This window comes from Mobula hypostoma, chromosome 13 (assembly GCF_963921235.1).
Source record: "Mobula hypostoma chromosome 13, sMobHyp1.1, whole genome shotgun sequence".
In the NCBI taxonomy this organism is placed as follows: Eukaryota; Metazoa; Chordata; class Chondrichthyes; order Myliobatiformes; family Myliobatidae; genus Mobula; species Mobula hypostoma.
In genome coordinates this window covers 23,352,229-23,640,586 of record NC_086109.1, presented here as the reverse complement: position 1 = coordinate 23,640,586, position 288,358 = coordinate 23,352,229, and the positions used below count along the sequence as shown (strand labels likewise).

At 42.8% G+C, this 288,358-nt stretch overlaps 1 protein-coding gene and 1 long non-coding RNA gene across 4 annotated transcripts; one reads left to right on the top strand and one right to left on the bottom strand.

Moving 5' to 3' along the window:
* Nucleotides 1–115,025: 115,025 nt before the first annotated feature.
* Nucleotides 115,026–276,471, bottom strand: tfeb (transcription factor EB). Of its 3 annotated transcripts, none has more exons than XM_063065458.1 (10): nt 276,322–276,471; nt 204,269–204,360; nt 167,333–167,580; nt 152,910–153,161; nt 152,528–152,623; nt 138,585–138,690; nt 130,287–130,337; nt 129,079–129,154; nt 125,844–125,991; nt 115,026–123,943 (listed from the first exon to the last, which is right to left on the bottom strand). In XM_063065458.1, exons 3-10 carry the CDS (start codon nt 167,531–167,533, stop codon nt 123,530–123,532), a joined length of 1,344 nt encoding a protein of 447 aa, XP_062921528.1. In that variant the 5' UTR covers nt 167,534–167,580; nt 204,269–204,360; nt 276,322–276,471; the 3' UTR covers nt 115,026–123,529. The 3 variants fall into 3 exon arrangements, with proteins under 3 accessions (XP_062921528.1, XP_062921526.1, XP_062921527.1); XM_063065456.1 differs by having other exon boundaries at nt 130,287–130,343; nt 276,322–276,470; XM_063065457.1 differs by lacking the exon at nt 204,269–204,360 and having other exon boundaries at nt 130,287–130,343; nt 276,322–276,441.
* A 44-nt stretch (nt 276,472–276,515) lies between these two features.
* Nucleotides 276,516–286,395, top strand: LOC134355495 (uncharacterized). The gene is made up of 3 exons (XR_010020099.1): nt 276,516–276,632; nt 285,207–285,344; nt 286,287–286,395. It is a non-coding gene; the product is annotated as an uncharacterized LOC134355495 (long non-coding RNA).
* Nucleotides 286,396–288,358: the final 1,963 nt, after the last annotated feature.

Genomic DNA, 288,358 nt, shown 5'->3' with positions numbered 1-288,358 from the left:
TCCTGGATAGGTACACGGAGCTTAGAAAAATAGATGGCTATGGGTAAACTTAGGTAATTTCTAAGGTAAGGTCATATTTGGCACAGTTTTGTGGGCTGAAGGGCCTGTATTGTGCTGTAAGTTTTCTATGTTTCTATGTTTCCATGATTCTAATTCTAATCCTGATTTTGATGTTTGGAGCAGGATTTCTCATTCTAACGTTAGTGACCCTGCCATTGAATATTGAATCACCGTGTTAACTTTTACCACAAGACTGAACTGCTTTGAAAGAAACATGAGAAGTGGGTGAAAATGCCCAGAATTGTTTTTGTTGCAAAAATTCTTATAAATATTTATAAGTATTTCAGTGAAATGCTTAACCCAGAAGCAATGCGGTAGAAATGTACTGTAAACTTGCAAGTGATGTACGAAACATGCTAGATAGGTATTTAAATTATTTTTGTATCTAATGTGGAACCTTCATGAAGCTTACATATAAAATGAAATCAATTATTTCAGCTCATTAGTAGTAAAATGTACTCAGAAAGAATTCAGCTGTAGCCTTTCTCCCCTCCCTCTCTCTCTCTCTGTCATTAACCTAAATGTGATTTAATTAATAACCGCCAACATTCCAAAACAGTTGTTTGGATTTTTATATACATGTCTTTATTTCAAGAACTTAACGTACCTTATAGAGTGACTCACAGCATACATTCTATTTACGGGCTGCAAACAGAGAGAGGGGTGTAAATTATCTGCTCTGATGACGAGACTTGCCACAGCAGGGCCATTAAGATATTTTCCCCTTTGTTCTTAACCATAACTTCACCTCCACCATAGCTCACAGGGCTTTCAATCACATCCCTGATACTTCCCGTGCCTCTGCTCTCACCTTCCAGGTGAAGTAGCAATTCATTCACACTTTCACAAATTGAGTCTACTGCGTTCATCTCTCAGGGAGAGGTCTGTTCTGCACCGAGGGAAGCGAGCGTCCATTAGGCGATTGCTTTGCAGAACACCTCCGTTCGGTTCACAAAGAAGACCCTGAGATCCATCATTTGTCAATTTCATGCTCCATCCCTCTCCCACTCTGACCTATCTGTCTTCACATCCTACCAATGATGCCCAATGTGAGATTTCAAAAGAAATATCTCATATGCTGTTTGCAATTCAGAGCTCAGCATTGCATTCAATAATTTCAGATAAGCACCATTTTCTCTCTCTACAGGCATGACTGTACCTTTCCATTTCAAGCTCAAGTGCAGGTCCATTGTAATTCACTCTTACCCATGTATGCAGCTAAATGAAACATTGTTCCTCTAGAGCCAAGGTGCTAAACACAGCACATGTAGAGTCACACACAGCACATACAGATACAGCCCAGTACATACAGACACAAACTCATATTAGCACATGGCCTGAAGGTTGATATAAAGTGCAACGTGCGTGCTCATGTAATATTGGTAATAGATTACAAACATTCTATTTGAATTTGTTTCTTTATTTCAGTCTCAGAATGCCCATGACTTTGGTCTGCACCTTGTCACAGCCATTTCCTCTACTTTACCCATCTCTATCTCTCTGCAATCTGAAGGATACTTGTCTTCTGACTTCTACAGTTCTGATGAAGGGTCAATGACCTCAAACAGTGGTTAAGGATCTCTCCCTAAGGGTACTCAGTTCTTCCCCTATCATCCGTTTTTTTTGGGTTTGACCTTCCAGCATTTTTAGTTTAAACACCGGCACAGATAGAGTGGAAGCCCAAGTGTCGGGTACAGGGGTGAGTGTCGGGCTGATTTTGCTCGCTCTCTCGAGAACGTTCGTTCCTTTCTCCGCGGCGGCGATGCCGTGATCCGATCCAGCTAGGGTCGCCAATTGTCCCATATTAGCCAGGACATCCCGTATATTGGGCTAAATTGGTTTGTCCCATACAGGACTGCCCTTGTCCCGTATTTCCCCAGCTAAGGTAGAGCGTTCCTATGAAACCGTTCGTAAGCCAAAATGGCATAAAACGAAGAAACAATTACCAATAATTTATATGGGAAAAATTTTTGAGCATTCTCAGACCCAAAAAATAACCTACCAAATAACACATAAAACCTAAAATAACACTAACTTATAGTAAAAGCAGGAATGATATGATAAATACACAGCCTATATAAAGTAGAAATAATGTATGTACAGTGTAGTTTCACTTACCAGAATCGGGAAGATTAAGCCAAAACCACTTTGTAGAAAAAAATCGGCACGTCACACATGCGCACACAGGTGCCCGTGCAAGGCTTCATGGTCATGGTAGTATTTCTCGGAGTAAACACAAGTATCCCGTATTTGACTGCTACTTTTGTCCCTTATTTGGGAGAGAGAAAGTTGGCAACCCTAGATCCAGCTGCTGTGTGCTTCTGCCCCGCAGGTGTGAGGAACTGACGACCGAGACTTGGGCTTCAGCAGCTCCGCGAGCCGATCGGGGACTCAGTCTGGTTCAGGAAGCTGTTGGCTTGCTGCTATTGTTTGCACGAAGTGTGTGCATGCGTGTGTGTGTGTGTGTGTGTGTGTGTGTGTGTGTATTTTCTCTCTCTCTTTCTCTGCACCGTGGTTTTTGTTTTTTTTAATTGGGTTACTCAAGTTTCTTGCTTTGTGGTTGCCTGGAAGGAGACAAATTTCAAGGTGTACAAATTCTACATTCTTTGATCATAAATGACCTTTGAATCTTGAATCTTGAATGTCCAGATTTTTCTTCCAAGAAACAGAATCATTTGCTCTGCAGGAAGAGTTCATTGCCAAGAAGAAGTCAAAGTCAAGTTTATGGTCACATGTAAAGCACGTCCATGCACAGGTGAAATGAGAGACTTCCAACAGCATCACAGATAAACAACATTCACAGGAAAACCAAAAAAAAATTACAAGAATAAACACAACTAGAATTTCAAAAAAGACCATTTTAGTGCAAAGTAATTAAACTGGTGGTAGGTAGCTAAAATGTAGTGATTAGTGTTGTAACGATTGGCCCAAGGACAAATGAATGAAGGGAAGTAGCTGTTCCTGAACTTAGTGCCATGGAACTCTAGGCTTAAGCTATAAGACCACAAGACATAGATGCAGAATTAGGCCATTTGGCTCATCCAGTCTGCTATGCCATTCCATCATGGCTGATTTATTATCCCTCTCAACTCCATTCCCCTCCCTTCTCCCCATAATCTTTGACATCCGGACTAATCAAGAACCTATTAACCTCCACTTTAAATACGCTTGGCCGCCACAGCTACTGTACCTCCTACCCAATGGAAAATGGAGTCCACCAAGATTATTTCTCCAAAAATTGCAGAGTGATGAATAATTAGAGAATATCAATTATGTATTAATGATCAATCGTATCTAATCAAATAGAATGGCTTCCATTCTTGACTAATGGGAGAAATCACCCAAATGTCTACATCCCAATCTGGAATACGGCTGCATATTGATCTTTGAATATTGTGAAATCATGTTAGTTCAGGAAACTGTTAGGGATTCATGAAACATTTATTATTTTATTCACTTATTGAGATACAGCACCGAATGGTCCCTTCCGGCCCTTCAAATCACGCCACCCAGCAATCCCCTGATTTACTCCAAGCCTAATCACGGGACAAATTACAATCACCAATTAACCTGGGAGGAAACCGGAGCACCCGAAGGAAACTCAAGCGGTCACGGGGAGAACGTACAATCTCCTTACAGGTAGCGGCGTGAATTGTATCCGGCTCGCCTGTACTGTAGAGCGTTGCGCTAACCGCTACATCACAGTGCCGCCGGACGTGTGTGTGTGGGTGGGTACAGGACAAAATGCAAAAAAAAAGCATGAAACTGTGTGTTCCCAGGAGTCCTGCTGAAGGGTCTCAGCCCAAAATGTCGACTGTACTCTTTTCCATAGACGCAGCCTGGCCTGCTGAGTTCCTCCAGCATTTTGTGTGTGTGGTTTGGAACCATGTGTACTTGTGTGCATATAAGCATGTGGCTGATTATCAGTGAGTGTGTATCAGAATATATGTGAATATACAGTACCATGCAAAGGTCTTAGGCACACACACACACATATATATATATATATATATATATATATAACTCGGGTCAACGTGGAGCGGAGAGCGAGTTTGTAAATCTGAAGGGAGCAAAGGATGTTGGGAATGGCGAGGGTGGAGGGGTGTGAGTCAGGTGGCAGAGAAGGACTGCCAGGGCCAGGGGTGACACAGCTCCAGACACACCCAGCCCTGAGACTCCAGGCAAGGTTCAAAGGTTCAAGGGTTCAAAGGTCCAACTTAATGTCATCCTGAAATGCTTTTTCTTCGCAAACATCCACGAAAACAGAGGAGTGCCCCAAAGAATGAACAACAGTTAAACGTAAGAACTCCAAAGTCCCCTCCCTCCTGCATGTAAGTGACAGCAAGCAACAATTCCCTCTCCCACACCGGCCAAAAAAAGCGTCGGCACCCGCTACTGAGCTCTCAAGCGTGAGCAAAGCAATCATAAAGACATGGACTTGCTGTTACCCCAAAGGCTTCGCATTTCACCCGGTATTCGACATCCCACAGGCTCTCTCTCTCCCCAATAAGGGAGAGGGAGGTGCCTCCATTTTCCCGACGAGCAGGGAGACATAACAAACAACTTGCTCGTTTACAATGTCAGAAGTCTGTTACGTTGCTTCTTCGAGCTCTGTGCCTGAAGATCGCAAAGATCCGGGGTCTTTGGGCCCACAGCAGTAGATGTTCCGACTCCCCTGACGACACACGGGTCTTCTGCCCTGACACCGACCCTCGATCCGCCTGTCTCCAGAGCCCTGAGATCTTAGGCTTTCAAATGTGAGCCAGACTCTCAGGCCGAACCCTTGGCGTGCTGAGCAATGGCCAGTCCTGAAACCCCGAGAACCGAAGTCGGCATGTAACTCCAGGTCAGGCTCTTCAATAGAACCCTGAAAGGGAAAAATAAAGACATTAAAGATGGAAATAGAGCTGTTTCTGAAGATGCAAGTAAAGGAGTAGCCATTTAGCGCCATCTTAATTTCGCCCTGCCTCATCAGACTTTTGGTTCCAAACAATTAGTGCATTGATCATTACAGAATGTCTCTCTGGTGCTTCCCACTTCCATCCCTCTCCCTTCCCCTTTTCCCAACCAAGACTCCCCTCTCCCTGCACCCTTCCCACTCTCAATCCACAATAGACAACCATATCAGAATCACCACTCACATATGTCATGAATTTTTTTCTGTGAAATACATAAAATTACTACAGTACTGTGCACAAGTCTTAGGCACCTTAGCCATTTACATGAGCCTAAGACTTTTGCATGGTACTGTATGATAGGACATTGTTGAAACTGTCACTGTGACATTGAACAATAGCTCCCCTGCGACCACAACAATGTTACTGCTCAACCCACTGAGTTCCTCCAGCAGTGTGTTTTCAGCTATGGCTTCCAGCAGTTACAGCCTCTTGTGGTTCAGTTGCTTGCGGGTCTCAATATGCACTTGTGTCCACGTTACTCTGTAAGTGTAGGCTATTCCCAGATAATGAACAAACTCTTCTTCTAGACATCCATGAACCAATTTCATCTCTAAGACAGAAAATACACAAAAAATCACTTGAGATGGCAACCAAGACCCCACAGTATTGCAATGAATCACATCAAAAACACATATGACTGATAAGAAAGAGCAATTACTGAAGTTGGAGAGAGAGGAAACCATTTCTGCCATGTGTATACCTTCATTAGACTTCTGAATTTAATGTTATGAGAGTTCACCTGTGCTTCTAGGCCAGGCATTGGTGATCCAAGGTTGGCCACTATATAAAAAAGTGCACGTGGAAGTATTTGGGGTGGGGGGGGGGCATATTTTTCTCTGTGTTGAGTACATCTGCATAAGGATGTGTACGTGTGAATATTTTTTTAAGTTTGCATCTATTTGGTCTGTACAAGGAGGGCCAGAATAATTTTTTTGTTCTGTATTGGGGTTCATAAATCCCTGAAATAAGTCATGGCTGACCCAGCTGCCAGAATCAGTTATTTAGACTCTGAAAGCCATTATTCTCTTGAAAAGTAATCTGAATGACCATGGAGTAGGGAACGGGGAGGGGAATCAAAAATAGGTTTAGATTGAACCTGTGATTTCAGAAATCCTTAAGGCAAACCTGCAGAAGAACAATTGAGATTAATACCCTTAAAATTTAGAAGTTCCATGCGATAATTAAGCTTTGAATAGGAATGAATCAATTTTTCAGTGAAGTATCCTTCCATGTTTTCAAATAAATGTCGACAATTCAAAAATTTAAATTCTGCAACACGTTCAAAATTGTTGATTTGTTAGTGATTGTTAGAGCAACAAATGTCCAAGTGTTAGAACGGAGTGAATATACAGCGCGCAAAAATCTGCCGATGAGCTTGCATTGTTGAGATCTGCACTATGCTTAAGGTTGTGCTGGAGAATTTGTGTAAGGTGTACATCTACTGCCTCCCTGTGGCAACATCTGATCATTGCATGCTGGTGTTCGCAGTGAAAGACTGATTTGAGCAGTGCGAGCGCCGGATGGATACAACAGCCTGAAATGCAGTGATCACGATGGACGATTAACCTGTGCTCTTTTGCGATTGCAATACAAGAAGCAACCGCAGATATTTTTCAACGTGTCCATATCAGTGTCCAACCCCATCCATTCTGTTCTTTGTTCTGACAAACCCGTAGGGGTGCCAATAGAATGTATGTTTAGATCTTATTAAAACTAGCCAGCATTTCTTCAAGCAACATACATCAAAGTTGCTGGTGAACGCAGCAGGCCAAGCAGCATCCTGACGAAGGGTCTCGGCCTGAAACGTCGACTGCGCCTCTTCCTATAGATGCTGCTTGGCCTGCTGCGTTCACCAGCAACTTTGATGTATGTTGCTTGAATTTCCAGCATCTGCAGAATTCCTGTTGTTTCAGCATTTCTTCAAGCTCAGTTGTACCTCTAAAAGGGGATTGGTGTTGTGGATGGACCAGATGTTAACAATGATATAGGAAACAAACTTGATTCATACTTAGGTCAGAATGACCGCTTAAATTTTTATGTTCTGCATTAGAGGCCTTGGGGCCAGGATGCACTGTCAAATGTGATCAGGTAAATCTGGAGAGCAGACTTGAAGTCAAGCCACAGAGCCAATATGTAAAGATGTGAAAATGTAATAACAACACAAGAGTGTGCAAGGTTAGTGAATATTTTAAAAAGCCATGTCCCAATTGTACCATAGTCTGACACCATTTAATTCACCACATGTTCTTCATTCACCGATCAACAGTCTCTATCAGCCAGGACACCTGGTCTCCTACATATCAGTGGGGTACACCACCACATATCACAAGCTTAGTACAGTTACAAGAATCACACCCATTTATTGACCGTCACAAAAGGCATACCCCCCAACAGACTGCACAACACTTACTCGCAAACTGAGGTGCTAGGTTGTGGATTGTAGTTTTTCACGGGCTCTAGATCAAGGTCTCTTTGGGGGCTTTTGCTATTGCTTGTAGGGTGGGGGGGGTGGAGGAGAGTCAGTGCTTTTCCTGGAGCAGGGTGCAGGGAAGTTCGATGCTTCCACTGCAGCTTATGAGGGGAGCTTTGGGTTTCTGCTGTTTCTGTCATTCATTCTTTGGGGTTTTGTTTTATGGATGTCTGTGAAGAGTAAGAATTTTAGGTTGTATATTGTATACATTCTCTGATATCAAATTGAACCATTTGAACTTCCTTCGCCTGAACCAGCTAATAACCATAAAACCACAAGTAATTTATAGTAACAATCAAGTAGGTTCATTGTTACCATTGCTGAGATTAATTTTATTTCCTGATTTATCTAATGAATCAAATTTAAATTCCCAGCTGCTAAGGTGAGATTTGAACTCATGACTCTGAGTCAAAAGTCCTGAATTTGGGTTGAGAGTCCAATAATTTAATGACTGCTCCAGTAGTTAATCTCAAAAGTGGAGCAACCCATGCATACAAGACCCAGGCATCATTCCTGCAAGTAACACTTGTGGCACACAAATACCAGACAATGTCACATCTCCCAACTAGAAAGAGTCCAAGCACCATGCTGACACTGACTGAGACCTCGCACCAATATCCATTGACCAGAAGCACACTAAGTAAGTTCTAAAAGTAATTTGGGTGAATCATGGGTCAGTTACTTGGTGTCTTTTAATCAACAATTCATCCTGTGACCTTAAGGCTTTTGCAAGCTCCACTCCCCTACCTGTTTCCCATACCCCTTGGTTCCCCTCAGGATCAAGGAATCTATCTCACCCTTGAACATATTCACTGATCGCTGCTCCAAATGCAGTCTTGCAAAGAGTTGCCAGCAAGACTTCCCAGCTTTCATTCTTCATTACCTTTCAATGAGAGGTAATATTACATTTGTTTTCCTAACTGCATGTAGTGCTTTCATGGTAACGTTTAGGTTTCACATACAGTGGCATGCAAAAGTTTGGGCACCCCTGGTCAAAATTTCTGTTACTGTGAGTAAAAGATGAGCTGATTTCCAAAAGGCATAAAGTTAAAGATGACACGTTTCTTTAATATTTTAAGCTAGTTTACTTTTTTGTTTCCATCTTTTACAGTTTCAAAATAACAAAAAAGGAAAAGGGCTTGAAGCAAAAGTTTGGGCACCCTGCATAGTCAGTACTTAGTAACACCCCCTTTGGCAAGTATCACAGCTTGTAATCGCTTTCTGTAGCCAGCTAAGAGTCTTTCAATTCTTGTTTGGGGGATTTTTGCCCATTCTTCCTTGCAAAAGGCTTCTAGTTCTGTGAGATTCTTGGGCCATCTTGCATGCACTGCTCTTTTGAGGTCTATCCACAGATTTTCGATGATGTTTAGGTTGGGGGACAGTGAGGGCCATGGCAAAACCTTCAGCTTGCGCCTCTTGAGGTAGTCCATTGTGGATTTTGAGGTGTGTTTAGGATCATTATCCTGCTGTAGAAGCCATCCTCTTTTCATCTTCAGCTTTTTTACAGTCAGTGTGATGTTTGCTTCCAGAATTTGCTGGTATTTAATTGAATTCATTCTTCCCTCTACCAGTGAAATGTTCCCCATGCCACTGGCTGCAACACAAGCCCAAAGCATGATCGATCCACCCCAGTGCGTAACAGTTGGAGAGGTGTTCTTTTCATGAAATTCTGCACCCTTTTTTCTCCAAACATACCTTTGCTCATTGCAGCCAAAAAGTTCTATTTTAACTTCATCAGTTTCCAAGATGCATCAGGCTTGCTTAGATAACAAGCAACACACATCAAAGTTGCTGGTGAATGCAGCAGGCCAGGCAGCATCTCTAGGAAGAGGTACAGTCGACGTTTCAGGCCGAGACCCTTCTTCTGTCCTGACCTGTCGGTGCCCTGACGAAAGGTCTTGGCCTGAAATGATGACTGTACCTCTTCCTAGAGATGCTGCCTGGCCTGCTGTGTTCACCAGCAGCTTTGATGTGTGTTGCTTGAATTTCCAGCATCTGCAGAATTCCTCGTGTTTGAGGCTTGTTTAGATGTTCCTTTTCAAACTTCTGATGCTGAATTTTGTGGTGAGGATGCAGGAAAGGTTTTCTTCTGATGACTCTTCCATGAAGGTCATATTTGTGCAGGTGTCGCTGCACAGTAGAACAGTGCACCACCACTCCAGAGTCTGCTAAACCTTCCTGAAGGTCTTTTGCAGTCAAATGGGGGTTTTGATTTGCCTTTCTAGCAATCCTATGAGGAGTTCGCTCAAAAAATTTTCTTGGTCTTCCAGATCTCAACTTGATCTCCACCGTTCCTGTTAACTACCATTTCTTAATTACATTACGAACTGAGGAAACGGCTACCTGAAAATTCTTTGCTATCTTCTTATAGCCTTCTCCTGCTTTGTGGGCATCATTTATTTTAATTTTCAGAGTGCTAGGCAGCTGCTTAGAAGAGCCCATAGCTGCTGATTGTTGGGACAAGATTTGAGGAGTGAGGATATTTATAAAGCTTTGAAATTTGCATCAGCTGGCCTTTCCTAACGATGACTTTGAACAAGCCATAGCCCTAACAAGCTAATTAAGGTCTGAGACCCTGGTAAAAGTTATCTGAGAGCTCAAATCTCTTGGGGTGCCCAAACTTTTGCATGATGCTCCTTTCCTTTTTTTCACTCTAAAATTGTACAAAACAAAAATAATACACTAATCTTGCTTAAATTGTTGAAAAGAATGTTTCATCTTTAACTTTAAGACTTTTGGAGATCAGTTCATCTTCTACTCACTTAATTATTCACAGTAACAGAAATTTTGACCAGGCGTGCCCAAACTTTTGCATGCCACTATTTGTGGGCACACAGTTACATGAGTACTGTAGAAAAGCTGCAGTCTCTCCCTCTTCATTTACACAATGTCCCTCTTCGGTTTTACCTGCCAAAGTGGATAACCTCACAATTTCCCTCATTATATTCTAGCTGCCAAATTTCTTTCCACTAACTGAGTTTTGTCCATTTGCAGACTTATTTCATCCTTCTCACAACTTGGCTTTCCACATACAGCAAATATGCCCGAACCGCAGAGAGTGAAGCTTCATTATCTGTAGCAGCAGTGTGTACAGCAGGCGAAGCTGAAAATGGCTCGGTTGTTTTGGTTCAGTATTCTCTGTAACTTAGCCAACGTTTTATGCGTGCTAACATGTTAAGCCCAATGCATTGGCGCATACCGGGTGCAGTTAACCATTCAGCCACAGATGAAAGACGGAGGACCACCACAATGTTCTGTTAATTGAGAATCTGGCAAAAAAAATTGATGCTAAATTTTCAAAGTAGTCAATGGAGTTAATGTCAAAAATCAAAAGGGAGTTCAAATACAGGAAAGGAGACGTGATGGCCATTTCTGTATGTACAGTTTTTCTGTGGACCCAGCGACAGTGTGGCTTCCAATGACCAATACCACAGGTTACACTGCGATACCATCTGCTGCCTACTAATAAACACTGCAACAGAAACTCTAACTGCTGACATGATGATTGTGGATGACATTGTAGAGCAACCAGCAACATGGCCTCCATCAGAGGACAAGGACAGCTGAGACTGCTTGAGAAGATAGAGGTACAGTATAACAAGTGTAGGCAGAATGGTAGTTCAGGCAGCTCCTCCTGTGAGATGTGGGCTTTCGGGGTACCCAATGGTACTTCATAGTTTTTTTTTCTCTGTTGTTATGTATTTCATTGTACTGCTGCCTGCAAAGTCCACAGATTTTGTAATATTGAAGCTGATTCTGATACCATGATAACTACATCTACGGGAAGTGCACCCAACTTCAGTTCCCGACTGACAAGGTCAAGGAACTGGAACTGGAGCTGGATGCACTCAGGACCAGCTGGCAGGCTGAAAATTTCATAGATATGTCTTTTACAGGCCTCAGGTAGTAGATGGGTGACCACCAGGAGATGTGAGGGGAGCAAGCAGTCACTGCAGGGTTCTGCTGTGGCTGTTGCCCTCAGCAACAAGTGTACCCCTTTGGATACTGTGCAGAGGCACATCCTGTGAGGGGACAGCAGCAGCAGCAGCCAGGCCAGTGGCATTGTGGCTGGCTCTGAGACTCAGCACAGAAGGGTACATCAGGCAGAATGGTAGTGATAGGAGACTAGATTGTCAGGGGGATCGATGGAAGATTCTGTGGACGCGAAGGAGAAGCCAGGATGATGTGTTGTCTCCCAGGGGCTTGGGTCCAGGATGACTCAGAGTGGCTGCAGAAGATACTCAAGGGGGAGACTGAGGAGCCAGAGGTTGTGGTATACCCATGACAGAGGTAGAAAAGGGGAAGAGGTCCTGTGCAGTGAATATAAGGAGTTAGGGGAAAGGCTAAGAACAGGACCTCCAAGGTAGTAATCTCTGGATTACTCCCAGTGCCATGTGCTAGTCAGGGCAGGAATATAATGATGGCACAGCTGAATGAGTGACTGAGGAAGTGTTTCAGGGGGAAGGATTTCAGATTTCTGGATCACTGGGATCTCTTCTGGGGATTCTGAGATACATCCTGCGGATGCGTTGGGACACATCATCAGTGATGCAACCTGGGGTCGTCGGGTGTTTCGGGTCTTTCAACATCATACACCCTCGCCCAGGCGACCCAGCCGGGGCTGATCAGACCCCAGCTTGTGTCCCAGCAAGACTGGCTCACGGATCTCCCCTCCTGATCCACAGCCATCTGGAGGCTCTCTCGGTGGCCTCTGTGATGGTCCTGACCACTTTCCTCTTGCCCGACCCAGTGATGGTAAGTAGGGTGTAGACTCTGCAGAGTCAGCAGCCGACAAAACCCCTGCACCCGACTTCGATGGGCTCGCAGCAAGCCTTCCAGCCTTCCAGCCTTCCAGCCTTGCCTCCAGCACTGCTCCACCAGCTGCTGGTACCCGGCCTGCTTCCGCTCATTTGCCTCCTCAATGCGGTCCTCCCAGGGGTCCGTCAACTCGATGAGGACAACCTGCTTCAAGGACACTGAAGAAAGGACCACATCCGGCCTCAGTGAGGTTGTGCTGTTTGGTCTAGAAACTTCAGCTGCCTCCCCAGGTCAACTTGAAGCAGACAATCTAATGCGGTGCTAAGCAGGCCCGATGGTGATGCTGGTCTGGGCTGATGTAGGGGCTGTTCTCCGGCTCTGACAAAGATGTTCTTGCTCTGACCACTCTGTTTGCTGGGCAGGATTGCTACAGTTGTTGGGGAGGGTTTAGACTAAGTGGCAGTGGGTTGGAAGCTGGAGTGGTGGGGCTGAGGATGGGGCAGTTGGTATACAAGTCAATGGAACATGTAGTGAGACGGCACATATGTACAGGCAGATGATAGGACAAAATGACAGTCAATCTTATATATTGAAGTGTAATATAGGGGGAAAATCAAAAACGGTGATGAATATAGGACTGAGAGTGTTACATTTGAATGCACACAGTATACGGAATAAAGTAGATAACGTTGTTCAAGATTGGCAGGTATGATGTTTTGGGCACCACTGAGACATGGCTCAAAGAAGGTCACTGTTGGGAGATTAATGCCCAAGGATACATATTGTATTGAAAGGACAGGCAGGCAGGCAGAGGGGGGTGGGGTGGCTCTGTTAGTAAATAATGAAATCAAATCCTTAGAAAGTAGTGACATAGGATCAGGAGATGTAGAATTAAGAAACTGCAGGAGTAAAAAGACCATGAGGAATGCCTACTGTTCCATGCCTAGACTGCATTTTGGAAAATTTGATCATTTGGTTGTCCTCCTTCTACCTGCATACAGGCAGAGGCTAAAGACCAAGGCTCCAGAGATTAAGACAACAAAGAGGTAGTCACGGGAGGCAGAGGATTGGCTATGGGATTGCTTTGAGTCAGTAGACTGGGCCATGTTCAAGGATTCATCAGAGGATCTGAATGAATACACCATGGTTGTCATGGACTTTATAAAAACAGTCGTAGATGAGTGTGTCCTCGCAAAATCATTCAGAGTCTTCCCAAACCAGAAGCCCTGGATGAACCATGAGATTTACACTTGACTGTGGGCCATCATATCAGTGGAATTCAAGTCTGCTGACTTACTTTGTTCAGGTCCAGTCTCCACAAAGCCATTTCACAGGCAAAGTGGCAATTCCGGATCAAACTTGAATCGCGGAGGAATGCTCGACAGCTGTGGCAAAGCCTGAGTGTGAATCCAAGCGACATAGGGGGCAAAAAGGCTTCGCTCCCAGATGAGCCCAATACCTTCAGTTCTAGCTTTGACTGACAAAACATGGAGGAACCTTCACCAACTCCCCCAGCCCATAATGATCCTGTGACTTCAGTCTCTGAGGCTGACCTGGAAAATGCTTCTAGAGGATGAACCATCGAGAAGAAGGTACATCAGCCAGAGCATTCACACCACCAGATTCAGGAACAGTTATTACCCCTCAGCCAGAGGGGATAACTTCTTCACTCACCCAATCACTGAACTGCTCCCACAACCTATGGACTCACTCTCAAGTACTCTTCATCTCATGTTCTCGATATTTATTGCTTTTTTTTTCTTTTTGATGTGCACAGTTTCTTGTCCTTTGCATATTGGCTGTTTGTCCATTCTGTTGGGTGCCGTCTTTCACTGAATATATTATTTTTCTTGGATTTGCTAACTATGCCCGCAAGAAAATGAATCTGAAGGTTGTATTTGGGTGCCATATATGTACTTTGATGATAAATTTACTTAGAACTTGGCGTAAACGAAGACTGACAAGCAACTAATGTGTGAAAGAAGGCAAACTGTGAAAATAAAAATAAGTAATACTGAGAACAAGAGTTCCAAAGAGTCCTCAGAATTGAGTCTGTAGGTCATGGAATTAGTTCAGGGTTGTGCTGAGTGAAGTTATCCATGCTGGTTTAGCAGCCTGATGGTTATAGGTCAGGTTGGTTGCAAGTCACATAGTGCTCCAGCAAAAAGTGTTGGCACAGTGTGATTAGTTGAGATTTCTTTGTGATTGGGAATGCATTGATAATTTTATTTGATTTAGATTGTGATTTCCTCCTCATCATTTTCTTGTTTGTAGGGTAAAGAAGAGTAAGGGTTATAAACCAGTAAATGAGGGGCATACTAATTTGGTAACAGAGAAATGCAGCCAAAGCTTGAAAGTAAAGAATATGGAATGCAGCAATGACAACACCCAAGTTTAAGGAACTTCATTAACTATGTTAGAGCATTCACGGATTCCTGTAATAGAAAATTGGATTTGATGTTAACTAAATTAGACTCATAGATAATCATTGTTTTCTTTAACAAGACCTATTTTGTTACTTAATTAAATCTTTCTGTAACCAATACTGCTAACAGTTTACTGTTAATCAAGTTACCGTGTATTCTTGTCAACTGAGGATGTAAAAGCTGTTCCAGCTTTGCGCTCAGGTAGATCAGCTATGACTGGTCTCCTGGCGCCCACCAGTCTTCATAAATCACCTGTTATTACAGACGCCAACTTTCGGTGCCCTTTTCCATTTGCTCCTACATCCTGCTCATCTCATAACTTGTGGCAAGGGCTGACCCTTTATAGCGGTGAAGTTGTGCAGCGCATAATGAATGTCCATAAATATTAACACATCCAAGGACACTAGGTCTCTTCTAGATCACTATATATAGAGGAAACCCCCTTTCACCAAGTCAGTGGCCTCCTTTCCCGTTCGAAGTAGGCTCATGGCTTCCATTACACTCATGCTGTCTATACCAACCCAAGGTATACACTAGTGTCTCCACTAAAGCTGTCACGCAGTAGCTTTTGGTTTGTTCTGCTGGCTTAAGTACAACTGGTAGAGTGGACTGGTGGGACTACTATAGATAGAAGGCATTATAACTGCTGCCTTAGTAATGGACAGGTAGAGGCCTATGGTCACACAGCACTGGAGGTTGAGGTAAAAAGGAAATCCATCCTGATACTGAGCAGAGTTGTCATGTTACAAAGCAATAAATGGCACCCTGCTCTATCTTACAAAAATATCCAAAGCCACACCGCCTTTCTCTGCACGAGAAAATGAATTACAGTAGCCTTGTTTTGAATAGAAAACATCAGAGGCTCCATCAGGCCACTACCCAGATTAAGGTGCTGGAAGTGTTTCCAACTGCAACCTGGAAGGAGTCAGACACGTAGTTACCATGACCACCATTGACAACACAGTCCCTGTCCTGTTCTGAAGCTGCAGTGACATCTTTGAGGATGCTTTTGGGAATTTAACTCATAAAGGTGACAGGCTGGGTGGCGATGTGGTCATTATGCCACTTTAGAAATATGGTCTCAAATATAGAATCAGATGTTAATTGGAGGATTAAGGACCACCTCTGAATAACGTGGAATCTTCTCTGGAGCACAACTATGGAGAAGGATGATGAAAATTACTCTAGGATTGGTTGCTCTTCCTTAAGATAAGCTCCTGTATTCTCTCAATATTGTCAATGATCATCCAACTCCATAATCAGTATCTACTCCCTGAAAATGGTCTCCATAGCCTCTTGAATCTCATGCTGTACTCCTTCTATCCCATCGATCATCATCCTGGCTCATCAGGATAATCTTCTCTCCAGTATCTGATCATACTCTTATGTTTTTGCTTCTCCAATACCCTCACTCTACCTCTGATTTTTTCCTCAGTTCCTGAGCATTCCACTTCATGGCATTCTTCCCAGTAGCCCCATTCTATTTCTCCCTAGTTCAATCTGTTCTTCTCCCCAACAATCCACCACCAATCTCCCTCATCCACTCTCATCAGACCATCTCCCTGATCAGTTCCCATTTTTAGTTCCTCCTCAGCCCTCTGATTTTCTTCTCAGACTACATCCCTCCATATTCCTCTTTCTCATCACACCACCTCAATTTGCTGATCTTCAGTAACTTAGGAAATTGTGGAGAAAAGTTCAAGAGAGCAGTTTGTGAAATTTTCCATTTTTTTTTATGTGCCATAATCTGCCAGCGCCTCGGCAACCACTTTTCAAATGGTTGTCTTGGAGGAAAGGTCCCCCACGTCCTTCTCACAGTGCAGTCTTTTTTTTTTACGAGGCCAAGTTGCGAGCTCGACACTCAACCCGGCACGGATTGAAAACGTGCCCGGGAGCGGCCCCGACTGGATTCGAACTCAGGAACCTTCGCTCCTGAGTCTTGCACTGATGTCACTGCACCACCAGCCGGCCTTTCCATTAAAGAACGATTAAGAAAGCTGGAGAAGGCAGAGAGAGATAATAAATTAACCGTGATGAAATGGCAGAGAAGACTCAATGGACTGAAAGGCCGAATTCTGCTCCTATGTCTTATAATTTGGGAACCATGAGCAGTTAAAAGAAAACAGTACAAGACCCCTACAATGTTAATTCTACTCATTGAGGAATTTCTAGGTGAGGATACCTTACTTCTGATTGCTTACTGAAGTATAGACTGGAACTTCAGATCAAGAGCAATAAGAGAAGTTACCAAAAATGAGAATATAAAAAACCGGCAGAGAATAAAGAGAAAGAATTTGTGTGGAGAGCTTCAGCTTCATAGCCTGATCTGACACATAGCATCTTGCCCATTAGGTATTGACTATTTGCCTTCTTTACACAAGGGTCCTGATACAACTTGCAGCCACTCCTGCTCATAAGGAGCTGATAAACTCCTGATTAGATTCTTGTCAGCTACTCAGACCCCGGTATCTATTTTTCCTCATATAAACCATCTGAAATTCTCAACTAGGCTCCTGCCTGTAACACACCCCTAGACGTTTGTTTTCCTCTGTGTAAATTCCCCCATCAGCCTGTTGATTGGATTTAAACTGCAACTCTTTTCTGAGTATTTATTATTCTATACTGTAACCATCTGAACCCTTCAGTCCAATCGGTAACCCATTCCCAGATGTCTGTTACTCTCCACTCAAACACTTTCAATTAACTTCTAGCCTCTCCCTCGCTGTCTCACTGCCTGTAATGTTTGTTGCTAGCTGTGATTTGCTTGTGGTTTTAAGCAATCGCAATAAACAGATTTTGAAATTCCTTGGAATTTTTGAATACTATTGGAGTCTTGAATAAAGCTTCTGTTAAAGTAATATTCTGTCCATCTGTAGTTCTTAAAACCACATTGAAGAAAGGTACAGAAACAAGGAACATTCTTGAATTCAGCAGAGTCCCAGAATAAACATAGCTTCAAATCACGGAGTGGAGTTTAGTTTTTGTTTATATGGGAATGCCAGGGAGGCCTGGAAATTACATACCTGCCGTGGCAAATCCTTCTGTCATTACCTCAATCTAAATGATACTTTATGAAACTATAATCCATTTAGCATCCATTATCCACACATTCTTTCATCTCCCTGCACCCTCACTTCATTGGAATACAAGTCCTTTCATTCTCAGGCCCTCCATGTTGTGGAATCATGAAGATTCTGTTGCTCCTGCTAACCATCACCCTGAATCCGGGTTTTGCCTTGAGTCTTTGTCACTATAATGGATAAACCAAAGAACCAAATAAAAGTGGCAGATGCAAGTAAAACAAAAGAGAATTTACAAAACAAAACGGGGAAAAGGCATGGAGAAAATATTTACTCTTACATTGACCTTAAATGTAACCTTTTATGCTCAGTCCTAAACCCAATCTGAGATCTAACATGACTGCAAGAATATATATCAGTTCAACACTCCCAAACTTTTTGACCTGTTTAATTCCACCCCAAACAAAAGCTGATTGTACAAGATGATAAGGAATTGAGATAGATAGAGTGGACTTTTTTCCCATGGCAGAATTGGCTAATACGAGAGGGGAGCATCATTTTAAGGCACTTGTTGGAAAGTATGGGGGAGGTGGGGAGTCAGAGATAAGCTGTTCTTTTCACAGAGAGTGGTGGATGCATGGAACGCCATGCCAGGGGAGGTAGCAGAGGCAGATACATTAGGAACATTTAAGAGATTTTTATACAGGCACATGAATGATAAAAAAAATGGAGGGTGATGTGGGAGGGAAGGGTTGGATTGATCTTAGAATAGATTAAATGGTTGGAATAACATTTCTGCTTTAATATTCTATGTTCTATGAATATGAATTCAAACATAGTTCTAATTTTCCCAAGTACTAGTCCCTACCCTAGAACTAACTCCTAAATACTCTCTAAGATCTTAGCCTTGAGCTACAAACTCTAAATCTTACCCTAACCTCTAATTATATATATAACTCCTAACTCAGTCCTTAATCCTTAAAGTCTAATCTTAATACAACCCCCAACAATAATCACTAACCCTAATCTTGAACTCTATGAAGCCTTACGGGTCAGATGAGATCATTTTATTGCCATATACACCGGGGTGCAATAAAGTTCCTTGTTCATGTGAAGCTTACGCAGAAACTGGATACATGGTAGTAGTTATTACAGTCCTAAATGCAGCGATGTGTGCAAACAGCAAAATGGTGCAAAGATTGTAGTGCAAAGCTGAAGTCGTTCCGAAAGAAATGCTTGGATGCTAATCTTTGACTCTTAGACTAAACCCTTAACCATAGATTCTTTATCTTTACCACGAGCTGTAATCCTAATGCCAATACTCAAAAGCTACCCAAATCCTAATCCTAAAATATCTACATCCTTTTCTCAGAAACTCCAAACCTGTCCCAACCCCCAATCAGATCCTCATGTGTATAAGTCCATCGTTTCAGGAAAGGAACAGAGAGATTGTTTCACTGCAAATATTTTCAGATTTATGGGATGAAAATGTCTGGCAGAGTTAATGTAACAAACACTGTGACAAGCTGCTTTTAGATTGTAACTTATGTTTGCTTATACAGGCCAGTCTCATGTACCATTAGGCGTTCCACTGAATAAAATCCTTATTACCAGGGTAAAACGTGGAAGAACTAATTCTGCTGTAGGAAGACAGTCACTGCACAATTATCACGGCACGGAATTAGCTACTCTCTGGCCATTAACTTGGTAATTCTCTAGCAGAATTTTGAAAATACTGCTCTTGAGCCTTTGAGGAGTAAAGTGACTTGACAGGTTTAAAACTAGCACCTGTTTTTATCATTATTGGTGATCTATGGTCTGTGAAAGTGTGGCTGTCTACACGATGTTCTCCTGAGCATTGCGATGGAGAAGCAAGGACCGAGTTAGAAGAGACAAATCATCACTATTACAATACACCGGTCAGTAAAACTTGCCTTTCCTACCATAGTCTAATCTTCCACATCAGCCAATTCGCATGAGTTGTCTTCTTTACAGTTTTTCTCAATCCACACCCATCAAATTATGGTGAGGCTGTTTTATCAGTTAAATTCCTTAAAAAGTCTAGCATGGCCAAAGCCTTCCATAAATAATAGTGGATGCAGACTGAAGTACTTAGAATGCAATTGCAATAGTGTTAGGGACCCTTTCTTCCCACAGAGTGTAGCAGAAACAGATCCAATCATAATGTTTAAATGGAATCTGGGTAAGTATTTTATAAGGATAAAATTTTGAGCTGTAGCCAAACAGAATGAACCAGCAGAGACAAAATGGGCTGAATGGTCTTCTTCTACACCTTATCATTCTATGATTCTAATGGGGGAGACATACAGCCCTAAAGAACGACTCTGTGAGAACGAGATATCTCCCCCCCGCCGAGAATCATTAAATGATAGAATTATATGGAATAATGATAAGGTGTAAAACAAGACCATTCAGCTCATTTGTATTGGGACATGGTATGAACGCTTCTGGAATAAATGTGGGTAGAATGAGTTAAGTCACAGATCAGTCAAGAGCTAAGTAAATTAGCCTTGTCCTGACCAAGAGTCAAACCTGAATGAGTACTCTTCTCGTCCCAGACATTGGGACGCTCTCTTAGTCCATGTGAGACCCCGTCACTTCCAATTTATAACAAACGAATTGATTTTATTAAGTCAGCTCCTGATCACATCTTTCAGGAGAGTCTCCCATTACTTCATGGTCTGCAGTTCATAGTCACTCACCATTGCAGCTGCTCTGATACGACAACCCCCTCAAACAGAAGTTAATCAGTTATCAATCTGTTTGTGGTGAAGGAATAACTATTCACAACCTTTGCTCCCCTTCATAGAATTGTGGGATCCTTGGCAATTGGCAGAACAGGCAGTAGATTCAGTATTTGATCCACAACCTTTCGGGACAGCAACAAAGTACAAGTTACCTATGATTTATATCCAAGATAAGTTATCTTCCATAACAACACACAGGAAATGCTGGAGGAACTCACTAGGTCAGTCAGCAGTCAACACAACAGGCTAGGATTCCTCATCAGGGCTGAAAATGTATTCCTTCCCCTTCCTTTCCAGTCCTGATGAAGGGACTCAGCCTGAAAGGTCAAATCTTTACACCTTCCCACTGATACTGCCTGACCTATTGAGTTGCTCCAGCATATTGTGTGTGTTACTCTAGATTTCCATTCATGTCCATGTTCTCCTTTATTCCTATCATGAAAAAATTACAAACTCATTCCCTCTTTTACTAATACTTCAATTGTCACTCTTCAATTCCTCTGATAGCTGGGTATGATTTAGACATTTTTTAAATGTTTGCTAATGATAACACAGTGTCTAATTCAATTTGCAACTCATCAGAAGATGAAGCAGCCCACACTCACAAGCAGCTGGATCTAGACAACATTCAGGCATTGACTGACAATTGGCAAGTACCATTTGTGTCAGATGAGTTCCAAGTAATGGCCATCTTTAATAAGAGTGTATAACATTCAGCCTTGCAATAATATCATTACCATCACCTAAATCCCACTATTAACATCTTGAGGTCACCAACGTTCAGAAACTCTCTGGGATAAATATTGGTGCTAGAAAAGTATTTCAGGGGCTGGGTAGGCTGTATCAAGTATATCATGACAGTACAAGCCTTTCCAATACCTGCAAGGCACAAGTTCAATAGGTTCAATAGGTACATTTAATGTCAGAGAAATGTATACAATATACATCCTGAAATTCCTTTTCTTCGCAAACATCCACAAAAACAGAGGAGTACCCTAAAGCACCCCCCAGCTCCATCCTCCCATGCACAAACAGCAGAAAGGTAACAACTCCCCCCCCTCCCCCACCAGCAAAAAGGCATCGCCACCCTCCACCGAGCACTCAAGCATGCAGCAAAGCATCAATAAAGACACAGACTTGCAGTACCCCAAAGACTACTCCTTCACCTGGTAATTCAACATACCACAGGTCCTCTCGCTCCCTAAGAAGGGAAAAAGAGGTGCCCCCATTTCACAGTGAGAGGGGAGATATAACAAACGACTCACTGATTGTCAGAAGTGTACTGGAATACTCTCCACTTGCCAGGTTGTGTGCAGGTCCAACAACACATAGGAAGAGACACAAGAGACTGCAAGATGTTGGAAGCTGGAGTAACAAAGGAGATGCTGGAGGAATTCAGCAGATAAGACAGCATCTGTGGAGAGACAGTTGACATTTCGGGCCAAAGTCATGTACCAGGTCTTGCGTAAGATGCTCAACGCATTCCAGAACAAAGCATCCCAATCAATTGACACCCACATTCCATTCCCTAAATATTCATTCCTTCCAACATGGAACATTGTAGGAACAGTGTTTACCATCCACAGAATGTTTAGCAGTTACTCCAACACCTTGCAAGCCGACAACTTTTCCCACCTAGAAGGACAAGTGCAGCAGACACATGAAAATCCCAGCAACAGCAGACTTCCCTCCAAAGACATGCATCATGCTGACTTGAAAATATACAGCGTCCTTTCATCATCAGAGGGTGAAAACCCTGGAACATCAACTATCTAGGTTTACTTTTATCGGAGAGGCTGCAGTAGCTCAAGAAGGTAGCTTACCGCCACCACTTCATCAGAGCAATTAAGGATTAAGTGTAAGTGCTGGTTTTATCAGACATACAGACACAATGAAAATTATAGGAAGTGAATAAATAAGACTCTGACAAAGAGCTTTCATTCTGAAACATTAACCGTTTTTCTTTTCCCACAGAGAAAGTGCTGGAAATACTATGAGTATTTCCAGAACTTTCTTTTAATATTTTAAGTTTTCCAGCTCCTACATTTTTTTTCTAATTTTCAAAATTCGAGCTTCGAATTTCTTCATGCGTATTAAGGTGGTCATTTTAGGAGCATTGTGTGGAACGTATAAACAGCAGCAGTGCTTTTCCTTTGAAGTAGGTCATGAGTGAGCTACGTTTCCATCACAGCGGTCCATAACCTTATTAGCGGCACGACAGCATAGTGGTTAACAAAACACTATTACAGAGCCAGCTATCGGCGATCAGGTTTTGCCACTGTCTCTAAGGAGTTTGCACTTTCTCCCTTTGACCACGTGGGTTTCCTCCAGGTGCTCCAGTTTCCTCCCACAGTCCAAAGACATACTGTACAGCTCAGGGTTAGTAAACTCTGGAGATGCTATGTTAGTGCCAGAACCATGGCAACACTTGCTGGCTGTCCCGAACACATATTCACATTGTGGTGGTCATTGACACAAATGGTGCATTTCCGTAAGACCACAAGACATAGGTGCAGAATTAGGCCATTCAGCCTATCGAGTGTGCTCCGCCATTTCATCACTGTCCTGACTTCTCCCACAAATAGAGAAGAGAAGATGGCGGCGCGACGCAGCGGCCACTCCGGAATGAATATCAGAGTAGGATGCTATGCACAATCCTGATTTGATGGAGACAGACGTGAGAAGCATGGAGGAACATCTGGTGAAACTTCTGGAATGTCTGTTTCGCTGCCGCTGCTACCGTGCGATCCGAAATCTCCGAAGGGGAAGTCCCCGAATCCTTGGCTTTGCCTGTTGCTTGGCGGCCAGGACCGGGGTCGAAGCACTCGACAGAGATGGTGCTCGGTGCTCGGTGTCGGAGGGCTGGTCGGAGGCTCAAAGTTTTCGGACAGAGTCAGAGTCGGCTGTGGTTGGGTGCTTCCAGGGTGCTGCATCGGCAAGTTTGCGGCGCTGGAGGTTCATGGCAGGGAGAGTTTTTCTTCCTCCTACCATCTGTGTGAGATGATGGGGCTATCGGGACTTTGAGACTTTTTTTTTACAGTGCCCATGGTCTGCTCTTATCAAATTATGGTATTGCTTTGCACTGCTGTAACTATATGCTATAATTATGTGGTTTTGTCAGTTTTAGTCTTGGTCTGTCCTGTGTTTCTGTGATATCATACTGGAGGAACATTGCATCATTTCTTAATGCATGCATTACTAAATGACAATAAATGAGAACTGAGTGTCCTCATAATCTAATCTAATATTTCAAGCCCTGACTAATCAAGAACCTATCAACTTCCATGTTAAATACACCCAATGACCTGGTCTCCATAGCAACCTGTGGTCACAAATTCCACAGACTCACCACCCTCTGGCTAAAGGAACTCCTCCATCTCTGTTCTAAATGGACGTCCCTCTGTTCTGAGGATCCTGCTGTATGTCTGTATTTCACTGTATGTTTTGATGTTTTGATGTACATGTGACATATAAAGCTAATCTTCTTCATTAATCTTCTTTAGCCTTACAGTAACACACTAATATTCTGTGTTCCCTGTCGAGACCTTCAAGGGCCAATAATCGGATCCAGGTAGGAAAGGGATAAACTGTTAAGTGGCTTTCTTTTGATTGTTATCTCCCAGTTCTTGATCCAGACTTCATGTATGCTTTTCTATAACACAAAAACATGGTTAGCCCAAATCTTCATTGCAATCAGTCACTGCCAGACAATCACTGCTAGACAGTGGCCATGCTCAGTAACCTTCCAAAGAAAACGGACTTACATTTCGATTGCATTTTCACAAGCTCGGAGTATCGCATCCTGTAGCACAGATAGCCATGTTCTTTCAAATGTCAGCTCAACTGGAACATGAGGAAACATCACGGCCAGTTTATGAACTGCAAGATCCACCATAAAGCAGCGCAGCAATGATAAGCATGAGAGAATCTGCAGGCGCTGGAAATCCAGAGCAAGATGCACAAAATGCCGGGGGAACTCAGCAGGCCAGGCAGCATCTATGGAAAAGACTAAACAGTCGACGTTCCATGCCGAAACCGTTTATCAGGACTCAATAATGATGAGATTGTCTCAGGGGCTGCAGCAGTGGGGAATATAAAACAAGGTTATTGTACAATTGGTGTAAAAGGATGCTTGATGGTCAGCATGGGCCTGATGGGACAAAGACCCTGCTTCTGTGCTGCATGACTCTACAGCTCTTTGTTTCCTCTGCTTCTTTTAGTGATTAAAGGATAAAGACAGGTTTGGACACTCTGAAGAATGCTCTTCCTTGAAATCTGCCTCCTGTGACCTTTAACATTATATCTGCAGACATTGGGGATAATTTCAGAAGTATTCACTCCTAGAGATGTGTCTGAGTGTCTCTACAATATTAAAAGTTGGGTATAATATGAATTAGTATATTATAAAATCTATCTAGAATGAAAATAGTTTGAACATGCTGGAGAGAAACTAACATTTCAGATGTGGAAAATGACTCCTGATTAGCAGCAAAGGCCAATCAAGCAGCAACGCCTCCTCTAATCTCCAGAGGCTGCATCCACAGAATCCCAAAAGGAGGAGGGTGAAGAAACTCTAATTATTATTTTTAAAATAGATCAGAGAATTCATCAAACTTGGACATTTCAAACAGCAATTATCAGCGAAATTACAGCTCTATATAAAAGTGAAGGGCTAAATGAAGCAGAAAACTATTCAATGCAACCTGCTCTTTGCCGAGAGACACTTGGTTGAACGAACAGCCCTGTAACCAGATTACTGGGATTGAATGCAGGAAAGCCAAGACACTCTTGAGAAATTAGCACACCATCTTAATTGAGGAGACAGATCCTGTTCATTAGTCCCAGCATTCGCAATCTTCATTCAGAGGTGTCAAGCGACGTTTAACATCTTCGTTGATTGTGTCCCCTGGGGAAGGCAGGGTGGAAAAGCAATCTTTGTTGAGGAGCTTCATCTCTCCACACTCACAGACCACCCCAACCCCCTTCCCCCCTCCCCAAACTGTTCCCTTTGTGAGATTAAGTGTTTCATTCCTAAAAGCAGGGTTCTATGTGATGGAAAGTGCTACAGACAGACTAGGAAAATAAATGTTTGCAAATGCACAAATGGTCAGTTTGAAGTTAATAGAAAGGGTAAATAATATCAGGCATTGAATAAGCTCTGGTTTATATTTATTTTTGCCATTGAATCGTAGAGCATCAAAGAAGTTTTGACTCAGTCGAGATTAGTCAAAAAACACTCCTTTCTCCCAACATCCCCATGTTGTTCTCAATTTTAAATATTATGTCAGATATTAAAAATATACTAACAAATTCCTTGTTCCAACAGCTTTTTTCACTGAATATGCTTATCCTAAGCTCTCTTCTTACTGGAAGAAATTTTTAAATTGAAGACCCCTTGAAGCTGAGACCCGAGCAAGGAGAGATGGTCTTGTCCATCTATCAAAGTATTTCAAGATTTCAAAAACTTCCTTTCCACTCTCTCTGACCTGGTAGAGAAAGGTTATTTTTAAATCCTACCTCGCCTACACCCCTTTTACCATTTCTCTGCTGATGATAACAGTTGTCCTGTTGTCCTTGGGTTGCAGCAGCTCAGTAGCAGAATTTTTTGTTTCTGATTAAGAGGCATGAGAACGAATTCTGGGCTGGCACACCCAATGCAATACTGAGAGAGGGCTCAAGTTCGCTGATATTTGGTGAGCATGGTGCCCGGGGAGATAACCACTTCCTCAATGTCAAGAAGACAAAGGAGATAGTTACCGATATCAGGAGAACTCGCATCACTCACCACCCTCCCCCCAGCCTTTTCATCGGCAGCAGAGCAGAAAAAAATGTGAGCACATCCCACACAATCTCTCATGGCCCTAGAACATATCGTACACAATCTAGAAAGTTCACCCATGCCTCGACTTTGCGAGGAGGCTGAAGATTGCTGGATTATGCACATCAATACTCATGACCTTCCACGGATGCACAGTAGAGAGGATCTTAACATGCAGCACCACTGTATGGTTCGAAAACTGCATTGTGGCCAACAGGAAGGGTCTGCAATGGGTAGTCAAAACTGCCCAATGCATTGCTGCTCCAGCCTAGCCACCATCAAGGACAGATATACAGAAAGGTGCAGGAAAAGGGCCAGCATTATCATGAAAGATACCTGCTCAAGGACTGTTTGTCTCACCGTCTAGGAGCATCCATGCCAGGACCAACAGACTCAAAAGCAGCTACTTTCCCCAAGCAGTAAGGCTGATCAACACTGCGACCTTCTGAAACCACCGCACCACTCTTCGCACCAACACAACTTTATCATTTCCTGTCAAAGTCATCCTACGTGCAGATGCTCCTATACCTAGCATCACATTATGTATATACAAATAACCAATCTATGTATATATACTATGCTACGTACAGTATTTATATTTAGTGCATTTTTTAAAAATTATTGTGCTCTTTATCTTAAGTGTGTTTTTATATGCTGCATCGGGTTTAGAGTAACAATTATTTCATTCTCCTTTCCTCTTGTGTGCTGGAAATGACACTAAACAATCCTGAATCTTGCAGAGCTTCTATCAGGACATTCAATGGCTATGGATGAATCCATGAATTACAGTTAAGAACAACATGAGGAATATTTCTGGTGTCTCGGCCAATATTTATATGTCAACTAAAGTTATTGAGAAATAGAAAATGATTCAGCCTTTATCACACAACTGTTAACAGTATGCTATTTGTGTGCAAATTGGTTATGGTGCTTCCTCCTTCGGAATAACTTATCTGACACATTGACTTGTTCCTTGGGTCACAAGCAGATGCCTAAGTCTCCCAGCTGCAGCATTGTTGAGCTCCACTGGAGACTGGAAGCCCACAGCCTTTACTCTAAAAGAAAACCTCCAATACCAGTGATGGAGGAAACGCTAGGATTTTTTTCTGCACCTGGGGCTGTGGAATAAGACGATAAGACATAGGAACAGAATCAGGCCATTTGGCCCATCGAATCTGCTCTGCCAGTCCATCTCCTCCTCAACCACATCGTCTTGCCTTCTCCCCATAGCCTTTCATAACCTTACTAATCAAGAACTTATCAATCTCCGCCTTAAATACATCCAATGACCTGTCTGCACAGCTGTCTGTGGTAACAAATTCTACAGATTCACCACCCTCAGGAAAAATAAATTCCTCCTCATCTCCATTCTAAATGGGCATCCCTCTATTCCGAGGCTGTGCCTTCTAGTCCTAGACTCCCCCATCATAGGAAACATCCTCACCACATCCACTCTATCCAGGCCTTTCAACATTTGATTGGTTTCTATGAGGTAACCCCTCATGCTTCTAAACTCCAGCAAGTAAATGCCCAGAGCCATCAATCGCTCCTCATATGATAGGCTTATCATTCCCTGAATCATTCTCATAAACCTTCTCTGAACCCTCTTCAACGACAAAATGTGCCTTCTTAACTAAGGGGCCCAAAACTGCTTACAATTCTCCAAGTGATACCTCACCAATGTAGGGTTGCCAACTTTCTCACTCCCAAATAAGGAACAAGAGTAGCAGTCAAATATGGGACACTTGTGTTTACCCCGAGAAAGACTACCATGACCATGGAGCCTTGCGCAGGCACCTGTGTGCACATGCATGATGTGCACATACGTGACGTGCGCATGCGTGTACGTGCTGATTTTTTTTCTAGAAATCGGTTTTGGCTTAATTTTCCCGATGCTTTCTGAGTGAAACTACACTGTACGTACATTATTTCTACTTTATATAGGCCGTGTATTTATCATATCATTCCTGCTTTTACTATCTGTTAGTGTTATTTTAGGTTTTATGTGTTGTTTGGTATGATTTGGTAGGTTACTTCTTTGGGTCTGGGAACGCTCAAAATTTTTCCCATATAAATTAATGGAAATTGCTTTTTCGCTTTACGCCATTTCAGCTTACGAATGGTTTCATAGGAACGCTCTACCTTAGCTGGAGAAATACGGGACAAGGGCAGTCCCATATGAGACACACCAATTTAGCCCAATATACGGGATATCCCGGCTAATACGAGACAGTTGGCAACCTTACACCAATGCTTTATAAAGCCTTAGCATTACATCCTTCCTTATATATTCTAGTCCTCTCAAAATGAATGCTAACATTGCACTTGGCTTCCACTTCAATGACTCAACCTGCAAATTAACCTTTAGGGAATCCTGCACAAGAAATCTCAGGTCCCTTGGAACCTCAGATTTTTAAGTTTTCTACCCATTTAGAAAATAGTATATGGTTTTATTCCTTCTACCAAAGTGCATGACTATACACTTTCTGATACTGTATTCCATCTCCCACTTCTTTGGCCATTCTCCTAATCTATCTAAGTTCTTCTGCAGACTCCCTGCTTTCTCCAAACTCCCTTCATGTTATCTGCAAACTTGGCCACAAAGTCATCAATTCTGTCATTCATATCATTGCTATCCAACATAAAAAGAAGCGGTCCCAAAACTAACCCCTGCAGAACTCCACTAATCACCAGCAGCCAATTAGAAAAGGCCCCATTTAGTCACTGCCAATCAGCCAATGGTCTATCCAGGCTAAAACCTTTCCTGGAATATCATGGGCTCTTATCTTGTTAAACAGACTTACTTGTGGCACCTTGTCAAACACCTTCTGGAAATCCTAGGACACAGCATCACCAATTCTCCTTTGTCTATCCTGCTTGTTACTTACTCAAAGAATTCCAACAGATATGTCAGGCAACATTTTCTCTTAAATTTTGGCCTATATTATCATGTACCGTGAAACCACACCCTTAACAATCGACTCCAACATCTTCCTAACCACTCAGGTCAGGCTAACTGGCCCATAATTTCCTTTCTTCTGCCTGCCTCCCTTCCTTCTTGAAGACTGGAGTAACGTTTGCAACTTTCCAGTCCTCTGCCAGTATCTACTGATTCTTGAAAGACATTACTAATGGTAGGTGACCTGACTAAATGAGACTGCCAAAAGAAAATAAGTCTCTTGCTTAATCTGGCAATCAGGTGACAAAGAGTTATGGTGTGAAGTTTATGAGATAGAAATCACAAGATTTTTAGCAGTTCTTCTCTAAGCACTATATTAGTAATGATCAGACACCATTTTGAATGAAATCAGTAATAGGTGAGTTTAAGTAGTTTTTTTTATTTATCAATTCCCTCTTTCTCTCAGTTTATGAAAGCCAGCCCTAAGGTGCACTCTGCTGAAGTGATTTCTGTGCAAAATCTGAGCATTGGGGCAAAGAGCCTTCATAGCCTAAAGTGAACACAGCTGAGAAAGTTTATCACGGCAATCTCCTGCGAACTGAAGGAAATTATGTCATCAGCACATGCAAAGTCAGGTCACATTGGCTTCACATACTGCAATGATGTCCACATGTGCAGGATTCACTAAGCCTCTGCATGTTCTGTAAAGGTGCTTGCTATAGGTTTGTTGAACAGCATTGCGTGATGGCCATAACTGCAGAGAAAGAAGATGAGTAGTAGGTCAGAAGATCCAGGCTGCTATAATAGTCACTACAATTCAAAAGCACTCAGGAACATTTTGAACACAAGAAATTCTGCAGATGCTGGAAATCCAGAGTAACCCTGACAAAATACTGGAGGAACTCAGCAGGTTACGGTCTCTGCCGAAGCATTGACTTTTTATTACTTTCCATAGGTGCTTCCTGATTTGCTGAGTTTCTCCAGCATTTTATGTGTGTAACTCTGGGACATTATGAGGTTTCAGAAAGTTATTAGATTAATGGATGTGCTTCATTCTTCTTTAGTAATTTGATTGGTCTTTCTCCCAGTGTGCTTTCTTCACTTGACAGTGACTGCAGGACTATGCAGAAGGCACCACATGCGAACCTAATCTAGTCGTTGCTGTCTAATTGGACCGAGTTCACATTTGGTGAGTGCAAATGTGATCTCCTTAACAGCTAACTCAGCTTGGCTTGGAGAATCTGGGACCTTCTGCTTTAGTGTGCCTTGGCACCATGCCGGGTCAGCCAAAACTGATTTAAGTTTGCTTTTTCATATATATGTGTGTCGATGGATTTGTAATATTAGTGATATGGACTCAGCCTCCTGAAACAACAAAGTTTATTACACATTTGCTCTTCCAAACAATCTGGAAACAATTAGTTATTTATCAACATTTGCTGAAAGAGGCTTCACAACGCTTGCCAAGACAAGTCTCAGTCCTTTTGGATTGCAACCCAATATCTTTTTCTTTGGACACTGAGTTTGAAGTTTAGCTGCCTTTTTTATTTTAAGTGTCTCACTCTTTAAATAAGCAATAGGAATTGAGAGCAGTGTGTTGTAATATTTTTCATAGATTGGGAAAATTACTCCTCCAAAAACACTCTCATTGGCAAATGATTTCTGTTGAATAGAGTAACAACATAAACAGGTAAGATCAGAGGCTTGTCAATATTGCCTACTTTGTCAATAGTACTTTGAAGAGATGCCAAGGACTGGGAAGGAACCAGACCAGTCGGAAGAGCCACCTTTTTCTTGGCTGCATAGTTTTCCTGACATCTTCCAAAGGTGCCAATTTATTTTGGATTCATTTCCAAGGGCTGGTGCTGACTGTAGTACTGTGGCCAGCTAATCAATTGTCCTGGGAAAGAACAGAGAATTAGAGCCAACCTCCACTTATGAAGTCCCACATCCAGACCAAACTTTCAATTTCTCTGCTCTATACATGACTCTGCCATACTGGACAATAAATATACCAATTTATTTATATGGTTGACTTGGAATATATTTTGCAATCAAAATGATAGCTGACAGCATCGTATTTACATTTCAGGCTGTAATTCCACGAAAGTTTAATAAAGTAGCTCTTTCAAAGAGACAGGACTCAAAAGTAGGATGAATGGACTTCCATTCTGAATGTTTACAATTTGTGACAGATGAATGAGTTTTAAGGACACAAGATGCCTCTTAAACCTTTCTCTGGGCTGCAGGGAATTCATTGGATTTTATCCGCAAAATTGTAATGCATTGGAATTTTACACAAAGCTCACAATGTCCCTGAAGCCAATTACATCTACTTCACTGATCCTTAGAACATACAATTATTAAAGAGGGATTAAAGGAATAATCAGACTCTCAAGACCACATTTAAAGAGAAAACGCATCATCAGCTTTTTTCATACAAAGCACATAGACGCTGCACAAAAGTGTCATTAACTTGGCAGTAAATATGGGGTTCTTCTGAGAAGGGCACTAGTAATGACGGAACATATTTTAATGCTTTCCGTATTTGCCCAGGAGTGTTTGAAGGGGCATTTCAGGGAGCACTTTACTTTTTATTAACCTATACCATTCCAGAATGGATGAAGGAATCGGTATGAACAGTATGCAAAACAAATTCTTCACTATACCTCAGTACATGTCACAATAGTGAACTGATTTTACCAACTTGCCTGGTTGTTTTTGATGGGACAGTAAAGAACAAGATTTATTAAGTATCTAAGCCATGCTGTAGGTTGCCTGAGCATTGTTTGAGGGGACAATTCACAGGAAATATTAATCTGCATTTAATCCATGTTAAAACTACTGTGAGGGTTTTTAATAGAACGTAGTAAAGGTATGGTGTGCTTGACAGGAAAGCATAAAGGGACCCTTATTCATTTAGTTCATGCTGTATTTTCACTCTGCACCTAACATCTGCTGCCCCTGGACATTCCACACCTTGATGAGAGAATTCAGCTAGAGTTTAAAGGGAGTAGCCTCATCATACAGCTCTTCCCCACTTACACTCAATGGCCATTTTATTAGGTAAAGAAGATACCTAATAAAGAGACCATTGAGTGTATGTTCACAGTCTTCTGATGCTGTCACCCATCCGCTTCAGGCTTCGACATGTTGTGCATTCAGAGATGCTCTTCTGCACACCACTGATGTTATTGTTGCCTTCCTGTTAGCTTGAAACGGTTTGGGCAATTCTACTCTATTGTCTCTCATTAACGAGGCAGTTACACCCACAGAACTGCTGCTCACTGGATGTTTTTGTTTTGTTTGCCACACCATTCTCTGTAAACTCTAGAGACTGTTGTGCACGAGCCTTGCTCAGGAGATCAGTAGTTTCTGAGATACTCAAACCACCCCATCTGACACCAACAATTATTCCACAGTCCCAGTCACTTAGATCACATTTATTCCACAACTTGAGGTTTGGTCTGAACGACAACTGAACCTCTTGACCATGTCTGCATACTTTATGCATTGAGCTGCTGCCATAATTGGCTGATTAGATATTTGCATTAATGAGCAGCTACGCAGCTGTATCTAATAAAGCAGCCACTAAGTGTACATTCATTCACTGAAGCTTGTAAAATGCAAGATCCTGTGAGGAATTTGCCTGCCTACAATCCAAGACAACATGATCGGAATTGTTTTCCTTCACCTCCTGAGTTGCTATCGTCTCGAAATTGCTGTCTGAAAGAGCGATGGAAGCAGATTCAATTGAAACTTTCAAAAGGGAAATGTATAGACTGTAAAAGGGAAGAAACAACAGAGCTATGTGGAAGGAGCAATATAAATGGGACTACATCTATGCAGTAAGAGTTCATGGTTCTGTGTAATCTACTTTCTCCACCCCAGCCGAAGCAGTTATTGAGGAAGCCCCATATGCTTATATGTTTTGAAACAGTAAAAAGTGCCGCCATCTGATGGTATCAAAGGTAGGTTTGTTTTTATTGGTTTCAGTCCAGAATGTTTTCTTCAAAAATTACTGCTATGAAAATTGATTAAGAAAACATTCTCTGGCAAAAGTAAAGCTTGGGAATATTACTTCTTTCATGAATTTGGATCTAAAGCAAAAACACAGCATCTATTAACTGGAATTGATACCAGCTGCCTGCATGTTGCTGCAGACCTGCCTTAGGTCAACAGATTGGTGTTGGACTTGCTATGAGATTAGTTCCATTCATAATGTCCCACTGCAAAGGAATCCAAATACATTATTTCCATAGTATGGTTATTTTTCTGATCCACTCCACATTGGACAGTGTTAATTCTCCCTACAGCACCCTCAAATGGGCAATGAAACTTCAAGATAAATCCACACAGTAAACAATAAGATGGCTGACAGAAGTATTGCAATTTGTCCCCATCACCACCAAGGCCAAGTACATCAATTAGATTAGATTAGATTATGAGGACACGCAGACCTCTTTTATTGTCATTTAGTAATGCATGCATTAAGAAATGATACAATGTTCCTCCAATATGATATCACAGAAACTCAAGACAAACCAAGACTAAAAAAACTGACAAAAAACACATAATTATAACATATAGTTACAACAGTGTAAAGCAATACCAAAATTTGATAAAGAACAGACCATGGGTACATTAAAAAAAAAGTCTCAAAGACTCTCGAAAGTCCCATCATCTCACACAGCTGGTAGAAGGGAGAAACTCTCTTGCTGCCATGAAACTCCAGCACCGCAAACTTGCCAATGCAGCACCCTGGAAGCACCCAACCACAGCCGACACTTGAGTACATCCGAAAACTTCGAGCCTCCGACACCGAGCACCGAGCACCATCTCTGCTGAGCGCTTCGACCCCAGCCCCGGCAACAGGCAATAGGCAAAGCCGAGGATTTGGGCCCTTCCCCTCCAGAGATTCTCGATCGCACGGTAGTAACGGCAGCGAAGCAGGCATTTCAGAAGTTTCTCCAGATGTTCCTCCGAGCTTCTCACATCTGTCTCCATCAAATCAGGATTGTGCACAGTACCTACTTATAAATACCAATATTAGAACATTTGACTACCACACTGAGATAAGGGAACAGTTGGGAACAGTTGGAGCTCCTTAGGAGTATGGTGGTCAGTATCCTCTCTGCTCATGCTGGAGACTGGGGTTCAATTCCCCAATGGGGAGATACTTTTGGGGCAGTACTGTTAGCACAATCGGCAGTGATCTCCAATTGGAGTTCGATTCTCACTGCTGCCTGTAAGGAGTTTGTACATTCTCCCTGTGACCACATGGGTTTTCTCCAGTTGCTCTGGTTTCCTCGCACATCTCAGAGATATTCGTTTAAGGCTAGGGTTATTGAGTTGTGAGTATGCTATCTTGGTGCCTGAAATGTGGCAATACTTGCAGGCTGCCCCCAGCACAATCTTCAGACTATGTTGGGAGTTGACACAAAACAATGTGCGTCACTGTGTGTTTGATGCTTCAAAGTACATGTGACAAATAAACCTAATGCTTATCTCTCTCCTGGTCAGGTGTGTTCCAAGTCAACAGATTCCAGACTAGGACATTGTAGTCTAACTTCAAAGTACATTTATTATCAAAGTATGAGGCAAACGCCTAGCTTACTTTACAGCGTAAGCTTGTTCCAAAAGTGATTCTTCCCCGGCCCCTAATCCCAGACTTGTCCTTTTCAGATTTAGAATACTGTCCGTGCACAGTTTGAGGCAGATTAATTCTATGGACGGTTCGATCCTCAAACTCTGGAACACACATCTTAAACTTTCTGCTCATTCTGCTTCAAAGTCTTCTTCAAAATCAGTCCCCCCCCCATCATGAAAAGAGGACTTTTGATGTTTAATTAATTTGACAGGATGTGGGTGCTACTGGCATTTACTGCTTATCTCTTATTAGCCTATGAAAGCGAAGAAGTGAGATAAATGGAGTTTTTCCTGGATAGCAATTATTATTGGTATAGCTCAGAGATCAGAGTTGAGGCATAATCTAGTTAGAATCCATTTTGTTGATGTAAATGAGGTGACAAAATGTAATATATCCAAAAGTAAAATGTGGCAGTTTGGAGAAATCTGAAATAAAAACAGAAATTGCTCGATTCTGATGAACTTCCATAGGGTTGAATATTTAGTTCTATTTCTTTCTCCACAGATACTACCTGACTGATTACTTCCAGCATTTTCTCCTTGTATGTATTTGTAAAATATCCAAAGTTAAATTTATGATCAAAGTATGCATTTGTCAACATATACTACCTTGAGATTCATTTTCTTGTAGGCATTCACAGTAGCACAAATATTATAGAATCAATGAAAAACTACACACAAAGACTAACAGACAACAAATATGCAAAATAAGACAAAGTATGCAAATAAAACATAAATAAATAATATTGTGAACATTAATTCTAGCTTCCTTGAAAGTGAATCCACCTGGTGGAACCAATTCAGAGTTCAGGTCAGTGAAGTTTTCCACGCTGGTCAGGGGCCTGCTGGTTGAAGGGTATTAAGGTGCACAAGTGGAACAGGTCAAAAGCTTTAAGTTCCTTGGGGTCAATATCACAAATGACCTGACTTGGTCCAACCAAGCAGAGTTCACTGCCAAGAAGTCCCAACAGCGCCTTTACTTCCTGAGAAAACTAAAGAAATTTGGCCTGTCCCCCTAAAACCCTCACTAATTTTTATAGATGCACTGTAGAAAACATTCTTCTAGGGTGCATCGCAACCTGGTATGGAAGTTGTCCTGTCCAAGACCGAAAGAAGCTGTAGAAGATCATGAACACGGCGCAGCACATCACACAAACCAATCTTCCGTCCGTGGACTCACTTTACACCACACGCCGTCGGAGCAGTGCTGCCAGGATAATCAAGGACATGACCCACCCAGCCAACACACTTTTCGTCCCTCTTCCCTCCGGGAGAAGGCTCAGGAGCTTGAAGACTCATACGGCCAGATTTGGGAACAGCTTCTTTCCAATTGTGATAAGACTACTGAACGGATCCTGACCCAGATCTGGGCCGTACCCTCCAAATATCTGGACCTGTCTCTCGGTTTTTTTGCACTACCTTACTTTCCATTTTTCTATTTTCTATGTATGATTTATAATTTAAATTTTTAATATTCACTAATTTTAACTATTTTTAATATTTTAAATATTTAATATTTGTAATCCAGGGAGTGGGAAGCGCAGAACCAAATATCTCTGTGATGATTGTACGTTCTAGTACCAATTGTTTGGCGACAATAAAGTATAAAGTATTAACTGCTCCTGAACATAGTAGCGTGCGACCTAAGGCTCCTATACCTCCATCCCAGTGGCAGCAGTGAGAAGAAAGCATGGCCTGGATGGTGGGGGTCCTTGATGATGGATACTACTCTCTTGTGGTAGCATTCCTTGTAAATGTATTCAGTGGTGGGTGAGCTTTGTCTGTGGTGGTCCGGACTGCATCCGTCACTTTCTACAGGCTTTGCCATTCTTGGGCGTGGCTGTGTCCATAGCAAGCCATGATGCAACCACATTTACCGACTGAAATATGGTGGGAAAGTAAGTTGAAGGAAGATCTCAGGGAATCTGCAAAGGGATAAGTAAGTGAGCAACATGATGGCAGAAGGACCAAAAAGACTTGAATTACAAAATCAGCTGGACAAAGCTCAAAAGGCTTATAGTTGACTCCTGTGCCTTTCATTCCCATTTCTGTCATACCTACTATCCAAAATTCCCACAGCACACCATGAACTCCAGCCAGTAAAAGTCGGAAGTAAAAATGGAACAAAAATCTTGATACCCAATTTATTTTGAAACAGTGAGTCACTAAGGACCATTCTGGCACACAGACCCAATGTTTGTTATGTGGATGCTTGCTCAGTAATGGTAATAAATGAATTTCAAGAAGTTCGATGTGTAAAACATGTTATGTACTTCATAATGCCTCCAGTACTGTTATTTGAGTGCATCTTCAATACTTGTTACTCAGATGCTACAAGACAAAGGATTTTCTGTTGCAATGTAAGTGAGTGTCCCAAACCTCTATGTAGTCAATAAAAGCATTTAGAAAAAGAAGATGAATTGAAGGGAAGGTGAGAAAAGGGAACACTAAATTCTGTAAACTTCAGTAACACTCAGCTTGGAACAGTTACACCATTAAAAGACCTCAGTTGACCTCTTTCATAAAACTAGCCAAGTCTCAAAGTGATACCAATGCATGCACAATTGTGCATTTCCTTAGCCTAGTGGCAGTCTCAGACCGATGACCCACTGGTCCATCTCACCTCAACATTCTCTGGTACACAGCCAATAACACTGAATATCAGTTGTTGTCAGGCACACCTCCACTCCCTCCTTGAAATCTAGTTAGATTCCTTATCTTGAAATCATTTGATGACTTGTGCAGAAGTTGGGGCTTTGAAGGCATTCGGATCCGATTATTAAATCAATACCTTGTAGGTATTTCATTTCTGATCAGTTGCTTCATCAATAGCTTGTAGCCATCTCCAGTTTGCCCTTCATCCAAAAAGTACCTCTTTTATCCTAGCACCGGTAATTTCTACTTTGGAGACTCCGCGCTGCAAGAGGAGGTATCCAGGCTGTCTCTAATGAATTTAGCATAAGGACCAGATGTGTGCATTCATTCAATGACATTTGCCAAATGTTATGACTGATGTAGTGATAAAACCATTTTTCCTGTTGCAAACCACACACATCTGCTTCCTCCTGGAATCTAAACAAATATAATTCCCAACTCTGCCAGGCTCTGCTCATGGAGTCTGGCAAATCACCGGCAAAATATGCGCTCCCATCACCCACAGAGCTGAAAAGCATAACACAGAGATTTTGCTTTCAGTAGCAGAAAGCATCCTAAGGATATTTCCCTGTTACAATGTGAGACCTCTCAGTCTTTAGTCAGCGTGCACTGTTTTCATTGTGCAATTGAACCTTGCAGCTACCAGCTCCAGACTTCGCACAGGGGAATAGAACTCTGTTTCCAATCAGTGAGACTAGACTGAAAGATTTGTGTGAGTGATGTTTACAGAAAAGGAAAAGGGGACCTCAAACCCAACATTGATGATTCTATCACCTCCTACTTTAAAAGAAAGAAAAAAACATAGTTTACTCTCCAAGTTGGTTTTACTTACTGCACCCTCCTTTCCTCTTCCTTTGCCCACATGCTTCAGCTTTTCTCAATTATCTTGTTATCCAGTACACACGATACCTCTTCACATTCTCATCATAAAGCACTTGGAGGAGTAGTTTAGTACAAATGAATCTTTCCTTGCCCTAGATGGGATTCCTCAATGGATAAGGGAGAATGTGGAGGGGAAAACACTTAAAAATCACTTGAATTGGGGGCTCTAAAATCAACTCTTGAGACAAACTTGATTCTAACCCTTTATTTCTCTTTCCAGGACTAACATACAAAGTTCTGGAGGGACTCAGCAGGTCAGGCAGTATCTATGAAGGGAAATAGACAGTCAATGTTTCGGATTGAGACCCTTCATCAAGACTGGAAAGAAAGCAGGGGGATGGCCAAGATAAAGGTGTGCGAATTTGGAGCTGACAGGTGATAGTTAGATCAAATTAGAAATAGGTATGTATCCTTCACAATTTGAACCTACCCAGATCATTAGTTTGTTCAACCTTTCTAAATAAAATGTTGTCTTTATATCCTGAGATGCATGTTTAATGCCGTAAATTAGCAATACATGCACGTGACCTCTCTGCAATGGAACTGACCCATTCCGTCTCAAAGCTGCAATACATGCACGTGACCTCTCTGCAATGGAACTGACCCATTTCATCTCAAAGCTGCTATGGTCCCCAGCTCCACTTTATTCTTCACCAAATTCAATGCTGTCACAGGTGATCAAAAATCATAAGTTTAATCAATTCTTGATCACATTGTCTCATCCCCGGCTCTTCCCTTTTCGGATCTCTCTGTCTTCATTTCAGGATCTGGATTACACAAACATTAGATCAGTTTCATTTGTCGCATGGTACATCGAAACATATAGTGAAATGCAATGTTTTGTGACAACCAGTGCAGTCTGAGGATATACTGGGGGCAGCTGACAACTGACACACTGCTTCTTGTACCAACATATCAAGCCCAGAAATTACTAACCCTAACCTGCACATCTTTAGAATTTCGGAGGAAACCAGAGCATCTGGAAGAAATCTACGTGGTCAGAGGAAGGATGTACAGACTTCTTACTGATGTTGGTGGAAAATGAACCCAAATCATGAACGCTGGTGCTGTAAAGCATTACACTAACTGCCACACTACCGTGCTATCCCTCTCCCCATTCATCATAAGCCTACAGGTTGCTACAGCTATCTTAACTACACTTCCTCCCACCTATCCTTCTGTGAAGACTCTGTTGTGTTGCTCCATTTTCTCCATCTCTGTCCATTTGACATGGTGACAAGACTTTTCACCCAAATACCTCAGAAGTGTTTTTCTTGTTCCTGATCATGATTTCTCCTCCACCATGGTGAACAAGCACTTGACCACATCTCAACTATTTTCCACATCTCTTCTCTCACCACCTCTCCTCCTGGGCAGAGCAAGAACAGAGTCCCCTTGGCCCATACCTGCACCCTCATCAACCTCCATATTCAACAGACCATCATTCAGAATTTCCACCAGCTCCAAGAGATTCCATCACCAGCTACATCTTCCTTATCCCTCCTCTCTCAGCATTTCAAAGGGACTGCTCCATTCTTGATTCCCTGGTCCATTCATCCATTCCCACCAACCTTTCCCATGCTACCTGAGACTTGTGAAACCCCTGTCATTCCATCTCATCACTCCTTACCATCCAGGAATCCAAACCCTTCACCCTAGGTGAAGCACTGATTCTCATTAATCTCTGCTGATCTTGAGAAACAGAAGTCAGATTGCATGACCGCTTTTTGCAAAGCATCTGAGTTCAGTCTGTGGGTTGTCCTGGAGTTTCTTATTGCTGCCACTTAGTTCTCTAACACACTCCCATTCTGACCAATCAGTCTATGCCACCTGCTCTGCTACAACGAGGCCCAATGCAAGCCCGAGAAACAATACCTCATCTCCCATCCAGGAATGCTACAGCATTTTGAGCTCAATATCAAATGATTCAGATGGCTTGATTCCTCTGTCTGAATCAGAACTGTCCATTTCTAACTTTAGATCCATTTTCCTCTCTCCAGCACAGCCTGCCCTAGTAGGCCCTGCATTTCTTAATGTTTTATGCTTCTTGTTCCATTAATTTATTGACCTGAGGACTCTGAAACTTACCTCCATGGTAATTCAGGCCTCACCCCATCGCAAATGTTCTCTTTGTCTTTCACTAACCTAAACCTAATTTAATTTTTCTGTTTCTCATTCCTTTGTCTGTATTGTTAACTCAGAGTTTTCATTTATTTAAAATTTATTAAGCTCCGCAAAGATATTTAAAGAAAATACCTAGCAATGGCACTGGACTATCATCAAGGCTCAACAAACACCCATGTTGTTGCTCCTAAACAGTCCAGAGATATCACTTTGATTCTTTCTTGTTGTGTTCCCTTATCCGCCACCTGTATTCTCAGAGATGTATGAAGATGTCCCAATTCCTCATTTAAATACCCTCTTGGTTACTATGTGGAATTCATGCAACAACTCACTATTATTTATTCTGTAGTCTCAAATCCTTGTTCAATTGTTTCTGGTTTCCCAAAACATAGTAACTATGTTGCATCCCATTCATTCCGTAAACTTCTAATCTTATGAACAATCACTCATACGCACTTGTTCCCACCAACTTAATGGCCACACAGTTTTAGTCTGGTTCATCTCTGGCTGCAGTCTTCTTAATTAACCAACAGTCAGTTGATTACATTAACGACTACTGCATAAAAAGACTAACAGACAGGTAGCTTTGCTTTGCCTCAGCTCTACAACATTTTGTTAGGTAACCACAAAACCTATCAAGGTTGGCAGAGATGGCAAATCTTACATCTTAGTTACATAACCCTTAAGTTACTTAGCCAAGGTTTACACTTGGCCTTATAATTAGTTTTAGACTATTCACAAATCAAAGATTAAAAAGTTTTTTTCAATACCATAGTCTCAACTGGATAGCAAGGGTAACTGTGTCCAATAACCTTTCACACACTCAGTTGCAGACCATCATGACACTAGGTGAAAGTTGCCTCCTTCAATTTACTTCGGATCCTTCTACCAACTATACATCACCCTCTCTCTCAAAGAAAATCATTGTTTTGTTTTCACTCAGCTATGTCCCTCATAATTTTGTACGCCACTGTTAAATTTCTGCTTAATCTCCTTTGTTATGAAGAAAGCGATCCCAGCTGAACCACACATGGTGCCCTGTTAATGCATGGCACGTATTCATGTCAGAGACACATACTGTATGCACAGTTGAACCAACAAAGATGCACACACTTCCAGCAGCTCGCTGTCTCTCACCATGATTCTTAATATTACCTGCAATCCCAACAGTTAGAACAAGTAACATCTGCATGCACAAATCCATTGCTAATTGCTAATTAGGATGTAACATATGGATCTTGTGTGAAGCAGGAAAATGCCCCGGCCTTGTGTCAAGCAGAATTGCAGAGCACACTAAAGCTAATGTGGATGATCTGCAGAAGTAGGTATGGAGAAAGTAGGAGAGACCCCCGAGAAACAGAGGGGCTTGAAAAATTCATGGGCATGCTCTAGAGGAGGAATAGTACTGCCAACAGCAAAACTTCCGCAGAGTAAAACTGCCGAAGTAAAACTTCTAAGGAGGAATAGTACATCTCTTGCAGGAAGAGCAGAGCTGACACGATGTGCTCAGCAAAGTGCCTTCAGCTGTATGTTAACCAGAATAACAAAGCAAGAACTCTGGAAAAGTCGGTATGGTATGGGACAGAATGGTAGCGTAATACTATTGCAGGATCAGCAACCTGCTTTGAGTTCCGCCATTGTCTGTAAAGAGTTCGTACGTTCTGCCCGTGACCTCACGGCCTTCCTCTGGATGCCCTGGCTTCCTCCCACCTTCCAAAGATGTATGGGTTCGTAGGTTAATTGGGTGTAATTGAATGGTGTGGGGACGTTAGTCCGGAAAGGCCCATTAACACGCTGTATCTCCAAATAAAATAAAATGAAGTTCAAGAGGATGTGACCAATGAACAAAACATGTAGGAGAAAGGCCAGGAAAACACTTTACCTTCTGGTGTGACAACATCTCGAATGACATCAGAAGAAAAGAACAAAGTAGTAGTTCAGGCTCAGGCATCATAAACCAGGGTGAGTACAGCTAGGTGCACGAGCTTTGCAGTTTGTGCATAAAGTAGTTATTACATGGGCATTTCATTTAGAGAAAATAGCATAACAAAAGATAATAGCAATGACAAGAATGTGCCAGTACTATGTACAGGAGCACCGGAAATGGTTTTCAAAATGCAAAAAAAATTGAAAATCTTTTAATGCCATTGAAAACAAATGGTGTTTCCTTAGGTATCATAATATAAAAGCTACTGGATGGTTTCAATCTATAAGAGTCGGAGTACTGGAGAGACATAAACTGGAATCTGATGGTCGATGAGACTGTCAATGAGTATATTATCTTGTTGGCAGACCTATCTCAACACTGCATCTCTGACATTTTGGTAGACCTGACAATACTTGGCTGGTATGTTCTGGGTCTACTTGAAAGGCAAATTCAATCCAAGTTATTAAGCACACTGAATATTAGGCTTCTGGTCAAGGTGGCACCCGCGTAAAACGCTCCCTCGGTCAACATCTTCTGGATAGACCACAAAACTATTTATTTCACTTCTTTTATGTCTGTTTTCCAACTTGAATGTGTTTCTGGAACTGTTAGAGCTTGCGATTTACAACTTGGAGATTGATAGAGTGATCCAGCGCTTTGCTGTCTCCGAGAAGATTCCGGGAAGCAGTGAGCACAAGCCTCAAGGTGAAGAAACTATGAAGCGGAGTGCAAGCTGATGTTTGATTCCATTTTGCCGATTATAGCTTCCATTGTTAAAGTAACGAGGAAGATTGAAACATTGAACTGAATGTCGAGGTCAAGTGCCATCTGCTTGTCTTACGATCACTGGTGGGATCCTCTGCTGCTGAAGAGGGAGTCTGCTGTGTACATACATCTGCTGATGCTTCTGGACACATCTTCAGTGATGTTCCTGGAATCATCGGGTGTTTCAGGTCTTTCAACATCATACACCCTCCTCCAGGTGACCCAGCCGGGGCTGATCAGACCCCAGCTTGTGTCGAAATGGCTAGCTACTTATGACTCTATGGCTCCCCTATTTTCAGCCACAGCCATCTTGAGGACCTCTCTGCCGCATCGGTCGTACTGTGGATGGCTCTCCTCTTCCTCTATCCCTCGATGCCCAAATTGCTGAAGGCTCTAACTAAGGAATGGGCTGCAAATCCCCTACAACCAACCTCCACTGGGAGACACCTCGCTCTCCATCCAACCTGCTGACAGTTGCTGACCTGTCCTGCGTACTTAGAGAGCTTCCTTTCAAAGGCCTCTTCCAAGCTATCTTCCCATGGGACTGTCATCTCCAGCAGCACCACTTGCTTAGTAGACTCAGACACTAGGACAATGTCTGGTCGCAGGGTGGTGGCTGCGATATGGTTGGGGAACTTCAGCTGCCGTTGTGCTGGGAGGGTAGGCCTCAATGTCTCTCTTTTAAAGATATTGGAGGATGTTACTGAGGTTTTTGCATTTCTGGATTTGGACTACGGACAATGGACTTTTTTCAGTCATGGTTTTTATATTCTGTGTTTTTCGCCCATTCTTCCTCGTTTTATTTTGTGCAGGGGAGGGAGATTTGGGGATCAATGTTCTTGTGACATATTGTATGTGGGAAGGGGGTCTGGGGGTTAATGTCCTCATTGCATTTTTGTTAGTTTTTTGTTTGGGGAGAGGGGCATTTATTTCATGTTGGGGAGATAGGTTTGGGGGGGTTGTTGATGTTCTTTTTTTGTGTGGGGAGTGGGTTTGCTGTCTCTCTCTGAAATGAGTTCTATCATCTTTCTTTTGTTTCATGGCTATCCGGAGAAGGAGAATCTCAGAGATGTATACTGTGTACACTCTTTGATAAAAAATGAACCTTTGAAATTTTTTTCTGAGCCTTTGGATCTCACATTTTTGTGCAATGTTGCAATGTCTGTATAGATACCATCATAGAATGTTAAGGAATGCCAACTAAGATGGCATTTCAAAGTTCAAAGTAAATTTATTATCCAAGTACGGATATGTCACCACATGCTAGTTTGAGATTCATTTTCTTGCAGGCATTCAGAGTAACTACAAAGAAACAAGATAGTTTCAATAAAACAATGCATACAGCAAAGCCAGACAAACAACCAGTATGCAAAAGACAACAAACGGTGCAAATATAAAATGATAAATAAATAAGCAATAAATATCTACAAAATGAGTTGTAGAGTCCTTGAAAGTGAGTCTATAGATTCTGGAATCATTTCAGTATCAGGCTGAGTGAAGTTGAGTGAAGCTATCCTCTCTGGTTCAAGAGCTGATAGTTGAAGGGAAATAACTGTTCCTAAACCTGGTGGTGTAGGACTTGAGGTTTCTTCCTGATGGCACCAGTGAGAAGAGAGGATGGCCTGGATGGTGGGGGTCCTTGATGATGGATGCTGTTTTTTCATGACAGCACTCGTTGTAGGTGTGCTCAGTGGTGGAGAGGACTTTATTCGTTATGGACTGAGCGCATCAGCTACTTTTTGTAGGCTTTTCCATTCAAGTGCACTGGTGTTTTTACACCAGCACATGATGCAACCACTCTGTACATTCTTCACCACACATCTGTGGAAGTCTTTCAGAGTTGTAGATGACCTGCCAAATCATCGTAAACTTCTCAGAGAGTAGAGGCACTGCCCTGCCTTCTTTGTAATGGAACTTGTGTGCTAGGCCCAGGACAGATCCTCTGAAATGACAACACCAAGGAGTTTAAAGTTGGCCACCCCCTCCACCTTTGATCCCATGATGAGGTCTGGCACATGGACTTCTAGTTTTCTCCTCTGTAGTCAATAATCAGCTCCTTGGTTTTGCTGACATTAAATGAGAGTTTGTTGTGGAATCATTCAGCCCGACTTTAAATCTCACTCCTATATGCTGATTTGTCACCACCTTTTATTCAGCCAACAACAATGGTGTCGTTGTCAGACTTAAATATGGCATTGGTGTCGTGGTTATCCACACAGACTTCGGTATAAAGCAGGTAGAGCAGGTCGCTGAGCACACAGCCTTGTGGTGCATCTGTGCTGAAAGTGATTGTGGAGGAGATGTTTTTGCCAATTCGAACTGAGTGGGGTCTGCAAATCAGGAAATAGAGGATCCATTTTCGCAAGGAGGTATTGAGGCCTAGGCCTTGGCACTTACTGATTAGTTTTGAGGGGATGATAGTGTTGAATGCAGAGCTGTAGTCAATGAAGAACATCCTGAAGTATGTATCTTCACTGTCCAGGTGTTCCAAGGTTGAGTGAAGAGCCAAAAGGGCATCTGCTGTGGACCTGTTCTGATCGTAGGCAAATTGCAGTGGATCCAATTCATTCCTCAGACAGGAGTTGATATGTTTCGTAACCAAGCTCTCAAAGCACTTGCACTCTGTGGATGTAAGTGCTACCAGACAATAGTCATTGAGGCAGATTGCCACGTTCTTCTTGGAGACCGGAATAATTGAAGCAGGCCAAGATGGCGCTGGTGATACTCGGTGACTTTTTGTGGGTAGCTCACAAAACTTCTAGATATACTTCTTCTGAACTACTGGCGCTGCAATCTGCAGCCTGTAATTTCCCTTTAAGTAACGTACTCCTGAAATGTCTAAACAAACTAGTGATTTCATAGTCATGGGGTTATAACAAAAGCTAGAGTTCCAAAGCTGAATCTGAAGCACATGGCTAAAGGTGGCATGAATTGTAGTTACAGATGCGGCAAAAACCACATGACAATTTAAAACAACAAAATGTTTTAATGGTCAGAGAGAAAGAAAATATCACATAATTTCAGCACACAAGTCTAAAGCCAAAGTAATTAATCAAAACAACTCTAAGAATATGTTTCTTCACAGAGGTTAAATTTCCACAGCAAAATGTCACAGGAAGTCTACATAGTTGTGAGTCCAATTCGTACAACAGGAAGCTTGGCTTTATGATCCATTTCCACACCCAGAAGCAATGGTAGCAATCAGAATGACCTTCCAAGCAAGAATCTGCTTAAATGGACATAGCATTGACATGAACTTTGAAATGGCAATAGATGTCTAAATTGTATTTAAAGCTACATATCCAAATCAATTCACACAACTATCATTTCTGAAGAGTAAAGTGAACTTAAAAATATATTCAGATGAAGTATTAAAGATGAATTAGTGAGTTAAACAAAGTGTTCAAGGATATTTTCATGAACATTACAGGTCACAATGTTATATCCTTATCAAGTCCAGGTGAAGAAACAATTCAATGCGCCATAGGCTTTGAAATACCAGGATGGGGAAAAGTTCAATAAATTTGAATAGAATGAAATTCATGAGCATACCAAGACTGCTACAAGATGGAATGTAAGCTGTGATTTTAACTGATGCGTCCACAGCAGGCAAAGCCGCAGTGCAAACTTGTCTCACGCAAGGTTGCATCACCAGCTTTCTCAATTTTTTCTCATGTCACTGCCACAGCTCACATAGAGCAAGCTTCATACCGGAGTTCAGTAAAATGGGGAAGCTCACAGAACAGAACAGTACAGCACAGTCAAAGTCTTTTGGCCCGCAATGTTGTGCCAACCTTCTAATCTAATCCAAAAGCAATCTAATTCCTCCCTCCCACATAGCCTTCCATTTTTCCTTCATCCATTTGCTTATCAAAAAGTCTCTTAAATGTCCTTAATGTATCTACCTTTATGACCACTCCTGGCTGTGTGCTGCAAGCAACTACCACTCCCTGTGTAAAAAGACCTGCCTCTGACATCCTCCCCTATACTTTTCTCCCAACACCTTAAAGTTATGCCCCCTTGTATTGGCCATTTCCACCCTGGGAAAAAGTCTTTGGCTGTCCACTCAGGCTATGCCTCTTCTCATCTTGTACAGCTCTATCAAGTCACCTCTCATCCTTCTTCTCTCCAAAGGCAAAAGACAAAAGCCCCAGCTCACACCACCTATCCTTATAAGATATGCTTTCTAATCTAGGCATCACCATGGTAAAACTCTTCTGCACCTTCTCAGTTCTCCTGCACTTCTAAGAATCCTGCCATTAACCCTGTGCTCTGTTTTCAAGTTGAACCTTCCAAAGTGAATCATTTCTCAAAGTGAAAACTCTGGCTCTCAATGGAGGAGGAACACTGTCAATGGAAACACTCAAATCACTTAGTTGGGATGACTCACAAGCCAGGAGGACATCAATGGTAGAGGGAGCACACCACAAAATGCCCACAGGCCCAACATGCTAAACATTTCTTGCTCCATCTGTGTCTGCCGTTTCAACAGTGGCCACATTGGTCACTTCAGAACTCACAGCACTGACGTGAAAGCATCCTCGACCCTACATGCCTGCCAAACAAAACCTTCAGTCAAAATCAGCTGCAAAGTCAAGGCAACCAGTCAATGAAAAGGTAAAGGCAATTGTGAAGGGAAATTCAAAAGCAAACACTTCTAAACAAAGATTATCCTTCAACTAACACACAAGAGGTTCTGCAGATGCAGGAAATTCTGAGTAGCACACATAAAATGCCGGAGGAACTCAGCAGGTCAGGCAGCATCTATGGAGGGAAATAAAGAGTCTGATGAAGTGTGTCGGCTTGAAACATTGAACGTTTATTTCCCTCTATAGATGGTGCCTGACCTGCTGAGTTCCTCCAACATTTTGCATGTGTTGTTTCATTCCTCAGCTATGCTGGATTCTGGCTAGACCTTGCAACATTTCCGGTGCCATTACATCAGCTTCTGAAGAAAGAAGAAAACAGAAATTTGGGCGCGGAAATCAAACGGCATGCAACGTGTGTGAGACAGGTCTGGGAAGTGAGCTTGTAAGTTCACTGCATCATATCAGGTGAGCTGAAACTTGTAATACTTTAACTTACGGAGTGGAGGTGGTATAAATAAGGACAGACCACTGGGAAAACTCAGCAGGTCAAGAAGCGTCTGTGGAGGTGAAAGATGTAATTCAAGACTTCAGGTCAAGAGCCTGCATCAGGACTGGGAGATAAAAGGAAAGTTTGCTGATGAACAGCAGTATGAAGGAAAATGGGACAGACAGACAAGTAACAGAATGATATAAAATTTGTAATGTCTCCCATCCACGACATAAAGTACTGGTTGGGCACAGGAGTACATTCAGCCAGAGACTCATTCCACCGAGATACAGCACTGAGCGTCATAGGAAGTCATTCCTGCCTGTGGCCATTAAATTTTACAACACCTCCCTTGGAGGGTCAGACACCCTGAGCCAATAGGCTGGTCCTGGACTTATTTCCTGGCATAATTTACATATTATTTAATTATTTATGGTTTTTATTTTGCTACATTTATACTCTGTTCTTGGTTGGTGCAACTGTAACGAAACCCAACTTCCCTCAGGATCAATACAATATGTCTATCTATCTATTTAAAATGATGAAAGGGTAGATTGTCAGTCTTTTTTTTTCCAGAATACCTGAAAGGGGGCAAGTTTAAAGGAGAAGTGTGAGGCAACTTTTATATATACCATGCTGTCAGGGGAGATGGTAGAAGAAATGTTTAGGACACATTGTGATGCACGCATGAACAGACAGGCAGTGGAGGGATACAGACCATGTGCCGACAGATTGGATTAGATTAGACTGGCATATGGTGAGCACGTACACGACAGAATAAAGGGCCTATTTCTGCAATGTGCTGCTCTGTCTCTGTGTTCTAGTTTCTACATTGTAGATGGAACCAGATGGGGAGGGGATGGTTGGCAAATCCAACCTGGTGCGGTGGAGGTGTTCGGGATGGTAAGCTAAGTGAAAACAGGTGGGCAGGAGACTCCTTGTGGGGGGAGAACACCACAGTGTGGGAACCTGAAAAGAGAAAACCCAGTGTTCATACCATAGGGTTGTAAGCTATCTAAGCTGAATATGGAGTAATCAGTCATGTTCAAGAAAAGCTCATTATGTCTTAATCACACTTATTGATAAAGAGTGAGAAAAGCTATATTCATACTGAGAAAAAAATGCATGAAGAATTGTTTTTCATGTGCTGGCGACTCAGATGTTTGCAGTTTATATAAATGATTGAAACCAATGCAGCAAACCTAAGCTTGCTACATTTTCTGATGACACAAAAATGCATAGGAAAATCATTTGCAAAGAGGACACAGGGAGGCTATAAAGGGATATAGGTAGTTTAATTGAGTGGCAAAGATCTTGCGATATGGGAAACTGAGTTTTCCACTGTTCTAGGGAAATTAAAAATAAAAGAAAAGAAGTACCTTATCTAAACAGTGAGAGATCGCAGAAATCTGAGGTGCAGAGAGAGCTGTTGATCCTAACGCATGATTCACAAAAGACTACCAGGCGTGTTCTGCAAGTAATTAGGGGAACTAACAGAATGTTATTTGTTTATTGCTAAGGAGGTTGAATGTAAAGTGGGGAAGTAATGCTTCAGTTATGTAGGGCAGTGGTATGACCTCAGGAAAACTGTATGAAACAATCGTCTCCTTAGATGTGAAAGAAATTCAGTGGAGGCTTACTGGAGTAATACCTGGTTGTAGTGAGGAAATGCCAAGGAGGTTACTCCTCAACGATGAGTGAGATAGAGCTAGAAGTAGATATACAGTATTCTTAATAAGTAATAACATGGATAGACTGGAATACAGAACTGGGATTGAACTCAGATTAGCCACAATCTTATTCAATGACAGAGCAGGATAAAGGAACAAAATGGCCTATTCCTCCTCCTAATTATTAAGTTTATCAATTTGTGTATTCACATTTAAAAATATCATCCATTCTATCAAAAAGACAATTGCCAAGTATTTTATTAATGGTCTGAATTTGGGATAAAGGTTTTGAGGAGTTAGTAAAGTATCAAGACTGTAAAACCAAATGGTTTGCAAAACTGGAAATAGCCAATGGACACCTTCTGAAGGGTACACATAGGTAATTGTGTAGTCAGTTTGATTAATAGGACTGGATGTTACAATCCCGAAAGTTTCTGCACTTCACTTGACTTGAGTGGAAGTAGTTCTTAAAGATGACTACTAGATGATGTTCCTATCATTACGACACATCTTCAGTTGTGTACCTCGACATCACTGGGTGTTTCGGCCTATTATCACAAGACATCCTCAGCCGAGGCAGGCCCACCACAGGCTGATCAGACCTGGGTGGGTGTCACATGGTTAGTCTCTAGATTAGTGGTCCTCAACCTCCAGGCCACAAAGCATGCAGGGGTGCAGCAGTAGCCAGAACGCACCCAGCACATCATTAAGAAAAAAACCAAAATAAACAAGCTAATTAATTAGGTGCCACCTGGCACGTAAATGTCGGCTCAGATCAGAGGTTATGCGTCTGGGATGTAATGCACATCTAATGCACAGGGACATGTGATTAGGAAAGAGGAGTTAGAATGCACGGTAATTATGGGAAAGATTGAAGGGAAGAAAGCAAGAGGAAGACAAAGACAAATGATGATGGAGACAGCAGCCAGAGAACTGGAAATGAATACTAATGAATTAATCCACTTGACCTGAAACAGGAGTGTGTGGGCCATGGCAGTCAAAGCTCAAACTGGGCACGGCACCTGATGATGATGATGATGATGATGATGATGATGATGAGTCATTGATAATCACACACAACTGCTCAAAATGAAACATGTTGGAAACTGTAAAAAGTGTACTTTCGAAGAACTAAGACCTATTTTCTCATGCCATGGCTTACTAAAAGAATTAGAGTCGATCCTCAAGTTTATTCATTTCTGTTTGAGTTATTTATGAAAATGATTTGTATTATAGCCCCTCTTATTTGACAGCATTATCCATCACAAATGTTGTTGCAGAGAGAGACCAGTGAAAGTTCTCAAAGAAATAGTGAAGAAACAAGTTTAAAAAGGGTGATTAAACATAATAATGAGACAATGTACTGAAAGCTTCTTGTTAGATCTACAAAAAGTAAATGCCATATTCCACAAGAGCTCATACTCGGTGGATATTTGATTAGGTACCTCCTGTACCTAATAAAATGGCCACCGAGTGTATGTTTGTGGTCTTCTGCTGCTGTCATCCATTCACTTCAAGCTTTGATGTGTTGTCTTTTCAGAGGTGCTCCTCTGCATGCCACTGGGGCAACACATGGTTATTTGAGTTCCTGTCAACTTGACCAAGTCTGATATTCTCTGACCTCTCTCATTGACAATGTGTTTTCTTCCACGGAACTGCTGCTCAAAAACTTGGATGCTTTTTGCTTAATCACACCATACTCTGTAACCTTCAGAGACTGTTGTGTGCAAACCTCCCAGAAAGTCAGCAGTATCTGAGATACTCAAACCACCCTGTCTGGCACCAATAATCATTCCATGGTCAAAGTCACTTAGGTCACATTTCTTCTGCATTCCGATGTTTGGTCTGAGCAACAACTAAACCTCTTGACCATGTCTGCATGCTTTTATGCATTGAATTGCTGCCACTTGATTGGTTGATTAGTTATTTTCATTAACGAGCTGGTGTACAAGTGTACTAGTAAAGTGGCCACTGAGCATATATTCTTGTTAAGTTGCTGAGGCACAGGAATTTGGAACACAAACTGCGCTTCATTCAGGCAAACTCTGAGGCGAGTGGAAGGGAAGCAAGTGAACAGAGACAACATTCTGAATCAGCCACGCAAAGGTACATTTTAAATGACATGATGAAGTTTGAATCAACACAACCTAACTAATCTTTTGCTTGGACGTGGGATATTGGATTGTTATTGGCAGCATGCAGTAAAAAGAGATACTTTGTGAAAATGGGAGATAGGGTTGGAAGTATACACATAAATCACTTAATTCCTGTCAGAGACTTACAAGATTTACATGATCATGAGTGTATTCCAGAAGCTGATCCAGTAGAGACTATAGAAGAAATAATAGAAAATTCTGTTGAAGTGAGTCAAGAAGCACTCCTTCCTCAGTTTACTAAGTGGAAATAATATTGTTAATATGAGACCTTCAGAAGATCAAAATCACTTGCAAACAGGTTAAATCTGTAAATAAGGAGAATATGCAAATCAGTTTCTTTTCATAAATAGAAAGTAGTGTACTGAATGTGTGTGTGTGATGCATTTGTATGAAGTGTGAATTCAGGTTTAGTGTAGTTAGAGAGTGTGGAATAAACAAGATGCACATGTTTTAGCAATTTTCCATGTCTTTTGTGATTCATTATATCCCTGGCTCTGCAGACCATTAAAATGAGAACCCATACTGTTTCCAGCAGCTACACCCTCACACTTCTTTTACAGGCTTCCCAGTATGTCAATTCTATGTAACTTACCCTAACATTGCCAAGTCGCAAGAAAACTTCAATACCACTGGAGATGTTAAGGAGTCAATAGGCAATTCTCAATTAGCGATCACAGCTTCTAGTATTACAATAACTGATAAATAGACGTGAATAAAAGAAAGCTCAAAAGCACAATCATTTTTAATATTCCCACTAATCCTCTTCAGTCCTTTACTTGATACAATGATTCGAAGATTAATCCTGAATTCCTGAAAGTCCAGGAAGACCCCAGAGAGTCACTAACCATTGCAATAATTCATAATGAACAATCACGGGAAATTCTGAAGATACTGGAAATCCAGAGCCACACACACAAAATGCTGGAGTAACTCAGCAGGTCAGGCAGCATCTATGGAAATGAATACAGTCGCCATTTTGGGCTGAGACCCCTCTTCAGGAATTCTTGATGGATGGGGTTTCTTTTCAGTTACAATGTAGACCAACAGCCTGAATCCTTAAAAAAACTCTTTAACAACTCTGTAGATTCTTAGATATTAGAGGAATCAATGGATGTGGGATTTGAGCGGGAAAGTGGTGTTCAAGTGAAGAAAACAGCCATAAACTTATTGAATGGTGGAACAGACCAAAAGGGCCCAATGGCCTTCCGTTTCTTATATTCTTCTGATCTTAATCAAAGAAAAATCATAAAAATATTGGTTTGCAGTTTATGTAGGATCAGGAGGAAGCGTGCCATCAGTTGTGAAATAAGCCATTGTGAGGATTTTGTTCTGAAATGACAGTGTGTCCACTTTAAGAGAAGCGGATATATTTAAATCCTATTAAAATGAGTAGTGTACTTTAATTACCTTTAATATAAAAAATTGAATTAAAAATTACTAATCCTCATTTCACCAGAGAAATTGCTTTTATATATTATATATAAGTTTGTAATCAATCTTTTTTTATGACTTTTTCCATGTATATTTTGGTGCTCATCAGTGTGACAGATGTTAGTGCTGAGACAGAGCTGTTCACATTAAACTTCCATCATTCCACAAAATCATCTCACATCGGGAACAGTCAGACTGAGGAACTGAGGAAAGCTTCCCCTGCTATGCCATCAAACACCCAAACACTCTAGGGCAGGTGTAATATGGGTTGGATACAAAGCAAAAGACAACTGTTATAAGGCTCAGCTACTCTTGAAATCATTAAATGCTCCCAGAGGAAATACAAAATGGCTTAAATGCAGAGAGAATCTCCTTCTACAATATCACAGGGCAGATGCAGTAAGGGTCAGATACAGACATTTTGTCCATGAAAAACACAAGTGGTAGTGGATTAGATAGAAAGTAAAGCTCAGTCTACAACGGCCTTTCAATTATCTCAATTAAACTATTTGATGCCTGATTCTCTCCTTGTCTTAGATCAATACTTCTCAATACCATGATCAGGAATAAAATCCCAGGACAGATTTTTCTATAGGCTAAAAAGTTACCAAGCATCTGTAAAACATTGTCATGTTATTATCCAACCAAGCTGCTGAGAGTTGGATCAAGTCATACTTCACGGACAAGAGTTGAGGGCCAACACAATCATTTTTTTTGTCTAATTGTACTATTTCCAGTTGTATGGGAGACCAGAATTAGGGTGTCTACGTAAAAGATGGGTACTACTAACACTGAAAATTCAGGAACAGTTTGCTCGCTGGAGATTAGTAAAACAGTGAAACTGCAGAGGAATTTGCAAAGGAAAAGATGGACATATTGATATGAAGGAATTAATCAAGAAGGCTTGCATGGGATGTGAACTGCTTAGGCTGAGTTATCTGTTTCTCTGTTCTTAATACTTGATCTTGGAAGAAAATGGTGACACCACTCCCACAATGTTTATCTCTATAGAGTCAGATTCAGATTTATTTACCACATACTATATACATGGAAACATGCAGTGAAATGCATAATTTGTATTATCAACCAACACAACCTAAGGATGTTGTGGTGGCAGCTCGAAAGTGTCGTCTCACATTCCTGTGCCAGCATGGCATACCCACAATGCTCAGCAGAACAACACTGGGCACAATCAACAAAACAATAACAAAATTAGCCCCTTTCATCTCTCTCACCAACATCACCCTCCCTCCTGCACACATTCTGAAGAATTAAATTTGATTAAGGTGAAACATCCGTGAGTATTGGTTGGAATATCATAATGTTCATTGAAACTCTTCATCTTATACAAAGAGACATTTTTACTTAGATCTGGCAAGGCCAGTGTCTATTACTTCTCTCAATTGCCCTTGAGAAGATGTTGTTGAGCTGCTTATCGGAAATGTTGAGGAGGGAGTTGCAGGATTTAGACCAAGGACTTTCCAACCCACAGAGTTGCTGTTTTTGAAATTATTTCAAGAAATATAAAATTTGTTATCTTGGCTTTCCATAACAAAACATCTCATGAATTAAGTTATGCATTCAGCAACAGTCAGAGAAACTTCAAATGCAAAGCACATCACCATCCCTAAAATACAATGATTCAAATGACTCAGCTCACTGGAGAAAAGTCACATAAGGATCTCATTAAAAGGATGAATCAGTTATTTATGAGATGAAATATTCCACACTTCCTACACATTGCTCAAACCCAAGCAGGTTTCATCTTCGATGACCAAAATGACAGAAGCAAAAATCATGTCTATCATTAATGTAGTTGGCAACACTTCACTAAATATGTGAGGGACTATAAACATCTCCCAGTCAGACAGGAGTAGAGCAAAGCCACGGCCCATCTTTCCCTAAGCATAGTGATTTATTTGATTTGGTTACTTTGGGGCAGGGGTTCCAATCTAACTTTTATGCCATGGACCAATACCATTAAGCAGGGGGTCCATAGACCCCAGATGGGAATCCCTGATGTAGGGTCTGTTTTATTAGGAGGTCTCTGGTCACTAATCCCAGAGAACATTAGCCAGTTGGACGACTCACATGTCCGTACAGATTGGAATCACATTCCAGAGATCGTTCGGTATATGAGTGGTGTAGATAAGGTAAGTGCAAATAGGCTTTTCCCACGGAGATTGGGTGAGACTAGAACTAGGGTTCTTGGGTTAGGGCTGAAGGATGAAATATTTAAGGGGAACATGCGGGGGAACTTCTTCACTCAGAGGGTGGTGAGAGTGTGGAATGAGCTGCTAGTGGAAGTGATGGATGTGGGTTTGATTTTAACATTGAAGAGAATTTTGGATTGGTACATGGCTGGGAGTGGAATGGAGGGCGACCGTCTGGGTGCAGGTCAATGGGACTAAGCAGAAAAATAGTCTGGCATGGACTAGATGGGCCTATTTCTGTGCTGTAGTGTTCTATGACTATATGATTGCTTTCCATGAAAACTCTACAACGACAAAGCAGAATACTGCCCTAGCTGGGCTGTCTTCTATTGATTCTGTTATGGTTATAGTCTGTAGATTTATTGAGTATGCCCACAAGAAAATGAATCTCAAGATTGAATATGGTGACATATATTTACTTAGATACTAAAGCTGACTTTGAACTTTGAACTTTGAACAAAAAGAAAGAACAAAATATACACAACATAGGATTACTGCACTGCTTACATGATCTCCCACACACACCCCTCCAAAAGGAGCTGAAATTATCGTTTAATTATTTATGTATTGTAGCTGGTTTTAGTTAACTATTTTTTAAAAGATTGTAATAATTCTAAACTTTTAATTATTTATTTCACTGTTAATAGTTTTTAAATGTCTCTGAATGTCAAAGACATATAAATATTAAATTACCCCCACTGATTTAACAGTCAGCAAAGCCAGGGGGTAGGGCTTTGCTGACTGTCAAAGCTTTCATGGAAGTTTTGTGAAGGGGGAAAATAACAACTTGCTCTTCAGAATCAGAATTAGAATCAGAATCAGGTTTAATATCACTGGGGTATGTCGTGAAGTTTGTTGTTGTGCAGCAGCAGTACCAAGCAATACATAAAAATATTATAAATTACAATAAGAGAGAGATATATATATATTTAAATAAATAATGCAAAAAGAGAGAGCAAAAATAGTGAGGTAGTGTTCAAGGGTTCATTGGCCATTCAGAAACCTGATGGCAGAGGGGAAGATGCTGTGCTGTTCCTAAAACATTGAGTGTGTGTCTTCAGGCCCCTGTACCTCTTCCCTGATGGTAGCAATGAGAAGAAGGTTGGTCCTGTGTGATGCGGGTCCTTAATGATGGATGCTGCCTTTTTGAGGCATCATCTTTTCAAGTTGTCCTTGATGCTGGGGCGCGGAGTGCCATGATGGAGCTCTTAAAGATTAACTGCAGTACTTCGCCATGTACTCAACCTGAGCCTGAGGCTCCAGAGTGTTCCTGTGCTGTGGAAGACATCCTGCCTCGTCCCTGTGTCGAAGACGCCACGCCCCAGTGGCCTCAATGACTACAGACCGGTGGCATTGACCTCCCACATCATTAAGACCCTAGAGAGACTTGTTCTGGAGCTGCTCCGGCCTATGGTCAGGCCACACTTAGATCCCCTCCAGTTCGCCTACCAGCCCCGACTAGGAGTTGAGGATGCCATCGTCTTCCTGCTGAACCGTGTCTACGCCCACCTGGACAAGCCAGCGAGCACTGTGAGGGTCATGTTTTTTGACTTCTCCAGTGCATTCAACACCATCCGCCCTGCTCTGCTGGGGGAGAAGCTGACAGCGATGCAGGTGGATGCTTCCCTGGTATCATAGTTTCTTGATTACCTGACTGGTAGACCACAGTACGTGTGCTTGCAACACTGTGGGTCCGACAGAGCGATCAGCAGCACTGGAGCTCCACAGGGGACTGTCTTGTCTCCCTTTCTCTTCACCATTTACACCTCGGACTTCAACTACTGCACAGAGTCTTGTCATCTTCAGGAGTTTTCTGATGACTCTGCCATAGTTGGATGCAAGGGAGATGAGACTGAGTACAGGGCTACGGTAGGAAACTCTGTCACATGGTGTGAGCAGAATTATCTGCAGCTAAATGTGAAAAAGACCTAAGAGCTGGTGGTAGACCTGAGGAGAGCTAAGGTACCGGTGATCGCTGTTTCTATCCAGGGGGTCAGTGTGGACATGGTGGAGGATTACAAATACCTGGGGATACGAATTGACAACAAACTGGACTGGTCAAAGAACACTGAGGCTGTCTACAAGAAGGGTCAGAGCTGTCTCTATTTCCTGAGGAGACTGAGGTCCTTTAACATCTGCCGGACGATGCTGAGGATGTTCTACGAGTCTGTGGTGGCCAGTGCTATCATGTTTGCTGTTGTGTGCTAGGGCAGCAGGCTGAGGGTGGCAGACACCAACAGAATCAACAATCTCATTCGTAAGGCCAGTGATATTGTGGGGATGGAACTGGACTCTCTCACGGTGGTGTCCGAAAAGAGGATGCTGTCTAAGTTGCATGCCATCTTGGTCAATGTCTCCCATCCACTACATAATGTACTGGGTGGGCACAGGATTACATTCAGCCAGAGGCTCATTCCTCCGAGATGCAGCACAGAGCGTCATAGGAAGTCATTCCTGCCTGTGGCCATCAAACTTTACAACTCCTCCCTTGGAGGGTCAGACACCCTGAGCCAATAGGCTGGTCCTGAACTTATTTCCTGGCATAATTTACACATTACTATTTAACTATTTATGGTTCTATTACTATTTATTATTTATGGAGCAACTGTAACGAAAACCAATTTCCCCCCAGGATTAATTAATAAAGTATGACTATGACTATGACTATACAGGATTCAATTAGAGGGCCAAATTATGCCATAAACTTGATAATTCTGGATGATCATATTCAGAAAAAACACAGAAATTTAGGAAACAAAAGAAGGCCATAAAGCACATCATATCCTCACTGACCAAAATTTAGATGTTCAGGCCTGTCTCATTCAGCAGTACTCGCACTCTGTTGCTATCTGGGTGTTTTGTAACTGGAGACAAAATTCTGTCCTTTCTGATTGATGGAGCATTTAGGAAGACAAAGATACACACTTGTAATGGCTGGCACTTTCTCTTGGCGTTGTTATGCAAAGATGATTATGCACATTGTTTCTCTATCTATGTCAATCATGTTCATGACACTAGACGACCAAAACAGATACTCTATTCAGAGTTCTGTCATGGAAGAAATTATATTCATGAATGTTTTCAAAAAGTTGCAAATCTCCTTAGTCTTCAGGGTCCCTGATCACAGAAAATGGCTGAGCTGAATTCAAGACGGCACCAAGAGCCTTTATGCCTCTTTGTCGAGTGCACAGAGAAGCCCAGGATGACTAGGAGAAGGTGTGTGGCGCCTCCTGAACTATTCAACAGCTCATCCCCCAGGGCACTTCGTGATAATGTGCAAGTCCAATCCGTTATCTTAGAGTCCACAGAACTGGGCTGGAAACCGGTCAGCGTTGAAATCAAGTGGGGTCCAAGAGGAAGAATCTTGTAAATGTGAGGAGGGCTTCACGAATCCACTACTCCTTCATGCAGTAAGTCACAGATCCCCATTAACCTTCTATCAGTTATTACACACATTTACCTCCAGACCCTTCACCTCTGCACATTTGTTTCAACATTGAAGCAACTGCCAAGAGAGGTGGAATCAAAGATTTGGAGTGAAGGTCAGAAAGTCGCTGCAGACCACTGGAGGAGAGGCATGAGAGATAGAGAGAACGAGGGTGGAAGCAGAGCCGGAGTCTGGGAGGTAGTGAATGAAAATATGAGGCCATAGGTGCAGACTCTGATGTGGAATGAGATAATGGAGGGATTATGGGCAGATGGTGCCAATTGGGGAATGGGAATATGGTGTTGGGGTTGTGAGGGTTGCAGGTGTAGATGGAGAGCAGAAGGACAGAGAAGGGAGGACAGGAAATGTGGGTTGGAAACTCAATATTCATACCACTGGGATGCAGGCTTCCCACATAGAATATGAGGTATGGTTCTTCCGGTTTGTGTTTCGCTTCACCCTGGCACTGGAGAAGGCTGAGGACTGACAGGTCAGTGAGGGAATGAGAAGAGGAGCTGAAATGGTATGCAATCATGGAGGCCAAGGAAAAAGAGAATCAACATATGAAGTTGAGCCCCTCTAAGTGGAGGGTCTCAACCAAACATTGACTGTCTATTTCCATCCATAAATGCAGTCTGACCTGCTGAGGTCCTCCAGCAGATTGTATTTTTAGTGATTGCTTATTCACCATAAAACTCTCTACTCTCCCACTCCACATTTCACAAGCTTACATTTTTTTTCTGCCCAACAACCCCACCACCTTTCCCATCCCACTGCACCTCCATTTCCCCATTCTCCTGTTATATATCAAACATATTTACCTCAGCTTAAAAAAAAGACAAGATTTTGAGGCAAGTTTCCAAGAATGAAGCATTGAACAATCCTGAGGTATTCAAGTCAATAAAAAGTACACTAAATAAGAAATATATTGAAGTGCACTGCAATTTCCAAGAATGGAATCTCAAAACTTGAGCACTGGGACTTTGGAAATTACAATGAAGGAATAAAGTGGACTGTTTAGATTCCAGGTAATTGCTGAAATTACTCAAAGGAAACTAATTGGTTTCTTTTCCACAGGAAAATGAATAATTTGCTACCTTCTGTTAAAACAACTGTGCATTTTCTGCTAGAGTTGAATAGGCAAGGGTGTTCAGGTAAACTTAACACATCTGAGAACAATTTTAAGTAATTGACAAAGTAAGTTTATTTTTTATTTAGCTGTCACTTTCTAGAATTTCAGTAATCCTTTGACTCCATTTCTTCAGGTCTGATATTATATTTAAGTTCAAAAAATAAAATAGATCTTGAAATTTTGACAGTTCTGCGAACAGTGTTTTGGAATCTTTGATCTCTTCTGAGAGGGCAGACTCGAGTGTGGTTTAATGTCCCTCTGAGAGATAGAAGTGTGGCAGTCCCTCCGAGTAATGTTAGAATGCCATATTAGGTCAAAGGCCTGAGTCACTGGACTAGAAATTCCACTCGCAACTTTCCACTTCTGAGACAAGAAATAAACAAGCAACATGGCTGAGAAGTCAAGAAGAAAACTGCAGATGCTACAAATCAGAAATTAAACAGAAAATGCTGAAATAATTCCACTGGTCACACAGCATCTAAGAAAACAGAAAAAAAACAGTTAATGCTTCAGGATAAAGCAAACACTCAGCAGGTGAGGCAGGATCTGTGAGGGCAAGAGGATGACTGGGTCCTTTTGCCAGAACTGAATAAAACCATCCGGTAGCTTTTCCAATCAAACTGCATTCTAGTGAAGATTCGATTCTCCTGGGATCTTAGCTGTAGAAGGGAGCTGCATGGTTGTGACATTATTCCGGTAAGATGGCAGGACGCTTGGATGCAGCGGCCTATCTGAGGCCAAACAAAGATTTTCTTGTCTTTTCTCGATGTTTTTTTTCCACAATCAGAAGGCTATACTGGAGATTAAGAACTTCAAGTACTGCGGCTCTACCCCATCAGTGAGCTGCCTGTTCGCAGAGGAGCCGAAGGAATGGACTGGTGTGAACCATGTTGTCGCTGCTCCGGAAAGGTATCAGATGGTGTGTGAAGACAATCTAACAGCAAATGATTGTCTTGGACATTTTTATTGTGATCGCAAGACCCTGTTGGACACTGGTAATGTAAAATACTGCAAGTCACTTGTTTATTGGCGAGATCGACTGCGGGGGAGCTGCATTTGCCTCAGTTGTCGCAAAGTCTAGGCCTCATGCCATGGGCTTGCCTGTTGCAGTATTCCAGGACAGGAGATGCCAGAGGCAGTGTGACGCTGTGTCCATGCTGGATTGGGAGCTCGCTCCTCCTGTTGGTGCTGCTCTCCAGTGTTCACTCGGTGGAAAACAAGCTGGATTACTTGCATGCATGTGTATTATCATTTGTGGACTGCTATGAACTGCTTCTTCTTGCCAGCAACACCCAAGCACCATCAATTTACAGGGCATGTCACTCAGGGACTTGGGCTGCATACTTATTTTGTGTGAATGTATGTTTACTGTTATCTTATATATGCTATACATGCCTTGTGCTGTGTATGACTGTTGGTATTGTGTTTTGCACCTTGGCTCCAGGGAACACTATTTCATTTGGCTGTACTCATGAGTATTCATGTATGGTTAAAATGATAATTTAACTTGAACTTAGTAGCAGGTTCTCCTTATTACAGAGGTCAAAGGCTAAATACGTTGATTAAGCCGAAATGTTTATTTGTCACATGTACATTGAAACATCGAAACATGCATTGTTTTGTGTCGATGACCAACACAGTCCGAGGATTGTGACTGGGGGCAGCCCACAGTGTCATCATGCTTCTGGCACCAACAAAGCATACCCACAACTCTCTAGCCCTCACAGTACGTCTTTGGACTGTGGGAGGAAACAGGAGCACCCAGAGGAAACCCATGCACTCACAGGAGGAATATGCAAACTCCTTACAGGCAGCCTTTGATGAGATACCACTGAGGCCTTCCATTGGAGTGGACCATAGATGTAGCTCCCTAGCCGTCATATGCAAGCTAGGCCAGTACTTGGAGAGTAAGCTTTGCGTGTACAGTGGGCTCACCTCTCTCCACGCCACTGATGAATCCAAAGGAACGGCGCAGACCAATACAGTTTAGCACCAGCAGAGACGCAGGAGTCACTTGTCAGCATTGGACTCAACATAAGACTAACTTAGGGACTCCAGCACTTGATTTTTCCTCGAGGTTTACTCCCGTGGTCTTCTTCATGAGTGGGTGTAGCTGCTAGGCAGCGGAGGTTTACAATCAGAGTTTTCCTTCTCCTGGATGAGCTGCTAACCACTGTTAACGAGCCCCATCTGCCCAGAGCAACTGTTTTTTAGGTACCAGTAACCTTACGTTGCTCCTTCTTCCGTCTGTAGAAACAGCTCCGTCAGACTTAATAGCTAAGCGACACATGAAGTCCAAGAGCTGGACTTAGATGTCAGAGACTATTTGAGACACATGCATTTGGGAGCATTTAATAGGTAGTGGGAGCTTATCCCCACTAACTATCCTCCCCCCTTAAGGAACTAATTAGGTGCTATACAAAGATTATTGTCATAAATTAGAGCACATGGAGAAATGTGTGTGGCTCTGGTCATCATGTCCTAAGAAGGATAGATTAAACTAGGTGCAGAAAAGATTCAGTACTGGAAGGCTTAAATTAGAGGAAGAGACTGGATAAGCTTGGACTATTTTCTCTGCAGCAGAGGAATCTGAGAAGTTACCTTATAGAAGTCTATAAAATCATGAGGGGAATAGACAGGTTTTCTCATCAGTCTTTTTCCCAGGGTACGGGAATTCTAAAACTAAAGGAAATAGATTGAAGGTGAGAGGGGGAAGATTTAAAGGGAATCTGAGGGGCAAATTTTTTACAGAAATTGATGGTTTGTTGAACAAACCACCAGATGAGGTGGTAGAGGCAGGTACAATTACATTTTAAAAACATTTGGTCCAATTCTTTTGTTCTAAGGATGGGAAAGGCTTAAAGGAATGTGAGCCAAGTGGGATTAGCATAGATAATCAGTACCAAGTGAACGGCACGGAATGGTTAGGCAAAAGGACTGTTTCTGTGCTGTATGAATATATTAGAATGGGAACGTACACTGACATGATTAAGGAGAGTGTTACAGGCAGAAAACAAAGTATAGAAATAAGAATCAAAGATAAGAATCTCAAAATAATGGCTTAGCTTAATGGAACTGAGGTAAGAAATACTTCTGCATGAAGATGGGAGACAATCTTTGCAACTCTATACCCAAGAGGCTGTGCAGGTTTGGACATTCAAGACTTGAACTATTTTGAGGCTTGGCTATTAAGAGATTCAAGGGACATTGGGATAGTTCAAGAGAGTGGCACTGAGGTTAAAAGATCCACCATGATTTTATTGAATGGTGTGAGGGGCTGAATGATCTCTGCTACTACCTTTCATGTATTTGTGCTGTTGTGGCCTTTGGTTAATCTGTTCAGGGCTAGTTAGTGACTGGGACTCGGTGCAAAGCAGCACTGAATTTAATCAAATGACAGAGCCGGTAGCATGAATGAGAATGTCAACAGCGTATCGGCCAAGGCAGATGACATGCTTACTTCCCCGCTACCTTTAAAAAACTGAGAAAACAGTGCTTTGAAAATTCAGCTGCCTCTTGGAAAACATGAATTATATAAAAAGAAGTAGCAGTTAGCAATGCCTCAGGTATTCAGGGCTTCAGCTAAAACAGGGCAAGCTCCAAAAGGTGACGTCTATTTTGGATCACAGATGGAAGTCTGTGATTTTAAAATGAATATATACCTAACATCAGGCTTCGGGAAACATGCTAATGATGCTTATTAACGGGCTGAATGAAGGCCTGACATGCCGCATGTCAGCTTGTGACTAATGTACTGGTGGTGTAATGGCCGCTACGAGTGGGTTTAATTATAACCTGTCTCACACTATTTTGTCAGCAGCTTTGATGAAACTGTTACCCTCCAGCTTATGATGGCAAAAAAAAAGCAATTTAAAAAAAAAAGCAGGAAAAGAGAGAGAGAAGAAAGAGCTGCATTAAATTAAAAATGCAGATACATTTCAATAAGAAACCAGGAAAAAGAAAAGCTGGCTTGAACTTATTTTTATTTTCAGCTTAAGTGGACTGGATTGGCCACAATAATACAGCTGCCTCACATTTTCCCAATTTAACTTGTGTATCAAGATCATCATAAAAGAAAATTAGAAATTACCCTTCTCGCTCAAGTCAATAAGCTGTGGGAGATGTGATCATCATTGACAGTGCCCTTTTTTGTGAATCCGAATGGAAATGACTGTGCAACACACACAAAATGCTGGAGGAGCTCAGCAGGCCAGGCAGTATCTATGGAAAAAAGTACAGTTGACATTTTGGGCCGAAACCCTTCGGCAGGACCCTTCAGTTCTGTGGTTACACAGGTCGACCCAGCGCAGGAAATGTTGAGAAACGAAATATTACAGGAAAAGAACAAAAGTGAAAAAATAATTAAAGAAAGGACAAGTCCATTGGCTAAAAATCTCTTACATACAGTTAAGCAAGTCACCCAGCCCAAAAGCATACTCACAGAGTGTAAGATCACACATAACTGGCAAAAATCACTTTGATCCAAACCAGCTTCAAAGGTTTATTATACTGTCAAAGTATGCATGTACAATACAACTCTGATATTTGTCTACTCCAGACAGGCATTAAATACAGAAAGGCCAACTTTACCATCCACCTGGCCATAGTCATAGTCATACTTTATTGATCCCGGGGGAAATTGGTTTTTGTTACAGTTGCACCATAAATAATAAATAGTAATAGAAACATAAATAGTTAAATAGTAATATGTAAATTATGCCAGTAAATTATGAAATAAATCCAGGACCAGCCTATTGGCTCAGGGTGTCTGACCCTCCAAGGGAGGAGTTGTAAAGTTTGATGGCCACAGGCAGGAATGACTTCCTATGACGCTCTGTGCTGCATCTCGGTGGAATGAGTCTCTGGCTGAATGTACTCCTATGCCCACCCAGTACATTATGTAGTGGATGGGAGACATTGTCCAAGATGGCATGCAACTTAGACAGCATCCTCTTTTCAGACAACACCGTGAGAGAGTCCAGTTCCATCCCCACAATATCACTGGCCTTACGAATGAGTTTGTTGATTCTGTTGGTGTCTGCTACCCTCAGCCTGCTGCCCCAGCACGCAGCAGCAAACATGATAGCACTGGCCACCACAGACTCGTAGAACATCCTCAGCATCATCCGGCAGATGTTAAAGGACCTCAGTCTCCTCAGGAAATAGAGATGGCTCTGACTCTTCTTGTAGACAGCCTCAGTGTTCTTTGACCAGTCCAGTTTATTGTCAATTCGTATCCCCAGGTATTTGTAATCCTCCACCATGTCCACACTGACCCCCTGGATGGAAACAGGGGTCACCGGTGCCTTAGCTCTCCTCAGGTCTACCACCAGCTCCTTAGTCTTTTTCACATTAAGCTGCAGATAATTCTGCTCACACCATGTGACAAAGTTTCCTACTGTAGCCCTGTACTCAGCCTCATCTCCCTTGCTGATGCATCCAACTATGGCAGAGTCATCCGAAAACTTCTGAAGATGACAAGATTCTGTGCAGTAGTTGAAGTCCGAGGTGTAAATGGTGAAGAGAAAGGGAGACAAGACAGTCCCCTGTGGAGCCCCAGTGCTGCTGATCACTCTGTCAGACACACAGTGTTGCAAGCACACGTACTGTGGTCTGCCAGTCAGGTAATCAAGAATCCATGATACCAGGGAAGCATCCACCTGCATCGCTGTCAGCTTCTCCCCCAGCAGAGCAGGGCGGATGGTGTTGAATGCACTGGAGAAGTCAAAAAACATGACCCTCACAATGCTCGCTGGCTCGTCCAGGTGGCAGGTAGACAGTGACATCCTCAACTCCTAGTCGGGGCTGGTAGGCGAACAGGAGGGGATCTAAATGTGGCCTGACCATAGGCCGGAGCAGCTCCAAAACAAGTCTCTCTAGGGTCTTCATGATTTGGGAGGTCAATGCCACCGGTCTGTAGTCATTGAGGCCGCTGGGGCGCGGCGTCTTCGGCACAGGGACGAGGCAGGACATCTTCCACAGTACAGGAACACTCTGGAGCCTCAGGCTCAGGTTGAATACATGGCGAAGTACTCCACATAGCTGAAGGGCACAGGCTTTGAGCACCCTGGTACTGACACCATCTGGTCCTGCAGCCTTGCTTGGGTTGAGACGTTTCAGCTGTCTTCTCAACTGTTCAGCTTTGAAGCCCACCATGGTGGTTTTGTGTGGGGAAGAGCAGGGTGGGGGACTGTGAGAAGGGGTAGGAGAGGAGAGTGGAATATGTGTTGGTTGGGGGCCGACAACAGATGGCTCATGTGGGGGATGGGCAGGGGCCACAATGTCAAATCTGTTAAAGAACAGGTTAAGTTCATTGGTCCCCTCCACACTGCCTTCAGCTCCTCTGTTGCTAGTTTGCCGGAACCCAGTGATGGTCCTCATCCCCCTCCAGACCTTTCTCATGTTGTTCTGCTGGAGTTTCCACTCACGCTTCCTCCTGTACCTGTCTTTAGCCTCCCTGATCCTGGCTTTCAGGTCACTCTGTATTGCCCTCAGCTCCTCCCTATTTCCATCTCTAAACGCCCTCTTTTTAGCGTTCAGGATGTCCTGAATGTCCTTTGTCACCCATGGCTTGTTATTTGAATAACAAAGGACAGTTCTTGTCGGAACATTGCAGTCCACACAGAAGTTGATGTAATCAGTTAACCCACAGAGCTATTCTAATATCCAAATTCAAGCAACATCCCAGTTCACCAGAGTAATATCCAACTCCCCTAGTACAACAAGCCGCTCACTGAGTTCAAAATTCATTCTTCCCTGTATAATTTGTTTTGTTTGTTGTCTGAACCTATATGCCTGAGATTCTGTCACAAGCGGGTTTTTCATTGTTGCTATACCTCACCAAACTTGTGCACATGACAATAAACTTGACTTGTTTTAGCTAGTATCCAAAATACCGAGTTCAATATTCTTTTCACCTGTTCCAAGACCCACTCCTGAGATACAATATCACACTCCGTCCATCCAACATACCACTCAGCCGGTCCAACATCCCATTTGTCCATGAACATTACTTTGACATTGACCAGAAATTATATTCCTTTCACCCTGTCTAAAATAAAATTTACCCACTCCAATGCCACATGTCCCTGATCTCACATCCAGACTAATAACTTGCGCACACAATGCAAACTCTTAATCCAATATAACACTCACTCAGCTAAGCACCACACTCACCCTGATCAATATCCCCAGCTTAACATCCCATTCGTAGACCAATACAACAGTCACCCACTTCTGTTGCCCACTCCTCCTAGCCAATGTCACATTTACCTCGTCTAACATCACATTGACCCAATCCATCATCACACTCAACCCATCCATCATCGGACTTCACTGGTCAAGGATCCTATATACTCAGTCCGACAACATACCCACCCATTACAGTATCACACCTATCTGGCCAAACTTATCTTTTCCAATGTCTAACTCACCTTGTTCAATATCCCACTAACCAGTCCAATATCACATTCATTTCGGTCTACTTCACATTCACCCAGTCCAATATCCAACACAGCCAATTACACACTATTGAGTTGTTGAGGCCTCTATCACTCAGGATCGACCATGGATGTTGTGTCCTAGCTGTCTAGGTACACGAGCCTTGGCAGTACAATATGGAGAGCAACCTGTTGCCCATGTAGTAAGCTCCTCTTCTCCATGCATCTGATGAATCCAAAGGAACAGCGGAGATCGGTACAGTTTGGCACCAGCAGCATCACAGGAGTTGCCAATCAACATTGAACTCAATGTAGAGCAGCCTTAAGGACTCCAGCTTCATACTTTTCCCTTGAGGTTTCCTCCCAAATCCTTCCCCATGAGTGGGTATAGCCACAAGACAGCCGAGTTTTGCGATCAGAGTTTTCCTTCTCCTACATGGGCTGCCACCTATGGCTGATGAGTCCCATCTGTTCAAATCGACTTGGTTTAAGGCACCAGCCTTTGCCCCTTCTCCTGTCAGTAGAAATGGTTCTGCTGGGCTTAGTGGGTAAGCTGCACGTGAAGGCCGGGAAATGGAGTTGATTGTCAGAGGCTATTTGAGGTGCTCACCATTGGGAGCATTCAATAAGTAGTGGGAGCTTATCCCTACTTCTACCCCTGGCTGGAACAACCTTAAGGAACCTATTACACACAGTATTCACCCATTTAAACTTCACAGTCATTCTGATCGTTATACAGTGTGGTTTCTGAATCACTCAATTCACAATTACATTTACCTATATCCCACTCATCCAATTAAGCAACAAAACATATTCATTTATTGCAATATGCTACTCCCTTGATCTAGCATCATAATTGCCAAGTTCAGCAATACAACCATCCCAACAAACATTAGCCACTTTAATATTCTGCTCACTCAGTCCGACATCCCATTTATACTCCGACATTCCAGTCTCCCAGTCCAGTATTAATTTCATCAGCTTCAATATATACAATGCAATAATGCATAATATTATGCTCAACAATATCCTACTCCACAAATCTTATATCACATGCACTCAAACAAATTTCAAGCCTAACCAATTCAACATCCCACTCACCCCATCCACAATCATTCACCCATTTCAGCACGACTGTCTGCAGTTCAACTGATGCTGACCAACATCAACCTTGCCAGATGAGCATTACAATTACCTTGGAAGTTACCCTAGGTTACCACGCACAGTCCATCACCACACTCAACCAGTCACATCACGTTTCACCTCGACAAACATCTTGCCTGCACTATTCAACATACCGCCCTCCCACCTCACACAGTCCAATATCCCACTGACAACCCAATAACGCAGTCCATTGTTCCAGATTTCCAGCCAATATTACACCCACCCAGTCCAACCGCAAATCACATCTCAGAGTGCGTCGGTCATTGACTCAAATGATGCATTTCACTGTATGTCTCAATGTACACGTGACAAATAAAGAGAATCTTAAATGTAGCAGTGAGTAATTCGTGCAACAGTACAAGATATCTTGCACTGTAATTTAGCTCCTTACTAAGTATTTGCAGTAATGTTACAGAGCTCCAGGTAGAATCCAGTGCCTTTGGAAAGAAAGAGGATCTTCACAGATGGAGATGATATTGTCTCCTGCTCTGAGGTGGGATTGAATGTAAAAAAAAGGTTCTCTGTAAAGGAGACTATAGTGGAGAGATAGACAGTCAAATATTGAATAGAAGAAGACAAGAAAAGGAACGAGCCTCTTTATCCTACACCATTACTTACTATTTTATAGTGGTTCCAGCACCAAAGCACATTTGAAAGATATCTTTAGATAGTATTTGACAACACACCACAAAGGAAGCCGTAAGAATTGATGACCTGAAGCTCGATCATAGAGTTAGGTTATCAATAGTGTCAGACGAGGAGAGAGAGACAGGAGGTGTAACAGGGAATTCCAGAGCTTGGGGCATCGGCAACTGGAATCACGGAAACCCAATGGTGGAATGATTAAAATATGAGATACACTGAGGTACAAGAATTGGAGGAGACAAGGGATTCCCAGGAGTCGTAAAGCTGGGGGAGGTCTCAGAGAGTGACACGATCTCTACTCCAGTCAAGACAAATGCAAGGTTGGTGAAGAGATGCCTCAAAGCTGTGGATTGGTTTAGCACACAAAAGGAATATCTAACATCATAGATACAGCAGCTTTGAAGAAAAGCCTAACAATTGGTAGGGGATTAACTGTGCATGCTGTAATTAAATCTACATTGACATCTTGCTAATTAGCTCCTTAATTACAATGAAACAACATAATTACAGGCAGAGCCTTCGCTAATTGTTAATTAGAATTAGTGGCAATTATTTTGTGGTTTTCTTCAGACTGACGAGGCAGAAGAACAAATGATTGCTTCACTGTCTCTCTGGAATGGCTGATCCCGCCGTGTTGCAGGGCATTCTGCCTGTCAATTCCTGTGCAGTTTCATAACTCAGAAGCCGCCAGCCGCTGAACTTTGTTCAACTGCGGCTAATTTGGAAATGTCTCTCGTCAATACACAGATTACTGTAACAAAGTATAAATAACATTGTGCTGCAGACTGGGTAACAGATTAAAAGACGATCACATTCAAACCAGATCAGTGAATTTCAGAATTGCATTAAAATAAACAGCAGCTCAGTGGATTAAAGAGCCATCTGGAATAGCATTGGCATCCTGGATTGTTTCCAAGTTGAATTCCAGTTTGAACTGAGCTAACTTGTGTCATCAAGGTGTGGGGCACAAAGTGTCTTTAAGCCCGGCTCAGATCTTCATTAAGTGTCCCTATTACCCTAGTCGCAAAAACGTGGATGTTTGTTGAATGAGGACTGGGTCCAGTTTGGTTTAGATGCATGCCTTGCTCGATTAATATATTAAGACCATAAGGCATGTGAGCAGAATTAGACCACTCGACCCATCAAGTCTGCTCCATCATTCCGTCATGGCTGATCTATTGCCCTTTTCAACCCCTCTCCTGCCTTCTCCCCGTAACCTTTGACACCCTGATTAACCAAGAACTTATCAACCTCTGCTTTGAACATATTAACTTGGCCTCCACAGCCATCCATGGTAATAAATTCCACAGATTCACTAGCCTCGGCTAAAGCAACTCCTTCTCATCTCCGTTCTAAATGGACGTCCCTGTTTTCTGAGGCTGCGCCCTCTGGTCCTCGACTACCCCACTATAGGAAACATCCTCTCCACATCCACTCTGTCTACACCTTTCAATATTTGATAGGTTTCAATGAGAACCCCCTTCATTCTTCTAAACTCCAGTGAGTACAGGCCCAGAGCCGTCAAATGCTCCTCATACATTAACCCTTTCACTCCAGGAATCATTCTCATGAACTTCCTCTGGACCTTCTTCAAATCCAGCACATATTTTGTCAGACAAGACAGCTCAGAATACTCCCAGTGTGGTCTGACCAATATCTTATAAAGCCTCAATATCGCATCCTTCCACTTATATTCTTGTCCTCTTGAAATGAATGCTGACAATGGATTTGGCTTCCTTAGCACCGACTCAACCCGGAAGTTAACCCTTAGGAAATCCTGCATGAGGACTTCCAAGTTCCTTTGCACTTCTAATATTTGAATTTTCTCCCATTTTAGAAAATAGTCTACTCCTTTATTCCTTCTACCAAAGTGCATAACTATACACTTCCCTGCACTATATTCCATCTGCTATTACTTTGTCCTTTCTCCCAATCTGTCACAGTCCTTCTGCAGACTCCCTGCTTCCTCAACAGTACTTGCCCCTTCACCTATCTTTGTATTGTCTGCAAACTTGGTCACAAAGCCATCAATTCTGTCATCCAAATTGTTGACATATGACATGAAAAGAAGCGAAACCAATACTGACCCCTGTGGAACACCAGCAGTCACCGGCAGCCAACCAGAATAGGCCCCATTATTCCCACTCTTTGCCTCCCGCCAATCAGCCAATGCTCCCTCCATGCTAGTATCTTTCCTGTAATACCATGGGCTCTAATCTTGCTAACTGTTGTATAACATCTTGCCAAGGCCTTCTGAAATTATACAACATCCACTGACTCTCCATTGTCTGACCTGTCTGTTATTTCCTCAAAGAACTCATCAGATTTGTCAGGCAACATACTAATACCCACATTAATATTAGCGCCGGAGTCTTTATTAAATCTGGCACCAGTAATCGTTCTGGCACGAACATTAGCAATGGGCCTTTCCTTGAATGTGAAGCTGGCTCTAATACTGACAGTCTGGGAGCAACACTGCTACTGGAATTGACTATCTGGAGTTAGCAATGGCATTGACATTGACACTGAAGGTGGATGATAGTTCTAAGTTCAAAGTAAACTTATAATCAAAGTACATATAGAAAACATAGAAACATAGAAAACCTAGAGCACAATACATGCACTTCAGCCCACAGTGCTGTGCTGAACATGTATGTCAACATAACCCTGAGATTCATTTTCTTGTGGGCATATTCAATAAACCATGATAGAAGAATAACCATAATAGAACATAAGACTTACAACTTTACAATGCAGTGTAGGCCCCTTGGCCCACGATATTGTGCCAACCTTATAACCTATTCTGTCAATCTAACCCTTCCCTCCTACATAACTCTCCAATTTTCTATCATCCATGTGCCCACCTAAGAGTTTCTTAAATGTCCCTAATGTATCTGCCTCTTCCACCACCCCTGGCAGGGTGTTCTACATTCTCACCACTCCCTCAATAAAAAGCTTACATCTGACAGTCCCCACTACTTTCCTCCAATCACCGTAAAATTATGCTCTCATATTATTAGCCATTTAGCAGGGGTTGGAAACTAGTGTGATAGGGCTGAGGATGGGGTAGTTGGCATGCAACTAGGTGCAGTGTGTAGTGAGACTGCGAGGAAGGACGGGCAGGTGATAGGGCAAAATTGTAGTCAGTGGGATGAGTTAAAGTGTAACAGGCCGAAATCAAAAAAGGTGACGAATGCAGGACTAAAGGGGTTATATTTGAATGCGCACAGTATACGGAATAAGGTAAATAATCTTGTGGCTCAGTTAGAGATTGTCAGATGTGATGTTGAGGACATCCATGAATCACAGCTGAAAGAAGATCATATTTGGGAGCTTAGCATCTAAGGATACTCATTGTAGCGAAAGGACAGGTAGGCAGACACAGGGGGTGGGATGGCTTTGTTGGTAAAAATGGAATCAAATCCTTAAAAAGAGATGACACAGAATCAGAAGATGTAGCACCCTTGTGTGTAGAAAGACCCTGATGGGAGTTATACATGGGCCTCCGAACAGTAGCTAGGACGTGGGCTGCAAATTATGACAGGGGATAGAAACGGTGTGTAAAAAGGCCGAAGTTGCAATAATCATGGGGAATTTCAATATGCAGGTACCTGGATTCTGTGAGACGGAACTCGTAGAATGCCTACAAGATGGCTTTTCTTAGCAACTTGTGGCTGGGCCCACTAGGGGAACAGGAATTCTAGATTGGGTGTTATGTAATGAACCAGATTTGATTAGGGAGATTAAGGTAAAGGAACCCATAAGAAGCGGTGATTATAATCTGATAGAATTCACCCTGCAGTTTGAGAAGGAGAAGCTAAAACTGGATGTATCAGTATTACAGTGGACTAAAGGGAATTATTCTAGTGAAGGAAACGTCAGCAGGGAAGACTGCAGAACAGCTGGTGTTTCTGGGGAAAATTCGGAAGGCGCAGAAAAGATGCACTTCGAAGATGAAGAAGTATTCTAAAGGGAGGAAGAGGCAACCATGGCTGACATGGGAAGTCAAAGATAGCATAAAAACAAAAGTGAGGGCATATAATATAGCAAAACTTGGTGGGAAGGTAGAGGATACAGAAGCTTTTAAGAATCAACCGAAAGCAACTAAATAGACATAAAGAGAGAAAACATGAAATATGAAGGTAAGCTAGACAATAATGTAAAAGATGATATGAACATATTTTTCAGATATATAAGAGAGGTGAGAGTGGATATCAGACTGCTGAAAAATGACAATGAAGAGGTAGGAATTGGGGCAAAGAAAAGGAAAACAAACTTAAAAAGTATGTTGTGTCTGTCTTCACTGTGGAAGACACTGGCAGGTTGCCAGAAATGAAGGAATGTCAAGGTGCAGAAGTGAGTGTGGATGCTATTACTTAGGACAAGGTGCTTGGGAAGCTGGAAGGACTGAAGGTAGATGTCACCTGGACCAGGTGGACTACACCCCAGTTTTTGAAAGTGGTAGCTGAAGGGGTTGTGGAGGCATTAGTAATGATCTTTCAAGAGTCACTAGATTCTGGAATGGTTCCTAAGGAATGGAAGATTGCAAATGTCACTACACTTTTTAAGGAGGGCGCAAGGCAGAAGAAAGGAAATTATGAGTAGTTAGCCTGACTTCAGTGGTTCAGAAAATGTTGGATGAGATTAAGGATGAGGTTTCGGGTACTTGGAGGCACATGATAAAATAGGCCAACGTTAGTATGGTTTTCTAAAGGGATCTCTTGCCTGGCAAATCTGTTGGAATTATTTGAAGAAATAACAGACAGGATAGACAAAGGAGAATCAGTGGGTGTTGTTTATTTGAATTTTCAAAAGGCCTTTGACAAGGTTCCACACATGAGACTGTTTAACAAAATAAGGAAAGACTGACAGGAGGCAGAGTGGGAATAAAGGGGGTCTTTTCTGGTTGGCTGTCGGTTACTAGTGGTGTGCCACAGGGTTTGATGTTGGGACTGCTTCTTTTCACGTCATATGTCATTGATTTGGATAATGAAAATGATGTCTTTGTGGCCAAGTTTGTGGATGATACAAAGATAGGTGGAGGAGCGAGTAGTGTTGAGGGAGCAGGGTGTCTGCAGAAGGACTTAAACAAGTTGGGAGAGTGAGTAAAGAATTGGTAGATGGAATATAATGTAAGGAATGCACTTTGTCCAAAGGAATAATGGTGTGGACACTTTTCTAAATGGGGAGAAAATTCAAAAATCAGAGGAATTTGGGAGTCCTCATGCAGGATTCCTTAAATTTGGCTTGCTAGTTGAGATGGTGGGGAAGGAAGGCAAATGCAATGTTAGCATTCATTTCAAGGGGACTAGAATACAAATGCAAGGATGTAATGCTGAGGATTTATAATGCATTGGTCAGACTGCATTTGGAGTATTGTGAGCAGTTTTGGGCCCCTTATCTAGGAACGATGTGCTGGCATTGGAGAGCGTCCAGAGAAGGTTCACAAGAATGTCTCTGGGAATGGAAGGGTTAACATATCAGCAGCATTCACAGCTCTGGGCCTGTACCAGCTGAAGTTTAGAAGAATGTGGGGGGGTCTCGTTGAAACCTATTGAATATTGAAAGGCCTAGATAGAATGGATGTGGAGAGGATGTTTCCTCAAGTGGGGAGTCTAGGACCAGAGGGCATAGCCTCAGAATTGAGAGGCATCCATTTAGAAAACAGATGAGGAAAAATTTCTTTAGCCAGAGGGTGATAAATCTGTGGAATTCATTGCCACAGATGGCTGTGCAGGTCAATTCATTGGGTATATTTCAGGCAGAGTTTGATAGGTTCTGGATTAATCAGGGTGTCAAAGGTTACGGGAAGAAGGCAGGAGAATGGGGTTGAGAGGGATAATAATGATAGAATGGAATGGCAGAGCAGACCCAATGGGCCAAATGGCCTAATTCTGCTCCTGTGTTATATGGTCTCATGGTCTTAAAATTACGCCCTCTCCTATTAGCCATTTCTGTCCTTGGAAATAGTCTTTGGCTGTCTATCCCTGTCATCTTGTACACCTCCATTATGCAAGCAGAGGAACCAGATGAAACAACGATAATCACTGATATTGACAATGATTCTGATAACTGAAAATAAATCTGATATCGGCATTCCCACTGCTGACTGATACAGTCACTGCAATATACAATACACAACTGTTGACCCTGACTGGATCATTCATACGGGTAGCTAACAGTGGCACTAGCATTGACACTGACACTTGCTCACATTAAAACTGGCACTGCCACAGATACTGGCATTAAGACTTCCAACCCTATAGCAAGAAAAATTAAGTGAAAGTAAAGAAATGGAAGTCTATGGCGATAGATATACAATATCTGATCTTAGTTTTTCAGTTACTTTGTAAATCTGCTCAGCAAAAATCAGAGCTAGTGCTGTAGGTAAAATAATCTGTCAGATGAGAGTTAAATTGGCTCTAAGCGTGAAGTGAATTTGTAGGTTGCTTCTGGACTCAGCCAAGCACTGCTGAGTCAATATAGAAGGCTCTTTTAAAGTTTGGGTGAAGTATGTTATTGTGGAAGAGCGGCAGAAGCTTGAAAGTCTGAAATGAAATGGCCACATTCCTAGTCTTCATTATGACTGAAGTTTTGCAACAGAGACTGAAAAGTGAAGACAGCAGAAATCTGGATATCATAGTGATGTGTAACTAAATACATCTGAGGTGGAATTGCATTGATAGAGATACCATCAGTAACATAGGGTGTTTAAGAAGGACAGTTTCTATCCCACTGTTATCAGACTCTTGAACAGACCTCCCCATAAGATGGACTCTTGACCTCACTATCTACCTCATTGTGATCTCGCACTTGATCATCACTTTTTTTAGTAACTTTTAAAACTTATTCTGCATTGTTATTGCTTTACCTTATTCTAGCTCAATCGACAGTGTAATGATTTGATTTGAATGCAAGACAAGCTTTCCACGATATTTTAGTACTTGTGACAATAAAGAACAAAACCAAAAAGATGGAGGAGTTACGAAGTGATGGTGCAGAGGAGATGAATTTACATCAGTAGAGTTACAATCAATAATACAGAGTGCGAGGGTGGAGGGATACTCAAAGAATTTCACTGATTTAAGAGGCATACCAGTCTCATACCAGTGTTTGTAAACTCTGCAAGGAATCCAGATATGACAGTTCACATGTAAAAATAATTAGGTAATCTCAACAAGCTTATAACTTTCTGGGCTAAGTAATTGTATTCCATCTGTAGGGGTCATTGTTTCTGCAAGTTTGAAATGCTGAATTCTGAGGCAGATGATGATGCAACAGAGAGCACGCTGTTCCTCCGACAGTTAGCACTCTCCCTCTCACACCAGATGGCTGTGAATTCAAGTCCCTAAACTGACTTGTCACTCAAATGCACCCACACAATGCTGGGAATTAGATCGCTCTGTACAAAATCCTTGATGTGATGCCTTGCAAAACCATGTATCTTGAGAAACAATTTACTGCTATTGCCCAGCTAACAGCAGAATTATACAAAGGATAGTGTTGTTCATTGACATTTTCAGGATTGCAGTTAACAGATTATGTTTGTTATTAAGTCAAGTCCATGGATTTAAGGTATAGATCAGGCATCACACAAATAGTCAAAAAATGCACATGGGACGAAATAGCCTCTTTCTGCGCCTGTCATGAAAAATAAAAGCATATGGGTAAGATGAGTTTTCCATGCTTAGAGGTTCCAGGGGATTTCTGCAGGGGTTGGAGTCACATTTTGTGGGGAAGGGTGGGAGGAAGAGAAGAGGGAGGATGTGGTTGGGGGAGAATCTGGATAGGTTAATAAAAGGGGAGGAGAACATTGGCTGTCTGTGTTGTAATGCCCCCCTTGAAGGGCATTATGGACTGAGTAATCTAACAGAGTTCATTGCTGCTTTCTGTTAGCACTCCATAACTTCCCAACCTCCTAACTTTAGCATGCTGGATTTGAAGCTATGATTTCAAGATCCCCCTTCAATTGCATGAATATTGAGTCCCAACGAGAGAATGTGCTAGACTTGATCTGCTATTAGGGAATGAGACAGGGCAGGTGACAGAAATTTGTGTGGGGGAACACTTTGCATCTAGTGATCTCAATGCCATTAGTTTCAAAGTAAATATGCAAAAAGATAGGTCTGGTCCACAGATTGAGATTCTAAATTGGATAAAGGCCAGTGTTGATGGTTTCAGAAGGGATCTAGCAAATGTGGATTGGGACAGGCTGCTTTCTGGTAAAGGTGTACTTGGACTGATTAAGGATAGCACAGCTTCATGTGTGGTAGGTCGTGTCTAACCAATCTTATAAAGTTGTTCGAGGAAGTTACCAGGAAAGTGGATGAATGCAAGTCAGTGGATGTCGTGTACATGGACTTTAGCCAGGTATTTGACAGGGTCCCATATGGCAAGTTGGTCAAGAAGGTTCAGTCACTCAGCGTTCAAGATGAGGTGGTAAATTGGATTAGACACTACCTTTGTGGGAGAAGCCAGAGAGTAATAGTGGATGGTTGCCTCACTAACTGGAGGTCTGTGACGAGTGCAGTGCTACAGGGATCGGTGCTGGGTCTGTTGTTGTTTGACATCTATAGCAATGATCTGGATTACAATGTGGTTAACTGGATCAGCAGATTTGCAGATGACACCAAGATTGATGGTGTAATGGACAGCAAGGAAGGCTATCATGGCTTCTAGCAGGATCTGGACCAGCTGGAAAAACAAGCTGAAAAATGGCAGATGGAATTTAATGCAGACAACCAGGTTAGGTCTTACACAGTGAATGGTAGGGTACTGAAGAGAGTGATAGAACAAAGGGATCTGGGAATGCAGGTCCATAATTTGTTGAAAGTAGGGTGACAGCTAGATAGGGTCTTAAAGAAAGCTTTTACCACTTTGTCCTTCATAAATCAATGGGATGTTATGTTTAAGTTTTATAAGACGCTGGTGAGCCCTAATTTAGAGTATTATGTGCAGTTTTGGTAAGATGTAAATTACATTGAAAGAGTACAGACAGAATTTACAATGATGTTGTCAGGTGTGGAGGACATGAGTTATAAGGAAAGATTGAATAGGTTAGGACTTTATTCCTTAGAACATAGAATATTGAGAGGGGATTTGATAGAGGTATACAAAACTATGAGGGATAGAGATAGGGCAAATGCAAGCAGGTGTTTTCCACTGAGGTTGGGTGGGACTACAACCAGAGGCTATGGGTTAAGGGGGAAGGTGAAAAGTTTAAGGAGAACATGAGGGGAAAGTTCTTCACTCAGAGGGTCATGAGAGTGTTGAGGAGCTGCCAGCACAAGTGGTGCACATCAACTCAATTTCACTGTTTAAGAGAAGTTTGGATAGGTACATGGATGGTTGAGATATGGAGGGCTATGGTCCCGGTGCAGGTCGATGGGAGTAGGTAGTTTAAATAACTTGGCATGGGCTGAAGAGCTTGTTTCTGTGCTGTATTTTTCTATGACTCTATGACTACCCAATAATTGCCAAAATACATGATCACCATTTATCTCTTCAATCAGAATGGTTTTCGGCAGAAGCGCACAACAGTAATGCAAATACTTGCTCTCCATAGGATCATCGAGGAAGTCAAGAAGAACAACCTACCAGCCGTGCTTACTTACATCAGTTTTCACAAAGCTTTTGACTCCATTCACCGAGATAAAATGCTGAAGATCCTGAAAGCTTACGGAGTGCCAGACCATCTACTGAGAGCAATAGAGTCCAGCTATACCAAAACCATGGCGAAAGTTGTATCACCATACAGAGAAACAGCAGTGTTCGAGCTCCTAGCTGATGTGCTGCAGGGAGACATTCTGGCACCCTACATCTTTATAATCATGCTTGATTATGCTCTGTGTCAAGCTACCAAACCAGGGTGAACCAAAAGGGTCAGACCAATTACGCTCACAGATCTCGATTTTGCAGATAACATAGTCCTGCTCTCCGACCAGATGGAGGAAGCACAGCAGCTACCTACAAAAGTGGAAATTGAGTGCAATAAAGTTGGACCTCACCTAAATGCTAAAAAGACAGAGTACATGGCGTTTAACTGTGACGAAGGTACTCTCAAGACCATAGAGAATGATACCATTAAGAAAGTCTTCGACTACAAGTACCTCGGGTCAAGAATGATGAGTTCGGAGAAGGACATAAAGATACGGAAGGCGCTGGCGTGGAGGGCTATGAACGACATGAAAGAAATCTGGAAGTCGAACCTGACCAGAGGGCTTAAAAAGAGGATTTTCATAGCAGTCATACAGTCCATTCTCACATACGGATGCGAGGCGTGGACACTCACCAAGACGATGCGAAAGTCTCTAGATGGTCGCTATACACGAATGCTCTGGATGGCTCTTGACGTGAGTTGGCAACAGCACATGCCGAACGTCGAGCTTTATAACAACCTACCAATGCTCACCACCAAAATCGAGGCGAGAAGACTGCAACTAGCAGGGCACTGTCTACGCCACCCCGAGCTACCTGCCAGCCTAGTCAACATATGGGAGCCCAAGTACAGGAGGATGAACCCTGGGCGCCCTCCCAAGACTATGGTCAACACGCTCCTGGAAGACAGCGGCGCGGCTAATGTAGATGAACTGAACACACTGATGAGGGAGAGGGAGAAATGGAGAGTCCGTCATCGTGCCTGATGCCGGCCCCCTAGGCCTGAGTTGACATAGTAGTAGTAGTAGTAGTAGTAGTAGTAGTATTTATCTCTTCCTGGAACAAATATCTCCTTTGCTTCCTGTTCCATCTTCATCAGGTGCCCATCCAACCATTGTGCTGCCTTTGTAATTCTCTACTCAGTTCTGTTGGCCTTCTCAAAGCCCTCCAACATTCCCCCTCCAGTCCCTGTTCAATACTTCCATTACACTCCCAATCCATCCTATCCATTCCATTTCATTCCCAATTCCATTCTCCCCAGCTGTAGAAGACAGGTTGTAGCAAAACAGTATCCTGTGCATCCTAAAGTTTCAGTAACATGGAGTATCAGCAGGTTGGTTTCCTCTTACGGGGGGAGGGGGGCACCTAAAACCCCAACTGGGCCACCGATAACTTGATGACCCATTAGAACATGCTCCATCTCCGGTGAATAACATGGTAAGTAAGTAACACTCACAACACGCTGGAGGAACTCAACAGGTCAGGCAGCATCCGTGGAAACGATGAGTCGACGTTTCGGGCCGGAATGTCGACTCATCGCTTCCACGGATGCTGCCCGACCTGCTGAAGTCCTCCAGCGTGTTGTGAGTGTTGCTTTGACCCCAGCATCTGCAGATTATTTTGTGGTAAGTAAATAGGATTTTAAAACAAGGATGATAAAGAGTTAGTCGAATATGTCATAAAGCCTTTATAAGGCATTGTTCAGGCCTTATTTGGAGTAATAGGAACAGTTTTGGGCCCCTTATCTAAAAAACAATGTACTAGCATTGGAGAGATTCCAGGGGTAATGCATGAGAATGATCCTGGGAATGAAAGGGTTAACATAGGAGGAGTTTTTGATGGTCCTGCGCTGTACTTGCTGGAATTTGGAAAAATGAGGGGGGATCTCATCGAAACCTATTGGACATTGAAAGGGTGGATAACGTGGATGTTGGGAGCATGTTTATGATAGTGGAAGAGTCTAGGACCAGAGGGCACTGCCTCAAAATAGAAGGATGTCTCTTTAGAACAGAGATGAGGAGGAACTTCTTAAGCCAGAGGGTGGTGAATCTGTGGAATTCATTGCAACAGACAGCTACAGAGGTCGAATCATTGGTTATATTTGAAGTGGAGGTTAATAGTTTCTTGATTAGTAAGAGGGTCATCCAGCAGTATTTACATCCACTTTGAGAGGTTGGTGATGAAACATATCAACTCCTGCCTGAAAAGTGACTTGGTTCTGCGTCACTTCGCCTACCGACCCAACAGGTCTCCTGCTAATGCCATTTCATTGGCTCTTCATTCAACCCTTCAACCTTGAACCTCTGGACAGCAAAGATGCATACATCAGGATGCTCTTTATTGCCTACAGCTCTTCAATTATTATTATCATCCTCTCAAATCTAATCAATAAGCTTCAATTGGATCCTTGATTTCCTCACCTGCAGACCCCAGTCAGTTCAGATTGGCAACAACATCTCCCCCGCAACCTTCATCAACGTAGGTGCAGCATGGCCGCACCTCTACTTGCTTAGAAGTGTGCAAAGATTCGGCATGACAACTAACACTTGGACAAACTTCTATAGATGTGTTGTGGAGAGTATATTGACTGGTTGCATTGTGGCCTGTTAAACCATCCCCAACATTGAGCACATCTACATGGAGCGCTGTTGCACAGAAGCAGCATTTGTCATGGAGGATCCCCACCACCCGGACCATGCTCACCTCTCGTTGCTGCCATCAGGAAGAAGGTGCAGGAGCCTCAGGACCCACACACCAGGTTCAGGAGCAGTCATTGTCCCTCGACCTTCAATCACAGGAGATAACTTCGCTCATCTTCACTCGCCACGTCACTAAAATGTTACCACAACTTGCTTTCAAGAACTCTTCATCTCACGTTCTCAATACTTATGCTGATGTATTTATTTTTCCTCTTTGTATTTGCATAATTTGTTGTCTATTGTACAATGGTTGTTTGTCTGTCCTGTTAGGTGTAGTCTTTCACTGAATCTGTTATATTTCTTAGAATTTCTGAATGTGCCCACAAGAACAAAATCTCAGGGTTGTACATGGTGATATATATATACTTATGGCCTCCTACCCACACCCCAGAACCTGAACCAGTGGTGGGGAGAAGACCCCGCTTGCTTTCTTTGTCAAACACCTGGATCACTAAGGCACATTTTAACAGGACGCACCACGAGCCTCACTCAGGGGCAGTACACTTGACGGCATAACCAAGTTCTCAGACAGCTGGCATCAATCTTGGAACAGAAGTGAATCACCACAAATGCTCTCCCACAAACGTCGGCAGGAAATGTTCTCATCACGCGATTTGTACCAGCAGGCCAACCTCCAGAGCACCACATAACATCAAAAGATGTAAGCATTCTGCAGGTTGCTGGGGATTGGAAAATGGACGTGGACTTGGAAAAAAAGTTTGTGTTTCCCCCAGACATTGCGGCTACAACACTCCGGCCAGACATGGTCCTGTGGTCCACAACAGCCAAGCTGGCGTATGTTGTGGAATTGTCAGTACCATGGGAAGATGGTGTCGAAGAAGCTTATGAGAGGAAAAAGACCAAGTCCTCTGAACTGGCAACTGAAGCTGCCCAGAATGGCTGGAAGACCAAGATTTTCCCTGTAGAAGTGGGATGCAGGGGATTTGTTGCTACATCTACGACCAGTCTATTGAAGAAGATGGGGGTGAGGGGTCACTCCCTCCAACAAGCAATCAAGTCCTTGTCAAATGCAGCAGAAGAAAGCAGCAATTGGATTTGGATTAAAAGGAAAGACAACAACTGGGCTGCAAGATGAAGACAGGAGGGTATGGAACTGAGGGGGTGTATCAGGGACACCAGGTAGCAACGTTGAGCCCTCCGGAGACGTTGTGAGCTTATCAACGAAACATCAAAGAAGGAGGGTGCCCACCTGATGACCCCGATGACGTACCTACCCTCCCTCCTTGTCACCACTCCAAACCCACTGCCAACTTCGAGAGTGTCAACTTACCATAGGGATTGAAACATCAAGTCCTAGTAGCTCTACTGATGATAAGTTTACTTTAAACTTTGAATTTTGAGTGTAAAGGATTATGGGGAGAAGGCGGGAGAATGGGGTTAAGAGGGAAAATAAATCAGCCATGACGGAATGGAGGAGCTGACTCAAAGGACCAAATAGCCTAATTCTGCTCCTATATCTTATGTCTTATGGTCTAAAGATTTGATGTTTAATTTCACCTCTTCTGGCAGTGCTAAGTGAAACAAACAAGGAACGTCAAACCCATACAGAATTGGCAGATTTTTATTGGATTAGCTGTGAAAATGGGACAGGATTCAATTGTTCAATTGTTCTTTTGATTCACAGGATTTTCTCTGATAGCCTTCGTTACAAAACAAGATTCACTGCCTGGCCTCATGAGCGAAGATGAGCAGTTAAAGTGGAGTAAGATTCTTTAACATATGAAATTGTTTCCTAACAAGATTTTAGTAACTTGCAGGAGAGCTAGGAAGGAAACTGGCAAACAAAATCTGATTTTGTCAGGTAACTTTTTTTTCAAGTCTTCGCACAGAATGCGTGGATCAAACCATCTTGAGAGGCCAAAGGTCAGAGACCACCCTTGCATCAGCTCATCTGTTTACCATCTGGTGAAAGAAGCATCTCAAGTGATGAAAGCGTTTAGGCTTCAGGACCTTGTACCAGACATCTGTTGACTCAAACAAGGCCAGGTCTATGTAGGTTTACTCACTTCGGATGAGATTCCTTCTGCTTGGTTTAGAAATGCAATATTAATATATCTCACTATTTATATATTTCTGACTCCTATAAATAAACATTGCTCAATTTACTTAAACAGGATTCTGGTTGATTTTACTACTTTTAAGCAAAAATTGCAAAGCTAACTGTTCTACCACTGTAAATGTTTCCAAAAAGCATTCAGATTCTTGACATTAGAAAAGAGAACACAGAAAATTACAGCTCAGTACAGACCACAACGTTGTGCTGTCATTTAATAGAACATAGAACATACAGCACAGTATGGGCACTTCAGTCCACAATGTTGTGCCGACCTTTTTAATCTACTCTAAGATCAATCTAAATCTTCCCTCCTACATAGAGCTCGTTTTTTCTATCATCCATGTGCCTATCCGAGAGTTTCTTAAATGTCCCTAATGTATCTGAATCTACCACCACCCCTGGCAGGGCATTGCATGCACCCACTACTACCTGTGCAAAAAACATACCTCCGCCATCCCCTTTATTCCTTCTTCCAAATACATTAAAATTTTGTCCCTGATGTTCTGTTTTCTAACTCCAAAAGAAACTAATTGAAAGGAAAACAAGGGAGCCATGAGATAATGTGTGTATAGTTTCAATTTTACTTTAAGCTAGCTATGCGCATGTCATGTGGTGGTGAAATGACGTATGCCATTTACGTAGTTTTACATGTAATCTGCAGTGCATTATGAAAACAACAAAGAATGCTCAATCAAAAAAATATATTCAATATATTTACAATACTGTATTCTTCAAATATTTCCAAAATATTAAATATGCAACACTCCTCCATACTTAGATATGAACTCAAATATAATTTAGAATGCAACCCAACCCAGGTTCTCCGATTTGAGTACATGAAGCACTGCCTCAGAGCCCTTTGGTATTTTGTGCAATGGCCAATCAGTGATCAGGATTCCTTGGCGGGGACAAATTACAATAAGGCTGGGACAAGTGGAGCGGCCATTGTTGGAGCAGCCATCATTGGACTCGACCATGTTAGACTGGGGATCTTGAGGCTTTAAATTCAAGACTTCAGTGAGGAGACTTGAGTGAGAGAAAGTAAAAAGCTGTAGGTAGATTTTTTTCCCAGTTTATTTATTGTTTTTCTTTCTTTATATTTGCACAGTTAGAACAGTAAGGATGCCAGGTAGGATAGTTGAATGCTCCCCTTCCAGAATGTGGGAAGTCCAGTGGCCCTGACAACTACACCTGCAAAAAGTGCATCCAGCTGCAGCTTCTAACAATCCACGTTAAGGAATTGGAGCTGGAACTGGATAAACTCCAGATCATTCGGGAGGCTGAAGGGGTGATAGATAGGACATTTAGAGAGGTAGTTACACCCAAGGTGCAGGACACAGGAAACTGGGTGATAGTCAGCAAGGAGAAAGGGATTAAACAGCTAGTGCAGAGAACTCCTGTGGCCATTTCCCTCAGCAACAGGTGTACCACTTTGGATATTGTTGTGGGGGGAAGACCTAACAGAGGAAAGTCACAGCGGTCAAGTCTCTGGCACTGAGTCTGGCTCTGCGACTCAAGTGAAGGAGGGGGAAGAAGCAGGCTGTGGTGATAGGGGATTCGTTAGTTCGGGGAACAAAAGGGAAATTCTGTGGATGAGAATGAGATTCCCGGATGGTATGTCGCCTCCCGGGTGCCAGGGCACATGACATCTCAGATCGAGTCCTCAGCATTTTTGAGTGGGAGGTTGAACAGCCTGAGGTCATAGTCCGTGTAGTCCATAGTCCAATGACATGGGTAGGAAGAATGATGAGGTTCTGCAAAGTGAGGGTCTGACGTGTAGGCCATTGTGTGCCTGAGGAATTTGTGGTCAATGAATGCAGTGAAATACTGACCCTCCAGTAGAAAACAAAAATGGTGGATGGTCAGATGGAGACCAAGAAGCTCACGATCAAATGTGCTGTAATTCCTCTGGGAGGGGGAGGTGGAGTGGAGCTGCCGGGCGAAGAAGACAAGCGGCTGCCACACGTCTCTATCCAACTATTCATGCACAGCACCCAAACACAATCTGAGACATCAGTAGTGATACCTATAGGTGTTTTGGGAAGCAAGTGCACCAGTAGGGCCATGCTCGAAACAGCTTGTTTGGTGTCATCAAGTGCTCTGGTCATGTCAGCTGACACTCAAACATGCGATTAGGGGCAGTGCCCTTGATGGCAGCATAAATTCAGCAGCTCACAGAATGAAATGGAAATAGAAATCCACCATACCTAGAAACTCTTGCAGGGCAGTGGGAAGTAGATAATAGCAGCGACTTCTGACAGCACCTACTGCGGTGATGCAATGGCTGAGAAAGTCAATAGCAGACAACCTGAACTGGCATTTAGTGGGATTAATAATCAGCCCAGGCTGGCTTAAGCACTTGAAGAGTGTGTGCAGATCTGACAACTGTTCGGTTTTAGATGCGCTGGCGACAAGCACACGCCCAGGTAAACAAAAAGAAAATCTAAGTCTTTTAACACAGAGTCTACTAGTCGCTGGGAAGTCTGTACTGCATTTATCAGCCCAAGCAGCATGCACAGAAACACAAATAGGCCAAACGGGGTTATAACAGTAGTTTGGGAATGTCCCCAGTGCACACAGGTAACTGATGTTAGCCCCTAACTAAGTCCACTTTATAAAAAAATTATCTTTCCAGCTAATGCGCAGAAGAGTCTTGAATACGTGGGACAGGGTAACGATTGGGGATGGTGGCTTCGTTAAGGCGGCAGTAATCACAGCATGGAACGCAACCACCATTGGGCTTAGGGACCAAGAGGGGTAAAGCTCCAAGGGCTATTTGACCTGCATACAATGTCAAGCATTTCCATGTTAGCAAACTTGGCCTTTGTGCTGGCCAGTTTTTCTGAGTCCGATCTATGTGCATGGGCATGGACCAGCGAGCCAGTTGTGAAAGTGTGGTGCTCAATCGCATGCTTTGTGACAGGGTGGAGAGTGTGGGCTTAGTGAGGTTTGGGAATTCACCCTGCAGGTGAGTGAAGTCACATGCGGCAGTGCATGCACTAGACAGAGCCATCATGGGGAACCTACTGGGTAGACAGGGTAATGACCCAAAGTCCTTTGCTTCCACAAGCTGGCAGTTCTTAAGATCTACTAACAGTCTTTTAACACACAGGGTATCTGTGCTGAGCAGAGGTCCAGCAACTTTGTTCAAGCAGAAGCTGCACGTGTTCTTCCACTGAAGCAGAGTGTCACATGTCGTGTCCCATAAGTCTGGATCCTGCAGTCATTGGCGGCCTCCAGCAAGGGCCCATCGCTCTCTGCCTTATCATCAATGGACAGCACACTCACTTGAGTGCCTACGTCATATAAGAAGCGTTGACCTGAAAGGGTGCCTCTAATGAACAACAGATGACCCTGGCAGCCGGAATTCACGGTGCTCATAGACTTCCAATGTCCCAGTGTGCTGGCACCCTCGAAGCTGCATGGCGGTTGGCACATCTTAGCAATCGTGCCGAAGCGTTCAAGGTAAAAGCACAGACCCAGTCTTGTCAGGTTAGGAGCCGCAGGCATGAGTCTGCTGGAGGCTCTGCTGACAGGGCTTATTGAGACAGGGAAAGGAGAAGAAATGATGCACCTCTGCCTGACTGAGTGTAGACTGTCGGACATTTTAGCAAGCACTCTATAGTTCTTCACGGGAGTATTAGTGAGGGCTGTGTGAACTTGATCAGGCATCTGTTGCATAAAAGGTTCTTTAAAAATAAAACTAGGATGGTTATTGCCCAGGAAAGTTCCATTAGTTCTGATGGCCTACTGTCACCCAGGCCAACCAAGGAGAGCAACTGTTTGGAACACTCAAATGGTGCAAAAGTCTGTAACAGGTGAGTTTTCAGAGTGGCATATTTATCATGTGCAGGCAGGTAAACTCACCACTCTGGCTACTTAGCGATGCTATGAGGTAGTAAAATTTGTATTGTCCGCTGTTACCCTTGCAGCACAAACTGAACATTCGCCCGTGTAAACCACATGGTAGCGTTCTGCTCCCAAAACTCCGGCAGTTTCAATGCAACTGTGTTGGTTGACGTGTTGTTGAGTAACTCTGGAATTGTCCAAGAGTGTCATGGTCACCAGTGTAGGATTTTGTGAATAAAACATGTGAGAGCCATTTTATGTGCTAAACAAAAGGCGCCACCCTTAACTTCCATTATGAACAAACCAAAAGCAGTCTCCTTGCACTGACATTATTATGTTAGACAGCATCTCTTAAAGCGAACACAACAACTCAATGGTGGTGTTTGTGAATTACAGTATGTAGAACAGTTTATATTATGAACAATGTGTGTCATCTGTCACCCATTACGTTACCCTACGATCTTATTTTTGTCTGCCTGACGTGCTCTTTGTTGCATTTTTTTTAGGTTTCACTTTTAAAGCTGCATTGTTCTAGCGCACGTGAGCCCCTGTATAACAGTAACACAATTCGTTCAGCCAGGCCAGCTTCTGTTCAGATGCTGCAATTTGGTTCACGCTCACTTTCATTCCTGACTGCAACTCAATTGAGTCTCAGTCTGCTGTTTCCTTTGATACGGCTCTTTTAAAAGTAAGTGTGCTTCAGTTAGGAGCTGTTTTTGAACGCTTTCTTGTAAGATTCCACAAGCTAAACGGTCTCTCAGTGCATCATTAAGCCCATTACTGAACTGACAGTGCTCAGACAATCTCTTCAGTTCAGCCATGTACATTGAAATTGACTATCCTTCTCTTGATTCTGCCTATGAAACCTAAAGCATTCTGCAATCAACAGTAGTTTTGGTTCTAAATGTGCCTGCATTACTTTCACAATACCAGCAAATTTCACATCCACTGGTTTGGTTTCAGCAGTTAAATCTCTAAGCAAACTGTACGCCTTTAAATACAACACACTCAGCAAACCTGCTACTGTACTTGCTTCTCATTGGCTATTTCATTTGCTTCAAAATGCTGCTCAATCCGTTCAACATATAAAATCCATTTATCTGTTGTGCAATTGAGCGTGTCTATCTTCCCAATGTAGCCAGCCATTTCTGCTCATTATTTATGGCTATCACCTAATCACATATCACATAATATCACATATCACGTAATCACGTATGATTACAATTAACAATTATCATTGTTTATGAACCCGTGAATTTGACTGTTTTCTGCCAATTTTTAAACTCGCCTATGTCCATCCCTTCAGAAGAATCTCAGGCAGTGCTGCTTTTTTAACTTGATCACTTCTCGGGTGCACTTTTTTTTAACTCGAATATCTCGCTGCGCTTCAGCAGGTAGATAATTGTCTCAGATTCATTTAAAACTTCCTGATTGCCACAGTTATGTTTAGTAGCTCCAAAACATATAAGCTGGTCGTAAAGAAAACAAGGGAGCCGAGAGATAATGTGCCTCTAGTTTAGTTTTAACTTTAAGTGAGACATGCGCATATCATGTGGTGGCGTGATGACGTATGCCGTTTACGTACTTTTACATATAACTCACAATGCATTATGTAAACACCAAAGAATACTTAATCAAGCAAAATATTTACAACATTACTCAAATTTTCCTGAAGTATTAAATACACAACACCCGTGTATTAGCCATTTCCACCCTGGGAAAAAGTCTTTGGCTGTCTGCTCAATCTATGCCTGCTATCATCTTGTACTTCTTTATTAAGTCACTCTCCTTCACTCCAAAGCAAAAAGCCCTAGCTCGCTCAACCTATCCCCATAAGACATGCTCAGTGTGACTGGATGGGCATCTGCTGAGGATGTAAGAGGAAAGAGACAAGAAGCTGCCAGAGAAAGACACAAACTGGAGCAACAATTAAATAAAAATATTTATTAAATTTCATTCTCTTGCTGTTATTTTCCATTTGCTTCCAAAGGTTGTGCCTCGGGTACTGGCATCACAGAATCGAAGAATCATGGACTCATACAGCACAGCAGGTCTTTCCACCTACCATGCTTATCTTAAGTAATGCACACAAAATGCCAGAAGAACTCAGCAAGTCAGGCAGCATCTATCGAGTCTAGTAAATGGTTAGTGCTTCAGCCGACTTTCTTCATCAGGACTCAGATTTCCCTCCTTTTCATGTTGCCTGACCTGGTGAGTTCCTCTGGCATTTTGTATGTGTTGCTCAAGATTTCCAGAATCTGCAGAATCTCCGGTGCACCATGCTTATCTTGGCCTTTTGGAAAAACTATCCATTTGATTGACCTCTTCTCCTTCCCAGAAGCCTTGATTCCTTTTCTCTCTCTAATATTTATCTATACCCTCTTTGAAAGAACCTTTGAATCCACACCTACACTGTTTAGGCAATACATTCCATTCCATAATCCTGTGTAGAATAATATTTCCTTATGTTACGTTTGTTTCTTTTGTCCTCTGTTCATTGACCCTTTAACTGTTGGAAACAGTTTTGCCTTACTTACTCTATCATAAACATTCATTATATGGAAGAATTCTGACTTCTTAACCTTCCCACTCAAATAGCCCTATCAACCTATCAAGAACCTATCAATCTCTACTTTAAATATACTCAAAGACTTATCCTCCACAGTCACCTGGAAATAAATTCCACAGATACACTTCCCTCTGGCTAAAGAGATTCCTACTCATCTCTGTTCTAAGGGGATGCCCTTCCACTCTAAGGCTGTGCTATTTGGTTCTAGACTCTTCACTATAGGAAACATCCTCTCCACATCTCCTCTATTTAGGCTGTTTAATATTTGGAAGGTTTCAAGAGTATTCCCTCTTGCCCCATTTTCGAAACTCCTGTGAGTACAGGCCTAACGCCATCAAATGCTACTGATATGTTAACCCTTTCATTCCAGGATCATTCTCATGAACCTCCCCTGGACCCTTTCTAACACCGGTACATCCTTCTTAGACAAGCGGCTGAAAACTGCTCACAACAATCTGACCGATGCCTTTAAAGCCTCAGTCTTGTTTTTATATTCTAGTCCCGTCAAAATGAATGTTTACACTGCATTTTCCTTCCTTACCACCGACTCAACGTGCATATTAACCTTTAGGGAATCCTGCACAAGGATTCCCAAGTTCCTTTGTACCTCTGATTTCTGAATTTGCTTTCCATTTAGAAAATACTCCATACCTTTATTTCTTCTACCAAAGTGCATGACCATCCACTTCCCTACACTGCATTCCATCTGCCACTCCTTTGCCCATTCTCCAAATCTGTCCTGGTCCATTTATGCATACATGATTATGATTATGAGGACACGCAGTCCCCTTTTATTGTCATTTAGTAATGCAAGCATTAAGAAATGATAAAATGTTTTTCCAGAATGATATCACAAAAACACATGACAAACCGACTTAAAAACTAACAAGAACCACATAATTATAACATATAGTTACAACAGTGCAAAGCAATACCGTAATTTGATAAGAACAGACCATGGCACAGTAAAATTCTCAAAGTCTCTCGAAAGTCCCATCATCTCACGCAGACGGTAAACCTCCAGCGCCACCAATTTGCCAGTGCAGCATACCGGAAGCATCCGACCACAGTCCGACTCCGAGTCCGTCCAAAAAACTCCGAGCCTCCGACCCACCTCTTTGACACCGAACACTGAGCACCATCTCTGCCGAGCACTTCGACTTCGACCCCTGCCCCAGCAACAGGTGATATGCAAAACCGAGGATTTGGGGCCTTCGTCTCCGGAGATTCTCGACTGCACAGTAGCAGCTTCTATATTTTACATAAAGAAGAGCACGAAAGGGTCCAATTCCCAGGCAAGTGCTTTTAAATCCCTGTCCACCAATTACCTTAAGAGAAAGGTTACCCCAACTCCAGAGCTCTTTTTTTGTAAGTTCCTGACAATCTGCTGTCGCGCTGGGTGGCGCAATAATATCAGCGCCGGACTCCGGAGCGAAGGTTCCCGAGTTCGAATCCATTTCGGGTTGAGCGTCAAGCTAGCAACTCGGCCTTGTAAAAGCAAGAACAGCTTGCTACGGAAACATCGTCATGACGGTGCCCCGATAACTCTACTGCCGAGTTAAGGGCTACTCTTCTTCTTCTTTGACAACCTGCCGCTGCAAGCACTGCTACCATTTATGATCCACTTGTGTTTCGAATGACGGTTTATGGAGCCGTTACAAATGATCAGTTCAATCTGAGCCCCGTAACTCAACACCAATTGTCCAGTGCCCTGGACATATACACAGATGGGTCTAGGTTTCACCATGCTGTCAATAAAACACATCCAAAGCAGCATGAATCCAGTGACCAGTGATAGCATTCATTGCATTGTTCTTTCCACCCACCTTAACCCTAACCCTCAGCATCATTTTAAATGGGCTGCAGCATCTATGAATTTAAGGTGCCAGTCTAATTTTTGACTTGTGTTCATTTCAGTTTAGCACCAGACAGACTATGTAGACCAGAGTCATGAAGAAAAATTAAATCTTCCAATTTAGGTGGATGTGATGGTGAAAAAAAAATTCCAGGATATTTCTCCCCAGATGCTCTGCCCAAAATGTATTCCTCGTCTAACACTAATAAAATGATACTAGTCATTATTGATTGCTGATGGTGGGATCTTGCTGTGCACAAGCCAGCTGCATATTTACCTCAAGCTGACTGTGATTAAACTTTAGAAGCAATATACTGGTAATAAAAGGTGTTAAAATGCAACCCTGCTCTTTTTCTTCTGTCTTTTACCCATTCTTTTTCATTCCCCTTTTCTCAAGAAAACACCATAAAGCAGTCACTTGTTTTTGAAATGCAGGCATGTCAGAGGGTTTAATAATCTGCTGAAATCTCACTCCCGGCAGCTGGACGTCACCAGCACAAGTTCTCTGCTCAAGCCCACATGAAACAGAGCTTGATATAATTACCAGAACGGAAGCTTATTAAATCTTTTTTTTCAAGAAAGGAATGTCACCACAATAGCCTGGTTATAAAAAGGGGTCAAATTTAAACTGTACAGAAACCCACTGATGAGATTCTGTCTTATCAAAAAGTCACTTTAAAGACTGCCTGAGTGACAGTCCTTATACCCAAGTGGGACATACTTAAGAAAAACATTCAGACACTCTGAGAGAAAGGGAAAGAAAAAAAAGTAATTTCTTAGTTGAATGCATAGCCTAAGCATTTGAATAGAATGAGGAGCTCTCTTACCGCGTCTTCCACTTAATCACCTGTGAGTGAAATCTCGAAGGAACCCGTGCTGATAAATTATATAATTAATTAATTCAGTAAAAAGGTATTAATTTTCCTCCCTCAGGATATTACTCAAATGCAATGACCTTTAGGAAATAGCTGCTGAATTCTTCCCAAGTTCGCATGCATTTAAATCCTAACCAATTCTGATTAATAATACCACTGTGAGGTGCTAAGCTTCGGTTAAACTGGAATCTCTATAACTGATAATACAAAAGAAAGAAAAAAAATCCATTTCCACATTATGAAAGTATATTAATTTCTGTCAATTTCATCAAGTTCTTTTATTATTTGGGGGTTTCGTTGTTCTGAGATGTGTAATTTTTGTTTAAAAGTAGACGTCAGGAACTATCTAAATAGATTTACTTGCAATATATCACTTCGCTGAAACTACTTAATCCCAATGGTGTGATTCACTTAACTGAGGATCCCATAGTGGGGTCACCAGTATCTGACAAGTAATGGTAGGCAATAAATTATAGATCAAAGGATTAATTCCAATGTTAAAGAATCTAGATATAAAAATACAGAAAATTTTGAAAATACACAGCAGGCCAGGCAGCGTTAGTGGAGAGAGGTAAATAGAATTAATATATCAAGTCATAATCTTCCACCTAAAGGATCTATGTCCATTTGACTTGATTTTTCTCTAGCTTCCAGCTGCTTGTTTAATGGATTTATGATCCTAGTCACCCTTCTATCCTTTCTCGTGTAGCTTCTTCTGGTAGTTCTTCATAGAGAAGAGTCATTTCTCCTTTTCAGGCAGTCCCTTACAGTTGGAGGTGACTTGGTTCCATTCCATTTCTGAGGTAGTTGATAGGACCTGTGTGAAATGCACACCGTTAGCTAGCATGTCTTGACTGACAGGTGGGTAAGTTATTTTGGGACGGTGTACGCTGCTGCTGTTTCTGCATGGCCTTTACGTGTTACCGTTATGGTGAATCAACATGATCAGTGACTTCACAGAATTTCTTTCTCCAGTCAAAAGCCAATTATTTCTGCCTGTTGATGAGGTTATTACAGATTTTCAAGGAGAGTTTGAGAACATCCTTGTAGCATTCTCTCTTATCATGATGGAGATCAAAGTAAAATCCTTGTTTCAGGAGTCTAGTATCAGGCAAGGTGGCCCTCTTACTGAATTAGTTGGCAGTCATCCAAGATTACGTACTGAGGGTGCGGGTCTAAGAGAGGTCTTCGACATTGATTCACCAATTGTGTCCATGAATTTTCAGAGATGGTATTGATGGAAATTGCTCATGTCCTCTAGGTTGTCCAATCTTCCAAAACATAGAAAAAAAGTAGGCTTGAGCGCTGCCTGGTAGATCAAGAGCGTGCTTTTTGGTCCTTGAGCTTTCATTTCTTCAGTCAACTGTAAGCTGTGCTGTTGTATTAGACACAGTGATAAATTTCCTTGTTGACCTCTGCCCCAGCTGCAAGTGGCCTCAAAATGTGGAAAATGGCCCATATATTCCAAAATCTCCTCAGTGTTGGCCATTTTGTTTAGCAGGGACAAGTTGATGGAGGAAAATTCCAAACCTACCTCAGCAAGTGAGCACTACAGATCATCTTTTGGATTCTCAAGAGGCTTCGATAGTGTTATTGTTATTTACTTGAACTAGGGTCTTGGTTTTGCACATTCTTTCTTTTCACTATATGATATTATTTGCAATATATTCTGTGTATTATCTGTACCTGCCTAAAACACAATAGATTCTGCAGAAGCTGGAAATCCGGAAGAATACATATAAAATGCTTGAGCAACTCAGTAAGTCAGCCAGCATCCGAGAGAAATAAACAGTTGAAGTTTCAAACCAGGATGCTTCATCAGGACTGGGCACTTGTTTATTCCTTTCCACAGATGTTGCCTGATCTGCTGAGTTCCTCCAGAATTTTGTATGTGTCAATGTGTACCTATCTGCCTTTGGTGTTGCTGTAAACAAATTTTTCATCGTACTGTACCTCAAATTTCACAAGTTTCAGGTAATAAAATTCACGACACATGCTGGTGATGATAGACCTGATTCAGATTCATACTTGTGAACATGACAATAAACTTGACTTGTCTTAGCAACAGAGACGAAATGCTGGAGGAATTCAGCAGGCCAGGCAAGCACCTATGGAAAACTTGTCTTAACTACTTTAGTAAAGGAATCAATGATGATTTGGAGTTAGGTCACTAACTATGCATACATACATGATTGTTTGCATACTGTATATCAATGACTAAGGCTGGGAAAGCAAAGCTTCTTGGCATAGACATATCTTTAAGAAAAATATGACAAACAAAAGATTGCATCAAAAAACAAAATGATAGTAGAACTCAATAGATCAGACAGCATCTGTTAACAGGTCAAGACCTGTCATCTGGACTGACTGGATCAACATTTATACAAAAGGGCAGTAATGTTTGGATTAAATCCATGGAATATCAAAGAGTTGAGCAGACTACCCAATCTGAATGTGCTACCTGGTAAAGCTTAGACTAACCGGTTCACTGCCAGAGTTTTATGGCACTCAGCTATTGCCCTCATAAGGTTGTACCTGACTGTAACCTTGGATCAAGCTACAGGTGAATGAAAAGTGATCGGTTCACTCCTATAAAACATTCACGCCTATTAATTTTTAAATGACTCAGCTTAAATTACACTTGGGCTATTTTTTTGTATTGCCAGTCCCCATCACCCAACTAAATCAAGGAAAAGCACATGAATGGGGATTGGCTGCTCAGTGACATTGCCTCTCATCTCAGCCAGCTAGCTTCAAATTAAACACAGACCAAAGAGCCCAAGAGAGCAATGGAAAATACAGAAGACTCAGTCAGAACTGGGCATGAAATTATTTTCTAAAGTTATTTTCTGCCCCCTCATTAGTAAGTAAATTTGCAACTTCCCTCAGAGGATGTCTAGGCAGGCAGAAGCAAAATGCCACTCTGAGATAATTGGAGGGACATGACTGGAGAAAAGGAATTTTGTTTTGTATCTGACTTGTCCTGGGAATGTTTGATTGGACACAGTAGAGGGAGTTTGCTCTGAGTTAGCCTGAGAGTGTTTGATGGGACAGCATGGAGGGAGCTTCAATCTGCATTGAATCTATTTTGTTCTTGATTTGAACCTGTGCGACTGAGGAGTGGATTGAGAACTGCACTCTATTTGTCCTGGGAATTCGGCTGAATGGTCTTTGACTGCATTATGTATTCTATATAATTTTAAGTGTGTTTTCTCTTTTTCTGTAATATATCGAATATTGCTTAGTACCACTATAAGAAATGTTGTTGTTGTTGTTTGTCCTTTGTAGTCGAAGATGACCATGGCTTCAAAGTCAAATGGGAGATTGGTGGCTGTGGGTCCGGAGGTGACTGATGAGGCCAATCCAGGCCCTGAAGGCTCGCCCACATGTGGGACACAAGTGGGTGGGTGCTGTCGTGGCAGAGGATGCTGCTCAGGCCTTGCGCACAGCACGCTTTCGTTGCGCCTCAATGATGCGCCTGACTTCAGCTGCACGGGCTCCTGTGGTGATCTTGCTGCGCCAAGCTGGACGGTCGAGGGCAAGCGTCTCCCACGTGTTGATGTCGACACCCAGGCCTTTGAGGGACGCTTTAAGGCAGTCTTTGTAACGTTTCTTCTGCCCCCCGACTGAGCGCTTGACCTGACACATTTCTCTGTACAGCAGCTGCTTAGAAGTGTAATATTTAACTAACAGCTCTGTATACTCAGGGCAGTATGATAGCATATTGGCTAACACAACGTTTTACAGTGCAGGAAACCTGGGTTCAATTCACACTGCTGCCTGTAAGGAGTTTGTACGAAGACCCCGTGACCACGTGGTCTCTTCTGGGTGCTCCAGCTTCCTCCTACAGTCCGAAGACGTACTAGTTAGTAGGTTAACGGGTCATTGTAAATTGTCCTGTGATTAGGCTAGGATTAAATCTGGGGGTTGCTGGGTGGCACAGCTTGAAGGGCTGGAATGGCCTATTCCACACTGTATCCCAATAAATAAAAAAGAAAATAAAGTCACAACACACATAGGCAAGGAGAACAGGTTTTTTTTCCAGGGTTGGGGAATTAAAAGATAGAAGACATACTGTAGTTTTAAGGTTAGAAGTGAAAGGTTTAATAAGAATCTGAAGGGCGACATTTTTACACAGCGGACAGTAGAGGTACAGAACCAGCTGCCAGAAGAAATGATTGGGGCAGGTAAATTAAGACACACTTAAGGAGCATGTGGACAGGGATATGGATGACAGGAATTTAGAGGGACATGGGCCAAGTGCTGGGAAATGGGATTGGTTTGAGTATGTATCTCGGTCAGCATATATCGGTCAAAGGGCCTTTCTTCATGCTGTATGAGTCTATGACTAAAATAGTTCTGTTTGTTACCTCAAATTATATGCTAACCTCCACTAACTTTGAAAATAATTGAGAAAAAAATAGACTTGTTTTCGTCCAATGAAACCAAACCAAATTGATCATCAAGGACAAATGAGGGAGCACATACACTCAGAATACCAGGCTCTACAGGATATTCACTCAGACGCACATAGAGTCACAGGGTCAAACCCCACAGATTAACATAACCATGCCAACTTTAAAACATTAAACAAATTCAAAGAAAACATGGGAGTCCAGGAATGCAAATCTGGCTTCGAGCTTACCTTAAGTGAGGTGCACACGTATCACGTGGTAGTGTGATGACATATACAATTAATGCATTTTTACATATAACCGGTAATTAATTATTTAAATAAACAAGAATGTTTAATCAAACTCTATACATATATATACAAGATTAGTCAAATATTATTGAAATATTATACAGACAACAATACTAATCCTATCTTCCAATACACGACGATAGTTTTCTATGCTGATGTGATTCAAGTGCTCATACTTCTTAACTGCTGTCAGCAACTGTGCTTCCACCGCTCTTTCAGGCAGTGCATTCCAGGGGCTCACTACTCTCTGGGTGAAAATGATCCGCTTGTGATGGTTGCAGCTTTGGATTGTGGCTGTTTCAAATAAATGGCATTTAACACCAAGTCACACGAAGATATATGAATGGTGAAATAACCCAGTTTATATAGAGACATACATGATATACTGTATATACTGCACCTACTATTCTCATCAGTATTCTACAACAATATTATATCATGGCATGTCTATGTCCAACAATATTGCCTCTACAGACCTCTTCAGTATCAGATTTCTGTCCCAGTACTGTCACGAGCCACATGTTAGGCCTTCAATAGCTGTATGCAACTCCAGAGTTGTAGATTGCCAATTTTCCACTAGGGATGGTGATTTATAAATGTGTCTTGGCCAAGATATCTAGAGAAAATTCTTCTTTTTCTCAGAATCGTAAATCCTCTATCTCAAAAGCAGCCATTCTGCAAGCTAACCTTCTTTCTGGAAGGTTCCAGCAATGCAGGAATCCTTCACTTTTGTACTGGAGGCATCAGCCTGGACTGTCTGGTCCTCTTCTGAGTGTGAGAGTCTTAACCTGCTGATCTGTAGTCAGGTGTGCTGTCTGATAACTAGGTCAGTATTTGCTCCAGAAATGCATTTCCACCTAATCAGAAACGCCACGTTGGAAGACTGCCTTTTGCATAAAAGAATATTTCAGATAGGAACTGCCCCCACGAGTCTAATTTCGAGTCCAGCTCTGACCTGCAAATGTGGCTTGTGGAGTTTAACAAAGAAGAGTTAGTCCAGTGGGTCACAAGTAGAAATGAGTCAAGGTCTTCATCTGCTGCAGAGAGAGGCTGTCCAGGTTTCCTAAGAGGGCCCATTGCACATTCAGTGAAGCATCACTGGTGCAGCTCTACTCGCTTGTGCTGCGCCCACACAAAGCCAGATACAATGTAGGAATACAGATAACGCATCAACTTTGAGCTTCTAGATTTGTTCTGAACAAGAATTTCGTAGTCGAGTATGGGATTAGAATGTGTTGAGCAGAATGCCCAAGAAGCTATTTAGCCCATAATTAGATGAAAAGGCACTCCCATACAGGCAAAGTTACCCCCTTCACACTGAACACCACTAATCAGCTGGAAAGCCTCGACAAATAATTCCTCACATCCTGTTCTGGAGAACTGCCCATCCAGATCGTAACACATCAAGTATGTCACAGTGATTAAATCACCAAAATGACTTACTACAAGGCAGCTCAGTGACACAGCTACTACAGCCACTGCCTCACAGTGCCAGAGACCTGGGTTCAATCCTGATCTCTAGTGTCGACTGGGAAGTTTGCATGTTCTTCCTGTGACGATATAGTGTTCCTCCCACATCCCAAAGATATGTGGGTTGGTAGGTTAGCTTGCCATTAAAAATTGTTGCAGGAGTATTGGCAAGTGACAATATCTAGAATTTGATGACAATATGGGGAAAATTATAGAGTGGGATTAAAATACGGTTACTGCAGGGATTCCCAACCTTTTTTATGCCATGGTGCTGTTTTCAGTCGTTAAGTCAAGTCCGACTCTTCATGACCTCATGGATTCTGCACGCCAAGCCTTCTTGTTGGAAACTGCCTCTCTAAGTTCCCCCAAGGTCATATGCATTGTCTGAGTAATATTATCTATCCATCATAGTCTCTGTCATCCTCTCGTTCTTTTACCTTCTGTTTTACCAAACATGAGAGTCTTCTCCAAGGAGTCCTGCCTTCTCGTGATGTGGCCAAAATATTTGAGATTTTGTCTCATAATCAAGCTTCCTAGTGAGCAGTCCGGCTGTATTTCTTCAAGTATCGACTTGTTGGATCTTCTTGCTGCCCAGCAAACTCTTAACACTTCCCTCCAGCATGCCATGGACCCCTACCATTAACTGCGGGGGAGGTCCACATATCCCAGATTGGGAACCCCTGGTTAGTGTAAATGGGAGACTGAGGATTCAGCCAGATCTGGGTCTGTTTCTGTTATGCGCCTCTCTATAATTCTATCACCATTTTAGTGGCATGTTTTCATTAACATGTCTTCCTAGAACATAAAATTTACTTCTGCATTGCTTGGATGAGTGGGGTTTCTCACATGTTAAGAAAACCAGCTAGGTTCTTGCTACCCTATGGTGGATCTCTCTCCTGTTCTATACTTAAAAGTCCGATGTGGGCTTTCTGGCCCCTTTAAGTGAATGTGAAAGCTTTCTCCCTCTTCCCTGAAGCCACATTCTCCCCAATGATAACCATAGCGTGCTACTGTTGCTTGGCTGCTGTGGGCAATGTGTCTTTAAGAGATGAGGCCCCTTTCATATTGGTATGTGGCAAGTTGTGTAGGCCACGTGCAGCTGTGCCTGGGCCCATCTGGAACCATTTTAGGGTTTGATTCATGGTATAATCCATCCAAACATCCATCAGTCTAATTTCAGATTTTCTTCTGCAGGAGCTCAGATTAAGTATCAGCATTGGTTTACTGGAACAGAAAAGAATAAAACTCCTATTTTTAAACAAGAAAGTGATTGACCTCTTCACCAGCATAATCCTATAACTAAGTTTGAGCAAATTGGTAGCCAGGCAAGCGTTTGTTGTATTTTGCTACCATTACTTTACAAAAATGGAACCAGTCAGAAATTCTCAGCATTGTTTAAAAGACTTACTATCACTCGGCATAAATGAGAGACTCCATTTTTAACAACAGCTGTCATGTCAAAATTAAGATGTGTAATTTTTTTTTCCTGCATCAAGTCAACACATGGTTTATTCTGAGGTATATTCCCAACACTACATATTAAGTATGTGCCGGATGATTTGCAGAAAAGCAGCAACCTCTGTTACTCTTTGCAGACCCTACAAAACTGAGATATCACTGGGTTTGGGTGGTAATCACCAAGGTTTTGTCTGCTCTTTTCATGTCTGACGCAATGGCTCAGAAAATGAAAGTGGAAGGTATAATCCTGTTGCTGCCTCTTGACCTAAAATGGCGACCATTCTTTTTGCCTCAACAGATGCAGCTTGCCCCAGCGGGTTCTTGTAGCAGTTTTTTTTTCACTCAAAATTCTGGATTGATGACCCTTGCAGTATTTTAAAACCATTCACTCCTATTGTGCATATTAACCTTCACTAAAACCAATTCTTTCTAACAGCAATTTTACTTAAAATTCTGGGAGACAAAAGCTAACATCACCAGAAGGGAAAATTGATCCCTAATAGCTTTTTACCACAAAAGCTATCTTTGCTCCTTTAAAACCATTCACTCCTATTGTGCATATTAACCTTACAGCCCTAAATCACTGACAAGAACAATAGGGTCTTTAATTGTTGTTTTACTTTCAACATAAGTGAAACAACCTTACTATTGATGCTGGAATCAGAATGCATATTCCTTGCTTTTAAAATGCCCTTTCAGAATTCCTAATGCTGGTTTTAGTTATATCCAGCTGTGTTTTAATGCTTTCCTGATTTCCCCAACAACTGAGTCTTTTATTCAACAAAGTTATTTTAAGTGATTAATTTCTGTTCAAACACTAGAATTTAGCAATTTAACCACTTTATCCTGAGCCACTTATTCTATTCCTTACATACAAGGTTTCCATAGGCTTTCGTGCCGATTTACAAACATTCAGTTTTCCTTTAATACTTGGGGGGGGGGAAGGGGGGAAGGAAGTGGAATTTAGATAGTGCCTTTCACAACCTCAAGCGCAGCGCATTGGTACAATTAGCAGAATCCCTGCCTCGTAGCAACCAGATGCAGGTACTGCTGTATGGAACTGGAATGCTCTTCCTGCGGTGCCATGGTCTCCTCCAGGCACTCTGTTCTCCCTGTCACATGCCCGAGATACGTGGATTGGTAGGTTAATTGGCCACTGTAAATTGCCCCTGGTGTAGGTGAATGGTAGAGACTGTGGGGAGTTGATAAGATTGTAGGAAGAAGCGTAAGATTAATGTAAGTGGGTAGTTGATGGTTGGTGTTTGCATGGAGGGGCAAGTTTCCATGCTGTATGTCTCTATAACTTAGTGACCCCAGGTTCCAAGCAGCAAGACACCACACGCTGTCGGAGCAGTGCTGCCAGGATAATCAAGGACACGACCCACCCAGCCAACAGACTTTTCGTCCCTCTTCCCTCCGGGAGAAGGTTCAGGATCTTGAAGACTCGTACGGCCAGATTTGGGAACAGCTTCTTTCCAACTGTGATAAGACTGCTGAACGGATCCTGACCCAGATGTGGGCCATACCCTCCAAATATCCAGACCTGCCTCTCGGTTTTTTTGTACTACCTTACTTCCCATTTTTCTATTTTCTATTTATGATTTATAGTTTGAATTTTAATATTTACTTATTTTAACTATTTTAATATCTTTAATATTTAATATTTGTAATCCAGGGAGTGTGAAGCGCAGAATCAAATATCGCTGTGATGATTGTACGTTCTAGTACCAATTGTTTGGCGACAATAATGTATAAAGTAAAGTATAAAGTGAAGTATCTCTAAAATAGATTTAGTGTTTTTATGTAGAAAACCCAAAGCCATGGCATCCTCCCACTGACAGCAAGGTGGTGAAGATATGAAGTTGCTTAAGGTATAATATTGGACAAGACAATGCCAAAACTTCCCGATTCTTCCTTGAAACTGTAGAGTAAGATCCTGGCAGGAAAATTGGAGCATCAGCTCAATGCCTCATCCAAAATAAGACACCTCTGACATGGCAGCTTTCAATGTTGCCACTGGAGTGCTGCCCAAAGTACTTGGTGTTCGGATCAATGAACAGGGATATTTCCCATATCCAAATGTGCATTTTAATTTATCCTGTCACATCTTTGCGGCAAAATGAAAATGTTGCATCTCTCATCTCCTTTGTTTTTCCATTAATTATTAATTCCTGATAGCTACAAGTTGTCCCCAGGTAACAAACAGGTTTCATTTTTACTGATGACTCTAAGTCAATTTTATGGAGTCATAGAGCACTATAGTACAGAAACAGGTCCTTTGGCTCATCTAGATAGTGTTGTCTTTTTTACCGTACCCAGCACCCAGGGCATGCCCTTTTCTCATTGTTACCATCAGGTAGGAGGTACAGAAGCCTGAAGGCACACACTCAGCAATTCATTCGATTCCTAAATGGACATTGAATCTTTGGACACTACCTCACTTTTTTTTAATACACAGTATTTCTGCTTTTACACATTTTTAACCTATTCAATATGTGTATACTGTAATTGATAATTATTATTATCTTTTCTCTGCTAGATTATGTATTGTATTGAACCGCTGTTGCTAAGTTAACAAATTTCACGTCACATGCCGGTGATAATAAACCTGATTCTGATTCTGATAGTCCCATCTACCCACACCCAGACCGTAGCCCTCTATTCTCCTCTCATCCATGTACCTACCCAAACTTCTCTTAAACATTGCAGTTGAACCCACATCCACCTCTTCGCCAAGCACCTCATTCCACATGCACACCATTCTCTGAGTGAAGTAGTTCATCCTCGGGTTCCCTTAAATACCTCACCTTTCACCTAAAACTATAACATTTAGTTTTGTCTCACCCAACTTCAGGGAAAAAAGTTTGCATGAATTTAACTGATCTGCACATCTCATAAATTTGTATACATCAGTAAGATCTCTCCTCATTCTCCAACTCTCTAGGAAATAAAGCCCTAACCTATTCAATCTTTCTCCATAGCTCAGATTCTCAAGTCCCAGCGAACCCTTGTAAAGTGTCTCTGAATTGGCTTGCTCTTCAAAACAGCAAGCGCAGGTTCAATGGGCTGAAAGTCCTTCCATGAAATTCTATCATGAACAATCACTAAATTGAAGTCTTGCCTTTTTCTCTCAAAGCTAACAGGACTCACAATGCATTGGGCTTTGTGTCTGCACTAAACACAAGGGTGCCGTGCGATCAGTTGCTGGAAAAACCGTCACACTAACTAATTCAGCAAAGAGCATAACTCACTAAACCAGTCAGGCAAACAGTTACAATGCTCTGTACATGTGATTTAAAAAAGTGATGGAAGCAAACTGTATTTTATCTTTCTAATGAGAATTTGGAAAAATATTTGAGAGGTAGAATTTGCAATGTCATAGGAAAGTTAAGGGGAGGGTTAATAGGACTTACCCAAGATGGACCCTTGACCTCACAGTCTACCTTGTTATGGCCTTGTAACTTATTGTCTACCTGCATTGCACTTTCTCAATGATTATAACACTTCATTTTGTATTCTGTAATTGTTTTCCCCTGTACCACCTCAATGAGCTGTTGTAATGAAACTATTCTGTATAGATGGCATGCAAAACAAAGTTTTATCTCAGTACATATGACAGTAATAAATCGATTTACCAATTTAAACATCTTTTTCTCTTTCCACAAATGCTGCCTGACCTGTACGTCTAGCACTTTTTCATTTCTCGCCTGACTTCTGCACATTTCTCTCCAGTTGGTGGGAAGGAGGAGTGAGGGATGAGGGGTGGCAAGGAGTGGAGGAATCATTCATTATTAATCAGTTCAAAATATTAGCGACAGAGAGGAAACCAATCCCCGCTCCATTCGATTTGTTTTGCACAACTATGTTGGTTTGGGTAACAAACTCTTCTAATCCAAGACCATATCATCCCCTGACAGAGGTGAGAAAACTGACTTTTAAAGAACCAATGTCTATTTATAACCAAATAACATAACAGGATCAAATGAAGTGGTTTGACCTATTCCACGTATGCCAGCTCTTTGAAATACCATTTGTAACAAATTCCCTACTTCAATAGGAAAAAGTCTGGGTACTTCCTCTCCAATTGTTTGAGACAATCAAAATACTTCCAGAGATTGCTGTGGTCCAGATAATTCAGTGAAATAGAGGGACCCTGGGCTGGTGATTTCTTGATTTGGCTCAGGGCACTGAGATTGGTTGCCATGGTGACTGGGGACAACTAATACTACTACATACCAGGTCAAGATTTATTTATGCTTGATACTGGGTAAAGTAGAAATACTGAAATGCAATATTTTTAAATCATAATCCGTACTAATCTTATAAATAAAACAAATTTCTAAATGTTGTAATCATTTATTATTTTATAGCTATCAATGTCAATAACATCAGAGGCCTGGTCCTAACAACACTGATCATCAAGACTGCATCAACCACCAGGGAAATGGGTTTATAAATGTTGTATTCAAATCATAAAAGGAGCATCATTATTTTAGGTAATGTTTCAGTTGATTGCTGTGCAGCAATTCATTCTTGTCAGAAATGAATCCCTCTTAATTTCTGCACTCACTGATTAATGAGGGCACTACTCCCTGCTACTTAGTGTGCTGACTTGGCATCAGCACTGTGGATTAATTGGAGGAGTGAAAAGGATGCTCCTGTTCTTCATATACAGAGCAGTTTTCACAGTAAACCCAATGAGCTTCCCTTTTCCACTAAAAACATAACCAACAAACAACAATGTAGAATAACCGTTGAGACAGATTGAGACTAGACCTGGAGCTTCAACTCATTGTGCATGTTTCAACCCTTCCCCGTGAAACTATTTTTGGGGCATCATTTTGAACAGTTTCAGGGTATTATATCATATAATAGTTCTTTATTTTAGAAAAATAGCACAAGGTCATTTCTCCCCACACATGTCCTTGAACGTAATCCATTTTGCTGACACTGAACAGCAGGATTTAAATGAAAAGCTTCACAATGCAGTAGACCAGGTTCTTTCGCCTCTGTGCTTTTCCATCCTATTCTTGCCCACATTAATTGCTCTTAACTTGATTTGATCTTCCAATTCTGTGCTCTGTAAATTGGCACCTTATTTTGCCATTTTCAATTCAGTTACCTAATTAGGCTCATTGAAGTCTCACGAGTCCCAGTAAGGCCAAGTGGGGGGAGGGGACACTCTCTGAGTATGGAATTTGATCTTACATTGATAGCGAGTTAATGGAACAATATCATATTCAGTATTCTGCCGACATAAAAAGGTTCTCAGTCTTTCCCTTCACAGCACAGAGAGAAACTCGTGCATTCGAAAATTTTCTTCATTTAGACTCTGAACTCCCTGTGTGACTCCAATGTTCAATGCTTCCAGAATTCTAAGCCTTGAAACTAGCAGACTTTTGGACACAGAATAAAGTTCCACAAAATAATAAATCATTTATTGTGATCTTCAAACACACTCTTTGTTAGCTCTGAGCACCTAGACTTCAATGCACAAGAGCTTGGCATCTCCAGGTTAGTACAAACTATTTTTATTAATAGTGACAAAACACAGGACAAGAAGCATAGCTCTGGTCTTCTTCGAGTATAGGAGATTATGGGGCAATTTAGTTGAGGCATTGGGAAGAATTGATAAGAGAAAGCTTTTGATGTTATACATTAATGATCTGGATGATGGAATTGATGGTTTTCTGGATGATACAAAGATAGGAAAAGGGGCAGGTAGTGTTGAGGAAGCAGATAGTATGCAAAAGGACTTGGACAGATTAGGAGAATGGACAAAGAAGTGGCAGATGGAATAGCGTGTAGAGAGATGTAAGGTCATGCACTTTGATAGAAGGAATAGAGGCGTAGACTTTTATATAAATGGGGAGAGAATTCAGAGTCAAGGGGACTTTGAAATCCTAGTGCAGGATTCCCAACAGGTTAACTTGCAGGTTGAGATGATAGTAAGGAAAGCAAATGCAATGTTACATTCATTTCTAGAAGACTAGTATATAAAAACAAGCGTGTAATGCTGAGGTTTTATTATGTGATGGTCAAATCACATTTGGATCAGTATGGCCAGTTTTCCATCCATATCTATGAAAGGATGTGCTGGCATTGGAGAGGGTCCAGAAGAGGTTTACAAGAATTATTCCATGAAAGAAAGAATTAATGTATGTGAAACGTTTGATAGCTCTGAGCCTGTACTTGCTGAGTTTAGAAGAATGGGGGGGATGGGGGGGATCTCTTTAAAAGCTATTGAATATTCAAAGGGCTGGATAGAGTGTAAGTGGAGAAGACATTTCCAATAGTGGGTGAGTCTAGGACCACAGGACAGAGCCTCAGAATAGAAGGACACTCCTTAGATCAGAGATGAGGAGGACCAAGTGTTGGTAAATTAGATCTGTCTGGATGGGTGCTTAATAGTTAGCATGGATGTGATGGGCCAAAAGGCCTGCATCTCTCTGATCATATTATGCTTCAAACTGGGAATCCTGGAGATACCTCTTCTCTGGAAGATTTAAATGTTGACATCCACCATGAGCCACTGATAAAGGTTGTGATCTGCTCTTGGCTGGTTGAGTGGTGTCACAGGACAACCTTACACTCACCGTCAGCAAGACCAAGTAATTGATTATAAACTTCAGGACATTGGGAGGACATAGACCAGTCTTCATTGAGGGGCCAGAGGGGAAAGGGTGAGCAGCGTCAAATTCCTGAGTGTCAACATCTCAGAGGATCTGTTCTGGGCCCAACACATAGATGCAATCATGAAGAAGGCACGTCAACAGCTCTAGTGTCATTAGGAGTTTGATGAGATTCAATAGGTCACAAAAGACTCTTCCAAATTTCTATCGATGTGTGATGGAGATCACTTGCATCACAGCCCAGTATAGAGCATCAGGATCACAAGAGGGTGTAAAGGGTTATTCACTCAGCCAGCTTTATCGCAGGCACAACCCTCCCGACCATCAAGGACACTTTCAAGAGGTGGTACCTCAGGAAAGTATCATCCAGCACTAAGGGCATCACTATCTGGGACATTCCCTCTTCTTGTTATGACCATCGGGGAGAAGGAAGAGGTGCCTGAAGACTCAAACGCAATGTCCCAGAAGCAGCTTCTTCCCCTCCATCATCAGATTTCTAAATGGTCCATGAAACCCATAAACACTACCTCATTTTTATACTACTTATTTAATTTTGTACCTTATAGTAATTTTATCTTTGCAGAACAACACATTTGATGACATATAAGTCAGTGTTAACAAATCCAATTCTGATTCCGAAAGCCTCCCGCACAATGTTACCCCTGGCGCATATAATAAAAAATGAAAAATTCTGGAGGCACTCTTCAGGTCAGGCAGCAAATGTGAGAAGAGAAACGGTTAACGCTTCAGGTCTGAGATCTTTTCCCAGAACATATGTTCCCTCACATAAACAAAGTCATGTGTCGCAAACTGCGACTGGTGTCTGGTCAAATTTTACAGTTCAATATTTGAGGGGTGAGAGGACTTAAAAATCACTGATGTAAATCAGATTTTTTTTCCAGAAGAGTGCTGATGAAGGGTGTTGATCTAGCATGTTGACTATCTCATTCCCCCCACAGTTGCTGTTTGATCCCCTGAGTGCCTCTTGCTTTTTGCTCTAGATTCCAGCATCTGCATCTCCTGTGCCTCCGATCTTACTTTTATTTTCAAGCATTTCGTTTATTTCTCTTTATTGAAAACTGCAATGTATTTTTCAATTCCTTAAATATTTCATAGCATTATAATCATTTACATTAAAAAGAGAATAGCTTGGATAATTGCATTTCCTTCAACATGTTTAATGGGTATAAATAATGGTTTCAAACTCTAATTTTCATAATCTCATTAAGATAAAAAGGATATTAAAGGAGGGGAAACGTCCAGTGTTTTCTTCAGGCCTCCATTGTTTGCATTTATTTCTTCTGATCTTTGATTTTTTTTTACTGAGATTCTCAGGATATTCCCAGGGAAATCACTACTGGCATAGGAGGTGATGTAGATAATGCCAAAACTCCAATAGCTATGAATGAACTCTTTTGCTTGATTCAGTCCAATACGTTGCCTAGCTATAGGAAGGACATCATCAAGCTTAAAAGGGTGTAGATAAGATTCACAAGATGTTCCCATGACTAGAAGGCTTGAGTTATAAGCAGAGGACTTTTTTTTACCCCTGGAATGAAGGACAGACTGAACTCAGGGCTAACAACTCTGACTGGTAAAACACAATTGTTATGGAAACAGCAATGAAGAACCTTTCTACATCTGAGTGCGACGGTATTCCTGAGTGTCCACGTGGGATTGCATGATTAACAGTGCTGAAAACCGGGAGGAAGCTACTGACATGAAGAAGGAAGCCCTGTACACCAACAGAGATAGGGACCTTCAATGCTGCCCTAAACACCAGCAGCATATCAGGCAGTAGTAAAGGAAACTAAGGGATGACCTTATGGAGGTTTATAAAATCATAGGAGCATAGATAAGATGCTTTTTTTTCTTTCTTTTTTTTTTCTTTTTTTCCAGTATAGGGGGCATCTCTACTCATCCTCTCCATTTCTCTCCTCCTTTTAGGTGTTCTGGAAAGCCTACTCCAGTTAACAATTTTTGCTACACCAAGAGTGTTTAATTTATAATACTTGCACTCATTCCTACTAGTAGAATTGACTGGAAGGATGCTAGAAATATTACTGTGTTACATTACGACTGAGTTCCATTAGGACCTCTGTATGAAGATCCCAAAAGTCATGTTCTGTCTGACTTTAAAGCAACTCGCACTATGGAAATCCCTGAAATTCTGCATAAGAGGCCGGCATTAAGGTGAAGAAAAACATTGGGGGTGGGGGGGGGTGGTGAATGATCTTCTGCCTTGACTGAGACCCTCATTATTAGTGGCTCTATATCTCGATAAAACATGGAATGATAACAAGGCAGAGATTACAGCAAATACCTCTGATGCATATTGATAGAAAGCATGTGCTGGCCCCCCCAGAGGCAGTTCAACATACAAGGCTTAACATACAAGGAGCATTTGACAGTTCTGAGCCTGCTCTTGATAGACTTCAGAAGGGTCTCACTGAAACATAGTAAAATGACTGGGTGGAGTAGACATGCAGAGGACATTTCCATTTGCGACAGAGTCTGGGATCCAAGGAAACAGTCTCTGAACATAAGGTCACCCCTTTAGAAAAGATGAAGACGAATTTCTTCAGCCAGAGGGTAATGGATCTGTGGAATTCATTGCCACAGAACACCAAGAAGCCCAGTCATTGCATGTATTTAAGGACAGATTGATACGTTCTTGATTGGTAAATGGATTAAAGATTATGGGGAAAAGGCATGAGAATGGGGTTGAGAAAAAACAAAAACCAGTCATGACTGAATGACGGCGCAATCTCAAACCAAGTGATTTAATTCTGCTCCTATACCTTATGGCTCTAAAAGACAGCAAGTAGTTATGGAACACACAGTGAAATTTCAAATACCTTGCGTGTAAAAATCTGAGAATGGCAGAAGGTGAGTGTCAAGGTGGGAACCTTTTTATTAACGCCTCGGTGATCTCAATGCATTGCGATCCTGGAATTTTATGCATGTCCGACACAAATGTGTAGTTTCCTCCCAAAACCTCCAATGCATTAAAGTCTTTTATGAGACACTTTCACTAGAATCAGAATCAGGTTTAATATCACCAGCATATATCGTGGAATTTGCTAACATAGCAGCAGCAAAACAATGCCATACATGATAAAGATAGAAAAAAATAAATGAGTTCAGTAAGTAATTGTGTGTATTAAATAGTTAAAATTAAAAATAATAGTGCAAAAACTGAAATAATAAAGTGAAGCTGTGTTCATGGGTTCAACGTGCATTTAGAAATCGGATGGCAGAGGAGAAGAAGCTGATCCGGAATTGCTGAATGTGCTTGTACTAAGAGATCCAGTTTGTAATCCTACAAATTTGACCAGGCTAATCGCATTTTTTGTAGCTCCATGTCAGATCTCATTTGGCAGTCACCATTGGAGAGTGCCTAGGAACACTTTACTACTAAAGACTCGACATTAACATACGCCTTGTGCTGGGAGCCACAGAAATTTGTTTACAGACTGTTACACCTCGTTCTGCAGACCAGCTGCAAATCTGAAACTCCAGTTTGGTAGTTAGGCACCCATTTTGCTAACCACACAGTTTTCAGGTAATCAATAACATCCATGCCCAGTTTGTGAACATCTGTTTCTTGCTGTAAAACTAGAAGATAAAATTTATCCCACTGGCTTTCTGCAATGCTGCACCGCCACCTGGAGCCAGCAGGACAATACTGCATTTTAATCCTTTTAAGTAAAGGCAATATTTTCAAATCTTTAAGTCTAGATTTTTAAATCTTAATTAATTCCTAGAATATCATTCAGAAGGTTAGAAGTTATTGCCCAAAGCATATTGCTAAGGTAAATTGCAGGGAGCCCAGTAGCAGTGGAGATCATGGACAGGGTATATGCAACAGGCAGGCTCTCGTTGCAAAAGGACCATTGAACAGGTTGGGTTTCTGCAGCACTTATGGTGGTTTCATTTTCACTTTAATGTTACCAATTCTTAATTTGCAGAATTGGTTGTAAACTGAAATCAAATATTTCCTGAATTATTTATTCAGCATGCCGCAGAATAGGTCTTTCTCCAAATCAGAACCATGTCCATTGCTAGCATTGGGTGCCTCCTGTACTATAGGCCAGCCATTTCAATGGCCAAAACAAAATGGTGGAAAAGACACAGTGAGCAACTTTGCAATTTTGGCCATGTAAGGAACGAATTCAAGATCTCTCAGACTCTTCTAATTGCCCAATCCATAAAAGGAAACAAAAAGCAAGGAAAATGAGGAATAAGCATTCAACCCGACAGCGTCAGACTTGAACTTCCCCACCTTCCTGTCTGATGTTCACATATAATCCAACAGACCTCAAGGAGAAGAAATAGATGTGATCTTCTACCACACCTTTCACAACCTGAGAAATTCAATTAATTATTTGAAGGGTAGTTTTGTTTTTATGTAAGGAATACAGAAGCCAAACTTCACCCACCAATTTCTCATGAACAGCATTTGTAGCAGTGGGTAGAAGAATTTAAATTTACCTTTTTTAGGAGGGTCATATATATTGTGTATGTATGTTGAGACATATGTCTTTAATGTGCATACTGGCTATTGGTAACAACACTATCTATGCTGACTGCCCCAAAATCCAACCAGTGCACACCTCTGGCATAAGGACCAACACATCTGTTACTTTGATGTTGGTTAGTTCCCCTGAAGCATGTTTATCTGAACAGAAGGTCAAAATAGTCTTTGTTTCAGGTCAAAAGAGCTTGCAGGAGACAGAACTGCTGGAAGAACGCAGTCAGTTGAAAGAGAAACCAGTCAACATTTCCTGTCATCCTCTGCAACTTTGTCATCTCCAAATAGATCCTACCACCAAACATATCTTTATCTCCTCCCCCTCTCTGCTTTCCACAGAGATCACTCCCTTCATGATTCCCTTGTCCATTCGTCTCTCCCCACTAATCTCCCTCCTGGCACTTATCCCCTCAAGCAGCCTAAGTGCTGTTTATTCACCTCCATCCTGGGCCCCAAGCAGTCCTTCCAGGTGAGGCAATACTTCACCTGCAACTCTATTAGGGTCATCTACTGTATCCAGTGCTCCCTATGCAGCCTCCCCTACGTTGGCGAAACCCATTGTAAATTGGAGGACTGCTTCATCGAGTACCACCGCTCCATTGCCAAAAGCAGAAGTTCTTGGTGGCCAAACATTTTAATTCTGATTCACATTCCCATTCCGACATATCAGTCCATGGCCTCCTCTTGTGCCAAGATGAGGCCACCCTCAGGATGGAGGATCAACACCTTGTATTCCATCTGGGCAGCCTCCAACCTGATGGCATGAATATCGATTTTCTCCTTCCAGTAAAAAAAATCCCTCCCCTCTTTTTCTATTCCCCATTCTGGCCTCTTACCTCTTCTCACCTGCCTATCACCTCCCCTTGGGTGCCATCTTCCTTTCCTTTTTTCCTATGATCCATTCTCCTCTCCTATCAGATTCCTTCCTCTCCAGCCCTTTATCTTTCCAACACACCTGGCTTCACCTATCACCTTCTAGCTATTCTCCCTCCCTTCCCCCACCTTTTTATTCTGGCCACTCCCTTTCCAGTCCTGAAGAAGGGTCTTGGCCTGAAATGTCAACTCTTTATTCATTTCTAAGGATGCTGCCTGACCTGCTGAGTTCCTCCAGCATTGTGTGCATGTTGCTTAACATTTCCTGTCAGTGACTTTTCCTCAGAACTGGAAGTAAGTTCTGAGAAATGGTTGCAGACTGAAACCATTGACTGGCTTGTTTTCCCATGGATGCTGTATGACTGGCTCGATTCTTCCAGCACGTTTTGTTTCAGATTCAATTATTTAGTTTTATTTGTTTCCAACTGCAGGAGAAATATTCAGTCACAAGGTGGCTCCCTTGTTCTACAACAATTTCAGTCAATGATCAGCACCTCAATCAGAACCTCGTGATACTTCAGCAGATGTCTGACAGGAACCCACAATTCAAGGAGACCTGCTGAAGTATCACCAGCTATAGCTGTGTAGCTCATTTCTGACTCGAACTTTACTTCCAGTCAGAGGGCATGTCTGTGATTGAAGTAATTACTGTGGGAGGTGGGAGTTGAAGTTTATAGTCTTGCAGCAAGACCACATCAGAAATATGTGCAAGGAAACATAATTCATCTTGGGAAGAGACCACCACAAACAAGATCAGTATTTATTGCCGAGCCCCATGGTTCTGATATGTATGTGTCTAGACCGCTGCCATCAGCTGCTGCACATTGGTTTGAAATAACTGGATGACTTGCTTGGCCACTTCAGAGACAGTTAAGCCTCAACTGCACTGAAGGCACATATGTAAGCCAGATTGGTTAATGACTGTAAATTTCTACTGTTAAATAGACATGAGTGAAGCATTTATAAAAATGATACAAGGTAAAAGTATATATATTTTCTATAAAAATAACAAGAATAAAGAGAAAAGAGCAACACACAGAAAAGTTACTGGTGAACGCAGCAGGCCAGGCAGCATCTCTAGGAAGAGGTACAGTCGAAGTTTCAGGCCGAGACTCTTCATCAGGACTAACTGAAAGAAGAGCTAGTAAGAGATTTGAAAGTGGGAGGGGGAGGGGGAGATCCGAAATGATAGGAGAAGACAGGAGGGGGAGGGATGGAGCCGAGAGCTGGACAGGTGATTGGCAAAAGGGATATGAGAGGATCATGGGACAGGAGGCCTAGGGAGAAAGAAAAGGGGGAGGAGGGGGAAAGCCCAGAGGATGGGCAAGGGGTATAGTGAGAGGGACAGAGGGAGAAAAAGGAGAGAGGGAAAAAGAATGTGTGTATATAAATAAATAACGGATGGGGTACGAGGGGGAGGTGGGGCATTAGCAGAAGTTTGAGAAGTCAATGTTCATGCCATCAGGTTGGAGGCTACCCCGACGGAATATAAGGTGTTGTTCCTCCAAACTGAGAAAAAAGACTATTTTGGAGTATAAACATGAGAAAGTCTTTACTTGCTGGAAATCTAAGGCAACACACACAAAATGCTGGAGAAACTCAGCAGGTCAGAGAGCATCAATGGAAATGAATAAACAGTTGTTGTTTTGGACAGTGTCCCTTCTTTAGGAGTGGAAAGGAAGGCGAAGATACCAGAATAAAAAGATGGGGGGAGGCGAAGGAGGACAGCTAGAAGGTAATAGGTGAAGCCAGGTGAGTATGAAAGATAAAGGGCTGGAGAGGAAGGAGTGTGATAGGAGAGGAGAATGGACCATGGGAGGAAGGGAAGGAGGAGGGGATACAGGGGGAGGTGAGAAGAGGTAAGAAGCAGGAGTGGAGAATAGAAGAAGAGGAAGGGGTAGAGAAAAATATTTTATCAGAATGAGAAATCAGTATTTTGGACTATATTTCCTTTCCTCTCTCTCAATTTGCACCTAATGTAATTATATTTATTTTGTTGTGTAAGTTATGCATTGTTTGTTAACTTAACTATGTCTGTCAAGTTTCTAATGTACTGCGCTGCTACTGCAAAAAGTTAATTTTTATGGCATTTATACCTTATGTATGCCTATACAATAAACTTGAACCTAAGATGTAATTCTCTGCACTTATTTCAAAATGAAGAAGGTGGTGTCTTCAATTATTTCAGGATGCTTTTATCCAACACAACGAATTACATACAAAGGTTCTGCAAATGAACAGAGAGGTCTCCACATTCCATAAAAGGGCAAGGAGTCCAGTGATGGAAGTTGCTGTTTCTTCATGTCAAAAGAACCATGTTCATTATTGTCCAGTCTTTGCAGGAAGCTTCACTTCGCCGATCTTTTAACTTTACCAATTTTTAACTTGCAGAATTGGTTGTAAACTAAAATCACATTTTCAAGCAGCTCCAGTGGGATTTGAAGTCATTTTCCTTCATTATTCATCAGTGTTTCCCCAAATCAGAGAAACCATGCCCGTCGCCAGCCATTGGCTGTTAGTCACACTATTGGTCAGCAGTCTCACTGGTCAAAAAGCAGCTGGAAAATATAAACCACTTTCCTTCCCACCTCCTGGAGTTCAACTAGTCTTCCCAAAGAGCACAAAAGAACACAGATGCAGTTCAAGTAAAACAATCTGTATATTTTATAAAGAGGTAAATAATCTCAGTAGCAACATGATGATCACACAGTAAATTTTTGCATCAACAATCTGTAAAGTCACCATTGCAAGTTTTCCATTCCTTTGCAACTCTGAAAATATAATGGGCTGTTTTACCCATGAACTGGTTGAGAAGACTGAAGCAGGATAGAGTGTATTTTTATTTCAAAACATGCTCAAAAGTACTTGTTGAAAAAATCCTAAAACTTAAATTATAGTGGAATGGAAAAGGATTCCATGGGTAACAGTGTCAGACTCCAACCTTGTTAAATGCTGTACATTCATTTCAGAACCATCTATTTTAGCAAAGAAGGATTTTGTTTTACCACTTTGACAAAATTATAAATGATTCTAATTGCAGTCTAGCTTGGAGAGCTAGCACATACAAATTAATTTACAGGCTTTTATGATTTCAACCATAGTGATAGGATCTAACTGTTCATTCCCGTTCCTAACTTATCACCAACCCTTAGAGCAAATTCTGAGTTGCTGGGATTCTCAGAGGAAGCAAGAATTGGATAGGGTTAGATTGAAGCGCATTACCCAATTCCTTGTGTTCCCTCCTTAATTTGAGAAGGCAGAGACACAACAAATCCTGCTACTGCAGTATTTCACCTGACCCCACTGTGCATCCAACATCACCCGACTTATGGACGTTCTCCCACAATCCACTTTGAAGATCTGTGAGCACTGGAGACTGACGACAAAGCATCCATTCTTAGAGTTGAATCAGGAAAGCATATGATCCAAATTAGTGTATGCGCAAAGCTGGGGTTTACAAAACCCCTAAGCCCGGGGCAATTGACAAAATCACTCATGGTTTACCAGTGAACGCTGTAGGACTACATGAAGGTATTGCCCATGCTCCAGGAGTGCCCAGGCATTAAATCAGCAGGACAGTCCTGCCAGCAAAACCCAGTTTGGACAAAAGGGGTTTGGGTGCTGTAAGAGAGTTAAAACTCCCCAAAATAGCTAAAATAAAAATTGTGTCACAATATCATAAGTGAATAGGACACCAATACCATCTGGGTATTTCCATCTAGGTTTTGATATTTGCTGTTGAACTGTTTTAACTAAAAAAAACAGCTTCCACTTATGTTGGGAACTGTAACAGAAAATGAAAATTTAACAATACACAAATGCCGAAAAGCCAAAATGAAAATAGAAAATGCTGTAACACTTAACAGGACAGGCAGCAGAAAGAGAAACAGGGTTAATGCTTCAGGTTTGAAACCCTTCATCAGAACCTCAGGGTCCCAGACCAGAAACATCAACATTTTCTCTTTCCACAGACATTGCTTGACCTGCTGAGTATTTCCAGTATTTTGTTTTCTTTGTATTTAATGCTAACTGGTGGTTAAGCTGTTGCTGAGTAATCTAGATACCTAATGTACTGATCCAAAAGCAAAAGTTCAAATTCTAGCATGACAGCTGGGGAAGATAAATTCAGCTATTTCAATTCTGGATTTTGTTTTAAATATGTACTGGAATTTGGTGGGGGGGGGGGGATAAAACTGATTCCAGGTCTCCCAGAGAAGGAAATTCACTGCTCTTACCCAGTTGGCTTGCATTTGATTCCAGGCCCACAATGAATGTTAACTGTCCTTCAATATGTCTGCCAAACCACTCAGTTTACAGTCAGAGATATACAGAATGGCTAAGCATGTTAGGCAGCCTTTCAGACCACTGAGTCCCTACTGACCATATGCAGGAATATAGAATGACATTCCACTCTTACTAAAGTTTCAACCAAGCTTTGATGCTAAGTGTTCTAAAATACTACATCTTATAGCACCTTTACCAAATCATGTCTTTCTACATTGCTGCCACGAAGCATGGTTGACATGGTTGATCCAGATGAGTTCAATTCTCAGCCACAAGTCTGTGTAAATTGCTGTCTGCTATCTCTGCAGAAGTACATTCAACTATAATCCAACTCCCATACAACTAAAGTAAGCATCTGTAGAATTCAGCTTCTCTAGCAGAACCCATTGTTACAGGGTGTTGTGGGCTCATTGGGCTGGAAGGGCCTGGTTGCATGCTGTATCTCTAAAAATAAATAAACACTGATTGGCAAATTCTATCCTCCCACTACAAACAAGAACTTCAAATTGGTAAAGTGATTGGTGGGAGAAAAGCAAGAGAGACAGCTAGAAGTGGCAACTCTTTCTCTCTGTAGAGGAGTCAGGTTGATTGCTAACAGTGACATAGACCATAAGAGATAGGAGCAGAAATGAGCCATTTGGCCCATCAAGTCTGCTCCATCATGTGATCATGGGCAAAGCTCCTAGACAAACCGACCCACCCCCTTTTCACAACCAGGGGTCAGAAGTATTAACAGATGTGGAACTCACTGTCATGGGAAGTATTCTGGGAAACTGGCATAGAGGCTGCTCAGGTCAATTGTACACGGGCAATAAATGCCAGCCTTATTGACCGCATACACATTCTGTGAATGAATGGGAGGAAATCAGGAAATGCTGGTGACTCTCAGCAAATCATGAAGTATCTGTGGAAAGAGGAGTTAGCATTTCAGTTTAAAGACTCCTCATTCATTATGATGAAATGCCCTTGACTGAAAACATTACTATTGTTAAACACAAGAGATTCTCTGGAAATCCATAGTAGCATATTTGAAATGCTGGAGGAACTCAGCAGGTCAGCCAGCACCTATGGATACTATGGGCCCACTCCAGCTGTTCCCAGCTTCGGGTTCATGGACTCAGTTTTGTTCTGAATGCTGATGCTTGTTTTATTGCTTGCAGGATTTGATTTCATTTGTTTTTTCTCTCTCTCTCTGCAATGGGTGTTGATCATTTTTGAAAATTTGGTTTCTTGTTCAGTGGCTGCCTGTAAGCAGATGAATCTCAAGGTTGTATAATTTATACATACTTTGATAATAAAGTGTACTTTGAACTTTGAAGAAACAGTCAGTGTTTCAGGCCGAGACTCTTTACCAGGACCACAATATTACTTTACACAACATTACCTTTGTTTCTCTGTCCACAGATACCATCTGACTTGTTGAGCATCAGCAGGCTTTTCTGTCTCTATTTCAGATTCCTGCATCTGAAATTTTTTTGATTTTCAAATATAAGGAAGTCTCCACAATGTTGCAAACATCCCATCTCAAGTGATAGGATAGTACAGAAGCCAATTGTTGGCTGTGAAAAAAAAAATGCTGCCTACAGCCAGTATCTAAATTTGGTGGCAAGAGTTAGAAATGCGTGTGGTGGAGGTGAGAGCAGAGGAAGAACTGAACCGAGATGGTGAGTCAAACCAGTCCCTAGATAGTGAGATTTTGAACCCTACTCTCTATCGAGAATGATCAAAATATCACTGAAACCAGTCACAAGTTGTCGCAAGACCCACAACATCTCTCCTGATCTGCTCTCACGTACACTTCAGCTTTGTGCTCGTTCTTCCTGACTGGTTTATCCAGTGTGAACTTCAACAGCACAGAGGGGAGGGGAGAGCAGAAGATACTTCCAATACTCTCTTATCGGAAGGTAAAGCCCGAAGTAGAGTACAAAGATTAAATTAGGGTCAGTAGTTTGAAAGTCAGCATGAATAGAATTTAAACTGACTGTGTTTCCGATTACTTCGTGACAGCAATGTATGGCTTAAACCATGAAAGTAAAAGTTGGGCACTTCCAAACAGGAGGGTTTGACAGATATACTAGAGAGGTGCGGTACGCAAATGTACACGACACACAAAGAGCCAAGCAATGTCACAGGCCAACTTGAGGCTCAGACGTCCTTCCAGAGAGAAACAGAGAACTGAATCTTGCTTTAATTCAGTAGCATTTCAATGGACCCAATGAGTTTCCTGGTTACTAGTTCACATCTGGCCACTTCAAAACATGGTGCTGGAGCTTAAAAGTGTCTACAACCAATATCCTACAACCTGCTCAACCCACACAATACAAATCATCCTTGTTCATCACCTCAGACACCCAGAAAGTCAACGAGGACACCACCTCTGATTTACAAGTTATACCAACTGGAGTCACGTTGACTGGATCTTCATTGTCACTGGGTCAATATCTTGGAGCCCCTATAACGGCATTGCAAGGAGGGGTCCCACCACACAGACTGCACTGGTTCAAGATAACTCATTACCTCCTTCTTGTGGATCGGATTGAGATGGACAATATATGTTCTTGTCAGTCACACCCGTATCCAAACAACTACAACTCCTGCTTTTGTTAACAGGACACACATTGGCTATAATTTTCAAACATCGGGAGCTGAATTTGTGATGAGAGTGGGCGTCAATGTGGTCAAGGATTTTTATCACTGCCTGTTCGTGCGCCATAAAATACCAAAGGATAGACATATACAAATGCAAAGCAATAGCTTAATACAATGCAAAAGGTTTGCAAACCATTATCGCATTTGTTAACAGGGGAAAACAGAAAAATTAAAGATTTGACAGTAGATGAAAGACAATCTCGACACATGTAACATTTGCAGTCTGCTTCACCCATTTCCAAATTTCCAATACACTGAATTATATTACAGACTATGTCACAATATTACAGAGTATTTTACATTTCAAGCACAGCTCCCTACTATAACTCACTCAAAACAGGCAGAGAATCTTGCTTCCAGTTTGTTCAGCACATTATCAAAAATAGCAAGAAGTTCAGGAGGAGAGAAATCACATTTATTTCTCTGCCCCTTTGCACACATTCAGGGTGAGCCAAGGAACTTCATTGGCAGCGACATAGATGTGAAGTGTAGTCAGTGTTCTGTTGCAGGAAATGTAGTAGCCAACTAAGCATAGCAAGATCCCACAAATAACAATGAGATTAGTATCCATCTGGTCTCATTTTGGGAAGGTAGACTGAAAGATAAACACCGTGCAAAATATCTGAGGAACTTTCACTTTGTTTTTTTTTCCATAACTTGCCACACAGCAGTTAGATCTAATGAAAGGAGCGCCCGAGCCACATTCACAACTGAGTAAGCCCTTTCTAGCAGAGCAAAGCAATGGCATCTGTTCAAGTCCTTTTTAGTGTCTCCTCCAAATGTTGGCAGCTCTGATGGTACAACAGCAGAATGTCAGCTTAGATAAGGGTTCTGTTCCCCAGCACAAGGCTTGAATCTACAATTTTCTGCTTCAGAGCTGGGAGTGCTATCTGTAGGCTATCGTAAATGATAACCTAGCCTGCAAAGGTTGCTCTTACAAATGGAAGAGGGTCTGCCCCATCTCTACCTCACCCCAGTATACCAGTGCTGTGAATTTGAAATTTAAAAAGGGGTAGAAGTGATCAAGAGAAAAATAATTGGTAGTTACCTGCTCAAAGACAAGACAGCTATATGATCTTTTTTGCGTGACTATGCTGTGTACATTTTGCACCTTGGCCCCAGAGGAACACTACTTCAAACAGCTGAATGATAATTAAACTTGGATTTGATTTGATTTGAATGTAATTAAGCTGAACAAGGAAACAGAAATAGACATTAATGTTGATGACAAGAGCAGAACTTCAAGTTGGGCACTTCAAGAAAAGAAGTGTCGGTGAAATAAAAAAGTAAAAGGCTGCTAAGTAACTCCATCACTTTATGAGTTTTTTCAGTAAATCGCTTGTTGGGAAGTGGAGGTGGCCAGGGTTCCCACGTTACATTCACTGATATTCTGGATAACCTGCTTGTTCCACCAACACCTAGGAGGCTTTAGAACCAAAACCACGACTCTGGGCCTGCTTTCCCCATTGGACAAAAGCACAGAAATTCCCAACATCCATGGTTTTGAAAACAATTTAAGAATTCTTAAAGAATTTAAGAATTAAAGAATTTTAAGGATTTTGAATTCACTGCAATGGTCTATTTTCTCTTGAAGAAACTGCTTTGGACAATTGCCAAATGATTGGCTTACAGTCAACAGGCCAACAGCCATGAAACAGCTTAAAATGGGAAGAGTACTTTGGATCATATTTTGTCAGCATCTACATGAAGCCTCCCACAAATGACATGGAAAATTTACACTGAAGGGAGGGAAGCCACAAATATTGTTGATACAAAATACTTGAAAAGAAAAAAATTTGCTTTGCTCGTGGGACAACAGCAGAGAGTGTGGAGCTACTTGGCTAGCTCTTCCGAAGGGGTGGAGCAAGTACAAAGGACTAAATGGGCTCCTAATCTCTGTAAGTGGAATTGTACATACCAGCTCCCCCTGATTTGAGCTCCAGTCTGGGTATACCCCAGCCATGATCAGTGAGATCTTCTTCAATTAGCAGACTTTAAGCATTGTCTCCATGACATTTAAATAGATCAGCTCCAGCATAGCATCTTGTTTTAATTTATCAGTGAACAGATCACACAGAAACTAGTCAGAGCCTACACAGATCAAAAGCAAGTCACATGGCCCTGAATACGGTCCTTGGTGTCCCATTTGGACTTGCTTCTTTAAGAATTTTTATTTCTTCTGGCTTTGGATTAAAAGATGGCTATCGAATACAGGCTAAGGCTTCTTCAGAGATCAGGCTGCAGCTCATTATGTATCTGCGAGGGATTAGAATGAAGGGAAAAATGGAGGGTTCCATATCTCTGAGTTGGTGTGTTGCGACAGGTAGTTGCCATGGATTGGGGGAAATGGCTACTTATGGGAAATAGCTCCTTATCAGGTAAATAAATACAAGGTGGGGAGCAGCTCTGATCAGTAAGGGCTGAAAGCACAAGAGCTGACACTTTAAGGTGGCCTTTAGGGCTAGGATGAACCAGTTCTAGTTCTCCAGGGCCACTGGTTTTAATCCCTTGTCTGGATCTCCTCTGACTGAGATTGTTCGTTATCAGAGGCTGCACAGACTTGTGATTAAGACTGTGGGGACATCACAAAATCATCATCCTGACGTACCTACCTTGGCACTAAAATTAGGGCCCTCACTCACTCAGCTGAGAGGACTTCCAGTGTCTGAATACATGGATTAAAATAGCAGGGACAATGAGAATACATCAGAAATACAAGGCAATCTCATCCTATTAATTGAAATTCCCACATATAAAACTCAGCAACAGGGACTGGTGAATCATAAACACAACAGATTCCGCAAATGCTGGAAACAGCAAATCATAAGTGCAAGAGATTCTGCTTGTGTTTGATTAAGGATTGATTAATTTATTTGTATATGACTGGGACCACAGAAACTTTGCTTATCCAGCTACCTGCTTTGCTCTGCTTAAAGACCATGAGACATAAGAGCAGAATTAGGTCAGTTGGCCATCGACTCTGCTCTGCAGAAAAGAGCCGATTCATTTATGAATGTGGACCGCGACTTCTCACATCGTCTAAATTGGGGGGAAATGGTGTTTAAAAATAAGGCAATGGGTTGTGAGTCCAACCCTAGCTTCATATGACTCTGAAGTATACCTACTCATTTTCTGCCTGAGAATAATGTTCATACACTAGGACTCTCTAGATCAGCAATAGCGAGCCTATTCCAGGTACAGATCAGCTAAGTAGTGGTATTAAGGATTCAAATTTTGGATTATCCTGTGAGAAAGGATCCAGTTACAGCATTAAAAGCTGTGCCTGACCAACAAACTAGAAAGGAAAAATGGGAATTGTGATCATTCAGCTCAAAAAGGGATGTTTGAAGCCTCAATTTCTAACAGAGCTCCACCTCTTAACCCCGGTACTAACTTCACCTCAGTCACAGAAAACACTGACGGATTTTCACAATGCAAACTGTGGCTGAACACAGACTTAAACCCAATGCCTTCCTTAAAAGATGGTGGCTCAGTGATCAGTCGTATACTCGGGGGAGTACGTTAATTAGTGTTGGGAAGAGGTGGCGTCATGGATATGGCACAAAGTCATGCGGTCGACTGGGAAAAAGAATATTAGACAGACTCCACAAAATATCTTTAAAATATGGCCTGCAAAAGGACGTGAAAATCTTCAAAACCGGGAAGTCAGTAAAAGAGAGCAACTTCTGATACATTCTTCAAATCAGTAGGAGTTCAGGAAATTCCTGAACCTCAAAAGGTAGCATCTCCTCATCTTACCCATCCAATAGTTTTACACACACATTGTAGCTTTAAAGCTAGATGTTCTGTGTCACAGAATGTCACCATCATCTATACTAATGCTGCTCCGTCGGCTGCTTGTTTTGGAAGCCAATGGCGACCCAGAGGAGAGGAGGGGGTCCTTCCCCAAAGGAGAGAGCACGTCGTCCATCATTAACATGTCATCCAGCTGATATTCCTTTTTGATGGGAACATTGAAGGACAGGTCAGTAAACTGGCTCATGGTGTCACCGTAGCCCAGCGAGGAGTCACAAAAGCCAAAGGACTGAGCAAAATCCAATTGGCTTTGAGGAGGCTGTTGGTGATGCTGGTGCTGGTGTGGCTGCTGAAGTGAGTTCACGGGATTCTCTTCATGTTTGACACAAGAAGCAAGGAGCTCTGATGTGTTCAGCCCTGAGGGCGAGACAGTGGACAGTCCATGGGCCTGAGCTTGCATCTCCAGTTCCTACGTACAACCAAGAGAAGAAAAATGCTTCTGGTTAATATTGGGAGGCACTCGGATAGTCTCAAGTTCAATTCCAGACAGCCTGTGCTGTGTAAGTGCAAACGCTTTTGTAAAGTGGGAAATGCAATCTTCGCTGGAGAGAGAGAGCCTGTCTGATATAATGAAGTGCTGGGTTATGAATCGTAGTTTGATAAACTCTGGATCAATGGCTCTTTGATGCTTCTGCAGTTGCCTGCATGGTGGGGTGGTGGGGTGGTGGGGTTGATGTTTGGTGCTTCTGCTGGCGGGGGTGGGGGTGAAGGGGAGGGTTCAATGCTTTTTGCTGATGCTTGTACAAAGGGAAGGGGCAGGTGGGGCTTTGAGGCTTCGATACTTTTATCATTCAATGGGGTTTCTTTGTTTCATAGATGTCTGTGAAGAGGACAAATTTCAGGTCGTGAACTGGATACATACTGATACTAAATGTACTTTGAAACTTGAAACTTTAATTTGCACACAACAATGAGAGGTCGACAACATAAATTGGTAAATTGGTTTATTATTCCCACATGCACTGAAGAGCAGTGAAAAACTTGTCTTGCATACTGTTCACACAGATCAATTCATTTAAAAATGCATTGAGGTGGTACAAGGTAAAATGCCGAAGGCGTTCCGCTCATTTGCCTTCATCAGCTGGGCCGCAGAGTACAGGGTTAGGACATCACCTTATAGTTGTGCAAGACACTAGTAAGACCACCACCTGAAATCCTGTGTGCGCTTTTCATTGTAATGCTCTGGAAAAGATGTGATTAAGTTAGAGAGGGTGAAGGGAAGATTCCCAGGGATGGTTAGTCGAATCAGGGAGGATCTTATTGAAACCTATCGAATACTGAGAAGGCTTAGATGAAGTGGCCGTGGAGAGGATGTTGAGTGAGTGGGAGAGTCTTGGACCAGAGGGCACAGCCTCAGAATAGAATAACCTGCCTTTAGAACAGAGATGAAGAAGAATTTCTTAAGCCAGAGGGTAGTGAACCTGTGGAATTCATTGCCACAGGCGGCTGTGGAAGCCAAGTCATTGCATATATTTAAATGGGGGTTGATCGGATCTTGATCAGTAAGGGTGTCAAAGGTTATGAGGAGAAGGCAGGAGAATTGGGTTGAGTGGGATAATAAATCAGTCACGATGGAATGGTGGAGCAGACTCTATGAGCTGAATGGCCTAATTCTGACCCTATATCTTATGTTGCTGAGCCTGGTGGTTTGAGTCCTAAGGAGAGTATGAGACTGCTGTCCCTGGAAGAAAGGAGGGACGTAAATGAAGTGGGTGGTCACAGTCTTTTTCCAGGACAGTGCAGTCTCTAACTGGGGATTGTAGTCTTAAAGGGAAAGAGGAATGTTTTAAAGGGGATCCAATGGCAAGATTTTCCAGGGAGTGTTAGATATATGGAACCGACTGCCAGAGGTGGATACAATGACAGTACTTAAAGACTTTGGGACAGGTTCACGGATAGGAAAGATTTAGAGTATATGAGCCAAATGCAGGCAAATGGGATAGCTCACAAAGGCTCCTTTGTCAGTATGGATGAGTTGGGCCAAGAGTCAACTTTCCTACTGTATACCTCTATGTGATCATGACTGAAAAAACCGCTTCAGAAATCATAGTTGAAATACCAGTTTTACCTAGGATATCAGGCAGAATTTGCCTGCACTTTTTCCAAATAGTGCTGCCATCATGTCAACTGAGAAGGTAAACTGGCCTCAGATTCACATTGGATTGGATAGGAGACACCCCAACACCACCTTTTGCACCGGAGTTTTGGCCAGGATTATGTGTTCAGGTTTCTGGAATGGCATTGAATCCACAACATTTGGCCCAGAAGGAACACTCTTACCACTAACATCCTCCGCTTCCTTTCCTCACCTGAATGCGAAACCGCAGCTGGTTGTTGGTGACTTCCAGCCTCCTTGACTGGCCCTCCATCTCTCTGGTTCTTTGCTGCTCCTTCTGGAGTCGTTTGATGTACTCGACCGAGGCTTTCAGTATCGTCCCCTTATTCCAACGAACATCCCTGTGGCAGCAACAGAGGGGATCTCAACGCCGGTAGGAAATGCGGGAACGGCACGATAGTGTAGCTTTTACAGCACCAGTGACCCAGGTTCAATTCCACTGCTGTCTGCAAGGAGTTTGTACGTCCTCCTCGTGACCACTTGGGTTTCCTCCGTGTGCTCCAGTTTCCTCCCACATTCCAAAGACATAAGGGTCAGTAGGTTAATTGGTCACATGGGTCTAAATGGGTGGCAAGGGCTTGTTGGGTCACAAGGGCCTGTTACCGTGCTGTAGATAGATAGACAGACAGCCGGATGGACACATAAATAGATAGAATATAGGGTAACAGACACAGACTGCCTAACTAACAGATGCATAATGACTTCAATCCATAAAATGATAGTACACTTACAATCTAGTCCTTTTTCATATATCACCATCTTAGAGCAGAGGAGGCAATGTGACTAAATAACTGAATCCTAACACACTTGCGACTTATACATGACTAGTGATGGGAAGCCATGAAGTACTGAAGCAGGCTGAGGAACAGATTTTGTGGTCTGCATTATTTACATGGGTAGGTGGGGGACAGCGACGAGCAGATCTCACAGAAGCCTCGCCCATTCTGTGTAAAACCTGAAACAAAAACAGGGAACGTGGTACTGAGTTACTCTGGGGTGCCTCCCTGACCCCAATATAACTGCTCAAAGGTGACAGTGGGTGACTTAATGTAACTAAATCCCATTTTAACAAACACCATTTAAAACAGAACACACGTAAAATGCTGCAGGAACTGCGCAGGTCAGGCAGCATCTATGGAGGGGAATAAACTGTCGGCGTTTCAGGCCAAGTCCTTCATCAGGATTGACAATTATACCCATGTGACCAATTAAATTTCCAACCCATACGTTTTTTGGAATGTGGGAGGAAACTGGAACCCGGATTGCATGTGTCCCTTTAGATTTCCAGCAGCTGCAGAATCTCTTGACTTTTTAATTTTTAAAACAGAGTATCTTTTAATGTTGATGTACACAACTGGGTGATAATTTAGAATATAAAACCCCTCAACTTCATTCTATCATTGTTTTCCCTTGTACTACCTCAATGCACTATGTAATGGAATAATCTGTACAGACAGTATGCAGGACATGTTTTTCATTTGACCATGGTACATGTGACAATACCAAACCAACTTTTTTTTTAACCAATTTACCCTACTCTATTTCTCTGAAACAGACCAAGGGAGCCAGGGTAAACCAGGCAAGAAACTCACTCTCATCCACATTGCTGATAATGTTTGAAATTCAAAAAAACTTGACAAAGGTCATCTAAAAAGGCAAGTAGCCATCTCAGTGTAAAGAGAAAATAGTCATCTCATTATCATTGGTCTGTCTGTAGTATCACTTCCTCTGGCTGGGGCTATCCCTCACGCGGCATTACTATCAGCTGAGCCATTTATACAATCCCCTCATTGAAGAATATTGTGAAGAATATTATTGAAGAATATTGTAAAATACTGTTTACGCCGTAGTTAATCTCTGCTGCAACTGACTCAATACTACAGAGGGAGCTTTACACTTATCTAATACATGTGGTTATTGACCTCAGAAAGGTTAACCGACTCCACAAACGCCACACCTAACCCGAGTTTGTTTGATGGGATAGTACAGAGAGAACGTTTTAAATATCTTCATGTTCTCTATATCATTTGTTCAGTGTTTCTGTTATTTGCACAATTTGTTCATTTTTTTCACATATTGGATATTTGTTATAGAGCCATAGAAAAGTACAGCAGAAAATAGGCCCTTGGCCCATCTAGTCCATGCCAACCCATTTAAACTGCCTACTCCCATCGACCTGCACTGGGACCATAGCCCTCCACACCCCTACAATCCATGTACTTATCCAAACTTCTCTTGAACGTTGAAATCAAGCTTGTGCTAGCAGCTCGTTCCACACTCTCATGACCTTCTGAATAAAGAAATTTCTCCTCACATTCTCCTTAAAAGTTCCACCTTTCTCCTTTCACCCATGACCTCTAGTTGCAGTCCCACCCAACCTCAGTGGAAAAAAGCCTACTTGCATTTACCCTATCTAAACACTCATTATCTTGTATACCTCTATCAAATCTCCTCTTTCTTCTAAGGTCCAACAAATAATGTCCTAACCTATCAAGGCTGTATGTGGTATACATACTTTGACAATAAATGTTCTTTGAGTGATCTATTGCATCACAAAGTGGATAATATTATGCAACATGATTCCATGAAGAGAAGAAAAACAATATTTGAAAAAAAAAATGCACTAATGAAAAACCAACAGGGCAACTATTTGGGATAAAAAAATATCTCCAATGTGGACTTTAAAATTCTGCACCATGATTTAATTTATCTGATACAGACTACAAATGTTCAAAGCAAAATATTGGAAAGTTCTGTTTCATTGTATGCATATCAAATACCAACAGGATAGATAATGTTTGACAAAACACAATTATCATTCAAACAAACACATACATTATGACTTAGGTCAGGTATTTGAGAAGGGATTTATGTCTTGAGAGAGCTTTGATAAATCAGTTTGATACAAATCAGTTTGCTGCATTGTTAGACTAATTTCTTATTAAGCTCTACTGAGCAGTGTAAACAATTTTATGCATTATGTTCACCACATTTTAACCCAACTCCCTTTTAATCATTGATTTAACGTCTCTATGTAAAGTCATAGATTAGGAATCTAGAAGCAATGTAGGCAGTAAGATGAGACTCTAAGGAAGATTACCAATGAAACTTTGGAATAATGGTATAGGTATAGATTTGGACCAAAATTACTAAAGGCTCTCATTGTGCTGTAACCATAAATACGAAAAGGTACTACAGGACAGAATCGATTGACTCAGTGCCAGGATGTGCCAGAATATGTGATGGGACAGGATGTCAATGGGAATGGATTGTTCTTCTTAGGCAGGAACAGCTCTTTTGATTATTGGCAAGTGAGGAAGATGATATATCCTCAAACAGAAAACATCCAACTCAAAGCAGCAAGTGCATTTGATAAAGGTAGCACTAACAGTAGTAAAAATAAATAACTGAAAATAAGGTCTACTCACAGGTCATTGGACTTTGGGATTAACAGTCCCAATTCTTTTATCCGATCATTGATGTTAAACCTTCGCCTGCGCTCAACTGGTGGAAAAATTGAAGCCAATGTGAATGTGAAGACAGTTTACAACAAATTTTTGTAATAATGTTGCTATTTCTGAAAAATATTTTCCAGTTCCTTCGCAAAGGGTCATGCACTAAGCCTGGGAGATTGAAGAAACAGAAAACCAGATCACACATGCTCACCGCTATCACGGTCCACACAGCAGAAAATAGGAAGTCAAACCTTCCTCCTTCTGCAGGGAAGCATACCACTCTCCAGTGCACAAGTCCAATGGGAAGTGACAGTACCCACCAGAATATCAATTCAAAATGTTCAGCTCTCGCCACACCCCTCCAAATTTTGTCTCATTCTCTCCCGTCTTCAACTATTCTCAGAGTCACACCCATCCCCAAGCAAAACTCCCACCTGACAATGAGCTTCAGAACAGGACTAAAAAAAAGTATAGTAAAACAATCAAACAAGCCTGATAGTAATAGAACAGCATTGCAAGCTGCAAACACACCTAGAAATCTCAGAGCTCTCTAGCCCCAGGTGGTTTTCAATATCAGCCATCTGCCTCATGCTCAGAGCCAGTAGGAAAGGTATCAAAGCAACTGAGACTGAAGATACAGAGTAATACCTCCTACCATAAGGCAATAGAAGGAGAGTAGGTTTCCATAAAATACTGATACTTTGGGCTTTGGGGCAGGGATAGGCTCCAGGATTCCACCTGAAGTTCAAGGCATCATCTTCTGCTTGTCCTATCTCTTAAGGAATCCCAAAAACAAAACCTTATTCACCTCACTCCCTTCAAGTCACTGTTTATTCAGCCCGCAGGTGTGGGTTTCAGTTTTAACCCCTAAACCATTACATGCTGGGCTGCCTGAATCATCCCACTCAAAATTTCATCAGCTGAAATCAAGCCAAAAGCCATAGCCTTGTTTAAGTTAAGAACCAGCTACTTTCTGTAAGAATCTGAGTGTCTTCGAGACTAGCCAAGGAGAAGCACCAATACAGCATAGCCTCAAATTCATGACTGAACTCACCCAATCTGCATCCCCACCTTGTGCGCTGAGCAGAGGGGCAATGAAAGACAGAGCTAAAGTCAATCAAATTACGAGGAGAGACAGGCTGCAGGAGCGCAAGGCACGATTTGAAGGAATGGTTACTCACTGAGGTTGTGATTGTCTTTCTTCTGTCGCTCTTTAGCCAATGCTCGCACTTCTGATTCTAGCCAAAAACAAAGTCGACCGATCAGAACAGTTAGAGAAAATGCTGCCAGGCAGTGGCATCGGGTAACTCAGAATTAGTTCAAAGCCACGCTTTCAGGGACAACTCTTCTTTGTTCAGGAAAGGTGCTCAAAATCAGGGCATGCTGAGTTAGAATAAATGAGGAAAAACAGTAGCCAGTGGCAACTGGATGAACAATCAAAGTTTGCAAATACAAAAAGATTATAAAATATCAGAAGGGAGGATGAGAACCAGATTTTTTGCAAGGCAAGTTCTAATCTGCCTGAAAGCATGGTAGAAGAAGATTCAACGGCAACTTTCGAAAGGCAGTTGGCTAAATAATGCTGCACATGATGAATTTGCTTTATCACTTTTTGATTGTACTCTAAAACCATTGTTGGCCACCCTATGCTTTTTATACAGTCCCATAAAAATTGATGTCATCAATTGCACTCTTCATGTGTTTAACTCCGCACTTAGTGAGTTTTAAAATATTCTGTTACAAGGTCTCACGGATATCTACAGTTAACTGAATATTTGGCTTTCTAATGCAAAATATCAACAAGGATATGGGCAGAAAGATGAGACAAATGAAACTGATTCGAACAATTTCAAATGTCTGACACAGACAAATGGTCTCCTCCTAAGCCATATGATTCATTGAAAGGAGGAAGGAAAGCCTCTTGCAAGACTACTTTCTGTTCCAGTATCCCTAGATATGCTACATACTTAGGTCAAGGTCAGCTGATTTCCAACCCACTCCAAGGCCTGAATGCGCTCATGTCTCCCACTGCAATATATGCAAGTACTCTGGGACACAAAGCCTCTCTCTCAGTAACAACCCCAAAGAGGCCTAACACACAAACAATGAACATTCTATTCATACAAGGGCAGATATGAGGAGGAAACAAAGCTTATTTTGGAGAAAAATAGGGAGGAGAGAGAGCCCAGAATCTAGAAACTGCTGCTTTTAAATTGTGTTAAGAATGCATTAAAGATCACCCTTAAAACCATTTAGGAAAGTTCCATAAAAATCTAGATCGTCACTGTATGTACTCAGAACTTCACTATTGAGCTTCCTTTGTTAACACCAAACGAAGTCCGTTTTTGCAAATTACAGACATCCCATCCTGCAAAAACTCATTTCAGGGAGGTAGCACCATCAATTTGCGGGAGACTTCAGGGAGAGGTGGAATGTCTGCAATAGAGTAGCTCCTGAGCAGCTAGTCAGCTAGTTTAAATAATGGTAGCTATGCTAATGAACGAATGACACCTGTTAAACTCACCTCAACATGTCTTTTACAGTCTTAACCCACCATGGGCAATAGAAAAGTCACTGTTGCAAACAGTGCAGCGAGCAACACTGTCATTATTTTTGACCCCTATTAGACAGGGGTACACTTTAGTGTAGTCTGGGGTGACGTACGTTTTATATTTTTTTGGAACACTCTGCCATGCCGCGCTGTCGCTCTCTCTCTCGCGCTATCTCTCGCTTGCTTTCTTTCTCACGCTCTCACTTGCTACCTCTCTCGCGCTCTCTCTCTCACTCGCGCGCTCTCACTTGCTTTCTCTCTCGCACGTGCGCTCTCTCATGGTCGCTCTCGCGCTCTCTCTTGCTTTCTCTCGCTCGCTCGCTCTCAAAAAATTTGATTTCCGTGATATTGTATATAATTTGCGGGCATCAGGGAGCCACTATTCATATGTGGGAGACTCCCGGAACTTCTGGGAGAGGTAGGATGTCTGAAATTGTTATTACAAGTTTTCACTGAGACCTAGTTGCAGGCTACTGGTTCAAAGTTCAAAGTAAGTTTATTATTAAAGTACATACATGTCATCATATGCTACCTTGAGTCAATTTCTGCAGGCATTTACAGGAAAATAAACGAATAGTTTATGAAAAGCTATACGTAACAAAGGCTGACAAACAAACAACGAACAAAAGAGTTTGGCAGTTTCATCTCCAATCGTAGGAAGGGATGAATCTCAAAACAGACACACTCTTCCAGTTAACAAGGAGAGTTGCCACTTGATGACTTGAAGGTGCATTGTTGAGACAGGAGTGTGAGAATTTTCTTGGGGAAGAGGGGAGAGGGGCAGTCTAGTGAGGAATATGAGATATTTTATCCAGGATATGTTCCATACAAGTCCTTCAGGGCCATAGGTTAGTATTCCAGGTAGAAGACTGCAGCCTCTGAACACCTGCAGTCTGGGAAAATCTACAGTGCTGACAAATCCCTAAGCTTGTTCTACCGTGTCCTACATGCTGAAGGAAAATTTGATGAAGTCTCTCCTCAAATATGAAGTTTGAAGATATAATTATATATATATATATATATATATATATATATACACACACACATACACACACACACACACACACACACACACACACCACAAGATATAAGAGAAGAATTAGGCCATTTGCCTAAGAATATATATATAGCAGAAATTGACAGATTCTTGACTTGCAAGGGGGGTTAAGGGTTATGGGAAGAAGGCAAAAGAATGGGGTCAGAAGAATAAAAATAATCCATGATTGGATGATGGAGCAGGCTCAATGGGCTGAATGGCCTAATTCTGCTCCTATATCTAATTTTCTGTGGTGTGGGTGAGTGAGAGTCATGTGGTCAAACTCAACAGGAATAACCTGGAATGATCCGAAGCTGAGAATGACTATAATAATGACCATCATGGGTAATGCAGACCAGGCATGTATTTGGGGAAGGTACATATATGGAGTCCTGTAACAGAGAAATAGTCTCTTTTCCCCACCATCCCTGCCGGCCGGCTGGTGGCGCAGTGAGATCAGTGCTGGACTCCGGAGCGAAGGTTCCTGAGTTCGAACCCAGGTCAGGCCACCCCCGAGCACGCTTTCCATCCGTGCCGGGTTGAGCGTCAAGCTAGCCACTCGGCCTCGTAAAAAATACAAGGGTCGAGTCAGGAACGTTCATAACGTGACCCGGTTAACCCTGACACCACGTGCCAGACAAGAATGGCTGAATGTCTGGTATGACGCGCGTAAAAAAAAAACCGTCCCTGCCAACCATAATGTGAGACAGTGCCTATGCTCACAGAGAGCACGAATGTAACTTGAGTTTTGGCCCCTCCTTTGGCAACGTTTCAGGGGAAACAGATCCAGCTAAACCTCATCAAATACAAACAACAGTGAGGATGAGAATCACTGTGGAAACAAATTCTGGGTAGCGTCATGTTGCTGATGTCATCTGAGGGAATTTGGTGTTAGAAAAAAGGCTGTCGGGCAAATAAAAACCTCAAGAAAAACTTCCCAATGAGCAAGAAATGGGTGAAATGGTGCTTTAATCATGGCCGGGTCGATATTAAAGTTTTGGAAGATGGGAGTAGCTGCAGAAAGGAAATCTTACATTAGGAGTTCCGAATTGCAGAGGAAGATTAGGAAGCAAGAAGAGACACAACTTAGCAGGTGGATTTCAAGTCAAGTCAAAGTCAAGTCACTTTTATTGTCATTTCAACCATAACTGCTGGTACAGTACACAGTAAAAACGAAACAACAATCCTCCAGGACCATGGTGCTACATGAAACAACACAAAACTACAACAGACTACATGAAACAACACAAAACTACATTAGATTTCAGGCCTACACGGGACTACATAAAGTGCACAAAACAGTGCAAGACACAGTAAAGGACAACTTACAATATAATAATAAATTATGTAAATGTAAACGTAAACAATGTTTTAACAGGAATTGAGAAAGAAATGAGCAAAAATTGCAAAGAGGGTGGAGTGGTGTTCACTTGAGTGTGTGTGTGTGTGTGTGTGTGTGTGTCTGTGTCTGTGTGTGTACGTGTCTGTGTCTGTGTCTGTGTCTGTGTAGGTTGGTGTCAGACTAGACTCTGGGAATTGAGTGGTCTAATAGCTTGGGGGAAGAAACTGTTGCACAGTCTGGTCGTGAGAGCCCGAATGCTTCGGTACCTTTTGCCAGATGTCAGGAGGGAAAAGAGTTTGTATGAGGGGTGCATGGGGTCCTTCATAATGCTGTTGGCTTTGTGGTTGAAATATGGAACACGCTATCTGAAAAGGTGGTGGAGGTAGCCACTCTCACACAATATAATGCATCTGAATGAGCACTTAAAGCTCCAAGGTATTGAAAGCTATGAACCAAGTCTGGCAAATGGCATTAATGATGTCAGTATGCATAGACGTTGGTCTGATTCTATGAAGTCTAATTATGTGAAAAAGATTTTTGATCTAGAATATTAACTCAGCTTCAGAGTTCAGCCACACTTTGTGCAAAATTATAAAGAGTTTGCTTTTAATCATCTCTTCTAATGACTGCCGATTAATTGTTACAGAATACATATATATGCCTTGAAAAAGCATGTGGGAAAGAAAAGATTCCAGAATCGGAATGCCAGCGAGACTCAGTCAGAGAAGGAATGATAAAAACAGATTATTTTTTTAAAAAATGATAGAAGTCAAGCACAATGCAGCTTATCATTTCAAATGATACATTGGAGTTTCAAGATTGTTTTAATGTCATTTCCAGGACACAAATGTGAAGGAGAACAAAATAATAAAAAGGTGCAGCATAAAAAACACAGTAAGATAAAGAACACAATCATAAAAAAAATCTATAAATACATCAGATAGCTTAAATACATAAATTGATTATATGTCCATAATGTGACACTAGGCACAGGAGCACCTGTATATGAAGTGACTCTTACAGGAAATGACAAAGTAGTGGTGGTTGGGGGTGTGGAGGGGTGGGTTAGTAGATGCAAGTGTTGATTAGCCTTACCGCTTGGGGAGAGAAACTGTTTATGAGTTTGGTGGTCCTGGTGTGAATGCTACACAGCCTCCACCCGGAAGGGAGCGAGACAAACAGTCCATGAACAGGGCGGGCGGAATCATTCATGATACTGCCAGCCTTTTTTCCGGCACCTTTCAGTATAAATGTCCTTCGTGAGGTAGGCTGGTGCAGTGGTTCATCAGGCAGCTTGACTACCCGGTGTAGAGTCTTCCTGTCCGCTGCAGTGCAGTTCCTGTACCATGTTCGGATGCTCTGCACTGCACATCTATAGAAGGATGTGAGCACTGATGTGCATAGCCCAGCTCTCGTCAGCCTCCTCACAAAGTAGAGGTGTCCTGATTGTGCAGAATGTGTTCTGGGACCATGAGAGATTGTGCAAGACGAGCAACTCCCAGGACTTTGAAGCTGCTCGCAGTTTCCACTGCTGCGCCGCTGATGTGAAGAGGGGTGCGAGTGTGTGGGTTACCCTGGGCTGATAACCATCTCCTTTGTCTTGCTGACATTGAGGAAGAGGTTATTTGCCTGGCACCAGGCCTCAAGCCTGGAAGAACATTATTATATATTGCATATTGGAAAATGAATCTCAAGGTAGTAGATAGTCACGTACATATATTCTGATAATGAACTTACTGTGGTGGAGAAAAGGTGTCAAGAAAATAGGAATGAGGTGCATCAAAGAGGGAGCAAAAGGCTGATTAGGGTAAAAGGTTGTTAGACACACTGGCTAAAGTCTGAGGTTTACCAGACAGGAGACCCACTGGACACACAGGCAGAAAACCGCATGGGTAAACCATGGGAAAGCTGGGGGACTTAGAAAGTAACTGGAAACCACCCAGCAGGTAAGTCAGCATCTATGGGTAGGGAAGCCAGGTTAGCAGTGCAAGGGGAATGAGTGAGGCGAGTGTATAGTGAGGAGCAAGGGGAGCAGAGGGGTGCGAGGGGTAAGGGAGCAGAGGGTGCAGTAAAGGACAAGGGAACAGTGAGGGTCAACGGGGTTACGGATAGGTGAGGGTTGAAGAGGAAGAGGGAGCTGTGAGGGGCAGGGGAGCTAAGGGTGCAGTAAAGGACAAGGGAGTGAAGGATGAGGGAGGTGAGGGAGCAGTGGGTGAAAAGGGGTTAGGGATAAATGAAGGTTGAAGTGGAGAGGGAGCTGTGAGGGGCAATAGGAGAGGGAGCAGTGAGGCACAAGGGGTGCAAGAGAGGAGTGAGGGATGAGGAAGGGTGAGGGAGCAGTGAGGAATGACGGGGTTGGGAAGAAGTGAGGGTTGAAGGGGAAGAGGGCCCTGAGGGATGAGGAGGTCAAGAGAGCAGTGAGAGATGAGACTCAGGCGAGGGTGCAAGGGAGAACTGAGTGGGCAGTGAGGAACAGGGGAGCAGAGGGAATAGTGAGGGACGATAGAGTTAAGGAGAAGTGTGGAGTGAAGGAGAGAGGAAGCAGTGAGGGGTGGGGGCTGGTAAGGTCGAGGGAACAGTGAAGGACAAGAGCAAAGTGAGGGTACACGGGAGAAGTGAGGGGTGAGGAAACAGTGAGGAAGAGGAGTTAGAGTAGAGAGAGTAGAAACAATGAACAGTGTGGGTAAATGCACCTGCAGAGAGGCAGGACTTGGGAAAGGGCACAAATCTTAAGGGCTGTGCGAGCAGTGAAAGAGTGCAGTGAGGAGTGCAAACAATGAGAGAAGCTGTGCGTGTTGTGTGGTAAAAGCAGGAAACATCTGTGAGCTGAGAGAAGAGAGGGCGGAGGTGAACGTTACGGTAAACTGAGGCTCATTTAGTGTTTGATCAATAATTTAGAATTTGCAAAAGCTCTTTCCAAACCAGATCAGTAGTAACCCAAGCCCAACATTAGGGAAAATCACGGCAATATTACTGCAAAGTCAGCAGAGGGTGCATATTTAGTGACTGGGCATTTTGTTGCTTCAGCTACTGAGGCCTAGTGTTAGTTGGAGTGCTGTCCCTCTGGGGAAAGGCCCAGACCAGCCTACATTCAATGCTTTACTATAGCAACCACTGTGTGTTCAGAATGTTGGGACTGAGGATCAATAAGTTTTGAAGAGAAATCAATCCTTCACAGCCTGTTTCTGGAAAAGCAGCCATTCCAAGTGCTGCAAGAAAGGCACTCAGTCCACAGGGTGGTGCTGCTGCTTAATTTTACCCAAAATTTTGGAGGCTCCAAAGCCTTGATCATCAATTCAGGGGAGCAGGTCGGAGAAATAAGGTCTTGCACTGGGGTGGAAGGGTCATTGGCAGCAGAGGAAGATGATTTGACTCACCTCTGAACAAAAAAATACACATGCATTCCCATCAGAAGGCATTCTCGGCATTATTATATGATGTGCACACAGTGAGAGTGATTGAAAGGACACTGGATAACTTGGAAGAATGAAGGGGATGTAGCAGAGGTGTTTAAAAGCATGAAGGGTTTTGACAGAATAAATACAGCTACCTGCAGTAAAGCCAGGCAATTGACAAAAAGAGTAAAAGGGGAGTTAAAGAGAGACACAAGAGACTCCAAATACTGGAATCTGGAACAAAACAAAACAAACTGCGGGAGGAACTCCATCGCGTCAGGCAGCGTCAGTGGAAGAAAATGAACAGTGAATGTTTCGGATCAAGACCCTTCACCTGGAAGTTAAGGAGACTTTGTGTTTATCAGTCGTAGTTGACGTGGTCCAAAATTCACAGCTGTGAGAATCATGGCAGAGAAAATGTTATTTTTATATTCGAAAGGGAACTGTAACATAGCTAAATGAGAAAAATTGCAGAGTAATTGGGAAACACAAGAGCATAGTAATTGAATTGTTCTTTAAAAGAGGCAGCATTGAAAGAATGGACGAACTACCTCCTTCTGCATTATATGAATGTGGTGATCTATGTTATGGAAATTCCAGTGATTTGGTAAATTCTGATCATTTAATTTATAATACAACTTGCTCAACGCTCACAGATTATATCAGAAATTTACATTGTTAGCAAATGTTACAAAAATGAGACTTTCTTTATTGAAAAGATTAGCATTTGAACTATTCCATTGAGTTTCTGGGGCTATTAAGCACAAACAAAAAATGAGGAAATGAGGAATGAAAAGAGAAGTTGGGGGAGGATTATTAATGTAGGCGAGTTAGCAAAGGACATTGATCCAAGAAATAGGCTCAGGGAGCAACAGAGACCTATCTACTAAGAGAAATAACTGAGGGATATGGGGCTAAGGGCAAAATGAGGAAAATAAGTTGGGGTTCTCAGATATGGGAGAGGTCACATTGAGAGACACAAGAAGGTAGAAAGCGGACTTGGGGCTTTGGAAGAGAAAATGGTTGATGAATACACAGAGGAGTAAGATTTGAGAATGAGTAGGAAAGCATAAGGTGCATGGATTAATGTATCAAACACATTGAGTACAAGTTCAATAAACTCCATCAACATTATCTTGTGAAAGGACATGTTACCTGACATTTCCCTTTTAATGGCAATATTGGCAGGACATGAAGCGCTTGTAGTTGATGCAATTGCATGGCTTGTGTAGACATCCATGTGGCTGCTGGAAAGTGGTAACTAGAGGAGGAGAAATACAATTAATATAGGATACTGTATCAACATTTGCTTGATTTCGATAGGTTATGCCACAGCTACAGCACAATACCATTACAGTTTCTTGACAATCTAATCCTTTTTCCAAGCTTTTGGTCACGTACCCAAATATCTCCCTACACAGCATAATGCCTAATTTTACCTGCTTTATGCTCAGGTGAAGCATCTTTGGAAATCTACAGTACTGTGCAAAAGTCTCGCCCACATATATATAGCTAAGAAGCTTCAGACTTCTGCACAGCACTGTGCTAACTTTATGTATTGCACTGTATTGCTGCCACAAAAAAAAATCTTGACATATGTGAGCAATGATAAATCAGATTCTGTTATGGGTCTCTATTGTGGACTGAAAGTGGAAAAGGGCAGGAAGAGGGAAATCATGATTTAAAGGGGAAGGGAGAGGGGAGGGAGTAGGAAGCACCAGAGGGACATTCTGTAATGATCAATAAACCAATTACTTGGAATCAGGTGACCTTGCCTGGTGACTCAGGGTTGGGTGTGTCTGTACCCACAGCCGACCCCCACCCCTGGCATTCCTTCAGTGCCACCTGTCCACACTCCTCCCACAGTGCTCCACCCTCGCCATTCCCAACATCCTTTGCTCCCGCCAGATTTAAAAACTCACTCTCTGCTCCACGTTGACAAATACAGCTCTGTGCAAAAGTCTTAGGCACCCTAGCTATACTATAAGTATGTCCCTAAGACTTTCACAAGTACGATAGGTCTTTTTATAAATGCAGTTAATGGGCCCAATTTTTCCTAGGAAGTGTTAATCTCACTATGGTGCAAGAATGCAGTTGACCTGGTTAATCCCCCTCCACCCCAAGGAAAGTCACAGAAGCGAGTTTCATGGAGAAGATGCTGGTATGTATATAAGACAGATGCAATGTGCAAATACTGCCATCAATTAATGATCTCCCATGCGGAACTTGTTAAACCCCACACTTTTTAACAGAGGCTGTATAGAGCCCCGTGCACAAACTGTAGTTGGATGTTCAGGTAGTTCCTGCATTTATTCTCATTCTGAATGGATGTGAGCTTACTCCCAAAATGTTAGGTCCATCCAAACCTAAAATAAACATTCCTAATAATTTTTGTTAAGCTTTTCTGCAGACATCAAGACAGGAAGGCATCCGTATTAAAAAGAACAGTTTTCAACAATAAAACGTACATTCAGGAAGTAATGGGAGGCTCGGCAGGAGATGGTGAGTAAGCCATGCTTCCCTTGGGCTCAATTGCCTGTGCAGATTTCAGCTCACATTTTGTAACTTTTGACAAGATTCTCAAGAAATTGAATTGCCAAGATTTCGTATGTAGATCTTTGACCGTACATTACTGAGACCGAGCTAATTTAAAATGCAGTGTTAAGCCAAGATCGGTCTGACCAAGTTAGATGGTCAAAATCCTTTTCCAGGGTAGAAATATCACATACTAAAGGACAACACAGACAAAACGCTGGAGGAACTCAGCAGGCCAGGCAGCATCTATCGAAAAGATTAAAGAGTCGGCGTTTCGGGCTGAAACCCTTCATCAGGACATACTAAAGGGCACTGCTTTAAGGCAGGAGAAAGAAAGTTTAAAAGAGATGTACAGAACAAGTTTCTTTGACAGAGAGTGCAAGTATCTGGAACACACTACCAGGAGTAATGGTAGAAGCAGACATCATAGTGGACCTTAAGAAGCAGTTGAACAGGTAGAAGAATATACAAGGAAAGGTAGAATATGGATCATGTGTATGCAGATGTCATTAGTTTGGCTCATTAGTTTGGCATCATGGTCAGCATAGACATCATGGGCTGAATGGCCTTTTCATGTCTTGTACTGTTCTATGCTCTCCAATCTGATCTACCAAAAGGATGTAAAAAAAAATCCTGTTGCACTATTCAAAAGCCTAAGTATCCTGTCCAATATCACTTAAAATTAACTGGTCACTATTACATTCAGAATTGTTGAATTTTGCTTGGACCCAAAGCGGGCAAACCCCAGGTCATTATCTCAATACAATGAAGCTGTAACTCTACACAGTTTCCCTAAAAACTGTGACACCTTGCCTGCATCATTCGTACATCTACAGAGTGCTTAAACCCAAAAGAGATGGAGATACGGGTGAAGGCACAGCATGATGATTTTCAGTGGGAAGTGATAACTTTTGGGCTCATTTGCATGAGCAAATTGGGGAACCTTTCACTGGAAATGAGAAAGTTAAGTTGAGACTTGATGGTAATATTCACAATACTGAATCTGATGGTCAATAAGGTGGATTCAGAGAAAATATAGATATATTTCATAGAGATGATTACTCCACTCCTGGGCGGGGGTGTCAGCAAGTAAACATGGTCAGTAATAAATTCAATGTGCAATTAAAGAGAAGCACCTTCACATGAAGAATGGTGAGAACAGAAACTCACTATTACAGAAATAATTACTACAGATCTATTTAAGGAATAGCTGAAGATGCAGAAAATTTGACAAAATGAAGTTGGAAGGTAACGTGTATTGTAAACTCTATCAATGGCTAACTGAACATGTTACTTGGCCAAAGGAAATATACAATTTTCTGTGGAGTCAATCAGACCTTCAAGCCTTATCTTCCCACCTTTGATGGGGCACCACCTGCTTTATCAGTTCCAAAAGGACCTCCAAACCTGCCTGAAAGTAAACTCTAGATAAAGTGCACTTGGCCACATAAGGCATTAGAATTGATCATTAGAGACACCAAGGAGTTGGCCCTCAGTAATGTGGTTACACCAAGATACAAGTGAGTTCTTATTACAGCAGATTAGCAGATACTTTCAACTCAGAATCCACTCATCAGGAAGATAACCTGAACCCATTCAGTATCCATCCACATTAGAAGCCACCAGTTCCGAAAAGCACCAAACTGTTTCCTGCAAGTACTTGAACCTACGGTGACTACACTTCTGAGGTTAATCATACACCCTTCAATTTCTGTAAAATTGTCTTGTACTATTCCCAGGAACTTCTTACTTTCAATCTCAAGCTTTCAGGAGTCTCCTCTTGAATTGCTATGTTGTGTCTGACCTTTCTACATAGTTTAATCATTCCTTCAATGGCAAGACTGGCTTGTGGGGACAAGGACACATTCCACCTCTCAAGTCTGTTCCATTGATAAACTGGAATGTAGACAATCTGAATGTTAATCCATCAAAGTGTCTTAGTTCTGTATCTCTTCATATCCTTGCACAATCTTTTGGAAGAGACATTCTAAATTTCACAGCTTTCATGGGGATAATTGAATGCAGACATCACACCAGTCCTACCACAGAAATTTCAAGTTAATCTCCCTTGTCCTGAACTCCCTTTAGAAGGGAATTTGAATCTATCAGCACTTCAATTATCCCATATACCTCCATATCGGCCCTTTATTTTCTAAACTGCCTGGAATATAATTCAATCAAAGTTCAAGTTCAAAGCAAAATTTATTATCACAATACATACATATTACCATATACTACCTGGAGATTCATTTTCTTGCAGGAATTTACATGAAAATAAAGAAATACAATAGAATTCATGAAAAAACTATACATAAACAAAGTGACACGCACAAAATGCTGGAGGAACTCAGCAGGCAGGCAGCATCTATGGAAAAGAGTAAACAGTCGATGTTTCGGGCCAAGATCCTTCATCAGGTATAAGCAATGACCAAAAACAACCAATGTGGAAAAAACAAATTTCACAAATAAAAAAAGTCTTTGTAATTTAACCCTTTTATACCTTTATTACTCCGCATGGCACTCCCTCAAGTATCCATCCGAAGTGACCAGAGCTAAATGCAAATTTCCATTTGCAGTCCAGCTAGAGTTCTGCACAACTGTAGAATTATTTCTTCCCTATTTACACTTGAACTGGGAAGAGGAAGCATACCTGCTCTAGATCCACATGAGGGTCAGTATCTTCAAGGAGAAACAGATTATGACACAGACTCAGATCTAAGTTTTGTCTGAACTCCATGAAAGATGATGACACAGCACACAGCAGTGAACTGTAAAAAAGTTCATCCATCACATTCTTTTACAACACAGTGCTCCAAGGACAGCTGCAAGTGCATGGTTTTAGGCTGTGATAAGCCATCAGATAACTATACAGTTTCTCAAAAACTAGGTTAATGACTGTGTAAATGGTTAGCTAGGAAGGAATATTAAGGCAATCAACTGGATTGGACAAGAAAGAAGTAAACCTTCCTATTGGCATTTGGAGTTCTTATGTGTAAAAAGAACTGGTGCATCTGTGTTTGTATGTGCATCTCTCTCTCTTAATTTCTCATCCGTCTTTGCTCTCTCTCCTTCAGTCTCTCTGACTGTTCCTGATCACATCTTTGTCTGTATTTCCCTATCTCACATCTCTCTCTCCATCATTCCACTTCTGTTCCCTCTTTTTATGTCCTCCTTCCACTATCTACTTGTCTCTTCTCTGACATTTACCTGTCTCAGACCAGGGGACACAGCCTCAGAATAGAGGGCTGTCCTTTTAGAATGGAGATGAGGAGGAACTTCTTTAGCCAGAGAGTGGTGAATCTGTGGAATTTGCTGCCAAAGGTGCAGGGAGGCCAAGTCTTCATGTATATTTGAGGCAGAGGTTGACAGACTTTTGTTAATCACGGCATGAAGGGATATGGGAAAAGGCACGAGATTAGGGCTGAGAGGGAAAATGAATCAGCCATAATGAAATGGTGGGGAGTAGACTCAATGGGCCAAATGGCCTAATTCTGTTCCAATATCTTGTGGTCTTATTAACCAAGGGGTCCATGGACTCCAGGTTGGGAACTGCTGATTTAAACCTATTTCTTTCATGGTCTCACTACCTCTACATCAATATTCCTTCTCTATCTACCTTCCTCCCTTGTTATCTCTGCCTCTCCAGAGATCTCAGCTTCATTTTCTATTACACAACTACATATAATTTTACCTCCTGTCGCCAAATTAATGCTGAAAGTGCATTAGCTAATCTCCTCATAGCAAGGTTGCACAAATGGTGATAATAACCAGATGAACTAGCTAATGATGTTGAACAACTATTGGTCAGGACACCAAGGTCATCTCTGCCGCTCTTTTACAATATGATGCCACTGAATATTCAGCATTCACTGGAGAGGAAAATATAGTCTAATATTTCATCTGAAAGATAACACCATTAATGCAACACACCCTCAGCACTTGCAACATCAGCCTAGATTGTGTGTTCATGTCTCTGGAGTGGACTTGAGTACCACAAGCTTCTGACTCAGAGGTGAGTATTTGTCACTGAACTCAAGCTGTCATCTCCATAAATAAGAGAATGGAATTTAAAACAGATAAAAGATCAATTCAACACTTATCTATTGTGAAGCCTGCTGCTAAATTATGACCTCATCATACATGTTCCCTAAAGCTGCGCTGTGCTGATAAGGTTCAACTCAGCTGTGGATCAGTTTCACACAAGAATGCTATGCACCTGTTACAAAACCGATGCCTTTGCACAAAGGAAAGCAATGTAAAGACCAGGCACATTCAACAAAATTCAGAAGAATCACTACTTAAAATATCTAAATGGTGACAAAGAAACTGTGCTTCATTATCTATTCATAGTAATTACAGATTTAAGCTAGTGAACTCTGGTCTGCCCAAAGTGCAAAAGAGAACCAAAAGATGATGTTAAATCTCACACTGTGACAGAGCAATATGGGTGAGCTGAGTTGGCTAGCAGTGAGGAGGTAAACAAGAGTGTGCCGGGGGGATAAAATGAAAGCAAGCAGAGCCAATTGTGAAGAAACACAAAGCAGATTTTAAAAAAGGGCCACGGCCCGAAACGTTGACTATCTATTCACTTCCGTCAATGCTGCCTGACCTGCTGAGTTCCTCCAGCATTTCCAGTAGCTGAATATTTTCTCATGTTTAAAATAAAAATTGGATCACAGACAGAAAGAGAGCTGCAGAAAAAAGTGAAACAGAAAATTGTGAAAGAGACACAGAAACCTATCGTGGGCAGGGATGCAGAGAGTGCTAGAGATAACTGGACAGATGATCACGGTGCAGTTTTCAGACATGAACAGAAACTTCTGAATAGGAGCAAAATTGGCATGAAAATATTAAAAACTAAGAGGGTGATAGCTGTTTTCTATTTGATAGAAGTCTGGAGCACCTGCAGAGTATGAAGGACCTCAAAGGACACGGAATTCAAAGATTTAACCTTGACAATGCGCTCTCAGACTACACTGTTAGAAATACTCATTGCAATATCTCATTACTGCTTTGCCATCTTACCCGATGGAACTTGTGAGGGTTTGGTGCCTCAAGGATTGCAGCCCTGTCTTGTTCCTTCATGATCTTGTTGTCTTCGGAGACTGGCATTGCTGGGAGACCAGATGTAGTTGCCAAAAACTACAACTAACATTGGGCAAGCGGAAGAAGGAACTTTAACCTTCACCACCTCCCCCTACCATATACAAACTCACTGCCTTGCATTCACCTCTACGTCTCCCTTTTAGACTTCTACGACTTTATTGGGTGAGAAGAAACAGCGGTTAGTTTTTAGGTTGAACCTAGCAGTTTGATCACTAACCTCTGGAAGCAATGTTGTTAATGTTTACATCAGAGCCTTTCAAAACAAAACCTGAGATTAAGCAAGTCCCTGGTTCGTAAGAGGTCAAAGTTTGTGCTGAGTTAATGAGATTAGAAGCAAGGAACTATGTAAGAAATCCAGGCTCCCCTTTTTATGCCAGATCCTTTCTCCATAACATCCTGCAACCAAGCTTGCTTGAATAACAGGTGACACTTGCAATAGGCCTTTCTACATTGAAGACAAAGCACCGCCATTTTTTTCAAGATACAAGATTATTTATCACGTCGACATCAAAACACACAGTGAAATATGCTGTTGGTTTTAAAGCTAACACACATGAGCTGGGCAGGGGGCCACACTTTCTGGTGCCAACATAGCATACCCACAATTCTCAGCAGAACACAACCAGCAACAAAACAAGCCCTGTTCCTCCCTCCCACACACTCCTCTAACACCCTCACCCCCCCTCCCAAGACAGGCCATCTTCTTCGGCCTCGAACGGACTTGGACTTGGATTCAGACACATAGTCGCCAGCCTTCAACATTCCTGTTTCTTACTGCCTGCGAAACTGTACCCAAAATGGTCAGCAGTCTGGAAACTATACCCAGCTTGGCCCATACTGAATCTCAACTCTCCACGAGTATCCAGTGATGAATATGAGACACATTCAAATCGTGCTCAGGGAGCAGATGAACTACAAGCCAACAGTGCACACTTTCTGTAGGAGCGGCTCTCCTGTGACACCTCAGGGCCATTTTCAACATCGATTGTAAAACACAGAACATATTACAGGCCCTTTGGCCCATGATGTTGTGCCAACCTTTTAACCTACTCTAAGATCATTTGTAACAAGAAATAATTGTTCCATCATTTTTATATTCTCAGAGTTCAGAACAGCAACATTGGCTCTGATAATACAGACTTTGGCGCATGCCAAAAATAGTATATTTCATAGTCAGAGTAATTTAGGGAGCCTTAACAATTATTCATTATTAGTTGTGAAACAGCAAATATGCAAATGGATAGCTGGGTCCTACAATATTTTTATCAGATAGTTTATGCCTTTGTTGTGTATTCGCTGCAGTTTAAAATTAGTGAGAGTACATCATATCACGTTTGTTAGATTAACTGTGGCAATGGTCCCCACACATTCCTTCTCTCTTACATTTCTACTACTTAGATTTTGTTGCAAATCCTTCAGGACTCTGCTGCCAACACTCTGCCCCTCACTTATCCATCCATTTCTCATTTATGTTCTCTAATCTTCTCGGGCTCCTATTCATTAATATTTACTTTATCCTGAGAGAGCCAGCTGGTGGTATAGTGGCATCAGCATTGGACGTTTGAGGTAAACGGTCCCAGGTTCAAATCCTGCTGGCTCCTTCCACATTTCCATCTGTGCTGGGTTCAGCATCATGCTAGCAACTCAGCTTCGTTAAAAAAAAAGATGCTGAAGAAACAGCCCGATGTTGCCACAAGGTGTGGAGAGGAACAACAGCAGCATCCTGAGAGAATGGCCAGACAAGGACAAGCTGTAGAGATTGTACTAAGAGTCCAGAGCTTTATTTTATTTTATTTCACTTTTTCATTTTATTGTATTGAGATACTGTACAGCACAGAATAGGTTTCCGACCCTTCAACCACACCGCCCAGCAGTGCCCTGATTTAATCCTAGCCTCGTTACAATGACCAATTAACTACCAACTGCTACATTTCTGGACTGTGGGAGGGAACCAGAGCACCCGGAGGAAACCCACGCAGTCACAGGGAAAACGTGCAAAATCATTACAGGCAGCAGCAGGAATTAAACCCGGATTGCCTGTACAGTAAAGCGTTGTGCTAACCACTATGCTACCTTGCTGCGGCTTTATTCTTACTGAGGTCAAAGTGCAAGAGACTGCAGCTTGTCCCAGTTCAGAAATCAGCTAATCAGTTCAGTGACACGGAGGTATTGAAATGGTGAAGGCAGGTGTTGGAAAGGTGAATGGGTGTTGTCAGCCTGCATGTAGAAACAGGATGTGATGTCACTGCCGGAAAATATTCAAATACAGTGAATATGAGGGAACAAATGCCTTTGACAAGGCATACGTGATCAACCACGTTAAGTGCTGCAGAGAGATACTTTTATTTCTCTTAAGCCCATCATCCAGTTGGGGCAGAGGCCACCGAGAGCAGCCTGACACCGTTGCCTGTCCTTATCCGATGGTTCGACGGAGGGGTTAATTGGCCTTCAGCCTTCTGCTTTCGCCACACAGCTTCATACGGCTTCTAGACAAGGATCCTTCCTCTCCCAGGAATGAGGTCTTTGGAGCTTCTGTTGGCACTTCTGTAGCTCTGGGTTTTTACGGGATGGAGTAGTTAGCCCTTAAGCCCAAACCTCTCCTTTCACAGATGGGCTTGGGACCATCCATGACGGAGTTGCAGGGAGGTACTGGAGGATGACAAAGCCTAGTTTACCAGGAGAACAATCACAAATCACCAGCATAGTTCCCTTTTTCGAACAGAACTGTGGATTCCTACAGACTGTTAGAGATACATAAACTGACAATGTATGATGGTGCCCAACAGGTTTGGCCACCTTTCCACTGTGGCACTGACAATAAATTTAGTAACAAATTGTGAACACTTCAATTTGGCAGCAGTGAGGAACTGAGACAACTGTAACAAGGGTTGGCTGACACAGGCTGGTGACTGCAACACTGAGCCACTGCCTTATACTGACATTCTCAATAAACCCTGACTAAGCTGTTAACTACGTCAGCAGAAATCCCTCATTCTACAGAAGTGGTCTTATCTAAGGCAGCATAGCAATCAAGACACCCAATTTACAGCCCATTAATTGCCCATCTATTAAAGCAGAAAGAAATAGGCAGATGACACAGAAGGTTATAATGACATTAAAGGATAGTAGCAGTAGGGTCATAGGGTCATACAACACAGGAACAGGTCCTTGGCCCAACTTGCCCATCTGAGAATATACTCACATTCCCAACTTTGATCCACATCTTTCTCAAGCTTTCCTATCCATGTACTTGTGCAAGTGCCTTTCAAATGTGGTTAATATACTTGCCTCAACCACTTCCTCTAACAGAGGGATCCCTAACCTTTTTATATGCTGTTGGACCCTAACATTTACCCAGAGGTCTGTGGACCCCAGATTGGGAACCCCCTACTCTACCAGATCACTCACTCTACCAGATCACTCACACTGCCAGATCACTCACTCTATCAGATCACTCACTCTACCAGATTCAGGAATACTATTTTGTATGACCATCAGACACTTGAACTGATCTGCACAACCCTAAACCTACCATGGCAACAGAACACAATGCAGCATTTATCTTGAACTACCTTGGACTTGTCTCTGATTGTGATTTATTTTTGTATCAATGCTTTGTATCTTGACAGCCTTTTTATTCCTCTTCACTGCCTTATATAACTTATGCTTAGCGTCTGCTCTGAATCTGTGATATCGCTGCAAGTAAGTTGTTTATTGAACCTATGCCTCACCAACTTGTACATATGACAGTAAGTTCAACTTAAGTTGACTCTAGAGACTTAGGAGGTAACTCAGGCTGACTTGCTATGGCAATATCAAGAGAGTGTTGCACTGTCTCAGTAAACAGTGTCCCAGAGGTGCCCTCAGGTAAAGATCCTATGACACGATTTTGTAAAAAGTCAAATTCGTCCCCATAGCCTTGCTGATAACATTAAGAATAGAACAAAATGAAGAGCTGTGTTATAAGTTACATTAATATTTATATATTCATGTAATTTGGCCATTCCAAAGCATTTCATGGCCACTAGATCCTGCTGAAGTATGGCAGTTGTTGAATTGTAGGAATGTAGAAGTCAATTTAAATCGACATAACTGTGGAAAAAAGAATATGATCATTTCATAATTTTATTTATGGAAGATGGCTGTGTCAATGTGGCAACGAGGTTTCTTACTCTGTAACAGTGATACCCTTCAAAAGTATTTAACTGCTTGTGAAGGGCTTTGGAACATCCTGAGATGGTGAAAGAAACCACATAAATAAAAAGTTTTTTTTTTCTTTCTGTGTGTCTGGGATTACTAGCAGTACTCTCTTGAAGACTACTCTTGGCTCCTTTTGAACTGAACCTCGTCCTTCCCTGTAAAATGACTGCAGGACTTGTCCTTTTCTGGAATCCAATTAAGCTACCTTGTGTTGCAGAGTCCCAAAACTGATAGGAACTGGGATAATTTTCTCCTTATCATACAAACCGGGGTGGGCGCCCGGCGTTCGGCCGGGGAGTGTGGTTGAGTGGTCGGCAACTTGGGCCGGCTCCCCCACTGGACTTAGTCTGGTGATGAGGGTGTGAGAACACCCAGCAGGACTAAAAAAAAAACAAGACCTGACAAAGGGCAGATGAGCTCCTCGTGAGCCAATGGCCATCTTCTGTGGAAGAGATTAACGCCTCACCACGAATCTACGAATCGTATGCTATGCACCTAGTTAGAAGAGACATGATGAACTTGGGCACTGCACCGTATGCCTGGACCTGCCCAAGGCCTCCACCTAAGGAAGGGCCGAGCTCAAAGAAAATGCCACGGCTGGAGGCCGACACAGCCTCAGGCTCGAGTTCAGCGGGGCGGCGGTGGGCAGAGCCAAGGCGGCTAGCAAGAACAAACTGGAGGAGAGGCTGTACTCAGTGCTGTCGCAAGATCAAAGAAGATGGAGATGCATAGCGGCCAACCCCGGATTCAGGACAGCACCCACCGACTGACTGACTGACATACAAACCAAGGCTCCACCAGTGTGGCATATAAGGCTGCTAAACAAGATAGGAGCGCACGGTATCACAAATAAGGTGCTAGCATGGATAGAAGATTAGCTGATGGGTAGAAAGCTAAGAGTAGGAATAAAGGGGGCCATTTCTGGTTGGCTGCCTGTGACTAGTGGTATTCCCTAAGGGTCAGTACTGGTTTTCTACTTTTCACGTTATATGTTAATGACCTGGATGGCTTTGTGGCTAAGTTTGTGGTTGACACAAAGATCAGTGGAATAGCAGGTAGTATTGAAGAAGCAGATAGTTTGCAGATAGATTGGGAGATTTGGCAAAGAAGTGGCAGATGGAATATAATGTAGGGAAGTGTACGGTTATGTACTTTGATACAAGGAATAAAGATATCAATTATTTTTCTAAATGGGGAGGGAATACAAAAATTGGTATTGCAAAGAGATATAGGAGTCCTGGTGCAGGATTCCCTAAAGATTCACTTGCAAGAATTGAGAGTGAAGAAGGCAAATGCAATGTGGACATTCATTTTAAGAGGATTAGAATATAAAAGAAAGGGTGTAATACTGAGTATTGATCAGACCACATTTGGAGTATTGTGAACAGTTTTTGGGCTCCATATCTAAGGAATGACATACAAGAGCATCCAGAGGAAGTTTACGAGAATGATTCCAGGGATGAAAGGGTTAACATATGAGGAATGTTTATTTTCTCTCAGCCTGTACTCACTGGAGTTTAGAAGGATGAGGTGGGATCTTATTGAAACCTCCCTACCAAATATTGAAAGGCCTGTATAGCCTGGACATGGAGAGGAAGTTTCCAGTAGTGGGAGAGTCCAAGACCAAAGGAAACAATATCAAAGCAAAAGGATATGATCTCCAGTTAAAACAGAAATTAGGAGGAATTTTTTGAGTCATAGTCTGGTGAATCTGTGGAATTCATTGACACAGACAACCGTGGAAACCAAATCATTGGGTATATTTAAAGCAGAAGTTGAGAGATTTTTGATTAGTAATGGTGTCAAAGATGACAGGGGGAAGGGAATAATAAATCAGCCATGATCGAATAGTGGAGCAGACTCCATGGGCCAAATGGCCTAATTTTACTCCTATGCCTTATGGTCCTACTCAGGATGGTCAGTACGACTGAGTATGACCATAAGTATACAGCCCCTCTGGGTGTACAGACAAGAACAATCAACCAATTATTTAATGCATGGGTGGCACGGTAGGGTAGCAGTTAGTGTAAATCCATTACAGCACCAGCGACTCAGGCTCAATTCCCACCGCTGTCTGTAAGAACTTTGTACATTCTCCCCGTGAGTGCGTGGGTTTCCTCCCACAGTCCAAAGGTGTATGGATTAGGGTTAGTAAATTGTGGGCATGTTATATTGGTGCCAGAAGCAACAGTACATCTTTGAACGGTGTTGGCCTGTGTTGCAAATGATGCATTTCACTGTATGTTTTGATGTTTCAATGTACGTGACAAATCAAGTTAATCTTTTTACTCTCAATGTGTCTGTCTCTTAAAAGTCACTTGATCTCTTTCTCATAAAGTGGCATCAATTGCAACTAAATGGATGGGAAACATACCAAAAATCCTCACAGGTTAAAAAAAAATCAGTTTCTGCTTGATATCAACAGAGTCTACCTAATATTTCAAGTCTTATTGTGTTCATTTTCACAGTACCGTACTTGTCAATGTGGAGCAGGGAGTGAGTCTGTAAATCTGGCGGGAGCAAAGGATGTTGGCAATGGTGAGGGTACAGTGCCACGGGAGAGGTGACAGAGGAGGATACTAGGGGTGGAAGTTGGCGCAGATGCAGACACACCCAGCCCTGAGACACCAGGCAAGGTCACTTGATTCCAAACAATTGGTTTATTGATCACTGCTGAATCTCTCACTAATGCTTGCTGCTCCCTAACCCTGTCCCCAACCATGATTCCTCTCTCCCTGCTCCCTTCCCACTCTCAGTCCACAATAGAGATGCATATTAGAATCAGGTGCATCATCACTCATATCTGTCATGAAATTAGTTTATTTTGTGGCAGGAGTACAGAGCAATACATAAATTACAAAAGTCTTAGGCTCCCTAACTATATCTGTACATATGCCTAAGACTTTCATGCAGTACTGCATATATAGCAAAATGCCATTGGAGCAGATTAATCTTCAGGCACAACTTTAATTTCAATTGGTCAACTAACATCAAACTTAGTCCATGATCAACTTTACTGAAAATTGATTGGAGGACTGGCTGAGAGGAATCCATCAACTGCATTCATTCACGCAATTTAACTCAATGATGTAACCAGTTCCCAAGCCTTCGAAAAAAATACACTTTGCAGTTATTTCAGCATCAGTGCAGAGGCTGGGTATTAATCATTTATAAAAGATCTGATTTTTTTAAGATTTTATTCTCGAGTGCATCTCTCCCAGTCCTGCAAAGGAGTGATTAACATTTTGGAGACTCACTGTATTTGGCATCTGAACAGTGGGGTCCCTGTAGCCAAGAACATCATCATTGTAGCTGGATTCCAGGCTAATTATATCATCAATTACTTCACTCATCTAGATAAAGAGAATAAACAATATGGTAAATGTACCTGTAGTATACCATTTCTGCATATATAACACTGGATAACAGTTTGACAGTAAAACCCTGTCAAAATGAAACTAAGGTAGGGTAGAGTACATAATTGGGAAATATACAATTGAGCTGTAAAAGCTGATTAAGTTGGTGGACAGGTTAGAGAGTACGTGGTTGCGTAAGGATTCCATAATATGGAATGGGGGAGGTTTCATCATTTTAGATTTTCTTACTTGGAAAACCTGCTTGATATCACATAATCCGTACCTCTTGTTCTGAACTGCAGCCAATGTTCAGCATAGCCATGGGGCTGTTAGGGGCACTGTTTCCAGTGGAGCCAGACAACCCATGATCATTCCTCAAGCCAGGCGAGATGGTTGAAGGTTGAGGAGAGTGCGAGTGCCCCAGGGACTGCACAGCCATCTTGTTGCCATAGTTGGAGGAGAGGAACTGCTTCAATTGTTGCCTTTGCGATTGCTGGATGTGGTACTTGGTGGGGTTCTCCAAGTGAGTCTCAACCTATGGGCAATAGAGGACAATATTTTTGTTAGCATGCTTGAATCCTGCTGAATGCAGAGCTTTCCTAGATAGACAGTTTGCAAATAATGCAACTTTAATAACATGAGGCACACATGACCAACTATGTTAAATTCAGAACCAAAGAGACACCGCAGATGATGGAAATGCACACAAAATGCTAGAGGAACTCAGCAAGTTAGGCAGCATCTATGGAGGAGATAAACAGTCAACATTTTGGGCTCAGACCTTTCATCAGGATGCACTGAAACTAGCTCTCACCTCAACAACGTGGTGGAGTTAGAATAGATTCACTTTGCAAACTTAACATGCTTCCGACCTTTCTCATCAAGATGCATAGGTGTAATTTAAAAATTTCACATCCTAGACATCTCCTTCAAGCTGGAAGATTATATCCTTCTGGTACACTGGACCCGGAAACAGATTAGTTTCCCCACTTTATTAATCTAGTCATCAAATGCTACTTGGCTGAACGAGTGGATGCTGTGGGAGGGGAGGAAAGCAGGGTAGAGGAATAAAAAGGGGTGGGTCCTATAATGTCAACTAGACGTGGAGGTGGGGTGGGGAAGATCATAACCATTGCAACAGCTGCAAGGGTGGGATCCCAGTTGTGAGTACTGGAGCGAAAGGGAGAGGCAGGTACCCAGTCAAATTACCTGAAGCCGTGGGGATGGGTTCTTGGCATTAAAGGATTAGCTTTATTTGTCACATATGCATCGAAATATTGAAGCATACAGTGAAACACGTAGTTTGCATCAACGATCAGCACAGTCTGAGGATGTGCTGGGGGCAGCCCGCAAGAGTTGCCACGGTTTCCAGCGCCAACGTAGTATCCCACAACTTACTAACCCCTGTGTCTCTGGAATATGGGAAGAAACTAGTGCACGTGGAGGAAATGCACACAGCCACAGAGTGAACATACAAACTCCTTACAGAAAGCAGTGGATTTGAACCCGGGTTGTTGGCACTGTTAAGGATTATGCTAACCGCTGCACCATCTTGCCATGCATGGGGGAGGAGTTGCATCTTGCAGGGTAGTTTTTTTGATCTCAAGAGATGACGATAATCAGGGTGTAAAGTACACATCGCTCTGGCTGATGGGTCTGATTGCATGCAGTGTGGGACAAGTTATCTTTAAGAGTACCACACAGCAGCACACTTCATTCTCCCAGCTCTGAATCAGCACTTGTAGCTGCATTTGCCTCTCCATCAGCCAGATTTCCCGAGGCCCAAGTATCCAAATAGCCAGAATTAGAGGTGGAACAGAGATAATATCTGAGTACACAGCCTCAATGAAATGTTTAAAGGAGTGACCTGCCACCTAAGAATGTGCCTGTCCCCAAACCACCCACCCACTACAATTAAAACTGGAAATGCAGGGTGTCAAAAAGATTCAAGATTCAAGACCGTTTATTGCCATTCGACAGTATGCAAGTGTATGGAGAACAGCATGTTTGTTACTCTGGTTTCAATGCAGCATTAAAAAAAACACGATAAGTATAACAAACATAATAAAACACTATAAATATAAGTATATAAGATTAGCTTATATACATAGACTGATTGTCTGTACATAAGATCACTTTGATAGGAAATGATATAGTAATGGTGGTGGGCGTGAGGTGGGGTGGGTTAATGGGTAGAAGCACCAGAGACCTTCTCCCAGCCCATCAGCGAAGCAGTTAAATTCTTCCTCCTCTAATGTCTCTACTTTCCTTTTCAAGGTGGCTGGGGTCCTGTCAGAGCCTGTGATCTACAGCGACACTCAAACTATGGTTCTGCATGCTGGCGTCTTCCCATTCTTCAAGCTATGTCCAGGTTGTTTGATTATTTGCAGGTGCGACCGGCTTTGGGATGCGGCCCTGTGGACACGAGTTTTCTTTTTTTTTTGGCGTGTGCCTGCATGCATGCGAATCTGTATGTGCGCCTGCATGCGTGCAAATCTGTGCGTGTGTGTCTACATGTCTGTGCATGCATCCGTGATAATGTCTCAGTAACATTAGCAAATTTGCCGATGACACAAAGCTGGGTGGCAGTGTGAAATGTGAGGAGGATGTTATGAGAATGCAGGGTGACTTGGACAGGCTGGGTGAGTGGACAGATGCATGGCAGATGCAGTTTAATGTGGATAAATGTGAGGTTATCCACTTTGGTGGCAAGAACAGGAAGGCAGATTACTATCTGAATGGTGTCAAGTTAGGAAAAGGGGAAGTACAACAAGATCTAGGTGTCCTTGTTCATTAGTCACTGAAAGTAAGCAGGCAGTTACAGCAGGCAGTGAAGAAAGCTAATGGCATGCTGGCCTTCATAACAAGGGGAATTGAGTATAGGAGCAAAGAGGTCCTTCTGCAGTTGTACAGGGCCCTGGTGAAACCACACCTGGAATATTGTGTACAGTTTTGGTCTCCAAATTTAAGGAAGGACATTCTAGCTATTGAGAGAGTGCAGCGTAGGTTCACGAGGTTAATTCCTGGGATGGCGGGACTGTCATATGTTGAAAGATTGGAGCGACTGGGGTTGTTTACACTGGAATTTAGAAGGATGAGAGGGAATCTGATTGAAACATATAAGATTATTAAGGGATTGGACACGCTAGAGGCAGGAAACATGTTCCCGATGTTGGGGGAGTCCAGAACCAGAGGCCACAGTTTAAGAATAAGGGGTAGATAATTTAGAACGGAATTGAGGAAAAACTTTTTCACACAGAGGGGGTTGTGGTTATGTGGACTGCTCTGCTACAGAGTGGAGAGCCAATTCTCTGGATTCGTTCAAAAAAAGAGTTAGATAGAGCTCTTAAAGATAGCGGAGTGAAGAGATATGAGGAGAAGGCAGGAAAAGGGTACTGATTGTGGATGATCAGCCATGATCACAGTGAATGGTGGTGCTAGCTCGAAGGGCTGAATGGCCTACTCCTGCACCTATTGTCTGCTGTCTTTTTCATGGCTTATACAAGGCACAGATTGAGAGAGAGAGACTGTGTGGCCATTCCTCACACAGACATTTTCGCAGTATTTTCCCTTTATTTTACGAGGTCAAGTTGCAATCTCGACACTCAACCCGGCAAAAATGGAAAGCACACTTGGGAGCGGACCCAACTAGTTTTGAACCCGGGAACCTCCGCTCCCGGGTCCAGCGCCGATGTCGTTGCGCCACCAGCCAGCCCGGACACCAGTTTTCATTATTGCCGCGAACTGAAGTGTCGCGGCGAGCCATTTCATCGGGACTGTAAGAGCAGCTGTCAGAGGCCTCTGAACTCGGGTGATTGCTCTCGCTCTCTCTTTCTACATGCTAAGTTAGAGTTTGCAGCCGATTTTCGAGCCAGGAACTCAAAATAAAAAGAAACGCTTCAGACTGTGACTGTAACATCAAAACAGCAACTGTTTGTCTCCCATCTCATGGTGGAAGGAGTGATATCTGTCTCTCCCTTGTTAGTAAGAGTGAGCCTAAGGGTTGTTGTATTGTTGGAATGAACAGCTAGTTTTTAGGTACTATAGACCATGGTCTCTCTTTGGGGGCTTTGCTGTTGCTTGTATGGTGGTGCTGGGAATGCTGATGCTTTATGCTTGAGTAAGTGGGGGGACGTTTGGTGCTGCTTGTGCATGGGACTGGGGACAGGGGGGCTGGGGTTCTTATAGTTTTTTTCTCTGTAATTCTTTCTTTGGGGTTTTTCTTATTTTGAGGGTGTCTGCAGAGAGTAAGAATTCCAGGTTGTATATTGTATACATTCTCTGATATTAAATGGAACATTCAACCATTGGAGGTGTTGATCTGCCTGACAGCTTGGGGGAAGTATCTGTTTTCGAGTTTGGTGCTCCAGGCATGGATGTCCCGTAGCCTCTTCCCTGATGGAAGTGGGAATAAAACGGTCCATGAGCAAGGTGGGTGGGATTCTTCATAATATTGCTTTAATATATATTTATACATGACATAAAGGGGCTGAGTTCTGAACTTTTTTTTATTTCAAAAGGTTCAACATTTAAAAGGTTTAACATTTCGTCCTGCAAAAAATGAGTGAGGGTTAAGTTACCTCCCCTTCTGCTTTTTTGAATCATGTGTTCCCCTAATTTTCGCAATCCTCAAAGCACAACTTTCAAGCTGGCATTTGTGATTGAACTGAAAGGGTCACCATCTCACAGCTAGCTGTGTGGCTGTCATTCAGAAATATAATAGCATTGAATGACTTGTAAATAGAAACATGACCAAATGTGTGTCCATCACAAGACAAGCGTGACGGCTCTCCTCTCCCAATTCCGTGACATTTTCCACTTTCTCTTCTCTATTTTGCTGAAGTATTTGCCTCTCTTGCTAGCCTGCACGAGTTGTGGGATATACAAATGTTTCTTACGGCCAGTGTGTACCAGGTGTTCTGAATTAGTACTTCTTCAGTGAATCAGTGCAAAGTGCCCTAAAATTTCACTGAGATTTATGATAAATGTAAAGACTTTCTTCCTTTCTAAGATTGCATCAAGACAACACACTATAGCCCATTGCCAAATCTGTCGCAATGGTTCAGCTTCAATCTCAATTATCAGCATTTTTCTCATCCCACAGATGCTGCCTGACCCAACGTTTTCTGTTCGTATCTCGCATTTCCAGCATTTTTTGTTTTATCTTCATTTAAGCAAATGGCAGCAAGAGTAGGATTAGCCCCCCATGACTGCTCTGCCATTCACTTTTATTTTTTAGCTAGTTCAGCACAACATTGTAGGCTAAAAGAGCCTGTTCTTGTGCTGTACTGTTCTACGTTCTACCTTTTTACTCCAGCGTCTCTCACAAGCCCTTAGATTAAGTACTTAGTATGTTATATATTCCCTTAATATGTAAACATCTATTATTCTCCACCTTGGATATATTCAGCAACTAATCCTTTACAGTCCTCTAGAGTTGAGAGATTTACTACATTCTTGGTGAAATATTTTGCTCAATATTGTCCTGAATGGCCAACTCCTTATTTTGAGAGTATGGTCCTGGTTCTAGACATAGTTGTATAAAGCTAAATTCAAATAGCAGAGAACTGGGCCTTTCCACCAACTACGTCTACACCAACCTTATTGCCCACAAAAACAAACACAATTTGGACACATTAGTTCTGAATCCTCCCCTAGTTTGCCTTTTCACATGCCAGTCTAAATGTCCCTTAAGTGTACAAATTCCAATACTTCTTCTGCCAGTGCACTCCGATTATCACCACTCTGTGTGGGAAAATCTTTCTCCTCAGTTCAAAGATTCAAAATACATTTATTATCAAAAAAAGTATAAATTATACAACCTTGAGGTTTGTTTGCTTACAGGCAGTGGCAGAGCAAGAACCCCAAAAGAACCCAGTAAAAAAAAGACCAACCCCAACCCTCCCTGCACAAAGAGAAAGAGAAAAAAAAACTAATCATGCAAACAATAGAAATGAGCAACTACAACAGCATTTCAAACTAAATTGAGTCCTTAGATCCAAATCCCTGGAATAGGCCCAAAGCCTTGGTATTCAGTTCCCCTTTAAACCTGCCATCTCTCACGTTAAGCCTATGGCTTCTTGCTTTTGATACAAGGCAAAACACCAACTGCACTTCTATCTTGTGAAAGCTCTTAAGAATTGTGTACCTTTTAGTGAAGTCATTGCTCAGTCTTCTGAATATCTGTCTAACCTCCAAGGGGAATATCCTTGCCTCAGACTATTTCACCTAAACAGTAATATTGGCCTATTGCTGAATTACTACAGTAAACTTAATCACATGCACATGCACGCATTCCACACATAAGGACATGTCATGCCTGCCCAAGATATAGACAAAATTAGGCAGAGCAAACCTTCCTCAACAGTGCAAAATTAAGTATTCCCTGTGCAAACACAGCTCGGAACTCCCTCCGCCCTTTTCCAGCTACTCCTCCTCCACTGGTACCCACCTGCAGGTTAAATACGGTGTAAAGCTGGATCTCAGTAAGCACTCTCGGAGGCTGCTTGGAATATTTAAAGGACTTTTACTACTTACCAGTAAGTGGATATTTCTAAAGTTTGGTTCACCATTTAATCATCGGGCATGTTTTTCCTTCCGATTTGCTATTACAGTGCTGGTCAATATACCCTCCTTAACATACAAAAGCTTCAAAGCACATGCCACCAGGCTCAAGGACAGCTTCTACCCCGCTGTTAACAGTCTCTTAAACAGACCCCTTGTATGACAAGATGGACTCTTGGCCCTACAATCTACCTCGCTATGATCTTGCACTTCATAAATTACCTGAACTGCACTTTTTTTGGGGAGTTTTTACACTTTATTCTGCAATGTTGTTGTTCTATCTTATTCCAGCTGTGTAAAGGTTTGGTCTGTATGCAAGACAAGCTTTACACTGTGTCTTGGTACATGTGGCAGGAACAAACCAATACCAATAAGATTCTAGTGCAAAATTTACTAGTACTAGTTCGCGCCAGTCAACTCTCACTTGCTGGGTCTGTCCCCAGCAGATGATTATGGCAAAGTCCACAACAGTGACCCTGACCACTCCTCCTGATCGCTGGCCACAACCAGAAGGAAAAAGCCAGCTCCAGACCCAATTATCTAAAACGCTACACAAGGGCCTGCATTAAAAAGCTGGTCCAGAATGGTCATAAGCAGTCAGAGTGTGAGTGTGAGTGTGTGCGCGCGCGCATGCATTTAAAACAGAAAGGAACAAAAGAACACACATTTCCATAATGTTTCATATAATGTTCAAATACTTTAGTGGTTAATGCTGTACTTTAGAAATTAAAAAATGCAGCATCAACTTGCTACAACAAGAATCTATAAACATCAGTACGATAACTACCTAATGTGTTTTGCTGTTTGGAGGATCCCCAGGGCGGATCCCTTTCTTTTCTTTGAATAATGTTATGGGGCCTGAGAGAACAAATGGGATCCTGGCTAAATACGTCACCCAATAGACTGCATACGTGCAGCAGTCCATCTGTAGGGTGCGGATCAGCCTAGACTAAAGGGTGGGGTCTTAAACCTGGACTTTTTTTAATTACCCACTGCTATCAGCAACAGAATGAAATCCGGAAGCTTTGTGTGGGCTATGCGACAAAGCCAGGCTCTTCAGTTTTGATAGGAAGACAGTTATTGCAAAGTTAGTTCTTGCAAGTGCACACTTCCTTCACTGCTTCCCTCTGGCCCTCCCCCCAACCAGCATTACTGCAGTCGTCGAAGTTCCCTGTTTTTTTAAAATCACAAATTAAGATGCTAAATCTGGCTTTCTACCATTTCAGGAACTCGGGCTTCCACATCCCAGTCAACACTGACCTATTACTGTTATGTTTTGTAACTTCAAACAACATATTCAAAGGAAGACATGGAAATCTGAAATATGAGTCTAACTTCTTGTTTACTTCTAAGCGAAGCACGAGCGTATCACATGGTACCATGAGGACCTATGCTATTCATGCATTTTTTTATATATATAAAACCCATAATGAATTACTTAAAGAACAAGGCTTAATCAACCTGTATTTGGTGGTATCCGTTAGTCTCGCGAGACCATGGATCTGTGCCTGGAAGGTTTCCAGGGCACAGGCCTGGGCAAGGTTGTATGGAAGACCGGCAGTTGCCCATGCAGCAAGTCTCCCCTCTCCATGACACCGATGTTGTCCAAGGGAAGGGCAAGGGCCGATACAGCTTGGCACCGGTGTCGTCGCAGGCGTTGCCAGAACGAGGTTGAAGGCAACATCGGACTGCCTTAGGGACCCCAGCTCCAGATTTGTCCTCAGGGTTTACTCCCGAAGCCTTTCCCATGAGGGGGTATGGCCGCAAGGCAGCGGAGGTTTGAAATCAGAGTTTCCCCTAAATTTATAAATGGGGGGGGAGCAGTAGCATAGCAGTTAGTGTGACATTATTACAGATCGGGGTGCTCCACAGTTCAGAGTTCAGTTCCGCCACTGTTACGTGGGTCTGCACGCGCATCGATCGCGAGCAATGAGGACACTGATGTCCTTGGGTGTGGATGTCATGACTCACGTGTGAGTTCGATTGAAGTGAGGGAGAGTTGCGCAGGTCGCGAACCTCACTCTCTTGTCCTGATCTATCAGGATCCAGTGGCGAGACGAGAGTCAAGACGACTGGAGAGAGATCAGGATGCAGTGGATGGCCTAGGGCAATCCACATGTCTTCCCGTACTCTTTGTGCTCCAAAACACATGCTGGGAAACGTCTTCCTGCCCTTTGAACCAGCTGGTGGTTTCCTCCGCGCAGACCACCGAATCCGGTTTCACACACAAAATGCTGGTGGAATGCAGAAGGCCAGGCAGCATCTATAGGAAGAGGGACTGTCGACGTTCCACATGTTTTGGGTAGACAGGCCTGAAGTCATCAAGGGTCCAAAAAAATCCTGCTGGCTACCCTCACCTAGTCTGGCCGGCCTGTCGAAGCCATTAGCCGGAGTGGAGGCCACTGTTGCATGCAAACAGCTTACTTGGAGCCGCAGGTGAGAGCTGAGTGCCAGGTGAGGGCCAAAGTTGGAGGGTGTATGAGGTGTCAGGGAGAGGTAGCACCTTTGGTGTGAAGGTCTATTGTCCCTTCCACTGTTATGTAAGCAGGCTCTGTATGTCACCCCACGCCCCCCCCCCCCGTGAAATGTGTGGGATTTCCCCAGGTGCCTCTGGTTTCCTCCCACAGTCCAAAGACATATAGGATAAGTTAACTGGTCTTTGTAAATTGTCCTGTGATTAGGTTAGGGTTAATCGGAGTGGGGGGGGTCACTGGGGGTGGCATGTCTCAAAGGGCCAACCCCGTGCTGTACCGCTAAATAAATAAATACCGCTTCTGTGCTATGTAAAACGCAGTCACAAGGATTCAGTGATTGTGCTTTACATATCACACTGGAACAATAAAAAGGAAACTCCCATCCCTCTCTTCAGTGCCCTTAGATATCAGTCAACCGGACCCCCTTTTCACCTCTCTATTTCCCACCCTTCTCTTTACAAGGGAGAAACACCTTGCTGGGAACATAGAATAGAACAGTACAGTACAGTACAGGCCCTTTGGCCCACTATGTTATGCCAACCTTTTAACCCACTTCAAGAAAGCTAATGGCATGCTGGCCTTCATAACAAGGGGAATTGAGTATAAGAGCAAAGAGGTCCTTCTGCAGCTGTACAGGGCCCTGGTGAAACCACACCTAGAGTACTGTGTACAGTTTTGGTCTCCAAATTTGAGGAAGGACATTCTTGCTATTGAGGGAGTGCAGCGTAGGTTCACAAGGTTAACCCGGGATGGCGGGACTGTCATATGTCGAAAGATTGGAGCTACTGGGCTTGTATACTCTGGAATTTAGAAGGCTGAGAGGGGAGCTTATTGAAACATATAAGATTATTAAGGGATTGGACTCGCTGGAGGCAGGAAGCATGTTCCCGCTGATGGGTGAGTCCAGAACCAGAGCCCACAGTTTAAGAATTAGGGGTAGGCCATTTAGAACGGAGTTGAGGAAAAACTTTTTCACCCAGAGAGTGGTGGATATATGGAATGCTCTGCCCCAGAAGGCTGTGGAGGCCAAGTCTCTGGATGCTTTCAAAAAAGAGATGGATAGAGCTCTTAAAGATAGCGGAATCAAAGGTTATGGGGATAAGGCAGGAACTGGATACTGATTGTAGATGATCAGCCATGATCACAGTGAATGGTGGTGCTGGCTCGAAGGGCCGAATGGCCTACTCCTGCACCTATTGTCTATTGTCTATAAGATGAATCTAACACCCCGCCACCCCCTACTCCATTTTTCTCTCATCTAAGTGTCCCAGCACCCTTGGCAGGGTATTTCATGCACCCACCACTTTCCGTGTAAAAAAAAACCTACCTCTGACATTCCCCTGCCCCCTGGAACTTTCCTCCCATCACCTTAAATGTCTGCCCTCTCATATTAGCTATTGCCACCCTGGGAAAAAGGCACTGGCTGTCCACTCTATTTATGCCTCTTATCATCTTATATACCTCTGTCAAGTCACCTCTCATCCTCCTTCACTCCACAGAGAGAAGCCACTGGAACAATGGGGACCAGAACTGAACACAATATTCCAAGTGTGGTCTAACTAGAGCTTTATAGAGCGCAACATTACCTTGATGGCTCTTGAACTCAATTCACCTGAAAGTCAACACACTATATGCCTTCTTAACCACCCACCTTATCATGTTGTGTAGCAGCTTTGAGGGATCTATGGACATGGACTCCAAGATCCCTCTATTCCTCCACAGTGTCCTGCCATTAATCCTGTGTTTTGCCTTTAAATTCAACCTTCCAAAGTGAATCACTTCACACTTCTACAGACTAATTTCCAACTGCTACTCTCAGCATTGCTCTGCATTCTATCAATGTTCCACTGTGACCCTCAACAACCTTCTATACTATCTACATTTGTGTCATCTGATTACTGACCCACTCTTCAATTTCCTCGTCCAAGTTATTTATAAAAATCACAAAGAACCAGGCTTTACAGAACAGATCCCCGCCAAAAACCACCGGTCACCAACCTCCAGGCAGAATATGTTCCATCAACCACCACCCTTTGTCTTCTGTAGCCATGCCAATTCTGAATCCACATAGATTCCGAATTGAATCTGACTTTATAAAGGAGCTTGCCATGGGAACCTGTAAAACGCACCACTAAAAGCCACGTACAGGACGCCCGCCATTCTACCTTCATCAATCAGCTTTGTCACTTAATCAAAGTAGTCAATCAGGCTTATGAGGCATGACCAGCCATGCTGACTATCCCTAAACAGTCAATGATTCTCCAAATTCTCATAAATCCTAACTCTAAGAATCCTCTCCAATCGTTTTCCCACCACTGCTCTAAGATTCACTGGTGGGAAAACTAGGATTATCCCTAATACCTGTCTTGAACAAAGGAATAACATTTCCCTTCCACAAGAAGGATGGAAGGACATAATAATTTGGATTGAACCCAACCCATTCTGTACATCTTGAAGGAGGGGGTACAATATACTCTATCTAACCTGGTGAGAATGAGGAACAGGAATATAAGACCATAAAAGATAGCAGAATTAGGCCATTCAGCCCACCATTTCTGCTCCACCATTTCATCATGGCTGATCCAGTTTTCCTCTCAACCCCATTTTCCCGCCTTCTCCCCGTAACCTTTCACACCCTAACTTACCAAGAATCTATCAATCTCCACCTTATATACACCCAATGACCTGGGCTCCACAGCTGCATGTGGCAAAAAAAATCCACAGATTCATCACCCTCTAGCGAAAGAAATTCCTCCTCATCTCCAACGTCCTCTATTCTGGGGCGGTGCCCACTGGTCCAAGACTCCCCCGCTATAGGAAACATCCTCTCCACATCCACTCTATCTAGGCCTTTTGACATTCAGTTCATTCAGAACATAAAGTGAGACGGAGCCCACCGCCTCCAGTAGTGCCCCTGGACTGGAAGTGATTTGTGGGGCAGTGAGAAGGAGCTTTATGCTATATCCACCCCAAGCTGTATCTAGGAATCAGAATTAGATTTATTATCATTGACTCACAGGGCATGAAGTTTGTTGCTTTGCTGCAGCAGGACAGCTCAAGGGCATAAAATTATCATAATTTTTTTTAAAGTACAAAAAAAGGGGCAAAAGAGGAATAATAAGGTAGATAAATAGAGGAAAAGAAAAGGTATAATGAAGTCAAATAGATCATGGTAAAGAAAGTTGTATTCTGTTTCTAACCCGTGTTATGCATGAGAAAGTATAGAGTGATTATTAGTGGTGCAGTGCTAACCAGAGCTCACCGGAGCACGTCCGGCACATCATTAAGAAAAAAGCCGACATAAACAAGTTAATTAATTAGGTGCTGCCCAGGGTGATTTGAGTATCTCAGAAACTGCTGATCTCCTGGGATCTTTACACACGACAGACTCTGGAGTTTACAAAGAATGGTGCCAATAACAAAAAAAAACATCCAGCGAGTGGATTTAACAAGATGTTGTTGCTCACACAACAGCTACTCACTGGATGCTTTTTTAGGCTTCTGGTGCTCCTGTCCCCTTTTCTCACCAGCCGGGGAAAAAACAGGCTGCCAAGTTAAAATTGCAGTTAAGCTCAAATGACATTGTCATGTAACAGAGGATCCAGTCACTAATTAAAGTTTGAAAACTATCAGGTAATTTGGGCCAAGTAAATAACCAGCTTTAAAGTGTCCATTAGCTCACCCAGTTCCTGAAGAAGATCTGGTTAAAATAGCTCCCTAAATGTCCCAGTTACCTGTGCCATTTTTTGTCAGTTTCCTCTTTACCCCTTCCCCATCCCAAGATGATAGCTTAAATTATCTCCTTCAGAAAAAGAAAGGAGGGGAGGGAAAAGATTATTCAGAATGAAGACCAAGTTAATTGCTTTGACTGAAATTACAAAATGGACCAAAAGTTACAACTCTTCAGCTGATGGACTGCAGCAAATGGGAATGCTGAAAATCCCAAGGGCAATGTTCTTTAGTACATTACTTCTGATGCATATAAAACCCTTGCTGTGCAGCCAGTCTGCACTATGTTCTCACCGCTTTAGGAGGCCATAGTTCACTGAACTGATTAATGTACCTGTATCTGGTCAGCAATGACCTCAGATACAAATTCTTTCTTTCCTTAGCCCTTCCTTGGGATTAAAAATTTACTATTGCTCACGGTGACAAACTCTGCAAGGAAGTGTCGTGCTGAAAATATTCTTTTATAAACAGTTTTCTGCTGAAGACCCACACTCAGCGTTTTAGGTACACCTTCTTCCCCTCTGCCATCAGAATTCTGAATGTTTCATGAACACTATCGCTTTCACACAATTTATTCATTTATTTTATTGGAACAAAGAATATTTTTCAATGTCTTGCACTATACAACTGCCACAAAACAACAAATTTCATGACACATGTCTGTGATAATAAATCTGATTCTGATTCTCAATAGATTAAGTACTAGTAGAGTTAGATTCCTTGATGATCCAGGGCTTATTCTTTATATTTATCATAAGAACATAGAGTATTACAACACAGCACAGGCCCTTCGGCCCACAATGTTGTGCCAATCTTATAAACCTCCTCCTCTCTAAAGCTTCCACTCCCTTCTATAATGAGGCAAGCAGAACTGAACACAATGTTCCAAGTTTGGTCTCTCTAGGGTTTTACAGAGCCGCAACATTACCTGTTAAACGTAATCCCCAAACTAATGAAGGCCAGCTCACCATCCCCCTTCTTAATCACCCTATTAACTTGTGTGGCAACTTTGAGAGATCTATGGATGTGGACCGCAAAATTCCTCAATTCTTCCACACTGCTAAGAATCCTGCCATTAACCCTGTACTCTGCCTTGAACTTTGACCGTTATGTTAAGACAAAACCTCTTCCTGCCCATCCTCTTGGATATTAACAAATCCCATGGAGCAACCTGGACACAAGCAAGGAGTTCTTCCCGAGTCATAGCTCAGTGCTTTCCCTACGGTCCCAAATTAAAATGAATACGCCTTGCTCGTCCGTGTAGAGTTCTGCTACGTGTCCTTTAACAAGTTTGCCTTTGTACCAGTGGTGACGGAGTACTGAAGCAATAATTTTGAAATAGCATTGGAGACATAAGGAGGAGCAACAGATTTCATAAGGGAACGTCATCTGTGAGAACTAATGCAAGGTTTGAAATAGAGAGAAAAAAAAAATCACACACTTTTGGCTTTTGATGTAATTCCAGTCAAAGCACCTTCCCCCTCCTCCATCATAAACATCAGTCATCCCAATGTTTGCTTAATCAGATGCCAACTTAATGCATTTCCATTTCAGACTCATTGGTAAAAATGGACAGTCTGGAAGAAGACCAGAGTCAGTTCCACAAGAGGAAGAGGCTGGGGGAAATGTGGACCATTAAAAGGGTTAGGGATCAGACGAAGGGCTAAAATTCCAGGGAAGGAAGTGAAACCGGACAGAGGGAGAAGGCAAGGGATGGTAGAGAGAGAGGGAAGAGGAGGGGGAGAAGCAGGGAAGGAGAGGAAGAAGGAAAAGTGCGGACAGAGTGAAGAGATAGCGAAGGGTAAGAGGTAATGTATGTGGGAGGGAGCGATTTTACAAGAGTGTCAGACACTGGTACCTCACTTGTCCACTGGTCACACTCACACAGTGCTTCAGAGATCAAGATGAATGCCAGAGAAAAAGGAAGAAGGAGATGTACCTTTAAAACCTCTACGGGAACCTGTGGCCGTGACTGGTACTGGATGGAGTTGCTGACGTTGATGGCAGGAGTGGCGTTGATCGCCATGCGCTGTTGCGTGAAATGCATCGCAGCCTGTTGCTGCTGCTCCTTCTCCCGCTGCTCCTCCTTCTGCAGCTGCTCCCGCATTAACATCATCCGCAGACCGGTGCGGGACGACATCGTGGCGGGTCGACTCCTGTCTCACAATGCTGATGAAAGCAATGTCACTGCAAAACAATCAGACAAGTGTCTCATCAAGAAGGGCTTGTACAAGAAAATAAATCCCCCTCCTTCTCTCTATTCTCCTTCTCTGTCCCTCTGTCTTTGCTGTCCCCTCTCCTCAGCTTTTTCTCTCTCTCCACCACACTCCCTCTTCTCAACCCACATCTCCCACACCTACGTTCCACTCTTCTTAGCCTTTGCTACCCTTTATCCTTCTCTGGGCTTCACCTCCCATCCCTCCTCCCTTCCTCACTCCCTCATCCCTCCTTCTTTTTCCACCTCTCATTCCTGCCTTCCCCTCCTTCATCTTCACCTTTTCCTCCTCTTCCGTTCCCCTTTCCACCTTAGCCCTTCCCCTTCACTTTGAGGCAGACCCGTAAGATTAACAAGATTAACCAATTGTGAACCACAGACAATAAATCCAAAAACAAGCACGATCTGATTGTGACCAATCCAAGAAAGTATCACAGCATCTCGACTACAAACCATACTGCTGAGCTCAGGGCCCCAGTCAGAAAGCAGTATTAGGAGAGTGCATGTGCTATTAACCAAAACAGATCTCAGTTTAGGAAACAAGCTAGCTCAGAAATTAACACTGGTAAATGTGGGATTAGCAACCCTCCAGTGCGCAGCCCCCCGGTGAAAAATGATGTCCTATCCGTTAAATAGGGGCCGTGGACAACTCTGATTTGATGGAGACAGACGTGAAAGCACAGAGGAACATCTGGAGAAATTTCTGAAACGCAGGTTCGCTGCTGTTGTTACTGCGTGATCGGCGTAATCTTCCGGAGGGGAGGCCTCAAAATCCCCGGCTTTGCCTGCTGTTGGAGACCGAGATTGAGGTCGAATCGTTCGGATAGAGATGGCGCTCGGTACTCGGTGTCGGAGAGCTGATCAGAGGCTCGAAGTTTTCGGACGACTCAAGAGTCGGACTGTGGTCGGGCATGGCAGGGAGAGTTTTTCTTCCTTCTCCCGTCGGTGTGAGATGTCGGACATTTGAGAGAATTTGAACTCTTTACTGTGCTCATGGACTGTTCTTCATCAAGTTATGGTATTGTTGCACTGTTGTAACTATATGTCATAATTATGTGGTTTTGTTAGTTTTTCAGTCTTGGCCTGTCCTGTGTTTTGTGATATCACACCGGAGGAAATATTGTATCATTTCTTATGCATGCATTACTAAATGACAATAAAAGAGGACTGCGTGTCTTCATAATCTGAAAAAAAAACAATCAGGAGGAGGAAAAGCATCTGTGGGATGGGTGAAAGGAATTGTCGATATTTCAGGTTGAAACCCTGCTCTACGACTGGGATCAGCATTCTCATGGGAGGAGGAGGAGGCCAGGGCTTATGCTCCTGATTTCCATCCTCAGGGCCCTGCTGTAAATGCTGGAAGGCCTGGACAGAGTGGATTTAGAGATGGTATTTCAATTAGTAGGAGAGATGGGCCTCAGAATGGATGTCCCCTTCAAACTGAGATGAGGAGGAATTTAGGGCACAAGAGATTTTGAAGATACTGGTGGGCTTGAGCAACACATACAAAATGCTGCAGGAGCTCAGCAAGTCAGGCAGCATCAAATGAAGGAAAATAGCCTACAACCCACCCAACAGGTCACCTGTTTATTTCCCTCCTAACCTACTGAGTTCCTCCAGCATCTTGCGTATGTTGGTGAGGAGGAACTTCCTCGGTCAGAGAGTGGTGAATAAGGTGGCTGTGGAGGCCAAGTCATCGAGTGTATTTAAGGCAGAGATTGATAAATTGCTGATTAGTTAAATAGGTTAAGGGTTACAAGGAGAAGACAATAGAATGGGATTGAGGAAATAATTAGCCAAATTTGAATGACAGAACAGACTTGATGAGCCGAAATGACCTAATTCTGCTGCTATACCTTATAGTTTAAAATACTGCAGATATATTGGGTTGTTCAGTGAAGCCCAGAAGAGGGGTTTACCAAAACGATATTTTCCATGTTCCACCAGAAGAGTTCATAAAATAAGTGATTAGTGAAAATATCAATAAAAATGCTGGATTATCTTGAATCAATTCAATTCAAGTTTAATTGTCATTCAACTATACATGAATACAACCAAATGAGACAGCGTTACTCTGTGTCAAGATACAAAACACTGTACCAACAGTCACACACAGCACAGAGCACACATAGCACCTACAAAATAGCAAGCACATGTAAGATATCGCTAAAATACAGCCATGGCAAAAAAAATAGTCCCAATCCTGAGTCCACGAATGCCACAGAAATCTGCAGTCAACTCCAATACCGCCTGTCTTCTACTGTGCGAATGCCCGGGAGGGTTGGAGGGCAGCACTGCCTCCTGCTTGGGCGCCAAGCCGCATCGCCCTGGCGAAGCACATCAGTTTTGGCTCCATCCTCCTGGCAGCTTTAAACAGGTAACACCATGGCTTGAGGCCACACGGCTCCTCCACTGTCCGCCAATAAATCGGTGAATCAGACTTGCAGCATTCCGTGTGAACAATATCCAACAGGGTCTTGCGATCACAAGAAAAGTGTCTAAGATGCTCACTCACTATTAGACTGCACAGTCTCCTCAGAAGCCTCTCTGACACAAGCAGCAGCACGATCGGCTGCACGTCCAGCTCCTTCAGTTTCTCCGACAACTAGCAACTTGCTGATGGGGGTAGACCTGTAGTACTTCAAGTTCTCAATGTCTAGCAGGATCTTGCCATCGTAAAAAATGTTTCAAAAGGACAGTAGCATCTTTGTTGACTCCCCATAGAAGCTGCTGCGATCAAACATGCTGCCATTTTATCGATATAATCTGGATCTGTCAAGCCCTTGACTGCAGAAAATCTGCCACCTCAGCTTATTTGTGACTCCAGTTCCAAAACACCACGGCTATTGAAATACAGTACCTTCAAAATCCTAGTGAACTTTCAAAAGTAAACTTACTTTTTCATTGTGCCTTTAACATTTGAGTCGCAGACATTATTTAACCACCGTGCACTTAGATACCAAGACAGGTGGACAAAGGTTTGGTCAAAGAGGCAAGTTAATGAGAGGATGAGGAAGTGGAAGAGAGGGAGAAGTTAGCAGGATTTTCCACAGCAAGAAAACAACACTTAACGTCCCACCTCCTCCTCTTTGATTTCAGCATAATAGGCTCACTCCAGTTCCACATCATGAACACAAACAGTTTGAGGAACAAGGCGGAGGCAAATAGAAGTCCTTCTTTTAATTCTGTTTATTTTTCTTTTTAAATATGATCACTTACTAGCAGAGAACACCCCAGCTCAAGAGCAGTACCTGCATCTACCACTGCCCATGCAGCAGGAGGTAATGGGAGCTAGGTCTGGGACTTGGTTCTGTGGAGGACAAACATGTGGGCAGGGTGGGGTGCGTCCAACAAAAGCAAGAAAGTAAGCCTCCGTGGGGAAACAGGACTGAAGCACTGAGTATGTAACGGGGAGAGTTGATACAGGGGAACCTGACGATGTGATACACTTCGATTTCCAAAAACAACATTTGATAAGGTGTAACAAAGAGTTTGGCATGTAAATTAAATTCCCACAGTACTGGAAGAAATGTGTTAGAATGGCTGTCCCATAGAAAACAGAGTTAGAATAAAAGGATCCTTTCCAGACCAGAGACAGGTAACCAGTGGGGTACCACAGGGACCAGTTCTTGGCCCACAATTGCTCACTATTTCTGTTACAAACCTGGAGGAAGGAACGGTTTGCAAGGTTTCCAGATTTTCCAATGACACAAAAGTAGGTGGAAGGGCACGTTGTGAAATGAATGCTGTGATTCTGCAACAGAATACAGATAGGATGAGTAGGTTGGGCAAATAGACTTTAACCGGGAGAAATGCAAGATCATGCAGTTTGGTAAGAAAGAACAGCAGACAGATACGATTTACACGGACAGAGACGGCAGGTGAGTGACGTACAGAGGGATGTAGGTGTTCTGGTGCATGAATCACAAAAGAAGTCCACAGACAAGTCCAACAAATAGTTAAAAACGTGAATGATATTCGGCCTTTAATGCAAAGTGGCTGGAGTTTAAGAATAGGGAGGCTTTGCTGGAGTTGAACAGGGTGGTGGTGAAGCCTCACCTGCATATAGTTTTGGTCTGCTTACCTAAACAAGGATATAGTAACACTGGGGGAAGCACAAGGGAGATACATCTGGTTAATACAGGGATAAGAAGATTCTCCCTTTAACAGAGACGAAATAGCTTTGGCCTGCATTCCTTGGAGTTTAAAAGAACAAGGAGTGACTTTATTCAAACATATAATATCCTAAAATATTTGACAGGGTAGACCTTCAGATGCCTTCACCAGTGGGAGACGCTTTCACCATCAGGGACATAAGGGACCAGTGGTTTAAAACTGAGATACAGTACATAGAAATTTCTTCTTACAAAGGGTGGCAAATTTGTGGAATTCTCTACACCAATAGGTGACAGGTGGATCGTTAGAAGCATTTAAAGTAAATTGGATAAATATTTAATTGGTTAAGAGATATAGAGCTACAGAGAAATGGCACAGGAGTTGAGGCCAGCATAGATCAGCCATGATCATGAGAAAGAGTGGGGTAAACTGCTGCTCCTATTTCTTTGTGTTATTGCACGTTTTCCCTGTGACTGCCTGGATTTCCCCAGGGTGGATTCTAGTTTCTTCCCACATCCCAAAGAATGTGGGTGAGCAGTAGAATCTGGGATGAGTTGATGGGAAAATGGTGGGATTAAAACTGGGTTAGCATATGACTGGTGTAAATAGAGTCATAAAGCACACAGCACAGAAACAGGCCCTTCAGCCCATCTAGTCCGTGCCAAAGTATTATCCTGCCTAGTCCCGTCGATCTGCACCTGGTGGTGGATCCACACCCACCACCCTCCGAGTGAAAAAGTTCAAAGTAAATTTTATTATCAAAGTACATATACGGCATCAATGTCTGAGATACATTTTCTTGTGGGAATACTCAAAAAATTGATAATAGAATAATAACAATAATAGAAACAATGAAAAATTGCACCAATGTCAGCATTCAGCCAGTATGCAAAATACTAAAACTGTGCAAATACAAAAAGAAAGAAATAATAAAGATAAATAAGTAAGAACATGCGATGAAGAATCCTTCAAAGTGAGTCCATACTGCAGGTTGTAGGTATATTTCAATGATGACATTGAGTGAAGTTATCCCTTTGGTTCAAGAGGGTTGAGAGGTAATAATTATTCCTGAACTTGGTGGTGTGAGTCCTGAAGCTCCTGTACCTCTTCCTGATGGCAGCAGCAAGAAGGGAACATGAGCTGGGCAGTGGGCGCCCCGATGATGGATGCCACTTTCTGTGACAACGTTTCATGTAAATGTGCTCAGTGATGGGGAGGCCTTTCTGCGTGATGGACTGGGCAGTACCCACTAACTTTTGTATGCCTTTTCATTCAAGGGGATTGGTGTTTCCGTGCCAGGCTGTGACGCCCCCCAGTAAATATCCTCTCCACTGCACATCTATAGAAGTTCCCCTTCATGTTCCCCTTAAACCTTTCACCTTTCATTCGTAAGGCCAGTGATGTTGTAGGGATGGAACTGGACTCTCTGACGGTGGTGTCTGAAAAGAGGATGCTGTCTAAGTTGCATGCCATCTTGGACAATGTCTCCCATCCACTACATAATGTACTGGTTGAGCACAGGAGTACATTCAGCCAGAGACTCATTCCACCGAGATGCAACACAGAGCGTCATAGGAAGTCATTCCTGCCTGTGGCCATCAAACTTTACAACTCCTCCCTTGGAGGGTCAGACACCTTGAGCCAATAGGCTGGTCCTGGACTTACTTCCTGGCATAATTTACACATTACTATTTAACTATTTATGGTTTTATTACTATTTATTATTTATGGTACAACTGTAACGAAAACCAATTTCCCCCAGGATCAATAAAGTATGACTATGACTTTAACCCTTAAACTATGACTTCTAGTTCTAGTCTCACCCAACCTCAGTGAAAAATCTTGCTTGCATTTACCCCTCATGATTGGTGGCAGATGAGGACACAGTGGACCAGAGGGGCCTTTTTTGCACCTTGACACTTGGAGTTGAGAGCAGTACAAAGACCAGGAGACCAGGGAGACAGAAGTGTCTTTCTGCAGGACTGCTGTTCAAATTATGTTAATCCCCCGCCCAAATCGGAATCCCAGTTTTTTTACAAAAACAAAATCGCGAATATTATTAAACCACAGGCCAACAACCACACGCTACGCGGTGCATGTGACAGTCAGCAGAGCCTGAACTGCGGACGGGTGCAATACGCGCACGGAATCCCGTCGGTGCAGCCCGACCACTTCCCGATTGAGATGGGAAATCATGAAGAAGTTTACGGTTTATATTATTGCTCCTTCCCGCCGTCGGCGAATAGTTAACAGGCATTGGGAATGAGTCTCGTTTATTTCCGAACCGATTTTAGAGAGTTAAAAGGAATTTTTTTTAATATAGCGGAAATATGCAATAGACTTTTTGATTTGAAGGATCGATTGGACATAAAAAATAATTGTTTTGACCGTTAAAAAATGAAGCCTCTATTGTTTATTTCCCAAAGAAAAGTTTTATAGCATCGTTTACAAGAGCTCTAGTCTCTGAGGGAGAGAGGAGGGCAGGAGGAAGGGAGGTGGGAGGCGTGGGTTTGGGAGTTAAGGTCAAAGACTGGGAACGAAGGATGGTGGACAAAGGGATCGATTAAAGTAAATTCAGCTCCCACAGATCATTTGTCAGGTCCGCCATCGCTGTCTCTGCATCCTGTCCATTTCGAAGACACCAGCAGTCAGTTACAAACTCGGAAACTCGTCTCCAAAACACGAAACGTTTGGTCGGTCCAAGCTCAGTACCTCAGTCTTACACAGTGACAAAACAGCAATATACCACAGTGTTACTGGGCGGAACACTTCGTGTCTGAACGAGACCGTTTTTCCATTTCATTTATTATATCACGGCTGATCAGTACCTCAATTTATCATGGTTCCAATCGTCTCAAACACAAAAGTCTATCGATCTCTGCTCTGAATCATCCCGTTCAACGACATCTTGTGGCGAGAGAACTCCAGTTTTACTATCTTTTGATCAGGAAGTGTGGCTCAACGTGCCCGTAAACGATTTAAATTTAATTTTACAGTGCCTCCGTAAATGTGTTCTACCCTTAATCATATTGAAAGCCTTTTATCTACCGAACTGACAAGATATAAACTAGATTCTGTAAACTGCTGTCAGAATTCAGCCGTCTGAGCTTGGGCATCGTTCTGTTGTAACTCCGCTGTCATAACCAGTCCATCCATGCAGCCGAAAACGCCAGCCACAGTACGAACTCATCACAGCGCGCGAAAGAATGAATAATCAGATTTCCATTCTGTTACAACTTACCCACCTTTCCTTTGTACTCCGCATCCCTCAGTATCAGAAGCTATCAATCCATTCTTCTTTTTAATTGCTTTATCTGTCCCCATGACCCCCAGTATCACAGGTCGTCTTCTGTTCCTTGTCTCTCACCATTGAAAAGATGCGCAGATTTAACTTTATCTGATCAAATTGGGTGATGGTCCACGTTGAGTTGCAGTTGTGCCCACTCACCCTATGGTGGAGTCATAGACAGGTGCAGCACAGAAACAGGCCCCTAGTGCATCTAGTCTATGCCCAACCATTTAAACTACCTACTCCCATTAACCTGCACTGGGACCAGAGCCCTCCATACCCCTACCATCCATGTACCTGTCTCTTACGTTGGAATCAAGTTCGCATGCACCACTTGTGCTGGCAGCTGGTTCCACACTCTCAGGACTCTCGGAGTGAATTAGTTTCCCTCATGTTCCCCATCAACTTTTCACCTTTCACCCTTAGCCCATGACCTCTGGTTGTAGTCCACCCAACCTCAGTCGGAAAGGACTCAGTCCCACTGAAGCGTTTCAGTCTCTTACGTTGACGGTACTCTTTTCCATTAATGCCGCCTGGCCTGCTGAGTTCCTCCAGTATTTTGTGTGTGTTGTTCGGATTTTCTCTTCTCAGCAGGAAAGACCTGTCTGCATTTACCCTATGAATACCCATCATAATTTTATATCACAATTCATAACTACCCTGCTACAAATTTCTGCTCTTTTTCTAACCTATTCACATGTGTCACCTAGATTTGAGATTATCAGCATGCTTGGATTATGTGGCATCTTTGTTAGTAAATATGTTCAAACGCTGAGATTCTAACATAGACTCCTCACAAAGAATTCCTTGTTCAAGATAAAAGGTTAATTCCAATTCAATCTACCCTCTGTTTAGTGAGGAATCATTTATGTGTAATCTTATTGAATGTCTTCCAGGAGCCAATATCATTATCTTCCATAACACCACTTTATCAGTCACTGCTTTAAAAAATTCAAGGAGGCTGATTCAAAATGACTTATTCTTTACAAATCCACGCTTGCTCTCTGACCAGTTAGAAACCCTACACTGTTTCTAAGAACAGATTTAAGTAATTTCCTCAGAATTGATTTCAGACTCACATAGCTATAATGTCCAATTTCCCCTTTCCTTCTTAAGTAATGGCAGTTTGCCTGACTGACAGGAGGAGTCTAGAATCTAAAGACTTTTGGAAAATTGTGATTGCAACATCTACAATTTACTGCTTGCAATGCACAGAGATGATACCATCATATTCTGGTAGCTTGCTTAGTGTTATTATTTTCTCCATCATATTAATATTAAATTGTATCTCTATCAATTGACATCATGTTTGTCAGAAGAAGGTAGATGAGAGAGAGTGTAGCAAGGTGAGAAAGAAAGGATGCAAGACCCTACCCCATCTCTTACACCATTATTCAGCAGGGCTTGGGCAGAATCAAATTGTGAAGCACCCACAACTGAAATCCCTGTTGCCTTTCTCCATCACTGTACAGAAGAACAGAAAATCAGCCATTTCTTCATAACTTATATTCCAGGTACAGCATGAGTACTCAGAGATAAATTCATATTTTACTTTAAACCCTCCAAGAACACCACAACCTTGTCATAAAGTTTGGAGGCTTGGGTCAGGGCCTTGTGCTTTGGCTTTTGGTAGAGCTGTTGTTATTTCTTTCCACACCTTGTGGCACATCGGGTGGCAACTTTACCATTTCCTTAGCATTTTGTCTTTTTTAAAAAAATGAGGCTGAGTTGCTAGCTCGACAATCATCCCAGCACAAATGAAAAGCATGCAAGGAGCCGGCTGAATTCAAACCCGGACCACTTGCTCAAAGTCTGGCGGTGATACCACTACACCACTGGCTGGCTCTTGGTAGGGTCACCCACGCCAAACAGGCTAAAGAGCTGAGGCCAGACTAAAGGCTGATTTATACTTCTGCGTCAAATCGACACCGTAATCTACACAAGTGGCCTACGCGCATTGTGAGCATTTATACTTGTGCGTTGGTGTGTCTGCGTCACTCTGCAATTCGCGCACGTCACGCATGCGCACACACCTGCCCGTGCAAGGCTTCATGGTCATGGTAGTCTTTCTCGGGGTAAACAAGTTTAAAGCGAGCGTCTATTTTCGTAAAAGCGAAATGTGTCCTCCATAATTTCAGAGGTCTGTAAAGCTTTATGGAAAGCATTGCAGCCAAAGTTCCTTCCCTGCCCTTCTGTCGCCCAATAGAAAGCTATTGCACCGCAGGAGGAAATGCGATGCTACCAAGCGGACCAATCATAGCTGTTGTGGTCTGCGTTGCCACGACACGCAGATACATTTTGGGAGAGGTGCGCGTCAGGCTACAGCGTAGGGATCCACGTTGGCACTGCGTAGGGTTCGCGGCTACGCCGTACCTATGGCGTTGGGTTGACACAGGAGTATAAATCAGCCTTAAGAGTGGTCCATTGGTCCGCTGGTCTTCCAGGTTTGGGGGTTAAGCTCAGGGCTAACAAAACTGACTGGTCAAACAACAATTATTACGAAACAGCAATGAAGAATCCATCTATACAAACGGAGGTGTAGGACCTTCATTGCTGCCCCAAACACCAGTGGTGTAGCAGGCAGTAAGTAACTTTAAATACAAGAGATTCTGCAGCCTGGAAATTCAAAATAACACACATGAAATGCTGAATGAACTCAGCAGGTCAGGCAGCATCTGTGGAAAGGAATAAAGAGTTAATGTTTCAGGTTGAGGCCCTTCAGCAGGACTGGAAAGAAAGGAAGAAGAAGCTAGAATAAGAATATGGGGGAGGAGGGGAAGGCATACAAGCTAGAAAGCGATAGGTGAAGTTGTGTGAGGGGGAAGGTATGGAGGCAAAGTGAGAAGCTGGGAAGTGAGAGGTGGTAAAGGCAAAGGGCTGAAGAAGGAATCTGATTGGAGAGCAGAGTGGACTGTGGGAGAAAGAGAAGGAGGAAGGGCACCAGAGGGAGGTGATACGCAGGTGAGAAGAAGAGGTGAGAGAGGAGCCTGAATAGGGAATGAAGAGAAAAGGGGTAGGGGGGAGAAATTACTGGACGTTCGAGAAATCAATGCTCCTCAAGTAGGAGAAGCAACACCTCATATTCCATCTGTGTGTGTTATTCATCTTTGACTTTGTATTGTTTGTAATTTTGCATACAGGGCCCTAGAGATACAGGACCTGTGCAAGATGTAAATGAATGTTACCGTGGCAGATGTGAGTGGGTAGTCAACGTTTAATTGCTGTGCACTACGTGGACTGATTCAGCACAGGGGAAATGTTAAATAAACCACAGGCTATATTTTTCCATAACTCATCACCTTCTTCCCCTTTTTGATTTAGTTCTACTGTACTGACTGTCTTCTGAAACTAAACCACAAAAAAAAATCATTGCACAATGCTCAAAGGCAAGATAAACTATTTGGCAGAAACTTTCTTTTTAAACCTACCTCATTCTCACACAGCTCTGTAATACGCTGCCCCTCAATTGCAACCTGCTTCAGATTCAGATGCAGATTCCTACTAAACAGTTTGCACGTGAAAATATAGATGCAGGAGTGGTGGTGCTTCTCGTAGACTATTTGCCCCAAAGTGATGCCGCAAAACGGGGTTGAGGAGTTTTGCGGATTAGTGTCGTGACAGTAATCTGAAAAAGGAGGTTAACATGACCCACATTGCACAGGGCTGAGGTGGAACTAGAGAAGGTGAGTAGGGTGGTAGAATCACATGGATAGATCGACTTCTGTGAGAATGAAGCTGTACGGCTCAGAGTGAGGTCATTTGCCTCTTCGCGCCTGTGTCAGCTTTCTGAAAACACCACACTGCTCTTTCCCCGTAATCAGCAGAACTTTATCCCGCCCGCCCATGCAGATTCTCATCCAATGCTCTGAAAGCACCTCCTGGATCAATTATGACCTCTTATTCAAGTGGAAGAATTTTTGTGTAACTATACTGAACCAGTAGTGCAAGGCCACAATAGATGGAAATCATAGGGGGATTATTTGAGTGCACAAGAAATCAAGGTAACAGCAGAAGCAGCTGAATAAATGCTTTCAGTCTTCAGCTCTTTGATCCAGGTTTTGCCATGCACACTAAACACCCTCCAGGTTCAGTGGCAAGGAATTTTCTTTGATACTGGTCCTGCAAGACACTCTACGTATTTCAGGAGCAACACACACAAAATGCTGGAGGGACTCAGCAGGTCAGGCAGCATCTATGGAGAGGAATAAAGAGTCAATGTTTTGGGCCGAGACCCTTCATCGGGACTAGAAAGGAACGGCAAAGAAGCCAGAATAAGAAGGTGGGGAATAGGAAAGAAGTAGAAGGTGACAGGTGAAGCCAGATGATGGGGAAGGTAGGAGGGTGGGGTGAGAAGCTGGGAGGTGATAGGTGGCAAAAGTCCAAGATTCAAGTTAATTTATCACACGTACATTGAAACGTCAAGTGAAATGTGGCATTTGTATTAACAGCCAACACATCCAAGGATTTGCTGGGGGCAGCCCACAAGTGTCGCCACACATTCCAATGCCAACATAGCATGCCCACAATGCTCGGCAGAACAACACACAACACAACAAGCAACAAAACAACATCAGCAAAAACAAGCCCCGTTCCTCCCTCCCATCCATGCACACAAACGCTTATGTATGTAAATGTATTTATATACAGTATGTATTCATACAGTATCTATATATGATAGTAGTTGTTCTGCAGGTGACTATCAATGCCACATTTTTTTTTTACCATGCCCATGGTCTGCTCTTTATCAAATTATGGTATTGCTTTGCACTGTTGTAACTATATGTTATAATTATGTGGTTTTGTCAGTTTTAGTCTTGGTTTGTCCCGTGTTTTCTTGTGATATCATTCTGGAAGAGCATTGTATCATTTTTTAATGCATGCATTTCTAAATGACAATAAACGAGGACTGAGTGTCCTCATAATCTAAATCTAACAAAGACTGAAAAATGTCACAGTGAAGATAGCAGATGAAATGACATCAGTTTTGAACATCACTAAATTTCAGTGTAGAGGCAAGGCAGAGGGCAACGAACACTTCCTTAGAATTGAGATCTGAAAAAGGTGGCTGCACTGCAAGAGAGGACGCAATGAAATTGGCAGCAGGCAGAGTAGCATAAGAACATGCAAAAAAAACAAGATTTAAAGATTTGCTTTATTCGTCACATGTACATCAAAACTTACAGTGAAATGCACCAATGACCAATTGCACTTCCGAGGACGTGCAGGGGGGCAGCCCACAAGTGTTGCATGCTTCCGGTGCCAACATAGTTTGCCAACTATTTACTAACCCTGACCTACACATCTTTGGAATGTTTCACAACAGTTCTTTGCATTTACCCACAAAGGGAAGTAGCCATCATGATTCCTCTTAACCAGTGAATCACAAAGTTTTTCATATGTGACCATTTGTACACCAGAACACACACACACACTACACTCAGTGATCACTTTATTAGGTACAGGTGGTAGCTAATAAAGTAGACACTGAGCATACGTTTGTAGATGGTAGGTAGGAACGCTGCCTTGCCACAGCTTAAACAGGACATCCTCTTTAACTATTCCAAATGTTGATGTATTATTCCCCTCTACGGTTTTGATATTTAAGAAAATCAGTCAACAGCTTTCCCTTGGATTTGAAGCATTATTTTAGTCAAATCAAGTGGAAAGGTCACTGTTTTTGCCACAGCAGTGTCATAGACCATTAGCACAAACTTGGTTGGTAGGGTCTGCCTGGGCAAGTCTGGTTAGTGCCCACTGCCCTGTGGGCTCAGTGTACTGGGTCAGCCCAGTACGCACGCGCACGCACACACACACACACACACACACACACACACACACACACACACACACACACAGTGAAAATCATGGACGAAATCAGGACTTCAGGAGGAAAAAGTCAAAAAACTTCAGAGGAGAAATATTTACCCATTCAAATTAACATTGATTAATAAAAAGATAGCACAGCCATAGTATTTAAGGTAAACAAAATTAGGGCAGCTCCGGTATCAATTTAATATCTTCAGTAATATGTCAGTGATATTGACAGATACTCAGATAAAACATGTTGACAACACTTTCTTTCATGCATTTCCAACATGCGTTCATACAGGAGGCATCTTCCAGCTTTACTGCTTTAGACAGGATTCTCAGTAACCAATTCATTGCAATGAATGTGTCCAATGTTGCTAATAAGTGTGTGAAGCCAACTTCAGGTGCTTAGCTGCCAATTATCTGTGGGCTACATTGCTGGAGCTTCATTGTCATTGCTGAGGACAACCAACTCCATCCAGTGCAAAGCAACATACTGGCATTGCAATTACTAATAATACAATCACTAAATTTAAAATATCATCTGAGTAATTTAGAGTGTCATCCAAGTTACAACTGAATTAAAACAAACAACTCTAAATGGGGCATTGTTCAGTTGCACGACAGCCCTGGGGAAAATGCTGATTTTCAGTCTGTATGTCCATGCAGAGATGTTTCTGTATCTCCTGCCAGATGGTAGGAGATTGAACAGTGATAACTGAGGTGGGATGAGTCCATCATGATTTTGCAAGCACACTGAGGACATCATGAGATGTAGACGGTTTCCATATCTGGTAGTTGTATCCCGGTGATAGCCTGTGCAGTCCTGATCACTCGCTGAAGTGCTTTTTGGTCAATCTTGTTGCAAATAGTGTACCATACTGTTGTGCAGTAGGTCAGTATGCTCTCAATTACACATCAATGAAGGTTTACCAGCAGCTACATGCATAAAATGCTGGGGGAACTCAGCAGCCCAGGCAGCATCTATGGAAAAGAGTAAACAGTCGACGTTTCAAGCCAAGCCCCTTCATTAGTGGACCCTTTACCAGCATCTTTTTGCTCTCTTTAAACTCCTAAGATAGTGTAGGCGGAGCTGAGCCTTCCCTACTATTGAGGAGGTGTTGGTGGTCTGAGAAAGCTCCTCTGTGATGGTCACTTGTAAGAACTTAAAGCAAATGCAATCCTATCTTTAAGTCAACATGGAATCAATGATTTACATAACTTAGAAAGCTTCTGGTACTACTAAACTTAAGGTACGTCTATGGAAGAGCCACCAATTAATTGACCACAAGACCCAGGAGCAAAATTAGTCCATTCCACCTATAGAGTCTGCTCCACCATTCTATCATGGCTGATTTTTTGTCCCTCTCAACCCCATTTCCTGCCTTCTTTCTGTAACCTTTGACACCCTTACGAATCAAAAACCTATCAACCTCCACTTTAAATATACCCAATGACTTAGCTTCCACAGCCATCTGTGGCAATGAATTCTACAGATTCACCACCCTTTGGCTAAAGAAAGCCCTCCTCATCTCTGTTCTAAGGGGATGTCCTTGTATTCTGAGGTTGTTCCCTCTGCTCCTAAACTCCCTCGCTATTGGAAACCGCCCTCTCAACATCCTAGGGTTTTCAATATTTGATGGGCTGCAATTAGATTCCTCCTCTTTCTTATAAACTCCAGTAAGCACAGGCCTAGAGCAAACAAACACTCTTCACATGTTAACCCCTTTATTCCAGGGTTAACCCAATACTCTGCATCTTCTCCATAGCGCGGCAATTTTTATTACCTTCAAGTATTTATTCAATTCATTTTTCAGGCAGTGCACTGCAGATCCAAGCAACTTGCTGCATAATATTTTCTTCCTCCGATCATCATCCATCATTTTGCCAATTACTTCAGCTCTGGGTCCTCTGGTTATGGACTGTTCTACTTTAAAAAGCAATTTCTCCTTACTTGTTCCGCTAAAACATCATCAAAAATATCATCACCCAGATGGCTGTATGCCAGCTTAGCTCATCTCAGTTGGTTTTGGTCTTGTTCAGAATCAGGTCAGTTAGTCAATATATAGTGCAATCTGGCCCAAGATTCCAGTGTGAACCACAGCAGTATGGCTTAATGCACAGTGCAGACCCTCAGTCAAATGAGATTTCAAATCTTTTTATCCTATCCTAATTCAGGGTTACTCATGTTGTAGTTTGCCCTTCAAAGTCCAACCTTACATTCCCATCATGAGAGGTGGAAACGGGTAAGGCCAGCCAATAGGGTTCTGGTGAAGCTGTATAGGCCAATCCCCTGTACAGAGGATACAATGGATTACAGAAACATTGATGAACTCCAACCATACCATCAACTTTGGACAATGGAGATGGGAGGTCAGCAATGGCCTATGTTCCACTGGGACCTAAGGAACCAAGAAGTAGAAGAAGTATGTTGTAGTTCACATTACTTAATATAGTCTTGGAAATTAAAATTATGTTTTCTTGGGTTAGTTGCTCTGTTCCACGTTTGAGAGAACAAACCTCAATCTGAACAAGCCTTACAAGAATTCCCAGTTGATGAACTAACTTTCAGAAGGATGTCCGGCCTGAGAAGTGAATTCTGATTCCCTTTCCACAGATGCTGCCTGACCTGCCGAGTGTCTCCAACATTTTTTGTTTTTATTTTGCGCTCCTAGCATTTGCAAGAATTTGTTTTTCAAGTTGTGTCATCTGTGGTTCACTGGGTAATATTTTTACCTGTGATTTACAACATCAAATCCCACTTGAGAGATTTGGGCATTAAAATCTAGGCTGCTCTTCTCGGAGATACATTAAAGATACTGGCTCCCTAACCTGAACACAATGAGAACCAACTATATTGGATCAGGCATATGTTCTGCTGAAGTTTTCCATTTTAGGCCAGGTTATGCTAGCGTGGCTTAAATAACTCAAGTTCAAGTTCAATAATCATTCAACTATTCATGAAAATAGCCAAACAAAAGTGTTCCTCTGGGGTCAAGGTGCAAGACACACGACCAACAGCACACAACACATAACACATATGGTTATGATAGAGGAAAACATGCAATCACAAAAACAATATAGCCTAATTCCTTGAATGGCATGACCTGTAGAATGATGGTGCATAGGATGTTGTCCTGGTCTAGCTTGCTCTTCCACTGAGGGATCACTGGAAAGCAGCACTGAGTGAACACTTGAGGGCAGCGTCAAACAAACACTGGAGGTCAGGACCGATGGGAGAGGCCAGCCCATAACCCAGCACAGAACCTAGCATCCCCAAAGAAGCCTCTGCTCTCACCCTCACTGCCTTGGTGTATCCTCCCCTGAGCGCCTGCAACAGGTGATCACACAGTCCAAGGGCCTAGTCCTCGCCACAACCAAGGCAATGCAGCTCTCCCACTGCCAGTCTCACCAAGAAACCAATGAAATAGACTTGCAGTATTCCACATTACCAATATCCAACAGGGTCTTGCAATCACAAGAAAAATATCAGAGACAATCACTCGCACCTCTTTTGGACCTCAAACTGCCTCAGTGGTACACAAAAACTCAACTATGGTACTTAATAAATTGAGCTCCATCGCTATCGAGCAACTTGCTGATAGGGTTAGACCTGCAGTACTTAATAATCTTGATAACCGGCAGCGTCTTGTGATCATAAAAAAGGCATAAAGGACGAACAATTGCACCTTTGTTTGGACCTGGAGTGACTGCTGTATCCAAGCACACCGCCATCTTACCAGAGCACTAACACAGGATTTTCAGCTGTCAGTTCCAGACTTGACAAAGTGTCAGAGCCAAGGTGTATGACATAGGAAAGGAAGTGGACAGTGAATGTTGTCTGGTCTTGGAGAGAGTTTCTCAAACTTGAGTTTCAAGTTTGCATCCAGTCAGTTGTGACATCTGCAATGGGAAGAGTACAGAGAGCTTGGATCATGTTTTCTGGGCACTATCATCTCACTTGGCTCTGTGCTGGTGTCAAAATGTGACATTGATTTCAAGGAAATCCAGACTGGGCATTCTCACTACTTGTGATGTACTTTCTCAAGCAATTGTCTGCAGTTTACCACCTTCTTGCTCAGGCACTGAAATCCACCCTGGAAGTAAATGCCAAATGTTGCCAATAATCAGGGGTCACCTTCCCAGGCAATTTTGCCTGGTGTTACTGTTAAACAGTGACATACACCCACAGACAGATAAGGGGTGTGGTAGGGCAAGGGTATGGAGTAGGGACTTATCCAGGCTTGAACCAGTCAAATGTGGCATCTGTTCTCTGAAAATACGTCTATTCCACCCGGACACGTTTGGAAAAAATATCACAAGTCCAATGGCTCAAATCAGATTCACACTGACCATGGTTAGGTAGGGCTTTAATTTTATACCCATCACACTTCCGCATATTAATTTGGGAGAACACACACCAGTCCTCAGTGAGAGGTCAGTGGTGGAAAGGGTGAGTAGCGTTAAGTTCCTGGACATCAACAATTTAGGGGGTCTAACCTGGGCCCAATATATTGACGCAATCATGAAGAAGACATGCCAGAGGCATTATGAGTTTAAGGAGATTTGATAAGCTGACAAATACTCCAGCAAATCTCTGCAGATACACCACGGAGAGCATTTTAGCTGGCTGCATCGTTGCCTGGTACGGAGGCTCCAATGGGCAGCATTGAGACTGCTGAAGGTTGTAGAGTCAGCCAGCTCTATCACAGACACAAGCCTTCCCACCACTGGAGAGATCTTCAAATGGTGCTACCTCAAGATGGCTACAGTCATCATTAGGGACCCTCACCATCCAGAACGTGCTCTCTTGTCATTACTAATTTCAGCGAGGATCCTGAAGACTCACATTCAATGTTTCAGGATCAGCTCCTTCCCCTCTGCCATCAGATTTCTGAATAGTCCATGAACACTACCACACTATTCTTCTTTTACACAATTTACTTACTGTGTTTATTTAATTATAGCCGATAGTAATTTTATAACATTTTGCATTGTACTGCTGTCACCAGACAAATTTCATGACATACCTGCATGTCAGTATTAATAAACCTGATTCTGACCTCTCCTGCAGTATCATTTGAAGAGCAAAAAAAAACTCATCCCAGGAGGCTGCTGCAGTTAAACTGGTCAGGAGGACTTTATCCACTGGTGTTAAAAGACTCTAGAACATTCAGAGGTTGTGAAAGGTGTCAAAGAAATGCAGGTTTTTTCTTTCAATTGAGTAACTGTCCAAAATCCAGGTCACAGAGCAGAGGCAAAGGCCTTTTAACTTGAATTCCTTGAGTAGTTAGAGCTGGGAGCAGTGTAAGATGAAAGGAAGTGATGAAAGTCTATCAGACTCCTTCAAACTCCTTTCATCCATTCCCACTCCAAGGGAAAAAGGAGGGAAGAATTACTAGTGAAGAGCTTTAGGAAGAAGAGATTGGAATATCAACACTATGGAATTGGCACTATTTTGAAGTGGGAACGGTGTGGAATTCCAGCTATATAAATCCAGGAACCTACCTACATTCAAAGGAGGAGGTCTTTCAGCCCCTCAAACCAGCTCCTTTATGTATCAAGGCTGATCTGACTGTAGCCACAACTCTGTATTCTAGTCAACCCACGTTAAACTTTCATCTCCTTGCTCAAACTGAATACCAGGCCTGATGCCAGTCAATGTGAGCCCAAATAATTCATCTTAAAATTATTTAAATGCTAAAGCGACACACGCAAAATGCTGGAGGAACTCAGCAGGTCAGGTAACATCTAAGGAAATGAATTCCAAAAGTCTTCCCTTCTGAAGAAGGGTCTTGGCCTGAAAGGTCAACTGCTTATTCATTTCCATAGATGCTGCCTTACCTGCTGAGTTCCTCCAGCATTTTGTCTCCATACACAGTGCTCTAGAGGAGGTCACGTCAATGCACTGTATGACTGAAGCATAATCTCCCTGAAGGTAATGAAGAATTTAATTCATGGTATGAAGCAAATCAGATCTAGAATGGGATGCAGATAGGTGCAGAGCTGGGCTAAGAAGTGACAGATGGACTTATATCCTAGAAGTGTGAAGTGATACACTTTGGAAGGTTGAACTTGAAGGCAGAGTACAGAGTTAACAGTAGGATCCTTAGCCATGTGAAGGAACAGGGCATCTTGGGGTCCACATCAATAGATTTCTCAAAGTTGCCTTGGTTAAGAGGCATTTGCTATGTTGGCCTTTGTTAGTTAGGGGATTGAGTTAAAGAACCATAAGGTAATGTAGAAGTTTTCGGATGACTTTGCCATAGTTGGATGCACCAGCAAGGGAGATGAGGTTGAGTACAGGGCTACGGTAGGAAACTTTGTCATATGGTGTGAGCAGAATTATCTGCAGCTTAATGTGAAAAAGACTAAGGAGCTGGTGGTAGACCTGAGGAGAGCTAAGGTACCGGTGACCCCTGTTTCCATCCAGGGGGTCAGTGTGGACATGGTGGAGGATTACAAATACCTGGGGATACGAATTGACAATAAACTGGACTGGTCAAAGAACACTGAGGCTGTCTACAAGAAGGGTCAGAGCCGTCTCTATTTCCTGAGGAGACTGAGGTCCTTTTAACATCTGCCAGATGATGCTGAGGATGTTCTACGAGTCTGTGGTGGCCAGTGCTATCATGTTTGCTGTTGTGTGCTGGGGCAGCAGGCTGAGGGTAGCAGACACCAACAGAATCAACAAATTCATTCGTAAGGCCAGTGATGTTGTGGGGATGGAACTGGACTCTCTCACTGTGGTGTCTGAAAAGAGGATGCTGTCTAAGTTGCATGCCATCTTGGTCAATGTCTCTCATCCACGACATAATGTACTGGATGGGCACAGGAGTACATTCAGCCAGAGACTCATTCCTCCGAGATGCAGCACAGAGCGTCATAGGAAGTCATTCCTGCCTGTGGCCATCAAACTTTACAACTCCTCCCTTGGAGTGTCAGACACCCTGAGTCGATAGGCTGGTCCTGGACTTATTTCATAATTTACTGGCATAATTTACATATTACTATTTAACTATTTATGGTTCTATTACTATTTATTATTTGTGGTGGAACTGTAACGAAAACCAATTTCCTCCGGGATCAATAAAGTATGACTATGACTATAAAACTCTGGCCAGATCACACTTGAGGTGCTGTATTCAGTTCTGGTCACCTCATTATAGGAAGCATGTGGAAGTTTTAGAGAGTGTGCAAAGAAAATTTAGCAGGATGCTGCCTAGACGTCTGAGGATAAGTTGTGCGAGCTAGGGATTTTCATTTTGGAGCAAAGGAAGATGAGTGATAATATAATTGAAAAGCATAAGATGATAAGAGGCATAGATAGAGTGGACAGCCAATGTCTTTTTCACAGGATGCCAATGGCTAATGCAAGAGGACATAATGTTAAGGTGTTTGGAGAAAAGTATGGGGGCTGTCAGAGGTAGGTCTTTTACAGACGTAAGTGCACGGCATGTGCTGCCAGTAGTGGTGGAAAAGGTAGATACATTATTGTCATTTAAGAGACTCTTAGGGGAGAGAAAAATGGAGGGATATTTGGGAGGGAAGGGTTAGATTTATTTGGAGTATGTTAAAAGATTGGCACAACATCATGTGCTGTAGGATCTGTACTGTGCTCTATGTTCTCATCTTGCCTTTATTAACAAACCATAGATGACCAATCAATAAGTTGAGTGAAACTTTGATAAAGCACTGGTTAGACTGGCAGCAGCAAAAGGGGATGCTGGCTATCTGAGGAGCCAAGCTTGAGTAGGAGCAGTGTTGCCTCAGGTGTGGGTGCACAAGCTAATCCCAATCAGCTGGAGTGAGATGGGACAGGATACAAGCTGCACCTTTAGAGAGACAACAAGAGAGACCTTAACTAGACTGGTACCAGGGATAAGAGACTTCATGTACATGAAGACATTGGAACTCAGTAGGAAAAGGAATGGAGATATATAACGGAGGTGTTTACAATTCCTAAGTTTTGACAGAGTAACTATTTTCCCTGAAAGAATCATACCAACCGGAAAACAAATGATTGATTTATTCAGCAAAGCATTCAGAGGAGAGACCACAATCATTCCTTCTACATAGTCGATTGATGAAAGCATATTCAGTTCCTTTCTCCACAGGTGCTCTGTGCATAATCGGTTTCTATCATACGAATAACTTCATGGAGGAAATTGGGGAGTTCCTGAGTGTTTCTTCAAAGAGATGGCACATTCATGATGGGCCAAAGGGCTGCCTTTTGCGTCATCCAATTCTCCAAAATGTTCGGAATATTTGGTTAGAAGCTTCAAGTCTAAGCATGTTCAGCACTGGCTACAGATCAAAGATGGGGAAGGGCATGCAGAGCATGAAAGTCAGTGCTGAACAGTACACTCCTTATGTCTGTGAACAACAATGGTTATTGACCTCAGGCCTTTACACCAGCAGCCCATGGCATGTCCTCATGCCGGAAAGGCACGCAGAATCGAGTTATGTTGCAGGAACAGTGCAGTATTCATGCTGAACTCCAACGATGCACGTCACCGGGATTGCTGGAAATCGGCATTTACCCATGGTCTATACTTGTTTGTTTTACTCTCTCTAGAAAACGCTTTCAACAATAAAAAAAATTATTTACATGTCAAAATCCTCAATGAGTCCTTCTGTCCATTTGTGTGCTAACGTCAAAAGAATGAAGTGCCAACTTCGAGTCATGTTTGCAATATGTCAGTGGGTGTGTTTGGGAGCAAGGTTGGAATGCTGCTGACGACAACTGTTTGAGAGCCTGACCCAATCTCAGTTGCTCGTGAAGAGTCCCTGGAAGGAAGTAAGCCTTTGGATTTAAAACCCAGACCATTTGACCCAAAATGGGGTAACTGATGGTGAAATTCTCAATCGCCCTCAAAATACAGTCTGTGTCACAATAGTCTGACACAGTTAAGTTGCCACTAATTGCAGTGATGCCCAAGATCTATACAGCAAGAGATGAGGATCAGTGAAGTGGGTGTACATTGGCCCCTGTGTTAAATTCCGTTCAGTTCTACAGAGTACCTGAAAAGAGCCTATTTGTGGACTGGATGTGACAGTGATTCGTACATTTCCTACTCTTCCTACAGCTTGGCTCCACCGCAGTGGGAAGTCTGTGGCACACAAGGTGTAATAATGCACCAATAAAGATCAGGAAGAGAGCTGGAGTAATGACAAAGCCTTACTTGACCATGGTCTGTATTGTGCATGGGTCTAAATAGAAGCATTGCTCATAATATAGCAGATATAGAAGGGATTTGCAGTTTTGAGGACAGCTAAGTTTGAGAGCGATTCTTCATGGTCATTCCAGGCTTTTGTAAGGCCCATGTTGTGCAGTTCATCCAACTACCTACCATTTTTTATAAGTTCGCTTCAAGTGAAGATGATATATTAGACCACATGATAGACTGAGTCTACACTATATTCTGTTAGAGAGGGTGGTGGTTGAAGCTGCTTGTGATGAATAAAACTGCTCTCACAACCTATGGACTCACTTTCAAGGACTCTTCAATTCATGTTCTTGATAATTATTGCTTATTTATTATTATCATTATTATTATGTTTTTTCTTCCTTTTTGTATTTGCACAATTGGTTATCTTTTGCACATTGGTTGTTTTTCTGTCCTGCTGGGTATGGTCTTTCATTAATTCTACTGCGTTTCCTTTATTTACTCTGAATGCCCGCAAGAAAATGAATCTCATGGTTGTATACGGTGACATATATGTACTTTGAACCAATGGTGTATCCATGAATCAGTGATGGGACCCTTGATTATTGTGATGCATATTAATGACTTGAATGTGAATGTTGGAGATATGATTAATAAGTTAAAATGGTTGTTGCAATGCACCTTGCGTGGTAGTGTAGTGGGTAGTGCTTGTTGCTCCCACTTTCAGCTTCCACCACTGCTAGCAGCCTTGCGAAAAGGAGAGCTGAATGTGTAAGTCTCACCCTGCCAGTACACAGCCTCTCCAATAGCAAGCCTCAGGCAGCGCCACCTCGCTGGCAACACATGGAAACTGAACTCCTTTCGGATTCAGGCTGAACTACAGAGAACGGGGAGGAGGTGTGGCCCCTGTACATGCAGCACGCAGGTCCACTGGTGTGAGGTCACACCCTGGTGCTCGTGAACCAGATCCCCAGCTATGGGTAAATAGCCCCACTGCCTTGTGGGCAGCCTCGGGAGAGATGAAAGCTAAGTGAGTAAACCCAGACAGCAAATCCGGAGTGGAGCCCCTAAGGCGTCTAGACGTCATTGAATATCCTTCCGGCAGCTCCTGCAGCCAAACTGGTGCCAAATGTTTGGCTTCATAAGCTTTCCTTTGGACTATACTGGTGAGCCCAAGAGGGAGATTTTGATGACTGGGCATCTCAGGATCTCCGTATCTTCCGCCCAGGCTTGTGATGATGATTATCATTCCCCCATTGTCCTTTGAGACAGACAGATGCCAACCAATCAGAAACAGATGACACAAAAGTGCTGTGGACAGTGAGAAAGGTCAACTAGGGCTACAGTAAAATGTAGATCAGATGGAAAGTTGGGCAGATCATTGGCAGATTAAATTTAATCTTAATAAGCATAAGGTGATGCCCTTTGGGAATTGAAATACAGACAAAATGTAGACAGTAAATGGTAGAGCACTAAGCAATGTTGGTGTACAGTGTGGCCTTTGAGGTTCAAGTCCATAATTCATTTCAAGTGCCAACATGGGTGTTTAGAAGGGCAAAGAAGTCTTATTGCTTGCTTACCCTCTGTAGGTTAGGGCATAGAATATAAAAGATATTTTTCAACTATTCCCTTATGAGGAAAGGTAGCGCGAGCTAGGGTTTTTTTTCTTTGGAACGACAGGGGGTGAGGGGCGACTTAACAGAGGTATACAAAATTATGACAGGCGTAGATAGAGTGGAGAGCCAGCACTTTTTTTTCCAAGAGTGGCAATAGCCAATACTAGAGGGTATCATTGATAGTGAGTGGAGGAAAGTTTAGGGGAAATATCAGAGGTAGGTTTTTTCTTAAACATAGAGAGTGATAAACGCCTGGAACACACTGTTGTGGGTGTTGGTAGAAGTTGGTAGAATAAGGTCATTTAGCAACTTTTAGATAAGCACATTATCCAAGAGGACCACAACTTTCTTGTGGTTTGGAGGGTTGAGTGCCTCAAGGACCCAGAGAGCTATGTTGGCTGGAGTCAGGGCTTTGTGCTTTGGCTCTTGGTAGGGTCATCCACGCCCAACAGGTCAGAGGGTAGAGGACAGACGAAGAGAGGTCCACCGGTCCTCCAGGGTCAGGGGTTGAGCTCAGGACTAACAACCCTGACTGGTAAAACAAAATTGTGATGGAAGCAGCAATGAAGAACCTTTATATATCTGAGTGTGATAGTGTTCCTGAGTCCCCAGTCGGGACTTGCATGACTAACAGTAGTGAAAACCACGAGGAAGCTATTGACATGATGAAGGAGGCCCTAACCAGAGATGGAGGACTTTCATTGCTGCCCTAAACACCAGCAGAGATGGAGGACTTTCATTGCTGCCCTAAACACCAGCAGCGTAACAGGCAGTAAGATAGGCACATTGATGTAAGAAAAATGGAATGTTATGTGCTGTATAGGAGGGAAGGGTTAGATTGATCACAGAGTAGGTTTATGTAAATAAATTTATGTAAGTTCACATGACATCTTAGGCAGAAGGAAACATATTGTCCTGCACTGTTCTATAACTATACAAAGTACTGGTTAGACCATAGCAGGAGTAGTATGTATAGTTTTGGCTGCCACACTATGGGAAGGATGTGGTTGCACTGGACAGAGTGTAGAGTTGATTCCCTTGGATATTGCCTACATTGGTGAACTTTAGTTATAGGGAGAGATTGGATTGGTGACAGTTGTTGCTTCAGAGAAAAGGAGCCAGATGGGTGACCCGACTCCTCGGTGTTATTATTTTGGAGGACCCGTCCTGGGCCCAGCAATTACCAAGAAAGCAGAGCATCCCCTTTACCTCCTTAGGAGTTTGCAGAAATTCTGCACGACATCTAAAACTTCGACAAACTTCTATAGATGTGTAGTGGAGACCTTACAGGCTGGCTGCATCATAGCCTGGTATGGAAACACCAATGTCCTTGAATGGAAAATCCCACAAACAGTGGTGGATATGGCTCAGTCCATCACAGGTAGAGCCCTTCCAACCATTGAGCACACCTACACGTAAAGCTGTTGCAGCTAAGCAGTATCCAGCATCGGGGTCCCCCAATCACCCAGGATATGCTCTCTTCTCATTCCTGCCATCAGAAAGAAGGTATAGGAGCCTCAGGACACACACTCCCAGGTTCAGGAACAGTTACTACCCACCAACCATCAGGGCTCTTGAACCAAAGGGGATAACTTCACTCAACTTCACTTGTTCTATCATCAAAATGTTCCCATAACCATGGACTCCCTTTCAAAGTCTCTTCATCTCATGTTCTCGATATTTATTGTGTATTTATTTACTATTATCATTTCCTCTTTTTGTATTTGCACAGTTTGTTGTCTTCTGCACTCAGCTTGAATGCCCTAGTTGGACAGTCTTTCATTGATTCTGCTATGGTTATCATCCTATAGATTTATTGAGTATGCTCACAAGAAAATGAATCTTGGGCTTGGATATGATGATATATATGTACTTTGATAATAAAATTTACTTTGAACTTTAATAGACGCCAATAAAATTAAAAGAGGCATAAAGCTGGAATCCCTTTCCCACGGTGAGGATATCAAAAATAAAACTGTTTAAGGTGAGAAAAGGTGTTGAAAGGAATTTGAGAAGAAAGTCCCCCACCACCACAACACTCCACCCCACCCCCCAACCCACACAAAGAGTGGTTGACACCTTGAACTCACTGCCAGAGGAGGTGGTGAAGTCAGGTATAATCACTTAATAACTTAAGAGACATTTAGACAGGCACTTAAATAGACAAAGCACAGAGGATACCATAGACATGGGAACAGAATTAGGCCATTCAGTCCATCAAGTGTGCTAGCACATTTACTCATTGCTGACTTGTTTCCGCCACAGCCCCATTCCATGTTGGTTGTTTAACTAGATGCAGTAAACTGTCACCATCACTAGGTAAATGTAAGAAAGGGATTTGATGGTTATGTCAAAGAATATGTTGCAGAAATAGGACGGGAGAATGGGTCTGCTGTTGGTAGTTAGCATGAACCCAATAGGCTGAATGGCCTCTTTCTATGTTGTAACATACACATCATGGATACCATTATATACAGCTTTACCAGCAAACTTTATACTTTATTGTCACCAAACAATTGGTACTAGAACGTACAATCGTCACAGCGATATTTGATTCTGTGCTTCACATTTCCTGAATTACAAATATTAAATATTAAAGATATTAAAAATAGTTAAAATTAGTAAATATTAAAAATTTAAATTATAAATCATAAATAGAAAATAGAAAAATGGGAAGTAAGGAAGTGCAAAAAAAACCGACAGGCAGGTCCATATATTTGGAGGGTACGCCCAGATCTGGGTCAGGATCTGTTCAGCAGTCTTATCACAGTTGGAAAGGAGCTGTTCCCAAATCTGGCCGTACGAGTCTTCAAGCTCCTGAACCTTCTCCCGGAGGGAAGAGGGACAAAAACTCTGTTGGCTGGGTGGGTCGTGTCCTTGATTATCCTGGCAGCACTGCTCCGACAGCGTGCGGTGTAAAGTGAGTCCACGGACAGAAGATTGGTTTGTGTGATGTGCTGCGCCGTGTTCACGATCTTCTGCAGTTTCTTTCGGTCTTGGACAGGACAACTTCCATACCAGGTTGTGATGCACCCTAGGAGAATGCTTTATATAGTGCATCTATAAAAATTAGTGAGGGTTTTAGGGGACAGGCCAAATTTCTTTAGTTTTCTTAGGAAGTAAAGGTGCTGGTGGGCATTCTTGGCAGTGAACTCTCCTTGGTTGGACCAAGTCAGGTCATTTGTGATATTGACTCTGAGGAACTTAAAGCTTTTGACCTGTTCCACTTGCGTTCATATAAGATCACATCTGAAGTACTGTCCACAATTTTGGCCTCCTTACCTCAAAATAATTACCTGACAGGTTCCCAATATTGTGGGTTTGACATATGAAGAGAGATGAAGCAACCTAGACCTGCACTGTATTGAGTTTAGAAGAAAGAGTGGCAATCAAATGAAAATTATAAAAATCCTTACTGTCATTGGCAGGTGGATTCATGGACAGCTTTCCTGGCTTAGGAGTCTGGAATCAGTGGGACACTATCAGAATAAGAACTAGGCCATTTGATGAGGAGAAATTTCTCAACATAGAGGATGGTGAATCTTTGGAATTCTCTACCCCAAAGGGTAAGGGAAGCTCAGTTATTTATTTAAGACAAAAATCAATATAGTTCTGGATATTAAGGGTATCAACGGATAGGAGGCTTGGTCTACAAAGTGGAGCTGAGGTAGATCAGCCAGGACTTATCTGATCAATGGGAGAGCATGTTGGGGGGGAGGGGGGGTGAAGGGGCAAATGATCTTGTTCTGTCCCGATATCTAACATCCTTTTTCAAGGACTCTCCCTGGTGCCGCAGCCCATATTTCAAATCTATTTACAATTTAGAGCTTTCTGACATTAGGGAAGACACTATAAATAAATAAACTCTAATTATATAAAAATCTGGTGACGTTCGTCTTCTTCTAACACAGATGCCCCTCAGAAATGGAGATTCTCAAATTTTATTTCACTTTATTGTGGAGAAAATCTCCAAGGGCAAGCCATTTAAAATAGGAAGCTGTTTGTGATTGAACCTTCTTGCAATGAATCAATGGCAGAGAGCCCAAAACAAGAGACAGACCTTCCTATGCAGAAATAATAATGAATTATACAGGGTTAAAATAAAATATTATTGTGTTTTAAAAATCAAACTCTTCAGAAATGCAATATAACACAAATGCAACTTAATTCTTCACAACTGTCTCTTAATTAACTTGATACTTGTACTGAATTGTCACACCCAATTGCATTTCTTTTCTGCCTTTGTATGTCTGAGCTTTCCATTGTGTGCATGAATTAAACATTCATTAAACCAAACACATTGCCCTGTATCTATGTGCAAAGTTCCTGTGAAATTCTTCAATCCAGCTTCTTAATTTCATTGCACTGTGTCAAAAGTGCTTGATGCTGAAGTTGGCCTCTGTACCAGAGTATAATTGTTACAATTCTGAATAGTCTTTCATATCAGATGAAGAACTGATTTAAGTTTACTTAAGAGCAGAGGCCATGAATTGATGGTTTGTCGTCATTCCCAACAGAGTCAAAAGAGTACAATTTGTAACGAGGTTCCCTATAAATAAGGAGTGCCATACAAAATCCTCAAAGCATGTACCAACAGGTTCAAAGAGAGCTTCTCCTCCCGTGTTATAAAACTATTCAATAGTTCTCCAGTACGATATGTTGAATTGTTTACCTTATAATCTATTTTGTTATAATATTCTACCTTGTTGTTTACCTGCATTGCTCTTTATTTGCACCTGTTACACTTTATTCTGCATTGTTATCGTCTTACCTTGCTCTACCTCATGATCTGATCTGCAGGAACAGTACGCAATACCAGCTTTTCACTCAGTGCACACGAATAATAAACCAATGTGACTAATCACCATTTCTAGCCAGTACAACAACTCACCTGCACCTCCTCCTGTTTGGGACACACAGGACCCAAGTGGCCTCTGTAATGAGGAGATCGAAAACACATATTTGTCTCACCATAGAAGAGGCTATTCACCCATCGACTCAATGCTGGTTTTAGACCATTCCCATCAGTCCCATTCCTCTAACCGGTTTTCCTGAACACAGTTCGACCAATGCTATAGTGCCCATCACCAGCACTCACCACAATAGAATCCACCCAGTTCGCACTTTGCTCTATTTCTTCCTTAGAATGCTATCCTGCACAGCTCAGTTCAAAGCCAAGCCTGGCAAGACCATATCATCTCATAGAGTCACAAGAGCATTACAGCACAGAAAAAAAATCCCTTTGGCCCATCAACTACATGTCCAGTTCCATCGAACTGCACCGGTATCATAGCCATCCATACCCTTCCCATCCCTATGTATCTAACCAAACTTCTCTTAAGTGTTGCAATCAAACCCAGATCCAGCACATCTGCTGATAACTCATTCCACACTCTCACCACCCACTAAGTGAAGCATGTTCCCCTTAAATATTTCACCTTTCACCTTTAACCCATCACCTCTAGTTCTAGTCTCACCCAACCTCAGAGGAAAAAGCCTGCTTGCACTTACCCTATCTATACCTCTCATTTTGTATACCTCTATCAAATCTCCCCATTCTCCTACACTCCAGGGAATAAGGTCCTAACCTATTCAACCATTCCCAATAATTCAGTTCCTCAAGTCACAGAAGCATCCTTGTATGTTTTCACTGCACTTTTTCAATCTTATTGACATCTTTGCTGTAGGTATGTGACCAGAACTGCACACAATACTCCAAATTAGGCCTCACCAATATCTTATATAACTTCAACATAACAGCCCAACTCCTGTACTCAATACACAGACACAAAGAAATCTGCAGATGCTGGAAATTCAAGCCACACACACACACACAAAACGCCGGTGAACGCAGCAGGCCAGGCAGCATCTATAGGAAGAGGTACAGTCGACGTTTTGGGCCGGGACCTTTCGTCAGGACTAACTGAAAGAAGAGCTAGTAAGAGATTTGAAAGTAGGAGGGGGAGGGGGAGATCTTAAATTCAATACTTTGATTTATGAAAGCCAATGTGCCAAAAGCTCTCTTTAGGACCCTATCTACCTGTAATGCTACTTGCAAGGAATTATGTATCTGCATTAGCAGATCCCTTTGTTCTACCACACGCCTTAATGCCCTTGTTCAGTTGGCTGGACTGAGTGCTGACCTCAGGACTCTCCAGTTGGATCTCTTGCTGAATAATTCTGCAGACTGCAATCGCTTCATCCATTCTGCAAAAGCAAGCCTGAATTTTGTGCCTGTGCACAACATAGTGCTGTCTCGGTCAATCAATGTGACTGGTCCTTTACCTAGTCATTTGCCCAATCTTTTAAACTGACCAATAGATTATCCTCTGCGTCATTTTGCTGATTCTGAAACCACCTTCCTCTTTCAGACGCTGAGGACCCTGAGATGCACGTCCAGAGTTCTGTTTGCACCGGGTTAATGTTGTACCCTTGAAGAGTTGCCGCATCATCACCATTTTGTTCTAATAAGCCGAACCAGGACATGAGAGCAAACAAAATGCTCAAAGTGGCTTGAGCGGCTTCAGATCAAGGCAATGTTCCTAAAGGCACTTGTGAATTTCAGTCACTGTTGTGTTATTGGTAACGCATCAGTCATCTTCCCTTCGCATGCCATCACAAACAGCAATGTGATGACAATCAGATAGTCCCTATATTTGTGATGTTGAAGGAGGGATAAATAACAGCCAAGGCCATGTTTACAACTGCTCTTCTTAAAATAGTGGCATGGGATGATTCACATCCGCCAAAGAAAGCAGTCTGGGTTAAAAGTGATATGCAAAAGGCAGGTTGTCCAACATGATTGTTTTGCAGTCAGCTTCAAAGTTTGTTCTCAAGACTCTAAAACAGATCCAGTCCACAACCTTCCAACTCAGAGGTGAGAGTGCTCGCATCTACAGCTCAGCTGACACTTTCTTAACATGGCATGCAGGATTGGATACCCTATGACTTGCTTCTCTTTTTTGCTATGAAGAGTGGGGAAATTCTTCCAAGTGTCTTGTCTCAACCAATATCTGCACCCATTTGTCTCAAAATACTGAATCGTTCTTAGTGGAGCCTTATTTTAGGGATACACATACCTTGAGGTCTTGGAAGGTGCAAACTAGATCCAGATTCTGACTTCTCATTCAGTTCAGGTTGATGAATTTTTTAGGCGATGCTGGGTTTAAAATCCATACTGTAGTAAAGAATGCAAGGAATCCAGCTACACGGCCCAGGGAAACGTGGGCAAGAAGAAAACATAACAAGCTTTCACTACAATGGGCGAGGGAAGATTGAGTAGGCTTACATACTTTAATTTTAAGCAAAATATCTCAAACCTCTGCATAGCAGCACTGACAATAGCTGAATGGGTAAAACAGGGAATATTTGCTAAGAATAAGAAAATGGAACTTCAAGATAAAGGGGCACACATTAATAAACATATTAATGTTTTCAAGATAAATCAACAGGTTTAAATTGATATCAATACCCTGTTAGACATTCAGTGTTCCCAAATAGTACTAAATACAAAATACTTTCTGGTCCATTGGGTTCAAGCAACAGTTCCTCTTTTCAAAATTGGTGGAGCTTATATTTTTAGCTCACAACAGACGGGAGAGGAAGTTGTGTTGCAGTGATAATCAGCGTGGGTGAGTTGGGTAGATGCCTAGTGGATGAAATAAATAGTCTAAAACTAATGTTGTGGCAGGTGCACCTGAACAAGAAAATACTGTACATTCTGAGGGAAACTGGTCTGCTTCACCCCACAGAGAAAACAAAGCTAAATCGATAAGACTTCGGAGATGGAAATTGGAAGATGACTGATCCACACAAGAGTGTCCCTATTATATCCTCACAAGCACCCCTGGTCCCTATAGTATGAGGGAACCGCCAAGGACAAAAGTTTTGATCCCAATTGCTAACCATTTCCAGGTTTCTCAATCATTATCCCCACCCGATCTTGGGACCCTAATTCTGATTTATTTTCACTAGGGGGAATAAATATAACAACTGTTCTAGTTTTCTGAAATTCTGCTCAAAATATAAGGGGAAGCTTAAATTTGGAGTGTACCACTCCAATCTGTATTGGGTACCATAGTGGCACAGCAGATACTGCTGCTTCTTCACAGCTCCAGGGACCTGGGCCTAATCTTGGCTTCCAGTCCCACATGTGTAGGGTTTGCATTGTTCTCTCCATTCATGGCATCTATGACACAGGCAGGGTTAGCATTTGCTACCTATTCCTCATATCCCTGAATGGATATGCTGGAAATGTTTTCCCTGGAGCATACAAGGCTGAGAGGTGACCTTATTATCATACCCTCAGTGGCTTCTTTATTTGGTACAATTGGTGCCGAATAAAGTGGCCACTGAATGTATTTCTGTATGTTCATGGTATTCTGCTGCTGTAGCCCATCCACTTCAACGTCTGACATGTTGTACATTCAGAAATGGTCTCCTGCACAGCACTGTTGTAACATGTGGTTACTTGAGTTACTGTCACCTTCCTGTCAGCTTGAACCTGTCTGGCCATTCTCTTCTGACCTCTCTCATTAACAGGGTATTTTTGCCAAGAGAATTCCACTCACTGGATTTGGTCTTTGTTTTTCATACAACTCTAGAGACTGTTGTGTGTAAAAATCCCAGGAGATCAGCAGTTTCTGAGATACTCAAACCACCCCATCTGGCACCAACAATCATTCCACAGTCACAGTCAGACCACATTTCTTCCCTACTCTGTTGCTTGATCGGAACAATAACTAAACCTCAAGTTCCAGTATGAGTTTAATTGTTATTCAACCATATATGAATACAGCCTAATCAAACAGTGTTACTCCAGGGCTAAAGTGCAAAACACAGTACCAACAGTCATACACAGCACAAAGCACATATAAGATAGAAAGCACATGTAAGAGAACAGTAAAGTACAGTCGCAAAAAAGAATATATTTCAAGTCCCTGAGTGCAGGAATGTTGCAGCAGTCTGCCGTCTCCATTACAGCTTGTCTTCTGCCAAGTGAACACTGGGAGGCAGCACCAAGTCTCACACAGACACCACGCCACACTGCCTCTGGCACTCCGGTAGAGCACCCGACAATGATGCCTCCCCCCCCAGGCAGCTGCAAACAGGTGACACCACAACCTTGATGCCTAGTTCTCGCTATGACTGAGGCCACGCGGCTCCCCTGTTATCTGCACCCACCCTTCTCTGATAAATCGAGTCTTGCAGGGTGTTACAAACGCAAGTAAAGCGACTAAGACAATCGCTCGTTGTTGGACTACACCCTTCATGGACCAACTCCGACACCTCTCCAACAGCATGGTCCACACCAAGTCCAGCTCCTTCAGTTTCTCCACAGACGAACAAACCATTAATGGGGTAGGCCTGCAGCACTTTTAAGTTCTTAATGTCCAGCATGGTCATGCAATTGTAAAAAATACGTTATAAAAACAGTAACACCTTTGTTGGCCCCATAGAGGCCGCTACGTACAAGCGCACCACCATCTTACCAGTGGAGAGCCATATCCGCATGCTTTAACACATTAAGTCACTGCCACATGTTCAGCTGATGAGATATTTGCAAGTAGCTGCACAGGTGTACCCAATAAAGTAACCACTAAGTGTATATTATATATCCCATAAAAACATGAGAGGTATATAAAATCATGAGGGACACAAATAAGATCATAATCTTTTCTCCAGGATAGGATAGTTTAAAAGTAGAGGGCACTAATTTAAGGTGAGAGCAGAAAAAATTCGAAGAGGAGCTGAGAGGCAGCTTTTTCCACACAGAGGGTGATGGGTTTATGGAACAAGCTGCCAGGCACAGGGTAGCATTACAATACTTGAAAGGCATCTAAACAGATAGAAAGGAAAGTTCTAGAGGTATACGGGCCAAATGCAGATAAATGGGACCAGCTCAGGCAGACGATGTTTTTAACGTGGTTGAGCTGGGATGAAGGGCCTGGTTCTGTGCCGAATAACTCTATGACTCTAAATAACAGTATAGCTTCTTAAAGTGACATGAGTTTGTGCTTGTTAAATAACATTAAACTGCAGCTAATGCTGAAAGTCTAAATTAAACAAAATGCTCCAATTACTCATTGGGCCATGCAGTATCAGTGAAGAGAGAATGCTTCAGGCCAATAAGAGATTCAGAGATTCTGCAGATGATGGAAATCTGGAGCAACACACACAAAATGCTGGAGAAACTCAGCAGGTCAAGATCCATCTAAGGAGGGAAATGAGCAGTCAACTTTTCAGGCTGACATTTTTCCTACTGCATTTTTTTTGTCTGTTGTTTCAGACCTGAGAAGGATCCTAAACAGCAGATGGACTGACAAATTAACCAACCAGACCCTGTGGGAAAACACCAACTAGGAATCCACGGAGATACAAATACGCAAACAGAAATGGAGGAGAACTAATCACGGCTTGAGGAAGCCAACCAACATCACCAGGCAGGTATTAAAATAGAGTGCCCAAGGAAAGAGGAAATATGGATGGCCAAAGAATACATTGAGGAGAGATGTTGAGGCTAAACTTAGACAATGGGGACACCCCTGGTCCACCTTGAGAAACTGGCTCAGAACACAGGATGTTGGAGATGGGAGGTCATCGATGGCCTATGCTCCACTGGGAGCTACGGGCCCAAGAAGAAGAAGCTTTCATATTAAAGATCTTTCAGCAGAATTAATCAGTTCTAATGAAGTCATTTGTTTTAGACTTCTTTACATGTGCCCTGGAAAAGCTGGGAGTACATCCAGCATTTTTTTGCTTTTATTGTGGAAATTTTAATCCTATCCTAATTGGACCACCACAACAAAAAGAGATCTGCACTTTGATATGAAACCTGCATGCTGTACCTGTAATGACCGTATCTTTTTCCACTCGCTTTGACGACCAAGGACTGTTTACTTACATAAACAACTTCTGTAACCAGATCTCCAGTCAAGAACCACCATCCAACTGAAACATTACTCCAGGATTGAAATGTTTCAGCTCAACCGGTATTCGCACTCCGAAACCCTCAAGTGTGACTAAGTGTGGATTGAAGGCACGTTATGGACAGTGAAAAATGAGCTTTATATCTTCTCAAAAGGGTAACAGCGGCATAAGTTTACAAGAAAAATGACTCACCAAACACAAGAGATTCTACAGATGCTAGAAATCCAGAGTAACACACACCAAATGCTAGAGGAACTCAGCAGGTTCGTCGAGGGAGAGCAATAAACAATCAACATTTTGAGCTAAGATGCTTCATCAGGACATCAGGAAAAATAACTCTAGGTCTATAGTTTCATCTTAAATGTTTCCTAGTGCAAGGGTTTGCACCAAATTTTGGACTGCACACAGCATATTCAGCCAAAAGCATCAACAAATTTCATTGCGTCAGCCCTCACAACACCATTGCTATAAATTGCACCTTTCCTATTTTGTAAACTTACCTTTGATTCCCCTGACTGCAAGGTTTATGGCAACACAGTTTAACAGGCAGAAGAAAGATTTGTATTAATAACTGCAGGACATCCCAAAACACTGTGCAATTAATGTTTTTTAAAATTCTGGCATGTAATCATTGGTTTGATGTAAGAAAGCACAGAGGCCAATTTGTTCATTGCAATTTCTCCCAAACAATGAGCAATACACACAAAATGCCGGAGGAACTCAGTATCTATAGAGAGGAATAAATAGACGATGTTTCAGACAGCAAGCCCTCATCAAGAATCTGGATTTCATCTAGATTTCCAGCATTTCCTGAATCTCTTATGCTTGCAATGCAACAATAATAAGGCCATGGTATGCCTGGATCTAATCACTAAACTTTGACAACTAGCATGGTGTTACCCTGGGGATTCAACATACGGGTAGCATGTGAGTGTAAACTGCCATTCTCAATTTGCGCTGTTTGCAAGTCAGCCAAGTCAGTGATCTGGCTGTTCAACTGGTACACTTGACAAATTCCTTCATCCAATGTCCAGTTAACTAGAGTTACTGGATGAAGGGTCACAAGTACCCTGCCTCATTCTGTCCTCTTCCCCTGTGTTTGTAGGTCGCGGATTAAAGCCTCACTTCAGTAACATGAGCACCAAACCCAGGTCAAAATTCTTGCGCTGTTCGGAGGAACTGCCTCATTGCAGAAGTTGCCAATTATTAGCTAAAGTGTTAAGTGTATCAAGTGGAAGAAAAATTTCCCCAGCACTACTTTGCAATAAAGCACAGAGGTTTGCTCCGGTGCCCAAGTCCATACTTAATCCTCAAAAGACATCACCAAAACAGACCACCTGGTTGTTGTCAGAGTTTGTGGGAGCTTACTCTATGCAAACCAACAGCGTACTTTCTGCTTTACGACATTTCCAAAATTAAAGACAAAAACTGCAGATGCTGGAAAGCTGAAATCAAAAAACCAACACGCTGAGTTCTGATGAAGGCTCTCCAACCTCAAACATTAATTCTGTTTCTCTTTCCACAGATTCTGCCTGACCTATTGAGTGTTTCCAGCATTTCGTGTTTATATAACCATTCAAAAATATTGCTTGTAAGACACTTCAGGGTAATGCAAGACTCTGAACGCTACTATACAAATCAGGCTTGTTCTTTCCCAATGAGAAGATCGGCTTTTTTTCTCCCTTTCTGCTGACAGATAAAGAGAAGCAGTTAAAAGACTTGAAACAATTACCTATTTTATGCTGCCAACCTTCTCTTTTCAGTGCTTCACCCTGGTCCACGCTCCTCCTTTATAGAAATCAGGCTTGCTGAAATCTCCAGAGGCTGCAAAAGAAAAATTAGCGGGGATAACTCAACAGAGCTGAGAAAGAAGAAGTCCACTGTCTCCCCTGTGTGTCTTTTCCACAAACTGCGTATGGCTGTCACTCGGCAAGGGCACTGCAAGTAGTGATATTGCTCAGCACCTTCCCACTTCTTGAAAATGCCTCAACAAGAGCAGGCAATGCTCTGACACACAATAAAGGAAGCCCAGGGATTCATGATATTGCAGTTAACTCATTGTGTGCCGGGCAGCCTTCAAACAAGCCAAACAGATCCTGTCACTCATTGGTTAGCTCAGTGCAGAGTTTGTTTGGGTGAAGTGTTTGGCCTGCCCCAAGAGACAAGAAGGTGGTGTCACCATAAGCCACAATCTTGCACTTTCTGCTCATCACCCTACACAATGACTGTTTGAAAGTGTTGGGAGCAAGGGAGGGGAATAAAATTTAGATAACAATGCCAGATCAGAGTTATTATGGAACAGCCACAATGCATCACAGGATTCTTTTAGGCTTTATTAAGGATCTATTTATAAACTGAACTGTATTTACTATGCATACTAGCTTCAGCCTTCACGTTGAAACATGTCAACACTAAGATGGTGCAACTGAATAATAAAGAAAACAGACATTGCTTACTGAGATTGCTAGCAGGGTAAATTTTAATATTTTATTTATTCACCACTCCCAGCAAATGAATGAATGGGTAGGGTTTTGGCCCAGGTTCAAAACTCAAAGGAAATACTTCACCCGCAAGTCTGTCGGGGTCATCTACTGTATCTGGTGCTCTCCGTGTGGCCTCCCTTACATCACTGAGACTCGATGTAAATGGGAGGACCACTTCGTCAAGCACCTGCACTCCAACAGGCAGGACGTCTCGGTGGCCACCTATTTTAAATCTACTTTCCACTCCCATGTTGGTCCATGGCCTCCTCTGCTGTTACAACGAGGCCAATCTCAGGATGGAGGAGCAACACCTCATACTTTGGCTTGGTAACCTCCAAACTGACAGCATGAACATCAATTTCTCTGCCCACCCTCTTTTCTTTTTTTTCCATTCTCTTTCAGGCTCTTCTGTTACCCCTTTTCTTCTGGTGCCCCTTCTCCTTCCATCTCTCCCATGATTTACAGTCCTTTCCTACCAGATTCCTTCTTCTTCAGCACTTTACCTCTTCAACCTATCACCCAGCTTCTCGTTTCAGTCTCACTCCCCCCCAACCTACTCACCTTCCCCCTCACCCACCAGCCTCTACTCCTTTTCCTCCCACTCCTTCCTAATCTGCCTTCTTCCTCCTCCCTTTCCAGACCCAATGAAGGGTCTCGGCCCCAAACTTCAAATGTTTTTTCCTCTGCATAGACGCTGCCTGACTTACTGAGTTCCTCCAGCTTTTTGAGTGTGTTGCTATGAATTTCCAGCATCTGCAGAATCGCTTGTGCTTATCAATCTGTTTAAATGCCACATTATCTGGAGTTTGTGCTATTGTTCTCAGGTTAAGAGGAAAAAATGGGCAGGTGTCCAGGCTATAATCATTTACATGAGAAGATGAGCACCTCAGTTTAACATCTTCTCTACGTAGTGTAATCCTGATGCTGCTACTAAATCTGTACAACAGACCATCATTGTTAGTGCACTGCTCCTTTGGTTTGAAACTCCTGAAGTGCAGCATTCTTAATATTATTTCCTCAAGAGTGTAGCAGTCCCTTGGTATTGTCCATCCAAATGGGAAGAACTTCAGCAGTACTGCATACTGGGGAATATGAACCCACATTTCACTTTCAAGTCTTTATTGCTAGCTATAAACAATTTAGATATGAGAAACCCATCAACTTGTGCCAAGCCACACTGTGTCCTAACACCAAGTGGGTATTTGCTCAGAAATTTACTCAGAAATTTCTGATGAGCTTGGAAACGGTTCCAAAAATAAAAGAAATACTTAATTTTTAAAAAAATCAAAATTATCTTAAATATAAATATAGAATTGGAATCTCCCTGAGTTCAGAGTGCAACCAGAGATGAAGAATGCCTCAGAGCTTTCCAGTATTCTGTACGGAGGCTTTATTCCCCATGTTCAAAAATGCAACATCTGCTGATGACCAAGAAATTTTCACGTTTCATAATCCCACAGAATGAGTCAGTGCTGCTCTGACCTTCACCCAAGATCCTGTGTTTATATTCAGCCAAGGATGCAAGTCACTCAAGCAGAGAGAAGAAAACAACAAAGCAAGAAGTGTGTGAAAATAAGTAGTCACCAAAAAAAAGGAAGACAACTGCCTCCTCCTCAATCTATTATATCAAGGCAATGCACCGCAATGCCCCTTTCTCTCACCCACACTACTAATCCGGTAATTTGTTTAACGTATGAAATACATTCATTGCCATCACCTACATTAGAAGGTTGGCATGAAATCATTTTGGAAATACTTAACATGGAAAAGATGACCTACTCTCTGAGAACTTAGATGACTCTCATAATGGTTTATACTGTTTGTCTCACCAACATAGTAATAGTGTTAACGCAAGCACCCTTGGCTCAAATGTTTACTGTTATTTTTTTTTGGAAAATGTGGAATTAGTACCAGTAAAGAACCATCTGGGGAAATTTTGGACCAGAAAGAAATAGGCCAGAAGAGATACATGGAAATTAGTATTCAACCACTATTATTAATATTTTTATAACAACTATTATCATTATTTAGTTTAATAGCGTTAAATTACAATTGCACATAAACATTTGTGTGCCTAATTATTTTCTATATTATCTCAATGTGTACTTGTGAATATACAAATTAATATAGATTTAGTCACATAAAAAATGGAAAAGGTTATATATGTAAAAAAAAGTTTGTGCATTACTTGTGAATCCTTTATCCAAATAAAAATAAGTTTTTAAAAAAGAAATACATTCATTGCAATCTTGAAAATACACATTAACCAAGCATCCACAACCCTCTAGGGTTAAGGAATCCAAAAATCCATTAACATGATCAATGAAAAATCGTTTCCCCAAATCTCAACCTTAAACAGCCAACTTCTTATCCTGATATAACTTCCAGATCCAGAAATCAATTAAATTCAAACCATAACCAAACTCACTCATTTCTGAAAAAGCATTTGTGTATCACATACTCCCCAACAGCAATCTGATCACCGGAAGTTTGGGAATCTGAATGTCAATCCCTTTTTTTAATTATCTCCATCCTTCGTATTCAAAACAAGGTAGCAGTTCCAGATTACAGCCATGTACTATCAATGACCTGATTGAGGGAACCAATACTTCTGATGAAGAGGCTTCAACCTCTCTGCTCTGGAGCACAGAAACTGGCCCTTTGGATCACCATGGCTGTGCCAGCCAAAAGGCACTGATCCCATTTCCCAGCAAAGAAGGCTATGGGCTGAATGGCATGGCATTTCATGTGTTCCTCCAAATACTTCTTAAATATATTAGAGCGGTGGTTCCTAAAAGTGTTTTGGGCTACTGCCCTTTGGCTCCCAGACCACATTCCCAATGCCCCCTATCTCCCTTTCTGGCCATTACATCAAGGCAATAAAGAATTTTCATTTACAATGCTTGGTGAAAGAAAATAGGAACTACAAATTCAAAGCAGTGACAAATAACAAAGATTTTGCTTTCTGAATACTTTTGGGTGTATCTTATGTATTTTAGTCTGCTGATCACAAAAATCACCATGAAATTTCCCTATCACGCACCGTTATTTTCAAATCGCCTATATGTGATATTTCAATTCACAGCTCAAGTCAATTAAAATGTTGCCACAATGTAAGCTAAAAAGTTTTCTATCGTGTCCAGGCATGCTTGGGCATGCTTAGGCAGGGCCGATGCTACATGGCAGGAGAGGTTTTAGAAAAACTATAAATTTCCATGAAGGATTTTGGTATCTGAGACGGATGTTCCCCAAAATAAGATGTCAAGATTAAAGAAAGAATTTTTGCTGGTCCACAAATCAAATAGATCATTAATGACAGGTAATTTGAAGAACTTCTAGTGGGACCAGAGAAAATCACATGGAAGGCCTTTTAGGATATTGTTGAAAATTTTCTTGGCAACTACAGAGCACCAAACTATGTGCAGCTGGTTGACAAAATACTTCAGCCATTCAAAACCATGAAGTACAACACGTCACTAAAGATCCATCTTCTGCAATCCCATTTAGACAACTTTCCTGCACATCTTGAAGCTATCAGTGATGAACATGGAGAAAGGCTTCACTAGGACATTGTGGTCATGGAGAAACAGTATCAGGGCAATTGGAATCCATCAATGCTGACTGATTGTTGATGGACACTTAAGCAAGAAGCCTCAGACACTGAGTACAAATGAAAATCATCAACAAAACACTTGTAGCTTAGTTAAACTGTTACAAAGTGTCAGCACCGCTTTGCAATTAATTGCATTATAGTCAATAAAAGAAAATGTCTTGTTTCTCCAAAATCCTATGTGTTACAAGTAGTCCGAAATTATATTTGAGTTCAGCTTCAGGCCATCTACCATAACCACAGAAGGTTTCTGAGGAAGCAACACTTTCGAAAAAATTTGTTGTCCAATGTAATTACAAAAAAAAATTCAACTCTATTTAAAGTTACAAATAGAAGTATTGCTTTAATTACAGTAAAAGCAATTTTAGAGCGTATATTAATAGTCCAGCTTTTCACTACTTCATTGCTTTTTGAGCTCTCAATGAGCTGGGTGGGCTGGGTGCAGTGATATCAGCTTGTCACATCAGGCTGACTGTCACTCAGGAGGTGGCTCAGATCCCCATGTTCAGTGATTTGCAGTCTGTTTCATTGCTGTAAAAGAAGTTGGGTGACTGCACTGAAACCACGCTTCACTAAATATGATGTTGCAAAGGCAAAAAAAAAGTCTTGATCTTTTTCTACGGTGAAGGATAGCGTTCAGAGACTTCTTTCTGCAACCAAAAGTCTTGATAGGATTTTTTGAATTTCGGCTTCAGCTCAAACCATTTTGTAGCGAGATCAGTTCTTTCACCATCCTTCCTGTTAATTCCTCATTACATTTGTACCGGAATGGATTTATTACCCAATCTGGAAATGGGATCCAGGGAAAATCCTGAAATCTCTCTGACATGTCACCCAGGTGGGCATAGTATACTTGAAGATCACCATCTGGTATTCTCTTTCAACTCGGAGAGGCTCATAAATTGGAAAAGATCATGAGGGCCAATGTCACACTTAAATAGGGCTAACTTGGATAGGAATGTGGAGACTCCTGATTTCACCTCATTTCCTTGCAACTGAAGACTGATTTCATTAAACTTTTTAAATGATTCAGACAAATAAGCAATGGCATACCTAATATTCTTGAATGGATTACTGAATGAAGCATTTGAGTCTTCAAAGAATTTGATCAGAGTTTCAAAAAGTGCATAGAAGTCTCTCAGTTAGTTTCCTTTTGGGAGCCATCTGACTTCTTTTGCAGGTGTTCAAACTGTTCATTATTCTCAACACAAAACTGACAAAACAATCAAGAATTGAGAGCATGGGCTTGATTTTATTTACCTCTGTGAAAACTGTATTTAATGATTTGTGCAGCTGATCACAGATTTTTTTGTGACAAGAGATTGTGAATTATGCAGTGAATGGCAAATATTTTAGGTATAACTCTTTTTAAGAAAGTAATAACCTCAGAATCGTGTCCAGTCATTGGCACCCCATCTGTTGCAAAAGCAAGAATGTTGTCGAGCAGAGCATCCTTCTCTTTAAAAAATTGCTCAACAACCTGAAATATTGACTCCCTCTTCATATCGATTTCTAAGGTTCCTTGCAAATAACAACACTTGAACCATGCTTTCATCTAATGAAGTGAACATAACCAAGAGGCAAAGATTCATTGCCTGGCAACTTTGACTCGTCCAACTACAGAGGAATTTCTGTTGTCCTAAATATGTTGTACAATGTGTCTTCAATATTCTCAGACATTTCGTCTATCTGTCTGAATGGAGCTGTCGCTGAGCAGAATCACTTTAATTATTTGGTCTTATTCAATTTTTATGTAAAACCATACTCAGAACCTCCATTAATGCTGGCAGAATCAGTTCTTCTCCAATTCAATCGGGCTTTCCAGATTGAGCAATGAGCAGTGAAATGTTGTATGAAGCAAACAAACCATCACCGTTTTCTTATGAAGTGCTGGCACACATGTTTTGAAGTGTTCTCCATTTCTGAAAGTTTTCACAAAGTGACTGAAAATACGCCAAGTTCTTGTTTGCCTTGTCAGAATGTGTTATCTTCAAATGTTCAAGGAGTCCGGATGATTTCATTGTCTCAGTTGAAAGAACTTTTTCACGCAACAGACACATTGGCTGCTGTTGGTTCCTTGGTGTTGGTATAAATCTATATTTCAGATACTCCACACTACACTATCTGCACTTCTTTTTCATACGGTTTGCTTCTGCCATTTTCGTTATGGATTAATGGCCACAGTCAATCACCTATTGGTTAAGTCCAACCTCAAGCACTGCGATCAATAAAGGGAAATGTTATGACGGTCATCATAGCTCAGGGAAAACATGACTCTATGCCTGAAGGTACATAAAGTGGGGCAGCGATATCTCAGCTGGGCCTTGGGTGAGAGAAATGCACTCAAGGCCACTCGAAAGGGCAGATTCTGAACTTTACCCCATTGACTGCTATACTCTAAATCACGGGAAATGTGAAACTGCATGATAATAGTACGGGTATCATACTAGCTACCACAGTACTGCAGTAGTGAACGGCAGTAATGCGCTGGGCAGGCCCAGAAGTAACACAATTTCTTCAGTCCAGATTTCTCATGATATACCAAATACAGAAGTGTCACATTTCTTTACAACTGTCACATGCTTTCAGCAAAGTCTAAGCAAATGGTGCGTTTGCAAGAGATGAGGTGATTACATGATCATTATAATCAATTATGAAGCACTGATAATCAAATGCTTATAACAAGTAATTTATTTCTTAAACTAGGCCTGTAATCCCTCAGCTGTTCCCCTTGCTACCGAGCACACGCCTACTACCACCTTTATCTTTATCGACCCCTTAGAAATACCAGGAAGGGGTGATGTCATCCACTTTGGGATCAATTATTTCAGAGCATCTGACTCCAGCTAAAATGCTACCTCTTTTTCTCTTTCCAAGAAGCCACATGATCTGCTGACTCTTACAGCAAGTTGCTGTTTTTATTTCAGATTTTCGGCATCGGGAACTGTTTGGATTTTGACATAAAGTTCCTAAGTCTGCTGACAAGACGGAACTGTGAACTGCGGAAATGGAGAAGATAGCCAAGAAGTTTCAAAGTGATTTTGGGAGACTGGATGAGTGAGCAGGTGCACAATAACACTGAGATATGTAAAGTCGTGCACGACAGTGGGAAAAGCAGAAAGGTAAAGTATTGTTTTAATGATGATAGATTGGGAAATGTTGGTTTTCAGAAGGGGGTGAGGACATAGTTATCAATAAATATCAGTCACTACAAACAAACATACAGGTTTAGCAAGCAGTTAGGAAGCAAATGGCATATTGGCCTTCAATGAAAAGCAGCAAGGACTTTTGCAACACCTGTACAGGTTTCTGGATAAACCACACCTGGAGTACTGTCTGCAATTTTAGTGTCATTACCTAAGAAAGGATATACAGTGGATTCCAGTCAATTAGGTCATCAGTTAATCAGGAAGCCGCTTATTTGGGACAACTCTGAAAGAAGAAAACCTAATTGTGAAAATAGCCAGGATTCCCTTTATTTAGTTGAGATACTGTGCTGCTTAACCAGGACAGGAGACTTAACTGAAAAATTTCTAACTAGCTTCAGTGCATGCACTTGTGTGACTGTTAGAAACTACACCATGCTTACAGCAGTTTTTAAATAAGGTCAGTTGTGTGTGCTTATATTCAAAAAGGAATGATTTTTGTCACTGGTAGTTGGCGAGAAATAAGCAGCAAGACAATTCAGAACCGTTTTGGTCACTGCGGTTTCAAGCATTCAGGCTTGAAGATGCCAGAAACAGCCAGAGGTGAAATTGAAGCTACTTCACTATTTCAACAAGTTAGAAACTACGAAGAATTTGAAGATTTCAACAGTCATCTTGAATTTTACAATAAAAATGAGGATTTTAAAAATGCATTCATCAATAGCATTGTATGAAGTCACCTCCGAACCAAAAGGTGGAGGAGCAACACCTTATATTCCGTCTGGGTACCCTCCAACCTGATGGAATGAATATCAATTTTTCCTTCTGGTGAACAAATTACTCCCTTCCCCTTTCCACACTCTGACCTTTCACCTCATCTCACTTGCTTATTACTTCCCGTGCTCCCTTCTCCTCCCCTTTCTCCTATGGTCTACTCGCCTCTTCCATCAGATTTTTTCTTCTCCTACCTTTTACATTTACCACCCACCTGGCTTCACCTACCACATTCCAGCCAGCCTCCTTCCCCTCTCCCCCCATCACCTGTTTATTCAGGCATCTTTACCCTTCCTCCTCAGTCCTGAAGAAGGGTCTCAGCCCAGCCATTTACCCTTTTCCATCGATGCTGCCTGACCTATTGCGGTCCTCTAGCATTTTGTGTGTGTTGCCTTGGATTTCCAGTATCTGCAGACTTTCTTGTGTTTGTGATCTAGACTAGGTGCCAGCACTGATTTTGTTCATTTACCATCAATCAAAAGAACATGGCATCATGCCTCCATCAATAACTATTGGCAACGAATACACAGTTTTATAGTACTTTTAGTACAGTACTAGACAACGGGGTGACCCGCTGGGGCACCCTTTGAGAGAAGTGTAGTGCAGTCTGATGTGACCAGAATGAATATTAAATTTTCCTGAACGCTATTGGTATCACTTTGCTTTGGAAATTGAAGAAGAAAACCTCAGTTTATTAAAGAAGAACGACACGTAGCAAGGCAAATATCGCTCCTCCTCGTTTAACGAAGGACACTTTTGATGGCAGTCCTTTCATCCGCCATCTCTTCATCTTTTCTGCTGTTTACTCTTTGCCTCTGATCTTGGAGACGTGCATTTCTCTGCTCCTTTGTCTCTTCCTCTCTCCTCCTTCTGTGCCTGTTTTTGTCATTCTGGAGATGTGCAGCTCTTCCATCCCCCGTCTCTTCATCTCTTCTGCTGTTTGTTGTTTGTCTCTGATCCTGGAAAGATGCACTTCTCAGCTCCTTTGTCTCTTCCTCTCTCCTCCTTCTACACCAGTTGTTGTCATTTTGAAGACGTGCATGCCTCTCCTCGTCTGTCTCTTCTCACATCTTTTTTGTCCTGACTCTTTGATCGTGGAGTTGTGCGGCCCTGGTCTCATCTGATTCTTGTTCTCTCCCTCTCCTTGCCGCTTCCTGACATCGCTTGGCGTCATCTCTTGACCATATTGTCCCCCTTCTTTTTCCAAGCGGCTTAATTAGGTTGACCATTTTTTTTTACCCTAATGCTAGATAGAAGATATGAAGCGGTAACACCAAAGCCTCCAGGATGCTGATTATTCTTGATGATGTGGTTGGCGCTCTCCTGAGTGGATGTGATATAGTCATCGCTGTCCTTTGACTGCAGCAAAGGGTTTTATGGGTGTCTCAAAATACGTCATTACAATAAGATATAATTATCTCTTATTGATGGGTCTCGGTTTGACCTGTCCCAATCCTGCACGTGCTGATGGTGATTAGCAGAATGTGACCACTCGAAATAGAGCTGCCCTGCCCTTTTGCTCCGGTTGGTGTCGCTGCTGTGAGCATCGTGAGTCACTTCAGAGGCTGGCCATGCGCATGCGTCAGGCTGCCGCATCCCGATTTCCATGATGGCTGATCGGGTTTCGAGTGAAAGCGAGCCTGTTGATTTTTGGCGAATGAGCAATTTTATACTAATATATAACCCGGAACTTTGCCTGCATTCTGTAAGTTAGTGCATTTTAATTGGATTGAGCCAAAAAAAGTGCCACAGTAATGCACCGTTTGCACTAACTGAAGGTCACAAACAGACAAACAGACAGACAGAGCATGAGAGTTTTAGTAGTATATAGATAGTATGGTAGTTTTGATAGTGTTTTAATTTGATTTATATTTCATTTAAATACATAATTTGTTAGTCAGTTAAACAATAGTTTGCCTTTTTTATGCCTTTTTAACTTGGCTAATTGGGGCAACTGCTTAATTGGGTCAAAATATACTGATCCCAACCTGTCCTAGTTATCAGGAGTTCACTGTACTTTAAATAGGGGGAACGCAGTGAAGATTCACCAGACTAATTCACTAGTGAAAACAGAGATATAAAATAATAATCCAGTGCACTAAGAGTGTGTCTAAAAGTATAATTAAAAAAAGAAAAGGAGAAAAATACAGACTGAAAACATAAACACCAAACACATACAGCAATAAACAAACTGATGGAAGAACTCAGCTGGTTGGGCAGCTTCTGTAGAGGGAAATGGTCAGTCGAGTGAAGAGTCACAACCCAAAATGTCAACGGTCCACTTCCCTCCACAGATGCTGCCCGACCCGCTGCGTTCTTTCAGCACTCTGCTTTGTGCTCCAGGTTCCGTCATTTGCAGTAGCTTGTATCATGAAACAAGGCAAACGAAAGGGTAAGTTAGCAAGGAAGATACGAGAGGTAGACACAAAATAATCTGCAGATGCCGGGGTCAAAGCAACACTCACAACACGCTGGAGGAACTCAGCAGGTCGGGCAGCATCCGTGGAAACGATCAATCAATGTTTTGGGCCGAAACCCTTCGTCAGGTTCCGGCCCGAAACGTTGTGAGTGTTGCTCAAGATACGAGAGGAAAGTCAGACGTAGGTGGGAATAAGGAGTGGTGGTAGGAAAGGAACAAGAATGAAAGACGCAAGAAAATATAGAGATGGGAAAGTAGGAAAGACACATGCAGATAAAAAGAGAAAGATAAATGAATACAAGGAAGTTAAGTTGTTAGAAGACTGTTTAATATGAATATTGGATCATGCCTGACCGTGATGTCTCATATGGTTGAATTGCTTATCTCAGCAGGCACAGAAAGGACGGGAAGGAACAGAAAGGAAATTAAACATGAAGAGCAGCACCCATTGCAAGGCTTCTCACTGGTTTATTAGGCCTGGGAGCTGGAAAATATTACCCATTACTTTTGACACACTGTATCAACCAGTGCCCCTTTGATTTCATTTTCCCACAAGTACTGGAGAGACTCCAAGATAATTCAAAAGTTATCCAAAAGTGAGGGGCTGTGAGTGAATAGAATAGCGGGAAGTTAGTGGGAGTGTCAGGCTGACGCACTTTAACTGGAAATGCTTTCACACAAAGCAGCAGTCATTGCAGTCAGCATCTGAATGACACTCTTTGCTGTTCTCTGAAGGCTTCCTTGATGAGTCCACATCTGCAGCTATTTGTGCAATGCAGTGAGGACAATGGAGCAAACCTGTTCTAGCCGTCCGCTCACAGTGGTGCGTAACACTGTGCTCTGCCCTCACAAATAGTGGCAGGAGATGGCACAGAGTAAGGCATCGTTGCCACCTACTTAGGTACACACAGCAGCTATCCACCTGGCCCAAAGTCAGAGGAGGCGATATAACAAAAAACAGTGCAGACACGGTTCTGAGGGATAACGTACTCATAACCACCAGTCACTTCCACTATAGTGGGGGGGGGGGGGCGAAGAAAGAATTAAAAGTTCCAAATGCTGTGTTTTCTCCCAGGGGATAGTTCCAGTGGGGGTGTGGCTGTCCAGAGGGACCATTCCAGAGGATGCACCCCTCCCTGAGGAGACAACTCTACGGGGCACACTCCTCCCCAGGGGCTGGTTCCAGTGGTTCCAGTGGGCGTGGCTGTCCAGAGGGACCATTCCAGAGGATGCACCTGTCCCAGGGGAGACGGTTCCAGAGGGGTACCTCTCCCCAGGAGGACAGTTCAAGAAGGTGCAACTCTCCTGGAGATGCTCTACCTTAACTAAATGGCCACTATTTACCTGCAGGCAACTTTGTAATAATAAATAGTTTTGGCCAATTTTATTCCTGGATCAAACATAATCTCAGTTGGAGGAACAAGAGGCAAAATAATTAACCCAAAATATTATTATTCCATGCATTAACCTCATAACCAAGAGCCCGAACCTGTGAGCACTCATCAGATGTGAAAAGATCTAATCAACATGTAAAAGGCCAAGGGTGTTTGCATTGTGCCCAATCTGGGAATCTGTTGCGAAATGCACTCAGGATTGCACTAGATTGCGAAATTTTTATTTTGTTCTCAGTTCTGTTCTAGTTACTGTATTTGTAAAATGCCAAATGCAAATCTGCCATGAGCCACTGCAGTCAGTCTGTGCTTTCAAATTCGATCATTTAGATAAAAGTGGAAACTTTTGTGTCGAAATGTCTCATTGAGTGATAGATAATAGCTTCTAACTAAAGATGTCCTTAATTCAGTGGTGTAGCGGCATCAGCGCCGGACTTTGAAGTGAATGGTCCTGAGTTCAAATCCAGCTGGCTCCTTACACATTTTCAATCCATGTTGGGCTGAGCGTCAAGCTAGCAACTCAGCCTCATTAAAAAAAGTCAAATGCTATGGAAATGGCATAAATGCCATCCGATGCTCCATGAGGTATGCAAGTGAAGAACAACAACAAAAATATCTTTAAGAAACATGCTTAACCATTTACTAACTATAATGACGAATATGGTCACATTATTAAAATATAGAAAAGTCAAAGCTTCCAAAATGTGTTCATTTGCATATTTAAAGCTTTAAAAAAATCTCCATCACTGTCACTCACAAGTGGGTATTTCAGTAAATGGATACTTGCTATGATTTTTGAATCAGTAGCAGAGACTAAAACCAAGACTATAAAATATTTATTATTAAAATCGTAAATTTTGTGTATTTTCTACATACCATGGGCTTTTGAAAATCCCCAGTTTTTGGCAATCATTTGACCAATTTCTGTCAAGTTATGCTGATAAATATAAAACACTGCACTCTGGTGGAAATTCCACTGAATGTAAAATAAACAACAGCCAATTATCAGGAAAGTACTTTTTCATAAATGAAACACAGCAAGTATTTACAGACAATATTTAAATTTAAGTACATGTTCGGATGGCTGTCATACATTAGGCTGGTCCACCTGAAACCAAGACACCAGTCGGTTGATCTGTGGCCATGGGCTGGGCCTAGAGAAAGTCACTCACCCTCAAGATAACACAACTCATTCTTAACTTTACCCTACATTTAAAAACTGAGCACTGATAACGTTTGGTGACCTTGCAACCTTGGTTAGAAGTAGTCCTTCAATAGCTTATATTAGAAATAGATTAATTTTAATGTTTTATGATATGTTCTCCAACATATCAAAGACCTCTTACCATTCATACACGTCCATACACTCAGACGTAAAACTTTGTCCCTGCACAACATCCATTAAGTCTTTCCTGCTCTCCTCATTCCGTTGACTATTATTTAGTTTGTTCACATGTTCACATTTATTTGATTATTGACATTTGCGCAGGTGACAATTTGCTAATTGTTGATTGCTCCATGGCCGTTTGCACTATTGTCATGTAAATGTTTAGTCACTATTGTGTTGTCTGTCATGGTATTGTCCTGTGTTTTATGCTTGGCACCAAACCACAATCGATTCTGGCATGTTTCACACACACTGCCAATAAAGTGATTCTGACTCTGATCTCCTTGAAGCTACCACCAGGCAGAACATGCAGGAGTCTGAAGTCCCATACCAGCAACTTCAAGAACAGCTACTAATTCAAACGCAATTTATACAACAGCTGCCTTTTGTTACCATAAGACATAGCAGCAGAAGTAGGCCATTTGGCCCATCAAGTCTGCTCTGGTACTCAATCATGGTTGATTTAGTTTCCCTCTCAATCCCCTTCTCCTGCCTGCACCCTATAACCTTTGACACCTTTATTAATCAAGAACCTATTAATCTCCATTATAGAGTCATATATCATGGAAACAGGCTCTTCATCCCATCATGTTTATGCTGGCTATCAAATACCTATTAACACTAATCTCACTCTCCAGCACTTGTTCCATGGACTACCAAATCCTGTCAATTCAAGTGTTCAGCCAGGCCTTTTATTTTTTAAATGTGGCAAATGCTTTTTTCCACCACCTTTCAAGCAGCAGTTTACAGATTTAAATTACAAGCTATGCCTGCCTTTTTGTCAGCCACATGGAACAGTCCATGTTCCAAGCCTACGCTGGTACCACTCCCAGACTCTTCCAATGTTACACCAACGACTGCATTGGTGCTGCTTCCTGCACCCATGATAAACTTGTCGACTTCACCAACTTTGCCTCCAACTTCCACCCTGCCCTCAGATTTACTTGGTCCACTTCCAACACCTCCATCCCCTTTCTCGATCTCTCTGTCTCCATCTCTGGGGGCAATCTATGTTTTATACACATGGCACCAGATTTGAACTACCCTCTGGGTGAAAAATCCCTCCTCAGAATACCACTTTAAACCTTCTATTCTCGGATGTATTTACCATAGAGAAGCATTCAGATTGCTTGGTTTAGATAAATATTCTGAGCAAAAGAATATTAATAGGAGCCCGTCTGTGTCTGTTATTACTCAACCCTGTGACATCCTTTTTTAGAATTCTTTGCCAATGTTTTTACCCTCCAATAGTTCAACAAACTCCCATTGTACATCACAAAACTTATCCAGATAGCAGCTGGGCTATTAATTACAGAACATAAACGCTTCCTTGTCTCCTCTAATGATAGTCAACATTTCTGCAATCTCTGCATGAAGTTCCAAGGATCCTATAATACAAGAGTATCTCCCCACTTCTCTTCTGCACTAAAGATCAAAATCTAATCATTAATCATTCACTCAGCTCATTCCTCCCATTGATTTTTGTTTACTATCCACACAATGCCTCTCCCATTATACACTTACTGGAGAAGTCACAGTGTCTAATTAGTTGATTTGAGATTATGTGTGGAACAAGAGTCATAATTAGCCAAAGTATCAGACCAAAAATCAGAAGAGAGGAATGCTGAAAATAAAAAATTCATGAGCTGCAAATCATGAACACAAGAGATTCTGCAGATGTTGGAAATCTTGAGCCACACCCACAAAGAGCTGGAGGAACTCAGCAAGCCAGACAGTATGTATGGAAGCAATAAATTGTCAACAGTTTAGACTAAGACCCGTCATCAGGACTGGAATCTTTCTAGTTTCCAGTTCTGGTGAAGGGTATCGGCCCAAATATTGACCATTCATTCCCCTCCACAGATGCCGCTTGACTTGCTGAGTTCCTTAAGCAGTGTGTGTGTGTTGCATTTAATGTGCTGGTCAGGAGGTGCTCACAGTGGCTTCTTTTTGATACACTGTACAGTCTGAAAAAACTGAAACCCATAACAAAGTCTGAGTTATCCCAAGACGTATTCACCCATCACTCCTATATTTATTTGTTCACCCTTGCACGTAGTCCAGCAGAGACTCAACTGAAAACGATCCTTGAGTTAAAATTACCTCACATGTCCCTGCATCTGAATTCTTTTCCAGTCATGCAACTGTGTCAAATCATCTACTTTAGCCTCTTTCCAATTGTCTTTTCTTCAGCTGCCGGGTTCTCACAACCCTAAGATCCCGTATATAACCATATAACAATTACAGCACGGAAACAGGCCATCTCGGCCCTTTTAGTCCGTGCCGAACTCTTACTCTCACCTAGTCCCACCGACCTGCACTTAGCCCATAACCCTCCATTCCTTTCCTGTCCATATAGCTATCCAATTTAACTTTAAATGACAACATAAAACCTGCCTCAACCACTTCTGCTGGAAGCTCGTTCCACACAGCTACTCTCTGAGTAAAGAACTTCCCCCTCATGTTACTCCTAAACTTTTGCCCTTTAACTCTCAACTCGTGTCCTCTTGTTTGAATCTCCCCCACTCTCAATGGAAAAAGCCTATCCACGTCAAGTTCCCCTCTGCGAACTTTTGTGAATTTTTTTCTGCCCAATTAGAATGAAAGCAAAATACCACAGCTGAAGAACATCTGAAATAAAATAACAGCATTTCTGGGAGAAAGGAAACACTAGACAGCCAATTTTTTTTTAATATATTGCTTGCTCAGAAGCTTTTTGTGGTTATGACAGACAGCTTAAAGCTGAACACAAATATAATTTCAGACTGCTTGTATCACGTAAGAATTTGGAGAAACAAGGAATTAACCCTTAATGTATATAATGCATTTAATTGCCTAACAGTGCTGATGATTTGCAATAGTTCAACTATGCTAAAAAAATGGTTGATAATTTTCATTTGTACTCAGTGTCTGGGTCTTCTCGCTTAAATATCCAACAATCATCAGCCAGTATTGATGGATTCCAGTTCTCCTGATACCGTTTCTCCAAGTCAGCAATGTCCTGTTCAAAATTTGTATTAACATCAGGGTCATTTTTCATTCCTGGCTCATACATCATGGCATCTTTGTCTACCTCCGCTATATTCCATGTCTCTGGCGGCTTTGTCATGTGGCACACACCTCAGGGCTGAAGGGAGATTAAAGTATTCAATGGATTTCTTGTTTTTAGCAGAGAAACCAGACACACTGGTCAGACAGAAGTAGCAACCTGTCACATAATCCTTCTGCTCTCACAATATCATCGGGACAGCAAAGGGCATTGACTCCCATTAACAAGGTGTTTTCACCCACAGTACTGCCAATCATTGGTTGGTAATTGTTTTTCATACCATTTGCTGTAAACTCTAGAGACAGTTGTGCATGAAAATCCCAGGAAGTTGGTAGTTATTGAGATATTCAAACCACCCTGTCTGGCACCAGCTATCACGATCACTTAGGTCAAATTTCTTCCCCCATTCTGATGTCTGATCTGAAAAACAACTGAACCTCTTGACCACGTCATACTGCTTTTATGCATTGAGATGCTGCCACATGATTGGCTGATTAGATATTTGCACAAATGAGCAGGTGTACCTAAAAAAGTGGCCACTGAGGGTACAAGTAAAAGCATTTCTCTCTCCACTTTGCCCACTTTCTCCTATTCTACTTTGCCCACCAGCAAGTTACCAGAGTTAGTCACTCAGTGGGTTAATTAGCAAAGGTTTCCAATTAATGCTCGTCAGTAGCAAAACTCTCAAGCCCAGGTCAGTGGGAGAAGATGAAGAGATCAAAGGCAAATGTTACAGCTGATCCCAGCAATCAGATATTGAAACTCATTTAGTGAACCCAGAAAACCTAACCTGTGTTATTTAGAAAAGAGAATTCCAGAGAATCCATTTAGGGCAGGGGTTCCCAACATTTTTTATGCCATGGACAAATACCTTTAAGCAAGGGGTCTGTGGACCCCAGGGTAAGAACCCCTGATTTAAAGAATATTCGATGGATGTGAAAGACATCATGTCATTGTGTGAATATGGATGTGAAGGATAAAGACATTGGGATTAAGAATACAGTGAGAAGGAAGGCTAAGGTAGGTTGCAATTAATATTTTTTTAAAAACCATGGGAATAGATTTGATGGAATTAACAAATTTTTCTTGTTCCTAAATAATCTGTTGCTCTGCTCTAGTTCTGTGTGTTGAATCACTGTCACAGGATGCTCCTTCACAATAGCCAGACATTCATTCTGTCAAAACGACTTCCCTGTTCCATATTTTCTCCCTTTCTTTATCTGTCTGGTCACATTTACAGCATGTTAAGTTTTGAAAATCCTAACACGCAGCAACTTCCTGGAAATCTGCGGCGGCTGTGCCAAACTGGAACAATCAAGTCCCACAGACACAGCTTGTTGAGGACTAGTTCTAGAATACAAAAGGTGGAACTTTATACCAAGGCAGTAAACACATTTCTGTGAAGATTTTTTTTTATAACATTGCAAAAGCACATTAGGATAGCTTTCTTTGAAGTATTATCCAACAAAACAATGTCAAAGCTTATGACCTCGCAGAATAGGTGAAAGCTTTAAAAAGCAAATATTAAATATATTCATCAACGGATTGTAGCCTTGTCAAAAACAAGTGCTGAGATGAGAATGACTGGTGCAGTCCCAGTTCCAGCCCTGGGAACTCCATTGGGAAATAGCCTCCTACATGTTTACCTATTCCTGTCACTTCTTAATTAATACTTCATCGACCCAGAAACACAAATCCATGCATGTCACTAGAACAGAGAACAGCACTACACTGTACAGGCTCTTTGACGCTACAATCACTATAACTCTTCTCTGCTACACCATCCGTCACTTCCTAATTTTCTTACGTCCTTATCTCCAGCGCATTTTCAATCTGAGTCTCAGCCTGGAAAAGGTCTTGACTGTGTGCAAAACATCATGTGTGGTTCTAGTACCCAAGAAGGACCAACCAAGAGTCTTACATGACTACCGTCCAGTGTCCCTGACTTTACACATCATGAAGACCCCAGAGAGGCTGGACCTGGACCATCTCCAACCCCTGGACAGATCAGCCCTTGATCCCCTGCAAACAGGAGCACACTGGAATCGACGATGCTGTTACCTACCCACTGAACAGAGCCTACTCCCATCTGGATAAGTAGGGAAGTACTGTGAGGATCATGTGTTTTTGATTTTTCAAGTGCCTTCAATACCGTACAGCCCTCATTGATGAAAGGAAGGCTCCATTCAATGCAGGTTGGCACTTCCATTGTATCCTGGATAATGCACTACCTGACTGGCAGACCACAGTATGAGCAGCTTCAGAGCTGTATGTCAGACATGGCTATAAGCAGCACGGGAGCCCCACAGGAGACTGTATGGCTCCCTTCCTGTTTACTCTGTATACCTCGGACTTTAGCTATAACACTGAGTCTTGAATCATCTGCAGCTCACCATCAGTAAGACAAAGGAGATTGTGATGGACTTTAGGAGGACTAAGCCTGCACTGTTCCCTGTCACTATCGATGGTGAGGACGTGGATGTGGTGAGGACCTACGTGTACCTGGGGGTGCACCTGGATGATAGACTTGAGTGGAGCACCAACACAAGGCTGTGTACAAGTATGCCAGCTTCGCCTCGACTTCCTGAGAAGACTGAGGTCCTTTGGGATATGCAGGCCTCTCCTTCACATGTTCAACTAGTCTTTTGTCACCAATACAATCTTCTATACGGTGGTGTGCTGGGGCAATGGCATCAACACGAGTGATACCAACAGACTCACTAAACCAGGGGTCCCCAACCTTTTTTGCACTGCGGACCGGTTTAATATTGATAATATTCTTGCGGACCGGCCGACCCGGGGAGGTAGGGTTGCCAAGGGACAAGAGTAGCAGTCAAATACGTATGTTGTGTTTACCCAGAGAAAGACTACAATGACCATGAATCCTTGCGCGGGTACCAGTGCGCATGCGTGTGCGTGCCAATTTTTTTCCAGCAAATCGTTTTTGGCGATTCTGTTCGGGGGGGTGGGGGGTGTTAATCACGACTGGAATATAGGTGATAAGTGGCTAATACACTCAGTTTCGTTTCTAAAGGGGTTTATCTAAAGAATTTAATATTAAACACACAGCGCATATTTTCCTCGCATGAATATAGTGATAAGTCAATTATCAGGGGAGGACAGGGGAGCTTGAAGTAAGTGTTGAACGAACTTCCAGTAGAAGTGGCAGAAGCAGGTTCGATATTATCATTTAAAGAAAAATTGGATAGGTATAGGGACAGGAAAGGAATGGAGGTTATCAGCTGAGTGCAGGTCGGTGGGATTAGGTGAGAGTAGCGTTCGGCATGGACTAGAAGGGCCGAGATCGCCTGTTTCCATGCTGTAATTGTTATATGGTTATATAAGTAAGTCAATAGCATCATAATATTTTAAGTAATGTTTGGATATTAAACACACAGCACATATTTTCCCCGTATAAACATATAAAATCATTGCAATGCACCAATATCGCTGAATCAGTGGGAGCCCTGGGCATGTTTTCCTGCAACAACACGGTCCCATCGAGGGGTGATGGGAGACAGCGATACTCGAAGGGGGTTCCTTATGTCCAGTCTATTCCGCAATTTAGTTTTCGTTGCATTCATTGCAGAAAACTCTACTTCGCAAAAAATGTTGGAAATGGAAGCAACGTTTTCAGTGCTTTCGTGGCTATCTCAGGATATTTAGCCTTGACTTTGATCCAGACTGCCGGTAGAAATGTTATGTCAAACATACTTTTCAGCCTGCCGTCACTTGCAAGCTCGAGGAGTTGATCTCCTTCCTGTGCTGACACGGATGAAGCATGCGTAATGACCTCGCGTGCGTTCAAGCTCAATAGTGAGCATGACAGGGAATGAGGAAAGGTGCAGCTGACTCCCATCGCCAAATCATATCATTTCGCTGCAGACCGATAGCGGTCCGCGGCCCGGTGGCTGGGGACCGCCGCACTAAACTAACTAGATAGGCTGGCTCTGTTATAGGAGTCAAACTGGACACATTGGAGGCCATGGTAGAACAAAGGACACTACAGAAAATCCTGGCAATTCTGGACAACGTTTCTCACCCTCTGCAAGCCGCCTTGCTGAACAGAAGAACAATTTTAGTAATAGACTAAGACAACTGCGCTGCTCCAAAGAACACTATATCGGGTCATTCTTACGCTCAGCCATTAGGCTCTATAATGGTTCAACCTGTAGCCGGGGAAGTGATGACCCCCTCCTGTTAGACTGTTTGAGGTAACTTATTTTTTTTCTTACTTCTCTTCTAATATTTGTATATTTGTATATCTGTGCACTTGTAATGCTACTGTGACACTGTAATTTCCTTTGGGATCAATAAAGTATCTATCTAAGAGACACTTAAATGTCCGTAATGAAGCAGCCTCTACCAATATGCTCAGTAGTGCATTGCAGGTGCCTACCACTCTCACAGTTAAAAACCTACCGCTGACATTTCCTCCACTCATCAATCAATTTACTTTCTGTTCTCAAATTACAAATCACTGATCAGCAGAACTCAAGAGTGGCACCAGTATAACTCACTGAGGACAAGGTGCAAGGGATTGCACCTTGACTGTCATTTGCACTTCAAAGCATATTTATTATCAATTAATATATAAATTATACACCTTGAGATTTGTCTGCTTACAGGCAGCCACAAAGCAAGAAAGCGGAACAACCCAATTTAAAAAAAAGAAAAACCAAAAACCACTGCACAGAGAAAGAGAGAAAGAAAAAAATGCACATCATGCAAACAATAGAAGCAAGCCAAACAACATACCGAACCAGACTGAGTCCCAGATCTGCTCCCACAGCAGCCTGAGTAGGCCCAAGCCTCAGTCCCAGTTCATCACACCAGCGGGGCAAAAATGCACAGCAGCTGGATGAGTTCACAGCCTGACTCCCTCTCTAATATAGTTCCACATCACCCGTATCTCCTTGATTAGGTCTCTTGCTTTTGATTCAGAAGGTTGTGAGTTTATACCCCACACTAGAGGGGTAACCAAATTATAATTTTATACTTACATGGTGCCATAGTAACTGTGGTGTAGTTGCAATGCAAGCAACATTATAGGAGGGTTTTTTTATTCCCCCATTGTCATTCCAGCCTGTCACTCTTCATGTCATTTGTGGTAGGTTTGACTGAAGTTCAACCAGGATAAGAGACAATGCAGGATAGAAGACTGACTAAAGGCAGGAGGCATAGAATGTGAATAAAGAGAGCCTTTCCTGGTTGGCTGCTGGTGGCAAGCGGTGTTCTGCAGGGGTCGGTGTTGGGACCACTTCTATTTACATTATGTGCTAATGACTTGAATACAGAACTGATGGCTTTGTGGCCAAGTGTGCAGACGATACAAAGACAGGTATTGTTGAGGAAGCAGACAGTCTGCAAAAGGACTTAGACAATTTAGGAGAATGGGCAAAGAAGTGGCAGATGGAGGATAATGTCGGGAAGTGTACGGTCACGCACTTTGGTCAAAGGAATAAAGGCGTGGACTATTTTCTAAGCCAGAAGTAAATTTGGAAGTCAGAGGTGCAAAGTGATTTGGGAGTCCTTGTGCAGGATTCCCTAAAGGTGAATTTACAGTTTGAGTGGGATGGTACGGAAGGCAAATGCAAAGTTAGCATTCATTTTCAAGAGGACAAGAAATTAAAAGCCAGAATGTCATGCAACACACATCAAAGTTGCTGGTGAACGCAGCAGGCCAGGCAGCATCTGTAGGAAGAGGTGCAGTCGACGCTTCAGGCCGAGACCCTTCGTCAGGACTAACTGAAGGAAGAGTGAGTAAGAGATTTGAAAGTTGGAGGGGGAGGGGGAGATCCAAAATGATAGGAGAAGACAGGAGCGGGAGGGATAGAGCCAAGAGCTGGACAGATGATAGGCAAAAGGGATACGAGAGGATCATGGGACAGGAGGTCCGGGAAGAAAGACAGGGACGGGGGACCCAGAAGATGGGCAAGGGGTATATTCAGAGGGACAGAGGGAGAAAAAGGAGACTGAGAGAAAGAATGTGTGTATAAAAATAAGTAACAGATGGGGTACGAGGGGGAGGGGGGCCTTGGCGGAAGTTAGAGAAGTCGATGTTCATGCCATCAGGTTGGAGGCAACCCAGACGGAATATAAGGTGTTGTTCCTCCAACCTGAGTGTGGCTTCATCTTTACAGTAGAGGAGGCCGTGGATAGACATGTCAGAATGGGAATGGGATGTGGAATTAAAATGTGTGGCCACTGGGAGATCCTGCTTTCTCTGGCGGACAGAGCGTAGATGTTCAGCAAAGCGGTCTCCCAGTCTGCGTCGGGTCTCGCCAATATATAAAAGGCCACATCGGGAGCACCGGATGCAGTATATCACCCCAGTCGACTCACAGGTGAAGTGTTGCCTCACCTGGAAGGACTGTTTGGGGCCCTGAATGGTGGTAAGGGAGGAAGTGTAAGGGCATGTGTAGCACTTGTTCCGCTTACATGGATAAGTGCCAGGAGGGAGATCAGTGGGGAGGGATGGGGTGGACAAATGGACAAGGGAGTTGCGTAGGGAGCGATCCCTGCGGAATGCAGAGAGAGGGGGGAGGGAAAGACGTGCTTAGTGGTGGGATCCCGTTGGAGGTGGCAGAAGTTACGGAGAATAATATGCTGGACCCGGAGGCTGGTGGGGTGGTAGGTGAGGACCAGGGAAACCCTATTCCTAGTAGGGTGGCGGGAGGATGGAGTGAGAGCAGATGTACGTGAAATGGGGAAGATGCGTTTAAGAGCAGAGTTGATAGTGGAGGAAGGGAAGCCCCTTTCTTTAAAAAAGGAAGACATCTCCCTCGTCCTAGAATGAAAAGCCTCATCCTGAGAGCAGATGCGGCGGAGACGGAGGAATTGCGAGAAGGGGATGGCATTTTTGCAAGAGACAGGGTGAGAAGAGGAATAGTCCAGATAGCTGTGAGAGTCAGTAGGCTTATAGTAGACATCAGTGGATAAGCTGTCTCCAGAGACAGAGACAGAAACAGAAAGATCTAGAAAGGGGAGGGAGGTGTCGGAAATGGACCAGGTAAACTTGAGGGCAGGGTGAAAGTTGGAGGCAAAGTTAATAAAGTCAACGAGTTCTGCATGCGTGCAGGAAGCAGCGCCAATGCAGTCGTCGATGTAGCGAAGGAAAAGTGGGGGACAGATACCAGAATAGGCACGGAACATAGATTGTTCCACAAACCCAACAAAAAGGCAGGCATAGGTCGGACCCATATGGGTGCCCATAGCTACACCTTTAGTTTGGAGGAAGTGGGAGGAGCCAAAGGAGAAATTATTAAGAGTAAGGACTAATTCCGCTAGACGGAGCAGAGTGGTGGTAGAGGGGAACTGATTAGGTCTGGAATCCAAAAAGAAGCGTAGAGCTTTGAGACCTTCCTGATGGGGGATGGAAGTATATAGGGACTGGACATCCATGGTGAAAATAAAGCGGTGGGGGCCAGGGAACTTAAAATCATCGAAAAGTTTAAGAGCGTGAGAAGTGTCACGAACATAGGTAGGAAGGGATTGAACAAGGGGGGATAAAACCGTGTCGAGGTATGCAGAAACGAGTTCGGTGGGGCAGGAGCAAGCTGAGACAATAGGTCGGCCAGGACAGGCAGGTTTGTGGATCTTGAGTAGGAGGTAGAAACGGGAAGTGCGAGGTGTGGGAACTATAGGGTTGGTAGCAGTGGATGGGAGATCCCCTGAGCGGATAAAGTCGGTGATGGTGTGGGAAACAATGGCCTGGTGCTCCTTAGTGGGGTCACGATCGAGGGGTAAGTAAGAGGAGGTATCCGCGAGTTGTCGCTGTGCCTCGGCAAGGTAGAGGTCAGTACGCCAGACTACAACAGCACCCCCCTTATCGGCAGGTTTAATAATAAGGTTAGGATTAGTGCAGAGGGAGTGGAGAGCAGAGCGTTCCGAAGGAGTGAGGTTGGAATGGGGACAAGGACTCAGAATGTCATGCTGAGGCTTTATAAAGCCAGACCAGACTCAGAGTATTGTGAGCAGTTTTGGGCTCCTTATCTAAAAAAAGATGTAATGGCATTATAGAGGGTCCAGAGGAGATCCACGATAATGATTCTGGAAATAAAAAGGCGAAAGTATGAGGTGCATTAGATGGTTCTGAGCCTGAACTCATTGGAGTTTAGAAAAATGGGGGGGATCACATTGAAACCTATTGAATCTTGAAAGGCCTAGATAGAGAGGATGTGGAAAAGACGTTTCCAATAGTGGGGGAGTCTAGGACCAGAGGGTACCGCCTCAGAATACAGGAATATCCCTTTAGAACAGAGGGAGATGAATCTGTAGAATTCATTGCCACAGACAGAAGGAATTGGGTATATTTAAATAGAAGGTTGATAGGTTCATGATAAGTAAGCATATCAAAGCTAACGAGGTGAAAGCAGCAGAATGGCGTTGACAGGAATAATAAATCAGTGATGGTGGAATGGTGGAGCAGAGTCAATGGGCCGAGTGGCCTAATTCTGCTCCCTTATCTTATTGTTTCGTTGTCTTATGAAATTGGTCTTGCTATCAGAGGTATGCTTTTTTTTTTACAGAGAGTGGTAGGTGCCTGGAATGCACTGCAGGGGGTGGGAGAGGTTGATATATTATGGATAAGCACATGGATGTAGGAAAATTGGAGGGTTATTGGCAGTGTAGGAGAGAAGGGTTAGATTGATTGTCAAGTAACACAAACACAGAATGCTGGAGGAACTCAGCAGGTCAGGCAGCATCTATGGAGAGGAATAAAGAGTCGATGTCTTCGGCTGCAGTTTTCATCAGGACTGGAGTGGAAAGGGGAACGAACCAGAATAAGAAGGCTGGAGAGGAGGAGTAGTCCAAACTGGAAGGTGATAGGTGAAGCCAGATGAGGAGGAAGGTAGGTAAGTGAGGGAGGGTGGATGAAGTGAAAAGCTGGGAGGTGATACGTGGAAAATGTAAAGGGCTGAAGAAGAAGGAATCTGATAGGAGAGGAGAGTAGACTATGGGAGAAAGAAAAGGAAGAGAGGTACCAGAGGTGGGTGGTTAGCAGGTGAGGAGAAGAGAAGGGGAGAAAAGGGAGTCAGAAAGGTGAATGATGAAAGAGAGAAGGGGTAGGGGGAAAAGTTACCGAAAGTTGGAGAAACTAATGTTCATGCCATCAGGTTGGAGGCAACTCAGATGGAATACAAGGTGTTGCTCCTCCAACCTGAGAGTGGCCTCATCGTGGCATCTGAGGAGGCCTTGGACTGACATGATGTGATGGAGTGAGAATGGGATATGTAACTAAAATGGTTGCCCATCAGGCAATCCTCCCTGTTGCAGACGGAATGAAGGTACTCAACAAAGCAGACACATGGTCTACATCGGCTCTCATGGATATAGCAGAGGCAGCAGAGGGAACATCGGATACAGTAGATGACCCCGACAGACTTGCAGGTGGAGTGTTGCTCTGGATTTCCAACATCTGCAGACTTATTGTGGGTAGGTCATATAGGTCAGCACAACCTTGTGGATCGAAGGCCTGGGCTGTGCTGCGTTGTTCTCTGTTTTATGCCAAGAACTGAAATAGCCCCCTATCGGTCATAAAGAACTATCCCAGGTAAAACTGCCCTTTCACTGCAAAACTCACAACTGAAGAAAGGCTGTTGGACTGGCTGTGGAACTCTTCACCCACAAGGCCACATACCAGCTGAAAAATAAAATGGAAGAGACAGAGAGGGGACGGGGGCTTAAAATGCACCTAACATGCAAATGTAAAGCTAATCACTCAGAGCAACCTTCATAACAGACTGGGGATTAATGCTGCGTTAAATCAGAAAACAGAGAACCGGAACTCTACGGTATCCAAAATATGTTCAGGGACAATCATTAACTTTAAAATATGGAAGGTCACCTTAATTTTGACCAATATTTTTTCTGCACATTTTCATTTGTTTTCGTTGCAGTTTGGATCCCACTAGCTGATTGAATGGGGAAATCATTTTACAGATTATCCCCAATCATTCCAGAGACGTCCAGTGTTCCCCACAAGCAATGGAGTGTTGCTTCCATCTCAATGAGTATTTTAATCTTCTGGAAATCAGCCTGATTAATAGGCCCAACTCCTACTCCATAAATAGCCACGATTCAGTGGTTGATGACTGGTCTGTGTTCATGTTGGGTATGACTGTATGTCACATAAGATTAAAAGAAAGAAGGAGCAGAAATAGGCCTCTTGCCCCCTCGAGACTACCTCATCATTCTTTAGGATGGCGACAGATCTACTTCAGTCCTGTTGCCTCTTCTCTGCCAATTCCCCATAACACTCAGCTCCCTACTCTTTCAAAAACATGTCTGCTTCTTTTCTAAATGTCTTCAATGATCTCACTTACACGGCCTTCAAAAAAGTGGAACATTTTAGAGATTCAACACTCTCTGTAAGAAGAAAGTATCTGTGGGCGTAGAGAAAGCTGAGAGGAACCAAACTATGAGCCAAGAACAAGTATCCTCCCTCCTGACTCACAAGCAAAACTGTAAAGGCACTCACTTCACCTCTGGAATGACCCTCGCCTCATTTCAGCTCCTAATCCTGGGAAACGTATCCAGTGACATCAAAATCAGGGCTGCTATCGGTCAGTAACTGATCCCTTGTTGTGCCTGCCTCCGGTAAGTTAAGAAGTGGCACCTTGTTGTCATGTTGTGTAAAGGTGAGGGTTCTGAACAAATTAAATTCATGACCCAATCCCCAACCCAATGGGATTAACATTAGGCTCTTGGCATCTCACACAAACACTACATAACTTCTGACGCAAACAACAGGAATTCTGCAGATGCTGGAAATTCAAGCAACATACATCAAAGTTACTGGTGAACGCAGCAGGCCAGGCAGCATCTGTAGGAAGAGCTGCAGTCGACGTTTCAGGCCGAGACCCTTCGTCAGGACTAACTGAAGGAAGAGTGAGTAAGGGATTTGAAAGTTGGAGGGGGAGGGGGAGATCCAAAATGATAGGAGAAGACAGGAGGGGGAGGGATAGAGCCGAGAGCTGGACAGGTGATAGGCAAAAGGGGATACGAGAGGATCATGGGACAGGAGGTCCGGGAAGAAAGACAAGGAGAGGGGGGACCCAGAGGATGGGCAAGAGGTATATTCAGAGGGACAGAGGGAGAAAAAGGAGAGTGAGAGAAAGAATGTGTGCATAGAAATGAGTAACAGATGGGGTACGAGGGGGAGGTGGGGCCTTAGCGGAAGTTAGAGAAGTCGATGTTCATGCCATCAGGTTGGAGGCTACCCAGACAGAATATAAGGTGTTGTTCCTCCAACCTGAGTGTGGCTTCATCTTTACAGTAGAGGAGGCTGTGGATAGACATGTCAGAATGGGAATGGGATGTGGAATTAAAATGTGTGGCCACTGGGAGATCCTGCTTTCTCTGGCGGACAGAGCGTGGATGTTCAGCAAAGCGGTCTCTCAGTCTGCGTCGGGTCTCGCCAATATATAAAAGGCCACATCGGGAGCACCGGACACAGTATATCACCCCAGTCGACTCACAGGTGAAGTGATGCCTCACCTGGAAGGACTGTTTGGGGCCCTGAATGGTGGTAAGGGAGGAAGTGTAAGGGCATGTGTAGCACTTGTTCCGCTTACATGGATAAGTGCCAGGAGGGAGATCAGTGGGGAGGGATGGGGGGGACGAATGGACAAGGGAGTTGTGTAGGGAGCGATCCCTGCGGAATGCAGGGGGGGGGGGAGGGAAAGATGTGCTTAGTGGTGGGATCCCGTTGGAGGTGGCGGAAGTTACGGAGAATAATATGTTGGACCCGGAGGCTGGTGAGGTGGTAGGTGAGGACCAGGGGAACCCTATTCCTAGTGGGGTGGTGGGAGGATGGAGTGAGAGCAAATGTATTTGAAATGGGGGAGATGCGTTTAAGAGCAGAGTTGATAGTAGAGGAAGGGAAGCCCCTTTCTTTAAAAAAGGAAGACATCTCCCTCGTCCTGGAATGAAAAGCCTCATCCTGAGTGCAGATGCGGCGGAGACGGAGGAATTGCGAGAAGGGGATGGCGTTTTTGCAAGAGACAGGGTGTTCTGACACCTTTCAACAATAGTTAACCAGTAGTCAGTGGCACTGTAGCATGGCAGTTAGTGCAAGACTTTATAGTGCCAGCGATCAGGGTTCAATTCCTGCCACCGCCTGTAAGGAGTTTAAAGGTTCTCCCTGTAATCTTGTGGGTTTCCTCCAGATACTTTGGTTTCCTCCCACATTGAGAACACATATAGGTTAGGGTTCTTAAGTTGTGGGCATTCTAAATTGGGACTGGAAGCACAGCGACACTTGCGGGTTGCCCTCAGCACATCCCCAGACTGTGTAGGTCATTGATGCAAACGACCTATTTCACTATATGTTACGATGTACATGCGAGAAAAGAAATCTAATCTTTTATCTATTGTTGTAACCGTTTGATCCAATGCACATTTTGCCATATTAATCCATAGCAGCAAACAAGGCTCATGCATTCTGTTCTGAAGAAAGTTTTTGATCTTTTCCACACCGACCAGAGCTTTGGTGCATTAGCTGTGACAACTGGTGGGCTGACGATATCCAATGCTATGTACAGTGTTTCAGTAACACAGGGTTAACCAGTCCTCAAGCTGATCAATATTAAAATAAGTCTAAATGGAATTAAAACAATGTCATTTTTAGAAGGTAAAGACAAGATTTCAATAACCAACCAGCAGCCTCTTCCCGAAATAATCCCAAGCATCACTGCATATGTCAAAAATACAAATGATATTGCATATTTTCAATGCAATATGTTAGAAAATGTGATATTGTGATATCACTCTGGAGAAACATTGTATCATTTCTTAATGCATGTATGCATTTCTAAATGACAATAAAAGAGGACTGAGCGTTCTCATAATCTAACAATGTACATGTAACATAAACAATTATGAAGTTTTCCTGACCCAGCCTGGAGATTTCCTTTTTTAGCAATTTCTATTAGACCACTGCAAGTGCTTAATATATTTCCCCATCTGTTTGATGCAGCTAGCTGATGGAATATTTTATACAACTGCAGCTATAGACATGAATAGAGCCAATTTCATCCAAGGTCAAGGAAGTGAAACAGTTTCTAACTGAGGCAAGTTTACACCCACAGTCTAACCAGTGAGAAGATTAATTATATACCCTTCCATAGTCTGTTGAATTCAAAAAGATCAAAAAAAGCTATTCGTAAACAGGAAATAATTCTATTTTATCCCAAATTTAAGTTCACCCACTGGCTGTTTCCTTGATCAAGGTCAGAATGTTTTCCCTGCTACTTTACAAACAAGGAAGCGAGGGAATATCATTTGGTCCTTAAAACTGCACTATGCAGTTTGTGAAGTGAGTTGAATGGATGGGAAAGGAGGAGAATGTTCAGGCTGAAGAGCCTAGGGGGAATCATACACAACCTGCTGACTCAGCCAGTGGCTTGCATTTCTGTCGTTTTTAAATTTTGATAATTTGCATTGTACCCTGCTGATTATAGATTTGATAGATGGTTTTAGATTTTTATAGACGGCAGATTGTATTTCTTTCCTAGAAATTCAGGGCAGGGCAAATGAAGTCCTTGTGGGAGCATACTGGGAGCAGGCTGAGACAATGATAGCCACACGGTTAGATAAGGAAAAGATACTGAAAATGCTAAAGACAAACAGGAAGTCAGCTTACTGTTTCGGGCCCACTTCTGTATCTTAGTCAACCTATTTACGAAATTCTTGTCAGACCCTTCCAGAGCTTCACTCCACTTTAGCCAAATAATCCACAATCCAAAATATTGCATCCCAACATCAGGCACCCTCCATCCTAAAGATTCCCATGATCTCCACTCATCTAGCTCCCTCCTCAAAATCAGAATTTCCCCACTTCCACTCCTTTCAGGGTTTCCTTATCCTCAGCTCATCAAGCATGCCCATCCTCCACAAGGCCAGTCTTCTTTCTCTCTGATGTCACCTCCACCATGGCAACTACTCATTCTGTCCCTTCTGTCAGAGGTTGATGGGTTCTTCATTATTAATGGCCCAAAGGTTATGGGATGAAGGCAAAAAATTGTGGTTGAGAGGGATAATAACTCAGTTATGATGGATTTCTGGAGCAGACACTACGGGCCAAATGGTCTAATTCTGCTCCTATGTCTTGTAGTCTTATGGTCTTCACTCCACAGGATCTCTATCTATCCCACCGTCAAAACTTCACCCCAGCCCCATCCCTCTTCTGCATTTGTGACAATCCACAAAACCTCATGTGCAATTATGTCCACACCTTCCTCACCCCTAAGCCTTTCCAATCCCTTTTTGTTTCCAGGCTTTAACTGGAGGCACTTGGCAAGTTCTTCCCTTGCAAAACAGAACTCAAGAGCAACTTCTTCCTTTATTCTGTTCTCATGTCTATTCAGTTCAAGAAAACTAAAGCTGAAACAGGAACTATCAGAGTACAAGAGAGCATTTTAATGTCAACTCACAGAGCCTGTGAGTTGTTATCGTCATTAAATGTGGTAATTGAACAATTAAAAAAAACAAAAGAATGGATCTAGAGGAGATGAGAATTCTAATAGAATTATCAGCAAAATCTGAACTCCAAAATAAATACTGAGGACAACATTCAGCCAAGGGTGTAACGTGCTCTGTCAGTAGAGAGAAAAAATATCTTCAGACTTCATTAAAATCTGTAACAAATGGTCCTTAATCTAAAACATCAGAGATTCTGCAGATGCTAGAATTCCAGAGCAACACACAAAAATTGCTGGAGGAACTCACCAGGTCAGGAAGAATCTATGGAAATTAATAAACAGCCAAGGTTTCATGTTGAGACCCTTCTTCAGGACTGGAAAGGAAGGGAGGGAGGAGATGCCAGAATAAAAAGGAGGTGGGAAGGGAAGGTGGACAAGCTGAAAGGTAATGGGTGAAGCCAGGTGGGTGGGAAAGGTAAAGGGCTACAGAAGCAGAAATCTGATAGACAAGGAGAGTGGACCATGGGAGAAAGGGAAGGAGGGGCACCAGAAGGCAGTGTTAGGCAGATGAAGAGAAGAGATACGAGGGCAGAGTAAGTAATCAAAAAAGGAGGGTGGAGGGAAAAAAAAATTATCGGAAGGGGAAATCAATGTTGTCCGCCCCACCTGCCAAAAGTGGAATTTCCCAGTGGCCAACCATTTTAATTCCTATCTCCATTCAAGTTCCCAACATGTTACTCCATGGCTTCCTCATTTGCCACAATGAGGTCACTCTCAGGGTGGAGGAGCAACACCTCATATTCCATCTAGGTAGCCTCCAACCGGATGTCATGAACATCGATTTCTCCTTCTAGTAATTATATTTTTACCTTTCCATTCCCACCCACATGGCTTCACCTATCACTTTCTAGCTAGTCCTCCTTCACCTCCCCCTTTTTATTCCGGTGTCGTTCCACTTCCTTTCCAGCCACGCATTCCATCCAAATGGAGACGCAGCTGACATCCTGCCCTTTCAAGTATTCCTAAGCAATCCTTCTCATTAAAACAATTATGTATTCAACTGGAGTTCAGTGGTCCTAATGCAGTTTATTGTTTCTACACTGGGGAGACTGAATACAGGTTAAATGACGATATTTCACAAAGCTATCACCTTCCCCATCGCCTCTCAATATAATTCCCTGTCTCACTCCGGCTCCCGTTCTGATTTCTGCATTCAGTTCCAACAACGTTCAATGCAAACTCAAGGAATGGTAGTTCCCTCACGACGAAGCACATTAACCCACCAGGAGGAGTTCAGACACTAACCACCACACTCATTCATTTAAAGCCCAGCTTTTAGTAAACATTCTGCCACTGCATTTACACCTCCTGTACACCCATTTCACATGTTCCATTACTGTACTCTTTTGCATATGGCCCAAAACATTAACTGTTTACTTCCCTTCACTGGTGCTTCCTGACTTGCTGAGTTTCTCCAGCACTTTGTGTGTGTTGCTTAAGACTTCCAGCATCTGCAGGATCTCATGTTTATCAATAGCTTTTTGTCATTTAATCTCACTTGCCTTCCAACCCAAGGCCTTCCCTTTCTGCTCCCTTTCCATGTCACTTCACTTCCTTTTGACCACGAAAAGCTTCTAGCATTTTCTCATTTGATGACAGGTCAGCAGTTTAAAAGGCTAATTGTTTCCCTGTCCACATAATGGAACAGCCCATCCTACTCAGTATTTTCCTACCCTGTTTCACGTCTTTATTTTGCTTTTAGTGGGGCTTTACAAAGCAGAACCCAGTTGCCACACTTCCTACCTTACAACAGTAACCGCATTTCCAAAAGTGGGTAGATGCTGAAATAGGTTTTGCGATATCCTGAGATTTTAAAAGCAAGCAATTCTTTCTTTTCTATGTATAAAACATATTACAAGGAGGCATTAGTCAGGGAATAAACCAGAGGATAAGAATGAGGTACTTAATGTTCTGATTTAAAAAGATTCTGGGAAGGTTTGTAAGGATAAATGCTGAGTCTTCACAGGTGAAGAGTCTAAAACTAGGAGACATTGTTTAAGAATAAGAGGTCAACATTTAAGACTTGTGATGAAGTGGAATTTCTTTTCAGGAAGGAATATATTTTTGGAATTCTGTATCCCAGAAATTTAATCCCATGGTCTTACATTTTAAAGTCAAATCGAAATGGGCTATAACAGTAGGGCACTAAGGAATGGAGAGAACTAGAGATCAAAGTCCTTAGTTTCCTGATAGTGGCAACATAGATTGATAGGGTGAAAAGAGCAACTGGCTTACTTGCCTTCATGAATCAGGATGCCAAGCTATTGTGCTGCAACTTTACAAAACGCTGGGTAGGCCGCAGTATTACGTGAAGCTCTTGTCATCACACTGTAGGAAGCACAGGATTGGCTGCAAAGAGTGCAGAGAATTACCGGGACGCTGTCTGGGTCAGAGGGATTCACATATAAAGAGAAATTGGATAAGCTGGGCTTTTTTTCCCTGATGTGACGAAGGCTGAGGGGGTGACATGATAAAGGTATATAAAATTATGAGAGGTACTTATAAGGTAGATTGTCAGATCCATGTCCCATGTTAAGGTGTCCAAAACTACAAGGTGTAGGTTTAGAGTGAGAAGGTGAGTTTTACAAGCGTCCTAAGAAGTATTACACAGAGAGTGGTTGATATCCAGTAAGTTGGCGGAGCCTATACAGAGAGTGGCCTCTCGAGGGCCAACTGAAGGTGCTCCTTTCCCTTGTTAAATGTGTTGTAAGACTATTCTCGACTCCAATAACTACCTGTACTGCACATCAGTGAGCTGCTCATTGTTCGGAGTAGCCAGCCGGGGCGTTGTAAGAGCCGGCAGGTGGTTTGGAGAAAGTGAGTCGGGCCTTCGGGCTGTCAGGCCGGTGAGGTCAAGTCAGCCTGCCAGGCCTGGGGATTCAAGCAAGCCATCGGGCTGGGGAATTTGAGCTGGGCCGTCGGACCACAGAAGGAGCTGGATTGGGTTTAGAAGAGCATGCTGCTGCATGTTACTCGAAGCCTCCGGAGTTGGTGCCTTCAAACTGGCGCAAAGGCGGCGTGCAGTGAAACCATGAGTGACTGTCTTGGATGTTTCCTCTGCGATCAGAAGGCCCTGTTGAAGACTGATTGCGACAGGCCTGCTTCCCTTGTCTGGTGGCATGACAGGCGGAGAGACATGCGTCGAGGCAGTAGTGTCGCCTCAGTTGTAGCTAGGACTAGGCATCAGTCCTCGAGCTTGCATTGTAGCATGGCGCCCGGGCTCGGTTGGAGGTGGCCTCTCCCATTGGTGCTGCCCTCCAGTGTTGGATCAGAGGAATTACAGGCTGGACTGCCAGTAACTATTAATTCGCGGGACCAGTCACTCAGGGAGTTGGTCTAAAAATTTATTTTCTTATATGACTATGGTTTTTTTGTTACTTTCTTGTTATTTTGAATGTACGTGTATGCTTTTGCACCTTGGCCCCAGAGAAACACTGTCTCATTCGGCTGTATCCATGTATGGTTTTAATGACAATTAAACTTGATTTGATTTGATATCAGGAATTTGCTGCCAGAGGAAATGGTGGAATCAGATACCATTACTACACTTAATAGCCATTGGAATAGACCAGGCATATTAAGGATGCCAGCCTAATGCAGACACATGGGATGGTTGCAGGTGGATGAAAAGGTCTGCGTGGATATGGTGGCTGGAGGTCCCGTGTCCGTGATGTACAACTTCACAACTCTATGAGCTATGGATGACGAGGCAGAGAATATTTTCAAGAACAAGACACAAGATAAGATTTTCAGACCACAAAGGATTCAAGGATTACAGGGACCATGGAGATGAGGCCGAAGATCAAATCACGAATGACCTTACTGAGTAGCAGTGCAGAGTTGAGTTAAATTTTCTCACATTTGTCATGAAGATTTTAATTATCAGAGATAACGAGATTAAATAATTGAGAATCAATGACTACATTTAATCAGGGACAAAGTTTACAAATAGATTGGAGACACACTGTGGACACTTCTTTTTCCTTTCAAACACCCACAATCAAACGATGATCAAATGCTCATATTTGGGTATTTATTGGTTATTACAATCAAGTAAATTAAAATCACCCCACAGATGATAAGGGATAGTCTTTTGCTCTGATCAGTTTCATTCACAATACTTCTATTCAAATGTGTTGGCCTAGAAACTCATTGGTGCATTGCCAGAAATACCCACTCTGTGTAGATGAAAACAGTGCTCATGCATCATTAACCAACTTTATGGGCTTCCTGTAAAGCTAGGTGCCCATCACTAATAGTGTATGCACTGTCCGGAAGAAAGTTCTCGCCCCAAACAGCAACGCTTTATTCCTCTCCCTAGACACTGCCTGGCCTGCTGAGTTCCTCCAGCATTTTGTGTGTGTTACTACTATGGGCCTTTCAGAGTGAGATTTTCATATACACTCACTTGACAAGGCCTTGCCTCAACTGGCCTTTGAACAAAATAAGAGGAGACTTGCTGAGATATACAAATGTTAAGAGGCAGAGGTAGAGTAGACCGCCAGAGACTGTTTCCCAGGGCAGAAATGGCTAATATGAGGGCACATAATTTTAAGGACACTGGAGGAAACTACAGGTGGGGTTGGATGTCAGAAGTAGATTTTTTTTTAAACACAGAGAGTGATAGGTGCATGGAATGCACTGTCAAGGGTGGTAGTAGAGGCAGATACATTAGGGACATTTAAGAGACTTGTCAATAGGCACATGGACAAAAGAGAAATGGAGGCCTGTGCTAGAGGCAAGGGTTAGATTGATCTTAAAAGGTTAAAAGGTCAGCACATTGTGGGCTGAAGGGCCTGCACTGTACAGTACTGCTCTATGTTTTATGTAAGGAAGTTGCCTCATGTCCTTATTTTCTCTCTCTCTCTCTCTCTCTCTCTCTCTCTCTCACACACACCCACACACCCTCAAAATTCAGTCCTGTTAAGATTTTGCACCTTATTAATCTAAAAAGTGACTGGCATGGTTCACTCATGAAGAACACTGAACATTACTTAAAGTCTGAAAGAACGTTTTCTTGGTGTTGTTGACATGGTGCCACAGAACTCTCTGCAAAATAAACCTTGAGTAAACTGACCCAAACTGGAATCCAGTCACCGAACTCGGGTTCCCGCAGGTTCCACTTCAAAATTCCACAGCCAGGAATGCAAGAACATCCAAGAGGACCATAACCTTGCCGTGGTTTGGAGGCTTGCATGCCTCGATGGCCCGGAGAGCTGTGCTGGCTGGAGTCTGGGCTTTATGCTTTGGCTTTTGGTAGGGTCACTCACGCCAAACAGCTCAAAGGGTAGAGGCCAGACGAAGAATGGTCCACTAGTCCTCCAAGCTCGGGGGTTCAGCTCAAGGCTAGAACCCTGACTAGTAAAACAAAACTGTTAACGGAAACAGCAATGAAAAATCCTACATCTGAGTATGATAGCATTCCTGAGTCTCCACCCAGAACATGACTGACAGTAGAGAAAACCGAGCGACTGACTGATGAACCACCAGAGATGGAGGACCTTCATTGTTGCCCTAAACACCAGCAGTGTAAGAGGCAGGGGGGTGAAATGCACAGCTTCTGCAAAGAGGGAAATGGCTCCACGAGCACCAGATGAGACACAATTTAGAAGAATTTACCGTCTGGGAACTGAAACTTTCTCCAGCTATGGAGGCACTCTCTTCTACATTTCCTGCAGGAGCAAAGTTGATGTCGGCTACTCTCCCATAAGGCCACATAGAGACATACAGACCTTTTGTAAACAGGCCCTTTGGTCAAACAGGCCCAGGCCAACCAAGATCCCAATCTAAGCTAGTCCCATTTGCCTGCATTTGACCCATGTCCCACAGCAGCCAGCTGTAAAATACTTTAACAGACACTCTTCATTAACCCCCTTTACAATTCATTTCCGTGTCAGACAGTCAGATAAAGCTTTAACTTTCTTTGATAATGCACTAGTTAATAAGATCTTGCATGAAATGCGTTTGTTTGTTCCTTAACAGCATTAGCCATTAACAGTGCACATAAAAGCTGTTTCCAAAGTTCCTGAACTCTTCTCATCCATGACTAAATCTAGTTCATTTGTTACCTTTTAAGAATAGGTTCAGAGTGTCTTCTATTTGATTAAATGCACTGTAGTGCCTTAATCATAAATCTGCGGTTCCATAGCTCAGTGATGAGGTTACATTTTGCTGGAAGTGAAGTTACACATTCTGGAAAACTTCCAGAATGTCTTTGAAATATTTTCTTTTCATTTACAGTAACTTCTCCTGTGATTAAGCTCAGGGTAGAGTGGAATCGAGTGGGATTAGTGGCGGAAATGGTGGAAAGAGTGAGCAGCTTCAGGTACCTGAGCGCTAACATTTCGGAGGGTCAATCCTGGGCACGTCACAAAGAATGCACACCAGCAACTCTACTTCATTAGGAGTCTGAGGAGATTTGGTACGTCACCAAAGTCTCCTACACGTTTCAACAGGCAGCAGTCTGGCTGGCCGTATCACCACCTGATATGGAAGCTCCAATGCACAGGATCATAAGAGGCTGCAGAGGGTTGTAGGTTCAACCAACTGTACCATGGGCAGAACCCACCCCACAACCGAAGACACCTTCAAGAGCCAGTGCCTCAAGAAAGTGTCATCCTTACCATCTGGGACAAATCCTCTTCTCATTGCTATCATCAGGGAGAAGGTACAGGAGCCAGAGCACCCACACTCAATGATTCAGAAACAGCTTCTTCCCCTCTGCCATCAAATTTTTGAACAGTCTATGAACACTACCTCATTGTTACTTTTTTGGGGCTTTTTAAATTTAATTTTGAAATTTATACTAATTTTACATCTCTGCAATATACTGCTGTCACAAAACAACACATTTCACATCATGCAAGTTAGAGATTATAAATCTGCCTCTGATTTTATTTCAAAAGTCTCATTTTGGGTGGAGATCTGTCTCTCTACCAAAGGAGTTGTAAGGCACTCTTTCCCTCTGCTAGCCTGCAGGTCATCCTTGGGCAAGGTGTAGCACCTGCTTAGCCACACCGATCAGAGTCACATGAAGCCATGAGAGCAGGTGGTGCATATCACAAGTCCTGGTTATGTGCCCACTGACATCAGGCAGACAATCTCTGAAGGGTATTGATAATAGTTGGGGTCACTCATCTTGTAAAGACACTGCCCAGAAGAAGGTAATGGCAAACCACTTATGCAGAAAAATTTGCCAAGAACAATCATGATCGAGAACATAATCACCTACATCATACAGCATGGTACAGAATGATGATTAGATTAGATTATGAGGACACGCAGTCCTCTTTTATTGTCATTTAGTAATGATTATGTCATTTTGTGATGATGAGCTTTGGGTATGTAAAATATGCAGTTCCTACCCCTGACCTCCAACCACAGATGGCTGAGAGAAGATTGGTACACTTAGCCATTAGATTTCCTTGGTACCTCTACAACTCTTCAGGGTTACCTGCTATGGATGGCTTGCATCCCTGAACATACAGCAAGACAGGAGTTACTGCCCTGAGGTAGTCCAAGAGCTTTGTGTCAGGTTTAAGATCTTGAGTTTCAAATGTTCTTTTATTTAAATAGGAAAAGACTTTGCTAACTCCCTGAATTTTATTGGTATCTGTGTTCACTTGGAAGTTGCACTTGAGATACATAACGTGTTTCATCTTTCCCGGGGACTTATTATGGGGCTTTACTGCCAGGGAAAGATGCTGTGCAAGAGAAGCAGATTGGTAGAGAACCTTTTGTTCTGCAGATATCCCATCTTTTAGATGCTGCCGTGACCTAGTCAACGATGGCCTAGTAATAAGAAGCAGTATATGTTCCATTGATCAAAAGGCACAATAGGTTATATCTGCACTGTGTAAATGATCCAAGATATAATGCAGTGTATCTGAACTGAAGCCTTTGATTCACAGACAGATCAAACTTGCCCTCAAAAATTCACTTTCATTCTACATCAGCCACGACAAGACATACAAGTCATGAATCTAACAAGGAGATTGATTACAGAGCCAATACCAGTGAGCCTGGGGTTACCCAAGGATGGGCAGACACTTTCCCCAATCTTTCACACAAAAATATTGCACCTCGATAATCAACAAGTTTCCTGCTGGAGTAGAAGAAAAGGAAAATATTCAACTCTGGAAGCAAAATGACTGCAACTTCGGTCATCAAGCTGAAGGGCACAAATGGCACTTGTGTATGTACACACATGGAGGCAGAGATCCAATGGTTCAAAACTAGGAACATAGCAATAGATTATGGAAATTTCAGGAGGGCAGAGTCTGCAACTGGATCCTTGACTTCCTGAGTAACAGATTGCAATCATTCAGGATAGGCAGCAATACCTCCAAAACGATTATTCTAAACACTGGTGCTCCAGGGTGGCATCTTCAGCCCCCTACTCTACTCTCTGTACACTCATGAGGGCATGGCCAGATCCTGCTCTAACTCCCATCGATACATTTGCAGATGATACCACCGCATTGAGCCATGAGTCGGACTATGGGAAGATGATAGAGAGCTTCGTGACATGGTGTCGTGACCACAATCTTTCCCTCAACGTCAACAGAAAAGGCTTCAGCAAAAAACATGCTCTTGTCTGCATCAGCAATGTCGAGGTCAATAACCTTTCCTGGCCCAATCACGTAGACGCTACAGCCATGAAGACTGAACAATACTTCTACTTTCTCTGGAGGCTAAAGAAATTTGGCATGCCCCCGACAACCCGTACCGATTTTTAATCTATGCACCATAGAAAGCTTCATATCTGGATACAATATGGCTTGGTACAGCAACCGCAAGAAACTGCAGAGAGTTGTAGACACAGCTCATCACATCCAGCCTCCCCTCTATGAACTCTGGCAGTACTTGTCATTGCCTCAGTGAAGAACCAACATAATCCAAGACCAGCCCACCCTGGGCATTCGTCTTCTCCAATCCTCCATCAGGCAGAAAATATCAAAAACTTGAAAGCAAATACCACCAAGCTCATGGACAGTTTTGTCCCCCTAAGACTATTAAATGGCTCCCTAGTATGAAAAAGGTGAACACCTGACATCACAATCTACTTCATAATGTTCTTGCACCAAATTGTTTACCTGCACTGCAATTTCTCTGTAGCTGTTACACTTCATTCTGCTTTACCTCAATGCACTGTATAATGATTTGACCTGTATGAACAGTATGCAAGAGAAGCTTACTGCAATAATAAACCAATTCCAAATCATTATTCATTTTAATATTTATAATGTTTTTATTTTTTCTACAGATAAGACAGGGAAAACCAAGTCTGGCAATAATGAGATGTCACATGTTATTTAAGTGGTCTACTGAGCCCAATTGACAATACTGACAGCTTTAGCTCAGAAAACCATGATATAAAATATTGCATCTAACAGGCTGAAAATCTCATTTGAGGCATGGAAGTACTGCTGTACAATGGATGGGGTGATGTCAAGAGGACAATGAATTTTCAGGCAGCAATGTTAATGGGGCATAGCATAAAATTAAATCGTTAATTGCTAATTTGGATACGTACTGAGGCACGGTAAAAAAATTCTTTTGTGTTGCCATCCATACAGATCATGTCATCACAATAGTGCATCAAGGAAGTACAAGGGCAAAACAATAACAGTGTTACAGAGTAAGTGCAGTGCAGGCAGACAATAAGATGTAAGTGTATGATGGGCTAGATGACAAAGTAGATTCTGAGGTCAAGAGTGCATCTCATTGTTCAAGAGGTCCATTCAGTAGTCTTATAACAGCAGCATAAGAGCTGTCCTTGAACCTGGGTGCTGAGGGGGCTCTGCACCCTCTGAGCTGGCCCAGTTCGGGTGGCCAGAGGCAGGCAAGAGATCTCTGGAAGGGTATGCATGGTGCTGGTGTGTTGTCTCAGTGCAGATCCTATAAGGAGGCTGTATTTAATTTACCCTCCATAGTCATCTCCCACTCAGGTCATTAAGTTCTAGGAAGTTCCCAACAACAGGTCCCCCCGAACAATGAGTAGAAATTCCCCTTCAATGTTCCACAAGCAGTGCAGCATGGGCAATTACCTAATCCTGTGCACTTCTGATGTAATAATCACAACAAGATCACACGGGTGACTCATGCCAGGTCACAAATTTCCAACAGGAAACAACACGGAAACTGTCATTCATTTTTTTTTTCCGAAGCAGAATCGGTTTTCAATTGGATAATGCTGTAAAGTGAGTATTGCAAATGAACTTCAAGGCCATGTTCTTCTTTTATTTCTCAGCCACAATGCACATGAAAGGCACTACATTCCCGTTCAATAGCAGACCACACAATACACCACATGAAAGCGTGTTGATTTCTGCAATTTATTCCAGGCATTATGTTTGTTACGTGATAGTCAGGCCTCGATCGATCGTGACCCTTTATGGGTTCACTTCTTTTTTTGAAACAGTGCAGCTTGGTCACCAAGATATATTGATGACTCTAGTAAAGTTGGCTGTTTCCCACTGACTCTTAGTATTACTTTACAGTTTCTATTTGCACTGAGTTTTTCCAAGAATAGAACCACAATGTCACGGAGGCTCAACTCTCTGCCCTGACCACCTGTTCCAGAAATAAATGCTATTACTTGGCCGACATACCTAAGAATGATACGATATTACAGGCTATTCAGTTCATTAACCTCCATTGCCTACTCAATCCATATAACTCTGTAAGCCTTCTCCTCCTTGGAGGTACTAACTCGGTTCTATTTTGGAAGTTATCCACCTTATTTTCAGAACGGCATTACATTCCAGTTCAATAACATCATATATTGGTTAAATGAATATCATCTTTACCTGGGACTTCTTGTCAATGCATTATTGACATTCCTTTTTAAATCATTTTTGATCAACTGTATTCTTTCAGTGTGAACAACACCCCTTGTCAATTCTCCTCTTAACCTTTCTGTACTTTCACTAGGCCTGCAGCGCCCACTGAATGTCTAAAGAGAGTGGGCTAGAAAAATAAGGGTGTAATTGTAATGTAAGCAGTTAGCTGTCAGATTTCCCCTAATCTTACAGACTCCAGTTGCAATGGTTGAACTAGTTGAATCTTGGGCAGTCCCTCGGTATGAAGGATGACTTGCTTCCGCTCTGTCGTTATGGATCCTGAATTGATTGATGAGGCTGTTGAGGGAGTCATGAACCCTTACACTGACGGGGCAGGAGAGGGGTAGGCAACTCGGCAACAAGTGAGCTGGTGTGCTCTTCTGCAACTCACAAAGGGTTGTGCGTGTTCTTGATGCATCGTGTCTTAATTTCATCCCAAATGTTCCTTCTTCATTTTGAGAAGATATAGGCCAGGAGTTCCCAAGAGTCACCACGGGGATTGCATTTTTTTTGTAAGGAGGCTTCGAGCCCGCACAATCTTTTCCTCTATCCGTCTCGTGGTCACTTCCCACAGTACAATGCAGAAGAGGATGCTTTGAGTCTTTAGTGTCAGGAGAGTGACATGGACAGCCCAGCAGAGCCAGCTAAGTGCATTTCAGGTCCCTCTGCTGGCATGCTAGTCTGGAAGATGGCATTGATGTTGGTTTGATGACCCTTCCAGTGAACATTGAAGATGTTCAGCAACTCTATTGATGTTCTCCATTCATTACTTTGAGACATCTGTTCAGAGGTGTATAGGAAGGCAGTGATCATTGCTCCCCAAAAACTGTTCTGCAGCCTGCCAGGTTATTAGGTAACCAGCTACAACTGGTTAACTGAGGTCAAGTGACTCAGAACTAGCAGAACCGAAGAACAGATGACAATGTCCAAAGTTATTGGACAATGTAAACTGAGTGCAGTGTCTACGGGGTTGAGTGATGAAGGGGCTTTGGAGCAGTAAGGGCAATGATGTAGCAATCTACTTCAAGCATTATTTTATTTAAGATAAGCATGGATGGTCCATCATGATCTTCATGCACGATCTCCCATCGTGATCATTGTCACAGGAAAGCAGCATCAGGGACCCCCAACACCCAGGATATGCAGTCTGCTCACTCCTACCATCAGGAAGGAGGTACAGGAGCCTCATGACTCACACCGCCAGGTTCAGGAACAGTTATTACCCCTCAACCACCAGACTCTTGAACTTCACTCAACTTCACTTGCCTCATCATTGAAATGTTCCCACAACCTATGGATTCACTTTCAAGTACTCTTCATCTGATGTTTTCAATAGTTATTGCTTATTTATTTATTCCTATTATTTCTTTCATTTTGTATTTGCACAGTTTGTTGTCTTTTGCACACTGGTTGAATGCGCAACTTCTCTTGTCACCTTGTCAAGGTGGAGAAACTTGTGTGGTCCTGTGATCCCGAGAGCGATGCCGTCTGGAGCTATGCTCCTGGTAGGGTCACCCATGGCGGTAAGGTCAAGGGTGAGGTCTCTGACAGAACATTCCAACCAAGACCTCAATGGTGGAACAGGCGGACAAAGTTACTTCGAACTCAACAGCTGTGAAGGCGGATGAAGGCTGCAACAAATCCATCAGCTCCAGTCGTCGTGGTTTCCATGCCATTGGAATCAGTCGGTTGATTTGTGAAGTATCGTGTGCTTCTTGGAGTGCAACATCAAGTATATGTTAAACAAATACACGCGCAGGCATCTTCACTCTGTAGGCCACTTTTTCAGAATGAAGACCATCATCCTCGACCTCGAGGGATAGCCATGATGACGATGATGAATGCGCAAATTGGTGCAACCTTCATTGATTATGTTATGGTTATTATTCTATTATGGATTTATTGAGTATGCCTTCAAGAAAATGAAACTCAGGGTTGCGTGTATGTTATTCGATAATAAATTTACTTTGAACTTTGAATGGGCAGGTAATGTGTTGTATGTGGGAACTAACAGAAACCACATCTGCAGCAGGTGTCGATGGCGTGACGGACTTGGCTCAGACCACTGCAATGCACTGTAAGGGAGGGAGGAATGTTAGCTGGAGACTTTGTTCCAAGGGGGAGTCATAGCACTCAGATCAGGTACTGCAGAACTGGTGGTCAGCTGAGAAGGATGGAAGGGTTTGATTACGATTGAATGATCCAGTGTTGGTTGAGTCTCGGCCCCTTGCACATGTCTGAGAGATACAAGGTGCTTCCCGTGCAGTGGAGAGCAGTGGCAACAGAGAGAATGAGAAAAATTACCATAGCGCCATGGTAGAGGAGAGCCTTCTAGTTGGCGACTACATTTACAGGTCATTAAAACATTGCACCAAGCTTCACAGCAATATACAAACAGCAATGTGATAATTATCAAGTAATGCGGTAAAAATACATCCGAGAATTGAATTTGAATTGAATTTATTTAAATCTTGCATCCACCACACAATGTGAGAGAGTAAAAAATCTTTGCGTTATGACTCCGTCACAATGTACAGACATGTGAATTTGTAAGGCTAATGGCTTGTAGAAAGAAACTGTCCCATAGCCTGTTGGTCCTGGCTTTAATGCTACAGTACCGTTTGCCCAACAGAAGCAGCTGAAACAGCATACGGTTGGAGCAACTGGTGTCCTCGGTGACCTTCCACGCCTTCTTTCTGTACCTGCTACTGTAAATGTCCTCAGTGGAGGGAAGTTCACATCCACAGACACGCTGGGCTATCCGTAGCACTCTCTGCAGTGCCCAGCAATCAAGGTTGGTGCAGTTCCTGTACCAGGTGGAGATACAATCAAGATGCTCTCAGTGGTGCCCCTGTAGAAGGTCTTGAGGATTTGGGGGCTCATGCTGAACTTCTTCAGTCGCCTGAGGTGGAAGAGACCTACCGAATGTTGAAAGAACTAGGTAGGGTGGAGGTGGAGAGGATGTTTCCTATAGCAGGGGTATCCAGAGCTAGAGGGCACAGCCTCAAGAATTGAGGGACGACCTTTCAGAACAGAGATAAAAGAAGGAGTTTTTAAGCCAGAGGGTAGTAATCTGTGGAACGCTCTGCCACAGACTGAAGTGGAGGTCAAGTCTGTGCATGTATTTAAGACGGAAACTGATCGTTTCCTGATAGGTCGGGGTATCAAAGGATATGGCGTGAAGGCAGGTGTGTGGGGTTGAGTGGGATCCGGGATCAACCAGGATGAAATGGCGGCGCAGACTCAATGGGCTGAATGGCCTAATTCTGCTCCTATGCCTTGTGGTCTTGTCAAACATAAGAGCCCAGGAGAGGAACCGGCCCTTCAGCTCTTATGCCAAACTAACTTAATTAATAATCAACTACCAAACTAAACTTCTGTCTACACAATGTCCATATTCCTCAATTTCCTGCACGTTCATGTACCTACCTAACAGCCTGTCATCTCTACCATATTCGTCTCCATCTCCACCACTCGCCACTCTCCATGTAAAAAAACTTGTCCTTTACAGCTCCTGTGAACTTACCCCCTCACCTTAAAGTTCAAAGTTCATTTATTATCAAAGTATGTACGCAGTATACAACCCTGAAAGTCGTCTTTCCCACAGACAATCATGAAACAAAGAACCACAGAACCAACCCAAAGAAGAGCATCAAACATCAAACCTCCCTCCCAGTGAAAAAAATCACGCCAACGGCAACGAAAAAAAACAAAACACAGAATATAAGACATAAAAGGCATATTTCAGCTCAGTGTTAATCATCTGCAGGTCGCCCCAATTCAAAAACTCGGCCAAAATAGTAACGAGAAAAGCAACCAGAATTAGAACTGGAAACTAGAATACATCATAAACTTGAATTAGTTTCCAGATCTTCAATCTGTACTGAATAAAGCTTGCTCCACACCATCTGCTGACAGCATTGAGGGAGAGCGAGATCACCTGAACACAAGAACCTTGCCTTGGGAGGAGAGAGAAAGAGAGCGTGAGAGTGAGAGAAAGATCACTTGAATGTAAGGACCTTCCCGAGAGAGAGAACATGGTCTCTGGTATTAGACATTTCAGCTTTGAGTAAAAGATACTGGCTATCTATCTATGCCCTTCATAACCTTATAAACTTCTATCACTTCCAATTTGCGCCTTGTAAGGCATGAAAATGCCCGACGCAGGCCTCTCATGGTCTGAGTCGACGCTCCCCCCTCCCCTCTATCACATCACCCCTCAGCCTACACCATTCCAAAGAAAACAAGCTAAGTCTGTACAACTTCCACTGCACATGCCCTCTAATTCAAGCAGCATTCTGGTTATCCTTTACTGCACCCTCTCGAAAGCCTCCACATCCTTCCTGTAATGCGACCAGAACTGACTGCAATGCTCCAGGTATGGCCTACCTAGAGTTTTATAAAGTTGCAACTTAATTTCCCAACTCTTGAACTTAATTCCTCATCTAATAAAGGCAAGCATGCCAATGCCTTCCTAGCCACCCTATCAACCTGCGTAACACACACAAAATGCTGGAGGAACTCAGCAGGTCAGGCAGCATATATGGAAAAGAGTACAGTCGCTGTTTCGGCCAAGACCCTTCATCAGGACTGGAAAACAAAGATGAGGAGTCAGAGTAAGAAAGTAGGGGGAGGGAAGGAAGAACCACAAAGTGACCATCTTTCTCTGACTCCTCAACTTTTTTTCCAGTCCTGATGAAGGATCCTCAACTGTATCCTTTTCCAAAGATGCTGCCTGGTCTGCTGAGTTCTTCCAGCATTTTGTGTGTGTTGCTTGGATTTCCAGCATCTGCATATGTATACATACTTTGATAATAAATGTACTTTGAACTTCAAGCACTACCAGGAAGGGAGTTCAACATTGGCTGTACTGAAACCTGAAGTAGAATTTAATGAGCTGCAAACGCACAGGACACCAAAGAAGAATTTGTGTCCAACAATGTTTCATTGTAGACACAGGGGACTGGAGATACTGGAATCTGGAGCAACAATCGGCAGGAAGAAGTCTACAGGTCAAGCAGCATCTCTGGGGAGAAAGGAACTGTCAACATTTCCGGTCAATAATTCCTCCCCCACAGATGGCGCTCGACCCACTCAGTCCCTCCAGAAGATTATGTGTCGCTTATGTTGTTGGTTGGCAGATAAATGTTGGCCAATGCGCTACATTTGATCAAATGGTGCCAAGGGCTGGGATGTCTCATTTGAAACTTCTTTGAGGAAATGACAAAACAGATTGATGAAGGGAGAGCAGTAGATGAAGTGTATATGGACTTTAGTAAGGCATGGTGACAAGGTTCACCATGGTAGGCTCATTCAGAAAGTCAGGAGGCACAGGATCCAAGGAAACTTGGCTGCAAGGAATCAGAATTGGGATGCCCACAGAAGGTAGTAGATGGAGTGTATTCCGCCTGGAGGTCGGTGCCTGGTGGTATTCCGCAGGAATCTGTCAGCCCCCCATGCTCTTTGTGATTTTTATAAATGACTTGTCCAAACTGGAAAGATCGGCTAGTAGGTTTGGAGATGACACGAAGATTGGTAGTGTTGTTGATAGCACAGAATACTGTTGTACGCTACAATAGGACTTTGATAGGATGCAGAGCTGGGCAAAGAAGTGGCTGATAGAGTTCAACCCAGAACTTTGTGAAGTTATACACTTTGGAAGCTTGAACTTGAAGACAGAGTACAGGGTTAATGGCACAATTCTCAGCAGCGTGGAGGACCAGAGGGACCTTGGGGTCCAAGTCCTCAGATCCCGCAAAGCTGCTGCACGATTTGATAGGGTGGTTAAGGAATATGGTGTGTTGGTCAGGGAGTTGAGTTCAAGAACCACAAAGTAATGTTGCAACTCTATAAAATTCTGATTCAACCTCTCTTTTCAAACAAGAGAAAATCTGCAGATGTTGGAAATCTGAGCAACACAGATTTCGGCCCAATATCTCAACTGTACTTTTTTCCATAGATGCTGCCTTGCCTGCTGAGTTCCTGCAGCATTTTGTGTGTGTTGCTTCAACCTCACTTGTTCATTTCTGGTCACTTCGTTATAGGAAGGATGTGGAAGCGTGCAGAGGAGAGTTCCTGGTGATGGGTCTTGGCCCGAAATGTTGACTCCTTGCTTCTTTACTTAGCTGCTGCCTGACCTATTGTGTTCCTCCAGAATTTTGTGTGAGTTGCAAGGAGATTTATCAGGACACTGACTGCATTAGAGAGTATGTCTTATGAGGATCGGCTCAGCGAGCTAGTGCTTTTTTCTTCAAATCCAATGAGGATGAGAGGTGATTTGACACAGGTGTACAAAATGATAAGAGGCATGGATAAAGTGGACAGCCAGAGAGTTTTTCCCAGGACGGAAATGGCTAATGCCAGGGGACATCATTTTAAAGTGATTGGAGGAAAAAATAGGGTGAAGTTCAAGGTAGGTCTTTTTTAAAAACGGAGAATGCTAAGTTCATGGATTACAGTGCCGGGGTGGTGATAAAGGCGAATACTTCAGGGACATTTAAGAGATAGGCATGTGGATGAAAGAAAAATAGAAAGCAATGGGGAAGGAAGGGTTAGATTGATCTTATTGGATGTTAAAAGGTCAGCACAACATTGTGGACCAAAGGGCCTGTACTGCGCTGTACTGTTCTATGTTCTATGTTGTATGTTCTATGTTCGAAACCTGGCAAATGTAACAGTGCAGCTTAGGTTTTGGGCTCAAGTCTCTGAAGATACATTGAAATGACGTAATTCTGAGCAAGCTATATTGTTCAGTGCAAAATAACAATAAATAGCAACAAAAGTCTTTTACCGTCTATTGGTGAAATGTTAGTCAAACATTTATTCATGCAACAGCAAATATCTTCTGGTAAGTCATAAGCTGCTGAAAGGGTTAACTTTATCTTGACAGGGACCGAGGGAGTTCTGGGAATGAGCACCAGAGCTGAGATATGACAGCTATACCCAAAGACTCCTGAACAGTGCCATGATTAATGGCTTCAATAATGTGCAGCTTCACAATGCATTAATATATTGCTTCAAGACAAGCCGTAGAGGAGATGCTGAAGGGACACATTGAGTCAACACACAATGGCTCAAGAACATCTCCATATTCCTCACACTAAAGGAATATAAAATCAGAATAAAAATCAGGTTTAATATTACCGGTATATGTCATTGTTGTTTTGTGACAGCAGTACATTGCATACTAAATAATAAAAACTATGAACTACAATAAGAATATTTTAAAAATAAGTAGTGCAAAAAGAGACGGAAAAATACTGAGGTAGCGTTCATAGTTTCATTGCCCATTCAGAAATCTGATGGCAGAGGGGAAGGAGCTGTTCCTGAAACGTCAACAAAAATCATTAAAGAATCACCAAAACACCATCCATTTCTATTTACTGGGGGAATCGTGCTGTAATTTGAGCAAATTTTGCACGTAAAGCACCCAGTTGAATTGTAATGCAACCGTTATGTTACAGAACTAGAATGCAAAGTCCTAAACTGGTGCTCACAGACAGTAATTCCTGCGGGACAGTCGGGGAGATTAAATTAGATTAGATTAGATTAGATTATGAGGACACGCAGTCCTCTTTTATTGTCATTTAATAATGCATGCATTAAGAAATGATGCAATGTTTCTCCATTAAATTAAATTGTCACTTAATTAAATAAATACAAAATTCAAACAAAAATAATCATTACAGGTACACATGAAATTAATAAAGCATCATATATAAAATCACCTAGATCCCTAAAGTCATTTAGGAAAGAAAATCTTGCCTCTTTGACCATTCCCATGTCTATGTCACCAGATCCACCCACAGTCTTACTGTTGCTGTCTCAAAGCATGCAATTAGACAGTTCAGAGTTTGGAGAGGTGAGGAAGTAGTCATGGTACAATTAGGGATGGATCTGAAATGGCAGATAAATAACACCATTCACAAGCCGTGAATAAACATAAAAACCTTCCATTTACTTGTGACCCAGTGATTTATTCCCAGATACACTCAGTGGCCACTTTACCAGATATAGGTGGTGTTGTGGCGACCCACTTTCTGGCACCCACGAACCGGCTCACAACAGCGCGCGCAGGCAGAGGGCCGGCCCCAAAAAGGGCGCCAGGCCATCTTCACCAGCAGGGGGAAAATCCCGCGCGCAGAAAGGGTCTGGGAATATGCATTCCCCACAGCAGTCCCGCCCCAGGGAGGGCAGGAACGGGAAGGCTTTAAAGCAGGCCGCGAAGTTTGAATAAATCTCTTTCATCGCAACTCTAACTCACCGACTCCGTGTGGTTATTCTAGCGCTGTGTGTAGCACACCGCTACAATTGGTGACCCCGACGGCCCAAACGATATTTGGACCAGAGATGACCGACGCTGCATCTGTTCACGCAGTTTCGTTAAAAACTGCCAAGCTTCTGGACGCTGCGACTCCAATTATGGTTCGAACAAGCAGAAGCACAATTCCACATTCGGCAGATAACCTCGGAGTCCACTCGTTACTACTACGTGCTGAGCTCTCTCGACCAGGAGACTGCTGCACAAGTTGAGGAGTTTATACAGTCGCCCCGGAGGACGGCAAATACACAGCATTCAAAGCCCTGCTCATAAGGACTTTCGGACTCTCACGGCGCGAACGAGCACGCCGCTTAATGCACCTGGATGGTTTGGGAGACAATCCGCTGTCAGCATTAATGAACGAGATGCTGGCCCTGGCTGAAGGGCACAAACCCTGCCTCATGTTTGAGCAGGCGTTCCTAGAGCAACTGCCCGAGGACATATGCCTGCTGCTGTCCAATGCAGATTTCAGCAACCCCCGGGAGGTGGCGGCCCGAGCAGATGTGCTGTGGAATGCCAGGATAGAGAGAGGGGCGCCTGTCACACAGATCACCAAGCCGCGTGCCCAACGACAGACCAGACCAGGCCCGGCAGCAGAGCCCAACGAACAATGGTGCTTCTACCACCAGCGGTGGGGCACAGAGGCCCGCCGCTGCAGACCGCCCTGCAAATTCCCGGGAAACGCCAGGGCCCAGCCGCCGCTGATGGCTACGGCGGCTGGCCATCAGGACAGCCTCCTGTACGTCTGGGACAAGCAGTCGGGACGCCGCTTTTTGGTCGACACCGGAGCGGAGATCAGCGTCTTACCTCCAACGAGTTACGACACCCGCAACAGAGAACCAGGACCCACCCTGAGGGCCGCTAATGGCAGCACAATACGAACCTACGGCACCCGCACGGTGCGGCTACAGTTCAGCTCCAGCCGGTTCACGTGGGACTTCACACTGGCCGCCGTGGCCCAACCACTACTGGGGGCAGATTTTCTACGAGCCCACAGCCTGCTGGTCGACCTGCAAGGGAAGCAATTAGTCCACGCCAAGACTTTTCAAACGTTCTCCCTGGGTGAAGCACAGTTGCCAGCCCCACACCTGGACTCCATCACGCTGTCCGACGGTGAATTCACCAGGGTCCTGGCGGATTTCCCATCAGTACTGACACCGCAGTTCACGGCAGCCATGCCCAGACACGGAATACAGCACCACATCCCGACCCAGGGACCACCCCTCCACGCCCGTGCTCGAAGGCTTCCCACGGACAAGCTCCGACTGGCGAAGGAGGCGTTCAAGAAGATGGAGGAATTGGGGATCATACGACGGTCCGACAGCCCCTGGGCCTCCCCCCTTCACATGGTGCCCAAGGCAACGGGGGGCTGGAGACCATGCGGTGACTACTGCAGACTGAACGAGGCTACAACGCCAGACCGCTACCCTGTGCCGCACATTCAAGACTTCGCAGCAAACCTACACGGTGCAAGGATCTTTTCCAAGGTAGACCTCGTCCGGGGATACCATCAAATCCCTGTACATCCGGACGACATCCCCAAAACAGCACTTATCACCCCGATCGGACTTTTCGAATTCCTCCGAATGCCGTTTGGTCTAAAGAATGCCGCACAGACTTTCCAGCGGCTAATGGACGTGGTGGGACGCGACCTGGACTTTGCATTCATCTATTTGGATGACATCCTCATAGCCAGCAGTAGTCGGCAGGAGCATCTGTCCCACCTCCACCAGCTCTACTCCCGCCTGAGCGAATTCGGCCTTACAATCAACCCAGCCAAATGCCAGTTCGGACTCGACACCATCGACTTCCTGGGCCACAGGATTACTAAAGACGGGGCAACCCCGCTGCCCGCCAAGGTAGACGCGGTCCGCAACTTCCCCCGACCCAACACAATCAAAGGCTTGCAGGAATTCGTGGGTATGGTGAATTTTTACCACCGTTTCCTCCCCTCAGCAGCCTGAACCATGCGCCCCCTGTTCACCCTAATGTCGGGTAAGGGCAAGGACATTACCTGGGACAAAGAGGCCACAACCGCTTTCATTAAAACCAAAGAAGCCTTGGCAAACACCGCGATGCTAGTGCACCCCAGAACGGACATTCCTACTGCCCTCATGGTGGACGCTTCCAACACAGTGGTCAGTGGAGTGCTGGAACAACTCATCGAGGGTCGCTGGCAACCCCTGGCGTTCTTCAGCAAACACCTACAACCATCTGAACTCAAATACAGTGCTTTCGACTGGGAGCTATTGGCACTATACCTGGCAATCCGGCATTTCGGGTACTTCTTAGAAGGTAGGCCCTTCACCGCGTTCACAGACCACAAACCGCTTACCTTTGCGTTCATGAAGGTGTCCGACCCCTGGTCGTCTCGCCAGCAACGACATCTGTCCTACAACTCCGAGTACACGACGGACATCCGGCATGTCTCTGGAAAGGACAACGTCATGGCGGACGCACTTTCCAGACCTACCATACAGGCCCTGTCCCAGGGGGTGGACTATGCAGTGCTGGCAGAGGCACAGCAGACAGACGCTGAGATCCCCAGTTACAGGACTGCAGTCTCCGGTTTGCAGCTCCAAGACCTCCCCGTAGCCCAAGTGAGAGGACCCTACCGGCCAACCCCGCCCTGTCGTCCCAGCAGACTGGCGCTGGCGGGTTTTCGAGTCCATTCAGAACTTAGCGCACCCCTCCATCAGGACAACCGTCCAGCTGGTCGCCAACAGGTTCGTGTGGCATGGACTTCGTAAGCAGGTCAGTGAATGGGCCAAAACGTGCATGCAGTGCCAAACGGCCAAGGTGCAGCGGCACACCAAGGCTCCACCGCAGCGGTTCGAACCCACCCGCCAGAGGTTCGACCACATCCATATGGATATCGTGGGGCCCCTACCAGTGTCACGAGGAGCGCAGTACCTCCTAACTATGATAGACCGGTTCACCAGATGGCCAGAGGCAGTCCCGCTCACCAACACCACCTCCGAAACCTGCACCCGAGCACTGATCGCAACCTGGGTAGCCCGCTTCGGGGTACCTGCCCACATTACCTCTGACAGGGGCGCCCAGTTCACCTCCAGCCTGTTGTCGGCTATGGCCAACCTTTTAGGATCTCAGCTACACCACACAACTGCCTACCACCCACAGTCGAACGGACTAGTGGAGCGCTTCCACCGTCACCTGAAATCGGCTCTCATGGCCCGCCTGGAGGTGCCTAACTGGGTGGACGAACTTCCCTGGGTCCTGCTCGGAATCCGCACGGCGCCCAAAGAGGATCTGCGCACCTCGTCAGCCGAGTTGGAGTACGGCGCACCCCTGGTAGTCCCAGGAGAGTTCATACCAGCCCCAAGGGGGCAAGAGGAAGAACCCACAGCAGTCCTGGACAGACTACGGGAGAGGCTCGGTAACCTGGCCCCCATCCCCACTTCACAGCACGGACAGAGCCCGACTTGCGTACCCAAAGACCTGCAGAACTGTAAGTTTCTTTCTGTACGACGAGGCGGACACTGGGCACCGCTACAGCGGCCCTACGAGGGGCCGTTTAAGGTGATCAGGAACAACGGGTCCACGTTCGTGCTGGACATTGGGGGGAGAGAGGAGGTTTTCACGGTGTGTCCGACTCAAACCGGCCCATGTGGACTTGGCGCAGCTGGTCCAGGCTCAGGCACCGTGGTGCAGAGGCAGACCTCCCAAACAGAGGCCGATCCAGACTGTGGACATTGGGGGAGGTATCGCCGGTTCTGAGGGGGGGGGGGTTATGTAGCGACCCACTTTCTGGCACACACGAACCGGCTCACAACAGCGCGCACAGGCAGAGGGTTGGCCCCAAAAAGGACGCCAGGCCATCTTCACCAGCAGGGGGAAAATCCCACGCGCGGAAAGAGTCTGGGAAAATGCATTCCCCACAGCAGTCCCACCCCAGAGAGGGCGGGAGCGGGAAGGCTTTAAAGCAGGCCACGAAGTTTGAATAAATCTCTTTCATCGCAACTCTAACTCACCGACTCCGTGTGGTTATTCTAGCACCGTGTGTAGCACACTGCTACAGTGCCTAATAAAGCGATTACTGAGTGGGTTCAGGGTTTTCTGCTGCTGTACCACATCCACTTCAAGGTTCAACATGTTGTGCATACGGAGACTCTTTTCTGCACACCAGGGTTCTAACGCGTGATTATTTTGAGTTACTGTCGCTTTCCTGTCAGTTTAAATGAGTCTGGCCATTCTCCTCTGACCACTCTCATTAACAAGGCGTTATCGCCCACAGAACTGCTGTTCACGGAATGTCTTTTTTGTTTCTTGCACCATTCTCTGTAAACTCTAGAGACTGTTGTGCGTGAAAGTCTCAGGAGATCAGCAGTTTCTGAAATACCCAAACCACATCTGGTACCAATGATGATTCTATAGTCAAAGTCACTTATATCCCATTTCTGCCCCATTTTGATATTTGGTCTGAACAACAACTGAGTCTCTTGACCATGTTTTTGTTATACAATGTAAGGGTGTCACAGTAGCATCATGATTAGCACAATGCATTAAACTATCAGCAACCCAGGATCAATCCCCGCCACTGTCTGTAAGGAATTTGTATGTGCACTCCGGAACTGTGTGGGTTTCCTCTGTGTGCTCCAGTTTCCTCTCACAATCCAAAGTTAGTAGGTTAGTTGGTCATTGTAAATTGTCCCATGATTAGACTGGGGTTAAGTTGGGGTTCTGAGCCACCTAGCCCAAGGGACTGAAAGGCGTATCCCATGCTGTATCTCAATAAATAGATAAATAAATAAAATGCTTGCATGCTTTTATGCATTGAGTTGCTGCCACATGATTGGCTGAATAGATATTTGCGTTAACAAGCAAGTGTACAGACGTAACTAATAAAATGGCCACTGAGTGTACATGTAGTGTCCATCTGCAAATGCCCTCAAAAGATTGAGATGTGCTTCCTTATTAATCAACCACGGTCATTCTGATGACAGTTCTTCACAATATATTTGGAAAGGGAATTCCCAGTGATTCCTATCAAATTCCGAGACCTAACAATACTGAAAGAGCAGCCAGCCAGAACTTCTGTCCTTGATAAGGTGTTTGGGTTTTAGATAAAGACATTAATAGCCCCACCCGCTCCCACTACATATGGCCTTGTACAAAACCCTAAATAAACTGGTAAAACTCAGATGGAGACTCATTTTTCAACAAATATCCTACTTCTATAAAGATCATTGATGAAGCAGCAGAAGATGGTGTTGCCTATGACACAACCATGAAGAATTTCTGCAGTGATATCCTAAGGCTGGGGTAACTGACCTCCAACAAAGACAACCATCTTCCTTTTTGCGAGTATTGACTCCAACCACCCAAGAGTTTCCCCCTTAATGCCCATTGACTTCACTTTTACCTGGACTTATTGATGCCACATTCAATCAAATGCTGCCTCGACGACAAAGATGGATATTCTCGCAACTACTCTGTTTTTCAGCTGTGTGGTCCATGTTTGGACCAAGGCTGTGAGAAGGTCTGGAGCCAAAAGTCCTTAGCAAAATCCAAATAAGGCACAGGTGAGCAAGTTATTAGTGATTAAGTTCTGCTTCAACATACTTTTGACAAAGTCGGAGAAATTAAGATGGAAGTGGGGAGGAAAATTTATTCACTTAATACTCTGAAGTTCCCTCTCACTGTTTAATATGAAAGCCACTGCTTTGATCTGACTCAGTGTTTTGTTACATGTTCAGTTCCACAACAGATTTGTAGAACTGACACTGTATATAGTAAACAGAGCATTACATTGTATAACATTAATACAAGCTACAGACAAGGAAACAGAGGGGTAAAGACAGATCTAACATTTGAAAAATAAGTCTCCATCTGAGATTTACCAGTTTATTTAGGATTCCTTTACCCCTTGCCCAGCTCCTGATCCTTGCCCTATTCTATTACATTTTAATGTTGTTTGTCTCTCCACTGCTCTGTTTTGGTAGCACGGTGGAATTTAAAAAAAATAGCTCACATTAATATAGACTTTTTACAATCTCATGACCTTCCTCTGTATCTAGCATCAGTTTTGGCATAACCCTCAAGTTTCCTTTGCCTCTTCTCTCACCTTCTCTATCCTTTCTTGCACATACCAAACAGAATCATACATAATATTCTAACTAATCTCCACCCAAGAATTTAGCACGTTATGGTCACTGCTCCCATAGCTGTCACCCACTCACCCATTAACCACTTGCCATTTCCCGATGAGGAGGTTAAACGTAGCCCGTTCTCTAGTAGGGCCATCTATGCTGTGCTTCAGAAAACTTCCCTAGGCACAGTTAACACATTCTACCCTAAATCTCTCAGCGCTGAGGCAGTCTCAGTAAAAGAAAGATAAAATTATCTACTATTACAATCCTATTATTGTTGCACCCAGCTGTGATTTCCTAAATACGTACTCCTCCAATTCCTGCTGACTATTGGGGACTATAGCTTAATTCATTAAAGTGATCCCCCCCACCTATGTTATCTCTAAAAAGATAGAGGGAGGTAAAAGGAAAGGGGGAAGTTGCACCACTAATCAGAGAAAATATCACAGCAGTACTCAAAAGGGACATAATGTAGGCATGTCCACCGAGTCTGTATGGATAGAACTTGAAAACAGGAAGGGTACAATCACTCTGATTGTACTACAAACACCACCACCACCCCCACCCTTCACATCCACAAGGACCTTGAGGAACAGATATGCAGGCAGGTTATGGAAAGGTATAAAAACAATAGGGTTGTTGTCATAGGGGACTTCAACTGCCCATATATAAACTGGAAACGTTTTAGTGCAAGAGCTTTAGATGGTGCATCCAGGAGAGTTTCTTAAATCAATGTACTTTATACTTTATTGTCACCAAACAGTTGGTACTAGAACTTACAATCATCACAGCGATATTTGATTCTGTGCTTCACACTCGCTGGATTACAAATATTAAATATTATAGATATTAAAAATAGTCAAAATTAGTAAATATTAAAAATTTAAATTATAAATCATAAATAGAAAATAGAAAAATGGGAAGGTAGTGCAAAAAAAACCCGAGAGGCAGGTCCAGATATTTGGAGGGTACGGCCTGATCTGGGTCAGGATCCGTTCAGTAGTCTTATCACAATTGGAAAGAAGCTGTTCCCAAATCTGGCCGTACGAGTCTTCAAGCTCCTGAACCTGCTCCCGGAGGGAAGAGGGACGAAAAGTGTGTTGGCTGGGTGGGTCGTGTCCTTGATTATCCTGGCAGCACTGCTCCGACAGCGTGCGGCGTAAAGTGAGTCCACAGACGGAAGATTTGTTTCTGTGATGTGCTGCGCCGTGTTCACGATCTTCTGCAGCTTCTTTTGGTCGTGGACAGGACAACTTCCATACCAGGTTGTGATGCACCGTAGAAGAATGCTTTCTACGGTGCATCTATAAAAATTAGTGAAGGTTTTAGGGGACAGGCCAAATTTCTTTAGTTTTCTCAGGAAGTAAAGGTGCTGATGGGCCTTCTTGGCAGTGAACTCTGCTTGGTTGGACCAAGTCAGGTCATTTGTGATATTGACCCCGAGGAACTTAAAGCTTTTGACCTGTTCCACTTGCGCACCACCGATGTAAATTGGGTCGTGCGGTCCACTACTCCTTCCGAAGTCAACAACCAATTCCTTCGTCTTGCTGACGTTGAGGGATAGGTTATTGTCTTCACACCATGCCACCAGGTTCTTAATTTCCTCTCTGTACTCAAACTCATCATTACCCGAGATATGGCCTACAATTGTTGTGTAATACAACAATTATAGATAATACAACAAGACGGGGGACTGAACTGGACCTGGGGTTGGGTAATGAGCCTGGCTAGGTGACCGACCTTCCAGTGGGTGACAATTGAGGAATAATGTTCACAACTCCTTAAGTTTTAAGATGGCTATAGATAAAGACAAGTATGGACTTTGTGGGACGGTATTAAATTGGAACGGGGCAAATTATGGGAGTATTAGACAGGAATAAGGGAGAGTCAATTGGGAACAGCTGTTTTTGAGCAAATCCACACCAACGTATGGATGGTACTCAAAGTTCAAAGTAAATTTATTATCAAAGTACAAACATACTGTGTATGTAATTATATACAATTCTGACATTTATTTTCTTGTGGACGTAGTCATTAATTCCAATAACTATAATAGAATCAGTGAAAGACCACACGAACAGGGCAGACAACCAGAGTGCAAGAGACAAAAACAGTGCAAATACGAAAAGAAGGAAAATAAGTAATAAATAAACAAACAATAAATATTGAGAACATGAGATAAAGAGTCCTTGAAAGTGAGTCCATAGGTTGTGGGAACAGTTCAGTGATGGGACAAGTGAAGTTGAGTGAAGTTATTCCCTCTGGTTCAAGATCCAGATGGTTGAGGGGCAATAACTGTTCCTGAACCTGGTGATGTGATTCCTGAGGCTCACGTACCTTCTTCCTGAAGGCAGCAGGGAGAGAAAGAAAACCTGAGTAGTGAGGGTCCCTGATGATGGACGCTGCTTTCCTGCGACAACGATTCATGGAGGTGTGCTCAATAGTGGGAGGGCTTTATCCATGATTGACTGGGCCATATTCACTACTTTTTATAGGATTGTCCATTCAAGGGCATTGGTGTTCCCATACCAGGCTGGGATGCAGCCAGTCAATAAACTCTCCACCACACATCTATAAAATTTGTCAGATTTTTAGATGCCATACTGAATCTTCACAAACTCCTCAGGAAATAGAGGCTCTGCCGTGCTTCCTTCATAATTGCACACGTGCTGGGCCCAGGACAGGTCCTCTGAAATGATAACGCTGAGGAATTTAAAATTGCTGACCCTCTCCACCTTGGATCCCCCGATGAGGGCTCGCCAATGGTTTTCTTCTCTTGAAGTCAATAATCAGCTCCTGGGTATTGCTGATATCAAGCAAGAGGTTGTTGTTGCATCACTCAGCCAGATTTTCAGTCTAGCTCCTATATTCTGATTCGTCACCAGCATTAATTCAGCCTACGACAATAGTGTCACTAGCAAAATTAAATATAGCATTGGAGCCATATTTAAAGACCAGCTGCACAGAGAATAGGGCAGGTGTGTTCCAGTCAGAGGGAAGGGATAAGAGAACCTTGGATGTTCAGAGAGGTGATGAATTTAGTCAAGAAGTAAAAGGAAAAGTATGAAAAGCATAGGAAGCTGGAATCAAAGAGCCATTCATAATAATAGAGAAGCCAGAAAAGAACTCAAGAGGGAATTAGGAAAGCCAGCAGGGGCTATGAAAGCCCTTGGCAAGTAGGATGTATGCCTTCTATACATACATTAGCAGCAAAAGGATAACTAGGGAAAGTGTTGGATAAAAGGTAGAACATTTGCTTGGATGCAGAGTATGCAGGTAAGATGCATCAGTATTTACCAAGGAGAATGACATGGAGGATAGGGAGATCAGTGCCAGGCATTTTGATTTGCTCAGGCATTTTGAGATAAGGAAACTGGAGCACATGGAGAAAACCCAAACGTTTCTCAGGGAGGACGTACAAACTCCTTACAGGGGATGCTGGGATTGAACTCCGAACGCCGACCCCCCCCCAAGTCATAATAATGTCACGCTGGTCGTTACGCTACCATGTGGTACTTCAAGTTCTTAATATCCAGCAGGATCTTGTGATCATAAAAAAAAACACTTAAAAAGGACAATAACACTTTCAGTTGACTCCATGAATGCATCACCATCTTAATGGATCATTAGAACTCCTTACTAAAACCCACCACACTTGGGCCTCAAGTTAGGTATCAGTCTCAAAATAGCCCTTCTCCAAATGGCTGCTTCACCAGAAATTGCCTCCATTTTATATTTTGTATCTTCTTGCTGGGCCTATTAAACTGCTTTAATTGCTTTAACTTTATCACTGGGTAAATCTTCAGAACTGCTGAATGAGTCTGCTCTTCCACCATGCCAACCGCCCCCCCCCCACCCTCAGCTTTTCATTATTTGTTGCTTGTGTGGGCTTTGCACAATGTAACAGTGTATTTACTGTATACAGTGTCAGTACTGAGGATGTAACAAGTAGATTAGGCCAGAAGGTGAAAGCTTTTTCAAGACACTGGTTGGTAGATGTCAGGATATTGAAGAATCGCGTGGTGTTGCGGTAGCACAGGAAGATGGCACTGAGGTAAAATGTTGAAGATTGGTGGAAAGGTTTAGAAAGGCCAGATGGTCTACACTTACTCCTAATTCTTATGTCATGTTCAATCGATGCAGATTTTCAAGGTAAAAGAAGTGATCTTATAAAGGTGTATAGAATTATGAGGGACATAATTATGAGGGATGTGCCCTTTTCTAAACTGGGGTAAGACAGTATCAGTTCAAATAAAGGCCATGCAATTGGGAGTTGATTGGGAGTGGCCGTTTGCAGACAAAGCAAGTGGGAGGCTTTTAAAAAGTGAGATAAGGAGAGAGCAGGGCTAGTGTTCCTGTTAGATTGAAGGGCAAGGCTGGCAAGAGTAGAGGCCCTTGGTAAATGAGTGATATTGAGGATCTGCTCAGGAAGAAAAGGGCATCTGTCAGGTATTGAGATGAAGAATATAATGAAGATATGAGAACACTTGAAAAAGGAAATTAGAAGAGCAAAAAGGGTCTCAAGATGTTCCAGCAGATGAGATGAAGAAGAATCCAAAAGGTTCTGTAAGTATACTAAAAGGTCAGCGGGGGAGAAAGTAGATCCCCTCAAGAATCAACATGGAGTGATGGGGACTGGGTGGGGTCTGAAATCAGTACTTCTTGCCCATATTTACAGTGGAGAAGCACATGAAAGGTCATGAGTTTTTGATATCCTACAGCATATCAACCTTATGAAGGAGGAGGTATGGAAGGTCCTGGAACAAAATAGGAAGATTGTTAGGGCCCTGGCAGAGGTAAAAGTGGAAGCTGTGCCTTTGTTTCAGAATGGCAGCAGGGACATGACAGGCCGGTGAGCCTTACATTAGTGGTGGAAAGTTTTTAAGAAGGTATTCTGAGAGACATAATTTACCTACATCTGGAAAGAGAAGGTCTGATAGAAGGCTAACCAAACTAAAGGTGTAGCTATGGGCACCTGTATGGGTCCTAGCTATGCCTGCCTTTTTGTTGGCTTTGTGGAACAATCTATGTTCCGTGCCTATTCTGGTATCTGTCCCCCACTTTTCCTTCGCTACATCGATGACTGCATTGGCGCTGCTTCCTGCACGCATGCAGAACTCGTTGACTTTATTAACTTTGCCTCCAACTTTCACCCTGCCCTCAAGTTTACCTGGTCCATTTCCGACACCTCCCTCCCCTTTCTAGATCTTTCTGTCTCTGTCTCTGGAGACAGCTTATCCACTGATGTCTACTATAAGCCTACTGACTCTCACAACTATCTGGACTATTCCTCTTCTCACCCTGTCTCTTGCAAAAACGCCATCCCCTTCTCGCAATTCCTCCGTCTCCACCACATCTGCTCTCAGGATGAGGCTTTTCATTCTAGGACGAGGGAGATGTCTTCCTTTTTTAAAGAAAGGGGCTTCCCTTCCTCCACTATCAACTCTGCTCTTAAACGCATCTCCCCCATTTCACGTACATCTGCTCTCACTCCATCCTCCCGCCACCCCACTAGGAATAGGGTTCCCCTGGTCCTCACCTACCACCCCACCAGCCTCCGGGTCCAACATATTATTCTCCGTAACTTCCGCCACCTCCAACGGGATCCCACCACCAAGCACATCTTTCCCTCCCCCCCTCTGCATTCCACAGGGATCGCTCCCTACACAACTCCCTTGTCCATTCGTCCCCCCCATCCCTCCCCACTGATCTCCCTCCTGGCACTTATCCATGTAAGCAGAACAAGTGCTACACATGCCCTTACACTTCCTCCCTTACCACCATTCAGGGCCCCAAACAGTCCTTCCAGGTGAGGCAACACTTCACCTGTGAGTCGACTGAGGAGATATACTGCGTCCGGTGCTCCCGATGTGGCCTTTTATATATTGGCGAGACCCGACGCAGACTGGGAGACCGCTTTGCTGAACATCTACGCTCTGTCCGCCAGAGAAAGCAGGATCTCCCAGTGGCCACACATTTTAATTCCACATCCCATTCCCATTCTGACATGTCTATCCACGGCCTCCTCTACTGTAAAGATGAAGCCACACTCAGGTTGGAGGAACAACACCTTATATTCCATCTGGGTAGCCTCCAACCTGATGGCATGAACATCGACTTCTCTAACTTCCGCTAGGCCCCACCTCCCCCTCGTACCCCATCTGTTACTTATTTTTATGCACACATTCTTTCTCTCAATCTCCTTTTTCTCCCTCTGTCGCTCTGAATATACCTCTTGCCCATCCTCTGGGTCCCCCCCGCCGCCTTGGCTTTCTTCCCGGACCTCCTGTCCCATGATCCTCTCGTATCCCCTTTTGCCTATCACCTGTCCAGCTCTTGGCTCTATCCCTCCCCCTCCTGTCTTCTCCTATCATTTTGGATCTCCCCCTCCCCCTCCAACTTTCAAATCCCTTACTCACTCTTCCTTCAGTTAGTCCTGACGAAGGGTCTCGGCCTGAAACGTCGACTGCACCTCTTCCTACAGATGCTGCTTGGCCTGCTGCGTTCACTAGCAACTTTGATGTGTGTTGCTTGAATTTCCAGCATCTGCAGAATTCCTGTTGTCTGATAGAAGGGATGGCTTTTTATGTGGGAAATCATCGGACATGAATTTGAGCTTTTTGAAGAGGTAGCTAGGAAGATTGGCAAAGGCAATTGAGATGGTCTATGTGAACTTTAGCAAAGCCTTTGACAAAGTCTCACATGGTTTGCTGGTCCAGAGGGTAAGAGCACATGGGATTAAGAGTGAGCTAACCAATTGGATAAAGAGTTGGCTTGGTGATAGGAGGCAGAGGGCAATAGTGGAAGGCTGTTTCTCAGAGTAAAGGCCTGTTACTAGATGTGTGCCCCATTGTTTGTCATATATATTAATGATCTGGATGAGAATATCGGTGGTATAATTAGTAAGCTTGCAGATGACGCCAGAACTGATGGTACACTAGACTGTGAAGACAGTTATCCAAGGTTGCAACAGGATATTGATCAATGGAAAGTGGGCAAAGGACATTGTCCCTTCGTCACAGAACAAAGTGGTGCATTTTAGGAAGTTAAACCAGGGCAGAAGATACACAGTGAGTGGCAGATCCCTAGAGAGCGTTGTTAAACAGACATACCTAGGGGTACAACGATGCAAGTCCCTGAAAATAGCAAGACAGCTGGACAGGATGGTGACAAAGGCACACTACATGCATGCACCATCAGCTGAGGCACTGAGGATAAGAGGTAGGATGTCATATTACAGTCATACAAACCGTTAATTAGACCACACTTGGAGTATGTGTACATCTCTGATCAAAATACTGCAGGGGAAAAAGTGATTAAGTTAAATTGGGTGCAGAAAAGATTCACAAGGATGTTGTCCGGATTAGAGGGTTTAAATTATATAGTGGGATTGGATAGGTTGGGTCTGTTTCCCTGGAGCAAAATTAGGCATGATAAAATTATCTGAGAGGCACAGATAGTGTTGATAGCAGTGTCTGTTTCTCATGGTAGGGGTATCCAAAACCAGATTGCATAGGTTTAAGATGAGAAGCAGTCGGCTTAATTAGGTGTAAAATTTTCACACAAAAAGTAATTAGTATCCAGAATGAGATGCCAGAGGATGTGGAGGAGGCAGAAACAGTAACAACATTTGAGAGGCATCTGACCAACTATTGGAATGAGCAGGGCATAGAGGAATATGGACCTAATGCAACAAAGAGGAATAAGTAGAGAGACAAGCCTGATGGTCATTGTGGACACAGTGAACCAAAGTCTCTTTCTATGCTGTACAACTCTACAACTTAATCCACCTCCCCCATTTAATTTCTAAACCACCTACCCTTATCCTGAGACTATGACCTCTGGCCCTAGACTCACAAACCAGGGGAAAATATCCTCACCCCCTTCCACCCTGTAGGGGCCTACAACAATGAATTAGCCTTATCCATTATTTGTGTTTCTTCTTTAAATAACGTTATTTCTTTAAATAATAACGTTATTTCCTCAGGCAAGACTTCCCTTTTTGAAATGTATGATATTCATTATTACATTTTATTTCTCTATTTTTTTTCTACTTTCACATTTGGTTAAAATTTGAATACTTTCTCAACAACATATTATTACTTATTATTCTGTAATTTGGTGGATGTGTTCTGTCTTTCTTCATAAATATTGCACCACCAGTCCTCTGGCATTATTGAATGAATTATTAACCATGTATAATAGTGCCTCTATTTCCTCTTCTAAGATTCTTCTAAAATGTATAATGGAACTCTTCTGAATTAAAGTTCTATCCTTCTTCACATTAGGCCAGTTCATTAAATATTTAGGGTTTTTTTTAATTTTAATTACTTTATATGTTGTATACAATCAGTGGCTCTCCTATACCGAATAAGTGGCCACTGAATGTATGTTTGTGGTTTACTGCTGCTATAGCCCATCCACTTAAAGTTTTGTACATTCATGGCGCTGTTGTAACATATGCTTATTTGAGTTACTGTCACCTTCTGGTCAGCTGTCTGGCCAGTCTCCTCTGACCTTTCATGAACAAGGCGATTTCACCCGCAGAACTGCCACTCACTGCACATTTTTGCTCTTCACACCATTCTCTGTAAACTCGGGAGACTGGTGTGCATAAGAATCCCAGAATGTCAGCAGTTTCTGAGATACTCACCAATCCACCCTATCTGGCACCAACAACCATTCTACTGTTAACATCACTTTGATCACATTTTTTCCCCTTTCTGGTGTTTGGTCTGATCAACAACTGAACCCCTTGACTATGTCTACGTGCTTTTCTGCACTGAGTTACTCCCACATGATTGGCTGATTAGATATTTGCATTCATGAGCAGAAGGACAAGTGAACCCAATATAGTGGCCACTGAGTGTATCTCCCTGGTAAATGAAGCAATTATTAAATATTTCCGACATTTCTTTATCATTCTTTATGATGTTTGCTTGCCCATCTTTCAGTTGTCCAATTCCAGTTTTTATTTTCATAATTTTAGCTCCCATGCTTACAGCATGGATGATTTTCTATTTTGTTCAATATTCATTGATCATTTTACACCATAGAATCTCTTGACAATCTCTGTTAATTGCTTTGTATTGCTCTCTGTTATGCTGTCTCCTGCTGTCTACCTACTTAGTACTTAATTTCTTTAAATTTAGAATTTTTTCAATTTTCTACTCATCAGTAATGTTTCACTGGAAGTTAAGTTACTCCCGATTTTTAGTAAGCTACAATTTTCCTGAGCAAATTATCCAATTCTAAATATTTCTCATTCAAATTCTAAAAGTCTTATTTAATATATTTGCCTCAAGTTATACTCTGAATATTAGAGATGTTGCTACTGCCTCGCACTCCAGTGACCCAGGTGTGATTCCGATCTCATATTGTCTGAGAAGTTTGCAGACATCTTCCCTGTGACCATGTGCATTTCCCTAGGTGCTCTGGTTTCCCCACCACATTCCAAAGGTGTAAGTTCATTGGCTACAGTCTTCCCTCCAGTCTACTCTCTCTCTCTCACATGCCCTGTCACCATGTATTGTTAGGTGGTAGGGCATACGAGAAAGATTAGGCTGGAAGGAAAGGTTTGCAGTGATAAAGGACCTAGTGCTTTCCAAGCATATATGATGAATAACCTCTTCTCGAGCTTCAAGGCGGGTACAGGTATCATTTTAACCAATGTTTCGGTGACAAATTCTGCCATCTTCATCCGGGATGATGCCTGGGCATATCTAGTTCGGTGGTACTTATACCCCTGTCGTTCCAATCAGGATTGACTGGTTGGAAAGCCAAGAAGAGTTTATTTGTTTGCAGTGATAACATACACTAGGAGAATGAGGCTGATGGGATTGATCCAAGAGCTGGTGTAAGTTTAAGACTTAAAACTCGATGATCCACATGGACTTGTTTTGTATGGTAAAGAAATGTGAGGAAGTTAATGATCAAATTTGGCTTTTATCCAGTTGGTTAGCCTGACACACCTCAGTTTGTTATACTAATATCCATGATTGCTCTCAAGTTGAATATTCCCCTACTTTTACCTGCACTTGGGCATTCCCCACTAAGAAAGCAGTTCTGTACACAGGATGGAGAACACGAGAGACTGCAGATGCTGGAAATCTTGAACAAAACAGAAACTCAGCAGGCCGGATAGCATCAAGGGGGAGAAATAAGTAGTCAAGGTTTCAAGCTGAGCAGTGCTGACGAAAGGTCTCAGCCTGATAATGTCGAATGGTCATCTCCCTCCATTGATGCTGTTGAGTTGCTCCTGCGTTTTGCATGTTGCCTGTATGAAGGAGTATAGGAACTCCATTTCCTTGCTCCAGTTATTTTGCTTTTCCACTCATTTCCTCATTTCATTGGCATCTTTCTTTCCCTCATCTTCCTTTCACTGTTCAGTCATTGAAACAGATAGACCTTTGTCTGGTGCAAACTAGAAATAATTCAAACCCAACTGAAATAAATAAATAAAGAGAAGCGCTCAACAAACCTTTTGCAGAGAGAACAAGGAGAAATTGTTCTCAGTGGCAGTGCTGTTAATAAACAGGAACACAGATTTACGGCAATTGGCAAAAGAGATGGGCTAAGACAGGACTTACTATTTTAAATACACTTTTTGAGTTGTTGTGATTTGCAGAGGGCAGTTTGTAGTCCATCCCCCCCCCCCACCAAAATGCATCATCTGACAGCAATAAGGCAAACAGAGACTTGGGAGGACAGGTAGATACAGTAGTTCCCTGAAAGTGGCAACACAGGATGGTGAAGAAAACATTTGGCATGCTTGCCTTCATCAGTCAGGGCACTGGGTACAGGAGTTGAGACATCATATTGCAACTGTAGAAATCATTGATGAGATGCAGAGGGTGATGCATGTATGGAACAAGTTGCCAGAGGTAGTGGTTGGGGCAGGAACGATGGGTGATTGATAAGTTTGTGGCCTAAGGTAGAAGGAGTCAATTTTAGAAAACCTAGCACATTTATTTTTCAACATAGTCCCCTCCTACATTTACACACTTAGTCCAGCAGTTGTCGAGCATACGGATCTTGAACCTCCAGAAAGGCCCACAGCAGAGGTGATTGATAAGGTAGAAGGCGATGAGTTATACAGCTCTCGTTACATGCACATGCAGTTCAACTCTTTGAGTGATTATGCAGAAAGTTTGAAGTTAATAACTCATCTCCTTCTACCTTAGGCCACAAACTTATCAATCACCCATGCTGTGGACCACTTTCTGGAGGTCCAGGATCCGTATGCTCCACGACCGCTGGACTAAGTGTGTAAATGTAGGAGGGGACTATGTTGAGAAATAAATGTGCTAGGTTTTCTAAAATTGACTCCTTCTACCTCAGGCCACGAGCTTATCAATCACCCCTCATACAATAACACTTAGAAGTACTGTCCAAACTGGTGACACAAAAGAGAGAGCAAACGCTGGAATCTGGAGCCACACTCAAAAAGCTAGATGAACTCAGCAGGTCAGACAGGATCCATGAAAGGGAATGGACAGCCAACATGTTGGGTCAAGACCTTCAACAGGACAAGTTCCAGTTGTCTAGCTCTAGGAGAGATGTCATTAATCTGGAAAGGGTGCATAAAGGAGTTACAGGGATGTTACCGGGACTGGAGGGCTTGTGTTATAAGGAAAGACAGGGACATTACTGCTTGGAGCACATGGGATGGAGGTATGATCTTCCAAGGCATAGATAAGGTAGAGAATCATTGTCCCAGAGATTATGCAGATACAGGAAATCTAGAGCAACACACACAAAATGCTGCAGGAGCTCAGCAGGCCAGGTAACACCTATGGAAATGAATAAACAGTTGACATTTTGGGTCGAGACCCTTAATCAGAACAGGGTGGATAGACATAGTCTTTGCTTTCCCTAGGGTAGGGGATTGTAAAACTAGAGGATTTAAGGTGAAAGGAGAAAGTCTTTCCCCACAGAGGGTAGTGTGAGATGCCAGTGGAAGTTATAGTGGTGGATCCAATTCCAATGCTTAAAAGATACTTAGAGAAGTACATGGGCAGAAAAGTTTGAGGGGGATACGGCCAAATAAAAGACAATAGGACTGGCTCAGCAGACATCTTGGTCAGCATGGCTGAGGGGCCTGTTCCTGTGCTGTATAACTTTGACAAGCAGAAAATGCTGGGGAAAAAACTCAGCAAGTCAGGCAACAGAGGTGGAAAGGGAGGCAGTCGTCAGATCTTCAGCCCTTATCAGAACTGGGAATGTAGACCTGATATCAGTCTTGTCCTTTACTCCTTTGGCAGTAATCAAGGTTAAACTTGAAACAGTGACTACAGTTATGTATTTACATATTTTAATTTATTTATTTATTGAGATACAGCACAGAACAAGTCTTTCTGGCCCTTCGAGTCATGCCACACAGCAACTCCCGACTTAACTGCATAAAAGCCAAGGAAAGGGCATATAAGGTAGCAAAAGTGAGTGGGAAGTTGGATGATTGGGAAGCTTTTAAAATCCAACAAAATGCAACTAAAAAAGCTATAAGAAGGGAAAAGATGAAGTACAAAGGCAGACTAGCCAATAATATAAAGCAGGATACTAGAAGATTTTTCAGTTATATAAAGAGTAAAAGGAAGGTGAGAGTTGATATTAGACCACTGGAAAATGATGCCGATGAGATAGTAATGGGGGACAAAGAAATAGCAGATGAATTTAATGGATACTTCATATCTGTCTTCACTGTGGATGATACTAACAGTGTGCCAGAGGTCCATGAGTGTCAGGGAGCCAGAGTGAGTGACATTGCTATAAAAAAGGAAATAGTATGAGACAAACTCAAAGGTCTTAAGGTGGAGAAGTCACCTGGGTCAGATGGACCACATGCCAGAATCCCGAGAGAGGTTGCTGAAGAGATAATGGACGCATTGGTCATGATCTTTCAAGAATCACTCGATTCTGGCATGGTCCCAGAGGACTGGAAGATTGCAAATGTCACTTCACTCTTTAAGAAGGAAAAAAGGCAAAAGAAAGGAAATTATAGGCCAGTTAGCCTAACCGCAGTGGTTGGGAAAATGTTGGAGTCTATTATTAAGGATGAGATTTCGAGGTACTTGGAGACGAATGATAAAATAAATCAAAGTCAGCATAGCTTCTGTAAAGGGAAATCTTGCCTGACAATGCTGTTAGTGTTCTTCGAGGAATTAACAAGCAGGGTGGGCAAGCAGTGGATGTCATTTACTTGGATTTTCATAAGGCATTTGATATAGTGCCACACATGAGGCTGCTAAACCAGATAAAATCCGATGGCATTACAGGAAAGATACTGGCATGGATAGCGGAATGGCTGACAGGCAGGAGGCAGCAAGTGGGAATAAAAGGGCCCCTTTCTGGTCGACTGCCGGTGACTAGTGGTTTTCCTCAGGGGTTAGTATTGGGACCACTGCTTTTCACATTGTTTGTCAATGATTTGGATAATGGAATTGATGGTTTTGTGGCAAAGTTTGCAGATAATATGAAGAGAGGTGGAGTGGTAGGTAGTGCTGAGGAAACAATGCAATTGAAGCATGATTAGACAAATTGGAAGAATGAGCAAGGAAGTGTCAGATGGAATAGTGTTGGGAAACGTATGATAATGCATTTTGGTAAAAGTAACAATAGTGCGGACTATATCTAAATGGGGAGATGGTTCAAACATCAGAGGTGCAGAGGGGGTTAGGAGTCCTCGTGCTAGACTCCCAGAAAGTCAATTTACAGATTGAGTCTGTGATAAAGAAGGCAAATTCAATGTTGGCATTTATTTCAAGGGGAATAGAATATAAAAGCCAGGAGATAATGCTGAGCTTTTACAAGACACTAGTCAGGCCACACTTAGAGTATTGTCAACAGTTTTGGTCCCCATATCTCAGATAGGATATGTTGTCATTGGAGAGAGTCCAGAGGGGGTTCACAAGGATGATTCCAGGAATGAAGAGGATAGCATATGTGAAGCGATTGGCAGGATTGGGCATGTACTCACTGGAATTTATAAGAATATAGGGGGATCTCATTGAAACCTGCTGAAAGTTGAAAGGACTAGACAAGGTGGATGTGGAAAGTATGTTTCCTCTGGTGGGTTTATCCAGAACTAGACGGCACAACCTCAAATTGAGGGGCAACCCTTTCGAACAGAGGTAAGGAGGATTTTTTTTTGCCAAAGAGTAGTGTATCAGTGGAATGCTCTGCCACAGATAGCTGTGGAGGCCAAGTCCATGCGTAGATTTAAGGTGTAAGTTGACTGTTTCCTGATTGGTCAGGGCATCAAAGGATATGGCAAGAAGACAGGTGTATGGGGTTCAGTGGAATCTGGGATCAGCCATGATGGAATGGCAAAGCAGACTCAATGGGCTGAATGGCCTAATTCTGCTCCTGTGTCTTATGGTCTAACTTCAGCCTGATCACGGGACAATTTACAAAGACCAATTAACCTACCAACTGGCACATCTTTGGACTGTGGGAGGAAACCAGAGCACCCGGAGAAAACCGCACTCGGTAACGGGGAGAACGTACAAACTCCTTACAGGACCGGGTCGCTGATACCGTAAGGCGTTGTACTAACCACCAAGCTACTGTGCCGCCCTTGTCTACTCAGCCGAAACCTTCTAAGCTGGACGCAAAACAAAACAAATCCCGCTGCACTGTTACCAGATCAGGGCAGTTCTCCCCGGTGTTCAGATCCATATTTATTGCTCAACTGATACCACCAAGATTAAATTACAATAACGCAGACCGCAGTCTTTTTTACCAGAAATTCCTATTCACGCCACTCATTCGAGTTCACCGCTTATCATACCAACAAACACATAATAATGAAATAAAGCAGAGCTGCAGCAATCATTTCGTCCACACAAAAAAAATCATTTTTCACGTATTAGGTGTGTGTCAAGCAGTGCACGTATACTTTGTCCCAAAACATTGTTTTCTGAAATTAAATCTAATTATTTTTGTTCCCCCCAATCACGTGACTATGTGTGAACTACGGTCTGTGAAGTGCAGTCGTCGCGTTTGCTTCGCTTATGAAAGTGTCCCGGCTGCCATTCAAAAGTATTCAGATGGTGAAAGTTGTTAAATAATTGTAAAGGCTTTTATCTCATTATCAATGCAGCGTGCAAGATATTCCGGCGTTTTTGTGACCTCCGACAGACAGCCCGGACCTAAATATTTCATCAGGAGGGGGAAAAAAGTTTCTGACAGCGGGTATTTTAATGAAAATCAAATTAACTTTCGGCAATTTGCGGGACGGAGCGGGCGCGGGAGGACTGTGTCATTCGCAGAATCTCCAAACTGGCTGTCCTTGAGTTCTATCGAAGTCTCCTTCGAGTAACATCTGTAGAGGTCGCTGCCTTCCACAGCCTGGACGATTGCGAGCCATCTTGCGGAATATAAATAGTCCACGTTCCAGCTTTCGGGTTTGTAAACAGTAGCGGATGAAACAACACAAGGGGAACTCATTTCTCAATCTCCTCCTCTCTTAACTTTCTTTCACTCGCGTTGTAATTCTTTGAAAACTGCGGTGATACAGATATGTATCCTGTACGTTAAGCATTCGGCCCGTTTCTAAAATTTGTCTCCCTCCCTAAGAGTTCTATCTCATTTGTAAATTTACCATAATTTTGCGGAACAGTTGAAGGCAATAGAAAAGTAGGTCTAAATATAAAGGCTACTCCCACTGGCAATGTTGTAACGGCATTAGTCAGAAATGTCGCTTGGGTGGCGAATGTAACAGTTTCTGTTCTCAGTACTGTTGTTAAATTGTACAGAAATCACTTACCCACTGACGGTGAAAACTCCCGGTCCGCTGTTTGATGCCTGGAGTTCTGATTCGTGTCGCACCCGGCCGGGGATAGTGTGTTTTTCAGTGAAACTGACGCAGATTTCACTCCCTCCAGCTGATCGGAGTCAGTTCCAGCCACCTGCGCTCTCGACTGACAGCCCGGCTGCGGCTGTGGCGAGGGATTTTGGGGATTGTAGTCCAGTGGTAGCGCAGAGTAAACACAGAACAATAACAGGGCGCAATTAGGTGGCGTCTTTGACGTACTGAAGTGCTTGGAGGCATTTCACCGGAGCGTGAATAGGCAAAAGGTAACACCGATTCCACACGTGGATGATTTTAAAAAAGTATGGTCGGGGGTAATAAAGGCGAGAGAGAGAGAGAAAGAAAGGTCGACGTGCTAAAGGAAGAAATTCCAGAGTTTAGGAATTGAAAAACCGCGTCGTAATGCGGTTGCATTTGGATTTTGAAGGGACAGAACTGAGGATAATGGCTTTTAGTTCATGGAAATGCCTGGTCCTTCCGTACTTCATGTCAGACTATTAGTCTGGAATTTGGGAACGGTAAAGGGGTTAAGAGAGGTGACAGTAAGGGAGAGCCGGGTGTCATCGGCGTAAATCTGGAGAGTGTGTTGTGTTGGTACAATGTTCTCAGGGGGGATGTGTAAGTGAGAAATCCGCGGAGGTGAAGCCTCGATCCACGGGGGACTCTCGAAGTAACCGCAGAACTGGGCCAGGAACCAAATAGGAACGATTCCTTTACTACTACTGAATGGATGGGAATGTGCAGTCCCGTCCGGCGAGTTATACTGTAAACATCGCCAGGTGTGTCCAAAAATACCACAATGATCATAACTTGATACCTCTTTACGAATGAAAAAATATTTTCCTCCTATTAGTATTATTAGTTAACGAATTATTGCTAAATATGGTAAATTGATTATTGAAGAATACAGTTGATAGCAAATAGCAATTTAGAAGTGAGATAGTAGAAACACAAGCATATCAGCAACTAAATGATATTTAAGTTACTTCTATGTGTTAAATAACATGGCACGGTACATTCTCAAATGTTCAATCTTTAGTCCATTTCAGCTGTGATAAATAGTTGGGGTCTTTTATTGCCTCAAAATGGAAAATGAAGTTTTAAAAACAATTCCTTAACTTTCTTAAGAGATAAGGGTGGCACCAGCAAGCAGTATATTTATTGCCCTCATTACTCTGTGAGAAGTTGGTCAACCTTGAATTATGTATTCTGGGAAATGAAGGTGTTCCCTCAATACTGAACCTCCCCCAACCATCCTAATCACCCCCATCCCTCATGACAACCCCCCACCCCTCTGCATCTGTGAGTGTCAGGGTTTTGGATCCGTGATGACAGATGAATGACAGCTATTTTCTGAGGTTAGAATGGTGTGTGATCTGGGGGTGGGGGGAGGACTTGAAAGCATGTGTTCCTATCCCTGCCCTCCCATTATCTTTACCCTTCCAGGCAGCAGAACCTATAACTTTGTGAGACACTGAGGACTAAACCATGGTTCTTAAAAGAATGAGAGGTGATCTCATTAAAAGGTGCAGCCGTTTGAGAGTGCAGATGTAGCCTGGTTTGAAATTAATCAGATATAAGGAGAGTTTTGATAAACTCTCTGGAGCATTGGGAGCTGAAGGATAACCTGGCAGAGGTTTATGAAGTTAAGAGAGGCAAAAATAGGGTATTTCTCCCCAGGGTGGAAAGGACTTGGGAAAATGTTTAACATGGCTCAGGACCTTAATAGAATTTATGAAGGATCACAAATTCAAATAGAGTAGAGTACAATAGAGTAGGCCTTCTAGAAATTATATAAGAAGTATCTTCACTCAGAGATTGAATTTTTGAAATTCTTTATCTGGAAGTTCAGTCATTGATTTCATTCAAAACTGATGTCCATAGGTTTCGGGAAATTAGAGGGGCAAATAACAGTGCAGAGGGGGAACCTTAGCCCTATTCCTAACTTAATTTCTCAAGTTGACTCTGTCTATAACTGGACTTCGAATGTGTGACTAACAAACCATAATCAGAAAACCTATGCAAGATTACTCTAAACACCGCTGCTCCACAAACTTGCAACCTCAGTCCCCTACTCTACCCTCTGTAAACTCATAACTGCATGGCCATATTCTGTCTAGAACTCCATCTAGAACTGAGCTTCCCAACCCAAGGTCCACAGACCACCTGCTTTATGGTATTGGTCCATAGCATAAAAAAGTTTGGGAACCCAACCTCTAGATTCTAGAAGTTCATAGATGATGTTACCGTAGTGTGCTGCATCTCAAAATAATGATAATTCTGAATATAAGACTGAGATAAAGAGCTTGTCATCAAAGCAAAAGAGCTGACCATTGAATTCAGGAAGTGGGACAGTTCTCATGCTTCTGTCTACATCAATGGTATTGAGGTTCAGAGGGTTGTAGGCTTCAAGTTCCTTGGAGTGAGCGTCATCAATAGTCTGTCCTGGTCCATGGACAAGAAAGATCACCAATGCCTCTGCTTCCTCAGCATGCTAAAAAAATGTGGTATGCCCCCATCGACCTTTAGCAAATGTTATCAATACACCATAGGAAGCGTCCTCTCTGGGTGCATGATGTCTTAGTGCAGCAACTGCTCTGCCCATGACTGTAAGAAACGTATCACGGAAACCAGCCTCTCCTCCATACAGAATAATCAAAGACCCCACCCACCCTGGGTATTTACTCATCTCCTCCCTCCCATTGGGCAGAGGATACGAAAACCTAAAAGCTCATACCACGAGCATCAAAGAATCAGAAACAGGTTTATTATCACTGGCATGTGCCGTGAAATTTGTTAACTTAGCAGCAGCAGTTCAATACAATACATAATATAGAAGAAGAAGAGGAGAAAAATAAATAAATCGATCACCGTATACGTATATAGGATAGATTAAAAATCGTGCAAAAAAACAAATAATATATATTAAAAAGTGAGGTGGTGTTCATGGGTTCAATGTCCATTTAGCAATCGGATGGCAGAGGGGAAGAAGCTGTTCCTGAATCGCTGAGTGTGTGGCTTCAGGCTCCTGTACCTCCTACCTGATGGTAACAGTGAGAGAAGGGCATGCCTTGGGTGCTGGAGGTCCTTAATAATGGACACTGCCTTTCTGAAACACCTTCTACCGCACGATAATAAGACTATTGAATAGTTCCCTACTATGATAAATTGAACTCTTGACCTCACAATCAACCTCATTATAAACTTGAACCTTATCGTTTACCAGCATTGCACTTTCTCTGCAGTGTTTACACTTCATTCTGCATTTTTATTGTTTAACCTTGTTGTACCTTAAAGCATTGTGTAATGATTAGATACATAGGAACAAGATTTTATATCATAAGATCATAAAATATAGGAACAGAATTAGGGCATTTGACCCACCGAGTCTGCTCCACCATTCAATCATGGCTGATGTATTATCTGTCTCAACCCCATTCTCCTAACTTCTCCCATAGCCTTTCACACCCTTACTAATCAAACATCTATCAACCATTGTTTTAAATATACACAATGACTTAGCCTTCAAGGCTATCCGTGGCAAAAATTCCATAGATACATCTCCCACTAGCTAAAGAAATTCCTCCTCATCTCTGTTCCAAAGCGACGTCCTTGTATTCTGAGTCTGTGCTTTCTGGTCCTAGACTCCCCCCCCTATAAGAAACATACTCTCCACATTCTCTCTATCTGGGCCTCTCAAAATTTGATACGCTTCAAGGAGATCCCCTCTCATTCTCCTAAATTCCATTGAGTACTGACCCAAAGCCTTCAAACGCTCCTCATACATTAACCCTTTCATTCCTGGGATCATTCTCATAAAACCTACTTTGGACCGTCTCCAATACCAGCATATCCTCTCTTAGATAAGGGACCCAAAACCGCTCACTGTATTCCAAGTGCGGTCTGACCAAGGTCTTATAAAGCCTCAATATTTCAGACTTGCTTTTATATTCTAGTTCTCTCTAAATAATGCTAACATTGCATTTGCCTTCCTTACCATTGACTCAAGTTAATTTTACAGAATCCTGCATGAGGACTCCCAAGTCTGATTTCTGAATTTACTCCCTGTTTAGTAAATAGTTATGCGTATGTTCCTTCTACCAAAGTGTATGATCATATGTTTGCCTACACTGTATTCTGTTTACTACTTCTTTGCCCACTCATCTAATCTAAGTCTTTTCACAGACTCCCTGCTTTCTCACTATCCAGATCATACAGTCAAAAGGAGTGGTCCTAACACTGACCTCTGCACAACACCATTAGTCACCAGCAGCCAAACAGAGAAGGCTCCCTTCATTCACGCTCTTTGCCTCCTGTCAATCAGCCAATCTTCTATCTTTACCTCCTGTCAATCAGCCAATCTTCTATCTTTACTATCTTTCTTGTAATACCATGTGCTCCTGTTAAGCAGCCTGATATGTGGCATCTTCTCGAAGGCCTTCTGAAAATCCAAGTAAACAACCTCCACCGCGTAATCCTGCTTGTTATTTCCTCAATGAATTCCAGCAGATTGATCAGGCAAGAATTCCCCTGAAGGAAACCATGATTACTTCGACATATTTATCCTGTGACTCCAAGTAACTTGAAACTTTATCCTTAATAATGGACTCCAAAATTTTCGCAACCAATGAAGTCAGGCTAACTGGGCTATAATTTCTTGTTTTTTGCCTCTCTTAAAGGGCAGAGTGACATTTGCAATTTTCCAGTCCTCCAGGACTATTCCAGAATCAAGTGATTCTCGAAAGATCGCTATTAATGTCTCCACAATCGCTTTAACTGCCTATTTCAGAACACTGAAGTGTAATCCATCTGGTCCAGGTGACTTATGTATCTTAAGACCTTTCAGCTTCCTAAAAGCACCTTCTCATTAGTAATAGGACTACGCTCACTTCTGCCTCACTCTCCAATTTCTTGCAAACTGCTGGTATCTTCCGTAGTGAATACTGGTGCAAAATACTTATTGAGTTCATCTGCCATTTCTTCGTCCCTCATTACTATCTCTCCAGCATCATTTTCCACCGGTCTGATATCTTTATATGTATGTCTGAAAAAAACTTCTGGTATCCTCTTTTTAACTTCATATTTCATCTTTTGTCTCCTTATTGCTTTTTTTTTTGGCTTTTAAAAGCTTCCCGTTCCTCCCTTTAGAAAACTTCTTCTTTGGAATGAGTCTACCCTCCGCCTACCAAATTGATTCCAGAAACTCCAGTCCTTGCTTTCACTGTATGGCGGTGCATGTGACCATAATAAAGCGATTCCAACTGCAATATATAGAACACAGAACCATGGAGTGCAGGATCAGGCCCTTCAGACAACTATGTACGTGCCAAGCATGATGTCAATCTAAATACAGCAATCCCTTCTGCCCACGTATATTCATATCTTGTTCCCAGCCTGTCTAAATGTGTCTTCTTCATTCCTTCCTCCACTCTCCCAGCAGCACATTCCAAACACCGACCAGTCAATGAATTAAAAAGAAATTTGCCCCGTACATCCACATTAACCTTTAACCTTAAACCTTTGCCCTCTGGTATTTGACATTCCCACCCTAGGAAATAGACTCTGACTGTTTCCTCTATCTACGCCTCCCATAACTTTATGTACTGCTGTAATTTCCTGAAATCTATGGACATCAATTCTGAATGCTGGTCAGCCCATGGTGGACCTGGTTGAGTTTGCAGCCCTCCACAGCTTTTTCCAATCCAGTGCAGTGGCCCCTCTGTACCAGTCAGTCATCCAGCCAGTTAGAAAGCTCTCCACACATAGTGCCATCGATCTTGCCTCTCCCTGATACTTTCCTTGTGGCTCCGTATCAATGTTGATTTGAGCTATGATCCTGCGATATGCCCTGGGTCATTTTCCCCTCACCGCAGCTGTTATATAAATCAAGTTGGTTGTTGTTGTTGCACGGTGTTGAAAATTACATCCTGCCCAGATTGAATGGATTGCAGAGCAGGGGGAATGGGAGAGATGAGCAACCTAATCCTTCACAGTGTTGGCAAACGAGATTGTGCAGTGACATAGATCCCAGTATTCTGTACAAAGTACAGTTAAACCTTTTCTCTGAGGATCATCACCTCATCATGGTGGACAAGCCTGAGAGTTCGCGAGATCCTAAGAGCGGTGCCGTCCATTGTTTAGGTACAGGTAGGGTCACCCGCGGTGGGAAGGTCAAGGAGGAGGTTCCAGCCAAAGAGTGATCCAACCAGGATCTCGGCAGTGGAGTTGGCAGAAGATGACGACACTTCACAACCACAGTGAAGGTGGAGGAAGGCTGCCGCAGTGAAGACTCCCCGGGGATCTTGCATTCCAAGCCACTGGACCCTGGCCCCGATCTGTCAGGGCCATGTGGTAGCTGCCCATGTATTTGTCTCCCCACATTAAACAAAGCCATGCATTGGTGTTCTCCATGAAGGGAGTAACCCCTGAAGAGAACACGTTAATCAACTCGAGTGATTGGACTACTTCTAGTATAGTCAAACCTGTAATCTTTCTGATCTTTGTACTTCACTAAATAAATAACTTCCAGTTAGTTTTTTCCTTCAGCAATCCACTAAAATTCCCCTACTAAACATAATCCCAATATGGTTTCAGCGTAATATAGAAAATGGCTAAATTCCTAGCAAACAAGAGAAAATCTGCAGATGCCAGAAATCTGAGCGACACACACAAAATGCTGGAGGAACTCCGCAGGCCAGGCAGCATCTATAGAAAAAAGTACTGTCGACGTTTCGGGCCGACTCCCTTCCGCGGGACTGGAGAAAAGAAGTTGAGGAGTAGAATTGAATGGTGGGGGAGGGGAGAGAGAAATGCCAGGCGATGGGTGAAACTTGGAGGGGAGGGATGAAGCAAGGAGCTAGGAAGTTGATTGGTGAAATGGGTGGCCACTGGGAGATCCTGCTTGTTCTGGCGGATGGAGCGTAGATGCTTGGTGAAGCTGTCTCCCAATCCACGTCAGGTTTCACCAATCTACAGGAGGCCACACTGGGAGCACCGAACACAGTAAATGAGCCCAACAGACTAACAGGTGAAGTGCTGCCTCACCTGGAAGGACTGTCTGGGGCTCTGAATGGTAGTGAGGGAGGAGGTGTCGGGGCAACTGAAGCACTTGCTCCACTTGCAAGGATAAGTGTTGGAGGGAGATCAGTGGGGAGGGATGAATGGACAAGGGAGTCGCGTAGGGATCGATCCCTGTGGAAAGCAGAAAGTGGAGTGGAGAGAAAGATGTGTTTGGTGGTGGGATCCAGTTGGAGTGGCGAAAGTTTCGGAGAATTATGTGCCGGACGCGGAGGCTGGTGGGGTGGTAGGTAAATTCCTCGCAAGTCAGGGAGCCAGGGGCAGTGTGATACGTAGCATAATGTTACAATCAGCATAATGCTATTACAGTGCCAGTGAATTAGGTTCAATTCCCCCACTGTTGGAAAGGAGTTTGTACATTCTCCCCGTAATCGCGTGAGTTTCCTCCAAGTGCTCCAGTTTCCTCCCACATTCCAAAGATGTTTGGGTTGACTAGTAACATGGGTGTAATTGGGCAATCGGGCCTGTTGGACTGGGAGGGCTGTTACTGTGCTGTTTTTCTAAATCAAAAAAATCCTTAGAGATCTCCCTTGTGTTTTGGATCCACACTGCTATTTTTTTTCATATTGCCTTATGTTTCTAGATAGCTACAAAACAATTGTCTAAATCCACGTTAAATGCACTGTTGATTACTTTTAAAATGACATCGAGGTAGTGTGACTGTGCTGCTCGCATCTGGGGGCACCCAGTGCTGTAACCATCATGTCCCACTGCACTCACCTTAAACCAAGGTCAGCTAATTGTCTTGATTGCAGAGGTAGAATGAAGACTATGTGGGCCCTGACGTAGGATGAGGTTACGATGATGTAATCTTTTAATGCAGGTAAGGCCCACAGCATCTCATCGAGCCACATTGGTCCCGAGTCTGTCTATTTGACATGATTTTAGTGCCGCACAACACAATGAAAAAAATCCTCAGTCGGAAGCCCGGCCCAGCATTTAGTCTCCACACGGCCTGTGCTGTTGTCATTTCCACCAATGCCGTCGTGGACAGCTGACACAAAGGGGTGGGGGTTGAGAGACAAGGAAAAGTTTAGAAGTTAGGCCACAATTACTAATCCTTCTATTCTCCAGCAAGGTGCCACAGGGATTATACTTTTAATGTTTGGAGCAATGCTCGAAATAACACAGATAATCAATTCTAAAGACACAAGATATTCGGGCTGAATGTCGGCTGTTTATTTCTCTCCATAGATGCCCACCCTGCTGAGTCTGTGCAGCATTTTATTTATTGCTTATCATTTATTTAGAGATACAGCACGGTGACAGGGCCTTTCCAGCTCAACAAACCCACGCTGCCCAGTTACAGCCATGTGACCAACTAACCTACTAATGACCCATACGCCTTTGGGAGGAAAAGCACGCAGTCACAGGGAGAAAATGCAAACTCCTTACAGACAGCAGTGGGAAATGAATCGACGTGGCTGTCGCTGTAGTAGCTTTACACCAACCGCTACAGTACCATGTCTGTGTGAGTTATTCATCAATTCTAATATAGGCCAGGACAGAATATCACCAATTCGGCAGTGTGACAGGAAACTAACATCACCATGTTTATATATTAATATATTTAATTAAAACTTTTAAATGTCTAATAATAAATACCCATTTGACACATCTCTCTTTGAGCACAGCTGAGGTTAGAGGTACTATCCACATAAAGTAAGCCTGCCCTCTAGTGGACAGACTCAATTATTGTCACAGCAGAAATCCATTGGATCAAATTCTGACCTCAGAGTGGTTGTTATCTATATTTATTTTAGAGAGACAGCAAGGTAACTGGCCCTTCAAGCCCAGCGAGTCCGTGCCCTCCAATTACACCCATGTGACCAATTACCCTACTGACCGTACATCTTTGAAACGGTGGACATCGGAGCACGCGGAGGAAACACACAGTCATGGTGAGAACGTGCAAACTCCGTATAGACAGCAGCGGAATTGAGCCCAGGTGTTATAATAACTGCTGTACAGTTGTGGGGCATGCTGCTGCCTCCAGTTTGTTCTATTCCCTTCACACCTTAGTATAACCTCTGGAGGCAGTCAGGTGGCTGTGGCTAGAAGGAGGTGGTCATTGATCAAGACAAAGACCCCATCAGAACCATAGAAACTCTAAAGTGGCGGTAGAGGTAGATACATTAGACATTTAAGAGGCTCTTAGATAGGCCTGTGGATGAAAGAAAAATGGAGGCTGTACCTGTACTGTTCAATGTTTCTATCTTCTTTGTTTTATGCTTTACATAAGCCTAAACTAGGCCAAAGTTGACACAAATCAATTTTTAGAACACAAGAGACAGAAGATGGATGCCGATCTCTTTGCAGGCTGTCCATTGACAAAGTACGTCTGGAGAAGGATGCAGGGTGCATTGCCACATTTTACCCCAAGCAGCTGCAGAGCAGCGGATCCTCTGATGTATGGGCTGTTCCCAGGGACACGGACACAGACACAGACACACACACACACACACACACACACACAAACATACACACACATACACAAACACACACACACATACACAAACTGCAACTGGAAGATCAACCACCCTGTGATGGTGCACCAAAACTTGTTGGTCCTCCAGCAAAGGGAATAATGCTGACTGGTCCATTGCAAGTGGAGGTAGCCGCTGAGGTATGCACTGAAGCCAATGCCACAGCATTGTGGGGAAGCAGGACAGTCTAGAATCTCCTGTCACCAGACAGTGAGGAGCAAAGTCTGGGGTAGAAGTGCCGCAAACTTTTGGAAGAGTGTACCATCTTAAAAAGCCACATGAGTAACAATGGAGTTGTGTCCACAATGTGTGCACACTACTAATGTACAGATTTGTAATGTACTAATTTTCTTGCAGGCATTCACGGTAAATACAAATAAACAGAATAGAATCAATCAAAAACTACACTCGAAGATGGACAAACAACCAATGTGCAAAAGACAACAATTATGCAAATACAAAGAGAAAAACAAAATAATAAATAAATAAATAATATTGAGAACCTGAGTTGTAGAGTCCTTGCAAGCGCTTTCAAATTGATCAGTATTCCACCTTATGCTTCCACGTGTGAGGACAATTGCTCAGGTTCTGTTGCCAAACAGAAGTCTTGCTGCAAAGGTTTCAGTGCACGAGGAAGCACATCCAGAGAGAATGTGAGCTTTGCTGTGTTTTTCCATTCGAACGCATACAATCCAGGCTCCCCGGAGAGAAAGGTGGGAAGCAGAAAGACTTTAGCTGATAGCTCCTTTAAAACGCAGTGGCCAGGATTTACGCAGGATGTTCTCCGATCAGTTGCTATCAAAAGCATTCGGCCAGACATAACAATAGGAGAATAAGAAGAGAGCAATCATAAAGTATTAAATATTCATTGAAAAAAAATCAGGGAATCATCAGTGTTTATGCAGCCTGTCCTGGATAGGGGGCAGCATCATACAATACAATTGTTAAACACCTCTCTCATTTTTGTAAGGGTCAGCACATTTTGTTTACAAGTGTTCATGACTCAGTCTTAAGCATCGTTGGAAAATCTGGCATTTATTGCCCCTTGAGGAAGTGATGGACTCCATGTTGGTGTTCTCTCAACATTTAGCAAGGAAGTTCCATGGATTTAATCCAAGTGCAGTGGTCAGGAAAATGTATGGCTGATACGTGACTATGAATATCTGTGGGGAGGCGGAGGGGGTGATTCACAGGAAAACTTGAGAAGGGCTATCACCTTCTACCGCGCTGCCCGTATCACCAAGGGACAGCATGGTAGAGTAATGGTTAGCACAATACTTTACAGGACCAGCGACCTGCCTTCAGTTCCTGATGCTGCCTGTAAGGTGTCTGTACGTTCTCCCCGTGACCATGTGGGTTTCCTCCGGTTGCTCCGGTTTCCTCCCAGAAGCCAAAAATATACCCGGCTGGCAGGTTAATTGGTCATTGTAGTTTGTCCCATGATTAGGCTAGGGTTAAATCAAGGAATTGCTGGGCGGTGCAGCTCGAATCCATTCTGTATCTAAATAAATAAATAAATAGATAGATACATAGACAGACAGGCAGACCTTCTGGATTGGTGAAGGTCGCCACTTCGAGAGATACTGGCAAAATAGAGGGATTTTGCCCATTCCTTCATGACTGCTGGATGATGTGAATACAACTGTGCTAGGCTACTGACTAATCTGACATGCCTGTCAATTTTTTTCTCCCGCCTCTGGATGCCCTTGAATAGGGCCTTGCAGGGTTGACTGTGCAGGGTATGTCTTTGTTATGGCCTGATTCCATGCTTGGGTTGCACCCAAACAGCCTGCTCTATCGAAACGAATTATTAATCTGCAATTCCATTCTTCCTGCGAGCATATTAAATAGTACATAAAAATCAAATTGACTGTGGCTTGGAAGCATCTCAATGCACTTCATATTGAATGGATTTTTCTGTAATGAATGTTTACTGAATTGTATGGACTGGAAAGTGCCCAAGTACAATCCTCATTTGTGGCTATTAGTAGAGCTGTGTATGGGCAGTAGCTATAAAGTATGCACAGTTTAGCCCAACCTGCCTTCTAAGGTAATACAGGTGGAGGTGGGAATCCTCCAGGAGTTCTACTACTGATTCATGCTAGAAACCCTGTTTTTGGATACAAAATGAAGAAAGAATTGTAAAGGTTTCCTTCACAGCCTCATCTATAGATTGGGCAAAGGTATCTCTATCTGGGAGAGGAGAGAGGAACAGAAAATGAAAGCAGTGATATAAGTAATATTGTAAGATTAAGCATTCTTCATTTGTTTAAATAATTCATTATGGGTTATATGTAAAAATAGTTAATGGCACAAGTCATTACACCACTACGTCATAGGCACACGCCTCACTTAAAGTATAAACTAAACTAGACACATAACTGGGCTCCCATCTTTTTCTTTAAATTATTTTTATGTTTTGGAATTAC

Bases quoted from the DNA above. Each gene is read 5' to 3' on its own strand.
- tfeb (XM_063065456.1), bottom strand. From the start codon at position 167,533: ATGTCGTCCCGCACCGGTCTGCGGATGATGTTAATGCGGGAGCAGCTG. The intron at 130,344-138,584 runs GTAACATGTCCT...GTTTTTGGCTAG, and splicing joins CATTAAAAGGGAAATGTCAG to AATCAGAAGTGCGAGCATTG. The intron at 129,155-130,286 runs GTGAGTAACCAT...TTTTTCCACCAG, and splicing joins GAAAGACAATCACAACCTCA to TTGAGCGCAGGCGAAGGTTT.